The sequence below is a fragment of the Danio rerio genome, chromosome 16 (genome assembly GCF_049306965.1).
Source record: "Danio rerio strain Tuebingen ecotype United States chromosome 16, GRCz12tu, whole genome shotgun sequence".
NCBI classification, from domain to species: Eukaryota; Metazoa; Chordata; class Actinopteri; order Cypriniformes; family Danionidae; genus Danio; species Danio rerio.
The window spans coordinates 9,849,152-10,137,509 of NC_133191.1; the positions used below are offsets into that span (position 1 = coordinate 9,849,152).

At 37.1% G+C, this 288,358-nt stretch overlaps 8 protein-coding genes and 18 non-coding genes across 68 annotated transcripts in view; 24 read left to right on the forward strand and 2 right to left on the reverse strand.

Annotated features, from left to right (window-relative positions):
- Positions 1 to 23,201: 23,201 nt before the first annotated feature.
- On the forward strand, positions 23,202 to 53,975 carry LOC101884995 (uncharacterized). Of its 23 annotated transcripts, XM_073925853.1 has the most exons (13): positions 23,202 to 23,530; positions 24,636 to 25,151; positions 25,450 to 25,602; positions 26,107 to 26,742; positions 28,940 to 29,034; positions 29,161 to 29,211; positions 30,325 to 30,388; positions 30,514 to 30,880; positions 30,997 to 31,128; positions 31,247 to 31,369; positions 33,755 to 33,842; positions 34,063 to 34,188; positions 34,324 to 34,702. In XM_073925853.1, exons 1-7 carry the CDS (start codon positions 23,314 to 23,316, stop codon positions 30,334 to 30,336), a joined length of 1,680 nt encoding a protein of 559 aa, XP_073781954.1. In that variant the 5' UTR covers positions 23,202 to 23,313; the 3' UTR covers positions 30,337 to 30,388; positions 30,514 to 30,880; positions 30,997 to 31,128; positions 31,247 to 31,369; positions 33,755 to 33,842; positions 34,063 to 34,188; positions 34,324 to 34,702. The 23 variants fall into 23 exon arrangements, with proteins under 23 accessions (XP_073781954.1, XP_073781953.1, XP_073781938.1 ...); XM_073925852.1 differs by having other exon boundaries at positions 33,755 to 34,188; XM_073925837.1 differs by lacking the exon at positions 30,325 to 30,388.
- Positions 53,976 to 68,524: 14,549 nt separating this feature from the next.
- ca14 (carbonic anhydrase XIV) lies at positions 68,525 to 86,595 on the forward strand. 2 transcript variants are annotated; one of them, NM_001328144.1, is made up of 12 exons: positions 68,525 to 68,744; positions 68,967 to 68,987; positions 73,515 to 73,694; positions 73,929 to 74,074; positions 76,466 to 76,561; positions 76,684 to 76,750; positions 76,862 to 77,019; positions 80,073 to 80,199; positions 80,969 to 80,992; positions 81,159 to 81,243; positions 81,543 to 81,596; positions 86,450 to 86,595. In NM_001328144.1, the coding sequence occupies exons 1-12, from the start codon at positions 68,678 to 68,680 to the stop codon at positions 86,544 to 86,546; spliced, it is 1,122 nt and encodes a 373-aa protein (NP_001315073.1). In that variant the 5' UTR covers positions 68,525 to 68,677; the 3' UTR covers positions 86,547 to 86,595. The 2 variants fall into 2 exon arrangements, 1 of the variants encoding a protein (NP_001315073.1); NR_137291.1 differs by lacking the exon at positions 80,073 to 80,199.
- Positions 86,596 to 93,382: 6,787 nt separating this feature from the next.
- trnaw-cca (transfer RNA tryptophan (anticodon CCA)) lies at positions 93,383 to 93,454 on the forward strand. Its single transcript has one exon. It is a non-coding gene; the product is annotated as a tRNA-Trp (tRNA).
- Positions 93,455 to 94,260: 806 nt separating this feature from the next.
- On the forward strand, positions 94,261 to 94,332 carry trnaw-cca (transfer RNA tryptophan (anticodon CCA)). Its single transcript has one exon. It is a non-coding gene; the product is annotated as a tRNA-Trp (tRNA).
- A 2,435-nt stretch (positions 94,333 to 96,767) lies between these two features.
- trnaw-cca (transfer RNA tryptophan (anticodon CCA)) lies at positions 96,768 to 96,839 on the forward strand. Its single transcript has one exon. It is a non-coding gene; the product is annotated as a tRNA-Trp (tRNA).
- Positions 96,840 to 97,190: 351 nt separating this feature from the next.
- Positions 97,191 to 97,262, forward strand: trnaw-cca (transfer RNA tryptophan (anticodon CCA)). The gene has a single exon. It is a non-coding gene; the product is annotated as a tRNA-Trp (tRNA).
- Positions 97,263 to 99,697: 2,435 nt separating this feature from the next.
- On the forward strand, positions 99,698 to 99,769 carry trnaw-cca (transfer RNA tryptophan (anticodon CCA)). Its single transcript has one exon. It is a non-coding gene; the product is annotated as a tRNA-Trp (tRNA).
- A 359-nt stretch (positions 99,770 to 100,128) lies between these two features.
- On the forward strand, positions 100,129 to 100,200 carry trnaw-cca (transfer RNA tryptophan (anticodon CCA)). Its single transcript has one exon. It is a non-coding gene; the product is annotated as a tRNA-Trp (tRNA).
- A 2,467-nt stretch (positions 100,201 to 102,667) lies between these two features.
- On the forward strand, positions 102,668 to 102,739 carry trnaw-cca (transfer RNA tryptophan (anticodon CCA)). Its single transcript has one exon. It is a non-coding gene; the product is annotated as a tRNA-Trp (tRNA).
- Positions 102,740 to 103,098: 359 nt separating this feature from the next.
- Positions 103,099 to 103,170, forward strand: trnaw-cca (transfer RNA tryptophan (anticodon CCA)). The gene has a single exon. It is a non-coding gene; the product is annotated as a tRNA-Trp (tRNA).
- Positions 103,171 to 105,637: 2,467 nt separating this feature from the next.
- On the forward strand, positions 105,638 to 105,709 carry trnaw-cca (transfer RNA tryptophan (anticodon CCA)). Its single transcript has one exon. It is a non-coding gene; the product is annotated as a tRNA-Trp (tRNA).
- A 359-nt stretch (positions 105,710 to 106,068) lies between these two features.
- On the forward strand, positions 106,069 to 106,140 carry trnaw-cca (transfer RNA tryptophan (anticodon CCA)). Its single transcript has one exon. It is a non-coding gene; the product is annotated as a tRNA-Trp (tRNA).
- Positions 106,141 to 108,607: 2,467 nt separating this feature from the next.
- On the forward strand, positions 108,608 to 108,679 carry trnaw-cca (transfer RNA tryptophan (anticodon CCA)). The gene has a single exon. It is a non-coding gene; the product is annotated as a tRNA-Trp (tRNA).
- A 359-nt stretch (positions 108,680 to 109,038) lies between these two features.
- On the forward strand, positions 109,039 to 109,110 carry trnaw-cca (transfer RNA tryptophan (anticodon CCA)). The gene has a single exon. It is a non-coding gene; the product is annotated as a tRNA-Trp (tRNA).
- Positions 109,111 to 111,825: 2,715 nt separating this feature from the next.
- trnaw-cca (transfer RNA tryptophan (anticodon CCA)) lies at positions 111,826 to 111,897 on the forward strand. The gene has a single exon. It is a non-coding gene; the product is annotated as a tRNA-Trp (tRNA).
- A 359-nt stretch (positions 111,898 to 112,256) lies between these two features.
- Positions 112,257 to 112,328, forward strand: trnaw-cca (transfer RNA tryptophan (anticodon CCA)). The gene has a single exon. It is a non-coding gene; the product is annotated as a tRNA-Trp (tRNA).
- A 1,096-nt stretch (positions 112,329 to 113,424) lies between these two features.
- Positions 113,425 to 113,496, forward strand: trnaw-cca (transfer RNA tryptophan (anticodon CCA)). The gene has a single exon. It is a non-coding gene; the product is annotated as a tRNA-Trp (tRNA).
- Positions 113,497 to 113,855: 359 nt separating this feature from the next.
- On the forward strand, positions 113,856 to 113,927 carry trnaw-cca (transfer RNA tryptophan (anticodon CCA)). Its single transcript has one exon. It is a non-coding gene; the product is annotated as a tRNA-Trp (tRNA).
- Positions 113,928 to 116,640: 2,713 nt separating this feature from the next.
- trnaw-cca (transfer RNA tryptophan (anticodon CCA)) lies at positions 116,641 to 116,712 on the forward strand. The gene has a single exon. It is a non-coding gene; the product is annotated as a tRNA-Trp (tRNA).
- Positions 116,713 to 117,071: 359 nt separating this feature from the next.
- On the forward strand, positions 117,072 to 117,143 carry trnaw-cca (transfer RNA tryptophan (anticodon CCA)). Its single transcript has one exon. It is a non-coding gene; the product is annotated as a tRNA-Trp (tRNA).
- An 8,058-nt stretch (positions 117,144 to 125,201) lies between these two features.
- On the forward strand, positions 125,202 to 148,202 carry taf2 (TAF2 RNA polymerase II, TATA box binding protein (TBP)-associated factor). Of its 4 annotated transcripts, none has more exon segments than NM_001003835.2 (27): positions 125,202 to 125,389; positions 125,470 to 125,546; positions 125,678 to 125,732; positions 126,336 to 126,496; positions 128,540 to 128,658; positions 129,228 to 129,369; positions 129,661 to 129,892; positions 131,955 to 132,139; positions 132,235 to 132,348; positions 133,133 to 133,232; positions 134,824 to 134,909; positions 135,008 to 135,143; positions 135,374 to 135,528; positions 136,443 to 136,557; positions 136,658 to 136,767; positions 136,890 to 136,955; positions 137,390 to 137,642; positions 139,170 to 139,310; positions 140,883 to 140,993; positions 141,107 to 141,300; positions 142,376 to 142,515; positions 143,575 to 143,644; positions 144,240 to 144,349; positions 145,628 to 145,836; positions 146,345 to 146,503; positions 147,091 to 147,181; positions 147,311 to 148,202. In NM_001003835.2, coding segments are annotated over 26 exon segments (3,576 nt in total). In that variant the 5' UTR covers positions 125,202 to 125,389; positions 125,470 to 125,496; the 3' UTR covers positions 147,583 to 148,202.
- Positions 148,203 to 148,272: 70 nt separating this feature from the next.
- Positions 148,273 to 205,758, forward strand: enpp2 (ectonucleotide pyrophosphatase/phosphodiesterase 2). Of its 14 annotated transcripts, none has more exons than XM_073924490.1 (25): positions 148,273 to 148,443; positions 151,247 to 151,349; positions 154,528 to 154,683; positions 157,518 to 157,643; positions 158,092 to 158,152; positions 158,499 to 158,596; positions 161,491 to 161,570; positions 161,718 to 161,837; positions 164,912 to 164,967; positions 169,196 to 169,261; positions 170,355 to 170,427; positions 170,664 to 170,772; positions 170,852 to 170,977; positions 182,025 to 182,056; positions 183,221 to 183,348; positions 187,194 to 187,278; positions 187,416 to 187,503; positions 188,466 to 188,647; positions 191,045 to 191,090; positions 194,212 to 194,351; positions 194,579 to 194,714; positions 198,041 to 198,118; positions 200,619 to 200,751; positions 200,986 to 201,139; positions 204,916 to 205,758. In XM_073924490.1, exons 3-25 carry the CDS (start codon positions 154,644 to 154,646, stop codon positions 205,084 to 205,086), a joined length of 2,328 nt encoding a protein of 775 aa, XP_073780591.1. In that variant the 5' UTR covers positions 148,273 to 148,443; positions 151,247 to 151,349; positions 154,528 to 154,643; the 3' UTR covers positions 205,087 to 205,758.
- Positions 205,759 to 215,416: 9,658 nt separating this feature from the next.
- Positions 215,417 to 219,290, reverse strand: mal2 (mal, T cell differentiation protein 2). The gene is given in 4 exon segments (NM_001135977.2): positions 215,417 to 215,908; positions 216,473 to 216,646; positions 218,644 to 218,814; positions 219,127 to 219,290. Coding segments are annotated over 4 exon segments (531 nt in total). The 5' UTR covers positions 219,241 to 219,290; the 3' UTR covers positions 215,417 to 215,836.
- Positions 219,291 to 223,814: 4,524 nt separating this feature from the next.
- colec10 (collectin sub-family member 10 (C-type lectin)) lies at positions 223,815 to 239,974 on the reverse strand. Its single transcript, NM_001289988.1, is given in 6 exon segments — positions 223,815 to 224,709; positions 226,326 to 226,421; positions 226,554 to 226,607; positions 233,932 to 234,003; positions 234,850 to 234,921; positions 239,791 to 239,974. Coding segments are annotated over 6 exon segments (816 nt in total). The 5' UTR covers positions 239,906 to 239,974; the 3' UTR covers positions 223,815 to 224,302.
- A 10,069-nt stretch (positions 239,975 to 250,043) lies between these two features.
- Positions 250,044 to 261,402, forward strand: ecm1b (extracellular matrix protein 1b). 2 transcript variants are annotated; one of them, XM_002664805.8, is made up of 11 exons: positions 250,044 to 250,191; positions 250,478 to 250,525; positions 251,429 to 251,470; positions 251,673 to 251,729; positions 252,032 to 252,097; positions 252,243 to 252,511; positions 254,145 to 254,353; positions 257,944 to 258,202; positions 259,554 to 259,771; positions 260,371 to 260,458; positions 260,611 to 261,402. In XM_002664805.8, exons 1-11 carry the CDS (start codon positions 250,122 to 250,124, stop codon positions 260,782 to 260,784), a joined length of 1,500 nt encoding a protein of 499 aa, XP_002664851.3. In that variant the 5' UTR covers positions 250,044 to 250,121; the 3' UTR covers positions 260,785 to 261,402. The 2 variants fall into 2 exon arrangements, with proteins under 2 accessions (XP_002664851.3, XP_005173557.3); XM_005173500.6 differs by having other exon boundaries at positions 251,435 to 251,470.
- A 754-nt stretch (positions 261,403 to 262,156) lies between these two features.
- pip5k1ab (phosphatidylinositol-4-phosphate 5-kinase, type I, alpha, b) overlaps positions 262,157 to 288,358 on the forward strand; it is a 36,509-nt gene continuing 10,307 nt past the window's right edge. Inside the window, exons 1-14 of one of the 3 annotated variants that reach the window (XM_068213949.2) lie at positions 262,157 to 262,216; positions 266,585 to 266,609; positions 268,031 to 268,072; positions 276,082 to 276,116; positions 277,459 to 277,539; positions 280,031 to 280,161; positions 281,009 to 281,126; positions 283,171 to 283,323; positions 283,500 to 283,799; positions 285,733 to 285,956; positions 286,153 to 286,236; positions 286,313 to 286,361; positions 286,448 to 286,529; positions 288,249 to 288,358. The exon at positions 288,249 to 288,358 is cut by the window's right edge and continues 52 nt beyond it. In XM_068213949.2, coding sequence (XP_068070050.2) covers positions 266,603 to 266,609; positions 268,031 to 268,072; positions 276,082 to 276,116; positions 277,459 to 277,539; positions 280,031 to 280,161; positions 281,009 to 281,126; positions 283,171 to 283,323; positions 283,500 to 283,799; positions 285,733 to 285,956; positions 286,153 to 286,236; positions 286,313 to 286,361; positions 286,448 to 286,529; positions 288,249 to 288,358 — 1,416 coding nt within the window. In that variant the 5' untranslated portion in view covers positions 262,157 to 262,216; positions 266,585 to 266,602. 3 annotated transcript variants of the gene reach the window in all.

Sequence of the window (288,358 nt, forward strand, 5' to 3'; positions counted from 1 at the left end):
TTTCAAAAGCCGGAATTGGGGAAATGGTTGCTTGCAGGTGGCCCAAAGAAGAAAAATTAACCTCTGACTTTAGACACTGTATACAATGTCAAGGTCTGTACAACAGAGGACCTTATGGAGACACATATGCCCCCAGAACCCCACAAAAGAGGGTTGTGTCACTCATCAGCTTGAGCCTTCCTCCACCAGTGGATCTAAGGAATTGTGTAAGGAAAGTGTATTTGCTTTGACATAACTATGTTAAACAAAAAAATCAGAGAAGTAGCAAGATTTCTCATCACTTCCAGATCATTGACGGCCATTTATAATATAGAGGATCCAACCTTGCAACTTTTCTCACGTTATAAATGCAGTAAGAGCAGTGGTTGGATTCAATGAGAAGACAAACACCTACAAGATTCCATCACTAGCACTAAAGCTTGGACATTGCTTGGTGAAGATTGCCAACTCCGTGGAATGTATTGCACTCATGTCAGGACGTGAAGTCATTGCAGAATGTGCACAAAATTTTAGACATTTGTATGAAAGCAAGTGGAATGATGTAGTGTCTGCAGCTGCACTGACTACTCTGGGTGAAGCTAAATGGAATAAGCCACAAGTCCTGCCATTTACATAGGATGTCAGAACATGCACACATTTCTGTGCTCAAAAGGGCAAGAGTTTGTGGACGCCCTACAAGAAAAACCTACTAGCAAAAACATTGTCAATCTTTGCAAAGTAATGCTGACACATTCTTACACATCCAGAGACCAAACACCAATGCACAAAAGTTATTGCAGCTGGGCTTGGCGACTTTAAGAAAACGGTTTGTGGTTATTTTCAAAGAGTGGAAATATGTGGGCAGAAAAGTACCAGTGTTGCTGACCTCTGATATGGTTGTGGCTGTGGACTTTATTGTAAGAACTTTCTTATTAAATCAGCTGCACAAAGGGATTGGTATGCTGAAAATTCTATAAAATTAATAGATATATTTTATGTTTATCATGATAAATATCAATATCGACCGATATGAAAAAAGATTATTGTGATAATTTTTTTTGCCATATCGCCCAGATCTGTGTACAAGATAGAGATGGTATAAAAAGTTAATTGTTTGTTTTGATAATTGTGGGACAGAATTTGACAAATAATAAACCCGAAACACACAAGGTTGTTGTCATATGGTGAACTTGGTCAATTGTGTAATATCAGCTTCGTCATTGCAGCTCCTGCAGTCGCTCTTCAGACTCTGCACCGGCTGAATCAGTCACAGAGCACTGTTGCGATACTTTGCTGCCACATGTGACAGTCATGTGGCATTTGCGCAGGTTCAATCCGGACAGAATTTCTAACCGGCATGCACCGCTTTAAGACAATTTTTTGATCCGTCGGCGCAGCGCTGCATGAAGTTGAACCCATCTAATGAGCTTGTTGAAAGACAAAAGCCAATCATATGCATTTAGAGCCGGAAAAAGATATTATCCGTTCATTTCTCGAGTTTCAGTTTTGTCATCTCTTTACATGCTGTCACGTGATGAACGAGCTACTCAAAAACTAGGGATGGGCGATACCATTTTTTTCCCCTATGCAATACCAAATGTTTTAAGACAATTATCATTGATTTCGATACCCAACCTGAAATTAAATATTTTATAGTGATTTTTTTTATGTTTCACCTTTAATATTATTATTATTAAATAAAAGACAAGACACATTATTCCTTTTTGCATTTATTAAAATTACAGAACTATATAATTGGCTAAATAGCACCATAAATATATAATACACTGAGCAAACCTTGTTTAATTAAAAAATAATCTTCTCATTAATGTTTTATTTAATGAAAAATGATTGATGACACTCTCCTTTTGAGCCTGTTTTTTTTTTTACTGATCAAAGTCTTTTGTTTTTGAAAAGTAAAATTTAATAAACAAATAGTTGCCTTACAACAACAACAAAAAGTTCTTGACAACAGTCAATAGATTGCCAATGTGGAGAACGGTTTTGTCACAACCATCACACAAAGCCTATTTACTGGAGTAAAATACACTCTGCAGGTGAACTAATTTATGCATTTATCTACAAATCATTTTGTTTGTGTTTGTGCATAGATTGCAAAGGTAGCAGATATTGGGGGTTCTTCACTGGATGATACTACCAGGAGGATGATGAGATTCCTAATTCAAATGAATTGGTGATCCAGTACAACCTCTTTGACCATCATGGCAAGAAAAGGTTTCGAGATCTGCGCCTTTTTGATGCCATATGTGGTAAATTACGGTGTCTGGGAAGTGCAAAACACCATTACAAAGTGTGTAACAATTTTACAAAGCTCAAGACAAATTTACACGTTTGAAAAACGATTTTAACATAGACGAAACTAATTTACATTTAAGAAAAAAAAATGTACAGGACGCAGAACACTTTTACCAGTCCCGAAACAAATTCACAATTACAGATTCCTTACAGAAAAGGGAATGTGCCACACACTGAAAGTGACGAGTGAAAGGTTTTGTTGTCGTTGGTGGTGTGTGCGATAAATTCGTGTTGTGGAGTAAATGACGTTTATGGTGATCGAACATAAACTGCAGTCGAGGGATATTTAGCCTGTTTTGTGGCAAACACGTGAGCAGCTTAACGCGGTTTTGCTTTAAGTGCGGTCTGTGTTCAGAGTTTCTAAAAGAAGCGGACCAGACAAAAACATGGGACGACTCGACTGCCGGACAGTGCTAAGCAAGGTAAGTTATTATTTTTTTTTTAGTGTAGCAAAGCGCTATCCATGTGACTAAAAATCAGTAATGCTAATAAAGATTTTTTGACCGGCTTATATCTTTCTGCTTTGAAATGGAACATTGTCCATTTAAGCAGAACAAACATGTCCATCGTACAAACAGTTTATGGAGTACAGAAACTCGAAGTCAAAAGAACGGCAATCTTAACTGTGGGCCAAAAGGAAGATTTAAGCCTAAATAAAGAAAACACATCCAGGTAAATTGTACTGACCGTCTTCTACAATTTTGCAATGCTTTTTATATGTGTATTTGTGTGTATATTTATTTTACCTATGTATAATGTTACATGATTAAATATCTGTTATTTTACTAGATAAATCTAAGAGTGATGGTGCCACAGGAAACTGATGGAACTAATTTAAAAACCTCCTAATGGGGATAACATTCCCGTTATTTACAGACCCGGATGTAGCAGAACCTGATCTACCAAAACAAGCTCTACATAAAATGATAAAATTTTACAAGGCCATGCCTGAAGGACCTTACGTCCTTTTGTATTAATGACTGCTCAGAGGTGGGCTATGTGCCTGGGTCAGAAAGGCCATTCTAATCAGAAGAATGTAAAAAGCAAATAGTCAAGGCAGATTCCAGGATCACTGTTATATTTGGCTGGAAAATAACTAATAACTAATAACTTTAATTTTGATAATTATTTTACAATTCAATTTAGACAAAGTTCTTAATCTAGAGAGCAATTGTACATCAGACAAACATCTAACTGTGGATTCAATTAAACTATTTGAAATTTTTTTTTTTTTACTCAGGTATAAATGTCTGGATTTCAAAAATGACTTGATTAATTTTGTTTGGTAGTAATTGAGTTTTGCATGGACAATTAAAATTCATTTTTTTACAGATGGCAACAGGCTTTGTAACACTGTACAACATTGGAATAGAAGTGGTGTGATTTAATCAATCAGCACGAACAACCAGTGGAATGTTAAGATGTATGAGCTACTGAATGGGAAGAGTGGGATAAAGTGAGACACTTTTTATATTTGCTCCCCTTCAAGCGAGCTAAAATTATTTATCAGAAAAATTTACACATTTCTCATTAATTCAGAATGTTTTCTAGCAATGAGATCAGACTGTATGTAGGATAAAGGAAAGTGAAGATAAATAAAAAAAATTAAAAAAAAATTTATATTGGTTTAAAAGAAAAAAGTTGTTTTGTTTCTTACTTTACCCCAGCTTCGGGGTAAACTGAGACAGACTGAAAAAATGGGGGTACAGTGAACCAGCCAGGGGTAAACTGATCCACTTACTTTTTCTACTTTAAAATTACCATATAGCAACACATATTGTAATAGTCTGAATCCTGACAGCTAGCTTGACAACCACACATTTCAGAATTAATCTCGGACTAGTCAATTATGGATTGGAGATTAGTCAGTTAAGCACATTTGTTTTTCTAAACTTGAAAATACTCTGAACAAAATCAAACACAACAATCTAATTCAAACTATTTAAATTTACATTCTAATGACAGACAGAACCAGTTAGATATAACACAATTCAAGGGTTAGAACACAGGACCCTTAGAGCCAACTATAGAGTCTGAGGTTCAGAAAAAGGACAGTCAGAATCAGATAAAGCAGCTTGGGACTCAGAACACAGGACCAGACCCACCTGGATTAGAACATCAGCCTACTGTCATACTCTACAACTCCTACTCTTTTGTGTTTCCCTGGATTCTTCTTAGAAATTGTGCACGTACATCGTCGCCAACCTAATTTCACCCACATGTACCTGGATTAACATCTATATATTAACACCAGTACACAGTACCTAATCTCCGAATCTAACCCTCCAGGTCTCCCGGGTTTTCAGGGACAAATGTTGGCAGGTTTGTGTGTGTGAGCCTAATGCAGGAGTGTATTAAAGCAATGCAGTTTTACACCAGCATATAGCTCTATTTGTAAACATAAGTAAAAACAGTGACACACATTCAGAATTAATCCACACAGCAGTACTGATGGGAAGCTCGGATCATTTTATTGACTCTGACCTGTGAATCTCGTTCATCAAATTTAAATAATCGTTTTTTTGAATCATTTGGTTTAATTTGCCAAAATATTATTAAAATGTTACAAGTTGCTTCCAAACACATCTACATCTAGATCAAAGGTTGATCACACTACAAACAAGTCATAAATAGAACGCTATTAGGAGAAAATAATAATACAATGTTTATCTGGTCTTTTGTCTATGAAGGTATATTTGTCTCTGCTCAGCATGTAAAGAGAGATAACTCTAACCTAAGGATTCGAGAAATAAATGGATCAAATCTTTTTCCGGCTCTAAATGCATATGATTGGGTTTAGTCTTTCAAGCGATGAACGAACGGCCTAAACCCGATAGAGGACCTGAAAATTGAACTAATCTTCTCCCGCACTACATAATGTCCACATGCACGAATGAATGAATCACTTCATTCAAGTCATTCGTTCTTTTAACACATAACATGAAAGAAAGCATAAGTGATGAGTTATTTAATAAATCAAAATTGTCTTTGTGAACCGTTTTGTAACTGCAGGCATTAGTAGCGAAATGTGCGGATAAATCGCGCGTAAATAGTCATGCGAACATTATGAGTTTACTTGCTTAATTTTTGCGTCAAAATTCACTTCATTCGCACGTCAAATTCACTTCACAACAGAAGCAGATTCGCGTGATGGGCAGGGCTTCTGTCTGCCCGGAGACTGTAGCTCAGTTTCAAAAGTTAAACCAGCTTTTCCACAACTAGTATGAAGTATACATTTTTAACAACCGGCTTAATTGTAAATGTGAATTATGAAAACCAGGCTGAGTAAACCTTGGCTATCAAGAGCTAGTCAATTTTCAGACTCAACATGACTGACCAAATGTAATTAGGGGCCAGGGACAGTTTGGGAAAAGAGTAGGGCAGTAGCTCTTAAGGGCCAGAATTGTTCTATTGAAATTATTGAAATAACGGCTGAATATGTAGACGGGGACTATACCTGTACGTTCACACCGAGAGCTGCGAGAGCGTTAAAGCTCGCTCTGGCTGCCCTGGCGACAACGCTGTCTGCCTTGGCGGCGAGAGCATCAAAATTCACTACATTGAATATGAAAAACATCTTGTATTTAAAGGGGCCGTTGGTGCATATCAGCAAATCACTTGCATTCCTGCAAATAAACATGCTTTCTAGTGAGAAAATGTTGCATATAAATAATATCGTGCACATTTTTATCAAGTACATTTCACTACGGAAGATTAAGTTGTTGCATGTTGTGTGGCTTTGCTCTACATGCGGAGGAGAAGACGCTGAAGATTGGTGTTGGTGCATTAAGTGAAGATTCACAAACTAATTTTGACAGCTGATCCTCATTGCTAATCATTAGCTAGCCTATCAGATCATACTAAAACTACTATAAATATCCTGCCTAAACTTCATTCCTTATCTTCATTTTCGGAAAACCAGCAGATAGCTACAACCTCGCTACTCCACCAAACATGGACAAGCAATTGACCACCAGCAACAACCTCAACAACAGCTGCACAACATCATTAAAGCTAATGAGAGGGCCACTCTCCCAGCAACTCAAGCCACGGACCAACGCCAACTCATCAGCCAATGCACCAGCACGAGCCTGGCAATTGCTGTCAAGTGCTTTCAGTCTCAAAGTGGAATCAGTGTCCTTACTTGGGGGCTCTGGACACTGATCTGCACAACAGAGTCCTCTAAGGTTGTCGTAATCTTTCCTGAGTGGTCTGCTGTTCTAGTCTCCACACTGCCACTTCCTGCCCCTTAGTATTCCCTTCCCCCGATATTTAGGGAGCTCCTCTCCCTAAATCCACTAGTTACGTTCCCCGCTCATCTATCCCAGAAATCCCCTCGTCTTCCTAGTCAATCCTCATCTTCTCAAAACTATCCTACCACTCATCCCTGCTTTAACTTCAACATATGTAGATGCTTAAGACAATCATGCAAATTCCTCCAAACATACAATAATGTTGGTGGCGCGCATGCCCGCGCCGTCTGTCAAATAGCAAAAGCTAATAAAAAATTAAAGCATTACCTGTCGACTCCTGTTAACATTTCTCAACTTGCATCTGAATTCAGTTTGCACCCTGATTCTAACTTTTCTGAATTTCTCATTACAGGTCTAAACAACCGACGAATACGCATTAAACTATAACGACATAGACCAAGCTATTTCCCTAATTAAACTAGTCGGCAAAAATGCTTGGCTACCCAAAGTGGACATTTCCTCCGCTTTCAAAGTCATGCCATTACACCCTGATTTCTGGCACCTCTTCGGCATTAAATAGAGATGCAAATTTTACTTCGCAGTGCATCTAACTTTTGGATGCAGAAGTAGTACAAAAATATTCTATATGCTTTGAGAAGCTATCTGTTGGATCCTGTCCAATAATTACGGCATTCCGTATCTAGTACACCTTCTCGATGATTTTTCTAATCATATCTCCCCCAAATTATCCTCCAGCTAAACGTCTAGCAGAAGAGAAAACCGCCGGCCCTAGCACGTCTCTAAAATTTTGAGGCATAAATCTAGATTCGAAAAGATTCCAAGCATCCTTACCCAAGAAGAAAATTAATCGCATCATCTCACTATCTTTCATATTTCTGGAAAAAAAGCATTGCTTAAAGCGAGAATTGCTGTCCATTTTAGGACACCTTAATTTCGCCATGCGCATCATTTCACAAGGACGCCCCTTTGTTACTCACCTGCTCTAACTTGCGCCATCGGTTCATAGATTGGAAGATAACATCTCTATCCGATCCATGCTGTAATGAACTAAGCCTCTAGATTTACTTCCTGAAGTGCTGGAGAGGCTGCTTTTTTTTCTATAGTGATCTAATAGAATTACTGGTCGACATTAATTTATACATAGACACCGCCCCCTTTGTAGGTTTCGGGGCTATTACCAGGGCCGCTGGTTTGCATCTTCCTGGCCCCCCCAAATGCTCAAAATTCCCCCACCTTACCTGTCGTCAGCACTATGCGAATTATATCCTCAAGAGCTTCTCTATTGTGAGGAGATGAATGGTCAGCCTCCTGTATTTTAGTTCATTGCGACAACGAGGCTGTAGTCCAATGCATTAACAAAGGGCGCTCTCACTTACCCACTCTAATGCCGCTTCTCCGCCATCTCATATGGACCTCCTCCAAAAAAAACAATTCATAACAGCTAAACAAACACCAGGTTTTCATAACCAAATTGCTGACTCTCTTTCTCATTTTCTGTTTCAGGGATTCTAGCTGCTTGCCCCGGAAGCAGAACCACATCCGACTCCAGTACCTCCTTATTCAGAGATGATATTGCCATAAATCCCCCCATGCAACATCTATCTCTCTCATCCTACACGCAGTGGTCCCCAGAACATTACAATCCTATTTTACAGGCTGGAATTCATTCAAACATTTCCATTCTCTTAACAACACCACATTTACCAGTTTTTCATTACTCATTAATTACCTCGTTTATCACATACCTCCATACTGCCAAAAACATTCAAGCTAGCGTTTAAGGTTTTTCACCAGAATCTTACTCCAGCCACTCATTTAGAATTAAAGCCGCCACCACAGCAGCACATACAAACACTAGGAAGGTGGTTTTCTGTCGCTTTCAAATCATACATCAGCCTCAACCAAAGTCGCTTCTTACTTATCGCCGCCGGCTCCCATTAAAAATTAATGACTTCCGGGTACTTTGACGTCCTCGCCGCTTTCAGTGTGAACATACAGTAAGAAGTCTATATATCATTTGCTACATCCATAAAGTAGTTAAAATAACTTGTGATTATTCTCTGTTTCTTGTTTTTGCTATATAATTTGGTCTACAGGCAAACTCTTTTTAATACTGATTTAATGCCCATTGTACACAATGGTCCTGAAACAACTAAATCACAACATTTTTTATTGTTGTCTTACCTTTTGACAGCTGCATCCAGGAGAGAGCACACAAATGTGGCTTATTATATGTTATTTAATAGTGTTAGAGCAATGCAGTTGTTATCCAAAATTTAATTTACAATGTTATTAAAAGAGCACCTAGTTTACTCCTTTTTTAAGATTTAATTTTAATATTGTGGTTCTTCTAAGTGTGCCTGTTTAGGTTCCGTTCAAAACACAAGTCAGATTTTTTTATTTTAATGTTAAAAAGTGTCATTTTTGGGGCGAGTACACAGGTCGTTGTTTTAGGGGTGTGCTGGTTCAAATGAAAATGAGTTTCGACTTCCAGCCCAACTTAACAAGGGGGTGGAGCCAAGAGCTCCCCCACTTTATGTATGGCAACAGACAGGCAGACAGAGAGAAGCAACATGAGTGAGAGGACCAGCATTCAGCTGTACATGTAATTGGGACACAGAGCAAGCAGAGACTACTGTGGAGGAATCAATATTCCAAATGTGCCAAAATTTGTCAGAAAAATAATAATTTGTGTCTTTGTATAGTTTTACAGCCGCTATACAACAATGCATGGATCCGTCATGCGTCATTCATTAAGGGTGAAAACCCTAAAAAAAATTATTCTAAAAAAAAGGTTCCGAGCTTGTACACCGAGACTAATAACCACGCACACTGGATTAACTTTGATCTTGGATTTCATTTAAACTCGCTCAGTGCAGTTGCATACATATATCACCATGCTCTTTGTACTCTTATAACCTTACCATGCTGGCACCGTGAACAGTGTTTTTTTTTCATGTTCTCTGAATGCCCCGATTCGAGTATGTTGTTTTTCAAATAGTTGACAGCAGAAGCAAAAGGCTGCATATTTTTTTTACTGAGTACTCAAGCCAGACAAAACTGTCATACCATTTTGAATTAAATGCTCTCATTTGAAACCTCAAGTAGGACATTGAATATTGGGCAAGTTTCACTTGTTTAGGACCTGTTTCAAGGTCACCTAGATCCTCCTTGTCTTTTCTTACTCTCCCTACGTCATCTTCTGTTCTTTCTACAGTCTCATTCTCTTCCCTTAACCTCACAATTTGATCTATAATGTACAAATTTGAGATGCTCAGCATGTCACATGACTAGCCTTTTTAACATTAGACATATCATTTTCTTAGTGTTCACTTTTTTCTTGAATCCACACCAGTAAATATTTAATGAGGGTTTGGTAATTTATTATTTGTCATCAATACACATAAATATGAAAATTTCAACTGTAAGTTAAACACTTGGGTGTAAGCTTTAGGCTAATTGACAATACTTAGCATTGATTTATCATTGGATTGTGAGCATGGAGTACCTTCTTGATTCTGACCCTCACTGACCGCATCTTTGATTCTTGATCTTATAGAATTTAAAAATGGATGATGAGAGAAATTACAGATAATTTGGTTACATTACATAATGGTAAATTACCAACTAGAGCATAATTCTGGATAAATTGTGAACCCATTTATTTAACAATTTATTTTTCAGTGGTCGTTTTTAATAGTAGCATTCCAGTCACGTTTAGAGGATCACTTTTAAAAGGTACTCTAATCCCAATAATAGGATTAAAAACAATTTAATAATAAATAAAGGGTTTTTTGAGTTGACAATCTTTTAACAATTAATTGTTAAGCTCTGTGACTTGTAACAAAAAAAAATCATTGATAAATTAACCCATTTCTCATTTACCAGTCTGTCATGACTCATGTCATACCTCTTGAGCCTCCTATCTTCTCCTGATTTGCAGTGTCTGTTGAAAAATGTTGTTATTTTCGTTTTGTCCTCAAATCTGAAAATAAGATTTTTTTTTTTTTGTTAAGTGAGTTGTTATCCAATGTTATACAAAGCTACAAACATGTTCATTTGGACAGAATGATTAACTAAATTGTAGTGTTGTCAGGATACTGGAATTTCTAAATGTAATACTTTGCAAAATATGGATATTCAATAGCAATTTTGATATAATAAAAATTGCATAAAAAATAGTAAAAATAAAATAAAAATAAAGATCCACATGCTAGAAATATGGTTACTTCAATTTTCTTTGGAAAGAGTTTTTTTCCAGTCTTTCTCAAAATAACGTGATGTGGGCATTGTGGCACTTTAAATGCATGTATTGTCTGTTTTTCATTCATACTTGAGAGGAAATTCCATATATGCTTCACAAAAGTAGTAGGAAATCCCTGATATAGATGAAGGCATCCAACTTTTGCTGTAGTTGAATGCATGAAAATGAGATCTGAATAAACGTTAAAAGATTTTAACTAATTATTTACACGACTGCGGCAATAAGTGCTTTATATGTGTTCTTTCAGACATCTTAAGCATTTTCATAAGAATAAAGTCGATTTATAATTTAATGCTAACTGACATAGCATGTTACAGTAGCTATAAAATAATAAGCTAGATGCATGAACTCCCTGCGATTTAACTACAGAATGTGAGATGTGACTGGCAATATTATCTAGATAAAGATGTCTAGATATCTATATCATATCTAGAAAGCTAGTACAATTTACGTTTTTCTAAATAACTTGCATGTATATACATTTCTATGATGCACATTTTATTGATTTAGTTATTTTCTTTCACCAAAACTACACATTTTATACTGCAAAAATGAATATTAAGCTTCATCAATAGTTAAAACTTTTCAGTTTCTCTTAACAGTTGTTATTACCTCATCAGCTTCAGCTCCTCATAATAATGAATGAATGATAACTGAATGAATGGATGGTGCAGTGGCGGCATTTTTTGAACACTTACCGTTTGACAACAGTGCCACTTCCACCTGCCGGTAGACACCGGCAATGCTGAACAGCTGACTAATTAATTACCCGACACAAACGCTGCATTAAGTGGAATGCACATGATGTATGTGTTTATTTTAGGTACTTAGATAACAAAATAAATGTTATATACAACATATTTTTTTTAAGTGGAAGATATTCCAAAAGATCAGGGGCTTTTGACAATACATCATAGGCTAAAACCCCCCCTTGCAACGGCACTTATATAGACTCCACTTCAGGGCGTAGGCGCGCCTCGTCGAGGGGGCTCTAGCCTGAGTGATGGTTTTAACCACCGCTGTTGGGAGATTACCTCAGTCTTTCTCCAGTCTAAGGACCACAGTGGAGGTTCCAAAGATCTGGGCGAGGGTGCCAGATGGTGCCCTGTCCCTGAGAGAGTAGGTCCTCTCTCAAAGGGACCTTCCAGGGGAGGGCCGTTGCGAGGAGGGAGAGTTCTGATATCCAAGTCCGGATGGGCCAGAGAGGTGCAACTAGCAAGACCTGCTCCTTGTCCTCCCTGACCTTGCACGGTAATTGCACGAGCAGGCTCACTAGGGGAAACGCATATTTGCACATGCCCAAAGGCCAGCTGTGGGCCAGTGCTTCTTTGCAGAGATAGCCTTCGGTCACGTGTTATCGCTCCAGCACCGGTAAAAAATGGCGTAGAGCGAGGAACACTGCCAACAGCTCTAGGCAATTTATATGCCAATGCAACTGGGTAATCCGAGTGGCGTGACAGCGGCTGCAGATACCATGTGCCCCAGAAGCCTCTGAAAAGATTTCGTGGGACCACTATTTTGCTGTCAAACTCTCAAACATTTCAGCATTAGCTGAGCACGCTCTTCAGAGAGGTGCGCTGTCATTGTGACCGAGTCCAGCTTCAACCCGAGAAAAGAGATCCTCTGCACGAGGGCGAGTTTGCTCTTTTTTCGGTTTACCTGAAACCCCAATAGGTGGAGGTGCAGGAGCATCTTGTCCCTGTGCATAATCAATTGCTCCCGCGAGTGAGCTAAAACAGCCAGTCGCGAGATAATTGAGTAAGCGGATGCCCGCGAGCCGACTGTCAGAAACTGAAAGTGGCGTGACAGAATGGAGGTACGATAACTACAGGCTGTAAAACCTGCTCTCCATCTCTGCTGGAGGGATCGGTTAGATTGCATCCTACGCCAGAGCGTGCTGAAATCTGGTACAGCCATATGTATCAGTAAGACCTCTCTTGATTCCATCACCAGATGATAGATGTTGTCGAAAGCAGGTGGTTCGGATCAGATTTTCAATTCAGTTTTTAATTTGAATTAACAGTGATGTATAACCATTTCCTAGTACCTGACCATTGTCACAGAGATCAGCAAAACTTTGAGGATGCTAGCGGATAATGTTTCAGCCGATTGTGACCCATTGTCCACGTGTTGGGTTTAGATCATATTTATTCATCTCATCTGCCAAAACTCTGACCATTTGTCGTCTTGCTGCTGGAGAAGGTCTCTTGCCATCAGCCGCTGCTGAACGAATGTCCATAGGCATTGCAATCCAAGGAATCTAAAATGTCTCTGGCCATGTTTTTTTTATTTGGGAGGATGGATCGCAGTCTTTAGAGCTGCTAGATTCTGGATTTAAAAGTCTACTTGATGCACTGGAGCATGGAAGAACTGAAGGTGAGCTAACATCTGATGTACAGGAATGAATACTTTGTAGGTCCAAAGTAACCATTTCTGTCACTAAAATAGGAAAAGCAAAGGCAACTAACATTTAAGATTTACAAAGCTACAAATTATAATAATAAAAATAAAAGTATTAGTCACTGCTAAAACCTGTGCATTATTTGAGATGAACCATATGAGATTAACCAAGTTTTAAATTGTAATAAAATAAAACATTAGTTATCTCAAAGGCTTGTAAATCAAAACATAAGTAAATATCTGTAACAGGTCGTTTGCTAAAGTGAGCCAAATGTACATTTACAACTATCATTATTCATTAGTACAAAAGACAATTTGAAAAAAATGCAGGATGTCATGGAAATTATCAAATGCACATGTAACAAGTTACAAATAAGTCAAATAAGTTTTCTGTATTTATAAGAAGCTTTAAAGAAGTTTACTTCTTCAACTAAAAATTGCAGACTATGTACTCAACCTATTGTCATCCAAGATGTCAATGACTTTCTTTCTACAGTCATAAAAAAGTGTATTTTTGTCAAAATATTTCAGGAACTATCGGGGAAGCCCAGCTGATCCTCTCCAGCAGACTTAAACCTACAGACGATAAGGATTAGGAATCTGATGGTTCCTAAGCCACTATAAATACCCTAAGTTGGAGATACAACAGCAGATTGATATGTAGATTGATTCAAGCTGCTGGACTTGATCAAATTGACAGACATTATTTGTGCTTTACAGGTATGGCTGGTATAATGATGTTCATGAAATCGATAACCGATTTCGTTTAACTCTTTCCCTGCAATTAACGAGAGAAAACCAAAATGCTTACCTGCAAGGAGGTTTATGGCAATTTGTGTTTTAGGTGTTTTATGATAGGGGAAGCCCTAACACATTTTATTTATTTTTTATTTATTGTAACACCAGCAACTTATGGCTATTTCGGGGCAAAATGGATATACATAAAAATATTACATGATAAAACAAATTTATAATACAATAAAAAAAGTTACTTAGTCAAATATATAAAATGTAAATAGATAAAATTCACACAAAAGATATTCAAAGGTAAATATGATTTTTCAGTTAATTTTTTGATAAATAATTAAAAATTCTTCCTGGTGGTACCTTTTTAAAATGTAAATCAAAATACTTTCCTTAAAATGTTTTGTCAAATGGTATTAAAACTTCCTCATTCCAACAAAATATGTTTTATGGTAAGAGCAGCCTGGCAGTAATTACATTTAGGTGGTGCTTCGTTATTCAGTAAATATAAATGTGTCAGCCTAGAATGTCCAATTCGACATTTAGTTTAGACAGTCTGACCATGCCTGGTCTCAAAATTATAATTTGCTAAATGTCTTTCATTTATTTCATGTAATTTATTATTTAAACAGTTGTCCAATTCTCTTTGCCACGTTTCGTTAATATACAAATTGATCGTGGGTTTCAAGTCCCCATGAGGAATGAAACATTCTGTCACTTTCAAGGAGCCTGTTTTGCTGCTTCATCTGCCTGTTCATTTCCATGTAAGTTTTTTAAGTTTAACAACTTTATTAATCCCACCAGGGGCAACTGGATTAGGGTAGTAGCATTTCATGATACAACAAACACATAAAGTGTTCAGTTATCTAAGAACATACATTCTCTGACGCACTTTCTCAGCAACAGCTTCCGAGTTCTGCTGAAACTTTAGTGTGGTATCAAATATTGTACCAAGATACTTATATTCTTGTACCCTTTCAACTTGTTTTCCATTACAATACAATGGTTTCACATCTAAGGCATTTTTTTCTAAAAATCAATTACCATCTCTTTTGTTTTTGTGATATTCAGTTGTAGTTCAGCTTCTTTGCACCACTTAAACTCATTATGATTATGGCTGTCATTACAATCTGTATTTGAAATCATTGAAGGAATTAGATTTTTCTGTCTTTGGAATAGATATTATGTTAGATGTTTTCCATAAGTGAGGAACCACTGCTTGATTCAGGGAAGCCTGAAACAATGAATGAAACACTACACTGAGTTGCTCTGCACAGTGTTTAAGTGTTCTTCCGCAAATGCCATCTGGACCAGGTGCTTTATTAACAGGTGTAGCTTTCAACTGCTTAATTACATTAAGAAGCTGTAAATTCAAAGGAGTAGAGGGACTCAGTTTTTGTTTGAATTCGTTAAGATCATGGCTTGTACTGTGTTTTTCAAAACGTGTAAAAAAGAGATTAAGATCATTGGCCAATACATAGTCACCTTGGTTCTTTGTTGTCATTTGCTTTGGCTTATTTATATCTGCCATGCTCTTAATTCCATGCCAGACAGCCCTTATATCACCTTGAACAAATTTATCTTCTATTTTATTTTTGTAATTTAGCTTAGCCAGTCTGATTGTCCTTTTACCCTCCTTATTGATTGTTCTTTTCTCCTCTATGGTACCTGATAAAAATATTCTTTTCTTCATATTAAAAATATTTTTTAAGTACTTTGGTTAGCCATGGCTTGTTATTAGGGAACATGGTCAATGTTTTTTTTTTTTAGCTATAATAGTCGCAACACAGAAATTAAAGAGCCCATATTATGGGTTTTTGAAAATGCCCCTCCAAGTAGTGTGTAACACAGCTCTAAGTGAAGTGAAACATTCAGCTAAGGCTTAAATCTGTAAGTGTACAGTGTTAAAAACTGTTGATTCATTTATAAAAGAGTCGACTCATAGTGCTTCAAACGAGTCGCCTTGATAACGAGTTAGGGGTGGGCGATATGTAAAAAATATCATATCCCGATTTTTTCTGGGGAAATCACGATTCACGATTTTTATCCCGATTTTTTTTTAAAGTTGTTTTTTTAAGAATATTTTGCAAATTACAAAGGTACAATACAACCAAACTAATGTCCCCACATAAAAAAATATACTCTTAGCATGTATGTATAAGAATATTTTAATCAAGTGAAGATTTAATGCAAGTGCTATTCTGCAAAGAAAGAACATTCTATATTTTTATTATTTATATTTTTGTGTTAATGTAATAATGTGATTTTAACTAGCAATTAATTACTTCAGTAATTCAGCAAGTATATGTGCAAACCTAATAAAAATTTATATTTAGTTTTAAAACACTATTCAGGCCAATTATTTTTCACATACTTTTTATTGTAAAGCAGTATATGCCATGTCTAAAATGAAGATTAATGAATTAAGTCATTTTGGTGGCTGCATTTTATTGATTTATTTATATATTGTAATACTGTGAATTTACATAACTAAATTTAAATTAATAATATCAAAAGCAAAATCATATTGGGGTGACCAGAGTTTACACACAGCAACCCCTGGCCACCGCTTGGGGGCGGCCCTGACCAGTGCAATAACAGCAAACTAATCTCATGATTTTTCTATGTTCAAAGTTCCTAATTTAACTTGCAATGATTTATTATAATAGCTGAATATAATCACTTGAATATCAGAGACCATTATTATTTTTAGTTGCACTTACCGATGGCTAGGTGGAGTCTGGGCCCAAAACACTGCAGACGAGTCCAGCTGTTGAGCTCCAATACCTTCACCATGTTGGCCCCACTATCTGTCGTCATACAGGTCATGTTTGCTTCTTTCAGTCCCCAACATTTAAGCGCGTCCCTAAGACCTTGCGCTATGACCTCGCCTGTGTGGTCTTGTGGAAAATATGTTGTTTCTAGACACGCACTGCACAACTTCCACTCATGAATAAAGTGAATCGTCAGACTTAAATACGGCTCTGACGTACGGCTAGACCATAAATCAGCCGTTGTAGCAAAAAACTTTACGTTTTGAATTTTATTTTGAATCTTGCTGCGGCACTCTGAATAAAGCTGTGGAATGGCAGTGGAGGAAAAATATTTGCGGCTGGGTACTTCGTAACGTGGATCTACGACTTTGAACAATCTTTTAAAGCCCTCATTTTCCACAGTCTTTATTGGAATCATGTCTTTGGTCAGGTAAAATGTCACGGCATCAGTTACGTCTTTCCAGCGCTTGCTCGTTCTCTCATACGGAGTTCCTTTGTGATATGTTTCTTTCGTTAGAGTTGTTTGTTTAAGCCTTGTCGTTTCTGGCTGCTTGGTTGTACCTGGTGATGTACTCGCGTGGGGTCCTTTTAAAATTTGACTCTCTGCATATTCTTTCGGGTGCTTTCTCTTGAGGTGGTTAAAAAGGTTCGTTGTGTTGCTATCCGTCGTGCGAATCTTATCATTGCAACATTTGCAAATAACTGCTGTTTGCGCTGTGTCTGTTAGCAAAAATCCGAACCATTTCCATATTACAGAAGTTGAATTTTTTTTAGGAACCAACTCCTCCGTGTTTCCCTCCATTGTCACCGACTCTGTCAATCGAACTATTATTATTATTATTATATGACGTGTTGTGCACTTTATATGGCGATACAACGATTCTTCTGAAAAACTGGATCGTGCAGTAATTTTGATCGTCCATGATCAAATATTGTGTTATCGCACAGCCCTATAACGAGTCATTAGGTGTTTCACCATGACGAACTAACGAAACCAAGTTATTCATGCGCACGCGCAAACCCGGGAGATTTGAAACCTGCAGCCCCGCCCTCTGACACAGAAACCCACACACACACACACAAACATGCCGGTCGATTGAAGTCACACTGCAGATGGATATTATTGAGTCTCTACCCAAAGATGAAACCTCAGCAAAAGCCCAGCTTTAAGCAGTTGGAAACTACATGCTAATAAGAATACTTTGTTTATTAAAGGAAGGATCAGTAAAGACTGGACATGTCAGGATGGGTTTCTTCCTCCATTTCTCAAGTGTAAGTACGTGCGATTAAATTTGTTGCCTCGTTTACTCTAGCTTGCAAATGCATTTAGTTGTGATTTGTTACTTGTAACCGCTTGTACTGTTTCAGGTTAACTCGCTATATTCTCATATCGCGTGCAAAGCCACGTTAAAAACGCGACGCGTGCTGCTTTGTTTACGTTCCTGTGGAGAAGTGTAATGTGTGTGTGTGTGTGCGCGTTGTCGTCCGGAGGTGGGTTATGTGTGTGTGTGTGTGTGTGTGTGCACGATGTCGTCTGGAAGAGGGTTATGTCTGTGTGTGTGTGTGTGTGTGTGTGTGGACGTGTGCGCCAGGACGAGGGCAATATGTGTGTGTGTGTGTGTGTCTGTGAAAAGAGCAGAATGTGACAAGCTAGGAGATCTCCTCGCCAGTTCTTGGGAGTTTTTGCTCAATAAAATAGTTAGTCCTCTGCATTTTCAAGTCCATCGTCTGTATTTACATTCATCCACTGGCAGCTAAACTCCACGCCTTACACTATCGAGCGTGTATACACTCAGACTACTTCTATTTTGTTGATTAGCTGCTGGCTATACACTCTGGCTGTTTCTCAATATGCGTTCTTCAGTGTTCTCGTGCAACGTCATCATCAGCTGCCTAAGTCAAGACCGCAAGTACGGAGGACGCGTGAAACTTCCCGGATGTGATCTTGATATCGAGGACGCACTGATGTAGACTTGAGCACCAAATACTCCACCTCCGTGCTGCGTTCCTGTAGCTTCCTTACCTCTATCAAACCCTAGAGGTCCAGAATATCCACTGAGCCTTAAGCAGTCATCTGCAACTGAGTCGTCCAGCCAGGTTTCTGTTAACACCAACAAGTGTGCGTTTCTCTACTCATGTTAGAAGGCCACATTCCCTTGCAACTCGTCCATCTTATGTCAAAGTGAGCACACGTTGGACGGTATAATATTGGGCAGCGGGGAATGTCTGTGATACGCTTTCAACCTGCGCTTGACACCTCCACGCTTACCTCTTCTCCTACTTGCATGAATTCTCCTTGCCAATGGCTGAATTCCACAATTATTCCATAGACTATCAGAAGTGTTCCACCTTAATTCCACAGGAATGCCGCACATTATATGTGTGAAACCAGAAGCTGAGCAAAGGCTCAGAAAAAATTCATATGAGAGCATTGCGTTGTTGATTTGTCCCAAAAGAAAAAAAGCAAGGCTCCAGTCAGAAGAGCAGACAGCTGATATGAAAGTCGCCGTGAACTTGACATCTTCGCACAATCACACTAAATAAACCATCATGAATTGAAAAATGAAGCATGCTGAGTTTAAAAATAAAAACACATAACTAAAAAAACTAATAAAAGACGAATCATGAAACGCACAGACCCAACCGGCAGCCGCATAAACAGCGCCGGAAGTGTGTAGTCCTATATTGCCAAGAATCCAACAGAAGATAATGTTGAACTTCTTATTTTCTAATGTTGTCATTTTCTTTACAATGAAAATTATGGGGTGATCACTCTTAGAAGCTTCAACTGCTTGAAGACAGGATTTGGAATCTGTGCAGATTAAAAAGTTACAGTACTGTGTTCTTTCCATTTGTTCTAAAGCCATATTTATTGCATAAGCTTCTGCTTTGTAAATTAAACTTTCTCTGTGCATTTAACTCTTTGAATTTCTCTTTCTTTTGTCCATACAGAGCACTCTTTTGAAGAAGATGGATGGTCTGCTTTACAGTTGCTGCATTTTGCTGTTTTATTACAACTTGGTCCATGTCCTTCTTCTCCACAGTTGGTACATAATGGTTTATTTTTACATCCTGCAGAACCATGTCCGAATTTTTGACAGTTGAAACATCTTAATGGATTTGGGGAAAATGTGTTAACTGGTACACTCTGATATCCTAAGTGGATCTTTTCTGGTGGATGTGGTTTATTGAAAGTCATGATGTAGGTTCTAGTTTGATAATCTGCTCTTCTCTCCTGATTGTAATTTACATTGATTACACCCTGTTGCATTAATTCCATTTGGATCTCTGCCTCGTACATGTCTTGCAGCTCTCTCGTACGTATTACACCTTTACTACTGTTAAGAGAGGGATGATAGAAAGTCTTCATAGGTACATTAGCCAGCATATTTGCATGTATAAAGTTTTCTGCCTGCATTTTTTTAACATTCAACTAGTATTTGTCCAGATTGGAGTTTTTTCACATCTTTAACTGTTCCTGCAATTCCAGCAATACCTTTTTGAATAGCAAAATGTGATAGCTTTCTCAGCAGTATTTCTGTTTGGGTTAATTACGAATTAATTATGAATATTTGCCATATATCGTCTTTTTGAGGACTCATATAGCCATTCTCTGAGTCTTCATTTGGTTTAAGTCTTTTGGGGTTTTTAGAGTTTGCTATATTTGTATAGAATTTGTTTCATTACTCCTGCTCCTCACCCACCTCGGAGCCCAACAAGAGGATGCATAGAGCTGTGGATGTCCTCCAGTTATGCATCAAGGATACAATGGTAATATGCTCGAGTAAGAACCCATTCCTCGAATGACCCTTCAACCATTGTCTTACAAAGAAAGTCTTGACCAGCTGATTAATTGGATTGAGCCCATCCAACCAGGGGCGTAAATCTGATTTAACAGTAGGGGGGGGGGGGGGGGGGGGAATAACTATAAAATTTCTTTCAAGCATTTTTGTGAAGGGGACACAAATTATACAGCCGAATTGTACCATTAAAGATATGTCCACACAGTTAAAATGGTTTCATCATTATTATTATTATAGCACGGAGACTACGTCATTATGATTTTTTAAAAAGTTTTTCTCAGGTTCAATGACAAAGCAAATTTTTTTTTCAAAACTATTTATTGCATTGTTGGTTGTGTTGTTTACAGTCAACTGACTGACTCCTGAAGCAGAATAAATGCAGAAAGACATTTTCCATACTCATAATAACTAACTTAAAAAACGTCAAAATGACAGATCATGTTGTAAATCAGTGAGCCTGTGAAATCTGGCCACAACTCCAAAAACATTTAAAAAATTGTTCACCCTAAAAGAGTTTTCATTATCCCTTCAATATAGCACAACACCCTTACCTGTAACTGTACATCTGACTCACCCTGCCCTGCCTGTTCCTCAATCATTACATTCTCCTTTGCCTGTGATTGATATTGTGACATTAGTATTTTCAAAAGCACTCATTCTGAAAGCCAAATTGCTTAATGTGTGAAGTTTTTGTACTTGGCGTTTAGCTGCACTGAAAAATTATCCTATGTCTATTTTTTCTGTCATTTTATCCAATACATGACACTGCCAGGCACGTTTATTTATACTGTTGCACATTTTATACAGAATGGCAATTCAAAGTGTTTTACATAAAGAATGCAAAACTATCATAAAAATAATCACAACAATAAAAACAAAGAATTAAAAAAGGTTAACATTTTAATTTCAAATTAATTGAGTCACTTAAAACAGAATAGAAACGGATTATAAAAAAAATAGTGGGGTTAGTGTGCTCAGTGTAGCACAGTGCTCATTTAGCAAATACACAACTAAATATTATGCTAACTGTGGTCGTTAATGTTAAGTTAACATTATGCCAAGTCTTTAAAAACATCAAAATTTATTTTTATGATTTGTGTACTTGTTGTCATTGTGTCAGATTGCAATATGGTAAATAAGATTACACACATTAGCCTTAATAGAAATAAATAGCGTTAAGCTGGAGTTGTTAATTGCAGAAAATTGTGTTTATTTTATTAATAAATGTAAAGATTTATTACACTGTAAAAAATAAATTCGTAAAATTTATGGTAAAAAACCGGCAGCTGTGGTTGCCAGTACTTTACCGTTAAAAACACGGTACAAACCGTAAAAGTAATTTTTTAATTTTTACGGGACATTACTGTATTTTATTAATTTATAGAAGTAATATGTCTGTATTTTGAATTATCAGCATCTAAACATCTTTTGTTACAGTTAGTCACGTTAGCACACCCACATGCAGGTGGTGATGAGGAAGTTACATAATGAGCCAATGCTCATCACAAATCAACTTTTCCCACAAGCAAAAAAGAATGTCAGCATGTAGAATGTGCTCAGTGTCATTCACACAGCTAATAAACACCAGTATGGTAACACACATAAAATTAAAGTCATGAAATAAACATTGTTTATCAACATTAGATGTAACATAAATCTCTAATGTACATAACTGATGGGGAAACAACTAAAAAGAACAATATTAATGTCAACATAATGTATAAAAAGTATAAAAGTATTTAAAAAAGTATAAAAAGTGTTGTGTTATGCAGGGAATTCTGGGAAAGTCAATTTCTGGTTATTCGCCGTATATATTAAGGAAACATACCGTTAACCAGGTTACGGATTTTTACTGTAGCATTTTTACAGTTTTTTACCGTTGAAATCACGGCCATTTTTTACAGTGTACCACAAAAATGACCCGATATGAGTAAAAAAAAAGAATTTCAGACAGTATTGCATCATAAATGTTCTTTGTTTTTATGAAAACACCCAGGTTGGCACGAAGACAGTATGATGCAAAACTTTAATTTCAAATGTGATTTCATCTGTATGATTTCAAACACACAAACGTCACATCCTTATAATCAAAGAATAAAATAAACTAGTTACAAGAGATCAAAATGGACAGGTGTACCTAATAAAGTGGCCGGTGATGGTAAATAGATTTTTTTTAACTTTAGTACAAAGTAGACAACTTTAATAAATGCCTTTGACATGGTTAAAAATGAAAAAAAAAGTGTTTTAATATCAATTTAAACATTTATTTTCGCCTAAAGAAAATACATTGAATCAAATATAAAATATTGTTTTTATAGATGATTTATTAATTGATTTATTTTGGTTGACTTAAAAATAAAATCCCAGTAAAGTTGTACTTTGGACAGAATTATTAAAAATACATATAATGCTAGAAAAGGTAAGCAAACAAGCGCTGAGGTAAAATCTGAATGCTTAAAACACAATCTTTAAAATATGAGTTTTATTAAAAATGTTGCAATTATATGACAGAGGTTTGAATAGGGGAATACCTCTGGTTTACAAGCCCTTTTCATATGGTTAATATTGTTTTCCTGTGAACTGATCCGCTCTGAAAACATTTAATGGGACGCTGAAATAAACAGTGATCAGATATTTACAGCACAGCCCCGCCCACATTCGATTGGCTGTCACGTCATAGAATAGAATGTGTTCGCGCGCACAGCTCAGTTCAGTGAAGATCCAAGCAGTAGCGAAGAAAATCACTTGAGCAGCGACTAGAAATTTATCTGGACGTACAGTCGACAACTATACACATAGTTTGAGAGCAGATAGTGTGTATGTTTGATAAAGGTGGTTTCAAAGCACCTTTATATATTACAAATAACAGCATGTGTAAACGCTTTTCGTCACAAACCAGCAGCCCGATGTCCGCAGAAGCTCAGCCGAGGGTGAGTGACTCTGCACGGGCAGCTGCAGGAAAGACCACCCGCTCAACAGGAGCATCAGAACTGGAGGCTTCTCCTACAGCAGCAGCTATGGAGAACAGCCCAACTGGTAAATAGACAGAGTCAATTGAGATATGAGAGACACAAAACCATCTATCAGATTAATGTTAGCTGTTCTGTTTCTTAGAGATGGAGTTTGTAGCTACTGATTGGCTAAATGTTTAACTGTTTATTTAGTTTTCATTACATCATATAAAAGTTGTAACTATCATAATGGCCGTGTTACAACAAAGCTCCTCCTGAAAAAGTTTATTCTGTTATTGCCATGTTATTAGTTTATAATTATTAGTTGAAACACAAACATGTATATGTACAAATTATATAATGATATTTTATGTATTAGAAAATAATGTTAATATATAGTTTTAATTGTTTATATACAATATATATACAGCACTAATGAGAGAGTACCTGTAATTTCTCTATACTTTTTAGTAACTATAAGAAAAATATTAAATAGCTCTGTTATGACTGTGTGAATATTTCAAGAGAGTTTAATGTATTTAAAGGCACACTGATTTGTGCAATTTGAATTTTATATTTAATGATTAATTCTATCTAATTGAACAATGTAGACTCTGCAGTGTTATTTTAATTTAATTATTAAATGTTTGTCCCTAAATACTGCTTGACTACCCAGAAAACCAAAAAGTATGGTTTATTGCTCTTTAATAAACACTCTTGTCATTTATTATACTTTCTGCACAATTCCCTCCCCAACAAAATCATCCCGAATCAATCTTAATGAATCAATTCTTTCTAAATAGAGCTATTCAAGACATATGGTAAAATTGTATTCATATCGCAAATATATTGCAGAAAAAGTGCAATGTCAGATTTTTCCAATATCCTGCAGCCCTATAGACCATTTCAACATGGGGATTTCATTGGCCCATAAACATTTCCTTCTTGTTGTCAAACTATTTCATAACTATAAAAAGAGGTAATTCAATCATACCTCAACATTAAAAGAGCTCTCATAACATTATTTATCAATATGTGGACCTTTTTGGAGTCTCGGAAGCTTTGGAAATGAAAAAAGTAAAACAGGAACTACGTTAGGACCATTGTTAATGTTTACGTTCCTCAAAATGGTTTATATGCTTATTTAATATTTTTATTTTTTTATTTTCTTTGCTTCTTCTTTTTTGTAGATAAACAAGCAAAAAGGTGGAAGAAAGGGATCCGTGCATTCTTTCGGCGAATAGGGAAGGGGCTCAAGCGTTGCACCCTCTGTTGGCCTGGAGAGAACATGTTGATCCCATTTCCATGCAGCGATCCCAATGAACCCCAGCCAGAATTATCTGGCCTCCAATGGGCATTATCAATCGATCCGTGCCCATCAGGTATTGAGCTGCCAATTAGTGCCAATCTGGATGATCCTGAGCCACCTTCTATATTAGGTCCATCAACAGTTGAGTTGACATCTGACAGTGATCTGGAGCCATCACTTGTTCCAAGTCTACTCGAGATCGATTTAGAGGACCAAGATCTATGCAGTCTGTTATCCGAGTTAACACCGATGCCAGAACTAGATTGTCTTACATGGGTAAAACCTGTGTCAAGTCTGTCTAGTTTCAAGCTGACACCTGATTCTGAGATCCCATCTATCTCGGCTCCATCTGAGGTCACATCCGTATCAGGTCCATCTGGCTGTGGGCCAAATAATGGTAAATTTTATTTATTTATTTATTTTATACTGTCAGTATACAGGTGAGTACAGGTTTCACTGCTTTTACAAAATATCTTTTGTGTTCATCAGGAGAAAGAAAATCAAACTTGGAACAAGTAAAGAGTGTGAAAATGATGACAAACTTTTCTTTATTTGGATGAACTTTCTCTTTAATGATGGATCTTGCATTAGTTAGACAACTTTACCAGCTTTACATTCCTTCTTCATGATATCTGTTCTCTGTATTTGATCTATGATTTATGTTTTTCTTTCTTTCGAAACGCAAACAAAAATAGAGACGGGAAAGTCCATCTGTGCATTCTTCAACCGGACATGGAAGTCTTTTAAGGATCGTGTCCTCCTCTGGCGACGGGGCAATAAAGTGGGCCGAGATCCAGTTGGCGTCCCAGTGTCTCCACAGAATTTGGAAGATCTCCTGCCAGCTGTCGGTGAGTCTACTGTCAATATTATTATGTACTGTCTAGTTGTATTACTTGACTTTTCCCCTAATCTGCTGTTTTATATCTGACTAGTCTGTATTATTAATGTTCTTCATATTGGAATTAATTTCCTGTGTTTAGTTTTATTAGTATTACTACGTTTCATTAATGTAATATATAAATATAAATAGTGATAAGTTGAATGAAGGGGTCTATAGCAAATAATGTCAAGGTCACAAAAAAAGAAGAAAAGGAACATTCATGTGTGAATTATTTTTTGATTTGCCTTTTATTCTACTCAAACGTGGCATAAATTGTTTTCAAATTCAGAGCTAAAGCATTATTTCAAACAGATTTGGATATTAAGTAATAAATGAATATTACGGAGACAGTTAAACTTCAGTGTATATTCCTGGCAGTTGTTTCACCTTTATGTATTTACTCAGTGTTTAGGTTTCTTTATTATGTCTAGTCTCAGTATATTCTAGTGCTAATTTCAATTTGTTTTGACAGAAACACAAAGAAAAAGGAGGAAGAAAAAGAAGGAAGATCTCCGTCCACATTTAAGTGGAAACTTTTGGGCATTAACTGAACCAGCTCCATCTGGTTTTGAGGTGACACTTAAACCTTATCCAGCCAGCCCTGAGCCAAAAACAGACCCATGTCCAGCCAGCCCTGAGCCAAAGACAGACCCATGTCCAGCCAGCCCTGAGCCAAAGACAGACCCATGTCCAGCCAGCCCTGAGCCAAAGACAGACCCATGTCCAGCCAGCCCTGAGCCAAAGACAGACCCATGTCCAGCCAGCCCTGAGCCAAAGACAGACTCATGTCCAGCCAGCCCTGAGCCAAAGACAGACCCATGTCCAGCCAGCCCTGAGCCAAAGACAGACCCATGTCCAGCCAGCCCTGAGCCAAAGACAGACCCATGTTCAGCCAGCCCTGAGCCCGTGGTCTACCAGGATCCAGTTGATATTTGTGCTGATTCATTCAGTTCACCTCCAGATCCATGCCCATCCGATTTTGTTTTGGAGGAGGTATCTGAATTAGGATCATCCAGTCACGAAATAAAGTCTGATCTGGAGCCATCATCTGCGTCGGGTCCATCCAGTAAGCTGACGCCTGGTCCAATTTATTCTTGGCCGGGTAAAGGTGAGTGATTTCTAATTATTGGTCTACGTTGACAACTTCCAGTATAGTAGGGCTGTGCAAAATGATGATGGTATCGATATATAATTATAAATATGGTGTCACAAAATACCTTGTTTAAAACTTTTTTCATAATTTAGTGCACTCCAACACGAGGATGCAGACAGAAGCATAAAATCTTGAATGTACAATGTTTGCATTTTGCTTTTTATTCAGCGATATTTAAAAGAAAACTATGTAATATACCTGTAATCATTAGTTTTTTGAAAATGGTTGTATGATTTATAAACATTTATTTAATATTTCTATTTTTTTAATCGAACATTTGCTCAAAATAAAGATCGAAATAAAGTGAAAAATATAATCACATATGAATTAGAAATTTCTGAGTATATATCTTAAAGAGCCCATATTATACATGAAATAAGGTCATATCTTGGTTGTAAGGGTCTCCAACAACAGTCTAATATGCATGCAAGGTCAAAAAACACTTTCATGGTCTTATAATCTGCATTTATTTTTATCTAATTATCCCAGCGACTCCTGTATGAATCGTCCAGTGATTCATTTGTTCCCAAACCCCTCCTTAGCGCGGAGCTAATCTGCGCTGATTGGGCCGATGACAGTCTGTCGCGATTGGTCGACTGCCTTCAGTCAGAGAGGGAAATGGCCAATAGCTAATCAGCAATTTAAAAAGTAATCACAGTTCATACACGCTCGATAGTGTAGGCGTGAATTTTAGCTGCCACACTATGGCGAGTGGATAGTGCCACGGATAACCGAACGAAGGAGACAGTCGTGTACTCGCCATACCACACACACACAAAAACACACACACACCTCCGGATGACAACGCTCCCGCTTCCGCCCGCACCCGCCAGGTTTTAGCCTGAGAACCCGCTCCGTTTTCTGCCCGCCGCGCCCGGTCCCGCTAGAGCGGAGAACACAACCAAATATCACCCAGTATACAGTCCAGACAGCCAAGCTGTCTGTTTAAAAACAGCACAAAGTACACAAAGCTCGTTCGTTCGTTCGTTCGCTCTCTCTCTCGCTCTCTCTCTCTCTCTCTCTCTCTCCCCGCGCCAGATTTCTGCGGCGCGGGAATACATTTCCGAATAAATCGCGGGAGCAGAACTCTAGCACGGAGCTCCATAAACAAACAGCACGCGTCGCGTTTTTAACGTGACTTTGCACGCGATAAGATAATATATCCAGTTAACCTGATACAGTACACGCGGTTACAAGTAACAAATCACAACTAAATACATTTGCAAGCTAGAGTAAACGAGGCAACAACTTTAACCGCATGTACTTACACTTGAGAAATGTAGGAAGAAACTAATCCTGACGTCCATCAGTTACTCTTTACTGATCCTTCCTTTAACAAACTCAGATGAAGTATTCTTTGTAGCATGTAGCTTCCAGAAGTTTCCAACTGCTTGGTTATAATGCTGATGTTTCATCTTTGGGTAGAGACTCAATATATCCATCTGCAGTGTGACTTCAATCGACCGGCATGTTTGTGTGCGTGTGTTTGTGGGTGTGCGTGTTTTTGTGGGTGTGTGTGTGTGTGTGTGTCTGGGTTACTGCGTCAGAGGGCGGGGCCTCAGGTTTGAAATCTCCCGGGTTTGCGCGTGCACGTGAAAAACTTTGTTTCGTTCGTACGTCATGGCGAAACACCTAATGAGTCGGTATCAAGGCGACTCGTTTGAAGCACTATGATTCGACTCTTTTATAGATGAATCAACCGTTTTAAACACTGTATTCTTACAGATTTAAGCCTTAGCTGGATACTTCACTTCACTTAGAGCTGTGTTACACACTACATGGAGGGGAATTTTCAAAAACCCATAATATGGGCTCTTTAAATTGTACAAAATAAATAGTGCTTTCCATGTGGACGATATATATAAACAATATATATAAACTATTAATTTGTTGAATTTCTAGAAAAGGTAATATATCGTGATATTTATCATTATCAGGATATGAGGTGACTTATATTGTGAAATTAGATCTCCTAGCCCTACAGTAGTTTCTTTACGTAACATTTCTTAAATGACATAATTGATATTTATGCTTCTTGTTTAATTCCTTGTTCAGTTTTCAACATGATGTACATTATCCTGCCTCCCTGGTATCACTTCTCAAGATTATCATTGAAAGTACCAATTAATGTTTTTTTTTATTGTTTCATCAGGATCATTTTACTCCTTTTATGATGTGGGAAAGATTCTGGGAAGTGGAGCCTATGGCACTGTGAAGTTGGCGACACGCAGATTTGATGGCCAGAAGGTAAACTATCCTTACTTCCATTTGTTTCTCTTAGTTTTTTTTCTAGTCTTTTCATCTGTTCTTTTTGTGTGAAATGTAACATAAATAATTGCAGAACCACTTTTAAAACTGTTTTTCTCCCTGCAGGTTGCTGTCAAATTTCTTAAAAAGAACACATGGGACAAGTTTATCTATGTGGTGAGTTGACAAGACTTCTCTCAATACAGGCATTTGCATTTGTGACCCTGGACCACAAGACCAGTCATAAGTGTCCATTTTTTAAAATTGGCATTTATACCTGATCTTAAAAACTGCATTAATACACTTACCATTGATGTATGGTTTGTTAGAATAGAGCAATATTTGGCAGAGATACAACTGTTTGAAAATCTGGAATCTGAGGTTTAAAAAAAAAAAAATCACAATACTGAGAAAAATGCCTTTAAATGGTGTCCAAATTAAGATCTTATCAAAGGATATTACTAATCAGAAATTAGATTTTGATATATTTACAGTAGAAAGTTCACAAAATGTCTTAGGAAATAACATATATTATAATATTAGATTTTTGACATAAAAGAAATCAATAATTTTGACCTTATTCTTTATTTACTAGCGGGCGCAGACTTTAAATTCTTTTTGGCTCCATTCTCATTCACATTGTTCAGATGTTAAATGCAGCGCGTTGATGTTGCAAACTATTTTCTGCTTACATTCTTCAACCTTTTATGCATAGTCAAGAACACACTTGTTTGTAGAGCCCTGTCCTCGCCTCATTGCACTGGCTACCTATAAAATACAGAATTGATTTTAAAATTCTTCTTTTTACTTATAAAGCTTTGCACAATTCTGCCCCGGCCTATGTCAGTGAGCTTATTAGGCCATATACAGCTTGTAGACCGTTAAGATCCCATGACCAGTTTCTTTTGTCTGTCCCTCGGTCTCGCTGCAAATCAAAAGGTGATCAAGCGTTCTGTGTTGCGGCCCCAAGGCTCTGGAACAGTCTCCCTCTGAACATCAGAATTTCTCCTTCATTAGATGCTCTTAAATCTAACTTAAAGACTTACTTTTACTCTCTTGCCTTTGAGTGACGCATCCATGTTATTTTTAATTATTTGTATTGTAGTATTACTTTTAAACATATTTCTTAGTATTTTTAATACCATTTCTTTGTTTGTCTAGTTTATTTTATTGTAAAGCACTTTGGATCAACTACGGTTGTGTAAAATTTTGCTCTATAAATAAAGTTTGCCTTGTCTTGCCTTGCCAAGTAGTTTGACTGTTTATCATTCCTGGTCATTTCTCTCATAGGCAACCGTTTAGGAAGCTCTAAAACAATGGCAAAAGCAAACACACTTCCGAATTGCAGAAAAAGGTCAATATCTGTGCAACATAAGACTGTTTTTTTTTTTTTGCTCCAGGGTCATATTTAAAGCACATGAAACGAAACATTGAAAATGAAACGTCAAAGCTAACCTTTTATCAAATGACATTTTCCAGCCTGGATGTGCCAAACCTTTGGTTGCGGAAGTGGCATTAAATCTGCTGCTCCGCAAATCCCAAAGCCCCCACATCGTACAAATGATCGATTGGTTTGAGGAGCCAGAGAAGTACATCCTCATTATGGAATATCCAGATCCATGTGAGACCTTGGAAACGTTCATCAGTGGCAAAGGAGGATCACTAGGAGAAACTGTGGCTCGTGGCTTATTTCGCCAAGTGGTGCTCGCAGCCAAACACTGCGCTGACCAGGGCATCTTCCACAAAGACATCAAATCAGACAACATCCTGATCAACACGGACACGCTGCAGCTCAAATTGATTGACTTTGGCTGTAGTGAGCTTATTATGAACCCTACCTCTATAAGTGAGTTGAATGTGTCTATTATGCATTATAAAATGTCATAGTTGGGGTTGGATTGGTCCCCAACAGTGGGCTGATATGCATGCAAGCTTAAAAACACTGTCTTGCTTTAATTTCAGATCATGAATGGGCCATGAAAGAAGCCATTTGCAGCTTGCGAAATCTGCTTATAGAAATGGTGAGCGGAGGCCAGCATTTTATGTAATTTCTGACCAGAAAAGATGATCAGTTGATTCCAGGATATTCCAAAGGTGAGACAACAGCACACAATGACAATAACACCAGTAAACACACGCATAACAGCTCTTGTGACAACATGTATAGGTTATAAAGATCCTAATCGACTTTTCTTTTTGAAATCTTTCACAGAGTTTCAAGATCTGATAACTCAGTGCCATAAAAAAGATGACGGCGGGAGAGCAACATTAGAGCAGATCTTGCAGCACGAATGGCTTCAGCAAGTCTGAAGGAATGAAGACACCCAAGGTGCAGGTAGGGGAACAGTTCCACATTTTGGATTCATTTTCTAAGAAGTTCCTGGATGACTTAGAGAAGGAAATGAAGGCAGTCTAGAGACATAGTAGAGCAGAATATGAGAATGCATCTCTTTTTGGGATACATCAGCCTGATTCATGGGGTATCTGAAGGATCTCATTTCAAAATGCAAACCCTGTAGATACAGCTGAATTTGGAGCAACTTGACAGAAAATTCCTAAAGGCTGATTTATACTTGTTAGTTCGCTTCAGTATGCTCGGCGAATAAGACGTCATAGTGGTATTTGCGGAGGTTCGCTTTGGGTGCACGCGACTTGCTTTCGGCTGGTGGAGTGCATAACATTTTTTTAAACCCGAGTGAACAGTTTGCGTAGTGCTGCATTTCATTTGAGTTGAATCTGAATCACTTTGAAGAGATTTTGTTAAGCCTGTACAGACATCTGTATGACCCCTCCATGCGTGTTTATAGGGTTAACCAGATGGCCAATAATTCTTGGCTAGAAATTACAAGTGTTTGTAAAATAGTTTAGGAAAACTTGAGGGATAAGTTTGTTAAAGCCAAAAAAGCAAGGACCCAGGTGCTTAGGTGCTGTACATTTAGGGTGCTTTGACACTTTGTTCAATTGCCTGGACCGTACCCACATTCGAATGTCTCCCTTTGCCACCTTCTTGGTTGGTTTGTGTTCACACCATCTTTTTTCCTTTTGAAACCCGGTATGCTTATCAAGCTGCTGTTGTGTGTACGGCTGTTGCTAGGTGATGGCCATGAAAGCAAAGCGCCAAAAGGGAAAGTCGTACACGCATGGCGGTGATAATACATGTACACGCATGGGGTTAATATTTTAATACACTTTAATAGGTAGAACTGTTCGAGATATGAACAAAGCCAAGTGATGCATCAAAGTTGGATTTACAAAAATCTTAAATGGTTATAAAAGGCCTTATAATCAATAAAAGAATTAATAAAAATAATTAATAAAAAAAATCTTGAATGGTAGTAATGATATGATGTCAATTTGCATATTTCTGATGTTATCACGTTTTACCGTTTCTATTTGTTTAACAGCCTGTGATTAATAAAAGGGGTATTTATATTTGCACTGCGCTTTATAAATGCATGTCAATTTAACAAAAACATTGCTGTTTGAATACAGGATATCAGTTTAGATGTGTAGTGAATTTGCAGTAATCTCAGATCTAATAAACTGCGTTCTGAAACTGTCACTGAAGTATCTGTGATTGTGATCAAGAAAAAAAAACAAACAGTCAAATTGAATTGTTAAAAAAAAAAGGAAAAGCTGATCGGTTTGACTGTAAAATGGAAATACCTCACACTCCCGGTGCTAAATAATTTGTCGTCGGTACGCAGAGGAGTGATCTGCTGTCAGGCTGCAGGTGGGAGAAACGAGGACTGGGCCACCTGTCAGTGCTCTGAGGATGGGGAGGGGGTGACAGCATCACCAGCAGCTCGTAGAAGAGTAGGGACGGTACAGGATGGGCACATGAGAGTCTATAAAAATCTCCAGTAACACACAAAAAAGACTCTGGATTTGTCACTAGTGGCTTTTTTTAAAATTTGTCGCTAAGGTGGACTGAACAGTCGCTAAATATAGCGACAAAGTCGCTAAGTTGGCAATACTGGTTTCTCCGAATGATTTTACAGTAGGTTTCATTTAACCACCCCCTGTTGTTTTAAAAAAAGTATCTCAATGGCGAAGGGTCAAGTATAAAAGTCTTGTCCGTTTTGCGACATGCGAGCGCACTCAGTGTAGGTTCACGACGGGGCGCCAGGCGAAAGTATAAATCAGCCTTAAGAAACATTAAAAAAAGTTTTTTTAGGACACGACTGGCCACCAGACCTACAATAGATCAAGTAATAAGAGTGGAGACTTTCAATTTATTTTCATTTAATTTTAATCTACTCACCAAGTACTATTATGGAGCAGTATTTCTCAACCCCAGTCCTCGCAAACCCCTGCCCCGCTTATTGCTAGAATGGGTAAAGCTGCTGCTGGAAGTTACCCAGAATTATTCATATTACTTATTAAATTACACATTCATTGTATTGTATTAACATCCACCCCCACCCCAACCCTAAACACAATCCTCACTGTAATGTAAAAACTGTAACTATACAGAGTTATTCAGAATATTTTTTAAATTACTTATTAAATTGTATTTTATTAACGTCAACCCCTACCCTAAACCTAACCCTCACTGCAATGTAAAAATATTCATTATTGTTATGCATTGTCTCAAAAAAGATGCTGTATTGCTATGTCCGCAGCTGTATCCCTTCTAGATTTTACCCCCCACCCCATGCTGCACATTTTATATGTTTCTCTTTTCACACCATGATTTATATATGTTTGATTTAAATAGCCTTTTAGTGCGTGATATGTGAATGTAAACGTCGCGTCACACCACATCTGTGACAATATGACATTCTGACATTTCAACTTCGAGATGGGTAAGTGAAACTTCATTTACTACATTTATTTTTGTTGATAATAGCTGAATTTTGTAAGTTACTCAATGAAAAGAAACTTTGCTATGTCGAAGGAGTAGTTCATCCAAAAATGATTTACTCATCTCAAATGGTTCCAAACCTGTAAATATTGGTTTCTTTCTTGTGTCGAACGCTGATGAAGGTATTCTGAAGACATGTGAAAACCTGCTGACTTTCATAGTAGGAGAAACAAATACTGTGAAAGTTACATGGCTACAGGTTTCCAGCTTTGATCAAAAAATGTTTGTGTTTACGGACGAAAAAAAGGCAAAGAGGTTAAGAACAAGTGGAGGTATCTCAGTGGAGGGTAAGTGGAACCATCACTTAAAGTATGCTATTGTGTTATTTATTTATTCATTTGTTGTGTTATTTATTCATTCATTTTTTGTGTTCTTTATTCATTTATTTATTGTGTTATTTATTCATTTATTTATTTATTCAGAACAATCGCCTTCCACTATCATATGACGGAGAACAGAGTGTCTAAAGCCATCAAGCACACATTTCCTGCAGTCTAGGAGTGTATCTAGTCCATATTGGAGAGTATGGACAGTCAAGTGATGGGGTCTTTGCTGGCTCACCCATAGCACAGGCATCGGATGCAAAAAAGTTGGAGGTTCCAGATGATCAGCAGATACAGTTTTAGGAGCAGAGCATCTGGGGAACGCAGCTCATGCGGCTTTACCCTGGTCGGGATCGGGTCAACACAACCATGCAGCAAGTGTGGTGGAAAATAGCCTTGGCTGTTTATCATCTCACTGGAGGATCCTGCAGATTAGGATCAACATACATTGTGACTAAATAAAGATTTTTTTTATGTACAGTTTGAAGTCATAATTATTATTCTTTCAGTAAAATTTTGAAGGGAGTTCACTGGTAAAATGTATGCCAGAGTACTCTCCGATTCATTTCGCATTACATATAAGCCGAACGAGAGTGAGTGACTAATCGCATGATTGCTACAAGTTAACTTGGGATTAGTCACAATTTCAATGATTCATCTGATCTCAGTGTACCTTGGCTTAATATAGTGTTGCATTTTGAAACTGCAAACAACAAGATCAGATATTGAAATCAATGCAAGCTATTAAAAGCTGAAACATATTCTAGTGTTTTATATAGATGCACTAAAATGAAAATTCTTGAGGTGCTTCATTATAATCTCATCACAGGCTCATCCTGAAAACAGAGCCTTATATAAGTTTCTAAAGATCACGATTTATGTAGCCAGAGCTATGTATGGCTGCATTTCGTCTTTAAAACGAATGCTACTGCAACCCCACCGGTCCTACGCCACCCAACCCGCTCCGAGCTGGTATTGATCCAGCGACCTTCCGCATGGGAGTCGGGTGCTCTACCAAGGAGGCTAAAGACCATGGCCTCTAGTGTTTGTCGCTAGAGCACCTTTAGAGGTCAGAGGAGTGAGGTTTACCTGCACAGCACTCACTAGCTGGCCTCCGTTACACTACGGGGCGGTATGATGCCGTTCCTTTTCTCGCTTACCCATTGACCAATTACCTGCCTATGGACGGCTTTTCCGCTGCTACTAGTTTGTCCAGTAGCTCGACACATACGTCGGCGGACTCGAGATGCAGAGTGGAGTTGACCACAATGATGAGGTTCGGTGAAGAACGCTTCCAGAAAAGAGATGAAACAAAAACATAAGCCAACAAATAAAATAAACAAGTAAATAACAGGGTGAGAATGTGGTAAAATCTGAAAACGTGGTAAAAATCAGGCGAAGGCTTTTCTTTTTCTGGATTGCTTTTCAAAACACAGGTTTGGTTTAGGGAAGTGGGTAGGCAGGTCAATCGATGCTTTTGAAAACACTATTAGTTGGGTTTAGGGAAGGAGGAGGGTGAGGGGATTGGTCGACGGTGTCGTCGAGCAGGCACGAATGGCACTTGCAAGAGAAATTTGAGATCTGTAAAAGTATATACAGCAACCTCTGGTGGACTCGCCAAAACAAAAACAGCAAAAAAACGTAGCTTTTAAGAGTGGTAAGTGGGAATGTGGTGCTTTATCCAGGATGATGCTGATTGGGAAATGGTGATCAGGTGTGTATGAACTCACAACTGATGATTGATAGATGCTGTTTAAAATATGTAAATTACTTTGGTCATTCTTGTGGCTATTAAGCTAAATAAAGTAAACTTGTAACTAAAAAAGCGGGACTTGATGCAACAAAGAAAAACAGAAGCTATCAATATAACTGCTATGCAAATTATTACTTCAGCAATTGAAATGTTTTTTGGTTTGTTTGTTTTTAATACACACACATACATAATGGTCGGTGTTGTGTCATAGCTATATGAACCATGTTATGTGGGGGAAGACTTTCCCCCTTAGTCACCAGCTTTTTTAGGGGGTTTACACTTCTTCTCAAGTGCTAAGCTGACCAATGGGAAAGCTAACTCCTCTGAGGCACACCCTATAGTCCACTGTTGAGAAGCTTGGTGATTTGCATATGCATTCTGGGTAAATGTTTTTGCAGAAATGTTTAAAGTTTCTTAAAATGATAATATGTTGCATATGTATTAATAAAAATTTATTAATTGTTCTGCACATCTCATTAGCTTCCAGGGACATCAAACATGAACTATCTAGTCTTGTTCATCTGTGGTAGTGTTAAAACATTGATTGCAGGATGATTGAAACCATAATATTAATACATGAGCAAGAGACTTGTTGCAAAGCACCTGATGTCACACAAACAGAGAATAAAGGTTTACGTTAAAAGCACAAGTCTAAAGCAAGTTGCACAGGAGCTTAACCAAGTCTGTGCATGCAGGCTTTCCTTTCCTGTCGAAGATACCTTTGGGGTCAGATTACACATTTACCATCAAGTATTTTTTAGGTAAGAGAGTTTGATGTTGTATTATTAAAAATAATCAAAAATAATTATGTGTCTGATCGGCCACATTCGTTATATACATTTATTTAACTAAATATTAATATTTTGCCATCCTTCACAAATGCTCATAGAAACCTTTGAAATAGAAATTAAGATTTTACTTTTATAATTTCTCTTTATTTTTGTCCATCTATTTAAAGTCTATATAAACAAATAATGAGAAAAAAAGAAAAGAAAATGCTGGCAAAAAGGTACATAAAAATATTAGTTTTCTAAATAGACAATTAAATTTAATCTTAAATTAATTTGAATTTTCATTTACATAAACACAAATAAACACACACAGGGCGAATGAAAAATGTTAACCTCACTGATTTATCATTAATTATACATATACTATTGTAATTTGTTTCATACAGTTTAATTCTGTATTGCTTTATACACACACACACACACATATATATATATATATATATATATATATATATATATATATATATATATATATATATATATATATATATAATATACTTTATATATATATAATTTAACACAATGTATATGATCAAAAAAACTCAAGCACGCCTATATGTGCATGTACTGGCACCATTTTCCATTTCCTGGTTGTTTTTACTTTGCCATTCTTTTACTTTTACCTTTCTTCAAGCAACTTAGTAAAGCTCTGAGGTTTTTCTTGACAGATTCTTGCTCCTGGAGGACAAGGCCATCTTACTTTGGTAAACAGGATTTCAGGGTTGCACAAAAATATATATATATATGATGCATCATGCAGTCATGTGCTGTTCAGGTAAATGCAGGTGATAACTGATTCAAAACCTTATGTCTGCTTCTCCATGCATGGTACATGACTATCAAAAACATCAGTGGAGAGACCTTTCTGAGTGCTGATTTCAATTTTCATTGGATATCGTGTTAAAGCACATTCAAATGCAGAGTTCTCTTTCAGGTCAGGAACTTCTAATTTGTGTCTAGAAGAGACACAATTGGAGTATGCTAGAAGACGAATCACTCAATGAGTAAAAAAAAAAAACCCCAACCCAGTTTTCCAGTCTATCCAGAAGTATGCTGTGATCGATAGTGTCATTTGCAGCACTGAGATCGAGCAATACCAGCACTGTTACTTTACCTGAATCTGTAATTAGGTGTTTATTATTGATTATCTTTATAAGGGCGCTCTCTGTACTGTGATGTGGTTTGAAACCAGACTGAAAATTGTCTGAACAACCCTTGAAATTTAAGAACTTGAAAACAACTTTTTTAATGATTTTGCCAATAAAAGGGAGATTTGAGATTGGCCTGTTATTGCTCATTAGGGTGTTATCCAGGTTGCTCTTTTTCAAGAGGGGTTTAACAACGGCAGTTTTAAGTGAGTTTGGAAAAATCCCTGAGAGAAGTGAAGCATTTACAACTTTTAGAAGATCCGTTTCTAAAAAGTCAAACACCATTTTGAACAATGGTGTTGGGAGTGTGTCAAGACTGCAGGTTGATGTTTTCATAATTTGCACGATCTCTTCTAAGATTAATTTCATTAATTGCCATGAAATCAAACAAAATGTCTGATTTCTTAAGTTGTGGTTGAGCCTGTCTGACATCGACACAACTTGGCTGATTGGATAACCTTGATTGCCTTTCTGATATTATTGATCTTATCCGTAAAGAAATGAGCGGACTCATTACATTTGCTTTCAAAGAGTAGCTCACTGGGAATCCTACTGGGGGAGTTTATGAGTCTGTCTATCATTGCAAAGACAGTACGAGCAATATTTACGTTGCTGTTTATAAGACTTTAAAAGAAAGTCTAACTAGCAGTGTTTAGTTCTATATTAAAAGCATGAAGACTGCCTTTATAGATATTAAATGAACTACTAGTTTCGTCTTCCTCCACACATGCTCAGGTTCTCTGCACTGTCTTTTCATCATTTGAACTGCTGTTGATTTTCTCCAAGGTGCTTTCTGTCTGCCAGTCATGACTTTATCAGGAGCAATGTCATTTATGACATTAAAACTTTAGAGTTAAACAAATAAAGGAGAGATTAAACAGAGTCTGCAGATATGCTTGGTGCTAGTTATATGGCCTTCATAAACTTCTCACTAGTATCTCTTTCTGATAGAGACAGATTTGTCTTCAATGGCTGCAGTAATCAATATATCAAAGAAAATACAGAAATGATCAAATGCAACATCCTTACAAAGAGTCGATAAAATGTGTAAAATCTTAGTTGTAAGTAGATTTTTTTCTTTTGTTATTGATTCAGGAGGGCAAACTTGCAAATAACACCGTTTATCTCCGGTTTACCTCCGAAAGCAGCACCTCTAATTCACACTTTGTTCGAAGTTTCTCTTTTTACTTGCTTTTGCCATTACTTTTTCGTTGGGTTTCTGCCAAAGTAGAGTCAGTAGCATATTCATACGGAAGAGGAGACAGGGAGAGGTTTTGCGCTCGTGTGCTCAGTTTCACGTTCATTCGGGTGTAGAAAGAGAATATGCGTAGGATTCAGCAAACGCAGTGTTTCATACATCTGAATTTTTTACTGCGTACGCACATTTACAGGTTTGTGCGTACACAATGTTATAGTATGATTTCAATACAAGTCGTGAAATCACAAGTGTGAATGTGTATCACTGGCATTTTTAGCAAACCACAGTGAAGGGATACAGTTCAGAATGACTGAACTTGATCAGGTTTTAGAAGAAGGTGATGCTTTAAATTTATCCACTAAAATGCAGCTTATTGCTAAAAGAAAATTTCACCATGGCAATCTAACTATGGAGGAAGTACCACTGAGAGTTTCAACATTCAACCAGGCATACCATGTGCGAAAGTCTGAGGTAATGGTGGGATAGCTCAGAGCCAGAGGGATGCATGACACAGAAGAGTGGTGTATACCACTGGCTGAAAGATTGCAGTGTCTCACAGCGGATGTTAGTCACTGACTTCTCATAGTCTCTCCAGAAACAATTGATGTGTTCAAAGACACATCTGGAATATATGGATTCTTTGATCCACACTCAAGAGCTGTTGAAGGCGATCGCGATTTTGAACCAGGCGATCTGGTTGTGGAACAGCTGTCATGTTAAATTTGAAAGTAAGATGATTGACAGTGTTCTTAAGGTCTTTTAGAATCATAAAGCTGATGACAACTATGAAGTTATGCCCATATTGCTGAAATGGAGCAACATTCTAAAAGTCTGCCTTTATCTCGTGAACCAATTTTAAATGAGATTTCTACTCTGCCTGAACAAGGAACTAAAGAAATTCTTGCTGCTACCAGTACCAAACAGCAGAACTGGATTGGGAAAACAAGCAAGGACAGAAAACGAAGAGCCATTCGTTGAAAAGTTGAAACTTCAAAACTGGCTAAAAAATCTAAGGACAGAAGTAATTTCTATGCCATCAGAAAGCTCAAGAAAAAGGGTCTATGAAAGAAATAGGTATCTAACCTCTTTGCAATTTTAGGCCAAGAAAAAAAGAGGCATTTAAAGAAAAGTATCATTAAGGTTCTTGCTTCAGGGAAAAAATGAAGGGGTATATAAGAAGAAAATATAGAACAGTTTCAGATCTTCAGGTAAGTACAGAAAAGATAGTTTCTTTCAGGAGAAAAAAAAGACAACATGGTTAGGAGGTACAGTTCTGATACTATCTTTCAGGCGAAAATGAGAGCATACATGCTCAGGTACAGCTCTTGATAGTCTCTTCCAAAAGTAAATGATGGCATATATGGTTATGAGGTACAGGACTGATACGGTGTTCCAGAAACAAACAAAGGACTACATGATGTGAAGATAAGCAAATGATTCCAAGTTCAGAGCACTCCAATGTACCCTCCGCAAGAACCAGAAGCTTGCTACTGATACTACATCACGTATTCTTCATCAGTTGCTATGTGCACTGAGGATTGAGGAAATACAAGATATACATCCACTCCAGCCTGGAAACAGCCCAGTCTTTGGCAAGCAAAATGATGGAAAGTGCAATCCAAGCATTCCGGTGTAAGATCCCGTAAGGTTCTACATATGTCTTCAGAGTTTGTCACAGAGTCCTCTTTCGGGACCAGGTCGAGGCCTGTGATCAATCGAACTATGAAAAAGATGTTAAACTTTTATCATTTTGCTTGACAAGGAAGTATGTTCATACTTGCGACTGCCTGTTCTGATGATTGTACTGTTTCTGAAGAGAGAAGATGGGAATGAATCTGCCAAACTTGTGACAGCCATCTGAAAAGAGGACACATGCCCTTAATTGCAGCTGCGAACAAGCTTATACAGCCACTTATCCCTACAGAATTGGCTGCGTTGAATGTACTGTAACTTAAGCTTATCGGCAAAATTTTGCCTTTTGCAAAAATAGTTGCTCTACCCAAAAGACAACAGAGAGCAGTTCATGGTACTGTTGTGTGTGTGCCTTCGGAGGTGGAGAACACTGTCAACTCTCTGCCAAGACCAAAAAGCTAGTCCCAGCTCCTACAGGTCAAGCTGAAGAGACATGTCAGGAAGCCTGTTTTTTAAATCCCAAAACTGGACGCCATGGCATTTCCTGTCCAGTTCCCCACGGGAGAAAACACAATCGACGAGGGAAGACAGACGGCGGTTTCTCCAAGCATGTACTTTAATGCAAGGTTGTTTTGTGTTGATGCTCGATTTGCAAGGGATCAAAGCTACTTTTTATTTGCACAATTTGTGACAGAAATTCAACTGGCAAAAAACAGCATGTCCATTCAGCATCGAAAAGGTAAACCTGTTACCAGAGATGGCTGAAGAATCTCCAATAGGATGCTTCAGGATTGCAATGAGGTTGAGAGACTTGTTAAGAGGCTCTCCAGCCTATTGGGAGAAGACGTTGTGAGATCTCCAGGCCATGATTCGACAGCTGGGGACACCTACTCTTTTTTGTACGTTCAGCGCAGAGTAAATGCAATGACCTGAGATTGTGACAGTAATCAAAGCTCAACAAGGCGAAGAGATTGAGTTTTCACAGCTTGACTGGGCGACAAAAAGCCAAATGCTTCAAAGTAATCTTGTCACTGTCATGTGCATGTTTAAGAAGTGTGTAGATGCGTTAATAGTTGGTCTGTTTTTATCACCTGCACAACCCATTGGTGAAGTGGAAATTTCTTTTATAGAGTTAAGTTTTAGGTGAGAGGAAGCCCACATATTCATCTGCTTGCTTGGATAAAGGATGCCCCAGATCCAGAGAAGGATAATGATAAGACAATATGTGACTTCATCAACTGTTACGTATCGTGCAAGCTTCCAGATCCCAACGTTGATCCTGAGCTTCATAAGATTGTGACAGAGGTAAAGCTTTATAACAAGCCACTCGAAGTCATGCAAAAAAGGCAAGGTTGTGTGTAGATTTGGATTTCTAAAACTACCGATTCCTAAGACCATGATCACTCATCCATTGTCAGCGCGCCCTGATGAGGGGGGTAATGAACCTGCTGACCCAGCAGCAAGGCGAGATGCGACTAAAAAAGCAATAAACGAAACCAAAGCCTTTGTGGGGTTTGCTGAATGATCCTAAATCATCCTTCGACAATTTATCAGCTCTTCTGACTAAGTGTAGTTTGTCCATGGACGATTGCCTGAACTACGCTGAAGGTCTCACTACTGGCAGTGCAGTTCTTTTGAAGTGCGATCCAAATGAGACTTGGGTGAATGGCTACAATCCTGAATTGCTCAGGGCATTGAATGCGAACATAATTACTACCTACATCCTTGATGCTTACAGCTGCAGCATTAATATGCTATCCTACGTTCCAAAGCCAGAGCATGAAAGTGGCTTTCTTAAAAAAAAAGGTCCAGAGTATTTGTGAAGCCAACGTTAATGAAGAGGATGTAATGAAGCACATAATGCAAGCCTATGCATGACTAAGTGTTCATGAAGTATCTTGTTTGTTTCGAAGGATGATGATGCCCTCAAGATGAGTTTGCCCATTAGTGTGTTGTTGAACAAAAATCTGGAATTGGAGGACGTCTGGATGTCAGGTTTAATAGTTAAATACAGAGCAATACCTCTAACTAGGGATGCACCGATATGGATTTTTTGGCCGATACCGATAATTCTTCAGACTTAAGGGCCAATAGCCGATATGTAAAGGCCGATAATTACAAATATTTCAAAATGTTATATTTATATACAGCAAACTTCATAAAATATTGAACTGTTCTTATGAACTGAATAGTTTATACTCAAAGCAAAAAAGCTATAATTTCAAAATTGCAAGGTGATTATATAGACTTATATTCATGATTTCACAAATCAGCATGCAAAAAAATTTATATTTCATTTTTTCATAGCAAATTAACATGCAACTCACAGTTGTTATTAGGTTAAATAACAAAATGGGATTTAATCAACAAGCAAGTTAAATATAGATGATAAATAGATGAAAATTAAAGAGCTAAGGACTGAAACCAGCTTAAATGTTCTTGAATATAACGTGTTACAGTGATGTACACATGTACAAATATGTCCAAAAAAGCCTTTTTTAGAGGTGTTTTGACAGTTCAGAGCCACCGTACAAGTGAAAAGCTAGATACAGAATGTATTATTTTAAAAAATGTGACATAAATTCATCCTATTTAGCGTTTTAGATTCTTTTGAACACGTAGTGTAGTGCTTGTCAATCAGACAATGCTTCTGTGTTCGTTCTTGCTGTCAATCGCGGAGAAAATGATCGATGAAAAGTTTATGATAAACCGCTGCGAGGGCGCCGATTAGCCCTCGGAGTCAGATTTTGACACAAACCTGAGCTTTGAGCTCAGATAACTTTGACAAACACAGAGCAGAATATAAAGACAGAATGTGTGGCGAGTTGAGAACCTGTATGCTGGATTCAGTGACCGGTGCACCAAGGCTCTCCCCTGTTGATCTGTGAAGGCTCAAGACTGTTAGATGTTTGTGCGTGCGCGGTGACAGCTCTCACACGCGCTCGTTACAATCAATATGAATATTCCGATCAAACTGAATACAGTCTTACATCAACAACACATGGCAAGCAACACGTTGATAAAAACAAATAATCATATTAGATTACAAAAATCCCGACAAGTTTTTGTTTAGCCGGTGTGCAGGGTCTGCAGTTTGGTGTGTGTGTGTGTGAAGCGAAGAGGGAGAGACAGAAAAGAGGAGCGGTTTTTTCGTGTTTTCAGTGATGTTCCCTCTTTGGTGATTGGGCCAAGTTACATGTGTCCTCGTTCATTTACCAGCTGCAACTAAAAGAGAAGGGAGAACCCCGAAACTAATATTATTGGGCCCTGAATTACTAAAAGAATCTCCCCTGCTATCTCTAACACAACAAAGAGACAGAGCAGAAAAGGTTTACTAATGTAATATTTTTTCCTGAGGCGATTTGAAGCAAAATACACAATGGCACCCTATCAAACATATGTACAATGATGAGGGACATGGTTACTTACTGAGTTATTAACGCACAGCAATACCACATGAAGAAAGGACGGACTTTGAAGGAATAAATCCATTATAGTGCAAGTCTTAACATGTTCCTCCCACGTGTGCGCGGCAGGCAGGTCTGTACCCTTATGCAATTAATTGACTTAAAGATATCGGCCTAATTTAGACATCGGATCGATAACGACAATCTTAAATATAGCATTTATCGGCCGATATGGCCGCCGATATATTGTGCATACCTAACGTTGGAGTTTGAAAAAATGTGTCTTGCAAACTTTGCATCGCATTACCGTATTGTATATGGTTGGCAAATTAAAAGGAAAAATGTTCACCAACTGCTTCACGATATGGGATTTATACAGAAGAGGACTGTTGGTAAGCCTGCGGTTATCAGTTATTCCGAGGAAAAGCAACCGAGAAAATTTTACGGAAGAATGGTGAAACTTTACGTTCCCCATCGCCACAATAAAGAGCTGAAACCAGAGGATTTTCTGACATATCAGCTATTTTATAAAAGCGCATTTGTGGAGCTTCCAGGACATACTGGTCTCCAGTTCCCTGTCTGCGGCATATAAAAGGCATACCAGCAGAATTATGAAAAGCACTGCAAAGCCATAGATGCTTCAGCAGGAAGGACCATCTAAGAGTGCTTGGACAGCTTTTGCACCAGAAGTTGAAGTGGATTGCCTGGAATGCATTGCTGAGCAAGAAGACATCGGTCCAGAGGAAGACAACAAACAGGATAAGGTCCCTGAATTCCTGGGAAAACAGGATGAGGCACCACACGAGCATCGAGTTTGTTGGGAATTTTTTTAGGAGTTTAAACGAGACACAGGCAGCCATATTTTACACTAGCGGGGGTGGTGTCAGAACCGCATGTAGTGACTGAATCCGGAACAGTTTTTTTTTTTTTTTTTACCTCTGTGGTGGTGCTGGATGTGGAAAGTCGCACGTAATCAAGTGCGTATACACTGAAGCAACAAAGCTTCTGCGACAACTTCCTCAGCTCCAGGGGGATGGGGATCTCTCTATTCCTACAGTGCTTTTCAGTGCATTCACTGGAACAGCAGCATTTAACATTTCTGGAAAAACTCTGCATTCTATTCTACAGCTGCCAAGAAACCTGAAGCCACCCTATCAAGGGCTTGGGACTCTCATGATGATGTACGAGCAGGATCACAACACGTGGAAATCCTGAAAATCCGGAACTCTATAATTTCAAAGGATTGTTTGCATACATCAACTGGAGGTTTCAACAGATCAGAGGCAGCAAGAAACCATTTAGGGGCATTTCTGTCATCGTGGTGGGGGACTTTAATCAATTACTGCCCCCGAGAAAAGCCAAGCCACTCTGCGTTTACGAAGAGGATGTGCTGGACTTTTGGAAGGACCACTTCCATATCGAAACCCTTATGGAGATCATGCGGCAGAACGAGGACCTCGCATTTGCCCAGCTTTTACACCAACTGAGAGTGAAACGAAAGTCTGATGCTCTTAAAGAAGATAGGTCTTTGTTTTTGCAGGCTGTAAAGAATCCCCAAGATGCATTGCACATATTTGCAACCAACAAAGTCCAGAGTTACAATGGTGAGACGGTAAATGCTCATCATAACCATTTATGCTAAAGATTACCGGAAAGACCCAAGAACAGGAGGGGTGAAAAGGTAGACTAAACCTGTGATGGGTAAAAAAGACGACCTGCTTTACACCATACAAGTTGCAGTGGGAGTCTGCATCATGGTGATCAGGAATCTGGATGTCGAAGATGGACTCGTCAATGGATGCTTTGGAAACAGTGTGACTAAAAGATGAGACTGAATTGCATTTGTGCATATGCTTGGAATTCAACCCGACAATCCAAATGCTAGGCAGAAATACAGACGACTGGTGAAGAGAACACTTTACTCTATATCGAAAGATCAGAGGAAATTCTAAAGATAGGAGCAGTCCACGGACAATTTCCAATCAAGTTGGCCTATGCATGCACAGCTCACAAAGTTCAAGGCATGACCATGCAATCGGCTGTAGTGTCACTAAAGAAAATTTGAGCCAGGAATGGCCTACGTTGCCCTTAGCCGAACAACCTCACTTGGTGGGTTGTACATCAGGGACTATGACGAAAAGAAGATCTATGCTGATCTGGACATCACAACCTCGTTGGAGAGGATGAAAATGGCAATGCTGGAAGGCATCATGCCACTTTTTGATAGGAAGAAAACCAACACCAGTCTGCTAGAAAAGCTTATCGTTGTGCATCGTAACACAGAGGAACTCCCATCACATATAGAGAACATCAAACACCATCATGAGCTGCTTCTATGTGATATGTTTTGTGTTACGGAAAAATACCTCTCCGGATCATGTATCTCATCAGATGTCTAGTTAGAAGGCTTTAAGATTTTTGCAAGAAATAGACACGTCTTACTCATTCCTTCCAGAAATGGCAAAGAAGGATTGTGGTGGGGTTGCAATTTATTGCAAAGAAGACATTCAGGTGGAACCTCTACAGTTTATACACAACCTTACCGACCTGGAGTTTGTCGTCATCAAAGTTGATGCACTAGTGACTACAACGATTGCTGCAGTGGAAAGGCCACCAGACTATAGTCTGGAAATTTTTTTGCCAAACCTTAGGGGCCTACTTCATTATTTGGAAATGATATAGGAAAATCCCATAATTGTCTGAGGAGACTTCAACAAAGACCATCTATCATCTGGAAGAAAGGCCATTCTACAGTTGTTCCAATCCCTAGGATACCAACAGCACATCAACATGGCAACCACAGAGAAATGAACAATGTTAGATAATGTGCGATTCTCATCCAGACTTGTGTATGCAGTCAGGTGTTTTACACACCTACTATAGCTATTACAATCTGGTGTATTGTGTTTTGCGTAAATCAGTTCTTTGTGGTACACTAGTTGTTGGTTGGCATTGTTATGTTGGTTAGCATTATTATGGGTACACCGAGCATGCATTAATGTTGCCTGTGGGAAGTCGGTATGTCATACATAAGCAGAGAAAGAAGACATGAAGATGTGGGATAAATGTGTGTGTACGGTCGCGTGAAGTCGGTGTGCCATACAGAACTGGGAGACAGAAGACATAGATATGCGGTTTAAACAGCATTCTGTCTTCTACCTAATGATTTGTGTGTACGGTCGTGTAAAGTTGATGTGTCGTACAGAATCAGGGGCACTGAGCATGCTAGTGGGGCTCGGCAGCCTTTAGGAGCATATGTAGCCTTAGCCTGAGGTGGTTGTTGTGTGAAATGGTATTGAGCTTTAATTATGCCGGTAGGGCTTATGCCAACTGATTCATAGAAGAGAGTACAGTAGGGTCAGCAGCATTAAGGGACATCAGGAGGACTTTGTGGCATTTTCAAAGTGTACACAGGGCAGTGACAGCAGCAACAGTTGGTGAGTAATACACGAACATGATGACATTAAGTATAGTGTGTATATTTGTGAATATACATTTAATTTTATCTAACTTCATTTTAATATAATGTTCTGACTAATTACAATTCTAAAACAATTGAGTTGTGATGTTGCAAAAGATTACAAAAAGATTTCAAATATTGTTTAAGCTTTCTCAAAAAGAAAATAAAAAAACACATATTTCCACAAATTAAGCTGCATAAACTAAGCAGCATTATTAAGGAGGTTGTTCACCTAAATATTTTTATTGTCATTTACTGATCTACTAGTTTCAAATGTGTGAGTTGCTTGATTTTTGAACTCAAAATACTTGTAAAAAGTAAAAAAAAATTTAATAAAAAAAATTCTTGAAAGTTATTAACTGTTTTTTGCATCCAATATGAATTTTAATAGCTGTTTAAACTGGTGTTTGTGTTTGTAGTGTTCTTATTATTGATTCATTAATCTCATGGTTATATGAGAAGACCAGGGGCCTCATGTACGAAGACTTGTGTTGAAATCATACTGAAACATTGCAAACACACAAAGCTGTAAATGTGTGTACGCAGTAAAAAATTCAGATGTATGAATCTGAACGTACGCCGAATCCCACGCATATTCTCTTTGTACATCCAAATGAACGTGAAATTGAGCGCAACATGCACGAGCGCAAAACCCCTCCCTGCCTACTCCCCAGTATGAATATGCTAATGACTCTACTTTGGCAAAACTCAATGAAAAAGCAAGCAAAATGAGAAACTTTGAAAAGAATGTGAATTGGAGGTGCTGCTTTTGGAGGTAAACCAGAGAAAAATGCTTTGTCCTCCGGAATAACAAAAAATAAATAAAAAAATAGAGTGGGAGAGTTTAGCTGATGCGGTTAACACAGTTGGGTCTGAACATCGCACTGAGTGGGTTACAAAAGAAATAATATAAGGTGTAAAATTTTATAAAGTCTTTAGCAGTGTGAGTGGTGTAGCTCGTAAAACGCATGGCAACATGTTTTGACACGTTCGAGCATGAACTCGGTTCGAATCCAGCATCTGATGAACTTCTTTTTTTCCCCCCGCTACATATCAGATTTTGCCTATACTCTTCATCGTGAGGAAGACAAGTAGGAATCATTAATAAGTCTGTGCATCATATTTTATTTGCACATTTATTGAATGGAAATGTTTCTGATTCACGTATACAAATACATCTTCAAATGGTGCCTTTATAACAATGTGCAGTAGATCGCTCCGATTACATTGGGAAAAACGGAGACCGCTGCAGATTGCGCTTTAATGTTTGGCTGGTCAACTGCATGGTACGGTAAACTTATATACCTGCTATACATGTGGATGAACCCGTCTCATACAGCTGCCATTGCACGGCTCAGACACTTAGTAGAGTGCAATTTAACACAACTGCCTCTAGGATAATAGAAATAAAACAGACGCAAACAAGAAATGTGCGCGCGCCAGGCATGCAGTTGAGCGATTCTGAGCATGTAACCTGGCGTACACAAAGTTTTTGTGCGTACGCAGCGTTGATACATGAGGCCCCAGGTGTATGGCATTGCACACCACGCCACGGCATTGCAGAATGACCAGAGGAAGAACATCTCTAATACAGAGGTATATTTTATTAGTGCTTCAAGGAAAGCATAATCCACATGTCTTAATTCGATTTCTCTTTAGTTAGATGATGACCTTAATCTGATTAAATTAATAAATCTCTTAATCAGAGTAGTGTCTTAATCACATTAAAATCGAATTACTGGTGCCCACGAAACGTATCAAGGCTGGCCAGGACCAGCACTGAAACATACCTTACCTTTTTTTTTTTTTTTTCAACAGGGAGCTAGCTAGCTTATTCACTATAATTTCATAAAAACAAATTCAGTATTTCACAAGTCTATTCTAGAACAAGTGGAATTTTTTCTGTTTCCCAAAACATGTATTATACAATTGATAATACTAAAAAATATAAAACTATTTGAATCTGTCTCCTTTCTATTTATTGCCCACTTGTTATGAGTAAAATAAATGTAGTTTTTTTGTAAGTTGTTGTTTTAATCTAATGTTAACTTTAAAATGTAAAACTAATGTTTTTTATGCTGGGCATCTGTGTTTCTGGTTTAGAAATATTTGGCGATGGCATCTAATGCATATTAACCTAAGGCAAAAGTATGAACATGTTAAAAAATCTTTTCAAGTCTATAACCAGTTTACCACTATCGTGTCGAACGGTGTTTGCTTAACTGTTCCATTCCGTGCTGATCCGGACCAGTCAGCATGCAAATGGTTTCATTTTCCAATGTGCTGCTGACATAACAAACTCTGCTTATAACACAAATTACTAAGTTGTTCCCTTGGTAACCTGAGTGTAAATATAGACGTGGTGACATCATATACAGGCATACTCTATCAGTTCAGTTCACTGGTTCTACAGTTCAGTAACAGGGTCACATGGAAACATCTGTAACCATGCCTGAGTGTTCGGCATAATAGTGGAAAAGCAAATAATGGTAAATTGCAATTTTTGATCCAAGAGTTATATAAACACTATTGTTACTAAGAGTATTTATTCTGTCTGAAACTACAATGTATATCAATGTAATTAGGTTATTTATTTAAAAATTTTAATTTTAGATACAAAAAAAACTTGTTTCCCTTTTCCTTCCAGTGTACTGCTCTAAATTTAACTATCCTTTAAACTTACAGTAAACTGCAAATATAAAACAGAACCGTTTACATTTTTTAAGTTTTATTGAAAACTGACATTATTCTTATTCTTTTTCAGTCAACAGGATCCATCGTGTTTGTAATCGGTGACGGCTTCGTTCGCCGTGGGGAACAGCGGGCAAGGCAGATTGTCGGGACCAACCTTGGTCTTGACGCCTATATCAGGTGGTTAGGCTGTGAAGGCTTGGTCTGAAGAAACTTTGTCTCTTCCTTTCTTCGCTGTCTTGGAGGAAGAGCTGTGCCAGATGTCCTTGGTAGAATCAAGAGTTATATACTTGCCGCAGTGATCAAGCAGGCTTGCAAGATCTCCATAGGCAGTTCCCTCAGATGAAGATTATCTTCTCTGAAATCACCCAGCAATGCCTTTGGAGGTCTGCTGATAATCTGAAGAAGGTTGACAGGGCATGGCGCTTTGTCAACCGTATGATGGCTACTTTTATGGTGTCAGTTTGTGGTGCCATTGTCCATCTCCTGGAGATAAAACATAAAGGTCCTGGCCATTTTTTACGTGATGGAGTTTATTTGACCCTTTTGGGCAATGACATATTTTTAAACAACCTTGCCCAATGTCTGAAAGATCAAATCCAGTAGGGTGATGCTGGATCTGGAGTTTCCACCTAATTTTGGGATGAAAAATGGTCAGGATGTTTTTGTTTTTTTGATATGTGATGAACAATTTGTTTGTTTTGTTGTTTGTTTGCTGATTTTCTGAATGTTTCTAATATTTTTGCGGCAGATGGACGCAAGTCACTTTCTGCATGTCCAAAACTAAAAGATTCAGTAAAAGCAAATCGACCGGGATGTGCGGAAGTCCTTCCATTTTATCGCTGTGCTTTCTTGACTGTCACCTAGCAACAGCCAAATAATGGAAGTGAACCGCCAACTGTACAACAAACTATCGTTTTCATAACTTTCATTCGTGTGCATCACATCGTACCTTGGTGGCAAGCGGGATTGAGCCAGGGCAAACACAGTGATAATGTCTGCTTGTCTCCTCCGAAAACAGCTTCTGCAGACACTAAGTGATGTTCTGAATGTTTATAATATTTTTGCAGCAGGTGGACACAATTCGCTTTCTGTATGTCCAAAACCAAAAGCTTCAGTAAAAGCAGAATGACCGCAATGCGTGGACGTCTTTCCATTTCAACGCTTTGCTCTCGTGACCGTCACCTAGCAACAGCCATAAACAAAACAGAAGCTCGATGACGCAAGCGTACCGGGGCTCAGAAGTAAAAGAGTGTGAACACAAACCAACCCAAAGATGGCAAGGGGGGACAATCAAACTAAGGTCCAAGCAATTTAACGAAGTTTAAAAAGCACCCTTAATCTCATATTAAAGCAATTCATTCATTCATTTTCTTGTCGGCTTAGTCCCTTTATTAATCCGGCATCATCACAGCGGAATGAATCGCCAACTTATCCAGCAAGTTTTAAACATTCACACTACGGACAATTTAGCCTACCTAATTCACCTGTACCACATATCTTTGGACTGTGGGGTAAACCGGAGCACTCGGAGGAAACCCACGCAAGAACATGCAAACTCCACACAGAAACGCCAACTGAGCCAAGGCTTGAACCAGCAACCTTGCTGTGCGGAGACAGCACTACCTACTGCACCACTGCATCGCCATATAAAAGCAATGTTATTGTAAAAAAAATTACAATTAAACCATATTAACAAAAATAAAAATAACTGTAAGCTAAGGAAAGCAGGTGAAAAACATACAGTGAGTCATAATGAAACTATGATCACGTACACTCGGTTAATGTTAGGCCTGTTAATGATGTGTTCAAAGAATAATTAAAACGAAACAAGTGACAGCTGCTACTTTCAAAAGGATATTTTTTTTTATCTTGAGCTCTCAAAAGCAGCAGTGTAAATGTCAAGCACTGATTTCCACTGTTATTATTATCAGTAGTAATGAGTAATTTAGAGCAATGAGTAATTAGTAGTAATGCTACAAAAAATACAGTGTCCAAAAATATATATACAAAAATACAAGGTATTAAACCAACAAATCATATATAAAGATGAATATATACACAACACAAAAACAAAATCAAAGAAAAAAAAAAAGTCAAACAAACACTGTATTACTAGTATCCAATTATTCAGAAAAATTGCTCACAGCTCTGCCACAGCATGCTCGCTTGTCTGGTAAACTGACCTCAAGCTTCTTCAATTTAATGGCGGTTGACAAACAACAAAATGGTGTATTTCCACCATCAACTGGTACGGAGTGTGGATCATTAAGATTTAACCCTTACCCACCGCTTTCTTTTATTAAATCCTCTCCCATAAATGAAAATTTTTTTAAATATTGCAATAAAAAGGTAAAACATTTATTTCCTGGGTTATTTTGTAGGATGTCATTAAATTTGAATCGAACTTTTATCTCTTAAACTCTTACTAAATTCTCTCCTTTTATCTTCATACCTCATGCAGTGTAAAATAACATGTTAAACTGTCTCTTCTTGTCCACAAAAAGCACATTGTCCTGTACCATGTTTACCCATTTAAAAAAGTGTACTATTTAATTTTGTGTCCAAATCTCATCCTAGATATTATCTCCTCTCTCCTGATTTTTTTCCTACACTTCTCATTTCTCCTACTTTCTTTTGAATTTTGTATGCCTTTTTTTTCATTATCCCATTGTCATTGCCACCTTTCCTTCAATCTTCTCTTAATAATACTCTTGATTTCACTTTTACATATATTTACATTTAGACTGATGTCATTATTTTTCACAGCTTGTTTTGCTTCCTTATCTGCAATTTCATTTCCTTGAACACCAATATGCGCAGGTACCCATAAAAAATATTACTGTTATACCCATTATTTGAATTCTATACAAGGTTTGCATTATTTCTAATAAAATGTCTGGTCTACTTTTTGAATACTATATTGTAAACTTGCCAGTGAAGAACTCGAGTCTGAACAGATAACTGATTTCAAGGGTCTTATCTCCACTACCCATGGTATTGCAAATAAATGTGCAATCATTTCTCCTCTAAATACCAAGACTTCATCACTAATCCTTTTCCCTACCGATATTTGAAATTCAGGAACTGTAAAGTAATTCATCAATATATTTTTGTACAAAAACAAATTACATTCCTCATCTTTTTCTCTCTTTTCTAATGGTGTAAAATCTACTGATGCGTCAGGTAGTGACTATGGTTTCTGACCTCGAGCTGGAGTCTGGTGTCCCTCTTTATACGCCAGACTCCGCCCATTGATTGGCGCAAGCCATTCTCTAATAAGTATATAAAATATACTTTCAAACTCGCCTTAAATGGCAACGCTTTACACATTAAATGTTCACGTCTGCTAAACAGACACATAATACATAAAACATTAAACACATACATACAACCATTAACACATCTTTTCTGTAAAACAGGACAAACACCAACGCTGGTTATACCCACAGACAACACTTGGTACAGTCGGACGTTCCATCACTTTGCTCGGCTTGGCCGCTCTCGCGCTGAAGTCCAACCCCCCTAAACAAACAAATAGACAAACAAACAAGACACGAAGACAGTGGGGGACTGTAGGGGGAGAAATTAAACTGTGGAAGGATGACGGTATGCCAATGATATGGTGCGTGCACTCATCAATATCACCGCTGACGGAGGAAGGAAAGAAGGTAAGTGGTGTGTGTGTGTGTGTGTGTGTGTACCGGTGCGACGTCATAGACGTAGGAGAGAGTCTCATTTCTTCACAGTTGTTCAGTCAGAAATTAAGATTCAAGCATTGACTGGTTGCTTTACTGAAAAGATGCTCTGGCTGTTTCCTAAGCAGTTGCTCATGTAAACTTTGCTTATAGAAAGATGGATAAGAATAGACAGATAACACATGACAGAGAAAGATAAAAAAATAATAAATGGTGGTTACATATGTACAGTTGAAGTCTTGTCTGTGCCTTGATGACAGTACATATTATTTTTCAAGATACTAGTATTCAGCTTAAAGTGCAAATTAAAGACTTAGGTTATTTTGTTAACTATGCAAATTATGTTATTTAGGCAAGTAATTGGATAACTGGTTTGTTTTGTAGCCAGTAGAAAAAAATATATAATTATTTCTTGAGGGGGCTAATATTATTGATATTAAAATTGTTTAAAAACATTAAAAAACTGCTTTTATTGCATGCAACTAAACTAAAAGAAATACAACTTTCATCAGAAGATAAAATGTTATAGGAAATACTGTGAAAATATCCTTTGTCTGGTCAGCTTTACTTAAAATATTTGAAAGAAATAAGAAAAAAAAAATCACACAAAGGGTAATAATTTTGACTTCAACTGTATATTACAAAAATCACACAGATGTGTATTAAGTGTGTGTTTTTAGTTTAGATGTGTACGATTGGTCTATGTAAACTGCATAACTTTTTTTTTTTTTTTTACAGTTGAAACCAATAAGGATGACCTCAACAGGAGAGAGCCTCCAGGTCCCAGTACTAGATGCAGTTAAAGGCACTTGTGCGATTATTTTCAATTATCAAGTAGTAGAGCTGTGCAATTAATAAAATTTAGATTTAGACCTTCAAAGATTATAAAAAAGTTTTGAGATAAAACAATTTTCAAATCCTGCCTCTTTTCCAGCAGTCTGTATTTGTTCCTCTTTAAAGCTGATTTTACCGATTGATTGAAACTGAGCTTTGCATATTAACAAATGTGTATTTATCTATCTTTTCATCCATCCATCATCTGTCTGTCTCTCTCTCTCTGTCAATCACAATGAGTACAGTAGCAAATATACCCCTTAATAGGGTATATGCTGAGCTAGTGTTGTTCCCATACTGATAAACTTCCGGTGACCTGTTATTGTGAGTTTTTTTTTTCCATTTTATACGTTTCTTTTTACATCATCGATGTTGTAATGTCTTTAAAATACATTTAATTAAACAGACTTTGGCATGCATTTAGCCATTTACTCGCATGCGCCCGTCAGAATCGGCAGGCTAGCACAAAAGCTCCATTGAATATACTGGGGCTCAAATAAATGCTCATATTATAAAGATATGATGGGGGAAATGTAATTTAATGCAGTGCTTCTTGTACAGTCTGAGACCCACTTTATATCGCATATCACTCAGCTAGTGGAGATCGCTGATTTTTAAAGAAAACAGACCCTAAACAAGCTGATTTTGCGCTGACATACAGTTCACCGGAAGCATTTATCCTAGGTTACTGGCAAATTAATAGTCCTATTAGCATGCTTCAGCTTAACCATACTTACACCAACAAATTCATCTTTTGCAGAACTATTCATTATAAAAGTATCAAGCTTGACTTTGTCTATAAACTGTTATGTAGGACATTACTTTCAATTAGTTTGTGTATAAATCATTAAAAATAGCACTTTTAGTAATGTTAACTTATCTGATTTATTTCCTCATTTATCCTCATGAATCTTCTGTCTTTTCTTGTTAAGGTCTTTGAACAAAAGTTCGTGAAGGAAGTACTTGAGGTCATTGGGGTGTCCAAAGAATGAGATAGCTTGTTCCTTCCTACTGAAGGCTTTAAAGAGTACATGCTTTGCAAGGACATCAGCAATTACAATTAACAGAAAATGTTAGGGTGGTGTAAGGTTAGGGTGATTTTTTTTTCTTTACATTTGTTTTCAATATTTGATTAGTTAACTTTTATATTTTAAATTTAAAAAGTTTTAAAAAGAATAAAGGAAACAATGAAAACTTACATTTTTCGTTTTTTCTTTTTTGTTCATGAAAAAACTATACATTTAAAATTATTAGAAATACATATGTTTTTTATTTTTAAAAAAATATGTAATATTTATTTTTTGTCTCAAAAAAACAAAACTGCAATGAATTTAAGCAGAAAAACTTTTTTAAGTTAAAGCAGTATTATGCTTTTTTTGTCTTTTGCATCAGCATTTTATACTTGCCTGTGTTTTCTCGGTCCGTGTACGTTGCATTCAGTCGATTTTTGATCTTAAACGAAATTTTAAAAAACGAGGAAACGGCCGTTTTTAAATTTTTCATTTGCCCACAAAGAAATTAAACAACTGATTTTAGCTCGATTTTTGGTTTAGGATAGGAAAACGGATAAATGACTTTAAATTTCATTATCCACATGTAGGCGGTTCTGAAACGCCCATTTCCTCTGATTGGTACATCAAATCTGAGCTCCTGACGTCGCCCTCAAAATAATAGTCCTCGTCCTTAGCGGATCAGCACCCAGACATTTAAATATTATTATTTGATTATACATATGCATATTAGCAGTGTTATTAGACATTTATGATTACAATTTATCATTACTATTATAGTTCGCCGCCAAATTTGCTGCTTTGCACCTGATGCTCAGCAAAAGATTTGCGAGCAACACTTGGTTTGCACGATTGTTTCCAAGCTAGGCCTATATAATAGTAATAATAATAATTATTATTATAGTGTTTTTTTAATGTTTAGTTTTTATTTTTATAGTTGTTAGCAGGGCCAGAATAAGAGTTCATTGGAACACACACACACATTTTCTCTCACGCAACAAGCCTTCCTTTCGAGACTTTTGCTGGATTAATGTCGAGAACGCAGTAAAATATCTGTAAATAACCAGTTTTCCGTATTATGCGATTCATGTTTTTATTTTTTTATTATTTATGTATTTATTTATATTATGCTACAAAAACTTTGTAATAAACTGTCAGTGCATTTTCTGCTATTTTACAGATTCATTTATCTATAGCCTATATTATTTCTTAAACATTATATTATTTCAAAAGTCCACAGAGCAGAGATTAAGATCCCATAATGCAATCCACAACCATAAATAAACGGCAAACACATACGGAAACTGTTTACAGATATTTTTAAGGTGTAGCCTTGCCAGGAGGTTATGAGTGTGCAATACACAGGCTTGGCCCTATAGTCTGTGTTACATGACCTTTTATATAAATAAAATCTATTTAGTTCAGTTCAGCTGGACATCTTACTACAGCTAGGCGCCGCACTTCTCTTCAGCAGCAGCTGCTGGTGTGACGAGAATGATGCAAGTGTCGGATCCAACAGACATAGAGAACGATGATCTTTAATTTTTCCGTTTAAAATAACTGTTTAATATACATAATACACTAAATTTACGTATCATTTGAACCACATACTAGAACATAGGCCTATGCATGATACATTTATTGCGTATGCATAAATGATATAAAAACAGAAATTAGCAGAATAATTATTTAACAAATCCGAGCTCCTGACATCTCCCTCAAAATAATAGTCCTGTAGTCCTCTGCGGATCAGCACCCAGGCATTTAATTATTATATTTGATTTTATATATATATATATATATATATATATATATATATATATATATATATATATATATATATATTAGACATTTATCATTACAATTTATCATTAAAAAAGTTATAGTTCGCAGCCATATTTGCTGCTATGCACCTGATGCTGAGCAAGATTTCCGAGCAGCACCTGGTTTTCACGATAGATTCACGATTGTGATCTGCACTGAGGAAAAGGCAGATGGTCCAGACATAATTCGTAAAATAATGACTTTAAAATGTAAATGTTTGTAATACAGAAATTACAGTGAGCATAGGCCTATAATTAAATTCTTATTAGCGAAACAATTCATCCAGAGCACTGTATAGCAGACCGGCACGAACAAAAATATACACTTCATATAGGCTTTTTTTGTTGGAAAGATGATTTTTTTATTTTGAACGAATTTCGTTTGGTATAATTTTTTATAATTAAGTTATCTTCATTTTAATGTATTTTTTTGTTGGCCAGTTAACTACAAAACAACAATATTTGAGGTCCGCTATATAGGCCTGGGTTCAGTGCCAAAACACAAAATGTTTTGTTAAATAAAATAATAATATAAATAAAATTTAAGTGAAATATTCAGTTTCAGAGTAGCCTATATTAAACTGTATTGGCTATTAATGTCAAAATCATCCATTGCGGCTGTCAGTTTTGATTTAATTCCGTGATTTAGCTGAGCCAGGACAGCATTTCCATAACCAATGACTGATCCTATCACCTGATCCACCCAATTAAATAAAAATGTAGACTTTAGCACTTAAAAAATACTCCCATATAGGCTATGTGACTCTTGCGAATTCACTGAGTAAACTGCTGAGCTCTACAGTAAATATATATATATATATATATATATATATATATATATATATATGAATTTATTGTTTTGAAAAAGATTTCTTTGTTATTGAAAAAAGCCAGAGAGAATAGTATAAAATTAATTTTGACATTCAGTGTTTGGAAATCAGCCATATGGCAAAGTGAAATATTTCATTAATGTTCGGCTGAATTTAAGCTTTCGTCCTTACAACATGTACGCATATCCATCCATCTCTCTCTAGGCTATATATATATATATATATATATATATATATATATATATATATATATATATATATATATATATATATATATATATATACGCACACACACATATAAAGAGAGAGTTGGCCCCCCAGCCACCAAACCAGATCACTAGTATCCTGAAGCTGCTGCCCAGCTGTTTCCAAGGTGATGAGGAGGAGATGGAGAGGATGCGGGAGGATCTCCTGGAGGAGGTCCAGAGAGACTATGAATTCAGTCTCCACAAGAGCATCGTCGATAATATTCTGCTAGATCCAGCTGAGCGAGAGCGTCTCTCCATCTCTGCTGTTCCCCACCAGTTCCCATCCCGTGTGATTCGTACACCGGTTCCCTGGTCAGAAAGCTACCAGGAGGCTCACAGCTGGCAGACCGAGAACCTCTCAACTGTCAACCCTATGCTTCTCCACTTAGAGGACCTCTGGATGAGCAGCTTCTCGTCTCTGCGGTTTGTGAATTCGGACAGTTTGCTCTCTGCTGATCTTCCACTCCTGCCAGGAAAGTTTGAGGACACACTCGCCCATGGTGAAATGGAACTGCATTTCTACTGTCCATCTTGTACAGAGTATATTGGAGAAACTTGTGAGGGTGTGTGTAGGAATACCAACTGCAAATTCAAGTATAATTTGACCACTTGCAAGAAAAATAGAAACTTCTTTCTTTTTTTTATGGAAATCAAATGCGGCAAACAATCTGCTTGTTAAGTGTGACGTCAAGAAAAGTGGCTTCCAGGTCCAAGCGCTCTAGTCAACTGTAAGGGGAGACTCATATAATGATAATTATAAATGTTTACAAAATTATTTAATACTTAGATTTTTGTGTACACTATGACTTTTATATAAAATTAACTTTAATGTGTGATATGAAATAAAAGTGATCATAAACAAATAATTTCTCTACTCAAATGAGTGGCGGCTTGGACCCAGAAACAGAATTGCATACGTCACCAACACGTCATCACTTATCAAGCAGATCCTCAAAAACAGCATAAGTGAGTCAGATCTAACTCTTCTTTAGAACTATGATAGTGTTCCAGTTTTTGAGTCATCAGGGTATTCTATCTGGCCTTTACAATGTGTTGTACTGCCATCTGTAATTAGAAAAAAAATTATTGCATAGCATTATGGTTTGGACGGTCATCATAAATTATGACTACAATGTTCACTCCTGTCACTGAGGAAGCTAAGATGTTTTACACACAGGGCTTTATCTTGCAAAATCCAATCACAAATACACAAGCTACCTCCTGAACATTTTTACTTACCAGTGCTTATGATGCAGCGGCACGGCACAGGCTGAAAAATTCCATTCAGTTTAATGGGAAATTTGGCTGTGATTGGTTCCTCCATCCTGGCGAAATGGTTGAGAAAGGAGCTGGGATGGTTTGTGTATATCCATTCAGTATCCCTGAGCCAAGGACACAAGGCAAGTGGGAGGTTGATGCTATTGCTGCAAATAGTACTCCTGTAAATGGTGTCCTTGAGCTTTGTCAGCTTTCGTTCTTGCCATAGTTCACATAGCAGTGTTTCCTCTAGGATTTTTTTCCAGCTGTGGCGGCATGCCTTTTTTTTTTTTTTTTTTTTTTTACACAGATCTACCAACTACCTGTGGCGTTATTTCAAATGGCAAATGTGAGCGCAGTATTAGAAGTTGAGATCGCATTAATGTAATAGCCTACAGCATGCGGATCTCTTTGCTGGCGCGCCGATTTCCTCTGCTCGTGCACAAAACTTCTTGCACGCCCCTCAAATATAAGGCGCTTCAAGAGCGCGCAGATCTTCTTGTGCGTTCTCAAATAAACGCTGCTGAAGTGTGATTTATTGCATTTATGTAGCGAGTATGTCTTATTTATTAGATTTGCTAGGAATATTTATGAATGTCTCCAATACCTACAGAGCGGTATTAATGCATCCTGAAGTAAAGTGAAAGGGCTATACGTCGTGTTTGCTGTCCTCACATCACACACCAGTCTGTCAGCCAGTCAGTCAGTCAGTACATCACCTTGAAGGTTTAAACAAATGACGCACAGCACTATTACGGTAACAGAAAAGTTTGCGCTGTTATAATTCACTTTCACCTTATAGGTTTTGGTGCGATTATTACCCGCTATTAAAAAATAGAATGTTTTGAATGAGAAGCTATAATGTAGCCGTGGCGGGATGAATTTTGTCGTGGCATCTGGCACTTTCAGTGGGTATGTTTACATGGACACCAATACTCTGATTTTAATATGATTAAGACAATACTCTGATCAAGAGTCCACGTAAACAGTGATTTTTTTGATTATCTTAATGCACCACAGACACAAACTCCAGAGGAAACATTTATAGGTTCGTGACGCAATGACATTGATGGATCTATGTGCTATAACATGTAACTGGGAATCATAAATGTAACATTCAAAAAGCAACTCATGTAAACAACTGAATCATATTACTGTCTTATTCAGATTAAAACAAATCGTTAGATCACTGATGTCCATGTTAAAGTAGTCACAAGCCCCAAAATCAGATAAAAAGGTGTTCACTAATTTTGATTACAGCATTTCCACAGGTTAGTAGTAAGCTAATGTAATGTTAATAGCATAATGCAATTTAGAAATATATTAATGCAGTTCATATATATAAAATATGAATTGATGGTTACTTTAAATTAATATAAACATATATTTACATTGTTCAATTATAATGATTAAAATATATATTTTTTGACGAATAATATTGTGGCTAAAAATGATCGGTTCATGGACCATTTTGGCACAGGTACCGTTCTACAATAATCGATTTAGCTCCAGTATCGAAATAACTCTGAACAATACCCAACCCTATTCTGTGAGGTAAACTTAAAACTCTCTATAATATAACTGAGATGTGCGCATAAGTTTTTATGGTTTTATGTCAAGAGGGTGACTGCATAAGTAAGGTAAACTGCACACACTTGATGATGTAATGCGTGGACGAGTCTCACAGCACAAGGCATACCTAAACTTTTAAATGTCCAAGCTTAATTAGTCATCAGTAAGGTCTATCGATTAAGGGGTTATTGACAATCGATCATCAAGTAACCATTAGCATCCCTAAATAAAATAGCCTTTACTTTAAAGAATATTTCACCCTAAATTCACTACACTCACCATTAAAAGGTTAGTTCATCCAAAACTGAACCTTCTGTGATTATTAACCCACCTTGTACTTGTTCCAAACCAGTTTTATTTATTAATTTATTTTTTATATAACTTGTAGGTAATGTTTTTGGTTGTTGAAAACTTAAACAGTAAATGCTGAATTAAGATTGTTCTTTTGTTTATTATTTAAATTGTCAGACAGCTAAAACATTTCGCAAAATTTGTTAATTCAGCTGTACAAAGCAATTGGATGCTATAGTCCAATAAAAGTGATAGATATAAATATAGTGATAGATATATATATTTTTTTGCTATATAGCCCAATAAAAGCAATAAAGCAATAAAATACCTCCTCTGTAACATCGTAACATTTCAGCACTCTAAATAGGCCTAGGTACATACACTTAGCCTTTAAATTGGCCAACACACCAATGAAAAGAAGTCTTTCTTAACAAAATGATGATGGGTATTTGGCAATGACGAAATTAAGATAAAGGCTCCGAAGGATTTGTTTCGCCACTTCTCTTCAAAATCTGGCCAAAGGCGACCATGAAGCTCAATAATAAAATAATAGCCTAATCCAATATTAGCCTGTTTACTCTGTCTACATTATGATTTTATGGTTTAATCCATATTTATTTAAAATTTTAAAATTCTTTACGCACCAAGATTAGGCTATGTGTTTTTGTAGAGGAACATTATTGAATCAACTGGCTTTAGCGCAGTCCTGCGCTAAGGATGGTGCGTCCAGCAGCACCAAACACCCTTTTACTACTGCTGCTACAGTCCGAGATTCAGAGTTCTGATCTGGCTAATTTTGCAAGTTTTTGGTAGGATTGTTTGTTCATCTTCTACCAGCCAGGAACATCCATTTCATTTTCCATGACAGCAGTTTCAATGTAGCGAGTGACCTCGCCTTTGTATGAGCGACCGCCGAAATACCTTGGAGGCAAGAATGACTGTTCCTTCTGAACTGGTGACTTGCTTGCCCGAAGTCGAAATTCACTCTTTTTGACTGGTCATTTGTTTTTTCATTTCATTTGTTTCACCTTTGCAGGGATGGATTTTAATGTTGTAACAAACAATTGGATTACTTTCTCGCGCTAATCGAAATGCATCACATGACTGTTCATTTACCTACTGCGCAAGCCAAGCCCGGTCCGACCCCATCTAAAATTATAGAAAACAAACCCGAACCTGTCGGGTCCCGTTGGGTTCGGGCAAAGATCTTTAGCTCTAATCACTGGGAAACATCCGTACACACTCATTCACACACAGACACTACAGACAATTTAACTTACTGTTGGAAAATAGGAATCATTTTTTTATTATTATTTTTGTCTCTTTTTCTTTTAATCAAACAATTATTTGTATTGGTCATGTTAGGGTCATATATTAACTGAACTTCTACGGTTGTGTGTGAGTGCTGTGCATACTAATTAGCATTTTTGCAGAAGAAAATAGATGTGGGTCCAAAATTAAATTCAGCTCTGCAGAAACTTCCTGTCTGAAGAGAGGTGTTAAAATTGAACACAGAAAGTTGTATGCGTTTTTGTTGTGCAGAGAATTCGTAGAAAAAGAGGAAGTATGTCGAAAGTGCGGCCAATGGAGGACTGAACAATGAACTGAACTGACGTTACACCAAAACTCCACCTGTTAAGATCAGTTGTGTATATATGCTGGAGTCAGGAAATGTATGCTAGTTGCGAACCTCCTGAATGTAATTCCTGTATTGCATTGGGGTAAAGTAACCCAGAGCTCTGTCATCGAATTATTCATTTGTATCTAATAAATTACTAATATTTTTGGCATTGAAGATACCTACCCTGTACTTTCATTTTTTCTAGATAGCGGCAAGCTTCGGCATCAAGGAAGCTGGCAGAAGTCAAAAAGCTCCGTCTTCTGGAAATCCAGAAGTACAATGGTCTTGTACACACCTTGAACATTGATTGTGGTGGAGCACTCTCTTACTGGAGAGTGCACTGTGTCTCAAATGTGGCCATGGGAGATTTATCGCATTGCTATGTCAGTTTTCAGATGTTTCAAAAGAATTTATTTACAATTCTGCTTAACATGAACGTAACAGTAATGTTTTTAGTTTATGGACATATTTTCATATATTAGTTAGATTTTACTTAAGGATGTGTTTGTAAAGACAAAACAAGGCAATGCTATTCTGCAATGTTTTCTCATGTGTACATATATGTGTTGTTGGTTCTTAGTAAACATTTCAGTGAAGAAGAAACTGCATGACCAAGTGATGCTGACAATGCGGCTGCAGGAGGAATAGGGCATTTTAGTTTTGGAGATGGCACAGCACTGTGCATGGTTGCAGAGCCTGTTAGTTTTTCTCAGGAGCAAAATGACTGAGGAGGGTAGGTTTAATAAAAAAAAAACTGCCCAATAAAATGCAATTTATCCTGCCATGTAGATTTGAATGAGTCAAATTCCTTTACTCAACAACTTTTTTGGCCTCTTGAAGAAGTCGTTTATGTTGCACCCCTGGAAAAGGGGAATTTAATGAATAATCATCAGACACGATGTCGAGCTGCTGTTTGCGTTGAGTTGTATTAATGTTGTCACACAGTGCAGTTTTTCTTTGAGAATACGTAATTGACAAAAACATAAACAAATAAACACATTAATACATCAAATTACATCAATATATTTTGAACCCAGTGCTATAAATAGTACTTTTTCCTTTAAAGTAACACAAAGTAAATTATGTGTCCATTCAGAACTATAATCAATCATTTCCTTGTGAAAATTCAAACAATAGCCCCTTTCACACATACAGACCTTATTTTCCGGAAAGCTTGTATGTGTGAACAGGTCCTTTTTGAAAATACAGGTAAATTCGTTCTGGCTATTTTCCGGAAAGAGAAGTTGTAACATTACCGGCAATTTGCCGGAATGCTGCGCTGTGTGAATGCAGAAGGAAGATTACCGTAATAAGCGCGTGCACGTCTAGAACGTGCTGACGTGAGACGTCTGCTTTAGCCAATCACAACAGTCAGACGCATTTACGTCCGCGCGGTTTGTGAGAATAAAAGCCTTTGAATATTTTTCCAGACACATTTAGCTGCTAGAAGTTAGTCAGATCACATTTATATGTTCTTCTTTATGCCAACTGTGCAAATAATCATCGATGACATGCTTATGATAAGCCGTTGTTTGTTTACCTTCAAGCTTTGTGAGTGCCTTTGAAACAGCCTGTGAGCACCTGCACACGCACATATTATGAACATCTCGACATGAGAAAGTGATCCTGCGAAAGTTGTTCACAATATTGATCATCCACAGAGTTTGTAATTTAGTCAAATGTTTACAAATACAAGCGCAGCCGTTTAAAGCTCATTTGTGGTGAATGATGTCAGAATTTACCGGTATTTTGGAATGGATGTGTGAATGCTCTTTTCCGGAAAATTTCCGTAACGTCCTCGCCTGTGTGAACAGCGCTTTTTTGAATATACCGGTAAAGTCGTTCCGGAAATTTTCCAGATATTTACCGGTATCACTGTGTGAAAGGGGTTAAAGACCATCAACAGTAACTGTTTTTCACATTTATGAACAAAAGTGTCACTGATCATTTTCCATCATTTTAATCATAACATCTTTCATACAACACCCTCTTTCAAATTACATTGACATTGAAAGTGTGTTTACTTTAACTTTAAACACCGATAATCAACACATCACTGTGGTTAGCATGTATTGCGGTTAGCATCGGTAATGATATTATCTCTGCTTTAACCTTTCACCCATATTCACAAAACAACACGATCACATAATAATCCCTTTACCTCATTTATAGATATATTTAATATATTTCTGTGTATTTCATACCTGGAAAAAGGGAATTTATTTAATAATCATCATCAGACACAATCTCGTGCTGCTGTTCGCGTTGAGTTGTATTAACGTTGTCACACAGTGCTGTTAAACAACGCCTACTATGTGCAGCTCTATGATTCTATGATCTTGATTTCCCCCTAGCGGACTTTCCATGGATTACGTTTGTTATTTTCTCAGGCAGTTATTCAATGGGGTAAATGCCGAAGCATGCTAATAGGACTTTTAATTTGCCATTAACCTGGGTTAAGCGCTTCTGGCGAATTGAATGCCAATGCAAAATCCGGTGCGTTTAATGTCTGTTTTCTTTAAAAATCAGCGATCTCCACTAGCTGAGTGATATCCGATTTAAAGTGGGTCTCAAATTGTACAAGAAGCACTGCATTAAATTACATTTTCCCCCGCCATGTCTTTATTATATGAGCATTTATTTTACCCCACTATATTCAATGGAGCTTCTGCGTTAGCCTGCCGATTCTGACGGGCGCATGCGAGTAAACGTCTTTTTGTCTCGTTTTACGCTTGAGCAACTAAATAAATGCTAAAGTTTATTTAACTGAATGTATTTTAATGACATTATAACATCGATGCTGTAAAATAAACCGTATAAAAAGAGAAAAAGTTCACAATAACAGGTCACCGGAAGTGTATTAGCATGGGAACAGCACTAGCTCGGCATATACCCTATCGTATCGATTTTAACTCTTCTTTTTATTTACTTTTTAAATGAATCTAATTTATTTTATAGTATATTTTAATGATCATATTGATCTATAAAGCACTACACTTTTATAAGCCAATTTATTTTATTTTCACTGTCATATATCTTACTTTCAGTGGGAAATGAGGGACTTAGCTGTGTTTTAAGAAAAAGACTGTCAGAGGTCACAGAAAAAATGCAAGTTGTTCTCCAACAGTACTAGACTGCTTTAGGCCCAGAGGCCAAAAGATGAAAGAGGCCTCAGTAGTCCAGACACCAGGGAGGATGAGGAAGAAAACACTTAGGTAATTCACTTCACAATTCACATTATATATATATATATATATATATATATATATATATATATATATATATATATATATATATATATATATATATAGATAGTCAGCTTGTCAGAGTCATACACTGTAAGATGGTCAAAGTTTGGTAAGTAGAAAAGCAAAGATCAAAATTTATGTATTTGTGTCTGTATGGCATAAGATTTAAAAATGTCATTACCCATGGGCTGCTTATGGAGTACATGTGTTTCAAAGCTGGATAAACTTAATGTTAAATAAATGTTATTTATGTTATTATATAAAGAGAATATTCAATAGTCAATTTGTAATATTTATTAGCTACATAGATGGAATACCCATATTAATTTTTAAACATGAATTTTCATATTTTATTTAGTGCTTTGTACAGTTTGTTTATTTGAAAACAGCTGAGCTTCAACGTTTATCCTCTTGCCTTTTTGTTTTTCTGTATTTCCCCAGATGGATGCTACACAACGTCTTATTAATCAGTAATTTTTTATTCACCCACACAACACTCGCGCAAACATACAAAATAAAATTCTCAAACATATTTACAGTTAGTTGTGTATATACATATATGCAAGTGATTTTGTGTGTGTATATGCATGAATTATCAGTGTAAAAGGAAGTTATTTCAATGTAAAAGTCCTTTGAGCATAAATGAACAATATCATTATTTGTCATGAATCAGGTTATTTCAAAGCTTAGGAAACAGAAGTAATGCAATTAATAGAGGAATTAAATCTGTTGAATAATTAAAATAGATTATGCTAATTCTAAAAAATTCTAAAGATAATGCTTAGAAATACTCCAGCAAAATTAAAGGTTTATTATGCAATTAAAATTATTAGAAAGCTATGGGTTTAATAAATATAAGGTTGCATAAGTAATTATTTAGAATAAAATATGTTTGTTTAATATTAGTTTTTTATGTTTGTCTTATTATTGGTGTCACTGTTCATCATGGGTTACGATTCACACGTATGTCCAGTAGGGAGCAGAAATGCACTTAAGTGGGTTTTCCTGTTATCAATAAACAGGCTAATGCACCAAAACGCTGGACTCTTTTTTGTATATGCTGAATAATTAACAAACAAAATGATTCCAAAATCTTGCAATTATGACATCCACATCGTAAATACATATAAAAATATATATATAATTGTGTAATGGTGTGTTTGCATGCAGCAAGTTTATATGTATGTGCATGTGTTAATGTGGGTGTTTATGCGAGGATCGAGTTTATATGTATGCACACGTGTATGTGGGTGTAGCACATGTCAAGTATATATGTATATAAGCAAGTTTCATGTTGTTTTGAACATCCAATAGAACAGTTGTATATGCAAGCAATTTATAGGTGTATGTGCATGCGTTTTATGTATGTGTTGATAAGCGAAGTTTAAATCCTACACGACACCTCATATCCGCTACATAAAACATATGCTAGTGTAGTTGACGGTTCATTTTGCTGTAGTGACCAGTGATAAATCAGGGACTAAGCCAAAGGAAAATGAACGAATAAATGAAGCTAATTATCTAATTAATTATGCTCTCACTTAAAGTTCTTTGGAGTTTTTTGGTTGTCTGGCAACTCGCCTTCGTAGGTGTTTATTTCTTAGTCAAGAATCTTGTTTAACTCATCCTCTGCTTTTTGGTCCATTATTTCATCCTGACACCATGACCCAAAGTGTTCTTAATTCGGCTGTGCAGTTGGCTCAGTATTACTACTTTTGAGTCTCTCTCTCTCTGTCTCTCTCTCTCCCCCACCTCCCCCTATTTATCACCAAAGTACCCCTGCAGCCAGGCTTTCCTTGCAACTTTTCAGTGACCAGCAGCAAATGATTATTTCCATTCAATTGTCCTTTAATCCTTACTAGTGTGTCTAAATTTTATATTAATTCTAAATTTATATTAATTGTGTGAGTGTAAGTTGCGCGTTGGGAGAATAGTGAAATCATGGATCATATCTGGACAACCTTGGCTTTTTCTTTTGTTTTGAAGTGTGTGGAGTGCTCAGGAAGTGGTAAGATTTATTTGTTTCATTAATCCAGTAGCCTGAAAAATCGCCTTTATGGTTACCATTACAACTAAACACAGATGAATTTAGCAACATTTAATAAACAAGAATTAAACTGTTCTGGTGTTACCAGTTGTCCATGTATGCTGTTGATGTTTATTTATTTATTTATTCATTTGAGAAATCAGGCTTAATGAATATTTTATTCCCTGTTTCCTTTTTTCATAGCAACAAAATGGACATATACAGGTAATACAGTTCTTTATTTCTTCTTTTTAAGTTTTCCAAGATTTTGTGACTTTTCTATTCTACTTGCATTGCATTCCCTTGTGATTAGGTTTACATTTCTCATTCATAAGCCAATTTCATTTTAGAAGAAACAGAAAACAAACAATAAATAAGAAAATAAATAATAAAATTTCCTGATAAAAGTAAATAAGCACAGGTGAGTACGTGATGTAAGGCATATCATTTATGATTACAAACATTCAGCTTTTTATTTACTGCTATACTTACTGCTATACAATAAATTATTATTTTACATATTTTTGAGGAGAGAAACAATGTTTTACTTAAATGGAAAAAGAAGCAGATACATGTCTTCATTCTAAAATGTTTATGTTCTTTGGAAAATATCTTTTTCTGTATTATTTATAGTCTATTATTTATTATTAAACACTCGTTAAATATGAAATAATCTAATCAAACAAATATTTGGGGCATCATGCAAGAGGTCAGATGGAGAATGTGTGGTACAGTGTTGTCAAAGAGATCACCTTGGTAACCACAGAGACAGAGAGTTTAGCAGGGGTTTGAGGGAATAATCTTCTTTGTGAACAAGATCTGAGTGCGCCTCTAATGACTATGTGGGTCAGACCTGACTTGGCACCAAGCAGAAACAAACTCACTGAAAATCAAAATAGAATTTTTTATTAGATTTGTCTTTAAAAACGTTTTTTTTTTACTGCCCTGTCTTTGTATTTATAATCATGCAGACTGACAATGAACATGTGTGTATGTAGTCTTTGTTTTGAAACCATGTGCCTCCTCATTATTTTGCATGACTTAACACTTAGCTAATACTTCACAATAGCCACGTTTCACTGCCTGGACAAAAAAAAAGCATGCTTGCGTTTTCACTGTCACTTCCAGGGCTTTATTGGAAGAGCCATCAGGCAGGGGCTTTGGGCCACCATATTATCTTATAACTTGTGAGTTCCTCTTGAGTCAAATGATGATCTGCAACGTTGCTCGTTTTACACATTAACGTTAACTCATAAAAGCCTCAATACCAGTGAAAATCTCAATTAATCAGGGATTGTTATATTATGATAACTAACAACAAATCTATATTAATTGATACTTATGATATAGTTATGATTACAAGTGTATTAATAAATACACATCATGCTTCTGAAAATAATGAGGACCATTTGGAATTTTGGAATTATTTGGAAACAAATAATTTATCACTGTAATAATACATTAAAATACATAAAATATTAATATTTAGTATTTATCTGGTTGAACTTTTCATTTGCTTCTGCTTTATATCTTTGTTGATACTATATTTCTGCATCCATGTAAGATGTACTCTGGCTTACTCATATAATCCTTATAATGCAGGTATTTTTCCGTCTCTTTGTTGCTTTGGCTGATAAGATAACAGTATAATAAGAGATCACTCAAACATCCATAGATTGCACAATTTGTTTTGGAAGATTTATACAATTACACATTCTTTTTTTGTGAGATATACATTATAATTTAAACAATTCTTCAAAATATGTTATATTTTGGACAAAAAAAAAGTGATCCTGTAATCTCAAGAGAAAGCAGGAAAACAGCTAAGTTCATTTCCTCTTCTTGTGTGGAATATTGGTGAAAAATTACTTCTTAAAATGCCTATATAATGCTCCTTCGTGGTTATTTTTTAGGCTATGATTTTGCAATTATGAAATAATATTTCCAGACTCAAAAACAACAAACAAAAATCGCTCAGGGGGTTACTCAAATAATTGGTCAGTGCTCTTTGGGTAGGGGATTCATCAAAACAACAACAGAAATCAGTCCAAGGCACTCAAAAAAAATTAGAAAATTTAAAAAGCCTTTATTCACATGGCTAAGTCTTAAAAAACCTATGCATTTTGGCAGGAAACTGCCTTCATCTGGGTAACAGCGGTCAGGTGCGTCGAGAGTCTCTTTTGAGTACTACATGACTCAGCTAATCATCTCATCAACAATACTCAAATAATTTAACAAATAAGGTCAACTATTATCATTAATTCGGCATAGATAGAACACAGATACACAGACATACACTTCCATATATGAAAAAAAAAAAAAATATATATATATATATATAGCTAATAAACAAGTATGTACCGATAGATATGCTTAGACATGGCATATACATATATACACCCATACGAACACATGCATGTGCACATACATATGTATAAACATGTACACATAAGAATATATATATATATATATATACAAACACATACATATTTAACGATATATTATAATCTGTAAAGCATCTGTAGAGTAACTGTTTGATTAACAAAAAAAGAAGAAAAGTGTAATTCGCCATTAAAACCTGAAAATCTGGTTGCTTTTAATGTATCGATACAAAAAGTCTCTCTGTTTTAACCTTTTATTCCTGTCTTCTCCTCTTGTAGAATTAAAAACATGTTCGATACCAACTATTTTTAATGAACTGTGATTGCCGTGACCTTGATTTTTATAATGTAGGGCCATAGGATATTGTGGATTACAGGATTACAGTTCATCTCTGTTGCTATATTTTGCTTTATTATAAGATTTATGGATTACTCTGTTTTATAGCCACGTTGTTTAAATCTGTGAATCAAATCTTTCATTTATTTTCTTATCGGCTTAGTCCTTTTATTAATCCGGGGTCGCCACTGCGGAATGAACTGCCAACTTATACAGCACGTTTTTACGCAGCGCATGCCCTTCCAGCCGCAACCCATCTCTGGGAAACATCCACACACACTCATACACTATGGACAATTCAGCTTACCCAATTCACCTGTACCACATGTCTTTGGACTGTGGGGGAAACCGGAGCACCCGGAGGAAACCCACGTGAACGCAGGGAGAACATGCAAACTCCACAAAAAAAAAACACCAACTGACCCAGCCAAGGCTTAAACCAGAGACCCAGGGGTCTTCTTGCTGTGAGGCGGCAGCACTACCTACTGCGCCTCTGTGTCACCATATAAATCATTTTATAATTATATAATCTTTCAAGAACAACATGCACATAAACGCACATTATTCCTGAAAAACTACTTATATTCCCCTGCAAATAAACCTATGCAGGTTCTTAATGGGGCCCACTTAGGGCTGACATCAGGGCTCCACTGAGCCGCAAGTGCAGGGCCATTGAGAGTTGGCTCTCTGGCAAAACGTTAGCATATTAGTGCTAGCCTTACATGTCAGCAATCACGCAGTCCCAGGAAGTCCTCACTTGACCTATACAGTGATTCAATTTTGAAGTTTCAACCTTTTGATTGTTAATTCAATATTAATGTTATTTTAAGTTTTGCTATATGGGTCTCTGCCTCAGAAGGAGGTAACAACGTTTAAAATACAATTCTAGCTGTGTGAAAGTGTTAAAGGAATGACAGAAAAATAACTGTAGTAGGAAAGGTGTATTTATAGACAACATAATAAAACAAGAAACCCATACTCTAAAACAGAGGTTCTCAAAGTGGGGGTCGGGACCCCCCGAGGGGTCGCGGGACAATGAAGGGGGGTCGCCTGGTGATTTTCAAAAATCAATTAATTTTTATTAAACCTTAAGACTTACTGTATTTTATCAATAACCTACTGATGAGAAAAAATAGTCGTTTATAGTTACTATAAACTATATAGTTACTATAGTAGTTTATAGTTACTAGTTCTATTGGATTGTGACTTCTCGGGTAATTACATTATACTAAAGACACAGCAATACTGTCAGATGCAGCAGATTTTGTAACACCAGGTTAATTTTTCTAGCCCATTTACAGCACTGACATACATAAAAAAAACAAAGAATAGACTTGGGTCTATTGGTGTGTGTGCGTCATTGCATACAAGCTTTCTGTATTTATAACCACCACCTCAGAGAATATTGGGGGTCACGAGTCACTGGCATTCTCATTTTGGGGGTTGCGGGCTGAAAAGTTTGGGAACCCCTGCTCTAAAACAGTCCAACAATCAAGGTGTGCTGTAAAAGACCTAACATTATAGTCCACTAGTGTATACAATCCATTACAGTGATAATAAAACAGCTTCCAAGATATTGTGGAAGTACAGACAATGGAAACTCCATTATCCAGAGAAGTTGGGCAGCTGTCAGTAGATCTCTTTGTGTTGGCCACGCTGTATATAGTTTCTTGTTTTCAGTTAGATTACTAGTCTTCCTCTACACCGCTTTTAAATGTATACACACACTAAATTGTTAAGAGGAATAAGTTCAATATCACATGGTAAAATATGTCTTGAATGGGACAATGTCACACATATAGTGTCTTTCATTTATACAAATCAGAGGAGGAACTATTTCAAATCTTTAAACTTTAAAAAGGGCCTGCCCATCCAGGGCCTAGTGAGGTCTCCTGAGGGCAAGATGAGGACTGCCATTCGGGTACAGAGTTATTGGGCCAATTTTAAATTTAGAATTTTTTTTTAAAATGTACAAATTTTTATTGACCAACTTCCACCGCAACATTCACCTCACTGTAACACCTTTTGTGTTAGGTGCTGTGGGACAACCAGAATGGATTGAGTTCTTTCCTGAATGTGGTGGTTTCAATCAGTCACCTGTAAATGTGGACACATCACAAACACTACATGACCCAACACTAATTCCTGTGCAGCCCATGGGATACAACCAGCCTGGGAGAAGACCATTCATCCTCTCTAATAATGGCCACACGGGTAAATTAGTTCAAAGTTTATAGAGACTTGTAGTATTCCTGAATAATTAAAATTATTATGTGCCCTTTAAACCAGGGTGGTTTACCATGCTTGGTGGGTAATTTTATAATTTTTAATATTATTTTATCAATATCATTTATGTATTAAATTCACATGACTCTAAAATACTGAAAAAGTGAAATACACAACCCTCCTTACCCTTTATTTGTCCCTTCTGTTTTATTTCTTACACAGTGCAGATGACATTGCCCCACTGGATGGGTGTAGGGGGGTTGCCATCACATTATAGTGCTGTGCAGCTGCACCTGCACTGGGGTAATGGAGTGGGCATAGCAACAGGAAGCGAACACACTATTAATGGACAGAGCACTTCAGCAGAGGTTTGTAAATCTAATAAGCAGATATCACTATAATTAAGCATTACTTGGGTCAGAAATATATAATAGACTCAAATTTGTTGAGCATTGGGGGCTACTACTGTTATCATTTTAAAAAACAAAAATGTGTATTCAAAGTGTTTTCACTGTCATCAGAAAAAGTGTTTCTGTTCCTTCCTTGGGGAACGAGGGTTACTTTAGTAACTGTTGCGTTCCCCATCGGGGAGGGGAACTTCAATGCCATGTGGAAAACTTTCACTATGGGAAAAGAACCACAACGATTGAAACTTGGTTATGCCAAGCTCTAACCTGAGAGGTTTCACTGGTTCAGATATATATTGTGGGGAGTCTAAAAATATACCTAGTTAATTCTAGTAATGTTTTTTAAAATGACTAAACATTGGGAAAGCGTGCAGTCCAGATATTGAGGAGGCTGCGGAGACCATCTGCTGCCCAAATGGGGACACCTGGGGGCAAGAAAGCATATGGTCTAGCCCTGAAAGAGGAAATACTCATTTGAGAAGTCGGTTAGTGGGGAGGGAAGACACGAGCCCGCCTAAGAAGTGGGGACTACATCATGGCTGAGTGAGCATATGAGCCAGTGGGGATCGCTCATAGCAGGCACCTATAGGGCTGGGTATCGAGTTTGATACTTTTTAAGCACCGACCGAATCGTCTTGATACTATCGAGTATCGAAAAAATAATTTTTGTTCGGTACCAAATTTCGATACCCAAGGGTATAATCTTGTCAACGTCTGTGAGAAAACCTGCGGCATCCTTAACATGCTCAGATCAAATGCTGGTGACTGGCTGCAGCGAGGCTATCTTAAAAATCAATAGTTTACGACGGTTACGCCCACTCGCTCAGAGCTTGTCAAATGTGAGGCTGTAATGCGCGTACACTGCACTTTAAAGCATTTTTGCATTGTTTGACTGCAAGAAGATCACGTCGGCGCAGTCATCATACCAACGTGCCAACCACAAGCGTCGTCCTCCGTGACTAATGAGGATAACTGCGTGATAGCTGGGACTCCGAAAGGTAAACAAACATAAGCGCAAGCTGCAATTATGGCCCTTTCCCACCTCCTCTGCCTCAAAATCATTTTAAAGTTAGGCGAGCTTCGTGTTGTAACTTTTGCTTTTTGTCATTATTAAAACACGCACTGCAGGCTACACACACCAGTGCGCACACATCTTTAACTACACACACACACACATCAGGGCCATACCATTACATAAACTGCGTGGGGGTAAATCAGGACTGAACCATTCACTGCTTATACTTCACTTCGCATATTACGCAGTGGCTAGTGTGGCACAAATGACAAAATTCGCAGATCAGATCCGCCACTTTTGACGCTCATAAACAGTCATAAAGTCCTCGGGCTGCAAGAATTAGGAAAATTAGGTTTGCTGAAGGTGTGCAGCTGTGGGGCAGTAAGGGGTTTGCGTCTTTAATAAACTATGACAGTTTGCGTTCACTAAACAGTAAGAATGATTAATAAATCCATAAGAAACAGACCCTTAAAAGTCACGTCTCGCTTTCAGTTTCGGGGATAGGCGCGTTTTGCACTCACACACAAGTGTACCGCGCTAAAGCCCATGTAAAGCACTCTGGCACACTGTTAGTGTGAGTACGCCCTAAAAGAACATGTAAAAATTGTAAAGAATGTAAAAGCCGCGATGCAGGGGACAACTGGGGCGGGTCACTCGTTTGCAAGAGCGAGCCAAGATCTTAACTACGCAACAGACATACCATCACATTGATGGCATGCACTGTCCGCAAGCACCGCATAAACAGATTGGACCCCCAGACATGCAACACAGTGCTCGTACCCATCATCAAGGACAGGGAACCACCGCATCCAGAAACGCACGTTCGAAACGACATCTTGAAAATGACGCTTTGCACGACCGTGTTGCTCTTTTAGGAAACTTGCAACAATACAAACCACTCTGGATGACTGGACCCAAAGAACGTCAGGCAAGGAAGAAACCCAGTTCAACTGTCTCACCGCGTATCGCACACTCTGGACCGGGAGAAGCAGGCTGCTTTCTCGTTCTCTCTCTCTGTTGATCACAGTCGGAGAAACCCTCATAAGACTCTTTTAGAAGCTTTGTGAAAGGCTCTGAAAGCAGCCTGATGTGCAACCAGATGTGCACGCTGATGCTGTCAACTCATTGGCCCGTTTTATAACTTTTTCAGATGATTGGATTCTAATAAAATCCCCATAGTGGAAGTTTTCCACATAGCATTGAATTTTTCCTCCTGATGGGGAACTTTCGTTGCATGACAACTTTAGAAAACAAGATGTCTATTGCATGATATGCAGCATGCAGAACTGCCTAATTATGTTATACCCTAATCACACACACCCTCTCTTTTCTGTCAGCTTCATATTGTCCATTACAATACAGAGGTTTATGCAAATCTGTCAGAAGCTATGATGCAGAAGAATGGCCTGGCTGTGTTAGGGATCCTAATTGAGGTGAGTGTACCTTTTCTCTAACTATATTAAGATTCAAAATGTGTTGACATACAGTATGTGTGTGTGTTATCAATTAACATTACAACTGTATCTGCATCTCATTCTGTTGTTTATTTTGTCAGACAGGTGAAGAGGTTAATCAGGCATATGGAAGTATTTTTAACTATCTGGGACGCATCAGATATGCAGGCACGTCTTTTTGTATGTCTTCGTGTGATTTATTGTGCCTCAGGTTTTTGTTTAAAAAAATATAAGACACTTTTGCAACTTTTGATAGCCTACTTGTCTAACTTGTTACAGGACAGAAGGTGGCTATCCCATCATTTGATTTACAGTCTCTGTTACCTGAAAATCTCAGCCAATATTTTCGCTACAATGGCTCACTCACCACCCCACCCTGCCACGAGAGTGTCCTCTGGACCATCTTCAATGAAAGGGTTAAAATCTCTCACTCGCAGGTACAGAAATCCATGTGTTATCTTTAATACTTAAAGGTGCAATAGGGGATTGTCTTCAGATCTTTTGTTGTGCTGGTTGAAAGTTTCTTCGCATTGCAATAGTAATCATTATTGCAAATGATCTAAATGCATATGTATTAGGGGTGTCACGATTCCGATTTTAAATCGAAATCGATCTAAATTTATGCTCGATTTCGATTATCGAATCAAAAAATAGAATCGTCGATGCTGCCACGCCCCCATGTCACGTCAGCTTGGCTTGCCAAGCGGGGAAAAAAACAGGCTTGTTGAAGTGCTTGTTAAACTGCAGAAGCAGGAGACCCGTCGACAGAACTTAAACCCTCTCCTCTTTCAATGAAGTCGCCGGTGTGTAAGCATTTTGGATTTCCAGTGAGCTATGTTGACAACGTTCGTGTTGTCGACAAAAAAAAACACCTCCGCCCGCCCCCGTTGCAAATCCGCTCGCAAAAAGTACACACTAAGGCCATGTTTACACTGTCTTTGTTTTTAAATGGCATTTTAGAACAACAACGATTTGACATCCACAGTGGCGTGTAGCATTTCTAAACAGCTCTCCTTCCTCTACCTCTGAAAATGAACATCACGTGACTACACAGACACAGACGCACACACAGCCATGCGCTCGAGACAGCAGGTCCAGGCAGTCAGAGGACTGCTTCAATCTTTCACTCACTTGTACTTAGTCATTTTAGCAAACACCTCAGATACTGTTGGCTGGTTCCTGTTGGTTGTGCGCCTTTTTTACCGACACCATTATAACGACACAGATCACTGCCTATTCACGAGTCCCGCAGAAAAAGTGATTGACAGGTGGTAATTATGTGTGTAACTTACCTTTATTCATTTACTGTATGATTTGTTTATGGGTAAAACAAAGACCATGCAGTTCAGGTAGTTTAAACGGTAGGCTACAAATAATTCATTCGTCATTAATTAATTAATTATTCATAATCAAAAATCGAATCGAATCGTGCCTTTAGAATCGAAAATGTAATCGAATCGAGGATTTGAAGGATCATGACACCCTTAATATGTATTTTACCTCCTGGGTAAGGCATAGGACTAAAAAATGTTTGGCCAATTAAACACTTTAGGCTGATCATTACGTAAGGTAGCCCAAACTGTCATTTAACGAATGTAATTTTGTATATCTGCGCAGCCCGTTCACACATATAGATGCTTAATTTGGGCATTCACATGAAGGGTGGTGACCTGCTGCTGCTAACAGAAAAAGTGACAATGGCAGAGCTTCTTTCAATAACGCTTTTGCATGCTGTTTTGTATGCTTTGTTCTGACAGGTATGCATGTTTTAAAACTTGTAAATTATAATTTAATCAAAATATAGTCAGTTAAATATACCTAAGCATTTATCTAGTTGGTCAAGCATAAAACTAGGGATGCACGATATATCGGCGGCCATATCGTTATCGGCTGATAAATTACATAATTGTACAGAACTGCCTGCCTTGCGTATGTGTGGGTGGAACTTGTTCAGACTTGTCCAGTGCACTATAATGGTACTCTTCTAACATTATTTATTCCTTCAAAGTCCGTCCTTTCTTCATGTGGTATTGCTTTGCGTTAATAACTCAGTAAGTAACCATATTCCTTATCATTGTAGATATGTTTAAATGTGTGCCATTGTTTATTTTGCTTTAAATCGCCCCAGGAAAAAAATATCACATGTGCAAACATAACAGCAGCGATGCACATGTGCTTAACAACTTGTTGGGTTGTTTGTAATCTAATATGATTATTTGTTATTGTCAACACGTTGCTTGCCATGTGTTGTTAATGTAAGATTGTATTCAGTTTGATCAGAATATTCATATTGATTACATTAAAAAAATCTAAAACGCCATTTTCTAAAGTAATACAATCTGTATCCAGCTGTTCGCTTGTATGGTGGCTCTGAACTGTCAAAACACCTCTAAAAAAAGGCTTTTTCGGACATTATATATTTTTACATATGTACATTACTGTAATACATTTTATTCAAGAACATTTCAGCTGGTTTCAGTCCTTAGCTCTTTCATTTTCATTTTATTTAAAAATATATTTAACTTCCTTGTTGATTAAATCCCATTTTGTTATTTAACCTATTATTTTTGTGCAACAGTCAAGTTGCATGTTAATTTACTATGAAGAAAAGGAAATAATTTATTTTTTGCTTGCTGATTTATGTAAAACCGTGAATATAGGTCTATATAATCACTTTGCAATTTTGAACCTATAGCTTTTTTGCTTTGAGTATAGACTATTCAGTTCATAAGAGCAGTTCAATCTCAAAATGTAACATTCTGAAATATTTATAATTATCGGCTCTATATATCGGCTATCGGCCTCTAAGTCTGAAGAGTTATCGGTTATCGATATCAGCCAAAAAAATTATATCTGTGCATCCCTACATAAAACAATATGAACACTCTTTAAACACAATCGCTGTGAGTAGCAGCGATGCCGGTCATGTCTTGATAACTTAAGTGTAAAGTAAAAAGCAATACGGATGACAGAATATTTCTGTTTTTAGCAGTCCTTTTTTCCTTTTACTCCTCTACTACATTGTGCTGACAACAACTATGGGAACACTGCACAAAGTGCTTGTCTGCGTAGATGTCAGCAGACAAAACCAAACGTTCACCATGGAAATCTTTGCATGCATGAAATACTGCACATTAGGACATGTATGTTTGGCTTGGTATACAACTGAAACGTGCTAGATATAATACAGTTTTCAAAAAGTTTGGAATTGCAGTATTTAATATAAAGTACTAGTAAGTCTTCTCTTTGGTGAATGATGTGATATAGTGTTAAAATGTGGTCATCTATTTGTCGTGTGTGCATTCACAACTTCAGGCAGGGAGGGACATGTGTTCTCAATGATAGTATACCCAATAAGCTTTTTCACAATTCACCTACTGCACCTTTAAATGGGGAACTTCTGAAATCTCAAAAACTTCTTTTCAAACAGTTTAACAGTTAAATAACAAAAATAACATATTTCAAATTTCTTCTCTTGTTCTTATATTAGTTGTTAAAATTAGAGACAGTATTGTATTCCAGTAAGGCAGAAGAGGAAGAACCCACCATTCTCCAGGATAACTACCGTGCCACACAACCACTTAACCACAGAACTGTCCTGTCCTCTTTCATTCCTGGTAGGAAAGAGAGGGAAATAATGAAAAAGGGAGGGGAAGAGAGAATATGGTTGTGGGTGAGGGTTTATGTAACCGTACAGTTTGTTTACATGTTGGGAGAGCAGTATGAAACAGATGTAATAGCACTTGAGGAAGGAATTTAGGACTGTTTCGAATGTTTCTAGCATAAAAATAAATGTGTCAGATACTCAATGATTTTTCTTCTAAGGACTTGAAAGCACATATGTAAAGGGTTATATAATCACAACTGTGTAATCATTTGCTGACTCCTTTGCTAAAACCAGTAACACTTTATTTTGTCAATGGTATTTTTAAATAATAGAATTCTTAAAAAGTAAACAGAAACTAAAACTGCAACAGCCAAATTTCAGTTCATCCTTTTTATCCATGGAAATGTGTTACAAATTACTTAATCCAGCATATATATATATATATATATATATATATATATATATATATAATTTATATATACATACAGGTATAAGAGAATTTATGATAAAATATCTTCCAGTTTACATTTGTCATATGGATTGCTTCTGATATATTTTGTTATAAAGTATATCTACATACTGATTCTTGAAAAAAAAAAACTGTATTCCCAAAAAATATATAATATATGGTGTTGAAATAACATAAGGATTAGCAAATGATGTCATAATTTTTGGTTGAACTTTTTTTTATCATTGAAGTGGTATGAATCAACAAAATAATTAACATTTTCTTGTACTGCCTATAACTTCTTTTTTTCTCACACTGTTCCCTTTTCCAGTCTCAGTTCAAATCTATACTGCTGGTGAGAAACACTTAATACTAATTAGTATATTAGTAATTTGAATGTGTAAACATTCAATATTTGAAAATAGTTTTTCTTTATGTCTTTAGTCGGCTCTATATCTTTATGCTATATTTATGCTCATATTATTGCATCTTTTTATTACAACATCTTGTCTCTGTCTCAGGTGAAATTGCAGCAATTGTGATTGGATCTCTGTTTGGATGTATTGGTTTGGCTGTTATTATCTGGTTCATTGTAAAAACTATTCGGTAAGACTTTTTTAAATATTCTGTACAATTGTTTATTTGTGTGTTTTTTAGAGATTAATGCTATTTAAAGATAATACGATCACCTGCCACCACCCTCCTGTTTTATTATTTCATGGGAAACTCCTGTAATTTTTTGTATTTATAATTTGTGTTTTCAGTGCAGAATATTTATTTAAAAAAAACATCTGATTCAAAAATGTATTTAGACTAGTTTGTCTTGTGTTTCTGTTTTCGTCTTTAACATACCTTTTCTTTTGCCTGTGATTTCTTTTGTTTGTTTTATCTCTCATCATGGCAAGCTTAACATCCAGTTGGGATGTCCTGCAAAGTATCCAACCTGCTCCTCAGCCCAGGTCAGTCCTTGAACATTCAAAGCCATAAGTCTTGAGTATGGCTATATGAGACTAGATGCATATAAATTAATATTAATGTGAAGACCATGGCTTATAAGTATCGTCTATAAACAGCATATTGAAATTAGACTAACACTTAAACATGAATACAAAAATCTCACCACACAAACAGCTTTTAATTCATTTATTTTATTAATGAACATGTAGGTGGTGTATTCATTTAACAAGTCAGCTTGTATGGTTATGCGGTAAATGCCCAGTCTAAAACACTCATATACTGTGTCAATTTGGTTTATTTAATTCAATTATACTACATGTCTTTGGGCTATGGAAGGAAACCAGAGTACATTTACATTTAGTCATTTAGCAGATGCTTTTATCCAAAGCGACTTACAAATGAGGACAAGGAAAACCCACGCGACCATGGGGAGAACATGTAAATTTCACACAGAAATGCCAACTAGACCAGCCTGGACTCGAACAAGTGAGGTTCTTGCTTTGAGGCAACTGTGTTAGAAGAAAGAGAGGCTCCTGCAGGAGCAAAGTTGAAAACAGGTGCCAAGTGTAAGTGGCTCAAGCGAGAGTGGTCACTTCTGCTAGAGTGGTGCAATGATAGGCAGTATTGAAAGGCAATGTGCACTCCTGCGAAAGTGTTTAACTGCTGCGGCAAGGCAGGAGAGTGTATGTAATGTAATGTAAATTTATATAGCGCATTTATCGTGTATGGGGAATTGTCCTTTCACACCAACACCAGTGTGCAGGATGCACTTGGATGATGCGACTGCAGCCACAGGACACAGCTATCGGTGGAGTCGAGCGATGGTGATAGAGACAGGGATGATTGGGAGGCCATGATGGTTAATGGCTCAAGAGAGAACTTGGACAAGTCACCGGGGTTACACCGCTACTCTTCTTGAGAAGTGCTATGGGATTTTTAATGACCACAGAGAGTCAGGACCTCGGTTTTGCCCACTGACAGTATTGTGTTCTCTTCACTCTTACTGGGGCATTAGGACTCACACAGACAACAGGTTGAGCACCCTCTGCTGGCCTTACTAACATCACTTCGAACAACAACCTTGTTGGGGAATGTAGCTCAGTGCCTACTCACACTATGCTATCCGAACCGTGCCCAGGCCCGTTTCCCGGATCATTTGAGAAGTGTGAGTGTGCTGAATTGGGCTCAGGCATGGTTCACTTGGCCGGCTCTGGCTCAACGATATAACTAAAGAAATGTCCAATGTGCTGAGCGAGATCGCTTCTGACCAGCGCATCATCGATGACATAAGCGTGCCCAGGCTCGAATGTAATGTGAGTGCGGGCCGTTGGGGGAGACGGGGGGGTAGGGGGTGGACAAGCGTGCTTTGGCTCGTTTCAAGGCAACTGTACATAGTGTGGGTACGCCCTTAGTGCGAGCCGTTTCTGCTGGTTTCAGAGGTTTCTGTTGATAGTGGAGTAGAAAGTGGGTGTGGTAATAGTGGAGTACAGATTGAGGATGTTGGATTATTGAGATGGCATGGAGCATTAGTGTTGGAGGGGGGGGCTGTGGGCTAAGGGTAGAGGAGAGCTGACAGTGTATTTCCACTGGATATTCTACAGGAAAGACAGCAATTTCAAATAAATCATTTGGACCTTGGATTTAATAGTTGTACTTAACAGAACTGAAAGTTGTAAAATAAGCTTAGGGATAAGCCAAGGTCTTGAAGGGAATTTTATAATAATAACGAGTGGTAGAAAGTCAGGCAACAACCAATTGCTGTGACCATGGCTGTATGCTCAGTTAGTGATTTTCCGCCAATTTTAAAAGTTCCGGTGGTGGTTAATTTGACCATTACCAATTTCAGAAGTCCTTATTATGTCATCATTTAAGTAATAGGCGTGAAACCAGATGAAAAGCTAGTGCTGTCTGGAAAGTAGAATATAATGTGAGAATTCTTGCCCATGCTCATGTATTGTATACTTACCAAGTATTCAGACTAATCGGAGCGATTTGTAATGAAGGACAGTTCACTGGATCCATATTAAACAGCAATGACACTATGGTAAAGTGTTGTCTTCTTTTATTTCCCTATCGGGCAGGTGTCATAAGCACATGCCACGCAGTAAAATCCTCAGAGTAAAATGTACTCAGTTCAGAGAATATTTGGTCCCTCTCTAAATTGAGCAAAATGTACTCAGCAGCAGAGTTCAAGTTAATGAGACAATGAAGGGGATTAATTAAGTGATGGTTGAGCACTGCTGATGAACACCTGGTGTTAATTTGACATAGTGTATTTAATTTGACCAAAATGTAAACAATTAATTTTAAATTACAGAAACTAATTATATATTATGTGTAACATTTTGGAAGTAATTCAATTGTAAGTAAATAGCACGATTACTAGACACTACAGGTTTGCCTTGGCACGACTTCTCAGTCTTTGCTACAATACAAAGGCAGAGGACTGTAACTTCAAAATAGGGGTCAAAGGTCAAAGTCTCAAGACAGTGGCTGTTTCTCAATTCCAAGAACGCAGAGAACGGACTTGTGTTCTTGTGGAGACCGGTCTTGCCAGGTGTCCTCAGAAGAACGAATTTAGGAGACCGCGAGGGCAGAGAACATGTCCTTTGAGAATTGAGATGCTGCGTTACAGATGCTAAACATTACAGACTTCATACAACGATTTATTGTTTTCCCCGTTTTCAAAACATATACTTTGCATAAAAACATTAAAAATCTATGTCGCACAATATAAATAAAACAGATTTTAATACGAATTCAGCAAACAAACACCCTTAATGTGTTTATTCCTTTATTAAGATGTCCATGGTAATGTTTACTTTCACCGTTTCATTTAGGGAAACTCCTGAGGTAATTAAGTGATATCTCTGAACATTAATAATAAATCTAAATAAAATGCAGCTCTTCCCACCTCCAGTCGCAATGACTTCTGGGGCTTCCAGAGCGAGTTCGTTGCTCAAGTCTATATCGTTGCGTCCTCGATATCAAAAATAACATCCGGGAAGTTTCACGCGTTCTCCGTACTTGCGGTCTTGAGTATTGGAACTGAACTTAGTAAGCTGATGATGACGTTGCACGAGAACACGAGAACGCAAGACCGCTGAAGAACGCATATTGAGATACAGCCACAGCTTTACCACCACCAAACTGGCAGTTTTAGTTAATACGTGGATAACTTATTTTTTACTTTTGTTGCATATTTTTCTTTTTAAATTTTTTATTTGACACATTATTCATTTTAAAAAGATTTTAGAAAGGTAAAGAGTTCCATGGAAATTTTTATTTAAATTGCAAATGTGCCTTAATAGGAGAAGTGACTAGTCTAAGGGGAAAAGAGAATGCAAAAGGATGTTCAAGAGTATGCCAGTCTAAACAAGTTTAGGAACCGCTGATGTACAGTCTAGGTCATACGCATGATATCGAAAATGAACTCAAAATTAATGCAACATTAGTGTAACGTTACAATACAGAGACAAAAATAGTGTAATAGTGTAAACAATTACTTACAAATTACAGAAACTAATTATATATTATGTGTTACATTTTTGAAGTAATTCAATTGTAAGTAAATATCATGATTACCAGACACTACAGGTTTGCCTTGGCACGACTTCTCAGTTTTTGCATACAATACAAAGGCAGAGGACTTTAACTTCAAAATAGGGGTCAAAGGTCAAGTTTGAGCACAAGATTATTTTTATGTAGATAAATGTCATTACTCATTCATTCATTCATTCATCATTTTCTTTATGGCGTGTTTTATGCAGGGGATGCCCCTCCAGCTGTAACCCATCACTGCGAAACACCCATACACTCTCGTTCACACACATACACTACAGCCAATTAAGTTTTCCCAATTCACCTATAGTGCACCCCACGCAGAGAACATGCAAACTTCACACAGAAATGACCCAGCCGAGGCTCGAACCAGCAACCTTCTTGCTGTGAAGCAACATCGCTACCCACTGTGTCACCAAATGTCATTACTAAAACATGTAATTGCCAATTTTCCAATGTCCTATCTATAACTAATTTGTCTGGGCAACAACAAAAAAATCTTTGAAGTCATTGTTCTTATATCAACCCTTTAGCGAGTTAAGGTCTTTTGCCTTTGTATGGCAGCACACCTCTCTAGGAGACCCGAATCCCTACTTCTCTTTTCCGCTCTAAAAAATTGCCTTTTTGAATTAATATGGCAGTGAACTTAAATGATAAAAAAAATGTAACAAATCTTTATTTGCGCCTGAACTACTAAACCAAATTTAAAACAATTTTACTAATGGTTTTGCTTTACTTGCACACTAGTTTGATCATAAATTACTACCATTATTACTATATTCTATAAATATTATTATAACTATATGCGTACATGTTATGCTGACAATCAAAAACAAAATTACTTGATATCACAGGCGATTGTCTTCTGACGGAATGCACCTTAAAAGAGATGAATGACACCCATAGACTTTAAGAAGCATTTGGCTCTTTAGGATCTATATAATTTGTAAAGACTTGCAGGTTAAGAAAACAGCATGGTAAGAAGTTGCCGTGGGCATTGGTGCAGATGAACAGTAAAAATAAAAGAATTTATGTATACATAGATAAATATGTAACTAGATAGAATACACAGAGATAGATTAATCTGTGCAACAGTTGCCAATCCCCTGCACGATGCAAAAGCAGCCATTGTGAAAGGCAAATGCCTGCGCACTACTTCTACTCTCCATACACACTGCGCATACATGTAAAACAGGCATAATGTGTTAGCTATATCTCTGTTAATTAGGCATTTTGAAGGCAATTCCTTGATATTACTGGCAATAATGTTTTTTCTTTTTTGGATTTTTCCCAGAATGCAAGATGCAAACGAACACAAACAGGACACGGACTTAAAGATGACCTCTAATCAAGAAAAAACAAAGGACACTGAACATCAGCCTGAAACTTGATTTTAAACCTGTGTATATCTTGACGTTTTGGTAAACTGTTGGTTATCAATCGTGGTCCTGAGGACTCATTTGTACTGTCATTTTGTACATTTGTACCTGAGCACATTTATATTTTATTTCTGTAGTACTTTTACAATGTGTCAAAGCATATTTTCTAATGGTGGAACAATACAGACTTATGATGGTTCGGTTTTGATTTCGCCGTGGTTCTGTACATGATAAGTTCAAAAAAAAAAACAGGATGCTGTCAACAAAAAGAAAAAAAAATACAAGCAAAATACAATACTAAATGTATACAATATAGCAAAGATACTACTAAAATAAACTGCTTTCAGGTTTCTGAGGTATTTAACTAGTTTCCAGTTAAATAAAATGCATAATAATCAAATTTAACACTGCATACTATAAATAATCTTCACTGTAAAATTTTAATAAATGTTAACACTGTTGAGCTATAAATTTATTAATATTAAAAACACAGATAGCAATATTTAAGACTATCCACAGATGCAGCACAATTAGGATTTTACAGACAACACAATTTCCTGAATGTTTACTTTCTGTGGCATAACCAAATGAATACTCTCAAATTAAGATAAGTTGCTTACTGTTGGGAAACACTTGCTCAGATGACGACTGCAGACTCAGGTAAGAAAATCAGAGGTAGGCTGCAAAAAAATGTAGGTGCACTCTAATTTTGTATATGAGTAGAGTCCAGGTTTACCCAGACTCAGGTCTATGAGGACCATCGATTACACTTACATTATTCACAGTAGACAGCATAAATTAAAACTGTTACACCTGTGGTCAAGACAGTGAAAGTATGGCCTATGGCAACTACAGGACTTCTTCACAAAATGGGAGGTATTCAGAGGACAGGGTATATTAACATGGATGTTTCTAAATGAATGTAGCATTTTGGCTATGGATTGCATAAACGCATAAAAATGCATAAAGTCACAACCTGGAAGAAAAAGTGTTTCGAGTCTTGGATGATGTTATGTATTAATACATATTATGTAACAAAATAAATATTATTATTGAATGTTAATGTGATATTTGACCCCATTACTGAGTACCTGGATGGGCAGGACATATAAAAAAAGCATTGCATCCAGCATGTGTGTGTTGTCGCAACGAGTGTGCACATGAAAAAGGCAGTTGTTATTTTAGCTGACTAATGTTCTTTTATTCTTTTTGAGTTAACCAGTTAAATTAATGAAGCTTCTGTTCCATAAAACATTTGGGTAACTAGTCTCAAATAGTCTTTTTGCCAAAAGATACCAGAACTTTACTTAAAACACAGACTTGCCACAGTGTTCTTATTTGGGAAGTTGGTCATTCTATTATTTTGGCAAACAGAACATGTTAAGTTGCTTTTTTGGGAAGCTGACAAATTACAGTTTCAAATTACAATTAAACATTGATGGTCTTGCAATTTTTAAAAGTTCAGGTATATAACTCTAACCAATTTTAGGAATGGTCCAGGGTTACAGCTTAAAACCTGTGCTCACTGCTCTTTTCTGTGGAAACTGAAAGCCTCAGTCACTGTCAGAATATCTAAAGGATCTGATTTGTGAGTTAAAAAGCCTTTATTATGGGGTTTTTGAGAATGACCTTCCAGGTAGTGTGTAACAAAGCTCTAAGTGAAGTGAATTATCCAGCTAAGGCTTAAATCTGAAAGTGGACAGTGTTTAAAACTATTAATTCATTTATAAAAGAGTTGACTCAGTACTTCAAATGCATCATCTTGATAACGAGTCTGTAGCCGTTTCGGCATGATGAGGATTCAAAACTTAAGCCCCTCCCAGTTTACTGTAGCAAACGGCCATCACGCAGCCCTCAACCCAAAAGTGAAAAATAAAGTGACCGGTTCGCGGTTGAAAGTGAAGAACGGGAGGGAGGGGGTGGGTGTTGTGGATGAAAGTGAGGACCGGGGGATTTGCAGACGCCGCCCTTACTATTCTATGGACGTGCAGGCCCTGATAACACTGGTGAGAACCGGGTACCGTGTACTTGTTTTTGAATGTTTCTGTTAGTTCTGTTCTGTTCTGTTAATAGCTTTTAAAGTGCACTTGTCTGTATCTATTATTGATCAAGTGATAGAGGTTGATATGACATTTAGAATGTAAGCAGAACTAAATAATAGTTTTAGAACAAATAATAATTTGATTAATCTAGTTACAGTATATGTCGAAGGACAGTGAATTTAAGCTAATTATTAAAATCAGACAAGCCATTCTCGTACGTGACTTTGTTCTTTGTGTGACTGAAATGTAGGTATTAACTGTTTCTATCTAAAATGATTAATTACATTTATGTGCAAAACTGGAATAATGCATCAAAGATGTGCAAATAGACCAGTGTTTCCATCCAACAAATCAAGGAGAACAAAATCGTCACTTGCTGATTAACTCGTACCAAATATCAATAGTAAAAACAATTTACTGCGGATGAACGTGACACTCTGGTGGTAATTAGGCTGGCTTGAGAAACAAGCCAGACTACTGAAATCCTTTCTAAACTTATTATTATTATATATATATATATATTTTTTTTTTTATTCTTCTGAGACTAAATTTGCAAGACTATCTCCTACTAGACCTTTCAAGCTATGACCACCAAACTCGCACCAGACCTCCAAACTATTCTGACTCGTGTTGCTATATCTTTTCCGACTGATCCGACTTTCGGTTTTCCGAAAAACGTCCCGGGACCGCCGGAAAAATCCCATAGACTTAACATTGGACCAAACTTTGTGACCTCATAACTCTGCGTCAGACTGTCACACAAACTTCTAACTGGGCTCATTTTACTCAGACTTCCTAACTGCCAATAACTGATGAGCTTTTAACTTTCTGGCCACGCCCTAGCAACCACTTTTGGACCCTAGAAACTGTCCCATAGACTTCTATTCAAAAGACTCTCATTGATTTAACATGGGATCAAACTTTGTGAGCTCATAACTCAGCATCAGACTGTCCACCAGACTAATGGCTGAGCTCATTTAACTCAGACTACCAAACTACCAATAACTGATGAGCTTTTAACTTTCTAGCCACACCCTAACTACCAGATACTGTACCCTAGCAACAACTGGCCTATAGACTTCCATTGCAAAAGACTGTCATTGACTTAACATTAGATCTAACTTTGTGACCTCAAAACTATCTATCTATCCTTTTCAAACTGCTATCTATCTATCTATCTATCTATCTATCTATCTATCTATCTATCTATCTATCTATCAACTGCTTTAATCTATCTATCTATCTATCTATCCATCTATCTATCTATCTATAAACTGATTTTATCTATCTATCTATCTATCTATCTATCTATCAACTGATTTTATCTATCTATCTATCTATCTATCTATCTATCTATCTATCTATCTATCTATCTATCTATCTACTGTTTTAATCTATCTATCTATCTATCTATCTATCTATCTATCTATCTATAAACTGCTTTAATCTATCTGTCTATCTATCTATCTATCTATCTATCTATCTATCTATCTATCTATCTATAAACTGATTTTATCTATCTATCTATCTATAAACTGATTTTATCTATCTATCTATCTATCTATCTATCTATCTATCTATCTACTGTTTTAATCTATCTATCTATCTATCTATCTATCTATAAACTGCTTTAATCTATCTGTCTATCTATCTATCTATCTATCTATCTATCTATCTATCTATAAACTGATTTTATCTATCTATCTATCTATAAACTGATTTTATCTATCTATCTATCTATCTATCTATCTATCTATCTATCTATCTATCTATCTATCTATCTACTGTTTTAATCTATCTATCTATCTATCTATCTATCTATCTATAAACTGATTTTATCTATCTATCTATCTATAAACTGATTTTATCTATCTATCTATCTATCTATCTATCTACTGTTTTAATCTATCTATCTATCTATCTATCTATAAACTGCTTTAATCTATCTATCTATCTATCTATCTATCTATCTATAAACTGCTTTAATCTATCTATCTATCTATCTATCTATCTATCTATCTATCTATCTATCTATCTATCTATAAACTGCTTTAATCTATCTATCTATCTATCCATCTATCTATAAACTGCTTTAATCTATCTATCTATCTATCTATCTATCTATCTATCTATCTATCTATAAACTGCTTTAATCTATCTATCCATCCATCCATCCATCCATCCATCTATCTATATATCAACTGTTTTTATCTATCTATCTATCTATCTATCAACTGTTTTTATCTATCTATCTATCTATAAACTGCTTTAATCTATCTATCTATCTATCTATCTATCTATATCTATAAACTGATTTTATCTATCTATCCATCCATCCATCCATCTATAAACTGCTTAAATCTATCTATCTATCTATCTATAAACTGCTTTAATCTATCTATCAACTGTTTTAATCTATCTATCTATCTATCTATAAACTGCATCTATCTATCATCTATCTATCATCTATCTTCAAACTATTTTAATCTATCATGCTAGTAACATGCTAATTCATGCTAGAATCATGCTAGTAACATGCTAATTCATGCTAGAATCATGCTAGTAACATGCTAAGTCATGCTAGAATCAAGCTAATTCATGCTAATAACACGGTAATTCATGCTAGAATCATGCTAATAACTTGCTAATTCATGCTAGAATCATGCTAATTTATGCTAGATTTGTGCTAGTAGCATGCTAATCCATGCTAGAATCATGCTAATCCATGCTAAAATCATGCTAATTCATGCTAGTAACATGCTAATTCATGCTGGAATCATGCTAATAACATGCCATTTCATGCTAGAATCATGCTAATTCATGCTAGAATCATGGTAGTAACATGCTAATTCATGCTAGAATCATGCCAATTCATGCTAGAATTATGCTGGTAACATGCTAATTCATGCTAGAATCATGCTAATAGCATGCTAAGTCTTGCTAGAATCATGCTAACAACATGCTAATTCATGCTAGAATCATGCTAATAACATGCTAATTCATGCTAGAATCATGCTAATTCATGCTAGAATCATGCTAGTAACATGCTAATTCATGTTAGAATCATGCTAGTAACATGCTAATTCATGCAAGAACCATGCTAGTAGCATGCTAATCCATGCTAGAATTATGCAAAATCATGTTAGAATCATGCTAGTAACATGCTAATTCATGCTAGAATCATGCTAGTAGCATGCTAATCCATGCTAGAATCATGCTAATACAATGTTAAGTTATGCTAGAATCATGCTAACAACATGCCAATTCATGCTAGAATCATGCTAGTAACATGCTAATGCATCCAAGAATCATGCTAATAACATGCTAATTCATGCTAGAATCATGCTAATTCATGCTAGAATCATGCTAATAACATGCTAATACATGCTAAAATCATGCTAGTAACATGCTAATTCATGCTAGAATCAAGCTACCAACATGCTAATTCATGCTAGAATCATGCTAAACTTTAAACTACGTTAAACTTAAAACTGCTTTAAAACTTTAAGCTACTTTAAACTGCTTTAAAACTTTAAACTACTTTAAACTGCTTTAAAACGTTAAACTACTTTAAACTTAAAACTGCTTTAAAACTTTAAGCTACTTTTAACTTAAAATTGCTTTAAAACTTAAAAATTAAAGCTTTCTCAAGCCAGCCTAAAGTTTGTCTCGACGAACTTTAATAATCTAGTTAATAATATACATTAATACTGAAAAGGTTCAGACGTTTTAAAATGACCAAAACAACATTTCTTATGTTCTGCTGTGTGCTCAGCCTGCTGGTTTGTCACACATTTTTATCACTATCTCTTATAACAAACCTTTTTTAATGCACATACTGGAATTTGTTCAGTAGAAGTGTTTCCATCGCAGTTTATGCACATCTTACCTTATCAAATATTAACTTTATCCTATTTAGTTATGCATGTTTTTTTTTTTTTCAAAAGTTATTTGCATCATGACATTTCCATCAATCGTTTTTAAGTGCATATCCAAAATGAGAATTAAATAGGTGGGTGGAAACGTAAGGCTAAGGCCAGAAATGCTGCTTTGTTTTGAAAAAGGGGAGGAGACAGACAGAATCTGTGAGTTTAGAAAATAAAACCTGCTCCTGACCAGGTTAATTTCTCAGGGTAAGTTACCACGGTATCTAATTATGAATATGAAATGGCAACTTTATCAGTTAGGCAAAGTTGTGGTCACATCAGTCCAACCTTTAACAAAATGCTGTCACAAAAAAGAAGTAACTTTTTATGTTGTTTGAAGTCAAACTGACCACACTGAAAAAGAATAAGAAAGGTGGGGGGAAAAAATTAAGATTAATTTAAGCTTGGCTTTATGTATAAAGTAATGGAAGGCAAAGTTTACGAGTGGTCAGTTTTGGCCACTGCTAAGACAAGTTTATGCTCAAGGCGCAACGGTAGCGCGTTTGACTCCAGATCAGAAGGTTACGTGTTCAAGTCATCTAGGACAACATCTAGTAGTGCTTACATCTAGGAGTGCTTACGTTCAGCAACATCTAAGTCAGATTCCAAGCCTTGTGCTTACTTTATGCTTGTGTCTGATTTGCCGATGAGGACAGTGGACAGGACCTCATGGGACACAAAAGTAGCGTGTCTGACTCCACATCTGAACGTTGCGTGTTTACGTCACCCCAGGGTCACAAGGATTGACTTTAGCAATTGTTTGCAAAGTTGTGGGAGGCACCTTGTAGCTGTGCTCACATCCAGACACTTTTAGGTCAAATTCCACGCCTTGAGCTCAGTTTATGCTCATCTTTTGCTTGTCGACAGATGCAGCAGGCAGGGACCTGTGGCGCAACGGTAGCGCGTCTGACTCCAGATCAGAAGGTTGCGTGTTCAAATCACGTCAGGTTCAAAGCTGTAAGGCTTGGCTTTCTTTAAGGTAGTGGAAGGCACCTTTTAGGAGTGCTTGAATAGGGCACCTCTTAAGAGTGCGTACATTGAGTTAATTCAAATTACTAGCCTTGAGCTCAGGTCATACTCGTGCACAGCTTGGTTTTAAAGACTTTGGATAAGACCCTGAGCCGCAGAGGTAGTCTGTCTGACTCTAGATCAGAAGCGTGTGCGTTTTGATCATGACGGGGCGTTAGGCTTAGCATTTTATTTTAAGTAGAGTAAGAAACCTTCCAGGAGTGCCTACATTCAGCCACTTTTAAGTCAAATTCCCAGCCCTGTGCCCACCACTTGCTTGAGCCTGGCTTGTCGATGAGGACTGTGGACAGGACCTTGTGGGACAAAAATGTGGTGCGTCTGACTCCAGGTAGCAAATTGCAAGCCTTGACCCAGAGTGTATAAGTGTGTATATCTATAGAATAAATTGAGTGTGCAAATATATGGAGGATATCATGTGTGTATTTGTATAGATATGTCATGTGTTTGTATATGTATCGATTGTATCATGTGTTTGTATATAGATGGAATGTATCATGTGTGTATATGTATTGTGTGTGTTTCTGTAGGGTGTTATATCTTTTGACTCCACATCTGAACGTTGCGTGTTTACGTCACCCCAGGGTCACAAGGATTGACTTTAGCAATTGTTTGCAAAGTTGTGGGAGGCACCTTGTAGCTGTGCTCACATCCAGACACTTTTAGGTCAAATTCCACGCCTTGAGCTCAGTTTATGCTTGTGTCTTGCTTGTCGACAGCTGCAGCAGGCAGGGATCTGTGGCGCAACGGTAGCGCGTCTGACTCCAGATCAGAAGGTTGCGTGTTCAAATCACGTCAGGTTCAAAGCTGTAAGGCTTGACTTTCTTTAAGGTAGTGGAAGGCACCTTTTAGGAGTGCTTGAATAGGGCACCTCTTAAGAGTGCGTACATTGAGCCATTTCAAATTACTAGCCTTGAGCTCAGGTCATACTCGTGCACAGCTTGGTTTTAAAGACTTTGGATAAGACCCTGAGCCGCAGAGGTAGTCTGTCTGACTCTAGATCAGAAGCGTGTGCGTTTTGATCATGACGGGGCGTTAGGCTTAGCATTTTATTTTAAGTAGAGTAAGAAACCTTCCAGGAGTGCCTACATTCAGCCACTTTTAAGTCAAATTCCCAGCCCTGTGCCCACCACTTGCTTGAGCCTGGCTTGTCGATGAGGACTGTGGACAGGACCTTGTGGGACAAAAATGTGGTGCGTCTGACTCCAGGTAGCAAATTGCAAGCCTTGACCCAGAGTGTATAAGTGTGTATATCTATAGAATAAATTGAGTGTGCAAATATATGGAGGATATCATGTGTGTATTTGTATAGATATGTCATGTGTTTGTATATGTATCGATTGTATCATGTGTTTGTATATAGATGGAATGTATCATGTGTGTATATGTATTGTGTGTGTTTCTGTAGGGTGTTATATCTTTTGACTCCACATCTGAACGTTGCGTGTTTACGTCACCCCAGGGTCACAAGGATTGACTTTAGCAATTGTTTGCAAAGTTGTGGGAGGCACCTTGTAGCTGTGCTCACATCCAGACACTTTTAGGTCAAATTCCAAGCCTTGACCCAGAGTGTATAGGTGTGTAAATCTATGGAATAAATTGAGTGTGCATATGTATGGAGGATATCATGTGTGTATTTGTATAGATATGTCATGTGTTTGTATATGTATCGATTGTATCATGTGTTTGTATATAGATGGAATGTATCATGTGTGTATGTGTATTGTGTGTGTTTCTGTATGGTGTTATATCTGTTTGTTGTAAGGGTTCCTCAGTGGATCAGTGGTTAATCACTCACCTTTCACCCCGGAGACCCGGGTTCTATCCCAGAGTGTATCAAGTGTGTATATGTATATAGAATGTATTGTTTATGTATAGATAGGTCATGTGTTTATACATGTATGGAATGTATCGTGTGTTTGTATGGAATGGATCATGTTTGTATATGTATAGAATTCTTCGTGTGTGTATATGTATCATGTATCTATTTGTATAGAATGTTTCATGTGTGTACTTGTATATAGAATGGATCATTTGTGTAGAATGTTTCATGTGTGTACTTGTATAAAATGCATCATGTTTGTGTAGAATGTTTTATGTGTGTACTTGTATAGAATGTATCATAAGTAGTATGTGTGGTTCAAAGCTGTAAGGCTTGACTTTCTTTAAGGTAGTGGAAGGCACCTTTTAGGAGTGCTTGAATAGGGCACCTCTTAAGAGTGCGTACATTGAGCCAATTCAAATTACTAGTCTTGAGCTCAGGTCATCCTCGTGCACAGCTTGGTTTTAAAGACTTTGGAATGGACCCTGAGCCGCAGAGGTAGTCTGTCTGACTCTAGATCAGAAGCGTGTGCGTTTAAATCATGACGGGGCGTTAGGCTTAGCATTTTATTTTAAGTAGAGTAAGAAACCTTCCAGGAGTGCCTACATTCAGCCACTTTTAAGTCAAATTCCAAGCCCTGTGCCCACCACTTGCTTGAGCCTGGCTTGTCGATGAGGACTGTGGACAGGAGCTTGTGGGACAAAAATGTGGTGCGTCTGACTCCAGGTCTGAAGATCGCATGCACAAGTCACGTGGAGGTCACGTTGATTGAGTTTAGCGATCGTTTGTAAAGTTGAGGAAGCCACCTTTTAGGCGTGCTGCAATTAGCTACTTTCAAGTAGAACTCCTAGCCTTGAACTCAGATCATGCTCAAGCCAAGCCAGGCTGTGGAGCACTTTGGAAAGCATGTTTCAGCGCAAAGACAGTGCCTCTAAGTCCAGATCAGAGGCTTGCCAATTCAAATTGCCTTGCGGACACAAGCATTGAGCTAACCAATTGTTTGTAAACATGTGCAAGGCACATCTTGGAGTGCTTGCTTTCAGCCAATTTTAAGTCAAATTCCCAGCCCTGTGCTTACCATACGCTCGAGTCTTGCTTGTCGATGGGGAGGGTGGACAGGAGCTCGTGGGACAAAACAATTAGCGCGTCTGTCTCCAGATCCGAAGGTCGCACGTTCAAATCAGGTGCCAAAGGTTGAGTTTAGCAGTGGTTTGTAAAAACGTGGAAGGTACCTTCCAGGTGTGCTTCAATTCAGCCACCTTCAAGTCAAACTGCAAGCCTTGAGTTCCGTTTATGCTTGTGTCTAGCTTGCCGTTGAGGACTGTGATAAGGAGCTTATGGTGCAGCGGTAGTCGATTTCCCAGCTTTGTGCTCAGTTTATGCTTGTGTCTGGCTTATCGAAGACTCGTCCCCACAGGACCTCGTGGCGCAACGGTAGCGCGTCTGACTCCAGATCAGAAGGTTGCGTGTTCAAATCACGTCGGGGTCACAGGTGTTAAGCTTGGCTTTATGCGTAAAGTAGTGGAAGGCAACATCTAGGAGTGCTTACGTTCAGCAACATCTAAGTCAGATTCCAAACCTTGTGCTTACTTTATGCTTGTGTCTGATGAGGACAGTGGACAGGACCTCATGGGACACAAAAGTAACGTGTCTGACTCCACATCTGAACGTTGCGTGTTTACGTCACCCCAGGGTCACAAGGATTGACTTTAGCAATTGTTTGCAAAGTTGTGGGAGGCACCTTGTAGCTGTGCTCACATCCAGACACTTTTAGGTCAAATTCCACGCCTTGAGCTCAGTTTATGCTTGTGTTTTGCTTGTCGACAGATGCAGCAGGCAGGGACCTGTGGCGCAACGGTAGCGCGTCTGACTCCAGATCAGAAGGTTGCGTGTTCAAATCACGTCAGGTTCAAAGCTGTAAGGCTTGACTTTCTTTAAGGTAGTGGAAGGCACCTTTTAGGAGTGCTTGAATAGGGCACCTCTTAAGAGTGCGTACATTGAGCCATTTCAAATTACTAGCCTTGAGCTCAGGTCATACTCGTGCACAGCTTGGTTTTAAAGACTTTGGATAAGACCCTGAGCCGCAGAGGTAGTCTGTCTGACTCTAGATCAGAAGCGTGTGCGTTTTGATCATGACGGGGCGTTAGGCTTAGCATTTTATTTTAAGTAGAGTAAGAAACCTTCCAGGAGTGCCTACATTCAGCCACTTTTAAGTCAAATTCCCAGCCCTGTGCCCACCACTTGCTTGAGCCTGGCTTGTCGATGAGGACTGTGGACAGGACCTTGTGGGACAAAAATGTGGTGCGTCTGACTCCAGGTAGCAAATTGCAAGCCTTGACCCAGAGTGTATAAGTGTGTATATCTATAGAATAAATTGAGTGTGCAAATATATGGAGGATATCATGTGTGTATTTGTATAGATATGTCATGTGTTTGTATATGTATCGATTGTATCATGTGTTTGTATATAGATGGAATGTATCATGTGTGTATATGTATTGTGTGTGTTTCTGTAGGGTGTTATATCTTTTGACTCCACATCTGAACGTTGCGTGTTTACGTCACCCCAGGGTCACAAGGATTGACTTTAGCAATTGTTTGCAAAGTTGTGGGAGGCACCTTGTAGCTGTGCTCACATCCAGACACTTTTAGGTCAAATTCCAAGCCTTGACCCAGAGTGTATAGGTGTGTATATCTATGGAATAAATTGAGTGTGCATATGTATGGAGGATATCATGTGTGTATTTGTATAGATATGTCATGTGTTTGTATATGTATCGATTGTATCATGTGTTTGTATATAGATGGAATGTATCATGTGTGTATGTGTATTGTGTGTGTTTCTGTATGGTGTTATATCTGTTTGTTGTAAGGGTTCCTCAGTGGATCAGTGGTTAATCACTCACCTTTCACCCCGGAGACCCGGGTTCTATCCCAGAGTGTATCAAGTGTGTATATGTATATAGAATGTATTGTGTATGTATAGATAGGTCATGTGTTTATACATGTATGGAATGTATCGTGTGTTTGTATGGAATGGATCATGTTTGTATATGTATAGAATTCTTCGTGTGTGTATATGTATCATGTATCTATTTGTATAGAATGTTTCATGTGTGTACTTGTATATAGAATGGATCATTTGTGTAGAATGTTTCATGTGTGTACTTGTATAAAATGCATCATGTTTGTGTAGAATGTTTTATGTGTGTACTTGTATAGAATGTATCATAAGTAGTATGTGTGGTTCAAAGCTGTAAGGCTTGACTTTCTTTAAGGTAGTGGAAGGCACCTTTTAGGAGTGCTTGAATAGGGCACCTCTTAAGAGTGCGTACATTGAGCCAATTCAAATTACTAGTCTTGAGCTCAGGTCATCCTCGTGCACAGCTTGGTTTTAAAGACTTTGGAATGGACCCTGAGCCGCAGAGGTAGTCTGTCTGACTCTAGATCAGAAGCGTGTGCGTTTAAATCATGATGGGGCGTTAGGCTTAGCATTTTATTTTAAGTAGAGTAAGAAACCTTCCAGGAGTGCCTACATTCAGCCACTTTTAAGTCAAATTCCAAGCCCTGTGCCCACCACTTGCTTGAGCCTGGCTTGTCGATGAGGACTGTGGACAGGAGCTTGTGGGACAAAAATGTGGTGCGTCTGACTCCAGGTCTGAAGATCGCATGCACAAGTCACGTGGAGGTCACGTTGATTGAGTTTAGCGATCGTTTGTAAAGTTGAGGAAGCCACCTTTTAGGCGTGCTGCAATTAGCTACTTTCAAGTAGAACTCCTAGCCTTGAACTCAGATCATGCTCAAGCCAAGCCAGGCTGTGGAGCACTTTGGAAAGCATGTTTCAGCGCAAAGACAGTGCCTCTAAGTCCAGATCAGAGGCTTGCCAATTCAAATTGCCTTGCGGACACAAGCATTGAGCTAACCAATTGTTTGTAAACATGTGCAAGGCACATCTTGGAGTGCTTGCTTTCAGCCATTTTTAAGTCAAATTCCCAGCCCTGTGCTTACCATACGCTCGAGTCTTGCTTGTCGATGTGGAGGGTGGACAGGAGCTCGTGGGACAAAACAATTAGCGCGTCTGACTCCAGATCCGAAGGTCGCACGTTCAAATCAGGTGCCAAAGGTTGAGTTTAGCAGCGGTTTGTAAAAACGTGGAAGGTACCTTTCAGGTGTGCTTCAATTCAGCCACCTTCAAGTCAAACTGCAAGCCTTGAGTTCCGTTTATGCTTGTGTCTAGCTTGCCATTGAGGACTGTGATAAGGAGCTTATGGTGCAGCGGTAGTCGATTTCCCAGCTTTGTGCTCAGTTTATGCTTGTGTCTGGCTTATCGAAGACTCGTCCCCACAGGACCTCGTGGCGCAACGGTAGCGCGTCTGACTCCAGATCAGAAGGTTGCGTGTTCAAATCACGTCGGGGTCACAGGTGTTAAGCTTGGCTTTATGCGTAAAGAAGTGGAAGGCAACATCTAGGAGTGCTTACGTTCAGCAACATCTAAGTCAGATTCCAAACCTTGTGCTTACTTTATGCTTGTGTCTGATTTGCCGATGAGGACAGTGGACAGGACCTCATGGGACACAAAAGTAACGTGTCTGACTCCACATCTGAACGTTGCGTGTTTACGTCACCCCAGGGTCACAAGGATTGACTTTAGCAATTGTTTGCAAAGTTGTGGGAGGCACCTTGTAGCTGTGCTCACATCCAGACACTTTAAGGTCAGATTCCACGCCTTGAGCTCAGTTTATGCTCGTGTCTTGCTTGTCGACAGCTGCAGCGGGCAGGGACCTGTGGCGCAACGGTAGCGCGTCTGACTCCAGATCAGAAGGTTGCATGTTCAAATCAAGTCAGGTTCAAAGCTTTAAGGCTTGACTTTCTTTAAGGTAGTGGAAGGCACCTTTTAGGAGTGCTTGAATAGGGCACCTCTTAAGAGTGCGTACATTAAGCCAACTCAAATTACTAGCCTTGAGCTCAGGTCATACTCGTGCACAGCTTGGTTTTAAAGACTTTGGATAAGACCCTGAGCCGCAGAGGTAGGCTGTCTGACTCTAGATCAGAAGCGTGTGCGTTTTGATCATGACGGGGCGTTAGGCTTAGCATTTTATTTTAAGTAGAGTAAGAAACCTTCCAGGAGTGCCTACATTCAGCCACTTTTAAGTCAAATTCCCAGCCCTGTGCCCACCACTTGCTTGAGCCTGGCTTGTCGATGAGGACTGTGGACAGGACCTTGTGGGACAAAAATGTGGTGCGTCTGACTCCAGGTAGCAAATTGCAAGCCTTGACCCAGAGTGTATAAGTGTGTATATCTATAGAATAAATTGAGTGTGCAAATATATGGAGGATATCATGTGTGTATTTGTATAGATATGTCATGTGTTTGTATATGTATCGATTGTATCATGTGTTTGTATATAGATGGAATGTATCATGTGTGTATATGTATTGTGTGTGTTTCTGTATGGTGTTATATCTTTTGACTCCACATCTGAACGTTGCGTGTTTACGTCACCCCAGGGTCACAAGGATTGACTTTAGCAATTGTTTGCAAAGTTGTGGGAGGCACCTTTTAGCTGTGCTCACATTCAGACACTTTTAGGTCAAATTCCAAGCCTTGACCCAGAGTGTATAAGTGTGTATATCTATGGAATAAATTGAGTGTGCATATGTATGGAGGATATCATGTGTGTATTTGTATAGATATGTCATGTGTTTGTATATGTATCGATTGTATCATGTGTTTGTATATAGATGGAATGTATCATGTGTGTATATGTATTGTGTGTGTTTCTGTATGGTGCTATATCTTTTTGTTGTAAGGGTTCCTCAGTGGATCAGTGGTTAATCACTCACCTTTCACCCCGGAGACCTGGGTTCTATCCCAGAGTGTATCAAGTGTGTATATGTATATAGAATGGATTGTGTATGTATAGATAGGTCATGTGTTTATACATGTATGGAATGTATCGTGTGTTTGTATGGAATGGATCATGTTTGTATATGTATAGAATTCTTTGTGTGTGTATATGTATCATGTATCCATTTGTATAGAATGTTTCATGTGTGTACTTGTGTAGAATGTTTCATGTGTGTACTTGTATAAAATGCATCATGTTTGTATAGAATGTTTCTAGTGTGTACTTGTATAAAATGCATCATGTCTGTGTTTGTGTAGAATGTTTCATGTGTGTACTTGTATAGAATTTATCATAAGTAGTATGTGTGGTTCAAAGCTGTAAGGCTTGACTTTCTTTAAGGTAGTGGAAGGCACCTTTTAGGAGTGCTTGAATAGGGCACCTCTTAAGAGTGCGTACATTGAGCCAATTCAAATTACTAGTCTTGAGCTCAGGTCATCCTCGTGCACAGCTTGGTTTTAAAGACTTTGGAATGGACCCTGAGCCGCAGAGGTAGTCTGTCTGACTCTAGATCAGAAGCGTGTGCGTTTAAATCATGACGGGGCGTTAGGCTTAGCATTTTATTTTAAGTAGAGTAAGAAACCTTCCAGGAGTGCCTACATTCAGCCACTTTTAAGTCAAATTCCAAGCCCTGTGCCCACCACTTGCTTGAGCCTGGCTTGTCGATGAGGACTGTGGACAGGAGCTTGTGGGACAAAAATGTGGTGCGTCTGACTCCAGGTCTGAAGATCGCATGCACAAGTCACGTGGAGGTCACGTTGATTGAGTTTAGCGATCGTTTGTAAAGTTGAGGAAGCCACCTTTTAGGCGTGCTGCAATTAGCTACTTTCAAGTAGAACTCCTAGCCTTGAACTCAGATCATGCTCAAGCCAAGCCAGGCTGTGGAGCACTTTGGAAAGCATGTTTCAGCGCAAAGACAGTGCCTCTAAGTCCAGATCAGAGGCTTGCCAATTCAAATTGCCTTGCGGACACAAGCATTGAGCTAACCAATTGTTTGTAAACATGTGCAAGGCACATCTTGGAGTGCTTGCTTTCAGCCATTTTTAAGTCAAATTCCCAGCCCTGTGCTTACCATACGCTCGAGTCTTGCTTGTCGATGGGGAGGGTGGACAGGAGCTCGTGGGACAAAACAATTAGCGCGTCTGACTCCAGATCCGAAGGTCGCACGTTCAAATCAGGTGCCAAAGGTTGAGTTTAGCAGCGGTTTGTAAAAACGTGGAAGGTACCTTTCAGGTGTGCTTCAATTCAGCCACCTTCAAGTCAAACTGCAAGCCTTGAGTTCCGTTTATGCTTGTGTCTAGCTTGCCATTGAGGACTGTGATAAGGAGCTTATGGTGCAGCGGTAGTCGATTTCCCAGCTTTGTGCTCAGTTTATGCTTGTGTCTGGCTTATCGAAGACTCGTCCCCACAGGACCTCGTGGCGCAACGGTAGTGCGTCTGACTCCAGATCAGAAGGTTGCGTGTTCAAATCACGTCGGGGTCACAGGTGTTAAGCTTGGCTTTATGCGTAAAGAAGTGGAAGGCAACATCTAGGAGTGCTTACGTTCAGCAACATCTAAGTCAGATTCCAAACCTTGTGCTTACTTTATGCTTGTGTCTGATTTGCCGATGAGGACAGTGGACAGGACCTCATGGGACACAAAAGTAACGTGTCTGACTCCACATCTGAACGTTGCGTGTTTACGTCACCCCAGGGTCACAAGGATTGACTTTAGCAATTGTTTGCAAAGTTGTGGGAGGCACCTTGTAGCTGTGCTCACATCCAGACACTTTAAGGTCAGATTCCACGCCTTGAGCTCAGTTTATGCTCGTGTCTTGCTTGTCGACAGCTGCAGCGGGCAGGGACCTGTGGCGCAACGGTAGCGCGTCTGACTCCAGATCAGAAGGTTGCGTGTTCAAATCAAGTCAGGTTCAAAGCTTTAAGGCTTGACTTTCTTTAAGGTAGTGGAAGGCACCTTTTAGGAGTGCTTGAATAGGGCACCTCTTAAGAGTGCGTACATTAAGCCAACTCAAATTACTAGCCTTGAGCTCAGGTCATACTCGTGCACAGCTTGGTTTTAAAGACTTTGGATAAGACCCTGAGCCGCAGAGGTAGGCTGTCTGACTCTAGATCAGAAGCGTGTGCGTTTTGATCATGACGGGGCGTTAGGCTTAGCATTTTATTTTAAGTAGAGTAAGAAACCTTCCAGGAGTGCCTACATTCAGCCACTTTTAAGTCAAATTCCCAGCCCTGTGCCCACCACTTGCTTGAGCCTGGCTTGTCGATGAGGACTGTGGACAGGACCTTGTGAGACAAAAATGTGGTGCGTCTGACTCCAGGTAGCAAATTGCAAGCCTTGACCCAGAGTGTATAAGTGTGTATATCTATAGAATAAATTGAGTGTGCAAATATATGGAGGATATCATGTGTGTATTTGTATAGATATGTCATGTGTTTGTATATGTATCGATTGTATCATGTGTTTGTATATAGATGGAATGTATCATGTGTGTATATGTATTGTGTGTGTTTCTGTATGGTGTTATATCTTTTGACTCCACATCTGAACGTTGCGTGTTTACGTCACCCCAGGGTCACAAGGATTGACTTTAGCAATTGTTTGCAAAGTTGTGGGAGGCACCTTTTAGCTGTGCTCACATTCAGACACTTTTAGGTCAAATTCCAAGCCTTGACCCAGAGTGTATAAGTGTGTATATCTATGGAATAAATTGAGTGTGCATATGTATGGAGGATATCATGTGTGTATTTGTATAGATATGTCATGTGTTTGTATATGTATCGATTGTATCATGTGTTTGTATATAGATGGAATGTATCATGTGTGTATATGTATTGTGTGTGTTTCTGTATGGTGCTATATCTTTTTGTTGTAAGGGTTCCTCAGTGGATCAGTGGTTAATCACTCACCTTTCACCCCGGAGACCTGGGTTCTATCCCAGAGTGTATCAAGTGTGTATATGTATATAGAATGGATTGTGTATGTATAGATAGGTCATGTGTTTATACATGTATGGAATGTATCGTGTGTTTGTATGGAATGGATCATGTTTGTATATGTATAGAATTCTTTGTGTGTGTATATGTATCATGTATCCATTTGTATAGAATGTTTCATGTGTGTACTTGTGTAGAATGTTTCATGTGTGTACTTGTATAAAATGCATCATGTTTGTATAGAATGTTTCTAGTGTGTACTTGTATAAAATGCATCATGTCTGTGTTTGTGTAGAATGTTTCATGTGTGTACTTGTATAGAATTTATCATAAGTAGTATGTGTGGTTCAAAGCTGTAAGACTTGACTTTCTTTAAGGTAGTGGAAGGCACCTTTTAGGAGTGCTTGAATAGGGCACCTCTTAAGAGTGCGTACATTGAGCCAATTCAAATTACTAGTCTTGAGCTCAGGTCATCCTCGTGCACAGCTTGGTTTTAAAGACTTTGGAATGGACCCTGAGCCGCAGAGGTAGTCTGTCTGACTCTAGATCAGAAGCGTGTGCGTTTAAATCATGATGGGGCGTTAGGCTTAGCATTTTATTTTAAGTAGAGTAAGAAACCTTATAGGAGTGCCTACATTCAGCCACTTTTAAGTCAAATTCCAAGCCCTGTGCCCACCACTTGCTTGAGCCTGGCTTGTCGATGAGGACTGTGGACAGGACCTTGTGGGACAAAAATGTGGTGCGTCTGACTCCAGGTCTGAAGATCGCATGCACAAGTCACGTGGAGGTCACGTTGATTGAGTATAGCAATCGTTTGTAAAGTTGAGGAAGCCACCTTTTAGGCGTGCTGCAATTAGCTACTTTCAAGTAGAACTCCTAGCCTTGAACTCAGATCATGCTCAAGCCAAGCCAGGCTGTGGAGCACTTTGGAAAGCATGTTTCAGCGCAAAGACAGTGCCTCTAAGTCCAGATCAGAGGCTTACCAATTCAAATTGCCTTGCGGACACAAGCATTGAGCTAACCAATTGTTTGTAAACATGTGCAAGGCACATCTTGGAGTGCTTGCTTTCAGCCATTTTTAAGTCAAATTCCCAGCCCTGTGCTTACCATACGCTCGAGTCTTGCTTGTCGATGGGGAGGGTGGACAGGAGCTCGTGGGACAAAACAATTAGCGCGTCTGACTCCAGATCCGAAGGTCGCACGTTCAAATCAGGTGCCAAAGGTTGAGTTTAGCAGCGGTTTGTAAAAACGTGGAAGGTACCTTTCAGGTGTGCTTCAATTCAGCCACCTTCAAGTCAAACTGCAAGCCTTGAGTTCCGTTTATGCTTGTGTCTAGCTTGCCGTTGAGGACTGTGATAAGGAGCTTATGGTGCAGCGGTAGTCGATTTCCCAGCTTTGTGCTCAGTTTATGCTTGTGTCTGGCTTATCGAAGACTCGTCCCCACAGGACCTCGTGGCGCAACGGTAGCGCGTCTGACTCCAGATCAGAAGGTTGCGTGTTCAAATCACGTCGGGGTCACAGGTGTTAAGCTTGGCTTTATGCGTAAAGAAGTGGAAGGCAACATCTAGGAGTGCTTACGTTCAGCAACATCTAAGTCAGATTCCAAACCTTGTGCTTACTTTACGCTTGTGTCTGATTTGCCGATGAGGACAGTGGACAGGACCTCATGGGACACAAAAGTAACGTGTCTGACTCCACATCTGAACGTTGCGTGTTTACGTCACCCCAGGGTCACAAGGATTGACTTTAGCAATTGTTTGCAAAGTTGTGGGAGGCACCTTGTAGCTGTGCTCACATCCAGACACTTTAAGGTCAGATTCCACGCCTTGAGCTCAGTTTATGCTCGTGTCTTGCTTGTCGACAGCTGCAGCGGGCAGGGACCTGTGGCGCAACGGTAGCGCGTCTGACTCCAGATCAGAAGGTTGCGTGTTCAAATCACGTCAGGTTCAAAGCTTTAAGGCTTGACTTTCTTTAAGGTAGTGGAAGGCACCTTTTAGGAGTGCTTGAATAGGGCACCTCTTAAGAGTGCGTACATTAAGCCAACTCAAATTACTAGCCTTGAGCTCAGGTCATACTCGTGCACAGCTTGGTTTTAAAGACTTTGGATAAGACCCTGAGCCGCAGAGGTAGGCTGTCTGACTCTAGATCAGAAGCGTGTGCGTTTTGATCATGACGGGGCGTTAGGCTTAGCATTTTATTTTAAGTAGAGTAAGAAACCTTCCAGGAGTGCCTACATTCAGCCACTTTTAAGTCAAATTCCCAGCCCTGTGCCCACCACTTGCTTGAGCCTGGCTTGTCGATGAGGACTGTGGACAGGACCTTGTGGGACAAAAATGTGGTGCGTCTGACTCCAGGTAGCAAATTGCAAGCCTTGACCCAGAGTGTATAAGTGTGTATATCTATAGAATAAATTGAGTGTGCAAATATATGGAGGATATCATGTGTGTATTTGTATAGATATGTCATGTGTTTGTATATGTATCGATTGTATCATGTGTTTGTATATAGATGGAATGTATCATGTGTGTATATGTATTGTGTGTGTTTCTGTATGGTGTTATATCTTTTGACTCCACATCTGAACGTTGCGTGTTTACGTCACCCCAGGGTCACAAGGATTGACTTTAGCAATTGTTTGCAAAGTTGTGGGAGGCACCTTTTAGCTGTGCTCACATTCAGACACTTTTAGGTCAAATTCCAAGCCTTGACCCAGAGTGTATAAGTGTGTATATCTATGGAATAAATTGAGTGTGCATATGTATGGAGGATATCATGTGTGTATTTGTATAGATATGTCATGTGTTTGTATATGTATCGATTGTATCATGTGTTTGTATATAGATGGAATGTATCATGTGTGTATATGTATTGTGTGTGTTTCTGTATGGTGCTATATCTTTTTGTTGTAAGGGTTCCTCAGTGGATCAGTGGTTAATCACTCACCTTTCACCCCGGAGACCTGGGTTCTATCCCAGAGTGTATCAAGTGTGTATATGTATATAGAATGGATTGTGTATGTATAGATAGGTCATGTGTTTATACATGTATGGAATGTATCGTGTGTTTGTATGGAATGGATCATGTTTGTATATGTATAGAATTCTTTGTGTGTGTATATGTATCATGTATCCATTTGTATAGAATGTTTCATGTGTGTACTTGTGTAGAATGTTTCATGTGTGTACTTGTATAAAATGCATCATGTTTGTATAGAATGTTTCTAGTGTGTACTTGTATAAAATGCATCATGTCTGTGTTTGTGTAGAATGTTTCATGTGTGTACTTGTATAGAATTTATCATAAGTAGTATGTGTGGTTCAAAGCTGTAAGGCTTGACTTTCTTTAAGGTAGTGGAAGGCACCTTTTAGGAGTGCTTGAATAGGGCACCTCTTAAGAGTGCGTACATTGAGCCAATTCAAATTACTAGTCTTGAGCTCAGGTCATCCTCGTGCACAGCTTGGTTTTAAAGACTTTGGAATGGACCCTGAGCCGCAGAGGTAGTCTGTCTGACTCTAGATCAGAAGCGTGTGCGTTTAAATCATGATGGGGCGTTAGGCTTAGCATTTTATTTTAAGTAGAGTAAGAAACCTTATAGGAGTGCCTACATTCAGCCACTTTTAAGTCAAATTCCAAGCCCTGTGCCCACCACTTGCTTGAGCCTGGCTTGTCGATGAGGACTGTGGACAGGACCTTGTGGGACAAAAATGTGGTGCGTCTGACTCCAGGTCTGAAGATCGCATGCACAAGTCACGTGGAGGTCACGTTGATTGAGTATAGCAATCGTTTGTAAAGTTGAGGAAGCCACCTTTTAGGCGTGCTGCAATTAGCTACTTTCAAGTAGAACTCCTAGCCTTGAACTCAGATCATGCTCAAGCCAAGCCAGGCTGTGGAGCACTTTGGAAAGCATGTTTCAGCGCAAAGACAGTGCCTCTAAGTCCAGATCAGAGGCTTGCCAATTCAAATTGCCTTGCGGACACAAGCATTGAGCTAACCAATTGTTTGTAAACATGTGCAAGGCACATCTTGGAGTGCTTGCTTTCAGCCATTTTTAAGTCAAATTCCCAGCCCTGTGCTTACCATACGCTCGAGTCTTGCTTGTCGATGGGGAGGGTGGACAGGAGCTCGTGGGACAAAACAATTAGCGCGTCTGACTCCAGATCCGAAGGTCGCACGTTCAAATCAGGTGCCAAAGGTTGAGTTTAGCAGCGGTTTGTAAAAACGTGGAAGGTACCTTTCAGGTGTGCTTCAATTCAGCCACCTTCAAGTCAAACTGCAAGCCTTGAGTTCCGTTTATGCTTGTGTCTAGCTTGCCGTTGAGGACTGTGATAAGGAGCTTATGGTGCAGCGGTAGTCGATTTCCCAGCTTTGTGCTCAGTTTATGCTTGTGTCTGGCTTATCGAAGACTCGTCCCCACAGGACCTCGTGGCGCAACGGTAGCGCGTCTGACTCCAGATCAGAAGGTTGCGTGTTCAAATCACGTCGGGGTCACAGGTGTTAAGCTTGGCTTTATGCGTAAAGAAGTGGAAGGCAACATCTAGGAGTGCTTACGTTCAGCAACATCTAAGTCAGATTCCAAACCTTGTGCTTACTTTACGCTTGTGTCTGATTTGCCGATGAGGACAGTGGACAGGACCTCATGGGACACAAAAGTAACGTGTCTGACTCCACATCTGAACGTTGCGTGTTTACGTCACCCCAGGGTCACAAGGATTGACTTTAGCAATTGTTTGCAAAGTTGTGGGAGGCACCTTGTAGCTGTGCTCACATCCAGACACTTTTAGGTCAAATTCCACGCCTTGAGCTCAGTTTATGCTCATCTTTTGCTTGTCGACAGATGCAGCAGGCAGGGACCTGTGGCGCAACGGTAGCGCGTCTGACTCCAGATCAGAAGGTTGCGTGTTCAAATCACGTCAGGTTCAAAGCTGTAAGGCTTGACTTTCTTTAAGGTAGTGGAAGGCACCTTTTAGGAGTGCTTGAATAGGGCACCTCTTAAGAGTGCGTACATTGAGTTAATTCAAATTACTAGCCTTGAGCTCAGGTCATACTCGTGCACAGCTTGGTTTTAAAGACTTTGGATAAGACCCTGAGCCGCAGAGGTAGTCTGTCTGACTCTAGATCAGAAGCGTGTGCGTTTTGATCATGACGGGGCGTTAGGCTTAGCATTTTATTTTAAGTAGAGTAAGAAACCTTCCAGGAGTGCCTACATTCAGCCACTTTTAAGTCAAATTCCCAGCCCTGTGCCCACCACTTGCTTGAGCCTGGCTTGTCGATGAGGACTGTGGACAGGACCTTGTGGGACAAAAATGTGGTGCGTCTGACTCCAGGTAGCAAATTGCAAGCCTTGACCCAGAGTGTATAAGTGTGTATATCTATAGAATAAATTGAGTGTGCAAATATATGGAGGATATCATGTGTGTATTTGTATAGATATGTCATGTGTTTGTATATGTATCGATTGTATCATGTGTTTGTATATAGATGGAATGTATCATGTGTGTATATGTATTGTGTGTGTTTCTGTAGGGTGTTATATCTTTTGACTCCACATCTGAACGTTGCGTGTTTACGTCACCCCAGGGTCACAAGGATTGACTTTAGCAATTGTTTGCAAAGTTGTGGGAGGCACCTTTTAGCTGTGCTTACATTCAGACACTTTTAGGTCAAATTGCAAGCCTTGACCCAGAGTGTATAAGTGTGTATATCTGTGGAATAAATTGAGTGTGCATATGTATGGAGGATATCATGTGTGTATTTGTATAGATATGTCATGTGTTTGTATATGTATCGATTGTATCATGTGTTTGTATATAGATGGAATGTATCATGTGTGTATATGTATTGTGTGTGTTTCTGTAGGGTGTTATATCTTTTGACTCCACATCTGAACGTTGCGTGTTTACGTCACCCCAGGGTCACAAGGATTGACTTTAGCAATTGTTTGCAAAGTTGTGGGAGGCACCTTTTAGCTGTGCTTACATTCAGACACTTTTAGGTCAAATTGCAAGCCTTGACCCAGAGTGTATAAGTGTGTATATCTGTGGAATAAATTGAGTGTGCATATGTATGGAGGATATCATGTGTGTATTTGTATAGATATGTCATGTGTTTGTATATGTATCGATTGTATCATGTGTTTGTATATAGATGGAATGTATCATGTGTGTATGTGTATTGTGTGTGTTTCTGTATGGTGTTATATCTGTTTGTTGTAAGGGTTCCTCAGTGGATCAGTGGTTAATCACTCACCTTTCACCCCGGAGACCCGGGTTCTATCCCAGAGTGTATCAAGTGTGTATATGTATATAGAATGTATTGTGTATGTATAGATAGGTCATGTGTTTATACATGTATGGAATGTATCGTGTGTTTGTATGGAATGGATCATGTTTGTATATGTATAGAATTCTTCGTGTGTGTATATGTATCTATTTGTATAGAATGTTTCTTGTGTGTGTACTTGTATAGAATGGATCATTTGTGTAGAATGTTTCATGTGTGTACTTGTATAGAATGTATCATAAGTAGTATGTGTGGTTCAAAGCTGTAAGGCTTGACTTTCTTTAAGGTAGTGGAAGGCACCTTTTAGGAGTGCTTAAATAGGGCACCTCTTAAGAGTGCGTACATTGAGCCAATTCAAATTACTAGTCTTGAGCTCAGGTCATCCTCGTGCACAGCTTGGTTTTAAAGACTTTGGAATGGACCCTGAGCCGCAGAGGTAGGCTGTCTGACTCTAGATCAGAAGCGTGTGCGTTTTGATCATGACGGTGCGTTAGGCTTAGCATTTTATTTTAAATAGAGTAAGAAACCTTCCAGGAGTGCCTACATTCAGCCACTTTTAAGTCAAATTCCCAGCCCTGTGCCCACCACTTGCTTGAGCCTGGCTTGTCGATGAGGACTGTGGACAGGACCTTGTGGGACAAAAATGTGGTGCGTCTGACTCCAGGTCTGAAGATCGCATGCACAAGTCACGTGGAGGTCACGTTGATTGAGTTTAGCAATCGTTTGTAAAGTTGAGGAAGCCACCTTTTAGGCGTGCTGCAATTAGCTACTTTCAAGTAGAACTCCTAGCCTTGAACTCAGATCATGCTCAAGCCAAGCCAGGCTGTGGAGCACTTTGGAAAGCATGTTTCAGCGCAAAGACAGTGCCTCTAAGTCCAGATCAGAGGCTTGCCAATTCAAATTGCCTTGCGGACACAAGCATTGAGCTAACCAATTGTTTGTAAACATGTGCAAGGCAAATCTTGGAGTGCTTGCTTTCAGCCATTTTTAAGTCAAATTCCCAGCCCTGTGCTTACCATACGCTCGAGTCTTGCTTGTCGATGGGGAGGGTGGACAGGAGCTCGTGGGACAAAACAATTAGCACGTCTGTCTCCAGATCCGAAGGTCGCACGTTCAAATCAGGTGCCAAAGGTTGAGTTTAGCAGTGGTTTGTAAAAACGTGGAAGGTACCTTCCAGGTGTGCTTCAATTCAGCCACCTTCAAGTCAAACTGCAAGCCTTGAGTTCCGTTTATGCTTGTGTCTAGCTTGCCGTTGAGGACTGTGATAAGGAGCTTATGGTGCAGCGGTAGTCGATTTCCCAGCTTTGTGCTCAGTTTATGCTTGTGTCTGGCTTATCGAAGACTCGTCCCCACAGGACCTCGTGGCGCAACGGTAGCGCGTCTGACTCCAGATCAGAAGGTTGCGTGTTCAAATCACGTCGGGGTCACAGGTGTTAAGCTTGGCTTTATGCGTAAAGAAGTGGAAGGCAACATCTAGGAGTGCTTACGTTCAGCAACATCTAAGTCAGATTCCAAACCTTGTGCTTACTTTACGCTTGTGTCTGATTTGCCGATGAGGACAGTGGACAGGACCTCATGGGACACAAAAGTAACGTGTCTGACTCCACATCTGAACGTTGCGTGTTTACGTCACCCCAGGGTCACAAGGATTGACTTTAGCAATTGTTTGCAAAGTTGTGGGAGGCACCTTGTAGCTGTGCTCACATCCAGACACTTTTAGGTCAAATTCCACGCCTTGAGCTCAGTTTATGCTCATCTTTTGCTTGTCGACAGATGCAGCAGGCAGGGACCTGTGGCGCAACGGTAGCGCGTCTGACTCCAGATCAGAAGGTTGCGTGTTCAAATCACGTCAGGTTCAAAGCTGTAAGGCTTGACTTTCTTTAAGGTAGTGGAAGGCACCTTTTAGGAGTGCTTGAATAGGGCACCTCTTAAGAGTGCGTACATTGAGTTAATTCAAATTACTAGCCTTGAGCTCAGGTCATACTCGTGCACAGCTTGGTTTTAAAGACTTTGGATAAGACCCTGAGCCGCAGAGGTAGTCTGTCTGACTCTAGATCAGAAGCGTGTGCGTTTTGATCATGACGGGGCGTTAGGCTTAGCATTTTATTTTAAGTAGAGTAAGAAACCTTCCAGGAGTGCCTACATTCAGCCACTTTTAAGTCAAATTCCAAGCCCTGTGCCCACCACTTGCTTGAGCCTGGCTTGTCGATGAGGACTGTGGACAGGACCTTGTGGGACAAAAATGTGGTGCGTCTGACTCCAGGTCTGAAGATCGCATGCACAAGTCACGTGGAGGTCACGTTGATTGAGTATAGCAATCGTTTGTAAAGTTGAGGAAGCCACCTTTTAGGCGTGCTGCAATTAGCTACTTTCAAGTAGAACTCCTAGCCTTGAACTCAGATCATGCTCAAGCCAAGCCAGGCTGTGGAGCACTTTGGAAAGCATGTTTCAGCGCAAAGACAGTGCCTCTAAGTCCAGATCAGAGGCTTGCCAATTCAAATTGCCTTGCGGACACAAGCATTGAGCTAACCAATTGTTTGTAAACATGTGCAAGGCACATCTTGGAGTGCTTGCTTTCAGCCATTTTTAAGTCAAATTCCCAGCCCTGTGCTTACCATACGCTCGAGTCTTGCTTGTCGATGGGGAGGGTGGACAGGAGCTCGTGGGACAAAACAATTAGCGCGTCTGACTCCAGATCCGAAGGTCGCACGTTCAAATCAGGTGCCAAAGGTTGAGTTTAGCAGCGGTTTGTAAAAACGTGGAAGGTACCTTTCAGGTGTGCTTCAATTCAGCCACCTTCAAGTCAAACTGCAAGCCTTGAGTTCCGTTTATGCTTGTGTCTAGCTTGCCGTTGAGGACTGTGATAAGGAGCTTATGGTGCAGCGGTAGTCGATTTCCCAGCTTTGTGCTCAGTTTATGCTTGTGTCTGGCTTATCGAAGACTCGTCCCCACAGGACCTCGTGGCGCAACGGTAGCGCGTCTGACTCCAGATCAGAAGGTTGCGTGTTCAAATCACGTCGGGGTCACAGGTGTTAAGCTTGGCTTTATGCGTAAAGAAGTGGAAGGCAACATCTAGGAGTGCTTACGTTCAGCAACATCTAAGTCAGATTCCAAACCTTGTGCTTACTTTACGCTTGTGTCTGATTTGCCGATGAGGACAGTGGACAGGACCTCATGGGACACAAAAGTAACGTGTCTGACTCCACATCTGAACGTTGCGTGTTTACGTCACCCCAGGGTCACAAGGATTGACTTTAGCAATTGTTTGCAAAGTTGTGGGAGGCACCTTGTAGCTGTGCTCACATCCAGACACTTTTAGGTCAAATTCCACGCCTTGAGCTCAGTTTATGCTCATCTTTTGCTTGTCGACAGATGCAGCAGGCAGGGACCTGTGGCGCAACGGTAGCGCGTCTGACTCCAGATCAGAAGGTTGCGTGTTCAAATCACGTCAGGTTCAAAGCTGTAAGGCTTGACTTTCTTTAAGGTAGTGGAAGGCACCTTTTAGGAGTGCTTGAATAGGGCACCTCTTAAGAGTGCGTACATTGAGTTAATTCAAATTACTAGCCTTGAGCTCAGGTCATACTCGTGCACAGCTTGGTTTTAAAGACTTTGGATAAGACCCTGAGCCGCAGAGGTAGTCTGTCTGACTCTAGATCAGAAGCGTGTGCGTTTTGATCATGACGGGGCGTTAGGCTTAGCATTTTATTTTAAGTAGAGTAAGAAACCTTCCAGGAGTGCCTACATTCAGCCACTTTTAAGTCAAATTCCCAGCCCTGTGCCCACCACTTGCTTGAGCCTGGCTTGTCGATGAGGACTGTGGACAGGACCTTGTGGGACAAAAATGTGGTGCGTCTGACTCCAGGTAGCAAATTGCAAGCCTTGACCCAGAGTGTATAAGTGTGTATATCTATAGAATAAATTGAGTGTGCAAATATATGGAGGATATCATGTGTGTATTTGTATAGATATGTCATGTGTTTGTATATGTATCGATTGTATCATGTGTTTGTATATAGATGGAATGTATCATGTGTGTATATGTATTGTGTGTGTTTCTGTAGGGTGTTATATCTTTTGACTCCACATCTGAACGTTGCGTGTTTACGTCACCCCAGGGTCACAAGGATTGACTTTAGCAATTGTTTGCAAAGTTGTGGGAGGCACCTTTTAGCTGTGCTTACATTCAGACACTTTTAGGTCAAATTGCAAGCCTTGACCCAGAGTGTATAAGTGTGTATATCTGTGGAATAAATTGAGTGTGCATATGTATGGAGGATATCATGTGTGTATTTGTATAGATATGTCATGTGTTTGTATATGTATCGATTGTATCATGTGTTTGTATATAGATGGAATGTATCATGTGTGTATATGTATTGTGTGTGTTTCTGTAGGGTGTTATATCTTTTGACTCCACATCTGAACGTTGCGTGTTTACGTCACCCCAGGGTCACAAGGATTGACTTTAGCAATTGTTTGCAAAGTTGTGGGAGGCACCTTTTAGCTGTGCTTACATTCAGACACTTTTAGGTCAAATTGCAAGCCTTGACCCAGAGTGTATAAGTGTGTATATCTGTGGAATAAATTGAGTGTGCATATGTATGGAGGATATCATGTGTGTATTTGTATAGATATGTCATGTGTTTGTATATGTATCGATTGTATCATGTGTTTGTATATAGATGGAATGTATCATGTGTGTATGTGTATTGTGTGTGTTTCTGTATGGTGTTATATCTGTTTGTTGTAAGGGTTCCTCAGTGGATCAGTGGTTAATCACTCACCTTTCACCCCGGAGACCCGGGTTCTATCCCAGAGTGTATCAAGTGTGTATATGTATATAGAATGTATTGTGTATGTATAGATAGGTCATGTGTTTATACATGTATGGAATGTATCGTGTGTTTGTATGGAATGGATCATGTTTGTATATGTATAGAATTCTTCGTGTGTGTATATGTATCTATTTGTATAGAATGTTTCTTGTGTGTACTTGTATAGAATGGATCATTTGTGTAGAATGTTTCATGTGTGTACTTGTATAGAATGTATCATAAGTAGTATGTGTGGTTCAAAGCTGTAAGGCTTGACTTTCTTTAAGGTAGTGGAAGGCACCTTTTAGGAGTGCTTAAATAGGGCACCTCTTAAGAGTGCGTACATTGAGCCAATTCAAATTACTAGTCTTGAGCTCAGGTCATCCTCGTGCACAGCTTGGTTTTAAAGACTTTGGAATGGACCCTGAGCCGCAGAGGTAGGCTGTCTGACTCTAGATCAGAAGCGTGTGCGTTTTGATCATGACGGTGCGTTAGGCTTAGCATTTTATTTTAAATAGAGTAAGAAACCTTCCAGGAGTGCCTACATTCAGCCACTTTTAAGTCAAATTCCCAGCCCTGTGCCCACCACTTGCTTGAGCCTGGCTTGTCGATGAGGACTGTGGACAGGACCTTGTGGGACAAAAATGTGGTGCGTCTGACTCCAGGTCTGAAGATCGCATGCACAAGTCACGTGGAGGTCACGTTGATTGAGTTTAGCAATCGTTTGTAAAGTTGAGGAAGCCACCTTTTAGGCGTGCTGCAATTAGCTACTTTCAAGTAGAACTCCTAGCCTTGAACTCAGATCATGCTCAAGCCAAGCCAGGCTGTGGAGCACTTTGGAAAGCATGTTTCAGCGCAAAGACAGTGCCTCTAAGTCCAGATCAGAGGCTTGCCAATTCAAATTGCCTTGCGGACACAAGCATTGAGCTAACCAATTGTTTGTAAACATGTGCAAGGCAAATCTTGGAGTGCTTGCTTTCAGCCATTTTTAAGTCAAATTCCCAGCCCTGTGCTTACCATACGCTCGAGTCTTGCTTGTCGATGGGGAGGGTGGACAGGAGCTCGTGGGACAAAACAATTAGCACGTCTGTCTCCAGATCCGAAGGTCGCACGTTCAAATCAGGTGCCAAAGGTTGAGTTTAGCAGTGGTTTGTAAAAACGTGGAAGGTACCTTCCAGGTGTGCTTCAATTCAGCCACCTTCAAGTCAAACTGCAAGCCTTGAGTTCCGTTTATGCTTGTGTCTAGCTTGCCGTTGAGGACTGTGATAAGGAGCTTATGGTGCAGCCGTAGTCGATTTCCCAGCTTTGTGCTCAGTTTATGCTTGTGTCTGGCTTATCGATGACCTGTCCCCACAGGACCTCGTGGCGCAACGGTAGCGCGTCTGACTCCAGATCAGAAGGTTGTGTGTTCAAATCACGTCGGGGTCACAGGTGTTAAGTTTGGCTTTATGCGTAAAGTAGTGTAAGGCAACATCTAGGAGTGCTTACGTTCAGCAACATCTAAGTCAGATTCCAAACCTTGTGCTTACTTTATGCTTGTGTCTGATTTGCCGATGAGGACAGTGGACAGGACCTCATGGGACACAAAAGTAACGTGTCTGACTCCACATCTGAACGTTGCGTGTTTACGTCACCCCAGGGTCACAAGGATTGACTTTAGCAATTGTTTGCAAAGTTGTGGGAGGCACCTTGTAGCTGTGCTCACATCCAGACACTTTTAGGTCAAATTCCACGCCTTGAGCTCAGTTTATGCTCGTGTCTTGCTTGTCGACAGCTGCAGCAGGCAGGGACCTGTGGCGCAACGGTAGCGCGTCTGACTCCAGATCAGAAGGTTGCGTGTTCAAATCACGTCAGGTTCAAAGCTGTAAGGCTTGGCTTTCTTTAAGGTAGTGGAAGGCACCTTTTAGGAGTGCTTGAATAGGGCACCTCTTAAGAGTGCGTACATTGAGCCAATTCAAATTACTAGCCTTGAGCTCAGGTCATACTCGTGCACAGCTTGGTTTTAAAGACTTTGGATAAGACCCTGAGCCGCAGAGGTAGTCTGTCTCACTCTAGATCAGAAGCGTGTGCGTTTTGATCATGACGGGGCGTTAGGCTTAGCATTTTATTTTAAGTAGAGTAAGAAACCTTCCAGCAGTGCCTACATTCAGCCACTTTTAAGTCAAATTCCCAGCCCTGTGCCCACCACTGGCTTGAGCCTGGCTTGTCGATGAGGACTGTGGACAGGACCTTGTGAGACAAAAATGTGGTGCGTCTGACTCCAGGTAGCAAATTGCAAGCCTTGACCCAGAGTGTATAAGTGTGTATATCTATAGAATAAATTGAGTGTGCAAATATATGGAGGATATCATGTGTGTATTTGTATAGATATGTCATGTGTTTGTATATGTATCGATTGTATCATGTGTTTGTATATAGATGGAATGTATCATGTGTGTATATGTATTGTGTGTGTTTCTGTATGGTGTTATATCTTTTGACTCCACATCTGAACGTTGCGTGTTTACGTCACCCCAGGGTCACAAGGATTGACTTTAGCAATTGTTTGCAAAGTTGTGGGAGGCACCTTTTAGCTGTGCTCACATTCAGACACTTTTAGATCAAATTCCAAGCCTTGACCCAGAGTGTATAAGTGTGTATATCTATGGAATAAATTGAGTGTGCATATGTATGGAGGATATCATGTGTGTATTTGTATAGATATGTCATGTGTTTGTATATGTATCGATTGTATCATGTGTTTGTATATAGATGGAATGTATCATGTGTGTATATGTATTGTGTGTGTTTCTGTATGGTGTTATATCTTTTTGTTGTAAGGGTTCCTCAGTGGATCAGTGGTTAATCACTCACCTTTCACCCAGGAGACCCGGGTTCCATCCCAGAGTGTATCAAGTGTGTATATGTATATAGAATGTATTGTGTCTGTATAGATAGGTCATGTGTTTATACATGTATGGAATGTATTGTGTGTTTGTATGGAATGGATCATGTTTGTATATGTATAGAATTCTTTGCGTGTGTGTATCATGTATCTATTTGTATAGAATGTTTCATGTGTGTACTTGTATAGAATGGATCATTTGTGTAGAATGTTTCATGTGTGTACTTGTATAAAATGCATCATGTCTGTGTTTGTGTAGAATGTTTCATGTGTGTACTTGTATAGAATGTATCATAAGTAGTATGTGTGGTTCAAAGCTGTAAGGCTTGACTATCTTTAAGGTAGTGGAAGGCACCTTTTAGGAGTGCTTGAATAGGGCACCTCTTAAGAGTGCGTACATTGAGCCAATTCAAATTACTAGTCTTGAGCTCAGGTCATCCTCGTGCACAGCTTGGTTTTAAAGATTTTGGAATGGACCCTGAGCCGCAGAGGTAGTCTGTCTGAATCTAGATCAGAAGCGTGTGCGTTTAAATCATGACGGGGTGTTAGGCTTAGCATTTTATTTTAAGTAGAGTAAGAAACCTTCCAGGAGTGCCTACATTCAGCCACTTTTAAGTCAAATTCCAAGCCCTGTGCCCACCACTTGCTTGAGCCTGGCTTGTCGATGAGGACTGTGGACAGGACCTTGTGGGACAAAAATGTGGTGCGTCTGACTCCAGGTCTGAAGATCGCATGCACAAGTCACGTGGAGGTCACGTTGATTGAGTTTAGCAATCGTTTGTAAAGTTGAGGAAGCCACCTTTTAGGCGTGCTGCAATTAGCTACTTTCAAGTAGAACTCCTAGCCTTGAACTCAGATCATGCTCAAGCCAAGCCAGGCTGTGGAGCACTTTGGAAAGCATGTTTCAGCGCAAAGACTGTGTGTCGTGGGGTCCATTCTTCTCATGTGGATTACTCAGTTTGCTGGATTTGGTTTTTGATGATTTGACATGATTCATGATTGTTTCGGTCTTCAAAACTGATCCTAGAAGTGTTGTTATAGCAACAGTTCTGGTAGATCAACCCTGGTCTGGAGCAGGCTTATTTCATATAAACAGAATTAGATCAGGTCAGTTCTAGCAAAGCTAATACTGAAAGTATGTGCCAAATGCTGATATTTTTTACAGTAGTAGTAATACACACCTGGGAAAATAGTAAATATTATTAACTATATATATATATATATATATATATATATATATATATATATATATATATATATATATGTGTGTGTGTGTGTGTGTGTGTGTGTGTGTGTGTGTGTGTGTGTGTGTGTGTGTGTAAAAATATATATATTATTAAAACTTATGCAATCTGCACCCCCGGAATTAAAGTACAAAGACTGAAACTTTTTAGATCGCTTTAGTATAAATTGTGCCAAATTGTGTATGATAATAGCCATGAACAATATGTGACTTTTTTAAAAGCAATTATACATTTATAAAGTCATAAAGATGTTTTGACAGTTAATATGACAGTGATTTGATACTTTAAAAAAGTTGCAGACGCCTTTACCAATATTAAAATGCTTTTGTAAACATCCATTTATTCTTTACACCAATTAAAAAAACGGCTACTATAATACTACTATGGCTACTATAATAAGGAAAATCTGCTCTAACTGTAAAATTAAATAGGTTGCTCATGACACATGAAAGGGTAAAGCATGCAGCCCACAACAAGGTGTAAAGTTATTGCGTATCATATTTAACAAACCATTTACTGTGAATTTTATGTAATTTAGCTCACATGGATAATTGAATATTAATCAGATAATGTCATTACGCTGCTGTGCCGTCACGTCAGCCAATCGTTGCATTGCTGATCATTATTTCGTGAGTTGATAGATCTGTTCTTCACAACACACGCAGTGATCTCAGATCAGTTTATCCAGACATTTTAATCTGATTCACGAACTTGTTTGAAGAACCAAATTAGCCAGAGATCAAGATTATATATCAAGATTAACAGATTCAGGATGTGCCAAATCATCTTAGATCATTTAAGCGAGGTACGAAGAACTGACCTCTGGCTCATGACACAGAAGACAACACACAACAGATAATTCTATAAAACAATTTCTAAAAAATCTATAGAATTTAATTCTAATTAAATTAATATATTCATGCAAAAGATTTCCTAAATGATATTAGCTTATTACATTTAGAATTTATTTATTTATTCAGAATAGAATAATTATTGGACAATAATAATACTTTTATTTTTACTAAATATTTTATAAAAGTTTGTATTAAAAGAATATAGAATTTTTTTAGATTTATAAATAAATAGGGGGCTTGGTGGGGGCGTGGCTTGTGGGCATATGGGCGGGGCATACATTCTCACTCCAAGCTAAAGTCAAAAGTTGGCAGCCGTATAAAGTTAAAAAATCCTTAAAACTCCTTAAAGCAAGCAAATATATTTACATGTTTACATGTTTAAGTTAAGCCTGGTTTATACTTCTGCGTCAAGTGACCGGCGTAACCCACGCGCATGCAACACGTGTCGCTGTGCATTTAAGGCTGATTTATACTTATGTGTCAAACGCACTCGTATGCTATGGCGCTGACGCATAGCCCTTCGCCGTGGCCGTCGGTGTCGCTGACGTGCACCTCTCAAAAAATGTGACTACACATCGCAACGTCGCGTAGCACAAGCTCTGTGATTGGTCGGTTTGGTAGCGCTGACGAGTTTGGGCGGGACCGAGAGCCGCGCGAATGGTGCGAGCCTGATGGAGCAATTGTTTCCAAGTTTGGAGTCCTGCGAAGGAGCTCCGGATGGATAGTTTTGTTTTGTGTTTACCTCATAGTTAAAGTTGTGGCACGTCCGCTGGTTCCTGCCTCAAAATGAGCGAGTTTGAGCCACTTGTACATCCAAGAAGTGTTCAGGAAAAGCAAAACAGCAGCGAAGAAACTCGACACAGAGGAACATTTACACCTCACTGCCCACTAGCGTTTCGGGAGTGTTAATGCAGACCAACAGAGACAGCGCGCAGAAGTATAAATGCACAGCCACGCGCGTTGCATGCGCCGTGGGTCACACCGGTCACTTGACGCAGAAGTATAAACCAGTATAAACACACACACACACACACACACACACACTATAAACAATTTTGTTTACTCAATCTTTGGACTGTGGATAAAAAAAGGAGAACTCAGAGAAAACCCACAGGAAAAAGCAGCTTAGTACTGCAGTTAAATACAAAGGTGACCTCCTGTGCATGCTAGCCTTTCTGGAGACGTATAACATTAACAAGGTTTCACTGTTGGGCACAACACATACTGTACAGCTTTACTTGTTACAGTTGTCAGATTCCTACTGTTTAAATCACACCTATGCACACGTTAAGTTACATGAACAATCAGGGTATCTTCTGTCCATTTCATATCCGTTTTCAAACTAAAAAAAGGAAAACTAAGAAAACGACCGTTTTTCTATTTTTTTATTTGCTCACGAAAATACAGGATTTTTCTTTATTTTTTTATTTAGGGTAGGAAAACAAATAAAAAACTTTAACATTCAATATTGAAAATGTACACATGTAGGCGGTGCTAAAAAGCCAATTTTCTTCTGATTGGTCAACCAAATCTGAGCTTCTGCGTATCAGCACCCAGGCATTTAATTATTATCATTTATTTATATATATATATATATATATATATATATATATATATATATATATATATATATATATATATATAAACAAAGTTTACATATTCTATCATTTGATCAGTTAGCAGGCTTATATAAATTGTGTCTTTGACATACGTGCTGTATAGCTCGTAGCTTTTTGATTTAGTAGCTAATTCAAATGAATTCGTACAATCTAATTTGTACAATTTAGTACGATTTTCTCATCACTCAATGACGGTTGGAGTTAGGGGTGGGGTTGGGTGCCACGCCACCTTTTTAAAATCGTACATTTTCGTACCACTGAACTCGTACGAATTCATACGAATTAGCCACTAATCTGACCAAACGTAAAATACTTACGTTTTCTTGTGAGATCAGATAACAGACTGCGGTCACGCTGTCTGTGTTTCAAATGATAAATTATAAATAATGGAACGGTAATATAATGAAAAGTGAGCACAGTGGTACATCAGGACATGTAAAACAAGAATCTGGTGAGGTTGGCAGAAAACTATTTTATTTAATTTTTTTATGACTTTTCAAAATATGGTTGTATAAGAAGGCAGTATGTTGCTTGATTTAGTATGTTATTATTTTGTGATTTCAGTAAGCAAAATAAACATTTTTACAATAATTAATTATTATTATTATTATTTTAATTAATTTAGCAACATTCCACATGAAAAAAGGGAAAATATTTACAGAAAAACATAAATATATCAATAATACAGTCATAATTAAAGAGTAAACATTGAAATAGTAGGTTGTGAATATATAAACGAATTTGGATAGTTATGACAGCCAAGTAATGATTTTTAATTTCTATTAATTTTATTTTAAACTAAAACACAATTAAAGAAATAATAACAAAGAAATAATAACGTAGCCCACATGGCCATTTTCTTAGCTTTTTTTTTTGTTTTTGAAAACGGATATAAAATGGATGGAAGATACCCTGATTATGTACTTTGTAATATTTAATTTTCAATATTGAAATCAGACATAAAGAAACTTTGAATTATAAGTAAGAATATTTAAATTAAATAAAAAGCTATAGACTATTACCCTTGCTCTGAAGCATATGTTTATGCCAATTTACACGAAGGATGAGATTCTCGGACTGATTTAATGGTTATTGTTGGATCTTTGAAAAATTAACATTCGATTTAAACTTAAACTCTCCTCCTTTTCTTACCAGAATCTGAAACCATAATATTCATTTCCTGCTATTAAATGGGTTTGTGCTAATGTTAGCAGTTTCCTCATTGTTGTTAAAAATGTGACTAATATCTGTGCAATAGCCTAGCGGTTAGTGTCGACATATGGTGCAGAAGCATGTCAGGGTGTCCTGTGTTTGAATCTTGGCCATTTGCCTGCCCCCCCCTCTTTCTCTAACTTTGCTTTCTGTCCAAATACTGTCCTGTCTAACAAAGGCAAAAAGGCCAAAAATAAATCTTAAAAAAAAAAACCATGTGACTAAAAGATCAATGGTCTGGCAATAATGCATAGCGTGTTGTCTGTTGGATGCTCTGTGTCCACACCCTGAGATAAGTCTGCAGATGCATTTATGCAGTAATTTACTATTGTACTCTTCTGCATTTTCATAATTTGTTTATGGCGAAGCAGTGGCGCAATAGGTAGTGCTGTCACCTCCCAGCAAGAAGGTCGCTGGGTTGCTTCAAACCTTGGCTCAGTTGGTGTTTCTTTGTGGAGTTTGCATGTTCTCCCTGTGTTTGTGTGGGTTTCCTCCAGGTGCTCTGGTTTCCCCCCACAGTCCAAAGACATGCAGTACAGTTGAATTGGGTAGACTAAATTGTTTGTATGAATGAGTGTTTGGATGTTTCCCAGAGATGAGTTGCGGCTGGAAGGGCATCCTCTGCATAAAAACGTGCTGGATAAGTTGGTGGTTCATTCTGCTGTAGTGACCCCGAATCAATAAAGGGACTAAGCTGACAAGAAAATGAATGAATAATTTGTTTAGGCTAATGTAGCTGCAAATAGATTATATTTATTTAATTATTTAGAACAATTAAATTACATTAAATTGTGATTGAAAAAATAAACCTGGTTGGATAGCAAGTTCTAAGTTCTTTAACAAATGACATCTGATCGAACCACCGAAAAAGATTTTCTATTCTCAGCACAGTGGCGCAGTGGGTTGCACAATCGCCTTACAGCAAAAAGGGCCAGTTGGCATTTCTGCGTGGAGTTTGCATGTTCTCCCCGTGTTCTGTGGGTTTCCTGCAGGTGCTCCGGTTTCCCTCCACAAGTCCAAAGACATGTGGTATAGGTAAATTGGGTTAGCTAAATTGTCTGTATCCGCTTGTTACGTTATGACGTGTTTGTGACGTATGTAATACTGTTTCCGGGTCCAAGCCACCATTCATTTGAGTGGAGAAATCATTCGTTTATGATCACGTTTTATTCATATCACACATTAAAGTTAATTTTAAACAAAGTCATAGTGTACACAACAATCTCTGGACTTGCTGCATAACAAATACCAACATTTGAACAATTTATAAAACAATAAATCACTTTCTGGCCATTGGATATTAGGCATGGACATATATATTGCGATCTTGACTATTAAATCGCTTTGTAAACGCTTATAATAACCGTTTCATTCAGTTGAATAGAGCGCTTGGACCCGGAAGCTGCTCCGCGTGACGTCACACTTAACAAGCGGGTAGTGTATAAGTGTGTATGGGTGTTTCCCAGAGATGGGTTGCAGCTGGAAAGGCACTCTGTGTAAAACATATGCTGGATAAGTCGGTGGTTCATTCCGCTGTGGCACCCCCAGATTAATAAAGCGACTAAGCTGAAAAAAGAAAATAAATGAATATTCTCAAGTCACTACTTAAATGTCTCTAGTCTCTTTCCTTTATTTCAGGCGTTATTTATTTGTATGCCTCAATCTAAAAAAGAAAAATAGTTCTATTATAATTTTATAGACACATGCAACTGTGCAAATTTTCCTGCGCTGGCATGTCTGTAATAAATTATCACCATTAAGTATCAAGTGGTGCTCGCTGCAGAGCCATTTGAGGAGAGCTGAGCTCCAGCGAGGGGGAGCTTAAGCTTGAGCTCCACCTTTTTTGCACTTCTTCTACGAGTGATGTCACTGGGGGTAGGGTTAGGGGTGGGGTTGGTGTACGCATTAAAACATACAGGAGGAGGAGCGACAGCTCATGCTCCCCCTCGCTGGAGCTCAGCTCTCATCAAATGGCTCTGCAGCGAGCACCACTTGCTGCAGCGAGCACCTTAAGTCTAGTATGGGTAACTGCATCGTAGATTCAGATCCGTACTCCATTCCAGTCGGTGGCGGTAATGCACCAGTAAGTAAGGTTGGTAAGAAGAAAAGAAGAAGAACAACAACATCCAGGCAGGAACTCGGCGCGGGAGGGCAGAGCAAAGCAACAACATGGCTAAAGATTTGGGGCGAGAATTGTTTTGTTGGTAATTTCATAATAGAAAAAACTGAAGAGTGTCGGTACATGTTATAACAACAATTAAACAAATAAGGACATGACGAAATGGACTTAAGGTATTTTTGAGCCAGAAGGAAATTGTTTTTAGTTTTTTTTAAAACATATTCAACCAAAACACTGGTTATGTTTTTCCCAGGGTTTAAGTGAATAAACCGAAGAAAGAATGAACCGCAAGAAAGACAAGGGCTTTGAGAGCCCACGACCATATAAACTATAAGTATCAAATACGTTTTGTCTCTCACTGAATTGACTAACGTAACGTTTACGTTAATCACAGTTGTGTTTACATTGCACATGAGAATTAATTCTGATGATCGCTATTTACTCTTTGTTTATCTCTATACGACCCATCAGGTTGTCTGCATCAACAATGTAAATTTTCAGAGGAAGTCTGTCATTGTGAGTATGCAATTTCCATTTCTTCGTGAACGTTATGTGAATGAAGCAGAAAATATTAAGGGACTTTGTATGCAGTCTATTTAAAATTTAAACAGCGAGGCATGATGTATGTGGAAAATTTGCAATACGTCTTAACAGCATTTTTATTGAGAACAGATTTAAATTGACGTTCATGGTTTCATGATCCAGTAATCACATGCATTTATAGCCATTAATTAAGCTGATTTTCTATAGTTGTAAAATGTCAGATCGTAATGTTATGCTGTCTTGCTATAGAGGTAAAGTTGGTTTTATATTCGCACATTCGTTCATTTAGTAGTCCCTATCGATCGGAATTAGCCTGCAAGTATGACTTCTAAACAACATTAATACTATCTAATTGATTGTGAACAATGTTGTACTTTGATAACCATTTGCTGCTAATATGATTTCCCTATTTAGAATTTGCAAAGAATACTTTTCTGAAGTTATTTTGTTTAGGAGAATGTCTGAATATCCGAATATAAAACCAACTTTACCTCTATTGTCTTGTTATGGCACTGATATATGTTCTAGAATTTTTTGAAAGCTCATGGTTTTATATCTGCCTGTCTATTTGAATAGGGTTATGTGGAGCTGACCATCTTTCCAACAGTGGTGAACCTGAACCGCATTAAACTGAACAGCAAGCAATGCCGAATCTACAGGGTCAGAGTGAATGATCTTGAAGCTCCATTCATTTACAATGACCCAACACTGGAGGTCTGCCATCATGAGTCTAAGCAGTAAGTTCAGCTCATCTCTTTATTTACTTCATTGGCTCCACATAAAAAAAAACAAGCAACCACCACCACAACAAAAACATTTAGATTCACATTTTATATAGTTGATACTGGTGTAGTTCTACAGATGGTGGCAACAACACCTGATTTTGATGGTTTTGATGCTGTAAGAATTTTGTCGTTAATAAATGCACATTTGACAGTAGGTTGAGTTTTGAGTAGTAGGAGTGCGAGTTTGGATTGAGGTACTTCATTAAGAAAAGTATTGCCATCTGTAAAAGTTGCAACATCGAGACTTAAGTCTTCACATTTCATTTTATATTTGTTGCTTAGCAAGCTGGACACCTCCAAATGGCATTAAAAGTGTCACGTGCTGTATTTATACGGTATAATTCACTGCAAAATGTCATTTCGATCTTAATGTAATGATGTATTCGTGACCACGAAATTGCACTTGAGCTGATGCGCTTTTTTGTTTACTACCGAGTGGATGCATGCTTGCCTGCCAATGAGGTCTACTTTAGTGAACAACAGGTAATAAATTTGAAAATTATGTTCAGATTTTTGCACAGAGCGATCATTTAGGAACCGCGGGGAGTATAATTTGCATGTATTTTTTTTTAAGCGACGGCAGCCATGAGTGGCGCTAGGCAGTGAAAGTAAAACCAAACCACTAATATCATTTAAATAATCATACCACATTTAAAACTATGATTACGGCAAGCATTTGATATGTTTTTTTCCAAGTCCACGATTCAAAGTCTTTACAAAATAGTAGAACTACACATAGGCCTAATGTTATTAGTGTTGTTTTACCTTATGTTTGAAAAATAATAATAATATCCTACTCGTATATAACCTTTATTTTACATCTACAGAATTGTGACTTTGATTTTAGGTAAAAAAATATTGTATGTATATATATATATATATATATATATATATATATATATATATATATATATATATATATATATATAATATCGCTGCACAATTAATCATAAAAAGATCGCAATCTCGATTCGTCCCCCTAGACGATCTTAGTCCAGCATTTCTACGATTCCGTCAATTATTTTTTCATACATATTAGGCTATGTTCTGTGCTTTACTTTTGTGTGAACTTTGTAAATAAATATTTAAATTGACATATTTTGTGAGTATAGTAAAGGTCAGTTAAACAAAAACAACGGAAACCTCTTGAATATGTCACGTGTTCTAATCATTTTTGCCACAACTGTATATTTCTGTCAGATTTTATTGTTACTTAAAAATGGTTCTTTTATTAACTTTTTATTAAATATGTTTTATTAATATGTTATTGACAAATTCCTTGGTTATTTAATACACAAATAAATAATTATTACTAAGCATTTTCTATTTTAGTCCAAGTGCATCCAGATGTTTCAGTCCAAAGTTTGAATTTTGTTGCATTCCTAGTTAATACACTACCTGTTGGCCGATACAGCAAAGCTGTTTATGTGCAGCAAGCATTTTTGTCGGTAGAGCTGTAGGAGAAATGAAGAGTGACGGACTTTGTCTTTTATCAGTTGAGTTCATTCCCTTTTAGACACATCATCTATGTTCACCTATGTTTTAAATCCTCCAGTTCACCGGCAAGGCTAATGGGTGGAATAGATAGGGCAGGATACCTGCTGCACTGCTATCCACTGTGTCTGCAATCAGAAGACCTCCTCATTTATAGTGTTTATATAAACATGTTTATAATCATATAAATTGTGGTTATGTGTATAAGAAATTATGAATTACAAATGTTGCAGGGAAGTAAATTATGGTTTATTTATTTGCATTTTAACTTTGTAAACTATAAAATGCATCTCCTCGTGGTTTGTGTCTCATTTTGTGACACAACCGTTGTTTGCTCCCCTCTTTTTTTTTTTTTTTTTAATTCTGAGGTAGACTTGAACCGAAAAAGGGGGTTTTATGGCATATTGAGTCAGTGCATCACTTATGAATATCTCTTACTATTTAGCTTGTCATTGGTAATAATGTTTGTGTATGTTTAAGCTATTACTTTGTCATTAACAGGAGGAACCTGAACTATTTCTCAAGTGCTTACACGGCAGCAGTTAGCGCTGTGGATCCAGATGCTGGGAATGGGGAGCTTTCTATTAAAGTTCCTTCTGAGCTCTGGAAGCAGGGGGATGGTGAGTAGATAAAGCAGCATATGCAAAATGCAATTTACTACAGGTTCTGAAAAAGTGTTAATTACTTCTGTTTATTGAAACATTTTTAAATTTCAAAATCGTTTGTTTGCTGAACAAAGGATTTGATGATAAATATAAATAGTTTTAAGTTACTTGTAGGGGTGGACAGAATGGGCAAACATTATATCACAATATATTTCTCAATCTGGGTCTATAAAATGTAATTCTGATATCAATATAATTTAAGGAATCCAAAAAACTGCCAAGAACGGCCATTATGAATATCTGTACAAATCTGAAGTCTGGAAAATTAATTTGCTAAGTCTGTGAAACCTCCTGCTGTATAATTTTTACAACTATATAATACTTTGGAAATAAAACTGTTCGAATACATACATTTTCAACTTTTGATTTTAATTAGCCTTCATACAAACAAGAAGGTGAAATAAACATGAGCCATCAAATATATAAAAATTTCAGATCTCATTAATATGATGAATAGATAGGAACATGACATGGCATGATCGTTTCAATAAGAATAATCCGCTTGACCTGGTTTTTGTCTTCAGAGATGAAAGTTATGAAGGTGTACATTGAATTCTCATTGGACCAGCCGAAAGGAGGCTTGCATTTTGTAGTACCTGATGTGGAAGGAAACATGGCAGAAAGAGCAGCCCATGTCTTCTCCTTCGGCAACCAAAACTCCTCGCGGTAAGCTGCAGACGTTCTAATTCTTGAAATTGAAGATAATTTGGATAATGGTTAAAGATTTAGTTTGTTGCCACAGAGATGACCAAATTATGTTAATTCAGGAAATTGCTTAGATTACAGTCCTGTTTTAGCAAAACTGTGCTTTTGAATTGGGTTTAAGGTTAAATGTCTTTAGTTATAAATCTGTAAGAGAAATTTGGAAAATGTAAATGTCATTGGTGAAACAAGTGTTCCTCTGTATGCAAATAATAATATTTCTGCTTATTTAATTTTTCCAATTTTCTCTACTAGTTTCTGGTTTCCATGTGTGGATTCATACTCTGAGCTGTGTACGTGGAAGCTGGAATTTACAGTGGATGCTTCCATGGTGGCAGTCTCATGTGGGGATTTAGTCGAGACTGTTTACACCCATGACATGCGCAAGAAAACATATCACTACATGCTGCCAATTCCCACTGCGGCCCCTAACATCTCAATGGCTGTAGGACCCTTTGAGATTCTTGTGGACCCCTACATGCATGAGGTTTGTGAAGAAATCAAAATTTTTTTTGTTTTCAAAAAAAAAAAAAACGCGCGCATTGACCAGAGAAGAAGGTGGGCCCTAAAGTTTTGGCAATTTGATTTGTTAGATTTAAAAAGGATCTTAGAATGTTCTGGTCAAAAGGCCTCTAAAATAAATGCAAAGTTTCAAAAGTGGTCGAATGGAATTTACAAGCTATTTTGTAAGTCAAAGGTGGTATCCCAATAAATCCTAAATTTTTTGCATTAACACCTTTTTATTCTAATATTCTTTTCGATTGTCATGTTTAGTATTCTAACTATACACAAGTCAGACATTAGATTTAGTACAACATCCAGAATTCCTAAATTGAGAGAGTTAAATAAATAAGGCTTATACAGTGCATCCAGAAAGTGTTCATAGTGCTTCACTTTTTCCATTTTTTTTTTGTTACAGCCTTGTTTCAAAAAGCATTTAATTCATTTTTTTCTCAAAATTCTACATACAATACCCCATAATGATAATGTGAAAAAATATATTTTTTTAAATTGTTGAAAATTTATAAAAAAATAAAAAAACTGAAAAATCACATGTACATCAGTATTCACAGCCTTTGCCATGAAGCTCTAAATTGAGCTTAGGTACATTCTGTTTCCACTGATCATTCTTGAGATGTTTCAGCAGCTTATTTGGAGTTCACCTGTGGTAAATTCCGTTAATTGGACATGATTTGAAAAGGCATACAAGACAGGATTGTCTCGAGGTACAAGATTGAGGAAGGTTACAGACAACTTTCTGCTGCTCTAAATGTTTCAGTGAGCACAGTGGCCTTCATCATTCATAAGTGTAAGATGTTTGGAACCATCAGGGCTCTTCCTAGAGCTGGCCGGCCATCTAAGCTGAGTGATCGGGGGAGGGCCTTAGTCAGGGAGGTGATCAATTACTCTATGGTCACTCTGTCTGAGCTCCAGCGTTTTTCTGTGGAGAACCTTACAGAAGGACAACCATCTGTGCAGCAATTCACCAATCAGACCTGTATGGTAGAGTGGCCAGACGAAAGCCACTCCCTGTCTGGAATTTGCCGAAAGGCATATGAAGAACTCTGACCATAAGAAACAAAACTCTCTGGTTTGATGAGACTAAAATTTACTCTTTGAAGTGAATGCCAGGCATTATGTTTGGAGAAAACCAGGCACCGCTCTTCACCAGGCTAATACATCCCCTACAGTGAAGCATTCTGGTGGCAGTATCATGTTGTAGGAATGTTTTTTAGCAGCAGGAACTGGAAGGATAGAGGAAAAGATATATGCAGCAATGTACAGAGACATCCTGAATGAAAACCTGCTTCAGAGTGCTCTTGACATCAGACTGGGGCGACGGTTCATCTTCCAGCAGGACAATGACCCAAAGCACACTGCCATAATATGGAGTGGCTTCACAACAACTCTGTGAATGTCCTTGAGTGGCCCAGTCAGAGCCCAGACCAAATTCCTATTGAACATCTCTGGAGAAATCTGAAAATGGCTGTACACCGTCGCTTCCCATCCAACCTGATAGAGCCTTAGAGATACTGCAAAGAGGAATGGGCAAAAATTCCCAAAAACAGATGTGCCAAGCTTGTGGCATCATATTCAAGAAGTCTTGAGGTTGTAAATGCTGCCAGAGGTGCATCAACAAAGTATTGAGCAAAGGCTGTGAATACTTATGTACATTTTACAAATTACATAAGTATTTGTATACATAAGCATTTGTAATAAATTTACAACAATTTAAAAAAAAGTTCACATTGTCATTATGGGCTATTGTGTGTAGAATTTTGAGGACATAAATTAATTTAATCCAATTTAGAATAAGGCTGTAACATAACAAAAAAATGGAAAAAGTGAAGTGCTATACATACTTTCCGGATGCACTGTATTATTTGTGATTGTGTGTTTTTAGAATACATGATTTTTAGAATCTTGACAGTTTTTCATGTCATGTTTTAATTAATTAACTTTATGTATTTGTTGTTTTCCATAGTTATGGATTTTATTGTTTACTTTTTAGTAAATTGCTATAAATCAGATGTGTTTTGTCTTCTCAGGTGACTCATTTTTGCCTGCCTCAGCTTCTGCCCCTTCTGAAGCACACCATGTCCTACCTGCATGAGATTTTTGAGTTCTATGAGGAGATCCTCACCTGCCGCTATCCTTATTCTTGCTTTAAGACAGTCTTTGTGGATGAGGCTTATGTGCAGGTCTCATCATATGCATCAATGAGTATCTTCAGGTATGCGTTTAATTACATTATATACTTCTATATTTTTGTGACTTTTATTTTCAGCATCAGGTTGATGCACTGTTTGATGTGTTTGTTCTTCGCAGTACCAACTTGCTGCACAGTGGTTTGATCATAGATCAGACTCCTATGACCAGGAGCTTTCTGGCTCAAGCCCTGGCCCAGCAGTTTTTTGGCTGCTTCATCTCTAGGATGTCCTGGTAAGCATGTAGAAATAACGGAGCCAAGTAGTTTGATGTTTATTGCCAGCCACAAAACTGCATGTTTATAGCAGTTTCGTTATTATGAACCTATGCTCACAATGAATGTATGTTAATGAATGTACATTAGTGCTAGACGACATAGTACTGGACGATGTGACCAAAATGTATATCATGATATATTTCTTAATTTAGGTAGATACAACATAATTTACATATCGATTTGGTTTTTTTAAAAAAAGCCTTAGAAAAACTTTCAAGAACAAGGAAGAAAGGTGAAACAAACAAAAGCCATCACATAAGCATAAAACTGTCAGACCAAATTCATATTTTTAACATTAACTATTCACTATATAATTATTCATATGTACTGAAATGTAAAAAAACAAAAAACAGACTGCTTCAGCCAGGATAAACAATTAAGCAAAACTAGAAATAGACATGCTTAAGGAATAGTAAGCAATAGCATGCCACATGCTGTATGACTTGTCTTTTGAAACGGCTGTTGTTGGGGATGGTGCTGATGTCTCAGTTTTGTTTAAATTTTATTGTGCTTCATCCTCTTACTCAAAAGTCTAACTGATGTTATAAGTGGTTAGAAAATACAGACTTCGGTTCTAATTGTCACAAAAATTTGACATGGCTTTCAAACACGTCAATATGCTTTCAGAAATATAATGAACTGCTGATGAGCGTTGCATTTCTGTGATGTATGTCACTTGCTTTTATTCTGAAGATGTAACCTGAACATTTAATGGTGTATATATTGTATTTTGTTTTGCAGGGCTGATGAATGGGTTTTGAAAGGAATTTCAGGATATATTTATGGCCTCTATCTGAAGAAGACCTTTGGAGTCAATGAGTATCGTCACTGGATTAAGGAGGTATAGATTCATGTGGTCAGATGGATATGTTTAAATTCCCACATTTTTTAAATGCTTCACACAAAAATTAAAATCACATACCCATTACTTTCCTTTATGTGGTTTAAAATTTTTATGTAATTCTTTCTTCTGTTGAACTCAAAAGAAGATGTTTTCAAGAATGCTAGTTGCTGGGACCCATCGAATTCCATAGTATGAAAAATTACAGTGGAAGTTGACGGGTCCCAGGAACCAGCAATTTACAATAGATCTTATTTTGTGTCCAACAGAAGAAACAAAGTCAGATTTTGAATAGGTGAGGGGTGAGTAAACTACTCTTTAAACTGTAGGGCTGTGCCAGTAAACATACCAATATGCTGGTACAGTTCTCAGGTGTAGCCTGATTTCTCTTTCGAGGCAAATTTGATGCCTAGAAGATAGCACCTTAATTTGGGCAGAGCCCAAATGTATGGGCTCATGTGCACATTATTCAGCACAAAGTTTCTAAATTGTTTGGCCATTTATTCTTAAGTGTATGTATATTAGTGATGCACTGACCATGATTATCTATTGCTGAGTTAGATTTTTTTACTAGCAAATATTGCAATATGACACCGATTTCTGAAAAAAGGTAAATGTTATTTTATTACTAAAAAACAGAAATAATGTCAGATTTTTTACTTGCTGTCACAGGCATTATGAACATTTATTTTAATTAGGAATCTTTACAGATGTGATACTACATCTGTGTGGATTTCTATAAGGTATACAGTGGTCACCATTTGAAGTAGATCATCACATTTTTCAAAGTTCTCCTAAAACTATTGAACGACTCCAATTCTTGTCCAATGCCAATTTTAAATTTTATCTTTTTGAATGTCGTCAACTGTATATTATAATTTAGCATAACTCGCTTGCTGCCATATTCACTTAGTTAACAACAGGATTAGGTTTTGTGACTTAAATTGTAATGCTTTCCACAAGATTTAGGAATCTAGCGGTGCACTTGGGATGTCATGACGTTGGATGAGAAGGCCTGGCTTGCTGTCAACATTTTGATTTATCCCAAATGTGTTCTGTTGGGTTGAGGCCTGATGTGCAGTCATGTTGAAAGTGGAAAAGATTATACCTCACATGTTCCCACAATTTTGGTAACATACAATTTGTCCAAAATTTTTTGGTATGCTGTAGGAAATTCTTGTCACTAGATCGAAGGGGCCAAGCTCAACCCTTGAAAAACAACCCCACAACATAATCTTCTCTCTTCCAAACTTTAGCTTGGTACAGTGCAGTCAGGCGAGTGTTGTTCTCCTTGCAACTTGGCAAACACCAAGGCTCATTCATCAGATTGCCAGACAGAGAAGTGTGATTTTCAGTTGAACTTCCAGCTGCTCTGAAGACCACATGAAGTTTGGAGATCTAAAACTATTGATTCTGCAGAAAGTTGGCATGACCAAGTTGCTGTTGTTTTGAATTGCTTTCCTTTTTCTATAATACCACTAACAGTTGCGTATGAAATTAGTAGTAGTGGGTAAATTTCATGATTGCCTTTGTTGCACAGATGGCAACCTGTAGAGTTTATTGCTTTTTTATAAACTTTTCTAATCTACAGGAACTGGACAAGATTGTGGAGTATGAGCTAAAAATTGGCGGAGTCCTGCTACATCCCACCTTCTCTGGAGGGAAAGAAAAAGACAAGTATAACCTTAGCCTCAGTTTTTCTAAAATATTTTTCAAACATGCTCATTTAAATTTATGAAAAAGCTCTTCCATATGATGTCTTGTTTTCCTTTCAGTCCAACACCCCACCTGCATTTTTCCATCAAACACCCACACACACTGTCCTGGGAATATTACAAGATGTTCCAATGCAAGGCCCACTTGGTCATGAGGCTCATCGAAAACAGAATTAGCATGGAGTTCATGTTGCAGGTATAGTAACATGGAAGTTGTATAATTCATTGAGAGATGTATTTTTCATTATACTGCTCATTATACATTTAGTGGCTTATCTTATCAATTCCTCTCAATTCACCTTTTAGACAAACCCCACACAATAGTTTGCAACAATTTTTCTATATAGTTTTTTGGTTGTTATTGTGGCTATTCATATTCTGATAAGATACTGTAATTACAGTCTGAACATTCAAATTTCCTATCAGGTGTTCAACAAGCTCTTGAGTCTGGCCAGCACTGCCTCATCCCAGAAGTATCAGTCTCACATGTGGAGCCAGATGCTGGTGTCCACATCTGGATTCCTCAAATCCATTTCCAATGTATCAGGGAAAGACATAGGACCACTCATCAAGCAGTGGGTGTATCCTTCAAATGCATACGCCTCTATGTGGAGTGAAGTTGGAGTTCTTGAATTATTTTATAGCACTTAAGAATACTTAATTCTGGTTGGTGATGCATTCTGTCATCATATATTGATTTCCCTTAATTAATTGTGAATAATGAACATATTAGATCAGTGGTTCTCAAACTTTTATCATCAAGTACCACCTCAGAAAAAAATTGTCTCTTCAAGTACCACCAAAATGAGCAATATTGAAATACAGTAGTGTAGTAGACCCAGTTAAGCAGCTAAAACTCTGCACAGTTAAAAAATGTGGCAGATTACCTCAGAAATATAGGCTATTTGTCATATATGGCATATTATATACATAATTTTTGATAAATTTTGAAATGTGTGTAGCATGTACATGACATATTTCATTTCTCCGTGTACCACTAGAAGGAAGCCTGCGTACCACTAGTGGTACACGTACCACAGTTTGAGAACCACTGTATTAGATAATGAATAATGACACCAACATTTTTATTTCTGTTAAAGGTGCATAGCCATGTAATGACTGGAATGATGTGCAATTAGCAGCAACTGCTGGGACTTAGGGGGCTTGCTTATGAAGTTTATAACTAATAAACTATAGAACCTAGGACTGGGTGAAATATTATGTTTTAACTATATTTTTATTTCTTTTTTCAAAACAATGCAATATTAACCAACACCAATAAAATGTATATAGTTTGCCTTGTAGTGGTGCTTTGCAGAATGATAGTGCATAAGGTGTATTCCCACCAATGACCTTATTGTGATAAACTTCATTAATTCATTTTCCTTTGGCATAGTCCCTTATTTATCAGGGCTCACCACAGTGGAATGAACTTCCTGTAATAAGCTTATTGTAGTTAACCAATATATTGTTACCTTTGACTCATCAGCCTCAGAGACCAGAGTGGAGTGGTCAAATTTTTTGGAAGTTTTGCTTTTAACAGGAAAAGAAATGTTTTGGAACTAGAGATTCGCCAGGACTACACATCATCAGGCACACAGAAATATGTGGTAAATGCATACAGAGGAAAAATAAATGGCTTTATGTAAGTAATGAAGACACTACAATGGTCTTTTGTGGTCCAACATCGTTTTGTCCATGTTTTTTTAGGGCCCTATAAAAGTGACAGTACAGGAATTGGATGGGTCATTTAACCACACTTTGCAGATTGAGGAGAACAGTCTCAAACATGACATTCCCTGCCACTCCAAAAGCAGAAGGTGGTGATTTGTATATAGAATAAATGTAATGAAAAAAAATCTAATTCAATTGCATTTAGTTTTTCCATACAGCACTTACCAATATAGAAATTATTATAACTTGTTTTGATTGCTTTTGGCAGGAACAAGAAAAAGAAAATCCCTTTGATGAATGGAGAAGAAGTTGATATGGACTTGTCAGCCATGGAGTAAGCCTTATGCTCTTTTAGCACATAGCTCAGTTTATAGCTTCATTACATCAATGATCTTTTAAGGTGTCATGAACTGCATTTTAAAATGTATAATATGCTCTGAGGTCCACTTTATTTATTTGTATTTTTATTTTTTTTTATCCGATCAGGAATTTCACAATTTTCTCTCATTTTTTTGGCACAATTCTTTCAAGACAGAATTAAATTCCAACTGCTGTGATTAAGCACAATAAGAGTAGTAATAGTAAAAAAACGTTAACTGAATGTATGAAACATTTTTAATGGACAAGTAGCTAGTGACATGATAAAACAACAACATGAGGGTGTGTATTTAGTGACAGAATTTAAATTGGTGGTTGAACTCTTTCATTTCATTATCATATCTGCAAAAAATAAAAATAATAATGAACTTTTCTGTTGTGACGTCACAGTGCTGACTCTCCTCTGCTGTGGATCCGAATTGATCCAGACATGTCAATCCTGCGGAAGGTGGAGTTTGAACAGGCTGATTTCATGTGGCAGTACCAGCTGCGCTACGAGAGGGATGTAGTGGCCCAGGAGGAGGCAATATTGGCTCTAGAAAAATTTCCCACACCACCATCACGACGTGCTCTTACAGATATCTTAGAACAAGACCAGTGCTTCTATAAAGTCCGCATGCATGCCTGCTTCTGTCTGGCTAAGGTAAAATGACATTCTTTTTGTAGAAAGTAAATAAGATGCAATTTAGCAATGTAACACACACTACTTTTGCAAAGTTAAGGTCAGCTATTAATTAATTGATTTAAGAATTTATTTATTTTTTAATGAATGACTTAAGCATTTAGATTTAGCAAGGATACATTAAATTGACCAAAAACTTTAAATACAGTTTAATTTTATTCAATAATTCAAAAAATGCTTACATTTTAAATATAACAAATTAAGCAGCACAGCCATTTTAGGTGTAAAATTATGCCATGGTTCTGTAACAAGTTTGGCAAAGTATATTACAATGATTTCTCTGCCGACACTGAAATCTTGTAATTGGCAAGTAATGGCTGAATGACAATGCAGGTTTGCTGATGTTAATATACTGCATTTTATAACATACTAAAATGAAAACGTTATTTCAATTTTGTTTCAGATAACGCCAAAAAGATTTTTGACTGCACTGCTTTTCTGTTGAAAAGAGAAAATAATGAGTCTGATGACTTTAAGGCTTTCATTAAACCACAGTTAGTGAAAGAGTTATAGATAAATAAGCCTACACTTAAACCAAATGCATTATCATTAGTGTTTCTGTCTAAATTCTTTTGGATGTGTTGTGAAATTCATATTGAGGAACCACAGGAATTAAGCATGCTAGTTCTTGTCAGTCACTAATGGGAAAGAGTTCAGGCTTATTCACGTAGAGACCTGGCAGTTGGTCAGTTACACTGCAGTCAGTAAGGCAGAGACCACGCTGCCTGATTTTCATAACCTGTCAGCTAGTAAAATTCAGGGCTAAAATTATGCACAAGTGTACGATTTTCTCCATTTATGACAGTTGTTGACAAGTAAGATGGGTGTTGACAAGCATTATTACGCTTATTGTCTATCATTTCTTTTTTCAGCTTTTTCTCAACGTGGATTTCAATCAATATACAGAAGTATTTTGTCGTTGGGCTAAAAAAAAAACAATGGTATTGAAGACAACCATCCCTAAAAGCAAGCTGCACAATATGGCATTGTATCAGTATTTTATATATTATATATATATATATATATAAATATAAATATATATATATATATATATATATATATATATATATATATATATATATATATATATATATATATATATATTTATATATATATATATATATATATATATATATATATATATATATATATATATATATATATATATATAGTTGTGTTGAAAGCAGCAGGCTATTCCTGTGGCTCACAGAGTGCACATTAATTTAACATTACAAACAAAGCCTAAAATGGTAATAAATGTGGATTTTTTTAAATATCTTAAATCCTTCATTGTTTTTCTATTGCATATTTTAGTACGAGACATCTTTAATGATTAAGCCATGTGAGTTTTCTTCCCTGGGTTTAGTTTATTTTTCTTATAGCACAATATTGATTATTCATTGGTCAATTGAATTAGCTGTTGACATTGCATACTGTTTGAAATTATAGTACTTAGGTTTAAAATGCAACTATGTTTTACACTGTTAGATTGCAAATTCCATGGTAAGCACCTGGACTGGCCCCCCAGCCATGAAGTCTCTTTTCACACGCATGTTCTGCTGCAAAAGCTGCCCAAACATCGTCAAGACCAACAACTTCATCAGTTTTCAGAGCTACTTCCTGCAAAAGGTAACACCTGATTCCAAATGGACAATATGGAATTAAAAAAATAATAATTATTAATCATTCCTAATGTCTCTCAATATAGGTATATATTAGTTGACTACGAGTTCACTTGTGTTGCCAAATTTTAATTACTATTTTGAAGTATATGGTAATGCCTACTAAGCCAGTGAAAACAATAAGCACATTACTAAAAGAGCAGTTTGTGTAGTTAAAAAAGATGGATATGATGAGCCTACTTTTTTACTTTAAAGTTTAATGATTTTGTAGTGATTTTGTAGTATTTAAGATACTTTTTAAAATTGTGCACAGAAGTCTATTTATAGGTATGGGATCAATCAGGACATTTTTGTTTCATTATGGTGAACTTTAGGGATGGGTAGTATAACCAAAATTCTGTCATGGTATGAGTAATTGTAAAGATATCTCTATCTATCTATCTATCTATCTATCTATCTATCTATCTATCTATCTATCTATCTATCTATCTATCTATCCATCTATCCATCTATCCATCTATCCATCTATCTATCTATCTATCTATCTATCTATCTATCCATCTATCTATCCATCTATCCATCTATCCATGTATCCATCCATCCATCCATCCTTCCATCCATCCATCCATCCATCCATCGTGTATATATATATATATATATATATATATATATATATATATATATATATATATATATATATATATATATTTATTTTTTTTCTGTTATAAAAATATTTTCTTTTCAAAAATGTGTTTTTGAGAAGTGTTAATTACATTGAGGTTTTTATTACTCATACATGTTAGCTATTCCTCGTACGTGTTAACTCACAATAAATTAAAGTGAGGTTTGTGTTTTTTTTTAAAGGATACCGTCTCTGCATCTATCTTATTTTGTTTCTCATATACGTTTCTCGTATACTGCAGTTACAGCTAGTGTCAGCGCTGGTTTAACCATGATTGTATGATTTAGTAGTGACAGCACTGGCATTGCTGCAGAGTCAGATATCAAGTACCTGCAATAACCGCACAGCACAGACAGACTTTTCACTTTTATCAGCATAATAAGATTGTGCTTTCATAGCTATCTTTCATGCAGAATGGACATCCTTGAAAGGAAAATTCACCCAAAACTGTAATTTGTTGTTATTATTTACTTCTTTTTTTCTGTTGTAAACAGAATAATATATTTTGAAAAATCTGTTCAAAATATAATCTTTAAAAATGAAAACCCATAAAGCAATGGTACTGCTTGGAAGTATTAATAGTGTATATAGAGTACAATTCCATTTTTTTGGTGAACTAACACTTTAATGCTGCCTCTGCATACAAAAACTGACTTAAAATGCGAGCAATGATTGTATAAAAAAGGATTTATGGTAAAATAAATACATACATAATTGAATACAGTGTTGAAAACAATATAGATTAATTGAAATGAAAGGTAAATCCATGCAATTGACACCTTTATACCTTAAAAGGGGGAGACATTAAATGTGTGGATCAATTATAAGGAAACCAATGTGTTTACAGTGACTAATTTTTTTAGGTGACACTCAAGCAGACTCAATATTTTTTTATAGACTATACCTGTGGCCATGGCTCAGCTCAGAGATGTTCAGAATCTTTGTCCCAGGGAGGTCCTGAGCTTTATACTGGACCTCATTAAATACAACGACAACCGGAAAAACAAGGCAAGTGATCAAATGTTAACATTTTGGTGAATGGTAAAGCATGTGGTTTTTCTGTATGTTGCTGACTTTTTCTAACCTCCAATAAATGTTGATTGTGTAATTTCCCAACACAGTTTTCTGACAATTACTACCGGGCTGAACTGATCGATGCCCTGACAAATTCACTGACTCCTGCTATCAGCATTAATAATGAGGTACGCACAGTGGACAGCTTGAATGCAGATGTTCGTCTGATCTTGGAGGAAATCACACGCTTTCTCAACATGGAAAAACTTCTGCCAAGCTATCGTAACACCATAACTGTCAGGTGTGTTTTCCTTCACATGCATGTGTTTTGTAGAAATTAATTCTAGGTTAATTTCCAAACCTATAAACGTACCATTTTCTCAAGCAATGCTTAGTAGATATTGGTGACTGTGGGTTAAACAGTGTGAGGGCCTTTTTAATGCCCAATAACTAATTCATTAGTAAATACATTTGTGATGAGGGAAAATAAAGAAATGAATAATTGCATAAATATTACATAACTAAATATTTTAAAGCACCTTATATCTCTAAAAAATTTACATCCAAGTAGACCATTGTTGGTGAATTGAGTTTTTCATTAATTCATTTTCTTTTCGGCTTAGTCTCTTTTTTAATCAGGTGTCGCCACAGTGGAATAAACCCCCAACTTATTCAGCATATGTTTTATGCAGTGGATGCCCTTCTGGCTGCAACCCATCACAGGGAAACACCCTTACACTCTCATTCACACACATACACTACGGACACTTAAGTTTACTTATTTCACCTATAGCGCATGTCTTTGGACTTGGGGGGGCACCCGGAGGAAACCAACGCGAACACGGGGAGAACATGCAAACTCCACACAGAAATGCCAACTGAAACAGCCGAGGTTCGAACTACCGACCTTCTTGCTGTAAGGCAACAGCGCTATCCACTGTGCCGCCATTTTCCTTCATTTAAAGTTCAATTAAAACGATATTTAATTAAAACAATATTTAAAGAAGATATTTCAATTAAGGAAGACATTTACTTTTTACTTTTATTTACTATTTTAGGGTCAGAAAAGTTGACCTATTCATCCCTTTACCAAGTTTATGACTGTTACAGCAACAAAAACAAAACTAAAATAGATTGTCTACACTATTTCTAAATTGCTAAATTAATTTAAGTGATCTGAAGTGGCAACCTGTGTTGATCAAATTGTTTTAAATAAATGTTGTGCATTGCATTTTAGATTATCTTATTACTGTAGGAATTTGATGTGTTCCATTTCTGATTCGATTATAATAACACTGGATGACAATGCTACAATATACGTTTGCCCTTTGCAGTGAACCCACCCCTAACATTGTTTTCTCAATTTTGTATCATAGTTGCTTGCGAGCCATTCGGATGCTACAGAAGAATGGACACATCCCCAGTGACCCCACCCTTTTTAAGTCCTACGCTGAGTATGGCCACTTTGTGGATGTGAGGATTGCCGCGCTGGAGGCTGTAATAGATTATACCAGAGGTACATGCTAATTTATACAAAACCACACAATCTCTAGTTGCTAGTTAGAAAAGTAGGACCAAATTTGGTCTAAATTTATAACTTTTTATCATAATGATAAATTATCCCCAAAGAAAATTAAGTTTTTTTTTTTTTGTGAAATCTGAAAGGCATCAAGTAGCTTTTGAAATAAAAAAATTGACAGAAATTGTTGCACATATTTAGACTACAATTGTGCAATTCCAAATAGGGCTGCACAATAAAAAAATGAAATCACAATTAATCAAAAGGCTGCGATTGTCATGCACTTGTCATTGGCAGCACGGTTCTGTGATCAGTAGTAAATCTTTTCCAAAGGCCAGAGAGTGCAGAAACTCCAAACAGCCATGAAGTAAAATGGCCAGGAAATTCTTTAGCGGTTGCTTAATAAATGCAAGATTTAACTGCTTTTATTGATTAAGTGTGACTTATCATCACATAAATACGGAATAATTTCATAGAACAACTTATTTAACATCTGACCGAAGTGAGTTTAGAGTAAAAACATATTAAATGTGGTATTTTCACACGCTTTCAGATAAAATGGCTACAAAGTAAATTTACTGAGAAACTGTCGTAGTTGCAGAACAGTTATCTTTGATTTTATGATCTCCTTATTAAATCATCTGCAGTTATAAACATGATTGTCAGTGAACTTCAGCTCTGTATTAAATGCTGCACCATCTGAAAGCGTGTGCTGGATTTACTACTGATTACAGAACAGGCTTTACTGATGAAATGCACACATACTTGCACATTTGATTCATCAAATTAAACATTTGATTAATTGTGCAGCGGTAGTTCAAAAACAGTTTGATTACCTGCATTATTATTGTTTATTTTTATTTTCCTGTTTTATTAAATAAATAATTGTATAAATAAGAAGCTAACATAGATAGTGGTAAACATATTGAACCATGTTGAAATTGAAATGATCATTTCACCAGCTCAAAGGAGTAAAATAAAAAATTTTTGCGAAGTGATTCACACAATTTTGTTTTTTATTATATTATAAAAGTTTTATATTCTGTGTATTGACAGTTGATAGGAGTTCGAGTGAACTGCAGTGGCTTCTGGATTTGGTACAGAATGACCCAGTCCATTACGTAAGGTGTGTAAAAACATCAAACACTTTTTCACTTTGTGCGATTTTTTTTTTTTTTTTTTTTTTTCTTCTCCCCCCTAATTTACAATTTCATGGCTCTCCTCTTCCATATCCTCCTCAGTATCAACTGTTGCTGTCATGCTCTTTCTTTTTAAGTAACAACTTATTGGCTTTATAAATAATGTATGTAAACCTCATAATTGCTGTGTTTACCTCATGGCTCTTTACATATTTTTTATGTGGTGCCTAGACGCACTTTGTGTGCATCAGATGAGTTTTAATTTGGCACTTAGATGCATTTTCCGTGGATCACATGAGATTTTTTTTTAATATTTGCACACTTGCAACTAAATAGATTTTACAGTTTGCACTTATCTATTTTTAGTTATGAAATGTTGCACTGTTGAGCCCTCCTTAACACAAATGCTTTATAGCATGCACTTATTACAGTCTGTTACTAACATTTTATTGTCATGTGAATTCATAAAAAAAAAACTGTAGGATGTGTTGAGTATATATATCAGTGATTCTCAATGTTTAACTGCTGTATGTTTTTATTTATTTAAATTTTAGACTTCAGTTATTTTCTGCCCTATTTTAGGCATGAGATTCTCAGCATGCTTGCCAAGAATCCACCGTTTACAAAAGCAGCAGATTCATCATTGTGTAACGAGGCTTTAGTAGACCAACTGTGGAAGCTGATGAACTCGGGTAAAACACATTATTATTATTATGCAATCTCTCAATTTGGTTTTTTTTAAGACCCTCCGGAATTATTACATGTGTTCTTCCTCAAAACACTGTTATGTGCCCTATGATTCATTTTAATTCTGTTTTCATGACCAGTTGGGGACTATTGACCTGAAACGGATGACATTGTGAAAGTAACCGTTCAATTGCTGTTTAACTCCCTATGCCTTCAAATCTGCTTTTGATTATTGGATGCCTCTTTGAATTTGGCATAATTTTTTTAAGAAGCATTGTCTGTTTTGGGAAAATGTATTGTATTGAAACCCAATTATTGTAATTGGAGGTTTGCAAAAACTATTGGCAGTACAGCTGCAACACATTGTTGCTCCAACCCTAACCCTGATTCATCTAATCAATGTCTTTAAGATTATAAGAAACTTACAAGTAGGTGTAATGTAGTGCTAAACTGTACAAAGAAGTGAGTTTGATATCACTGTTGTAGACTAAATTCATAAGAGTTATTCCCCAAAATCCTTAAGCATTTACATACCCTGTGATTTCTCTACTGCCTTTAAGTGTGTTTCACAATCTACACATGTAATGTACACAACAGATGTATTTTTCCTTCATGGCATTCTTCATTTACTTCTTTAAGATCCTTACAATTCAATATATTCACACAAAAACTTTTAACAGATTAAAACATCAAAGATGTCATGACATAACTGCAAATATTTGACTAGGATTATTCGGACTATGTGCCATATACCAAAGTAAAGCTGAGATTCCCCCATTTTCTGTGATCTATGACACATTCATGATCAGATTATTCAACTTTTAACAGGTCTAATTGTTATGATGTGGTCCTAAAATCATAAAAAACTATGAAACTTTTCGATGTGGTACAGCAGTTTTATTTGTAAAAGTAGAAAGTGTTAATAAATATATAATATATAAAATAATATTCATAAAAATTTAAAATCCCGACCTTTCTGGGTTATGAGTTATAGTTCTTTCTGAGGTTAATTTCAGTATTAATCATGTTATAAGTGAAGTGCTGTATCTTAAAACCATGATATTTAATGTATGATTTACCGCAATATATAAAAAAATAGATATTTATGTAATGTTTATGCTGTTTGGCACTTTTTTTATTAGAAATACATTATTCCACTTTAGTCTGGGTTTAACAGAGGGGGAAATGTATACAGATGGATTTTTGACCACTGATTGATTGAAAAGTCTGACAATATTTGCATTACAAATCTGGTTATTTTGCAACCTCTGTATGTCTCTCAGGTACCTGCCATGACTGGCGTTTGCGATGTGATGCCGTGAATCTGTACTACACTTTATTTGGGCTTACTCGACCCTCCTGTCTGCCGCTGCCAGAGTTAGGTCTCGTACTGAACCTGAAGGAGAAAAAAGCTGTTCTCAACCCCACCATCAAATCTGAGCAGATCCCTGGACTCCCCGAAATGACCCCTAGCATGACCTTCATCAGCACTGTAATTCTAATACTTTTGTTACCACTGATCTATCCCCCCAGTAATACCAATACAGCACTTTAATGGTTAAATTGTCATTCACATGTGTAAAAATGGTATGGAAATACTTACATTTTTATCTTATGATGCTATTTCTCAACTAGTTTAAGCAAACATATTTTGCATGGTTTTCTAATTAAGTAAACATTTAAAAGAAAGAAAAATGTTTACATTACATACAACATAATCACCTAATCATCACATGATATTTAGATCATTTTATTTATTTTTAATTAAATCACTGTGTGAAAGGGGCTATTGGCTCTATAATGACTTTTATTAAAAAAAAAAATTCTACAGACTAACTGCAAGATTACTGGTATTAGTTTTGAGTACAGCTGTAGCACTGTTCTACATAAAGGTAGAACCATATGAACCTTTAAAAAATAGGAGTTTTTACGTATAATTTTTTAGTTCATAATTTTATTTTAATTTTATTATTATTATTATTATTATGAATCCTTTTCAGCTGAAGGAAGAGCATGTTGTCATGGATCCAGCATTGAGTGGTGTAGCCATGGCCCCACTGAGTTTAAAGAGGAAGGCAGAGACTCCAGTAGGTTCAGCCCCTGAGCCTGGACAAGTTTTACAAGAGGAGCCCAGTGCTAAAATCACTCTGAAGAGCAGAGTGAGTACCCAGCTCTGAATATGATTGTTAGAGGGTGTTACTACTTAGATCATTTGTTTTAAAAATAACATCTTGACTATTTCAATTGTAAGTATTTAGAGCCAGATATTCTGAGGACAAATACTCGTACCGTTACTTTATCTGTTAAATTCCTGGTGTCTAAATATCTGGTGCCTGTTACAGAATTTGAATAGAATAAGACGGATTACACAAAATGCATGTTTTAAGAAAAAAAAAAAAAAAAAAATATATATATATATATATATATATATATATATATATATATATATATATTATTACTGTCCTGCGTAAGATATTTTACATTAAATATGTTTACATGTAGTTCACAAAAACAAAATGTCATGCAGATTCATTTTTCTAGCGGTACACACACACACACACACACACACACACACACACACACACACACACACACACACACACACACACACACTTTCAAGCAGAACTATATCTTTTAATATGAAGAAAAAATCTTCACAGTCAGTCTTTTGAACATTTAGTAAATTTAGCAGTGTAATTTTGTAGTGTACTGTAATATTTTTAACTTGTGTTAGTTTCCCACACAGGAAGAGGAAGACATTGATATGGACACAGTTCATGACAGCCAGGCATTCATTTACCACCACCTGAACATGTTGGAGAGACCTTCAACCCCAGGCATGTTAGAAATACACACAAACTTTACAAAACACATTTTCAGAAAAAGTAGGTTAAATAAGTCTGATCCTTCAGTCTATCATTGGGACTTTTCCCATTTAATGTTAATTTTCTCTCACCTTTTCTTAGGAAAAGAACCATCTTCAGTAGAGCAAGCAATATTGTCCATGCCTGGAACACCCATGCCCACGCTGAGCAAAGAGAGCACATCCTCCAAACACGGAGAACACCACCACCACCACCATCATCATCATGAGCACAAGAAGAAGAAGAAGAAGCATAAGCACAAGCATAAACACAAACACAAGCATGAAAGTAAAGATAAAGACAGAGACTCTCACGCATTTGTTAATAGCCCTGCCAGTGGTCTTTCCATTCGCTCTCCATCTCTGTCTGACTAAAAGCATTTTAAGCCTTTCTATTATTTTTCAGAATTTGTGTTTGTTTTACACATTATTTTCAGTCCTTTGATGGCTGGATACTCTTTACACCCAATATGCACTAGGCCAGTGCTTCAAAAAGAAGTTCAATTAAAATTTTGTATTGTTTAAAATGAGTGTCAACATCCTTTAAAACTGTCCTTCTAGAGCTTGTTTTTAACCATCTTTTTACCGTTTGTGTAAATCTGATGTGTACTGCAAGGAAAATGTATTCTACTTGTTTGAGGCCTCTTAACAGCACATGCATTTACACATACGCCAGTCGCCTCCTATGATCAATGAGGTTAACTACCTATCCTGTCATCTGTTGGTACTTTTCATCTTTATCTCACTTTTACTGTATGAGGGAACATTTTACTTAAATCTTTACTGTTTCTTTGAAATTTTAACTTAAATCACTTTTACCCGCTTAGTCTTTTTTAGTTTAGCCTCAGTTTAGATTTTTATTTTATTGTTGTAAAATTACACTATTGCAATTTTATCATTCAGTAATGCAATTGATATGTGTTGTTTTTTTTCTCAGCGATGTTTTGTTTGCTCTACATTTGTAAAAAAAATCATAAAGAAATTTGGAGTAGTAAGCTGTGTATTTTGTGTTGTTGTCACTATAATCTCATCTCCTTTTTGTTCGCTTTTCTCTGGCCGGGTCGCGGGGGCAGCAGTCTTTAAGAGAGAACTTTAGATATCCCTCTCCCCAGACACTTCCTCCAGGGGGATCCAGAAGGCATTCTCAGGCCAGCCAAGAGATATAGTGCCTCTAACGTGTACTGGGTCTTCCTCGAGGCCTACTCCTGTTGGGACATGGCAGGAACACCTACCTAGGTAGGAGTCCAGGAGGCCTGAGCCACCTCAGCTGACTTTTCTCGTTGTGGAGGAGCAGCGGCTCTACTCCGAGCTCCTCCCAGGTGACGGAGCTCATCACCCTATCTATTATACTGTGTTTACACCGTGATGTAACGCATGGATAAATCGCGATGTTCGCGCGTAAACGTTTGAGTTTACTTGCTTTATTCGCGCGTCAAATTTACTTCAGAACAGACGCTGACTCGCGTGATGGGCAGGGCTTCTGTCTGCCCGGTGACTCTAGCTTCATAGCTAAATGTCTAACATGGATTTTATTGAGGTAGGCCTATGTATTGAACTGTGACTTCGGTGTACTGTTTAAAATGTTTTTATCATATACGTATTTTCTATGTAAACTCTATAAATGTTATGGCAATACATTTCTAGCATTTGTCATATCAATAAAGCAATTGCATTGAATTGAGAGACAGAGAGAGAGATTTTCTTTAATACAATGCAGCTTAATAAACTATGAGGTGCCATGTAGGATTTAAATCAAACTTTGCTTATCAACACATACACAAAACATGTGTATATACACCTATACTACTGGATGTTCAAAACAACATAGATGAAACTTGTGTATATACATATAAACTTGACGCATGACTACACCCACATACACACGCGCATACATATAAACTTTATCCTCGCATAAACACTCACATTAACACACGCACATACATATAAACTTGCTGCATGCAAACACACCTATACGCACTTGCATATACATATATACTTGCTGCATGCAAACACACCTATACACACTTGCATATACATATGATCTCGGTTCTCGCATAAATACCTGCATTTACACGCACATACAAATAAACTCACAGCATGCAAACACACCTAGTATACACACTTGCATATACATATAAACTCGGTTCTCGCATAAATACCTACATTTACACGCACATACATATAAACTCACAGCATGCAAACACACCTATACACACTTGCATATACATATAAACTCGATCTATGCATATACACCCACAACAACACGCGCTCATACACAAACTCACTGCATGCAAACACACCTATACTGGCATATAGCCCCAATGCCTAAACTTGATGTGTGCATAAACACCCAAATGACACTTGTGCAAACATGCAAAATAAAATTCACAAACATATATACAGTTAGTTGTGTATATACATATATGCAAGTCATTTCATATGTGTGTATGCATGAATTTTCACAGTAAAAGGAGGTTATTTCACTTTAAAAGGAAATAGTTTAATTTCAACGTAAAAGTCCTTTGAGCGCGTGTTGCAGCAAGTTTATGTTTATGTTCAGTTATATCAGTTTTAAGGCAAAAAATAGGTCCCTTTCCTGGTCTTCAAAATAAAATATCTCGACATACAGTTAAAGTCAGAATTATTAGCCCCCTAAATTATTAGACTGCTTGTTTATTTTTTCCCCAATTTCTGTTTAACAGAGAGAAGATTTTTTAACACATATTTAAACATAAAAGTTTCAATAACTCCTTTATTATAATGTATTTATTTAATCTTTGCCATGATGACAGTAAATAATATTTTACTAGATATTTTTCAAGACACTTCTATACAGCTTAAAGTGACATTTAAAGGCTTAACTAGATCAATTAGGTTAACTAGGCAGGTTAGGGTAATAAGGCAAGTTACTGTATAATGATGGTTTGTTCTGTGGATTATCGAGACAAAATATAGTTTAAAGGGGCTAATAAAACGTTTTCCAGAAGAAAAAAAATATTATCAGACATAATGTGAAAATTCCCTTGCTCTGTTAAGCATCATTTGGAAAATATTTAAAAAAGAAGAAAAAAAATGAAGGGGGCTAATAATTCTGACTTCAACTATATATATATATATATATATATATATATATAACGTCATATATATATATATATATATATATATATATATATATATATATATATATACATGACGTCAAAAACGTCATTAATTTGAGAAGAGTATCTGCAGATTGAGTGCACATGCAGTCTCAGGAATACACATAACCTGTCACTTGCATGAGTCTGAATGCATGTTTGAGCGTGCATGTGCACATATAAGCAACAAAAGAAAATAGTTTTCACTATTCCATTATACGAATCTATATTTCGGGGGCCACGCAGGGGGAGGGTTCAAGCTTGTTGACACAGGAACAAGCGGCCTTAAATCGCCGCTGCACATAGCCCAATTATTGTAATTATTAAAAAAATCCGTCCAGCCTACAAAAAAAATACAACACATCAACCCTGACAAATTAAGTAGTAAGTGTTGCTCAATATGACAGACATGTTTTTAAATATCTGTATTTTTTCGGGTGGTGGGAAAAGAAATGGAAGGCAGATGTGCCAGATGTGAGTTAATGCTTCCGCGTGTGAACGAGCACTTCATTGGCTGAGGGGAAAGTAAACGTTACAGTGCCGAGGTTTGAGTAGTCGTTCAGTGTGGAAGAGAGCCACCAGACGCACGTCAACAATGCTGCAACTTAAATGGGTACGATATGATGAACTTATTATTGCTTAGAACGATAGGATTAACTTAGTATTGCTTTCTTTCTTAAGACTCGTATACTTTCAGCAAACTTTTAATGTTGCTTTATTTAACAAAAATGCTACATTCTTTTCTGTCGCGTATATTTATATTACGTTATATGATACTCTTCAGCAATTGCTTACTGTAAACGAGATCTTAAATTGTTGAAACCATATGCGATTGCCTTATTGCAGTATCTGTACCAATGTATTCTCCTTCATGTGTCTTCTCTCGCGGTGTCTCGACCCAGGTATTCTCCGTTTTGTGGCTTTTCTCACGGTTAACAGTGTGTAAGACTTATGTGGTCAGACGGTCCGGAAAGGCTGCATCACCAGACGAATCGCTCTCAAAAAGTAGGATGTTTCTTTCTTTCTTTCTTTCTTTCTTTCTTTCTTTCTTTCTTTCTTTCTTTCTTTCTTTCTTTCTTTCTTTCTTTCCGTTTCAAGTTTACATTAATTACAAATGTAAGCATGATTACACGATTAGTGGTAGAGGGGCATCATTTTCTTAGCGATGGTTTGATAATGTTGAATATTTACAGGAAAGCTCAATAGGTTTTAGTATACCTTTATAGTAGCCTACCCCTTGCAAGTTTGTGAACAACTTGCAGTATCTGGGAAAATGTGAATAATTGTGACGAATTAAGTGATCATACAATTGCATGTTATGTTTAGCCTAAGATATTTTGCATAAAATGTTTATATAGTTCACAAGACAAACATATAGCTGAAATTATTAAAATAACTCCCAGCCAAGGTTTTCAAACCCTTGTTTTTTTATGCTGTGTGTGGTTGTATGATTTATGACATTTCTTTTATTTGTGATGGTTCTTCTTGAGTCCCTTTTTTGTTTGAAAAGCTGCTGTTTCTTCAGAAAAATATCCTTCAGTTTCTTCAGTGGTCGTCAAGCATTTGTTTTTTTCATTTTTGTAAACCTTTTCAGCAGTCACTATGTAATTTTGAAATCTTTTCACAATGAGGAAAATTGAGACCCGAACACAAATATTAAAAAAAGTTTAAATGCTCACTAATCTTCATCCATTTTAACCTCCTGGCTCTTTATTGTCCTCAATTGACCTCAGTGTTGTGGTTTCTCTTGCAGTTAACTGTACAAACGCTGTAAGGCTTATGCTGTCAGACAGTCCGGCTTCATCACTAGATGAATCGCTCTTTAGAAGTAGAATTTTTAACTCTTTCTTAAATTGTGCATTTTATTTCATTTTTAAAAAGTATCAAATTTTCTATTACAAGTTTACATTATGTAACTACAAATTTCGGCATCATTACAGTGGTTGCAGCAGTGTGTGTGTAAATAATTTTAGCAAAACAAGAGGGATCATACAAAATGCATGTTTTTTTTATTTAGCATTAAACATATTTTACATAAAAGGTGTAAAAATTTGTTTAAAATATGTTTACATAAAGTTCATAAGAAAAAAAACTGATGTTACCTTATGATCTACAGGTATGGGTGTTTTTCTGATTTGTGGCGGTTGTTCTTCAATGAACCTAAACGAGCACATGTCACTCCGCTGCTACTCCGTTTGCACTGGCTGCCAGTTGCTGCTCGCATCAAATTCAAAGCTCTGATGTTTGCCTACAAAGTGACTTCTCGCCTTGCTCCTTCTTATCTGCTCTCGCTTCTGCAGATCTATGTGCCCTCCAGAAACTTGCGTTCTGTGAATGAACGTCGCCTCGTGGTTCCATCCCAAAGGGGGAAGAAATCACTTTCGCGAACGCTCACGCTCAATCTGCCCAGTTGGTGGAATGAACTCTCTAACTGCATCAGAACAGCAGAGTCACTCGCTACTTTCAAGAAACGACTAAAAACTCAACTATTTAGTCTCCACTACACTTCCTAATCTGTAATTGCCTCTCTGAATATCACACTAACTGTACAAAAAAAAAATATATATATATACTAATACTACTAATACTTTCCTTCTTAGACTTTACAGACCTGAAACTTGCTTATAGCACTTATTCATTGTTGCTCTTGGTTGTGTAAATTGCTTCCTTGTCCTCATTTGTAAGTCGCTTTGGATAAAAGCATCTGCTAAATGACTAAATGTAAATGTAAATGTTGTTCATGAGTCTCTTGTTTTTTCTGAACAGTTAAACTGCTGCTGTTCTTCAGAAAAAAAAAAATCTGTCCTGCAGTTTCTATAGTTTTTACCCCTGCCTCTTAATTGCTTGTGTTTTTTTCTGGACCATCAGTAAGCACTTAAAACTTTCAAAAATAGTATTTGAGTTCCTCAGTTGTCCTCTGTATGATTGTGAGTTCCATTATTTCGACACTGTCAATGCTGGAAAGAGTTCAGATGTGCAGAAGTGATGTTTTGTAAACAAATTTTGGGAGGAGCATGCGCAGACGTTTCAGTATCGAATACGTCATTGACAATCAACCCATTATCAAATCAGTGCTTGAACAAACCACTATATATACCAAAGCTGTCTTACCTGCAGCATCTCACGACTTTAGCATCCCTCCACCACCCCGTCACCTCACCTCTTGCATTGAATTTCTGGGGGGAGCGTTCTGGGGCTGGGCTAGACACTTCGCTCGAATACCAATTCCTCTTTGTTTCCTGATAAGGGGAGTAACTCGAGTTGGGGTGTCTCCTCGAGCTCAGAGCCCTCCCCTTGGACAGCACGCCAAATATGCTTTATACTTAAACGAATGCAAGTGTGAACTCGTGAAGATGCTTTAAAACTGAAGAATCTGCAGGATATTGAGGATTTTCTGAAGAGCAGCAGCAGTTTACCTGTTCAGAGGAAACTAGATGGTAGTGAACAACCATCACAAAAGGGAAAAACACTTATAGATCTTCATGGAAACAATTACAGTATTAAAACCCAAGGGTATGTAACTTTTGCAGGGGCCAATATTAATAAGTTCAGACATGTTTTTGTCTTTTGAATTCTGAACTGCAAATAAACATGTAAAATAACTTTCTTAGTACAGTACAAATAACATTTATACTATAATTGTGACAAACGTTGAAGCACAACAGTAGTTAAGTAATAATGTATTTTGTCTGTGTGAAAGTACATGTGTCATTCTAGTTTCATTCAAGCTCAATGTCAGGGAAATAAAAGGAAATAACTTAGTCTTGTTGATCCAGCTTTCTGATCTATTCTTTATTCATATATAGTTAAATTTTCATAGCAATATATTTTTTTCTGAAATGTTCCAGTTGAAATGCACTATTTTTTTTTATCTAACATTCATGTTGGTCAGTTCATGTAGGCTAGTAGTGGTAATAAGCCAGGAACATTTAATGAAACAACCACTTTCTGTTGCTCTCTCAGCTGGTGATTGAAAATTAGGGAAATATTTGCTTTGCTTTACCCAAAGTCAATATTGAGACGTGCAGAGAACTTTTCAGCTCCTTGACCCATATTAGAGTTTTTCAAGAAGGGAATGATTTTTTTTTCCTGATATACATGTCTTCATGTTTTTACATCTAAAATACCTCTTTAAGACTAATGTTCTACATGTGTTTTTGTCTTTTCTTCATGTTCATTCAAGGTTTCTCTGACCACCCATTTACCAGCCTGGCAGGTTCTTGCAAAAAACGGTGTTTTGAGCTAGTGGAAGCTGATCCACCAAATTGTCGCTGTGACAACCTGTGTAAAACATACAATATGTGTTGCTCAGACTTTGATGACCACTGTCTAAAAACTGGTAAACCTCTTTATTTGTTTACATTTTCATTTAGGGTATACACAGCAGAGTCTATTCACCTTATTTATAACCGACGAGCGGGCGCAGCCATTTGAATCTTTTTGGCTCCAGACTTCCAGTCTCATTCACTTCCATTCATTTTTAGACATTAAAAACTCCTCGCTGTTTGATGGTGCAAACTGAAATTTTCTTAATATAATATTCTACTTGGTCTGTATAGTCATGCAAACATTTGTTTGTAGAGCAAGTAGTTTGACCGTTTTCTCCTGTTTATTATTCCTAGTTATAGGCGACTGAATCAGAACTTCTAAAACAATTGCTAAAAAGGCGCACTCCTGCATTTTAGAATAAGGTTAATATGGCCCTTATGGTGTATAGTTAATTTTAAAACAAATAGATAGTAATGGTTAACTGCATTTAATGTAGCACTCAGTGTAGCTGAGATCATCAGGTTTTGCACAAATGTGGTACATACCAAAGAAGTTATATATTATATACATAATTTATACAATTTGATGCAGCATTTCTACTTTTTTTTGGTAGCTCTTTAATTAAAGCGGGTGTTCATAAGATTGTCATGAATATGAATGAAATTGTATGATTATGACAGTTGTCATTAAGTGTCATTAGCTCAGTTATGTCATTTAAAATGCGAAGGTGACATTTTTTAAATGTCTTTGTTATGTTGTTGATATAAACAATTACCTACAGTATATCATATCCTGTCTTTGTCATGGCAACTTGACATTGTCAGGACAACAAAACTTGCCATAATATATGTACATCTGTACATCTGTCATAAACACGATTGTCATGATATTCTTTTATAGCAGCATCCTTAACAGTGTTCTTGACTTTACCTGCAGTGGTACAAATTGCACCTCAAACAATTGCTAGGTTTCCATCCACCTATTGTATTGCACATTTTGGACATGCAAAAAAATATGGTTCATGGAAACATCAAGATGCACATACATTTTAAAAATTTGCATAAAAACTTAAATTGCGCATAAAGCAGTTTTACCTAACAAATTCCAGTATGCGCATTAAAAAAACATGGGATTTTGTTATGAGATCATGGACAAATGCACATTGTAAAACATCTCAAATGTTGTTTTACTCATTCCTTTACTCATGCCTTAACCATTTCAGTAGGAGTGTTATTATATTATTAATTACCTCCAGAATTGTCAAGAGCGTCTGTGCTCCGTATCTCATGCCTTCACACACTACCGGGCGTTCATTGCATGTCAGCATCATCTTCTGTAGTGCAGGATTAATGCAGTTTCTCTTACGGCAAATTCCATTTTTATTTTTGTTAATTGGCACCAGTTAATTAGGAAGTGACAGGTTTGTTCTCTTGGACTCATTGGATGGAAATGTTGCTTTATTTACAAATCTTTTATGCAATACTCCAGTTTTGCACATACATTTAATTTGCATCTTTGTATGGAAGCATTGCTGATGTCATCTTTGCATTTAAAAGTACATAACTAAGCAAATGACACTTAGAGCCCTATCATACACCCGGCGCAGTGTGGCGCAAGCCGCGGTGCAATAGTCTTTTGGTAGTTTCAGCTTGGCGCAAGAGTCGTTTTGAGGCGTTGCGCTACGCTGTTTAAATAGCAAATGCATTAGCGCTCATTTGTGCGCCCATAGGCGTTCTGATCTAAAAAGGAAGGCGTTCTGAGGCGCACTGCTGGCGCGTTGCTATTTTGAGAAACTATAATAGATTTTTCATTAGACCAAAACTAACCCGGTCTAAACTCCGGCGCAGAGTTGTGCCTCGCTTACACACTGCTTAATACGCACAAGAGTACAATAGGCAAATATCTTTGCATATAAAAAATTTTAAATATTAAGGATATATATAGGATATAATAAGAATAGATATAGGATATAAATATAAAGGATTAAAATATTACAAAACATATTATTTTCTAGCCTACATAAATATGAAAAATCACTGCTTTTATGCCTTCTTCATCTCGGGAGGCTTTTTCAGTTCATTCATAACAATTTGCTTTTGTATAATGTTATTATTATTAGCAGTATTATTTATTATATCCATATTTATATTTGTTTTATTAAAAACAAGCTTAGATTTGCCCACCTGTCAGGTTTTAGACCATATGGGGCATGGCAGGTGTATTTGGAAATAACTCAGTATTTTGACCACACTTCGTTATTATTGTTCATTTATTCGTTTGCTGGAAATTTGAACTGAATTTAGAAATACTTTTGAAACAAATCTTTGCACTTAACAAATCCAAGAGCGAATGTGAAAGTAGATCGATTATCTCTCATTCTTACGCAGTAGATGCTCTGTTTAACAGTTTTCTGTTAAAAAACTGTTAACTGTTTGCTTGTGAAATGCTCAGTTTTTCCACTTAGACTTACTTTACGTCCTGTAAATAGCGAATGCGCTCTTGGCGCGACGCAGCTGGGTATTTAAGGGAATGGGAGATGAGACTCTAATTGGTTTATTCTCAAAACACACCTATAACTCATTAAGAAAAAAAAACTCAACCCTTTTAACCCATGCGCCATTTTCCTGTTCGTAAATTAGCAAAAATGCGTTCTGACACGCTCTGAAAGGGTTCGCGCCCTGCGTTTTGCGCTCTGCGCATGGACCATCAAAATAAAGCCCTAAATGACAGTTGTCAAAAAGCATGCATAACATTTCAATTACATTAATAACTTATTATATTAATATGTCATGTCATGATTTTAAAAGGTGTCATGACATCCTCATGAACACCCCTTTAAGGAAAGTGTTACCCTCTTTTTCAAAACATGTTCTTTAATTGTTATTTTTGTTGTTGTTCCCCCAGCAGGGGGTTTTGAGTGTAGTAAAGAGCGTTGTGGTGAAAATCGTAATGAGCAGCATGCCTGCCACTGCTCAGAGGACTGCATGGCCAAAGGAGACTGCTGCACCAACTACAGGTCTCTTTGCAAAGGTAGGGACTTTGAAAGAAATTTCACACAAACAAAGAGAAAACATGCAAACATCCACACAGAAATGCCACAGGACTCAAACCAGGGACCTTCTTGTTTTTGTGTGCCGCCATGTCAACCTTTAATTAAAGGTTTTTAATTGAAAATGTCTGGAACCAAGCAGTTTTGTCATAATCACTAAAGAAATACTAAAATATATGTGTGCACAGTGCATATTTTTTGTTAAATGTAGTGTACTTGCATATTTAGAGAGCAGTTGCCTGCAATGTTATCAGGATAATTCTTAATCAAGACCTTTGGAATTTGCCAAACCAGCTATTTTTAATGGTGGGAATGATTGTCTTTTAAGTGTAACTGTAATACAAGAGAACTGTATTGCTTGGATATAAAATGTATGCATATGCATGAATACCATGTGGTCTGTTATTTATTGACTTGTTTCTCTGTTAGGCGATGTTCCTTGGTTGCAAGAAGAGTGTGAAGAGATTAAGAACCACGAGTGTCCTGCTGGGTAAGAAAACACAGTTTTCATTTCAGTGACAAACATCACACTGTGCTCTTCACCTTTCATTTTCTAAACAAAACAAAGTTAATTATTTTTAAGGTCTCAGCTGTTCTTTACCTTTAAGCAGAAAAGACATTTGAAAAAAAACGTTGCTGAGAAGTGCTGAGTTAAAAATATGGATTGTGTGGCTGTGAAGGCCTGCTAAGTTATTTGCATGACAATTAATGTTAATGCATGCATATAAGTAGTTCCTAAGATAAAAAAGGCTACGATAAAAACAAAATGATCTCCAATTGAGGACAAATTTGAGCTGTTTTGTTAATTAATATGCTAATGTTTTTTGCATATCTAGGTTTGTTCGACCTCCTGTCATCATGTTGTCTGTTGATGGCTTTCGTGCATCTTACATGAAAAGAGGAGGCACGGTGATCCCCAACATCGAGAAACTCCGTAAGAATTTTCTTTTAAATCATAAAACTATTATAAAAAAATTTACAAAGCTATAAGTAAGTTACAAAATATTATGCTATGGAACAATGTGATTGCCAATAGTATATTAATTCAGTCTTTCTAAATTCTGTTAAGTCAAACCTATTTGTATAGGTCTTTTCATATGAAACATTAATTAAAGCAGCTTTACTTAAAATCTTGTTTACATAAATATCATCAAAACCTTCAGAACTGCCTTAATCCTTCGTGGCATAGATTCAACAAAGTACTGGAAATATTCCTCAGAGATTTTGGTCCATATTGACATGATAGCATCACGCAGTTGCTGCAGATTTGTCGGCTGAACATCCATGATGCAAATCTCCCGTTCCACCACATTCCAAAGATGCTTCATGTGATTGAGATCTGGTGACTGTGGAGGACTTTTGATTACATCGTCATGTTCAAGAAACCAGTCTGAGGTGATTCACGCTTTATGACATGGTGCTTTATCCTGCTGGAAGTAGCCATTAGAAGATGGGTACACTGTGGTCATAAAGGGATGGACATGGTCAGCAACAATACTCAGGCAAACTGTGGTACCAAATGGGCCCAAAGTGTGCTGAGAAAATATCCCCCACATCATTACGCCCCATTCACACGGGGCTTCAGCGTCAACGCTTGACTGAAGGCGTGTCTGAAGTTGGGGCTAAAGCGATCGTCATAGAAGCTTCCGCCAATGAAATTCTGTCAGCAGTAGGCCACTGTCTGAGCTGGTGTATTTGCATACAGCGATCTGATTGGCTGACGCTTCCGTCCTCGCTTGAAAAGTTGAGCTAGTCCTAACTTCTGCAGCGAGCAACGCCTCTGAAGTGGCGCTGACGGATCCACAATGCAGTTTGGCAACGCCTGAGGACACCCATTAAAAGTGAATGGGAAGCGTTGATGCTGAAGCCACGTGTGAATGGGGCGTTACACCACCATCATCAGCCTGAATCGTTGATACAAGGCAGTATGGATCCATGCTTTCATGTTGTTAATGCTAAATTTTGACTGTACTATAAAAATGTCACAGCAGAGGCATTTCCAGTCTTCTCTTGTCCAACTTTGGTGAGCCTGTACAAATTGTAGTCTCAGTTTCCCGTTCTTAGCTAAGAGGAGTGGCACCCGGTGTGGTCTTCTGCTGCTGGAGTCCATCTGCCTCAAGGTTCGACATGTTGTGCATTCAGAGATTATCTTCTGCAAATCTCAGTTTTAACGAGTGGTTATTAGAGTTACTGTTGCCTTTCTATCAGCTCAAACCAGTCTGGCCATTCTCCTCTGACCTTTGGCATCAACAAGGCATTTGTGCCCACAGAACTGCCATTCTTTTTTAGACCATTCTCTGTAAACCATAGAGATGGTTGTGCTTGAAAATCCCAGTAGATCAGCAGTTTTTGAAATACATAGGCCAGCCTGTCTGGCACCAACAACCATGCCACGTTCAAAGTCACTTAAATCAGCTTTCTTTCCTTTTGTGATGCGGTTTGAACTGCAGCAGATCATCTTGACATGCCTAAATGCATTAAGTTGCTGCTGATTGGTTGATTTGAAATGTGAAATTTGCGTTGAGCAGTTGGGAAGGTGTGCCTAATAAAGTTGCTGCCATGTGATTGGTTGATTTGAAATGTGAAATTTGTATTGAGCAGTTGGACAGGTGTACATAATTTAGTTGCTGCCATGTGATTGGTTGATTTAAAATTTGAAATTTGCGTTGAGCAGTTGGACAGGTGTACCTAATTAAGTTGCTGCCATGTGATTGGTTGATTTGAAATTTGAAATTTGCGTTGAGCAGTTAGACAGGTGTACCTAATAAAGTGACCAATGCATATATTAGCATATATATATAAATATATATATATATATATATATATATATGGTCACAATGAACAGATTAGAGTTGAGTACATTTTGAAGCAGTGGAAGAAATTAAGTAGTTGAGATTAGCTATAAAGGATATGTTTCACTTTAAGGGAGTATACTGCTTGTATGTAGGTAATGTGTTATACTTAAACTGGTGGCCAAAGTTATACTTCTAAATGGTAATCTTTTTACCTCAAAAACATAATTTAATTTCTTAATGTTCATGAAACATGTAGATACTTACTCTGAGCACTACAAATATCATGTTATAAGTGAGTCAAATAGTTTTTATCCACATTTATACAACTTTAATATTTGGTACTTTAATAATTTGACTAATAAATTGCACTACTTATGTTACAGATATCAAAAGACATTGTTCAGATGTTGAATTTCAAGACATTTGTCAGCTTTTTGTCCTCAAACCACTTTGATGTTTCTTACAGTACCTCATCAAAAGCCATCGCTTGCTTTTAATTTTCATCTGTTGTAGGCTGTGTAATTTGAAATAAATAATTTAGCATAGTCATACAGAATTTTAATGTGGTTAAGAAATGCATAGAACTATTTCAGCTGTGTGCTTAATAACTGCACACTTATTTATTAATTCAATTGGACACAATATTCATCATCCAATTAGAATTGAGCATTAAACAGCCCCATCATGAACTGATAAGAACAATGACAGGAACACTTGAACTGGCTTCCATAGAGACCAAAGATGATTATTTCTAGTATTGCAGGATTGCCCGATAATAAAAAGATGATAAAAGATGAACTCATGGAAGTGCTGAAAGAAACCAAGTATACTTTAGAATAGTTTTTTTAAAAGTGTTTAGGTGTGTGCTTAGTGCTAATGAAGGTCATACTGATGAAGAAGCTGTTTTATTTGGAAAACAATTTAGTTTGTATCTACATATACTCAATACATTTTGTTTATATGTTATATATTGTGTTGTATTAACAGCAGGTTCACTAGTAAATTAATGACTAAATATTACTTCATTTTGTAGGATCCTGTGGAACACATGCACCATACATGAGGCCTATGTACCCTACAAAAACCTACCCAAATTTGTATACAATTACAACGGTATGTATTAATTGCAGATTTTCAGAATCTGCAAGATTACATTTAGATTTTACAATTGGAATATAAATTTACAATGATCAACTTTTTATTATGATGGTATTTCTTTTCAATTGATTTACTTTTTCTTTTGTTTTTTCTTTGCTTTAGGGGCTTTATCCTGAATCGCATGGGATTGTGGGTAACTCCATTCATGATCCAAGCTTTGATGCCAACTTTAACTTCCGTGGGAAAGAGAAGCTTAATCATCGATGGTGGGGAGGCCAGCCTGTAAGTTGCCCTATAATTTTCATTAAAGGTGCCATAGAGTGCACTGATACAGTATGTTAAATTGTTCTCTGATATCTACATAAAAGGTATGTGGTATAGGTATGTGCAACATTTCTCCAGAAAAATTTTACAAGCCATTTACAAACTAAGGATTTGTCCCTAGACTAAAAGGGTCTTTTTGCCTTGTTTGGAAAGGTTGTGAATATAAATGATGAGCTCTGCTTTGAGTGTGTGGGACACAACAAACATATATTTACAACGAAAGAGCTATGATGTACTCTAAAATACACATTCATACTTAAGTTGTCAAAAACTATTTTAACTATTGAGTAAATGCCTTGTAAAATAACAATCATCTCAACCTAAGTGGAGAAGGTCATGTTAGCAAGAAGTCGTGATTGGGCTTTCTGTAAGCATCAAGGTTAACCTTGTTTATGTTTATGACAACATTTAAAGTCAAGAGCTGGCCCTCAAGAGGGCCCAGTGCCCAGACAATGCCAAACTGCAATCCTGAGAGTGGAATGGACCATTGTCTAACAGACAGTTAGACTCCCGTGAGGATACCAGACCTAAATAAATGAACAAATACTGAGATGGACCACCTGGATGACAATGCTCACATGAACATCCCTGGTAGAGATTATGGAACATGTCCCCACCTCATTTGGAAATAAAAAAGGGAAAACCTTGTGAGAATTGTGGAATGACCAGGCCAAGTGGTCCCACTTTATATTGTGGCCTTAACTAATATGTACTTACATGGGAATTAATAGTTTGTTACAATGTACTTATTGTGTAAATATTAACTACGTACTTATATATGCTTGATTAAATACATGTATGTAATTACATCTGTAATTAACTTTTGTAATTACATTTGTAAATACACTGTTGACCATCCCTTACACCTTAACCCACCCTTAAACCTACCCATACCACCAAACCTGTCCATAACCCAACCTCTATCCCAACTCAAGAGCACCACAAGTGTTCTCAAATACATTATAAAACATAGTAAGTACATTGTATTTATTTTTTTGATGTAAGTACATAGTAGTTAAGGACACTTAATATAAAGTGGGACCAAAAATTCTACACTGACCGAGCCCAAACTGAATCCCAGCAAGAAGACATCATCATGTTTTAATCCTCAAGAAATTATGAAGTTATACTGAAAGAGTTCCTTCAATGAAATGAGGAGGATCTGAAGTGGGAAAAGAAAGAGAAACTTGACTCCACTTTACAAGTAGCCTGCAAGAAAAGCAGCGACCAGCTGAACCAACCAAACCTAGAAAACAGCACTTCTTCACCTCAACCACAGAGAACTGTAACCACCATAACTTCAAATATACAAGAGATTTTACCTGAACACCAGAGTTGGACAATTGACACAAAACCTGATACTTTAGGTCACTACAGTTAGTGTAACAGACTGAAGAAAGAAAGGCTGGGAGCCCAGCCAAAACCAGCTATGTCCAGCTTAAACCAGGTTGGTCAAGCTGGTTTAAGCTGGATTTAGCTGGTCATTTTCCAGCCTGACCAGCTAAGACCAGGCTGGAAATGGCTGGAAACCAGTCTGGAAGTGTCCAAAACCCTCTAAAACCAGCCTGGTCGACCAGCTAAAACCAGCCAACCAGCCTAGGCTGGTTTAAGCTGGATTTTTCAGCAGGGAATCTTTACAATCTTAGGGTGCTTTTACACCTACACTTTTGTTTCGTAACGTATCTCGTTTGCCCAGTTAGCGCGGTTCGTTTGGCATATGTGAACAGGGCAATCGCTCTCTGTTCCGCGCCAAAGTAATTGCTCCGAGATTGCTTGAATGAGGTGGTCTCGGCTCGATTAAAACGAACCCTGGAGCGTTTCGATTGCAGTGAGAAAGCGATCCGATCCGAGCGCGGTTATATCACAGTGTTTTATAGATATGTAATAGGCATACGGCTATATGAAGAGAGAATTATGAGTAGGGCGGGTTTAAAGTTTCGCGAGTCTCCGGATGCCCGCAAACGAGTGATGATCTCCCGGCAATCTCGCGTCTCCCTCCCGGTCCTCAAATAGGCATCGTCGCGCACCCTTCTCACCCCTCCCCACCGCATCTCTCCTCAGACACGTCGCGCGCACGCACCCTGTCAATCACCACCAAACCACCACCTCTCCTGACAGCTGAGCGGGACGCTGCAAAATAAACCCTGACACTCTGACCAATGTGAGGAGAGTTTACTCGCATGTGACTTGTTTTAGCTCTTTTGGTCCGATTAGAAACTTTGCAGTGTGAAAGCGAACCGCTCCAAGAGCAAAGAGCAACAATGTAACAATTGTAATCTCTGTTTCGGAACAACTGAATCAATTCACAGGTGTGAAAGCACCCTTAGATTTATCAGTAACATGGTTGGAGTGAAACTAGTCAAAAATAAGAAATAAAATGAATACTTACTAATACATGGGAATCAATCTACACTTGACTAAAAGAAAAAAACAACATAATTCTAAACCATCAAATTTTCTAAACCATCAAACTCTGTGACATGCTCATTGATCTTACTGTAGTTTTGGGGTTAAAAAAGTAAAGATTTGTTTTGTGTGCATGGTAATATATTCCAATGATTATTTCAACTACTTTAACATTTTTCTGAAAGTGTATATAGTGGGATTCTTTGCATGTCAGTTAGCTTTTAGATCAGTCATGTGCAAACTATGTACATGAAAACCAAGGACACATCTCTTACACATCTGTTAGCTATTACCTCAACGGCTGGAGCGAAATTTCAGTTTTCACTGAACTTTATTTTTCCTGGCTGATTCTAGACCCCACTGACTGAGCTTTGATGGTAAATATGGCCATCGCAGATGGAGCTTACACAGACTGGCTACTGCAGTTTGAAGAGTTCAGTGTTAACTAACAAACAGACAGACAGATGTCTTTTTTACAAATTGTAAAATCCCTAAACAGTTGTTTTTCAGGTCTGTCGAGTTGCCTGCATGTATGGCATTAGAAACATAGTTTTTTTAAAGTACACTATTTTTCCATAGAACACACAGTAGTACAAAACATGTTTTCTCTCTTTTTCCATTTCTAGATCTGGATTACTGCAATGAAACAGGGAGTAAAGGCTGGTTCATTTTTCTGGCCAGTGTAAGTCAACATGATCCAGACCCAATTGCAAACAATTTTTCTTGTTGTCACGTGTAGTTTTATTCTGCAATATGGTTAATTAAAATATTTTTCTGTTCTTTTTATGCCATGTTGTAAGTCAAATCTTAAAATATTGAGGTGAGGTGTGTGTTCTAACACAGGGGTTTTCAAACTGTGGGTCGCGACCCACTAGTGGGTCGCACATTGAACAAAGGTGGGTGCGCAACGTCACATAGCTGCAGCTATATTTACATTGAGGTGAATCAAAACCAGTACGATTGGCTTCAATAACTCAAAAACCTCTTACCCTAAAAATATCTAAAGTGTGTTTCCTACAAAAAGACAAAGCTGGTTATGTTTCACAGCTGTCTTTTTCTTTTTTTTTTTGCTCGACATTACGAGCACTGCTCCGTTTGAGCGGTGCTTTCAGTAAGGGACCGTCATAAAAGTGCTTCTTTTTTTTTTTTTCTCCGTCCTTTTTTTTTTTTAAACACTACTAATTTTCTCTTAAATGACCACAAACAGTTACTAAAGTAGTCGAATGCTTTCATTAACTAAATAACTATAGTAACTTTAATCAATATGCAAATACAATCAAAAGTAAAATAGATATTATAGCTTTTATTTCTGTATATTTCTGTATATTGATTTTAATAGGCTAAACCTTTTATTTTATTGTCAATATTTTCTAATGTTTGTCTATGTATTCCATCATTTGAAGCTATTTGTTGTCCAATATTTTTTTACATCCCAACATTGACAGTAGGCTAATCAATAAATAGCTATAGTGCTATCTGTTAGTTTTAACGTCACCTAATGTTAAGGAAGGGCATAGATGTTATGGAAAATAGTAACAGTAATGTAACTACCCCCATCATTCCTTCCTCAAGCAAATGTGTAAATATTAGATCTATTCAGCAATAATGTTAATTGCATTGGCATATTTATCTGACCTTTTCCCAGCTTGTAGTAGTCGATCAAAAAGCTATTTAGTTTCTTATGACTACACCAGCAGTGGAATTTACTGCGATGTGACGGGGCTTGATCATAATCAAGGGGCTTGATCAAAGGTTGATCATATTCTCTTCTAAAAAAAGAAGAGTATCTTTTTCAACAACAACAAAAAATAATATCACAATTACAGCCAGCATCCCACAAAAAGCACTTCATGCCTAATTTTGTGCATTTCAAATCGCAAAATCCACAAAGCCACACACCATTGACTGCTTTGAATGGATACTTTTTTTTTTTACCTATTTTTCCATATTAAAATATTATGGTGGGTCTTGAGATTGAATTACTTGCCTAGGTGGGTCCCAGAATATAAAAGTTTGGCAATCCATGTACTAACAAATTGCAAAAAACAATCCATACAGTTGAGTAAAGATCTTATTTTGGGACCATAATAAGTGGCACTATGATGATATCTTAAAAATGTTCCTCTTAATATACTTTATAGGTCTGGAGGTTTCTTGATTACTTGTATAAAGAGTGACACAGATTAAACTTTTCCTGGCCTCAGCTTTAACTAGTATTTAAATGCAGTTCAAATTAGACATTGGGGCTCATTCATGAAACAAGAGCAGAGTGAATTGGTGTAAATTGTTCATAAAACTGTTCTGACCTAAACTTTCAGGTTCATGAAAGTTGTTAGATTTACTATTATTTATTTAATTATTATTATTATTATTTTTTTATTTATTTACAAATGTTAATATAAAATGTACACCTGCACAGTACCCGTTGTAACTGTATAAAAACATCTGTGTTCCATTTGGAAAACTGATTGATTACAATTAATTTTGATGCACTGCCATACTAAAATTTTAATAGTAATTTTTTTCTAGCTGACAGTTGTATGACATAATGTTAAATGTAAAACATTGTCATTGTCAAAATCACACAGACTAACTGTCCTTTTGTACAATGAATCAATAACAAAGGAGAGGTTAAAATGATATTCAATAATACTCTTGGGAATGATATACTAATATGGTGTTACTGTTGTAAATACAAAATTATTCATAAGAACCAAAGCATTTCAGCTGAAAAAAATGCTGCTCCACAAAAGTGTCCTGAAGTACCACCAGCTAGATATTTTTAGAAAAGAGTCTGGCATTTTAAAACAGTGTAAAATGCGTTTGGTGGACACGTTAATATAATATTAATTGTTAGGCATTTGGCCTATTGGTCTTATTTGCAATTATGAAATATACTGGAGTCAAACTTTTAAAGGCGGTTCAGAATATTTTACTACATTCCCGGACATATAATTTATGTCATTTTAATTTATAAGCAGGGATTATACTAATTGTGAATGAGAATGGCCATTTACAAATGATTGTAATTCAATAACATGTACCCTGGCTTTAACTATTAAATCTGATGTTTATGAAGCGTTTTGTAAAACCAGAGGAGAGTATTGAGGTAGGTCTGTTATATGCACATTTATGAATGTTATGAATGTTGTAAATTTGAGCAGCCAGTGAAGACCATGAGCTAAATTAGTTTGAAATGGTTCTACAGAAATTAAGAGAGCTGGGTTATTTATTTTTTTCCTTTTTTTTTTTTTTGGTTAAGTTAAATTTGTATTTTAAGGTAAATTTATGTTGTTCCTCAATCAAGGAATTAAAAAATAGATGCATTGTCATTGCGCTAATGGCAGAATAAATAAGAAGCTATTGTCCAAGCACATGATGGTACGTGTGAGATGTGTGTGAGTGAAAGAACCTAACAGGTATAGAAACAGCACCTTACATCAGGGCCATAGCCAGGGGGTTTGAATGGTTCAGAAGACCTTTGTCTTATTTTGACTGTTATGCCATCATAAATAGTAGAAAAATTACCCATCAAAAAAGCTTTTAGAGCATTCGGTGTGACTATCAGTTTTGGCCAATAATAACTTATATTTTGATGAGTCCAACATCCAGCTGTGCAAGAAAACATACAATCTGACATAAGTGACGTCACATTGTGCTACTTTGTTGTTTTTCGAATAGAGAAAACATTTTACAAGTAACTTTTATTTTAAATCATGAACCTTATTCTTCTAACAATAAGTGACCAATAAACAGGCATGAAGCATCAAAAGTGGCACCTATTAATATCGATTTGAATACTTTTTACTAAACACTATTTTGTCTATTGTTGTTATCCATAAATTTTCAAATGCCCTTTTTTCATAGGACAAGAAAATTGTGAAGCTCTACATTGTAATTATCTTTTAATATATATATTTTTATGAATTGGCCAAATTGTGGCTGAGGAAAGTTGAATGTGCTGGCCAGTTAGTTATTTGCCATATACATGACAATAGGCTCCAGTTTTTAATTTAAAACTTCAACAGATTCCTTTTTTTCCCAATGACATATGCCTTTACAATTTTTGTATTTTATTAAATTTTTTCACATTTCTTTATTCTAAATTATTGGGAAATATTTTGGTACATCAAAAAGTGTGGTTAAAATGTCACTAAAATGCAGTATTTAAATCTCATAATTAAATAGAAAATGAGGCTTATAACTGCAAAATGGTCCACTTTTGGAGAAAAAAACACCCTTTCACCAGGCTGACTACAGGCCTCAGACTACAGTGCCTCAGACAAATGACCCTTCACATCAGGATGGCCTTGTGCCAAAGAAAGGCAGTAACTTTAATTTATGCTGTGCAACCTGTTTTTATTTTTTTTTAAATCATTGAGCACACGACCAAACTGCCCTGCCTTACAGATTTTTGATCCATATATATAGTCCATATTATTTGTTTATCACTCAGACAATGCTTTCCATTGTCAGATGGCTGGGCGCTAACTACTGTGGGAAATGCAAAGGGCTGTAGAAGAAGGAATAAAAACAACACAAGATTTTATGGTGCCAAAGATAGCGATCATTTGGTGAATGTTGATCTGCCAGCCAAAGAACATTTTTATTTACATTTTTTGTTTGTGCTTGTAATTTTTTGAAGGTGGGAACACTAGTGTTAATTTTGCACTTAATTTTGAGCTCTGTTTGGCATACCCACTAAGAATACAACATGAGAACACTTGCTGCTCAGACCTCTAGTTGGCATTTCACATACAAAGATTTTCTAAATTAACTGTCTGTTTCTGAAAATTTGAATAATCTGAAATTCGTTGGAACTTGAATATGGTGACTTGACAATTTTTGTGCGTTTTCCATCCATATGACATATGTTTTAATACTAATTGTGGTGTTTGGTATATTAACAGTGCCATTCCAATGGAAAGAAGAGTTCTGACCATGTTGCAATGGCTTCATCTCCCTGATGCAGAGAGGTTTGTATGTATATATTGTAAACACTTCCTAAATACATTATCAACATTTATTATTATTATCATTATTATTATTATTATTATTATCGAGTTATATTATTTATTTTGTTTTAAGGGCACCTATTATGTCCATTTTCACAAAATGTAGTAAAATTCTTGGTTGTCCTCAGAATGTTTCTGCGAATTTCAGCTCAATATATCCTACAGACCATTTATTAATCTCTTATTTTATTAATTTATTATTTTAATTTATTAATATGCCATTTCTTTTTCAAAATAGAGGGGTGTTAGAATAGCTCTGGTTTTGATACCATTAAGGCCTGTGCACACTAAGATGTTTTTTGCTCGAGTTTTCCGTTGACGTTTAACGCCTCTTGACTAAATAAAGGGCGTCAATGTGATTGTGCACACCAACGCGCAAAACGGCAAGTGCAAAAGCGTCATTTAAAAAAAAAATAACTCATGCTTCTTCACTAATCAGATTGGCACTTTTGTTCACGTGCACGGTACTGCTGAAGTTACAGTAAACAGCACTTGGAGGCGCTCAAGCGCATAACTGTCAATGCGAGTGCACACTGAAGAAGATGCCCAGAGGCGATATGAACGTGGACCTGCTTATTGTTCTGTGAACAATAATCATTTCTTCATTGCTAGAGCTGGAGCTGCTACTTGAACTATCTATATGCTTGTTCGAGTCACCAGTAACTTTAACAACAAGCCTCATGCTATCAGAAGTTACAATGACCTTTGTCAAATACAAAACAGCTGGAAAAGATGAGTAGCAAAAAATGTCAGTGAATTCTTAGAAAATCATTCCAGTTTTGGAAATGGTTTGATTCTTACTGCGTCTTATTTTAAATTCTTAATTTTTTTGATCAAATGTAAATAAAAACAAGATTTTTTTTTTCACACTGATGCCTCTTTTGCATTGTCTTATCTTGGGAGAAACCTGTGTCATTTCCAGTAAAAAACAAAAAAGCGTGCTGGTTGAATAAAAGTAACGTTAGAATTTGGCAAGAGGTGTGAATCACTTATGGATAATATACATCTGATTAAATATATGATAAAAAGTTGACAGATATATGTGGTTTTGCAGGCCATATCTTTATGCAATGCATTCTGAACAGCTGGATTCATATGGCCACAAACTAGGACCCCACAGCACAGAGGTAAGCAGATTCCAGTCAAGCCTAGTCTCCATCTCTCATACAGTCCACTCACATAGACATAGATTGTCATGCTGGAAATGTAGAAGTTATGCAAACAAACTCTCAACCAAAAGTCTCACAGCAAAGACTTTTGCTTAATCTCAAATCAAACTTGCCTTGAGTAAATTTGAACATTATTGATGTTGTTTGTATATCTTTCACTTTTAGTATTATATACATGTTTCTTTGCTGTACAGCTTAACAGTGCACTAAGGGATGTTGATAAGGTGATTGGACAGCTGATGAATGGCCTGAAACAGATGAAACTACACCGTTGTATCAATATCATTTTGGTTGGAGACCATGGTATTACATTCCTGGTTTGGGGCTTTAGGGGTGGCACCGTTCTGTTTAGCAGATCGTTAAAATGTCTTTTCTTCTTCAGGTATGGAGGAAGCTCATTGTGACAAAACAGAGTTCCTAAGTTCTTATATGTCCAACACTGAGGACCTCATCCTAATTCCTGGCTCTCTGGGAAGAATCCGAGCCCGAAATCCCAACAACTCTAAATGTTAGTAACTAAAGAAACAAAAAGAAATCACAGCTTTTTAAAAGACAGGGCATATTAAGTAGTGTTACTTTTAATTCCGTCTTTCACTTTTCTGTGTGAAACACTGGTGGCTGTCAGTATGCCTCTTCTCACAATTAATGTCAGTTAATATAATTAATAGGAAATATTATTTAAAAATATAAATAACTATAATCAGATATTTACTACTGATTCCCTACACTAGGGGTGTTTAAACTCGGTCCTGGAGGGTCGGTGTCCTGCATAGTTTAGCTCCAACTTCCTTCAACACACCTCACTGGAAGTTTGTAGTATGCCTAGAATACGCTTGATTAGCTGGTTCAGGTGTGTTTAATTGGGGTTGGAACAAAAATATGCAGGACACCGGCCCTCCAGGACCGAGTTTAGACACCCCTGCCCTACACCAAAAGGTAGCAATAACTGTGTGCTATTGTGAATGCAGGAGGAATTTTGCAATGTTTATACTGCTTGTTATAGGCCACATCAGTTATCTAGCCAGTGTGTTATGCAGCATTATTTTAGTCGCCAATTAACTTTACAGAGGTGACAGAGAAGTCATTATAGACTTGTCAGCCAAGAGACTGGGCACACAAGTTACAGGCACATTGGATTATTATTTTTTATGTTTTTTTGGCACCAAGAGTGGGTTCTCTACATTAGGGACTTCCATTCTGTGCTAAGCTACATAAACATGTCACAAAAACATGTAATAAACTGTACTTCTCCTATGTTTACAACCCCATAACTTTTTACACTACTTATTTTATAACTTTTTCATGCATACAATCACACCGGAGTGATCAGCCCAGGGGGTGATCGGGAGTATTTAAAACTTACATGTGAAAGGGTTTAGGAAGTATAGTTATGTGTCAAGGATGGAGCAGTGGCACAGTAGTCGGCACTGTCGGCTCACTGCAAGAAGGTTGCTTGTTTAAGGTCTAGCTGGGCTAGGAGTGGTAGATTTGGGCAACATTGGCATAGCAGTGGCAAAACCCATGTTTCAGAATGACACAGATAGGGATGTCATGTAGATGAAGAAGAGAGTAAGATGGTGTATCTCAGATACTTCACTTCAAGACACTCTGAATGCCTGGGAGTAAGGAGCCGCAGACTAAACTGTAAAGGCAGAGTTGGTTTATCTCTGTATGCAGAGTTATTTCATTTTACTTCGTTATAAACAACAGACATGTGCAGAAGGGGGGTTTGGGAGCACCTGCCCTTTTTTCTCTTTGAAAGAAAGTTCCCCCTCCTTAATTTGCACACTAGTCCCCTATTCACAACTTCCACGATGCTCTTCGGCTTCGCGATCAACCCGTGCCTCAATCATTAACCAGATTAGTTAACAAGCACCAGGTTTGCCTGTAAAATTTTTTTCAACATGGAGGTGTTGGTGGTCCACGACAGGTCCTTTGAGATGTGAGTCCCCAGGAACTTGAAGGATGAAACAGGCTCAACGGCCCTCCCATTGATGTGAATGGGATCATGAAGTCCCTTCCTGAAGTCCACAATGAGCTCCTTGGTCGCGATGTGTATGCAGCTCCATCTTGTCCTTAGTATTGAAGACAAATTTAGATCAGTAACTAAAAGTGAAGGTACACACAAAATAAATTCCAACTGGTTAACCAAATCAGGCAATTGAATACAAAAAAGGCTTCCAGGTAAACACAATTCCTGAATTTTGACAAGTACCTGCCATGCAGATTGGAAAATGATTCTTGAACCCTCCCTCTGGTGATCCATCCAGCAGTACACAGTTTGTTTCCCTTCCTACAGTCCTGCCTTTCTTTTGTTCCTACTTCACTTTATATATATTCCCTTATTACACTCTCATTTCTATTTGATGGCCATCATGAATACAGTTTGTATTTACTTTCCCCTACTTTACATTACCATCCGGGTGCCCTCTACTCCAGGGGTGTCAAACTCAGTTCCTGCAGGGATGCAACCATGCATAGTACCATAACCATGCAACCCTGCTGCAACACACTTACCTTTAGGTTTCAAACAAGCCTGAAAGACTCAATCAGTTTGATTTAAGTGAAGTTTATTCATAAACTAATTTCGAGAGGATCACGTGCTTATGATTTATCACGGCCGGTCTCGCATTTGCTAATCACTATCTTCCAATCATATGAGCCCTAAGTTACTATAAATAGCCACAGTTTTCAGTTCACTTTATCTTCGTTTGGAAGAAACCCCCCTCCTCCCCTATTCTCCTCCTTTACCTCTGATTGGGCGGCACGGCGGCCCAGTGGTTAGCACTGTGAGCCCCACAGCAAGAATACTGCCAGCCCTGGTTCCACAGGACCGGTGGGTGTTTCTGTGAGGAGTTTGTATGTTCTCGCCATGTCCGCGTGGGTTTTCCCCGGGTTCTCCGGTTTCCTCCCACCATCCAAAGACATTCAACATACATAACAATCAAGCTTTTGTCTAACCCCTTGTGTTCCCTTAGCTACCGCAGCAGGGGAGTTCTGAGATTCATCAAGCTAAGGCTCCCCTCTCGCTCTGCCAACGGGAGGAAGCCCCCGGGCTCGAGGAGCCCTTGAGCTCGGGGCTCTCTTCCGGGACAGCATGCCAAACAAGCTTTTATAAATCATCTGCTAAGTGTGAACTCTTGAATTAAGGTTGGAACTAAACTGTGCAGAGCTGCTGAGTTTAACACCCCTGCCCTTTAACCTTGGCCCCCAGGAGAAACAAACCTAGGTGTGTTAAGAGTAAATATGGATTTAAGAAACTCCAAGTGTTAAATTTCTATAAATTTCTGTTTGTTTGTTTTGGGATTAGTGGCCACCAATGCTGCCCCTCAATTCAGCAACACCAGCTTCATGATCACACTGTGAATTATAATTTTTTTTTTTTTTTCAGTTTTTGGGTTAAATTGATTGGAGAAAATTTCTTACACATGGTCTTGATTTAGATTAAATGTTTTTAGATATTCCTAAAACCCATTGCCATGATTTACTACGTTTAACTATATTTCAAGAGTTCACACTTAGCTCATGATTTATACATAGCTTGTTTGGCATGCTGTCCCGGGAGAGAGCCCTGAGCTCAAGGGATCCTCGAGCCCAGGGCTCCCCCCCCTTTTGCAGGGCGAGTGGAGATGGAGCTCAGGTCTATCTCAAACTCCCCCGCTGCTGAGGCCAAGGCGAACTTCCTGAGAGTAAGACATTATAAAAAAGGTTTAGGCTTGTTTTATCTATAATATAGAGCACATTTGGATGGTGGGAGGAAACCGGGGAACCCGGGGGAAACCCACGCGGACACGGGGAGAACATGCAAACTCCACACAGAAATACCAGATGGCTCAGCGAGGACCCAACACCATTGGTATTCTTGCTGTGAGGCAACAGTGCTAGTCACTGGGCCACCGTGCCGCCCATTCTGGATAAAGGAGGAAGAAGGGGAGGAGGGGGGTTTCTTCCAAACGAAGATAGTTGTAGAAAGGAAATGAGGATATATATAGTGATTTGGGATCCTTCGATTGGAGGATCATAATTAGTTAATGTGGACCAGCTGGGTAAATCATGAGCACATGCTCCTCTCGAAATTAGTTTAAAACTAAACTTCACTTCAAGAGTTCACACTTAGCTCATGATTTATACATAGCTTGTTTGGCATGCTGTCCCGGGAGAGAGCCCTGAGCTCAAGGGATCCTCGAGCCCAGGGCTCCCCCCCCTTTTGCAGGGCGAGTGGAGATTGAGCTCAGGTCTATCTCAAACTCCCCAAAAAGCCAATGATAAGCGCTCGGGACAGCAGCCGCGTGTTTACACAGGAACTCCCCAAAGTGCAAAGAAAAAGTGCTATATCCGGCTGCTGGATATATATGTGAAGAACTGATAAAAGTGGGGTGAAGCTTTCTAGGGAGTGTGTGAAGGGCAGGGTGGGTTTGGTGGCTAAGAAATAAAGTTAGGAAGTCTAAGGGAGTCTGAGTGGCTTCGAGGGTGGGTGGAGACTTGTGTGTAAATTGGGGCTTAAATGGGCCCTCTACGGGAGTCGGTGCTTAAGAGAAGGTTTGTGAGGAGATGTAATAAAGAAGGGTGTGGAGCTGGCTGTTTAAGAGGAGGGAAGAGATTTGGTAGCGGAAGCATAAAAAGCTGTTGGGGGTAAACAAAGGAGAGAAGCTGGAGGAAACAATGCTATATAAATTACTGTATGGAATATACAACTGCTATGCAGCAGAAGCACTCAATGCTGGCATGTTGCTAGAAACTGGCAGGGAGAAAGAGAGGGGAAGGAAGCTGGTATTAACACAGATTTAATATATTAACATGAAACATTAGGGAAATACTATGCATAATAAAATGCAGTAAGCAGCAGAAGCACTTAGCGCTGGCAGAAGAAAAGAGCTGTAATTAACAAAAATATGCTATACAATTACTATGCATAATGTGCAAAATAATCAATAAGAAAGATACTAATGCAGCGGGAGCCCACAACGCTGGTAAGGGGAGAGAAAAAGGGGGGTGCTGTTGAAGTAACAAGGTTACTATGCAAAATACAGAACATGAAATGCTAATGAACTACTATGCAGAATAAACATGTTAATGCCGATACTGGTGAATAACTATAAAGAATAAATAAACTGATGCAGCGGAAGCACTCGACACTGGCAGGGGAAACTGGAAGGTGAAGGCGATAGGTGAGGCTCTTGCGAGAGCCAAAACTCCTATTGACTCCGGCGGGAGTCAGAGCTTGGGGTGATGTTAATGTGGAGGAAGGAGGTTGGATGAGAGTCAAACACAATGAGTAAAGGGCTGGTAGAAAACAGTAAGGCACTCAATTCTGGCAAGTGGAAAGGGGAGAGCTGCTGGGAGTAACGGGATTATTATCCAGAAATACACAATAAAATACATGAAATACAAATGGACTACTATGCAGAATGAACACAATGTAGACATTTTATCAATAACTATATGGAAAACAAATAAACTGGTGCAGCGGAAGCACTCCACACTGGAATGGGAAAAGAAATGGGCAAGGTGGCTGAAGTAACAGATATACTATACAATTTTTATGCAAATGATACAATACAAGATATAACAGTAAACCATTATGCAGAATAATTAATTGGAGCTGCAAAGTTGCTTGATGCTGCAGGGCAGGAAAAAGGGGGGAGAGCAGCTGTAAGAAACACAAATATCCAACAATTATTATACAGAATATACAAATTATGCAATAAGATACTAAAGCAGAGGGAGCATACAACGCTGACAGGGGGGAAAGAAAAAGGGGAGAGCTGTCGGAGGTAACGAGATTACTATGCAAAATACAGAATATAATAGCATGTAATGCTAATGAACTACTATACAGATTAAACAAAATGTAGATACTGATGAATGACAATACAGAATAAATAAAATGATGCAGCATAAACACTCATTTCTGGCAGTGGAAACAGGAAGGTGAGGGTGATAGGGGGGGGGCTCTTGCGAGAGCCGAAGCTCGTGTTGACCCCTGTGGGGGTCTGAGCTTAGGGTGATGCTAAGATGGAGCAAAGAGGTTAGTTGAGAGTCAAGGCAAGGAGTTAAGAGCTAAGAGTTAAGAGGAAACAGCAGAAGCGCTTATCGCTGGCAGGGGATACAGAAAGGAGAGGTTGATAGGTGAGGTTCTTACGAGAGCCACAGCTTGCGTTGACCCCTGCAGGAGTCTGAGCTTAGGGTGATGCAGATAGAGCAAGGAGGTTATGGGAGGGCCAAAGGCAAGGAGTGAAGAGCTAGGAGGAGACAGCGGAAGTACTCAACGCTGGTAGGGATAACAGAAAAGAGAGGGTGAAAGGGGAGGCTCTTGGGAGAGCCGAAACTTGTGTTGACCCCTACAGGAGTCTGAGCTTGAAGCAGATTGAGCAAGGTGGTAACAAGAGAGCCAAAGGCGAGGGGTAAAGAGCTAGGAGGGAACAGTGGAAGCATTCAACACTGGCAGGAGGAACAGAAAGGAGAGGGTGAAAGGTGAGGCTCTTGCGAGAGCCGAAACTCGTGTTGACCCTTGCGAGAGTCTGAGCTTGGGTGATGCAGATGGAGCAAGGAGGTTACTAGAGAGCCAAAGGCAAGGGGTAAAGAGCTAGGAGGGAACAGCGGAATTACTCAACACTGGCAGGGGGAACAGAACGGAGAGGGTAATAGGGTAGGCTCTTGTCAGAGCCAAAGCTCATGTTGACCCCTGCGAAATCTGAGCTTAGGGTGATGCTGATGTAGCAAGGAGATTACATGAGTCAAAGGCAGGGAGTAAAGAACTAGAAGGAAACAGCAGAGGAACTCAATGCTGGCAGGGGGCACAGAAAGGAGAGGGTGATAGGGTAGGCTCTTGTCAGAGCCAAAGCTCATGTTGTCCCCTGCGAAATTTGGGCTTAGGGTAATGCTGATGTAGCAAGGAGATTACATGAGAGTCAAAGGCAGGGAGTAAAGAACTAGGAGGAAACAGCAGAGAAACTCAATGCTGGCAGGGGGAACAGAAAGAGGGTCATGTTAAGCTCTGCGAGAGCTGAGGCTCAATTTTACTCCAGCGGGAGTCTGAGCCGTGAGGGGGTTTGCTAGGGATGGACAGATAGATGGCTTTGGCTTGAGAATAAAGGGGTGGCAAAGATTGGGCTGAGAGGTTTGAAAGAAACAACTTGGGTTCTTTGAGATGAAAAGACTGAGGCGAATGTAGGATTTGAAAGGCTTCAGAGAACCAATGACCGAGGGTCTGGATCTGGTGCTGGGAAAGCCTTTTAATAATGCCAATTCTGAATGAATGGCTGGAGATTGGTTCGGGAGGAAATCCTGAGAGGTGGACAACTTTGAGGTGTTTCTGGAACCAGAGATGTGATACTGGACGATTAGCGTCATCAGTAAAAAGGGGGGCTAGGGGGTTTGTTTCTTAATCCTCGAGTGTAGGTATACTAGAGAGTTTGGACTGGGTGGGTGAGGGCAGGAATGTTGAAGATGTAATTGAAATGTTCTTGTCAATAGATTTATCTTACTTTGCAGGACGAGGAAACCCTTTCTTTCCTCATCCCACAAATTTAGATCTGCTATGGTGGGTTGGAGTGAGGGTTGAGTTTGAATGTTTCATGCTGTGATGTGTGACTGAAGGGTCTGAAGGCTACTACTTTAATGGTAAGTGATATGGAGTTTGGTGGAGGTTATAATGGGGGTGGCTTAAGGTAACGTCATTTGTGGAAAGGGATGGACAGGCGTTGAGTTAGGTCCACTTCTGTAGCCAGTGACCAAAGTTTCTGGAAAGAAAATGAGAGAGAGTCAGTGATTTGGTTTAGCAACCTGGCACATATTATGCAGACATGATAAATTGACTAATGTCAAATAAGACATCTTAAAAGTAGCATTAAAGCTTAGAGAGTAGGAACGCCTTTGTCTATGCATTATATTGTTTCTTCCTCAACACAATGAATGAGAATCCTAGAGGTGGACCATTCGTCTCCCCATAGTATGGCGGCAGCGACTATTGAGTACAGTTTGAAGAAAGCTGATGAACAATGGTTTCTAGAGTGGAAATAGATTGAGGGGGCCATGTGGTGGCAACCAGTGGCCTCTGAGTACCCTTGGAACACAACTGATGGGGTAGCACCAGTAAATAGACAAATATCTAATGGGGGTGCGAACAATCTCTGCAGAAGGAACAGCCGTTCCATAGCTTAAGGAAGCGATCCATAAGCGGAGTTCATTGTGGGTGGGTTTTGAGAGAGAAATTGTTCCTTTTAAATCGTGATTTGTGGTAGGGAGCTGGAGTAGGTAAGTTTGAGGTAAATTTGCATTGTTAATTTTAGGTGGCCGAGGATAGATAACAGTATGTGTTTAACTCAAGTCTCTTTCTTATAATACAAGAGAAAGAGAAATTATTCAGGCAGTTTTCTCTTTAGGAAGAGAAGCTCGGAATTTGAGCAAATCGAAGTTGATGCCTAGAAATTCGATAAATGTATTGGGTCCAGCCTTCTGCGAGCAGAATACCTAGATTGGCGAAAACCTTTTGGTGATCTCTAGGTGTTTGGCTGGAGGCAATGTGGGGGGGTGATTAGAATATCATCTAAAGTTGGATAAGGTGGGGGATTCTGCGATTGTTAGAAAGAAGCCAGTGATGGAGAATTTGCGAGTTGCACTGCTTATGGGACAAATGCGTGAAACCTTGAGTGGTGGGGCAGAGAATGGTCAAACATAAAGTGGTTGTCGATCTCTTTTTAAATAAGATGATCCACAATTTCTGGTTCAATCAGCAAAAGCTGACTGAATATTAGGATAGGAAGGGAGAGCTGAGGTGCCCGGGTGGAATCCATAGGTTAGACCTGAAATGAGAAATTCAGAAAAAATTAGTGGAGAGAACGCAGTTCTCTAGCGAGGTGAGGAATCGACAGACAGATAGTGTTTTAAATGTTTTGGTAGACGTTCATTCCCCCCAGGATAGTGGAGGGCCAAGGATATTGAGCATGGCTTGGCTGGTGACCTTAAAAATACCTCTTTAAAGGAGTAGGTGGAGTGATCAGTTTAAATTCCTGTGACATATAACGATCGGACTTCTATGATCGATGTGATGCTTATTGTCATTAGGTGGGTAATTTCATTTTAGAAGTTAAATAGCTATTGGAAGTGGCAGGGTTTGTTTATTTATATGCATGTTTATTTATTTATGTTAGTTATTTGTTTAATTTATTTATTTATTTAACTTCTAAAATGATGTTGTCATTTAATTGCACTTGAACAATACTTATTAAACTGTGTCAATTAAATGTTTACTATGGGCTTTACTTTAATCTGATTGATTAAATAACATTACATTTGGAATCTTAACATGAATGAAATCAGAAGCATAATTGGCCCAATTCATTCACAAAGTCTTTGCAACCAAGTCTGTTCATAACTATCGTAAGAGAGGGCGGGACCATCTCATGTTCTGACAGCTTGGATGGTGACACTTCTCTTTTCAGCTATTGGCTCAATGAAGTGTCAATCAAAAGGTCGGCAGCCATTTTGTTAGACCACAATACAAGTGTTTTTTTTTTTCTTTTTTTTTTTTTTCTGAAAGATACTACTTTACTGAAAGCACTCCAGCAACAAGTTTGGATGATAGCAGTGTATCCATGTATGTTTATAAACATGTTGTGGACTAAAGTTTTATGGATTGGATTGCTTTGATCCTTGCAGTCAAATCAGCCAGGCTGTTAAAATGTTATGGACATATGAACAGACAGCAAGCTTGAAAGGTGGGTTTATTTGGTTTGTTATAATCTCTGCTTGTTTACAGATTATAGGAGGACGTTAAGTCCACAGTGTTTGTGTCTTTAAAATGGTTTAAATTATTTTAGTAATAAGAGTTTTGCTTTTTTAAAGACATAAGAAATGTTTAGTCTTGTTGGAGAGTAGTTTCTCCTTAAAGAGAGAAGTTTCCCCTTAAAGCATACTACGTTACCACAGGTGGACCGCGAAGAGCGGTGAGAGTTTGGCTTCATTGCAGTGGCTGAAGTCTCAGGGAGAGCAGGGCTCTGGTTGCAGTTGTAGATATTGTTGGTTATTTCCATATTGATGGGCTAAAAAGTGCAATGCTGTAAAAGCTTTTAGAGCTAAAGCTTTTTAGAAGCAGGAAGCTTTCTTCCAAACGAAGATAGTTGTAGAAAGGAAATGAGGATATATATAGTGATTTGGGATCCTTCGATTGGAGGATCATAATTAGTTAATGTGGACCAGCTGGGTAAATCATGAGCACATGCTCCTCTCGAAATTAGTTTAAAACTAAACTTCACTTAATACAGAGACATGCATTGCACTCAGTGGGAGATTATAAAAAAACTGAACTGCTCCTGCCATCTTGCTGTTCATATATCCTGAATCCTTATAGGTAATAGGTGCTTACAACAACAAAACTATTTAACAGCATGGCAAATTTATGGTGATTTGGATTAGGACTGATATGTCTGCAGTCATGTTCTCTTTGCAGAATGGCACAACAAATACTTTAGTCTGCTCTTTTTTCCTTTTTCCACCTGCAGTAACCAAGGTATAGATTCTGAGCTAGTGCTATTGGTGGTTTCAAGTTGGATTAACTGATGAATCTTCTAAAGGCTTTTGGTTTTCCAATGCCTAGAAAGCAACTACAGAGCCATATCTGATGGCACTGAATGATATTACACTTATATTACAGACGTGGCAGACACAAACACACCATCAACAATGGTGGACATTAAATTGCTAATGGTCATGGATTTGAGAACCTACATCAACATTAAACACAGTAAATCCAACTTGGTCTTGCATTTTGCCATAATTTGTATAGATGGATATTAAAAACATTTTAACATTTTTAGCTGTTATTTAAAAAATGGTGGTCACATGCTTTTGTTTGCTTTGTTGGTCATGGTAACCCTGCCCTCTGTACTAGACCAGCAATGTTTTAGTTCTACTTTTGAACAAGATTTTTTTTATTATTCTGAGCTGGTGCTTTGGGTGTCAAAAGACAAAAAACATATATAAAACTACTTGTTTATCCTCAAACTGCTTTGGTGAAAAAAGGGTAAGTGTAAGGACAACTTGCTCCCCTGGGTGCTTACATGATGTAGCAGATATCCAGATATCACAGCAGGAACAGGTGTGGTCAAGTCACCTTTTAACTGTTTGTGCTATGTTCTTAAGAGTTAAGAGAATGTACATTACTTTCCTTCATCTCTAGTTGTGAGGGTCAATGGTATGGTGGCATTATTAACTTTACTTTCAAGTGTTTCTCAAAAATGATATGGTGGGCTGTGCTTTTTCACACATTAATAGCACACAATAAACACATTTTATACCAGGTTTTCAGAGCATATAGTATAAGCTGTACTTAACTTATTCCTTACATATTCTTTACTTGGTCTTTAAAATTTAATTCTTACATTTCCCTTATAAGCTGGCAAAATCTCACTGCAGAACGTATTATTATTTCGTACCTCTTCATGTTTGTATTGTTTTAATTCAAAGTGTAATTTTAAATGAAAATCTGAAATCAGAAATTAGTTCTCTCTTAACTCTCTCTCTTTGTTTCTCTCTCTTCCCCTCTCTCATTTTAGTTGATGCAAAAGCAGTTGTGGCAAACCTAACAGTGAGTAACATTCTCTAAAATTTTTAAAGTATCATTTGTAAACTAATTGCGCTTTCAAAAAACATTACAGTGGGCCCCAAATGTAACTTGCTTGTGAGTCTGAGGTCAACTAATTTATTTCATCTTTTAAATATAAATATATATATATATATATATATATATATATATATATATATATATATATATATATATATATATATATATATATATATATATATATATATATATATATATATATAAAGTTGAAGTCAGAATTATTAACCCCCTTTTCTTTTTAAAATATTTCCCAAATGATGTTTAACAGAGCAAGGAAATTTTCACCGTCTGATAATGTTTTTTCTTCTGGAGAAAGTTTTATTTGTTTTATTTTGGCTAGAATAAAAGCAGTTTTTAATTTTTTTTAACAAACCATTGTTATACACTAACTTACCTAATTCCCCTAACCTGCCTAGTTTACCTTATTGACCTAGTTAAGCATTTAAATGTCACTTTAAGCTGTATAGTATATATATATATATATATATATATATATATATATATATATATATATATATATATATATATATATATATATAATTTTTTTATATTCAAAACACAATATATTAAATATGTAGCATGATGGCTCAGTAGTTAGCACTGTTGTATTACAAGTCAGTGATCACTAGTTTGAGCCTCGGCTGGGCCACATGGTATTTTTTTTGTAGACTTTGCATGACCTCCCCGTGTTCGTGTCCTTCAGCACTCTGAATTCACGATTTAGTGCACTCTCAATGTTGGGTTATGGTTGGAAGGGCATCTACCTCATAAAACATATTCCATATTAATTGGTGATTATTTCGCTGTGGACTAAATATAAAGATATTACCAAAGACATTATTTTTCTGCCAAAATTTCCTCAAAAGGTTTGCATTTGCAAAAAAGTGGTTGTCAAGCAAAACAAACCGGTCATGGGTGTACATACTATATGAAGAATAGTTTGCAACAGCTTTGAACACGGCTCGAACAAATATAATCAAAGACTGGAGCTATACTTAAAAAAATACCTTTGGGACCACTGTATATTGAGTGTTTAAATGGTTTAAACTAAAATTAATTACGGATATCAGTACACATTTATAGAATGCACCTTAACTTCTCTGAAAATATCATTTGGTTTTCCTACAGTGTAAAAAGCCAGACCAGCACTTTAAGCCATACTTAAAGCAGCATCTTCCCAAACGTTTGCACTATGCCAATAACGACAGAATTGAGGAGATTCATTTAATGGTTGAAAGGAAATGGCACATTGCACGGTAAGTAACACGTGTTTTTTTTTTCCTGTCAATACAACATCTGTAACCTCTTAAACTGCTGTTATATAATAGTGATATTTGTGGACTGCAAATTATTTACTTAATGTAGTAGTGTAATTGAAAAACAACAGACCCAACTTTTGTGTAGTGTGCTGTCAGTTCTGAGTAATTAGCTAATTTACGGGCGTCTAAACCCAGTCCTGGGTGGCCGGTGTCCTGCAGAGTTTAGCTATCTTTAGACAAACCTGGACCAGTTAATCAAGGTCTTACTAGGCATACTAAGAACCAATGTTTGGGATAATGCATTTAATGTATTGTGAGTTGCGTAATAATAATACTTTTCTAACGAGTAAAGTAACGCATAGGGCTCTATTTAAAAAATCTAGGCAGAAAGCGCACAATCAACTTGTTCTGTGCTGGACTTTAGACCTGCTTTCAGCTGGTCGATTGCGCAGTCTATTTTAATTCCTTAAAATATCAATGCGCCAACAATGTGCCTTTTTTCTAGACTGAAACACCCATGAGTCTACAAAGTGGTGCAAATGGATTTGCTATTTAAACAGGGTGGCGGAAAACTGGAAAATTAATGTTGCATTGGTCTGAAAATAGCAAAACGTTGGGAAACATGTCTTGCACCTTGTTGCGATGGGTGTATGATAGAGCCCTTAGTTTTTAAAATTAAGTAATAATATTTAAGTCACTTTTTTAAAATGTAATGTGAGCTACTTTTTAGTTTAGTTAATTCGCTTTGAAAAAATAAATTGCTGAATTAAAATGGTTGTTGTCACGTTGATTCCCGCACACAATGAGAGAATGCATGAACAGACAGAAAGAAAGATGCCAGAGCCTTACTTTTCTGCAAAAAAAATGTATCTTTATTTTAAACACATTGAAGAAAAAGAAAAGAAGATTATCTAAATGCATAATAAAGACAAAAAGTACAGAAGTAGCAAACATTATTTAAACTTTAATTAATCTGTACATACGGCATGCATAGCTCTTGGGTCAAGAAGTTCTCCAAAGATAACATTATCCTACATTACATTTTTTATGTGTTTTTTTTTAAAGGCAAAAGGAGGTTATACAGTGTGTTGTTATTGGCAGAGCTCCTCTGCAAATTCTGAAAGAGTTTGAAATTAGTTCCTTTTTTGGGGAGTAACTCGTTATAGTAATTCATTACTTTCTAAAGTAACTTTTCCCAACACAGCTAAAGACTCATTTTCAGGTGTTATGGTAGAAGTGTTATGGTGTGCAGGGCACTGGCTGCTTGGGCACCCATGAGCTAATCCTTTGAAAGGTGTGTTTTAGTGATGGCAATTTCAGATCTTTTTTCGCAAACCAGATATTTTGGACAGTTTGGTTCAATGAACACCAGATCACTGGTTCTTGAATTCTACAATGTAATGACGTCATTTGTGATGATGTAATGACAATCCTCCCATGTTAGAATGACCTCATATACCGCAGGGACTAACTCATACTTTTGCAAAATGGCATTCCTCATTGCATTGTAACACAAGCTCTGTTGAAGGTTCATAAAGGTTCAGCATAGTCTTTGGGCTCTATTTTGACAGCCCATGCGCAGAGCGCAAAACGCAGGGCGCAAACGCTTTCAGGGCGTGTCAGGAGGCGTTTTTGCTAATTTAAGGACGGGAAATCTGCCTTGCGCCGTGGCGCATAGTCTAAAAGGGTTGAGTTAATTTTCTTAATGAGTTATAGGTGTGATTTGAGAATAAACCAATTAGAGTCTCATCTCCCATCCCCTTTAAGAGTCAGCTGTGTCGCGCCAAGAGCGCATTCGCTATTTACAGGACGCAAAGTAAGTCTAAGTGGAAAAAATTAGCATTTCACTAGCAAACAGTTAACAGTTTTTTAACAGAAAACTGTTAAACAGAGCATCTACTGCGTAAGAATGAGAGATAATGGATCTACTTTCACATTCGATCTTGGATTTGTTAAGCACAAATATTCGTTTCATAACTATTTCTAAATTTAGTTCAAATTTCCAGCAAACGAATAAATGAACAATAATAACAGTGTGCTCAAAAACCTGAGTTATATCCTAATACACATGCTGTGCCCCATATGGTCTAAAACCTGGCAGGTGGGCAAATCTAAGCTTGTTTTTAATAAAACAAATATAAATATGGATATATTAAATAATACTGCTAATAATAATGACATTATACAAAAGAAAATTGTTATGAATGAACTGAAAAGGCCTCCCGAGATGAAGAAGACATAAAAGCAGTGATTTTTCATATTTATGTAGGCTAGAAAATAATGTTTTGTAATATTTTAATCCTTTATATTTATATCCTATATCTATTCTTATTATATCCTATATATATATCCTTAATATTTAAATTTTTTCATATGTAAAGATATTTGCCTATTGCTCTCTTGTGCTTATTAAGCAGTGCGTAAGCGAGAAGCAACTCTGCGCCGGAGTTTAGACCGGGTTAGTTTTGGTCTAATGAAAAATCTATTATAGTTTCTCAAAATAGCGACGCACCAGCGGTCCGCCTCAGAACGCCTTCCTTTTTAGACCAGAACGCCTATGGGCGCACAAATGAGCGCTAATGCATTTGCTATTTAAACAGCGTAGCGCAACGCCTCAAAACGACTCTTGCGCCAAGCTGAAACTACCAAAAGACTATTGCGCCGCACCTTGCGCCCCACTGCGCCGGGTGAAAGATAGGGCCCTTGGTCTTTATCAACAAGTATACAGTGCAGTAACAGTGGCCAAACATTATAAGTAATTTGGTAAAGCAGTGAAATAAGTGTCAACCTCACTCTAGCAATATTGGTACCGAGCAAATTTGACAAGTAATATCAAAATCAGGTTTACTTTTCGATTGCGTCGAGATGCAGGAGTGAGCCGTTGACTTCTTGTTTTGTTGGGACAATCCCAAATTTTTGTTACGAATGCTAACATCCTGAATAAAAATCTGCTGAATGAGAATGAACTGCTAATCTGCAGTTAAAGTCTAAAGATTAAAAATGAAACACCCGAAATTGCATAAAACTCTGAAAGAAACGCAGAATAGCCTGGTGATGTGACATTAATTGTTTTATACTGAAACTGTCCTTCTAAAAGCGCGTCCTTGGTCTTATCTAAATTTCTTTGCATGTTCAACACACGCAGGGCCAGAGCAAGCTGAAATGGCGCTCTAGGCAAACGGCAATCACGCCACCCTTAACCTGAAAGTGACCGGTTTGCGGATGAAAGTTAGGACCGTGAGGGAGGGGGTGGGTGTAGCGGATGAAAGTAAAGACCGGTGGGTTTGCTCACTATTCTGCTGCCCAAGGTGGCCACCTAGGTCCCCTCTATGCATGCGCCGTCCCTGAAATAGTTTCGTATATCCCTGTGTACACACTTCACCCGAACCATTGGGCTCTTATCCAATGTCTTGTTTTGCATCAGGCTTTTGTGGATGGACGTTTGGTTATACCCTGAATCCACCAATGCTGGATAAATACTACCCCTGATACTTACAGGTATCTGGTATGTGCGATTGCAACTTTTACGGCCGCTGGCGCGTTGGGCTCGCGGATAACACCCTAATCTCTATTACTGGAAAGTTCTCCTGTATGTGACTTCCTGCAGCACCAGCAGAGCGGCCCAGACCTCTCTGCCGCACCCCCGGGGCAAGCTAGATCACATGATTGTGCAGGAGAGAGAGACAAGCCGCTGGACCATGGCTTGCATGAGGTTGTCATAGACCAGGAGGTTCTGCACTAGGAGCTGCTGTGCTCTAATTAATTAATTGGCGGTTCATTCCACCATGTCTTTTTTAATGGGATTTCACAACCATAACTTTCTGCTGATGTGTTTTATACAGGAAAATCATGAAAACAAAAAGGAATCATGAGAAATGTGGGTTTGCTGGTGATCACGGATATGACAATAAGATCAACAGCATGCAGGTTTGTTGTTTGCTTTGTTCATTCAAGCTACAGCTTAAATTTGCAGCAATTTTAGTTTTTTGTCTATTTTAGTTTTTCTAATCTTGCTGTTTTTGTCATTTTTTTTTGTATTTTAGTCATTTACTGTTTTTTTTCAGACAATTTTCCTTGGATATGGACCAGCTTTCAAATTCAAAACCAAAATTCCACCATTCGAGAATATTGAGCTTTATAATATCATGTGTGGTGAGAAAAGTTTGGTTAAATAATAAACACCTCTAGCACCATGTTATTACCTGTGATGATCTTATTTCTGCTTGCACAGTTTTTTTAAATAATATATTTGGGGTATAATATGTAAAGTGTCTGTATGTCTCAATAATCAGATGTCCCTGCTAAAAAATCCAGCTTAAACCAGCCTAGGCTGGTTGGCTGGTTTTAGCTGGTCAACCAGGCTGGTTTTAGAGGGGTTTTGGCCACTTCCAGGCTGGTTTCCAGCCATTTCCAGCCCGGTTATAGCTATTCAGGCTGGAAAATGACCAGCTAAAACCAGCTTGACCAGCCTGGTTTAAGCTGGACATAGCTGGTTTTGGCTGGACTCCCAGCCTGCTTGGCTGGGCAAGCTGGTTTTAGCTGGTCATCTCCCAGCCTAACCATCTAAGACCAGGCTGGAAATGGCTGGAAACCAGCCTGGAAGTGGCCAAAACCCCTCTAAAACCAACCTGGTTGACCAGCTAAAACCAGCCAACCAGCCTAGGCTGGTTTAAGCTGGATTTTTCAGCAGGGGTGTAGCAATTAACAGTAAATGATTAACAGTAAATGACTATGTAAATGTAACTAAAATCGTTCCTTTAAAAATGTATTATTCCAGGGGTGGCCAACCCTGTTCCTTATCAAACACACCTGCCTGTAATTATCACATGGTGTTCAGTTCCTAATTAATTGGTTCAGGTGTGTTTGATATGGGTAGCAACTGAAATCTGCAGGAAGGTGGCTCTCGAGGAACAGGGTTGGCCACCCCTGTATTATTCAATTAAATTAATTCCTACTTAGAGCATAATTAAAAAATCATAATAGTAAGTTACCCAAATAAAGCATGCTCTCTATTGCATGTTTGATTAATAATGGAAGATGCATATTTGACAACTGTAATATGATTGTTTTATGCTTTACAATATGTGTTAGCACTAATAACCGATGCTTTTCAGATCTCCTTGGCTTGAAGCCAGCCCCTAACAATGGTACACATGGTAGTCTTAACCAGCTCCTGAGGACCCCTGTATACATACCCAACATGCCTGAAGAAGTGACCAAGCCAAACCCTGCAGGACCAGTCATAGCTATTAATGATGACCTGGGCTGCACTTGTGAAGACAAGGTCAGCAATAAAGTGAGAGAATAATCAGTGTTCTTACTGTTTTCTTTAAAAAGTTTATTTTTTTTACATTTTAAAACAAATTATTATTGTATCATCATAGTTATATTATCACAGTTTATTTATAATTGTTGAAATCCTCAAAAAATATGGCTAAAAAGTTAAGACTTCTGAAATTATTCATGAAGGTCTTTGTTTAAATGATTAATAGTGTCAAACAAAACATCAAATTGGATCAAATTTACATAATGTGGTTCTCCTTATAATATCTGCTTGTTATCTCGCTATTTTCATTCTCTTCACTATGGAAATGCCCCAGACATGACCAATTGTGGAAATACTAATGAAAGCCTGTCTGCCAATTGAGACAGATTAATCTATGTAGTAGTTACCTCCCTCTATATAAACCATACCTGCAGTAAGCTACCTTTTCTGCTTAGAACATTCAGAAGCTCCTCAGCAGACTTAGACCTAGGTACTCTGGTTTCCCCCCCCAGTCTAAAAACATGTGGTATAGGTGCAAGCATGTGCACAGGTAGGGTTCAACCTGTGCAGAGCACATGCCCTTTTTTTCTTATTTAAAAGATGCCCCTCAAAAATGAATAAAAGTGCCCCCCGCTCTTCAGTACTCATTCAACAATCATCCTACTTCCCGACCCCCAAGACCTCAGGGTTTTTTACTTTGTAATTTAGAAATAAAAATTAGTTAATAGTCAAACTTCTAGGTCAAAACTATTTTCCAGAAACTTGACTTATTCTCTACAAAGCCTATGTTATTCAGTGGGCATCACTTAGAGGTCCAGCTATTGATTGATAACAGTTTACAATAAATCTTGGGGACCAGAGCATGATACATTGTGTTTGCAAGACCACACTCTTTAATGCTGTTTTTTGTGATCTCTGACTGATGTAGTTAGACATCATTAGTGCTGAAGTAGATAGTGATTTTACTAAACATAATGATTCAGCCAGCGCTTTTAAAGTTTGCTTGATGTCATTCACTCTGGCACCTAGATGACATTGGACTAAACCCATGCAAATGCCACACAGAAAGGAAATATTTGGGTTACTAAAAAGGAAACTTGAATTTTTAAGCTACCAAATCATATATTGTTATTGCTTTATTTTTAGACTACAATAATATGGTTCAATATATGTAAGTGCTAATGGTCCCATAGGTCAGGGGTTCCCAAACTTTTCAGCCCGCGACCCCCAAAATGACAATGCCAGTGACTCGTGACCCCCAATATTCTCTGAGGTGGTGGTTATTAATACAGAAAGCTTGTATGCAGTGACGTGCACAAACACACCAGTAGACCCAAGTCTATTCTTTGTTTTTTTTTTATGTATGTCAGTGCTGTAAATGGGCTAGAAAGTTTAACCTGGTGTTACAAAATCTACTGCATCTGACAGTATTGCTGTATCTTTAGTATAATGTAATTACCCGAGAAGTCGCAATCCAATAGAACTAGTAACAATAAGCTACTATAGTAATTATATAGTTTATAGTAACTATAAACGACTATTTTTTTTCTCTTCAGTAGGTTATTGATAAAATACAGTAAGTCTTAAGGTTTAATAAAAATTTATTGATTTTTGAAAATCACCAGGCGACCCCCCTTCATTGTCCCGCGACCCCTTGGGGGGTCCCGACCCCCACTTTAAGAACCTCTGCCATAGGTCATTGATAGTAAAGAGAGTTTATTCAGTTACTCCTCCAACATAACAAAAAACAGTGGTAAAATATGTATTTAGAAGTCTTCGACCTGTCAAATGGTATATTGTCTGTCATGAATGGATTAGAATTTTGTTGTAATACAGTGAAGTAAATTTAGCTGTACTACTCATTAGTGTCCCAGCATTCTGTCCACAGTACACTCAGCCATTAGTTACATGAATCCGGGAACACTATGGAGTTAAAGCAGCAAGTGTACAGACACTGTCAAGCAAAAGTTCTTAATACCAGATGTAAACAGGGCCATGTGCTCTGTGCTTTTGTGTTTTGTTATGTATGTGCATTAAACTAACCTTTCAATCTGAATTTTCCAACAAAAGAGGATATGCAAGCAACAAATGTTTGGCAAGATTTAATGTGTTGCCTCCTGATTTACTAGTTTTGTGTCAGTCTGTGGAACCCAAATGCTGATTGATCCTGTCCAGTTTTATCCCTGGATAAATCCCAAATCAGTTTGAAATCCCTAGCCTGCATTTCTTGACATTTTCAATTCAGCTGGATTAAAATAATTTTTCCATTTGACTTTGAAACTGCTTTCTTTAGATACCGATCTCTTGCTGGAGGTTTTCACCTTTAATCTTTTGCAGTTGCGTTCAAAAAGTAGGGGGAAGAGGGCATTGAAAGTGACCCTTGTAAGAGGCTATAACGTGGAGTCACTGTGGCTCTGTCTGTTACAGAACAAAGTGGACGAGCTCAATCAACGACTGAGACAAGTTATTGATGGTAACTCTTTTCTTCTTCTTTTTGGTGTAGTTTAGTAATGCTTTTTTTTCAGTTTTTTTTTCTGCCATAGTACACACAGAACAACACTTCATAATGACCACAGCTGTTGAAAAAGTCTGAAAATGTTTTGCTACTTAGGAAACAGTACACTTAAATACAAGATATTTGAAAATGTAACATGACTTAACTATAAGTGTTTCATTTAAAAACTACTCTACAAAGAACTTTGGTACTTAATGGGATTTTAAACCATTCAAGTGCTTGAAGACCTGAAAGTAACCTAATTTCTGCAATTTGTACTTAATTTGTAATGAGTACGTTTACATGGACACCAATAATGCTATTTTTACACGATTAAGACAATACCGTACTCTGATTAAGACAACCCAAGCTCATTCTGAAAACGTAGTCCCGCGGACATTTCTGGAGACAGCGGAATACGTCCCGGGGGGTACGTACGGCCGCGTTTATTTTTTTCAAGCGAACGCTGCGGGGCGGTGTGACGCTGTTCCCTTTCGCGCTTGCCTTACCTCCTTGTGGAGGGCTTCCCCGCTGCAACCCGTTTGTCCACTCAGCTCAGCGCGTACGTCGGCAGGCTCGAGATGCGGAGAGGGGTTGACCACGGCGACCGGTTTCGAGTCCGGGAGAGAGCAGCTCCAGCAATCAGGTAAGACAAAAACAGAATCCCAAAAATTAAGTGAACGAGTTTCGTGACAGGGTGAGAACGCAGCGAAATCCGAAAACACGGTGGAATAATAAAAATCAGGGCTTTTATTTTTTTGGACGGCTTTTGTGAACTGTTGCTCGGGTTTAGGGAAGCGAGCGGGCGGGCGGGTCGATCGGTAAAATCGGTTGGGTTCAGGGAAGGAGGAGGGCGAGTCGGCCGATTGGCCGGGACGTATTCCGCGGTCTCCAGAAACGTTCGCGGGACTACGTTTCCACAATGAGCCTGGGTTGGATTAAGAGTCTACCAACTAAACAGTGATTTTTAATTATATTAATCCAATTAATGTCATTATCGAACTAAACAGAAATAGAATTCAGACATCTGGATTATGCTGATTTTAGTCGCATTATTGAAGTGCCGAAACATGTAAACACCTTAATCAAACTTTTACAGTTGTGTAGGCTTTTCGCTGCATTTTGCAACAGGATAGTCTATACAAACATGGCTGTTTGACACTTTTTTCTGCACCTATCGTGTCAGTGGAGGACCATAGACACGTGCATCATGAAATGTAGACATTTTATCCAATACTGCGTGCCGTATCAATTTCCATTAAAGCAACCAGCATTTTATACTCGCCTCAATATCTCATTTGTCACGGGGCCATGCATGAAATGTTCCTGAATGAAAGTGAAAGTGCCAAACTGCAGTTAAAGTCGACAAGTTAAAAACGAAACACCAGAGGCAATGTGGATAGCGTGGTGACACAATGACGTTAATCGAATTATGCATTATAACATGTAAAACGGGATCATGAAAGGAACATACAGAAAGCAACTCATGTAAACACCTTAATCATATTATTATCTTATTGAGATTAAAGCAAATAATTCAATTACTGATGTCCATGTAAACCTAGTCATTGTCATAGAGAGCTACCTCTCTTATAGTGCACAAATGCTTTATTGATTTGTATGCCTTAAGGCCCGTATACACCAGGACAGTTTTCCCTTGTACTTCACTCAGCTCTACTTGTAGATATCAATTATTTTCTTTCTCAATTGTTTTTGAATGTCTTTGGATGTTGGCATGATGTATAGCTTTTGAGAATCTTTTGGTCTACACTTTGTCAGGCAGGTTTTATTCAAGTGATATCTTGATTGCAAACCGGTGTGCAATCTGAGTGTGGCTAACGAAATTAAATAAACCTGAATTAAGTTATTTTTCATTAGGGGGCAAATATGTTTTTCATTCAGGGCTATGTAGTTTCAGATTTTCTTTTCCCATAACGATAAAAGCTTAATTTATGAACTGCATGTGTTTACTTGCTTTATCTTTAAGTAATATTTAAATGTGTGAAAAGCATGCATAAATAAATAAATAAATAAATAAATAAATAAATAAATAAATAAATAAATAAATAAATAAATAAATAAATCAGTAAGGGGTCACTTTTTCAAACCACTCTATATTGCCAGCTCAATAGATAAGCGGATGAGTTAAATGTAAAGAAAAATAAAATCATTCTGCTATAATGAATGTTAAAGCTAATAAGACTATCCATAATTAAATAATAAGTATTATTAATTATGAATATTAATCTCAATTTAGCTAATTTAATTCACTATCCATCTTTATTCAAAGATGCATAATGCACTTGTCAAGCCTCTTGCTTGATTCCTTAAAACCAATTTAGGTGTTATTATTATTATTATTATTATTATTAAAATAATATTTAAATTGATTGGTCTTGTCCATTCATTAAAAAATATGAAACCAAACTTACACTATACAGTCAACAAAGCAGAATAAAAGTCTTGAAACTTCACAGAAAAAAGCTGAAACCACATGGGGACCTATTTTAAGACTCTTGGGAATCTAGCATTTTACCTTTGGAAATTTTCATCTCTAACTCATATATTCATGACACTGACTTTGTAGAAATGTGAATACTGTCATCTTTTTTTTAATTTGTTTATGCTACATATGTCATGTGTATATTTATGTATATTTGATAACTGAGACAATTCCTCCCTTTGTTTTTTTTTTTTTTTTTTTGAGGGGGTGGGATTGGGCTAATGTCAATTATTTTGTATTGCATTTATTATTATTTTTTATTATTATTGGTATTGTACTGTGTTTGTTAAAAATCTTATAAAAATGGTAAATAAAACAAAATATTACAACAAAGCAGAATAAAATAGTTGTTTTTATAAAACTGCGTATTGCTGAATTGAACTTTTCAAAATTGATGGTTTTCGATTATTATTTTCCTTTTGTTCTCTATGAAAGTCTTATTTTACAAAGCATTAAATTAAAAAATAAATAAATCAAGAAATAGAAATCAAAGTTACATTATTTATGTACATAATTCATCATAAAAGCTATACATATGAATCAACAAATAATCCAAGTCTTTTATTAATTGATAATAGCTTTTTTCTTTTTTTTTAGACAACAAGAACCTTCCATATGGGCGTCCAGCTGTTATGTTTCGCACCAAATACTGCATTCTTCATCATACTGACTACATTAGTGGATACAGTGAAGCTTTACATATGCCTCTTTGGACATCTTATACCGTTTCCAAGCAGGTACAGTTCACAAAATAGTAACATTTTAGTTTACTAATTCCCACTATGAACTACTTGCTTACTACCTGCTTATTATTTAATTATTGGCTGCCTGTAAGTTTTTATAAAGTATGCAATTCTATGGTCATAATCCTACCTAACTAGCTTTACTAAATATTAGCTCTGTTAACATGCTAAATGTTGTATTGAGTGTAAACTTTGATTTGAAACTGTGATTTCTGTTGCAGGTAGACTTTACCCCTCTGACTGATGCTCTGAGCAACTGCATTCGACCTGATAGTAGAGTTCCTACCGCTTACAGCCAGTCCTGCTCAAACTACCGCACAGAAAAACAGATCTCCTACAGTTTCCTCTATCCACCTCGTGAGGCTCCCTTATTTCTTTGTGTTCTACAGGCTAACCTCAGTTGTTTCATGAAATGAAGTTACTGTAGGGAAGCAAAATTAGACTGAAGCCTAGTTACTGCGGTAACCATTGTTCCATGAATGGTGGAACATCGCCAGCAATGGTCACTACATTGGTGGAAGGAGTCACGTCTTGCTTACTACATCAAGAAGTTCTTATTAATTTAGTCACATGTGACCATGGCAATGGCCTATCAGAAGCTGTACCAGCTCCTGACCGTCATGGTCGGTCTCTGAGTCATCCTTATTCTGAGGACCAAAAACTCTGGCTGCCTTTCACCAGCCACAGAACCATGATTACCTCAATAACCCGTGTTCTATTTCACTGTTCCAGACCACCAGAGATGTTCATTATATGGTGAAAGAGGAATACAGCCAGGTCAGTAGTAATAGGCTTAAACATACTCTGTATGTATAGAAGATCCAATCAAAGAAGAGGTCACATTAAGACGACGAATCTTGTGAATGTACAGGATGATGCACATGTAGCTTCCATGCAGATATCTGACAGAGCCGTCCCATTTGAAATGTTTAATGTATACTACTGGATAGAGGTATGAGAAGACTTTATACAATTATTTTACAAATAAAAACCAGTATCACATCTTCTTTCAGTTAGAATAGAACTCTTGCACAGAATATAAGAGAATCAAATGTATTAACTCCGATGCTCTGATTTGCTGAGTGCACAATAATCCAATATACAAACACACACGTAATGAATTACAGACATTTGGTAAAGCATTAGGTTCAGCCAATATGGACCACAGCAACTGGAACACCACTTGTAAAGACTCTGAATAACTAGTGAGTCCAATATACAAAAACATTCAATAATGAATCCAATAATTCTACTACACGGCTGTATCGGGGAGTGCATGCAACCCAAATGCTTTGCAAACTCAATCCGATTTTTCTATGAGAATGACAAAGACAGAGAATGACCGATTTAACTTCCAACAGGTCATCGGACAAGTGACTGAATTAATATGAGATTCTTAATGTAGTGTGCTCCTTCCACCATGGGAAGACCATTTCTGGACAGTGATATAGATATAGATCCAATAAAGTGGACTGATTCTGTCTTGATAAGGTTTTTATGACATAAGGTTTTATGAAATTAAACTGTATCAAAGAAAAAGTATATAAACCTCAATGGTGTATATGCACACACTTTTTATAATCTGTAAGCCAGTTCAAGTGCCTACACTGAACTGTCATGCTATTACAAAGTGCAGTGTTTAAGGTCTAGTTTCTTTAAAAGCACTGAATTAAATTTCATTGTTCCACCCAATGGGCTCTATTTTGACGGTCCATGCGCAGAGCGTAAAACGCAGGGCGCAAACGCTTTCAGAGCGTGTCAGATTGCATTTTTGCTAATTTACGGACGGGAAAATGCGCTTTACGCCAAGGCGCATGGGCTAAAAGGGTTGAGTTTATTTTCTTAATGAGTTATAGGTGTGTTTTGAGAATAAACCAATTAGAGTCTCATCTCCCATTCCCTTTAAGACCCAGCTGCGTCGCGCCAAGAGCGCATTCGCTATTTACAGGACGCAAAGTAAGTCTAGGTGGAAAAACTGAGCATTTCACAAGCAAACAGTTAAACAGAGCATCTACTGCGTGAGAATGAGAGATAATGGATCTACTTTCACATTCGCTCTTGGATAGGGAAACCTTTACGCACAGACATCAATTAGTCTATAAATAAGTAACTTCGTTTGTTAAGCGCAAAGATTTGTTTCAAAAGTATTTCTAAATTCAGTTCTAATTTCTAGCAAACGAATAAATGAACAACAATGACCAAGTGTGGTCAAAATACTGAGTTATTTCCAAATCCACCTGCCATGCCCCATATGGTCTAAAACCTAACAGGTGGGCAAATCTAAGCTTGTTTTTAATAAAACAAATATAAATATGGATATAATAAAATGTAATACTGCTAATAATAATAACATTATACAAAAGCAAATTGTTATGAATGAACTGAAAAAGCCCCCCGAGATGAAGAAGACATAAAAGCAGTGATTTTTCATATTTATGTAGGCTAGAAAATAATGTTTTGTAATATTTTAATCCTTTATATTTATATCCTATATATCCTTATTATATCCTATATATATCCTTAATATTTAAATTTTTTTATATGTAAAGATATTTGCCTATTGCTCTCTTGTGCGTATTAAGCAGTGCGTAAGCGAGGCGCAACTCTGCGCCGGAGTTTAGACCGGGTTAGTTTTGGTCTAATGAAAAATCTATTATAGTTTCTTAAAAAAGCAACACGCCAGCAGTGCACCTCAGAACGCCTTCCTTTTTAGACCAGAACGCCTATGGGCGCACAAATGAGCGCTAATGCATTTGCTATTTAAACAGCATAGCGCAACGCCTCAAAACAACTCTTGCGCCAAGCTGAAACTACCAAAAGACTATTGCGCCGCGTCTTGCGCCACACTGCGTCGGGTGTATGATAGGGCCCAAAGTGTTTAAAATACTGAAATCTATTTTACCACAGTATTTTCAAAGGAGTTTCTGCATTCACCTGCTGCTCCTGTTTTATCTCGTTTTATGCTTGAACAACTAAGTGTATGCTTAGTCTATTTAACTGATTATATTTTAATTACATTACAACATTAATGACAATTGAAAATCATGCCATAAACCTTTCACCAGAAGTTTATTGGTGTCTGAAAAAGACTTGATGTGCATAAAGCCCAAGGGTGCCTAAACTCAGTCCTGGAGGACCAGTGTCCTGCAAAGTTTAGTTCCAACCCCATTTAGACACACGTGGACCAGATAATCAAGTTTTTTCTAGGTATACTTGAAACTTCCAGGCTAATGTGTATTAAGGAAATTTGGAGCTAAACTATGTAGGACACCCACCCTACAGGACTAAGTTTGGGCACCCCTGATGTAGCCCGTTAAAGCAAAAACTAAACTACTAAACTAAAAAAAATATATTAGTTCTTTTAGAAATACATGTTATACATAAGTTAACATAAAGCTTATATTATCCTCGTGTTTTTCTTTAAGGGCAATGCTATTTTATTGATTTTAAACAAACATGAAATGTGTGTTTTTTTTGCATTCACAGCATGTTTTTTCTTCATATTCCAAAGCCACAGATTTCATCCTTGTTCCATGTGTTTGACTTGTGATATTAATGTATAATTGGAATTGAATCTCATGTGTTTTGTTCTTTAAGGATGTACAGATGAATTTGGAATTTGACTTTAGTGCTTAAGAATTGAATGCATCTATTTTTCAGCATTTTTTATGTCTAATTTATAGAGTTGTCCTCCACTCAGGAAGCGAGATATGATGCTGTTCTCATTACCAACACTGTACCAATGTATACAGCATTCAAACGTAAGTGTTTTCTTAAATGTCTTATCTGATTTCTCATTATGTAAACCAAGAATATAACTGCATTTGCACCTTTCATTAGTAAATGTCCAGTTTTTGAATTTATTTTATTTAAAAAAAAATTTTGGACATCGTACTGTTTATTCATCCTTGATTAAAAATGTCTTCATATAATGATTCATTTTCAAAGACCAATGGGGTGTGTGATTTCTTTCTCTGTTCTTTGCGATCACTTTTTTTTGACTGCTGACTCACCAATATTCCAATGTAGCACACTTGTAATCTTCAATGATAACAGAAAGCTCTTCATCTAGAATTATTTGTTACTGCTCATAAAAAAACTTGTTGCATACTTCCAGTCCTATGGTTCAAAATTGATTTGCGATATATATATATATATATATATATATATATATATATATATATATATATATATATATATATATATATATATATATATATATATATATATATATATATATATATATATATATATAAAGTATGTTCTAATCCCATATTTCCTTAATGTTTTTCTGGACTGGTTTGTACTGTATGCTTTAGGTAGACATCAGGGGTGATTAGTCATATTGGCCTTCAAAAACCCCTACAAAAAAGCTGAAATGAAATTGAAGTGTGTATGTGTTTTCATATATGCTCACACTTATAGCTGTTTTTTTTTTTGTACATGTCTGTAAACTAGAAGCAGTATGTGTGTGTGTGTGTGCATGTGTGTGTGTGTGTGTGTGTGTGTGGCCTTTGCCTTTGAGAGCCACCTCTGTTTCAGAAGATGGAACTGTACACATGCTGTCTCACCTCATACGAAATGAGCTCTCTCAGAAACCCTCAAACAAACATATTCACAGAAAACATCATTCATATGCAAATAAAAATTTCTTTTATTCTTATTTGGCTTTTCAAATGGACTCTACATGGAATATGCCTCTCTGGTATCTGTAAATGTGTATTTAGAGGGGTTGGCAGCAGAGGTGAAATGAGAGCGCAGCAATGAATTCTATGTCTGGTTTAGATTAGTTGTGCTGAGCTCAAGTCGACTGAAATCCCACCCACAGAGGAACAGACATTATTCTCTAGCGTATATGCAAAAGTTGAATATGCTTGCTCTCTCTCTTTTTATTTATTGTCTAAAAATAAATAAAGCTTCAGAGCTTCCAAAAGAAATCCCAACAAAAGTCATATTGTTTCAAGTTCCAAAACCAAAATTGGTAAAACATTGCAATGAGTTTCCATTACTTAATGTTAGTTCATGCATGCATAGCTAGTGTTTTTAAAAGGCAACCATTTATTGTTAAGTGTTAGCTCAGATCTATTAAATGGTTTTAACAGATACAGCTTAATTTTAATAATGTTTTAGTAAATGTTTCATAATTAATATTAACTAAGATTGATAAATGCTTTAGATCTTTTTTACATTTGAGTTCATCTTGACTAACCTCATTTTCCTTTTCTCTTTCCCTGGTCAGTTGTTAAATGTTTGAAGTTGGCCGTTTATGAGTAGAAAAATGAAAACTGAACATAACTAATAACAGAATGGTACAGGCAAGGATCTTACTGATGTTCATATTTATAAGCACATGGAGGATCTTGACACCTCTGAAACATTTGGTTAACAGTACTTTGTGTTGTGTGTCAGAAGCTGATGTGGATTTACTTTCAAATGACTTGCACTTTCCAGTACAACCCAGGCTCATACTGACGTACCTCTATATACATTTCTGGAGACTGCGAAATACGTATATTTTTTGCAGTTTTTGTTTTTGCGAAATACGCTGTGTATGCTTTTTGAGATCTCAAATTTCTTTCGTGAGTGGCATTCGCGCCTACAGTTTCTCGCATAAACCCACCAGAGGCCGCTGTTGACTGGTTGATTGACTGACCAACCAATGGACTGACCTACCCTTTGCCTTCCCTTCACCCAACCAATTTTATCGATTGACACACCCACCCACTTCTCTAAATCCAACCAACGATTTTCAAAAGCAATCCAGAAAAAGAAAAGCCCTCATCTGATATTTACCACATTTTTAGATTTTACTACATTCTCACCCTGTTATTTACTTGTTTGTTTTATTTTTTGGATTTTTTTTAAATTCACTTTCTGAAACCGTTTTTCACCGGACTCTATCACCATCGTCATGGTCAACTTCTCTCTGCGTCTTAAGTCCGCCAACATACAGGCTGAGCTAACAGGACAAACTAGTCACAGTGGGAAAGCTGTTCATACGGAGGGAAGCGCTCAGCTGATAAGCCCAAAAAGGTTATGGCGTAGCGTTCCTTTAAAAGATTTAATGCAGCCATACTTCCCTTTTGAATTTGCAATCTCCAGAAAAGTGTATAGGACTACTTTTTCAGAATGAGCCAACATTCTGAAATTCTGAACATTCTGAATTCTGATTCTATTTTTGGTTTTATTACGATTGCTTACATGCATTAAAGTCTTGTTAACATTCAGACCTCTCTCTGTTTCTCTATACCCTTGTTTCAGGAGTGTGGAGTTATTTTCAGAAATCACTTGTGAAACGTTACGCTAGTGAGAAAAATGGTGTGAATGTGGTCACCGGGCCCATTTTCGACTATGACTACAATGGTCTTAGAGATTCTGCAGAGACAATAAAACAGTGAGTTGTTTTTGAAGTCTTTTAAAGTACATGAAATTGCACATTATATGCATACATTGTTATTGTACGTATCAAAAAAAGTATTGTCTTCATTGTATTGTACCACATTCTCCCTGCAACTGAAATGATCTGATGATCTATAATAAGCAGAAAGATCTACAGCAGGTCAAGCCCAAATATTTACACTGATTTATGTAATCTTTCATTCTGACTTTGTAACTTTTTTGTTTATAGGTTTGTCAGTGGCTCCGTACAAATCCCAACTCATTACTTTGTTGTGGTTACAAGCTGCCTCGATTACACACAGACCGTTGACTCCTGTGTTGGTCCTCTCAGTGTGTTCTCCTTCATCCTTCCACACCGATCAGATAATGAAGAGACCTGCAATGTAAGTTCATTTTGTTTTCTGTTCTGTTCTCCTTTTGCCGTGTATTATCACATTAAAGTAAATACATTTGTTAAAGTAAGCTTAGTGGGCTGTTTAACAGCAACAGTTACTATGCCATGCAATGAAGTTGTTATTAGTTCATTATTAAGTTATTGTCATAACTGTAATTTTGCACATATGAAATAAATATAAGCTAGTGGAAATACTTACCAAACCTACCTGTCACTAGTTACTGTACATCCATGCCAATATCTAGCTAAATGAAAAGACTTTTAATTTACTTTGTCAATCTGGGACACAAAATGGGGTATACACACCCCTCATCATGGACATAGTTGTGCACATGATATTGTTAGTGCATCATAAAGGCCTATTGCATGAAGCCAGTTTAAACTGCTACAATAAATTCCAAAATTTTAGTATAAAATAAAATTCCACAATCCAATACTTATAAAATTATAAAAAAGATACCTTCTTCAGTTTGATAACAGTGATATTTTATAGCATGGTGCTGAGACCTGTTTTAGAGGCAAGTGCTGACACTACAAAAGGGCCACGCAGAACAAGAATTTAAACAGGGCTGTACTTAAAATATCTTGTATTAATATATTATATTAATATCCATCTCCTGAAATCTCTTACACTTATATCTTGTTCAATTTGCATTTCGGTACCATCTGTGGTATTTTATTCATTTGGGTTTATTTATTTTTTTAACACTGATGTTGCTTTAGTAGGTATTTTTCATCTTTTAAATATAAATATATGGTGTTCTCATCCATCAATGATAATGGTAAATACACAGCATTCTTAAGAATAATTCTGAGGATACGAAAATCTGAACAAGCCTGTTTTACCAGTGTTTAATGCTTATATCTTACTATGGCTACTTTTGAAGCATTGAAGCTATATATATATATATATCAGTTAGTACTTATTGCCCTGATACATGATATAAGAATGCATATTATGCAGACAGTTAAAATGTCTAAATACTGGATATTTATGTTATTGCATTTTATAGCAGTTCATCCTGAGTTTTTGTTGCAATTACAAGATTTTGACCAGCAGGTGTCCCTAGCATGTGGCATTTAACTACAACAACTGGTGCAGAATACTAAATAGGCACTAAGACTTGTCGCCACCTGGCGGTTTTATTTCATATTTATGGAATCTTATCACTGGTACACAGCAATAATAGCAGTAAATAAAAAGTTATATAAATAACCTTTGCCTGCCTCTTTGTGAATATTCAGTAGAATATAGTGTCTAATAAGTTTGAATTTAGTGTAAAACATTAAAACAGGCTAATGTTGTATTTCATTTTTAATCTTTGTCGTTATAGTTTGAGAATGCATCCTTTTTTCTGTGAAATTATATACACATATATACACACACACACACACCGGATACTTTATTAGACCCCCTTTTACCTTCTGAACTGCCTTAATCCTTCGTGGCATAGATTTATCAAGGTACTGGAATAATTCCTCAGGGATTTTGGTCCATATTGACATGATAGCATCATGCAGTTGTGGCAGATTTGTCAGCTGCACATCCATGATGCGAATCTCCCGTTCCACCACATCGGTGCTCTATTGGATTGAGGCTGGTGACTGTGGAAGCCATTTGAGTACAGTGAACTCATTGTCATGTTCAGCAAATCAGTCTGAGATCATCCGCGCTTTATGACATGGTGCGTTATCCTGCTGGAAGTATCTGTGTTTATATACACTGTAAAAAATGTAGGGTTCCGCACAATACAATTTTGTTATCTCAACAAAAAAAATATTAACTTAACTGAACACTTTTAACAAATTTATGTGGATTGAACATAAAAAATTAAGTTATCCCAATGAAATCACAAGAATTGTGTTGTTTCAGCTTATTTTAAATAAGTAGTTTAAACAAGCAAGTGTATATAATGATTTTTGTGTCATCTACATGTGAAGTCTAAACAGTGATGGCCCACTTGCTGCAATAGCATGTGTCGTGCACTTCTAGTGTTTCTTGTTGTCTTGCTTGCCTGTTAGATTATGAATAAGGGTGTGGCAGAGAGGTGAAGTTCCAAATCCACCCGTTTTGTTTACATAAGTTATGGTCATGCGGGCAAGCGACAACAGGCAAGAAAACAAGAAACACTAATATGGGACAGAAATACAACACCCAACAATTAAGGTGTGTGAGTGTTGGGTTTCTATAGTGTGCATGTAATCGGTGTCAATAATCTGCAGCTGTGTGTGTGTCAGTGTCCATATTGGTAAACTGTCTCAGCTAATTTATTTGTCAGGCAACTTTCCATTTCACATAATTAAACAAAATAAGCCAATTCAGATTGTGCAACATCAATTATACATTTAAGAGTTAGAGATTAATACCTGACTGTGTAGAAGTACGTTGCAGCATATAAGCCTTGATGAAGAGCTCAGAGTCTCAATACTGCAACTGGGTATCCTGGCTACTGGATCCCACAGACACTTCTGCACCCTTTGCCTAAAAACTCAAATGACCATCAATTCAAGACAATAAAAGCTTCACCAAAACTCTTGCCTGGTTATAGTTTCATGTGAAGACCATATTCCCTGGAGTGGAACATCTGGCAAAGATGTTGTCAAAGTCAAAACCCAAATTAACTGATACAGTGAACCCCTTTACCAATTACACAGAGACATTTAAAAAGACACCAAACATGAATATAGAGCCACAAGATACATCATATTAAAACTTCTTTATGGAACCGCTCTGGTGGAGAAGGTAAAGTCCAGGGCATAGAGGGGGGCTCAGGATGTATGATCAAGACAACCTGAACAACTGGTTTCCTAGCTTATCTTCTTCTCAGATTTGAAAGTTTATTGTTTTAGTGCCTGGCCATTCTGGTGGTCTTGTCTCATGTGGAGTTCCATTACAGTTCTCATGGTTTATTATTATGGAGAGACTTAGGGTGCTTTCACACCTAGACTTTTGTTTGCCCAGTTAGCGCGGTTCGATTGGCATATGTGAATCCAGCAATCGCGCTCAGATCTGCGCCAAAACAATCGGTCTGAGATCCCCTGAATGAGGTGGTCTCGGCTCAATTAAAACGAACTCTGGAGCGGATTGATTGTAGTGAGAAAGCGATACGATCCGAGAAAGGCTATATCATAGTGTATTATGGATATGTAATAGGCATTCGGCTATATGAAGAGAGAATTATGAGTAGGGCAGGAGGTCATTCCAGACATCCCAAGTCTCCCGGAAGTTACCAGGAGATTATCACTCGTTTGCGGCCATCCGGGAGTTTCTGTGCATTTGCAGGAGACTTCTGGATGCCCGCAAACAAGTGATAATCTCCTGGTAATCGCACGTCTCCCTCCTGGTCTTCAAATATGTCGCGCACCCTTCTCACACCTCCCCACCGCATCCCTCCTCGCTCTTCAGACACGCACCCGCGCGCACCCTGTCAAACCACCACCCCCCCTGACAGCTGAGCGGGACTCTGCAAAACAAACCCTAAAACTCTGAACAATATGAGGAGTTTACTCACACGTGACTTGTTTTAGAGATGTTGGTCCGTTTAGAAATTTTTCCTTGTGAAAGCGAACCGCACCAAGAACAAAGAGCAACAATGAAACAATTTTAATCCCTGTTTCAGAACAAATTAATCGATTCACAGGTGTGAAAGCACCCTTAGCATCCTTACACTACTATAAATTTAATGTACAGCATTTGTACATAGAAAATTAAATGGCTGAAATTGTGAATACTTAAATGCATTTGACATGCTTCTCCTCACCCAGAGTTCAGAAGATGAGTCAAAGTGGGTGGAGGAACTGATGAAGACTCATACAGCCCGCCTGCGGGATGTGGAGTTACTCACAGGACTGGACTTTTATCGCCGTACCAGCAGGACCTATGAGGAGATTCTCGCTCTGAAAACGTACTTGCACACATACGAAAGTGAGATCTGAAATACTCCCTGCATTAGCATGTCCAAGGTACCTGCAGCCTTCAGTTCCAGACAGACACACCTGTCTGTAATTAGCAAATGTTCTTGAATGTCTTTAGTAGCTAGCTGAGCTGTTTTATTGGGATTGGAGATGAACTTGAGATGAACCTTGAAAATAGGAAAATAATTGGACACCAAATTAAAACTGTGGGATGTGGCGGCGTTTTATGGAAAATATAATATTTATTGTTCTTTCTTAGTTAATCGTTAAGTGTAATATTTTGTCTGTCCTAATGCATTATTCTCCTTTTATATTTGAACTGTACGCATGACCTGACATGTAATAATCACAATATTTAAATGTATTAACCTGTTTGATGCGCTGGAGTCAGATGCCTAAATAAAGTAGACAAGTCTTGTTTTTATATTAAATTTAAGCTATTTGACCAAACAGGTAAAGGATAATATCTGTAATCTGCAGTTAAACCTCTTCTGTAGTTTCCTGAATAATGTTCAGTTTTTTATGCAATTAATCATTAAAGTCAAAGTCATCTGCACATTTTAAAGAGAATAGCAAATTCTGGTTGTTTTCTGAATGGCTATGATCCTACAACTGCTTTTGCTATAACTGTTATTGTTCACAATGTTTTATTTTATTGATTTACAATTAACATAAAATAATTTTTGTTTCTTACTATTTGTAGTTCATTATATTCAGCAGACAGCAGTATTTTAGTATATATTTACAATAAGAAAAACTAGAGAAGTTAAACAAAAATTTGTTATTTTATAATAACTACACTCTAAAAATCATCTATTATGCATTAGCAAATAGTGAATTTGGTATTTGTTAAGCATCAACTCTACATTAGATGTAAGTAAGCAGTTTATACCTGCAGATACAAATGCTCTTATGTTTTGGTACAAAAGCCGCATCCAAGAAAGGTCTTTTTGGAGTAAAGATGGACTGAGGGCCACCAATTTACTTACAAATATGTGAGAAAATTATTGAAATGTTTAAAAACAATGTTGCTCAAAGTAAGCATGAACGACATTTAGATATTTCATCTTTAGCAGTGCATAGCATCATTAAATGATTAAATGAGTCTGGAGAAATTTCAGTGCATGAAGGACAAGGGCGCAAGCCTAAGCTGAACTACTGTGATCTTCGATCACTCAGGCGGCACTGCATCAAGAATTTTCATTCATCTATAAGCGATATCATTACACGGGCTCAGGACTACTTTTTCAAACCTTTGTCAAGTACCACAATACATAGTTACATACACAACTGCCTGTAAAAAACTGCACTGAACCAAAAGGAAGCCCTATAATAACAGTGTCTTGAAGTGCCTTTAACTTCTCTGGGCTCGGAGAGATTTGGGATGGGCCATCACACAATGAAAAGTGTACTGTGGTCAGATGAATCAGTATTACAGATATTTATTGGGAGAAATGGACACCGTGTGCTCCAGACCAAAGAAGAAAAGGATCATCCGGACTATTACCAGCCACAAGTCCAAAAGCCAGGGTTTGTCATGGTATGGGGTCGTGTCAGTGCCCTTGGCAAAGGAATTTTGCACTTATATTCACCATTAATACTGAAAAGTATTTCGATTTTGGAGCACAATATGCTGCCCTCAAGAAAACATTTTTTTCCATGGATATTTCAACGAGACCACATGCAAAACCACCGCCTGCACACATATACAAAGTCCTGGCTGTGGAGGAAGAGGATACAGGTACTTGACTGGCCTGCCTGCAGTCCCGACCTGTCTCCAATAGATAATGTGTGGCACATTTTGAAGCGCAAAATTTGACAACATAGCCCCCTTTTACTGTTGCTCACCTTAAGACTTGTTTACAGGAAGAATTTAATAAAATTCCACCTGAAACACTTTATTACTTCATCTCTTCAGTCACTAAACCCCTTAGTGTTGTGATAGAGAATGACAACATTACAAAGTGGTAAATGCTTTACTGTTCCAACTTTTTTGAAATGTGTTAGAAGAACCAAAATTGTAATGTGTTTATTTAAAAAAAAAAAAAAAGAATCATGAGAAACACATTAAATAATATTTATTGTATTTTACAGTGTATTTTCTTTTATTATTTACGTTTTTCATGTGTCCTCGGGGAGCCATTCTTTTTCCTATTCACACACTATGACCTAATTAATCTATCCAATTCACTTAGGGTGTACTCACACTAGGCACAGTTGCCGTGCTCTGGCACGAACCCCCAATTCCTTCCTGTGACTTTTATGTTCTACGTAACTTAACTAAAAAGAAAGTTTTAATATTATTATGGACTCAGCCCATCATATCCGACTGCACCGCCATGAATTCCTGGGTGAATTCACCGATGGTGTCGCTGAACAGGCCAGCCTGGGATATGGGGAGTTAAGAAAACAAACTTTGTCGACTCCTGGCATATCTACTGCCAGGTTTAGCCCGAGGTGGCGCTCTTGGACCACGATGTGAATGCAGAAAAACCGACATGCCTTGGACGGGAGACAAGGCTGACTCCAGCAGAAAGAGGCACCACGTGGGCCCGCAATGACACTCTCAATCTAGGAAATCGACCAGTACTCCCTGGCTGCTCTACCATCAAGGGTGGTGAGGGCAGAGACGCACGCAGATCGGGCAGAGAAAGGTGCCCTCCAAGACTGCGTGAGCCCACTGTGCACTTCTGGAGAGAAAGGGATGGGAGGCTAGAAGGTCTTGCCTTTTTAGTCCTCCACATACACCCATCTAGTCAGTCCGGCTGCGGGGCTGGGGGATAAACCAACTCCAGGCTCGCAGCCGAAGCAGCCCGGGAAAGCACGGTTATTCGCCGCCTAGCTCGCTCCCGAAGGGAGGGAATCCTTCATCAGACCTTGACAACCTTTCCTCCGATGCAGCGGTGGACATCTGAGCCTCTGTGTCATGAAGTGAAAGGGTGGCCATCCAAGGATGGAGCGCTTCTCTCACTCGAAGTTTGGATAGAGTGTGTGGGGGAGCGAGAGGTCTGAGAGTGTGTGGGGGAGCGAGAGGCAAGCCTGAGAGCGGCAGATTTACTCCCATTGTAACCCTCAGACCTGCCTGAGTGCCCACCACGGAGCGGGGGACAATTGGGGTGGGTGGCCCCTTTGGAAGAGCGAGCCGTGATCTTAACTGTGCAACATACATGCCAACGCAGTGATAGCATGCACTGCCCGCGAGAATCGCATTAACATGCTGGACCCCCAGACATGAAACGCAGGGCTCGTGCCCATCATCCGGAGACAGGAATCCACCGCATTCAGAAACGCAGAGTTGAAGCGAGGTCTTGAAAAAGACGCGATACACGACCACGTTGACCCAAAGAACGCCAGGCAAGGAAGAAACCCAGCTTGACCGTCTGCAGCTGCGTGTCACATACTCTGGATCAGGAGACCGCTCTCTGTAGTACAGCTGAAGGAACCCTCATTGACTCTCTTCGAAGCTTCGTGAAAGAATCTGAAGTGAAAAAGGATGCTCAGCTTTGCATACGCTGTGCTAATACTGCCAAATTGATTGCAACGAGCATCAGCTGCGCAGGCTGAAGCTGCCAACTCAATAGCATTTCATTGGCCCGTTTACATACTCTTTCAGATTATTGGCTTTCTGAACGAAATCCCCATAGTGGAAGTTTTTCCACATAGCATTGAAGTTACCCTCCCGAAGGGGAACATGTGTTAGTTGTTTGAATCATTATTTGATGTTAAAACATGTTTGCAGTGTTTTGTTAGACATGGTGTATTGTGTTAATTACTGTATTTTGAAAAGTAGTTTGGAGGTTTAGTTTACAATGTGTGATTTTGAGCATGAAATTAACCGTTTTATCATTTGTGTGTTTTAGGTGTGTTGGTGCGTTAAGAGTTTAGAAAACTTGTTAAATGTATTGAAAAAAAACTGTCATGGCGATTGTAGAAAATTGTGTTATAATATTTTTTAAATGAAATTAAGGTTAAATTAAAGCTTGAGGTAGTTGCTTGCTAGTTAAAATCAAACAGCATAAAGTTGTTGAAGCAGTATGAGTTCACAAAAACCATGCAGTGACACTTTGTTGCCACCCCACCCATAAATAATTTACCAAAAGCACTCCTTGATATGTCATAAAAACAAGCTGTTATCACCTGGGTGATGTTGACTAAAGGAGAACAAATTGTATTTACAATGGCTTGGTGGTGTGGTGGCCAAGATGGTCAGGCAAGAAAGAGAACAACAACTGATTATCAAATCAATCTCAATATTTATTGCATACAAATACTGGTGAGAAATGTTAAATAGATTTTTATAGTGAAAAAAATATTTAAAGTATATCAAAATGAATGTCAGTTAATCAGGAGGAGAGGAAGTAGCAAAAATCAAACAGGTAAATATAACAAACCAAATATCTGTTGGCACTAAACCAAATATCAAAAGAAAGTAATGGAAATAAACATCTTTGAAGCACAAGACAACCAAATTGCTAAACTAAAACAAAATACACTTTTCTGAGCCTAGTTGCTTTAATACAGTGATTATCCTGGGTGATGTAATTTTGTCGCACCACCATATGCTTACCCAAAACATTTCCAGCAAGTTCACTCAAGTATATCAAGGCACGACGGTTAAAGAGCCCCTATTATGGGTTTTTGAAAATTGCCTCCCATGCAGTGTGTAACACAGCTCTAAGTGAATGAAAACATCCAGCTGAGTTTTAAATCTGAAAGTGCACCCTGTGTAAAGATATTGTCTCCTAAAATCAAGAGTCAACTCAGAGTCATTTAAATGAATCACACATCATTTGAATCTTTAGCTGTTTCTTTGTGACATAACAAAACAAAACCTGGGAAAACTTGAACACCCCTTCCTCAAACACTGTATTCGATTGTGAGGGATCAGATTCAGTTATGACCTAAAGAATCTCAAAAACAAGCTTGTGCACATGCCACTGTATTTTTTTTTTCAAACTTTTGCCACTTTTTCGATTAATACTGAATATATGTTGTTGTTATTACTTGATGTTGTGATGAAGAAAAGAGCAATATGCTGGTGTACAGAGTGGAGTGCTTTATCAATACATTCCTGCATTGGGCTCACACATACTGTATATTCTGTACCAAGGCTCCTTGTTGCTCTAACACTGTCTTGATAAGGCGTTTTAAACAAGTGCTGCGTGTAGTAGGCTAATCACAACAGACTTGGTCATTGGACCAATCACCAGCAGATTAGTGACATGCAAATCAAAGGTCAGGAAAAATCACATTGGAGTCATTGGAATAATAAGGTTATAATTATAAGACAATAGCCCCTTTCACACATACTGACCTTTTCATAAAATTGCTGGTGATTTTCCGGAAAGGTCTGTATGTGTGAACAGGCTCTTTTTGAAAATACCGGTAAATTCGTTCCAGCTATTTTCTGGAAAGAGAAGTTGTAACATTATCGGTAATTTGCCAGAATGCTGCGCTGTGTGAACGCAGAAGGAAGATTGCCAGAAAGAGCGCGCCGACGTGAGCGGTCTACTAATCAGAACATTCAGCATTCACATCCTCTTTGTTTATCAAAGTAAAAGTTTTTGATTATTTTTCCAGACACGTTTAGCTGCTAGATGTTAGTCAGATCACATTTCTAAGCTCCTTCTTAATGCCAACTGTGTAAATAATTATCGATAAGATGGTTATGATAAACCGCTGTTTGTTTACCTTCAAGCTCTGCTTCCTTCAGTTGCTTGACGTCTGTGTGCATGTGAAGCAGCCAGTGAGTGCCAGCACACACACATATTATGTACATCTCAACATGTGAAAGTGTTCCTCTAAATGTTTTCATCGAAGTTGTTCACAATACTGATCCATCCACAGAGTTTGTAATGTAGTCAAATGTTTACAAATACAAGCGCAGCCGTTTAGAGCTCATTTCTGATTAATGATATCATAATTTATCGGTATTTTGGAATGAATGTGTGAACGTTTTTTTCCGGAAAAATTAGATAACATCCGTGCCTGTGTAAACATCGCTTTTTTGAATTTACCGGTAAAGGCATTCCGGAATTTTCTGGTTTCACTGTGTGAAAGAGGCTAATGAAAGTGTTTTTTGCCCTTGTATGCACATCAGTGCATGTAAGTCTCCCATTCATAATAGGAGGCACTTTAACTGAGTGATTTGATAAGCAACTCTAGCACACACCTTAAACAAGATAAACATTAGACAATTCTATCACAAGTTAGGGCATTAAATCAAAACCATTCTCTCAGACTAACGTCTCTCAAAAGAGAACTTCTGTCCTCACAGAAGTGTGTGCTCTCCCAACCCAAAGACATGCCATGGGGGAACATTTTAATCTCCGTGCTGACAGTTGAGTGGTTGTGCATCCCCAAACATCAGCTTCTAATGTCATCAGGGTGACAGTTACATTTTGAACCTGAAATAGGTATAGACCAGGGAAGGGCAACTGTGGTCTTAAAAAGTTCCAAAGACCTGAAATGGTACTTTGCAATAAGTATTTTTAATAATTTGCCATGCAAATGTTCTGTGTGCCATTTTGCAGGTAAGAGCAAAAAAGGACTAAATATTGTAGAGGAAAAAATGATGGGGATATACAGGGAATAAGGATTGTGTGTTCTGCAAAGAGTTGGAGGTCAATAAATAATTATGCAATTTCCTGCTGCAGCTGGTCAAGCAAATGTGTCTTGTTTGTTTCTGTTAAATGTTATGGTTAAGCTTAATTATTCTGAGATTGTGATTTGCAACTTCTCTCAGAACTCCCCACTGCCTTGTCTCTTGCTCTCTCATTGGTTGTAGGTCATCGCCCGATGTGTTTTTCAGTCAGTACTCATTTCACAGAAGCATGGTTTTGAATCGCCAACAGGTCCAGATATTTAGCCTGACAAATATTCACGGACATCAACAACACATGTGCAATTCTCTCAGACCACATCTTTGATAATTTAAACTGGGCTTCTGATTTTGGGCATTTGTCTGCGAGTTAACAAAACCTGTCTGTGAGTGAAAATCTGGGGTAAAATTGTGGAGCGTGAACACGGCATCAAGCAGTGCCTGAGCCAGTCACCCTTCAGGGGTCTGAACGAGACTTGATGACATCTGCCGAAAGAGGATGTTTAAAAAAATGTTGCTACCAATTAAGGAAGCTACAGATATAAACAGTATAAAGCTATTAAGATTCCTCATGGTCAAAGCAGTGTTCACAACGGCAACTAACACAATGCCAACTAACTTTAGAGTCAGTGAGTAAGTATGCCACTAGAATCAAAAGTCAAACAACCCACTCAGAACACACGAAAAAGTCAAATCACATAGGTAAAGCTCACCATCTCATTATAAAACAATCAAGATGAAGACAACTGAAGAGAATAAATTACTTTACTGTAGTGTTAAATGATATATCTATATATACCTTACACACACATATATTTTATTCGCTTCAGTTGTCTTCATCTTGATTGTTTTATGATGAGATGGTGTGCTTTATCTACTGTATGTGATTCTAATTAGACTTTTTTTCTTGTGATCTGAGTGGGTTGTTTGTTTTTTGATTCTGGTGGCATACTTAGGGTGGGGTTGTCATGCTGTATTGTGAGCTATTGGCCCTACAATTGAAACATGGCATGGTTTTGGCCTCATTGCTTGTGGCCTCGCTGACAGTGTAACTGGCTATTGATTAGCTTGTTCAAGTGTTTGATTAGTCTCTGTAAGATCTCTGTAGGACAAGAAACCATTTCACAAGATGGTTATGGCTTATTTAAAGGCGTACTCACACTATGCTATCCGAACCATGCCCATTTTCCAGATCGTTTGAAAAGTGTGAGTGCTTTGAATCGGGCTCAGGCACTGTTTAGTTGGCTGGCCCTGGCCTGGTTGGAAGAGGTATGCCAGAGTGTGGTTCACTGAAGACGAGATGTGACTTTTGAGGGCCTGTTTGATATGGATTTATTAATCATTCTTACTGTTCGATGAACGCAAACTGCCGTAGATTATTAAAGACGCAAACCCCTCACTGCACCACAGCTGCAGCTTTAGCAAACCTCATAATTCTTGCAGCAAGAGGACTTTATGGCCCTGTTTACACTGCCAGGTCTTCATGCCCAATTCCAATTTGTTGCCCATATCTGATTTGTTTGCATGTCTGGTTACACGTTGTTTTAATTGTGACCCATATCCAATTCATGCGTTTACACTTGCCATACAATTCATGTCGCGCATGCATAAAGGCAGTTTCTAGCATCTGTGCCACACTAGCCACGATGGAAGAAATTGTCTTGTATTTAGCTGTGCGAAATATGCGAAGTGTAGTATAAGCAGTGAATGGTTTGGTCCAGATTTACCCCCATGCAGGTTATGTAGTGGTATAGCCCTGAGCTGTGTGTGTAGTTCAAGATGTAGCTTTTGCCTGTGTGTGCACTGATGTTGGAGATAATAAAGTTGTTCTATGTGTAGCCCGCAGTGCGTGTATTAATAGCGACAAAAAGCAAAAGTTACAACACGAAGTTCGCCCAACTTTAAAATGATTTTGAGGCGGAGGAGCTGGGAAATGGCCGTCACCGCAGCTTGAGCTTTAAGAGTTCACACTTAGCTGATGATTAATTATAAAAGCTTGTTTGGCATGCTGTCCCGGGAGAGAGCCCTGAGCTCATGAGATCCTCGAGCCCAGGGCTCCTTCCCGTTGCAAGGCGGGAGGGGAGTTTGAGCTCAGGTAGATCTCGAGAACTCCCCTGCTGTAGTAACCGATGAACAGTAAGTGATTGCTCTTGAAGATAACTACGTACTAGAAGCATATCTATGGTGCCAATTTAGATTATTCAATTCACTTAATTGCATGTTTTTAGGCGGTGGGAGGAAACCGGGGAACCCGGGGGAAACCCACGTGAGCACGGGGAGAAGTGCAAACTCCACACAGAAATGTCTGCTGGTTTGGTAAAGCCTGGAACCAGAGACATTCTTGCTGTGAGGCAACAGTGCTACGCACTGGGCCACCGTGTCACCCATCTAAGAAGGAGGAGTAGGGGTGGAAGGGGGGACTCTTCAAAACGAAGATAGCAATGGAATAAAACCCAGGGAATTTATAGTAGTTTAGGAGTCATCTGATTGGAGCGTAGTGAAATGGATAATGCGGATCCAGCCGCTAGCAATCATAAGCACTTGATCCTCTCGAAATTTGTTTATACATAAACTTCACTTATGGTTTATATGCCTTAATGATGTCCTCCACCATTCTGAGGGATTTGTGGGTACGAGAGAGATCTCAGATCTGGTGGGAGCAAATTGTGGCGACTGACCACTTTCCTCCTCTGCGTTTCCTCTGATGTTGTTTACCGCGTCGGCATCTCCACATACGCTCTTCTTTCTGTCATTAAACCGCGGAGAAGCATCACATTGTCACAAGTTTAATGATGTACAAAACGCAGTGCCTCAATAAATCCGATCTGCCTGTTTAATGTCAGTCGCATTGTCACATATCCAATCTATATCTGATTTATTTCCACATATGAAGGAGGCCTGAAACCGATCTCTGAATATCCGAATGCATGGGCTTTTTTCGTGTTTACACAGTCATAGAACAGATCTGATCTGTGTCACATATGAGCAAAAAATCGAAACTGGGTCACATTTAACTGGCAGTGTAAACGGGGCCTAAGATTGTTTATGAGCGTCAAAAGTGGCGGATCTGTTCGGCGAAATATTTGACTGCGTGTCACTGCATCCCAAATGACTAAAATGAAAAAGAAATCTCCACTGTGCTGAGCGAGAGCACGTCTTAAACTGAATAGCGCATCATTGATGACGTAAGTGCTCAGGCGTGAATGTAATGTGAGTGCTGGACGTCGGAGGAGATGGGAGGGTGGACAAGCTTGCTTTGGCCGGTTCAAGGCAACTGTACTGAGACACTGCTCACTGCAGAGCCACTTGCACTCCAATGAGGCGGGCGCTTGAGCTCTAACTCCTCCTCCTTAATGCTGTTTTAATGCTAACACCCACCCCTAACCCCAGTGACATCACTTGTAGAAGAAGTGCAAGGAAGGAGGAGCTGGAGTTCAAGCTTCCCCTTACTGGAGCTCAGCTCTGCCCAAGTTGCTCTGCAGTGAGTACCACTTGACTGTACTTAGTGTGAGTACACCCTAACAGTCAACAGCATCTTAAATCATTAAAAGTTTAAAAAACTCAACTACATACTTTGCATTATATCAACTTTGGCTCAATTTACAAAAAAACTAATCGCTTTTACTAGGTGCCTTTAATGCAGCGCCTTTGGGCAATAGAGTACATTTGAAATTGTTCTCTCTTCTGGTTGCCATTATCAGTCTCACACAACATGTTTTCCTTTTTCTAAAAGCCTTGATAACACTATTGTTGAGTTTTTACTTTTATTATTTGAACAAATAGGAATGCAAAACATGTATCTGTTGTACTCTCCAATTCACTGAGTTTTAACTATGTTGACTTCCACTGCTAAGAAACCCAGATAAGTAAAAAGGGTCAATGGCCCTCAAGGACCAAAGTTGCCCATCCCCCACACAGACACATATATCCAGCACATATCACCTGACATTTGTTCAGTGGCGATTTTAGGAATATAAACAATATAATTAAAATTAATGTAAAGTTATATTAATATAAATATTCATAATAATAAATACAGAACATATTCACAATAAAAATAAATCTAAACACCAACTCAATAACTGCTGGAAAATAAAGGTCCTCTCTGACCACCAGCTGACGTTTGAAGACATTAGTCTCATGAATTGATCATGTATGCTCCATTGTGGACTATTTTCTCCATCTCCTGAAGCCCATGATCATGCTACAGGCGTAACATGCAGTCACTATGAATGCAAATATCTGTGAAGAAAGGAATAAGCACGTTATATACATCCTGTAAGATACACAGACACACACATTTAAACATGACTTTGATTGCACATCTTTGACTAACACAACAACAGCCACTCAACTGACACTCAGCACTGGCTTCTTTCTGCTCATAAAGGCATTACTGTGGTTCAGCACTTCTGCTTGACAACTAACAATGTATAATTTGACTGAACTAGGAGTCTCAGTGTTTACACATGACATTAAATCAAACAAACGGCATCAAAATTGAGCACCATAAAAGCTTTATAAAACGTCTGCTCACTAATAATCTGAGGCCAGTGTTGTTTAAGACTCATATATCGAAGTTTTAGTCATAAGTTTCTTGTCTTATTAAAACACCATTGATTCTCCTGTTGTAACCACAATAAATTGGTAGTGAGTGAGTGTTTGGTGTGCAATTTAAACATTTATCTGAAACCATTACCTAACTAAAACTTGAAAAACAGTTATAGAATGTGCAAAACAAAAACGTCTTTTTCTGAACATTACAATAAAAAGCAGAAAGGAATAAGAAATGTACCATTAACTCACCGTAGCTGCAACATTAATGTTGTGTTCTCGATGATCCATAAATGTTATTATATTGCCACGGGGTTTCTGTATACATGTGGTGTTTCCATATACACCCGCAGAAGAAGAAACTGTAGCTTCCAGTAAAAATGCACCAAAATAAAACAGCAAAGCGATGAAATGGTAGAACATGTCCTGTACACAATGGAATGACAATTTGAGTTTATCATTAAACAGATCAAAAAAAAATTTTATTTGCATTTACTGTAAGATGATATTAGAAAAATATATCAAATTTAACAATGATACATGAAAAATAATCATCAAAATTTCATTTGTGAGCAAAGGAAAAGCAATAAAAAAGATTCACGTAACAAGGGTAAATGTTTTTGAGTTTTAAATTTGAACACCTATTAAAAAGAGCAATACAGTTGTTTAAATAACTGAACTATGATTAACTTTTAATTAAATACTGACAAATATTTTACTTAGACCATGACTTGGTAAACCATGAAAATGAATGATGGTGTAGAGACGGTACTCGTGCATGGCAAACTGCTTATTGACTCCAAAATCTTGCTAAGGCCAAGGACCTAATTTTTGGCATACAAAACTGTTAAAAATAAATGTTCCCTATTCCAACAGGGCCTAAGAAACAACAAGAAGGACTTAATGCTAAATATAACACTACAAGATGTATTAAATATAATATTTGAATATCTCCCACTGACTTTAAACTCATTTTTATGTGAATATTAAACTTATTGCACTATTATTGTCAGCTTAGGCTGTCACTAGAATAATATAATTTATTAAAATTATTTATAATGATACATTTTATAAACAATAAAAGTTTTTTCCCTTTATTTTTATACCAAGTACAGAAGTCATTGTATATACAAAGATATATATATATATATAGTGGTATATATATAACCACTTCATCAAACCCTAGATACACAACCTAGTATATTGACAGTAATGCAAAAAAAATAGTAAAATTATCGAGAAAAAAACTGCAAAATGTTATAAAATAAGATAGTAAAAATAAATAAATAAATAAATAGACAACTTTAATAGGTGATATAATCAGGGATAGTGCTGTGCAATTTTAAAATGGTAGGCTAGCATAGACTTAGCATGAGGATCTGTACAGAGAGAGAATATTTGTACATTTTTAACATGGGGCTAATTTGTTGGCTGTAGTGAATTCGCACCACATATAAGACGAAAAATCACTATTTTTATGTGCTATTAAAGCTACATACTAACAAATGAAGGTGGGGGGGGGGGGGGTCAACAGAACATACAGTTTGAAGGAATTCAATATTCAATTCAATTAATTATTTTTCAAACATTTGCCAAGTGATTTTTAACAGCAAGAATATTTTCACAGAATTTTACGGTAATATTTGTTTTTTTGGGGGGAAAGTCTTTTTTATTTTAGAATAAAAGCTGTTTTTATATTTTAGCTAAATATAATATAATAATAGTGTCTTGCCGGTGTGCTTATGCCAAGATCAGGCTGTGTTTTTCCTCCCTGTTCTCACTTTGCCCTAATCAAGAGCAAGCTGAGAGGGTGTTTTTTTGGCCTAACTGTCCAGATGTATCTTACTTCCCCTTCTAAATGCTAGCTCCTGTGACCTGTCTTTCCCTGAAAATTGTGATGTTTGTGCATGGTCGGGGGGGGGTTCAATTTCACTATACGAAAGTGTTTGAGACAAATAAAGGCCTGATTTGATTTGATAATAATATATATCAAATATATAAATGAAACAAATAATTTATTAGATATTAGTTATTAAAATTATTATGAAAAAAAACTTTGTTAAACAAATATTTCTTTAAATAATTACAATTTCTGAGTACACAGATAAACTTGCTTTACCTTTAAATGCAATTTTACAAAAATAAAGTCAAAATAAAAGGCATAGTTTCCAACAAGGTTTTAAAGTGACAAACATATTACAAAAATAATGAACATTTTGATTTAACATCAAATCCTGTCTTATAAAGTGACCTGTAAAAAATGACCTTAAGCAAATCTTCCAAGTACTGCTATTTCCGGTTCTAGCAAGTCTGTCACCTTGAGACCTGTGCTAACCCACACTGTACTTTTGGAACTTTCCTAATAATTAATGTCTAGCAATCTACACTGTGATCTGCAGAGCTGTAAAGTAATACAAACTCACTATGAAATTCCAGTCGGTGTTAATCTTGTCAGCCAACCCCAGCAGAAACAAGACAAGGTATGCAGATGAACAAATGAACATGGTCACTGACACGAACATCACCCATCCCTGCAACAGTGGCACAGACACGTTTGTCGATGCTACTAAAATCCACACCAGTGCTCCAAACACCTATTGATTGGGAAAAAAGAGAAGGGAAATAAGCAATAATGTTCCATCATGTACATTTACTATTAAACCACAGTTAACTAACAGGTAATCTCATTTCAAAGATTTAAAATACTAGAATTGGTGTGTACATACATAATAAATCTAGTAATCTGTAATCTTAGAGTAGTAAAATACTCAATAAACTGCTTTTTACTTTGAATTCCAAATATAAAAGTGTGTGTTGTATTAATCAAATCAAAATTAATCATTAATTATGAATGATACAGTTTTAACCCAGTGAGTTCTGAAATCAATATAAACAGCAACACTTACAACTTCCAAACAAATAAGGGCTCCAGAATACGTTCTCAATATTTCCACACCAAGAGGCAAAGAAATAGTCGGTGCTGGAAACGAAGTAGCGGCTGGGTTCGTTGTTTCTGCCATTCCTGATCAAGCTGGACAGTCCCAGGTTGAACAAAGGACTAACACATACTGTAAGAGAATCATGTTGGAGTCGTGCCCATCAGGAACAGGTTTGACAGGTCAGTGTGGCCGCTCCCATTCTGTTCTGTCCACAGTTCAGCCAAACCCCTGTTATTGAGGGCATGCAGTTTGATTTCATGTGGCTGACTTTTTCAAATTTAAATGAGATTCCCAGATTTGCTAATTTTTTTTTTGGCATTTTTTATTATGATCAATATTACTACTATTATTGCTATTACTCTTTAGTCTTTTGTCATGTCGCCATTTCACCAATTCGGTTAATAATTAATGAATATGCTTAAGTTAAACATACCAAAGAAACAGCTCAGATACTGTGTATTTCTTTGAACGGTTGAAGTCATAAAATATGTGTATGGTCTCTGAAAGAACTCTTTGTTTAATAAATCCCATGTTTGTAATTAAATCAATACACCACAAACTACTAAACCATGATAAATGGTTTAAGTGGATTGCTGAAAAGCTGAAACAAATTATATAGAGGTGAAATTTATTTGAGCTACCGATATGTTTAGATTGACATGTGAGACTTATTATTAATGTTAGCATAGACGCATACAGTTCTGTCTGCTGAGAATAGCATCGCCATCTGTAGAGATAATTAGATATAATAAATAAAATAATAATTTATTGATTCAAATTATTTAATGATTAAGCAAGGGCATTACTGAAAGTACAGAACCTTAATAATTATAAAAATGGGTTGATGGGTTAATACAACATGTTCAATTATTCTCTGATGTCTAAAAAGTAGGTATGTGGCTTAAAGGTGCTGTAGGTGATCTTCCACAATGCTAACAGCTTAGCATAAATCTCTGAATCACAGTTCCTCCCCTGCCGTCTAGAGCCACGCCTCCTTAAATACGAGCACTGCAAAAGAACCCCTCATGTGTTAAAAGCGACTAGTGCTTTGTCCGGCGGCGAACAAGCCAAACTGACATGCTATTTCAGAGTGAGTATTTAGAGTTGCATGGTAAACAATATAGGGAGAGACAAGGCAGAATAGCGGTATTTACTTGCGTTTTGGTGTTAAACTAAATCAAATCTACATTATCGATGCTGTAAAAGGTCTTATCAATCTTTCATCGGAAGATTTTAGTGGCTGAACAACACTTTTGTGAAGATAAAACCCATTTGTAACAACAACATCTAACGTTACATCAGCTTTGCGTGAAGCTAAAACAGTTTTAAACAGAACATTACCTGTCTGAGAGAAATCCTAAAGTCATGGTGTCATCCTCTCTCCAGCGTGCAAAGGTAACTCCAATATTGATTCAGGTTTTTCAAAAGTTTTGATTCAGCAGGTTTTTACCGATCGCACACATGCTCTCTCTCCCTCTCCTGAATGCGCGGTGGTCGGCAGAGATGCGTACAAACGGCTGCGCAGTTGTTCAAATCTGCATTTGCTGACAGACAGATTCAGCTACTTATCAGAATTATGAGACATGTCGGTTTGACTCTATATAATTGGTTGAACAATTTTTAGTTTTATGCCTTACCCAAAATATAAAAATACATATAAATACATTTAGATCATTTACTTTAATCATTACTATTAGACTGTGAAGAGACTTTCAACCAGCACAACAAAAAATGTTTTTGAAGACAATCACCAACTGCACCTTTCAGTAAGTGCAAATACTCTCCAGTAATGGTTTTACAGGTCTATTTCCAACCCTAATGCGTAGAGTGTGTGAGCAAAGCAGATTGTCAATAGAATGGGGTGGTGTAATTTTGGCAGGACTGAGGACGGATTTTTGAAAGTCAGAGCATCATGGTTTTCTCTCACTCCAAGCACACTCCAGCACCACTCCATAATAAACACAACAGATAAAGATATATTCTCAAATGTACAGAATCGAATCTGTATTCAAATCAGATTGGTGAAAAATAGGCTTAGTTGTGTTTATAGCGTGGAAAACAATGCGTGCTCATGCCTAATTTGAAAAAAAAAAGCGTTATTCTTTTACATATCTTAACTTCAATTTATTCTTCTACTCAGCTAACATAAAACTGACTATCATATTTCCTGGTTCCTCAAAATGCCTGCCCTCAATGGCCTTTAATTGTTCACCACTAAATGTCTGGCCTCTTACTAGTATGCTTTGTTTTATAAATAATGACACAGAAAATTAAGAAGACATAGCTCAACTCATGCACTCACAACTTAGCTCAAGTTCATTATTTCAAATGCAGAACGCATAGAAAGCAGAGGCTTAGAGAGATGGCAGCATTATGGTGTTGCCAGCGGGGCTTACTGTTTACTCAAAAATCTGAGTAAATAGTGATGACGGGGACTGCACAGTGACGCAGTGGGTAGCACGATCGTCTCTCAGCAAGAAGGTCGCTGGTTCGAGCCTTGGCTGGGTCAGCTGGCATGTCTGTGTGGAGTTTGCATGTTCTCCCCGTGTTCTGTGGGTTTCCTCCAGGTGCTCTGGTTTCCCCCACAAGTCCAAAAACATATAGTAGGTGAATTGGGTAGGCTAAATTGTCTGTAGTGTGTGTGTGAATGAGTGTGTATGGCTGTTTCCCAGTTATTGGTTGCAGCTGGAAGAGCATCCGCTGTGTAAAACATATGCTGAATAAGTTGGCAGTTCATTTTGCTGTGGCAACCCAGATTAAAAAATGGACAAAGCCGAAAAGAAAATGAATGAATGTGTTGAAAACATGGTTGACAATTTTTGACAACTATTCAAATTTATTGACAAGTAATTGAATGATAAAAGCCAGGGCCACACTAGACTTTGAGAATGCAACATTTGTTCTAACGGTGCTACGAAAAAGGGGCAGGATGAAACAACACTGCTAAAATAAACAGTTCTTCAGTGTTTTAAATTTTTGTACAAAGGGATCATGTTTTTTTTTTTCATTGGTCTCATGAATTTACGTCTGATGCATTTTCACACATATAAATGTAAGTCAATAGAATGAGAAGTCTAATGTGACTGTGGCTTTATAACAATCTATGTTATATCATTGCGATTGGATATGCTTTTTATACCGTTTCTGTTCGGAATTGCAGGTTACGTGCAATTAAAGAATAAACTAAAATGTAAAGTCAAAGTATAAAATAGCAGAAGTGAATGACTAGATTTGGTAACACTTTATTTTGATGGTCCAGTTGAGTATTAGTAGACTGTCTGCTAAATATATATGATGATACTGCTCCTTCAACAGACATTACTGACTATAAGAAACTTCGCAAGTACATGCACTTACACTCAGTCTACTGACAACAGTCAACTGATCTAATGAGAATTAGTTGGTAAGTAGATGCAATGTCACTTATATTCAACAAATGCAGCTATAACGCAGTCAATAATAACTAAATTTCTGAGGACTATCCAAAAGGTAAATAAAAAAATAACCGAATTGGAGCTCTGACCAGTACATGTTTGTTTAAAACAACTGTTTTAAGCAACATGGATTGCAAGTAGCCACAATATACAGTTTATGATCATCTCTGTTTTGTTTTGTTGATAGGTGATCCTGATATTTATAGCTTGGAATCCTCATTCATACACTAGAATCTCTGTAGAAATGCAGGACAAACTAGTCATATTTACGACCGGATTGTGCTGCATTTCTATGGAGATCCCAGTGTTGCTGCCTGTCACAGTCCCCAGCGATCTAGCCAATGCAATCTCATGGCAATTTGAAACTTTTTGATTTAGTGGCTAATTCGTATGAATTCGTATGATCTAATTTGTACAATTTAGTACGATTTGCTCATCACCCAATGACGGTTGGGGTTAGGAGTGGTGTTGGGTACCACGTCTCCTTTTTAAAATCATACATTTTCGTATGACTGAACTTGTACGAATTTGTACGAAATAGCCACTAAACTGACAAAAAGTAAAATACTTACATTTCCTCGTGAGATCAGGCTGATCTAGCCTATGCAGATTGCTGGAGAACTACAAATCTGCTGGTATATGGACTACAAGATCGAGTCATGCAACATTCACACACCTGCTCCAAGTCTCCATTGATTACACTCCCACAGCTGATGCTGCTCAAGGACTGATTACAACAAACATATTTATGGCTCACTTTGTGAATCTCATGGCTTCAGTCTTGTTATACGTTATTGTGAACATTACGTTGCATTTGCCTTGCCTAGTCTTACTGTGTACTGATCTTTGCTTTGTTTTGTTTGTTTATTCATGTCTGCTGTCTGACTTTGATCATCTGCCTGCATATTGACTATGATTCTGGATTGTCAGTATACATCTGTTTACTCCTGTGTTAACTGTTGCTTGCCTCACCATTCTCTGCATAATGAAACTTGTGTTAGGATCATCAGTTCCTTGTCCGCGTCCCATTTCACATTACACCGCCATTATGGCCCGTTGTTTTTTTTTTTTTGCCCACCAGCCTTTGCACAGATCACATGACTGAAAACTATTAGTTGGATGAATATACCAATGCATTCACACATTAGTCAAAAGAATAAGAAAGTGCTTTTTTGATGTGCACAGTGACTAAATGATGTGAAAGTTGAACAAGTAGTTTTAAGAATTTTATTTAGGATCTGACACTTACAAAAACTGTAAAATCTACAATAATTTCAGTCTAATCAGTAGTGTATAATAATAATACTGTACACAATAATATATCAATAAAAACAACAAAAAGTAAAACACTAATCGTGTATACAGCTTAACATAAAAAATGTACAATTTCTGTGTAATGAAAATACAGTTGTTTACTGTTAGTTCTTGTTTTAAGGACTTTAGTCATTGTTTTAAGTACATTAGCTTACATTAACAGGCACACATTTGGATTTTAATAAAACATTTAATATGGTTGAAAATAACATTAAATATGCTTCATTTCTGTACAAGTATTATTCATTCTTACTTCATGCTAGTAAATACATAACTAACATTAGCTAATCAAACCTTATTGTAAAGTGTCACCTTATTAATGTTTTTATTTTTATTATTATTATTGTAAACAACAATAATAATAATTAAGGGTTTTCACTATGACCTATGAATCATCACACGATTGAATTTTTTGTAGTGTCATTGTTTTTTACAAACTCACATATATAGTACTGTGTGGCTCCACAGTCTACCTGGCTCAAGGCTCCTGTTCTACCAAGCTGCACACAGTCACCTTTACCACTGTCTGCCCCCTGAATTGCCCAAGCTGTGGTATTTAAGAGAGGGTTACCATTCAAGTACATGTACCCCACCTCTGTTACCCCTGCCTGTAATCTTATAAACACGTGATTAAGATCAGCCTCTCTGATAAAGTTGGCCAACAAGTTGTTTTTCTCTTCGGTCCTGGACATAGCAAGAGTCCCACCACGCAACTTGCAGTTCAAAAGTGACTGTTGATACGTCCGCGCTTCCGTAACAAGCAGGTAAAACATGTTCTCAGTCTCCCTGATACCTAGAACCACTTTAAAAGTAATTGACAAAACATAACAGTAGTTAGTGTCTTGTAAACATTTGTGTGTGTTTTCAGTGAAAACAATTGTGACATGCAATAAGGAGTGGAGATGTTGGTAAGCTCATCTACGGTTATTAATACTGTTAATTTGTCCACCTGAGCCAAAAATAGCCTTTTCATATTGTATAAACACATTAAATACTTTGATAGTAGTAACTTATCAGGTATTGCAAAGATAGACGATAGATAGATAGATAGACAGACAGACAGACAGACAGACAGACAGACAGACAGATAGATAGACTGCAAAATCCAACAGTCAACTTTATCAAATAAAATGAGTGTAGTTAACTCAAAATTTACTGAATGTTAATTCTACTCATTTGAAAAGAGTTTTGCACTCAGTGTTGAAGGTAATGAGTCAATTAAATACTTCATTACTTAAATTGAATAGGTTCACAGTACCCATATAGATTACTTTTTTTTTTTTAACTCTGTTAAAAAAGCAATCTGTTTTCACAAATGGTTTGAGTTGCCTTGACTTATTGGTTTGGGCTCTCTTCATTTATCAGGTTTTACTGTGCTTAAATTGTTTCGTTTACTCAAATGGAGTGAGTTCACAGTACTCATAAGAATAATTTTTTTTAACTTAAATGGTTTGTTGCAATCAGTTTCCTCGAACGGTTTGGGTTACCTTAACTTTTTGGGTTTTACAGTGTAGATAGATAGAGTTCAAATGCAAAAACCTTTAAATGCCATCTGAAATGTTCTTCTAAAATGAGAATTTTTATCAGGCTCCTATGTGTAGGTTCAGTAATTTTAATTTTATGGCAAAAAAGTAAGTTATTTCATGGTCTTTAAAGTAAATTAAATCAACATATACAAAGAAGGCTGAGAAAAATGTTCATTTTCAACAGAAGTTTCAGCCGGCACTTAAAGGTTTTTGCATCTGAACTCTTCATACATTAGATAGATAGATAGATAGATAGATAGATAGATAGATAGATAGATAGATAGATAGATAGATAGATAGATAGATAGATAGATGGATGGATGGATGGATGGATGGATGGATGGATGGATGGATGGATGGATGGATGGATGGATGGATGGATGGATGGATGGATAGACGGACGGGCGGGCGGGCGGACAGACAGACGGGTGGATGGATGGATGGATGGATGGATGGATATATAGATAGATAGATAGACAGACAGACAGACAGACAGACAGACAGACAGACAGACGGGTGGATGGATGGATGGATAGATAGATAGATAGATAGATAGATAGATAGATAGATAGATAGATAGATAGATAGATAGATAGATAGATAGATAGATAGATAGATAGATAGATAGATAGATAGATAGATGGATGGATGGATAGACAGACAGACAGACAGACAGGTGGATGGATGGATGGATGGATGGATGGATGGATGGATGGATGGATGGATGGGCGGGGTGGCGGATGGACGGACGGACGGACAGACGGACGGGTGGATGGATGGATGGATGGATAGATAGATAGATAGATAGATAGATAGTATGTTTGAACATTTATATAATGTCCACCACATTACACCACACGCAAATCTGATTAATTCAACACACAAGTCTCACCTTTCTTTATAAACTTGATGGCGTTTTTCACTTTGCTTATACTGGCGTCCATCTGTCCAATCACTTTTCTGTACTTCCCACAATCACAAACTGAACCTGTCACACAAATTGTACAGTCTTTAGGCAGTGTTAGATCATCTGTAATAATAATTATGAAAATGTTTGTTCACTGATGTTTATGTACTGTAGATAGATGTGTTACAAAATCAGAAAACAGGTGACATTTACCAGGTTTTCCTTTTAACCCTTGGATTCCATCAGTTCCTTGTTGTCCCTTGTCACCTGTTCATTTAATTAAAACACACAGTCAGCCACAAGTTATTGAAGTTTTCAACAAGTGCTAAGACTCCATTCTACATTTACATTTAGTCATTTAGCAGACGCTTTTGACTAATGACTCCATTCTCTCAACCTAATTTTCAATGGACTCTACCCATATTTATAACACCACATACTTCCAGCATAACTATAAACAAGAAATATGCACAGGTGCACAGAAGTCTGATACAAACAAGGTAGAATAGAGGAAGTGTCGTCGAGGTCAGATCTGTCAAACCAGAGAGGTTTTTTTTCCATTGCCTTTGATGAAGATAAAGGCTAAGCTCAGCATAATGACAAATTAAAGGTCATTAAACGTTATTTCTCAAACTGTGTAATTCAGATAAAACAAATGTGCACACAAAAATGTGTATATACCAATCTTCCTGATTCAGTCGCAAATGATTTTGATTTTACTGAGGCATTCCGCTTGTCAAAATATAATACTTGTATAGTTCCAGTTATAGCAATCGGTTATACCAGTAATCTAATAAAAAAGTGTACAAGGTATACAGTAAATATGCTTAACAAATGTTATTTTGTAAAATATTATATGTTTAATATTAAAAACTCAGTGCAAGGGGTTGTAAATTGTATTTAAAACATGATTGGAGTTTGTTATTATCAGTTTGTTATTATATTTCTCTATTCTGCCCTAGAATAAACTAAACAAAATAATTCTGAGCCAGAAATAGAAAATATTCAGACTAGGTAAAAAGGCAATACAATGAGACAGAGGGAGGAGACAGAGGCAGATATGGAAGATATGGAGAGTGAGGAATCCGCAGCCACAAGGGAGAAAGAGACAAGAGACTTTAAGTTTTTGCTTTAAGATTCTTTAAGATTCAGCACATGTAAAGGAATACAATATTATGTACAATGGGGTTTTCAGGGTTAAATTAATTTTCAGAAGGACACCGTTCTCCAATATTAGCATTCCCAAAAGATGAACACGAAAGTTCTTTTAGAGACCGTGGTATAAAAAACACCTGGTTGGAGAATTCTCTTGAGAGTGTATCGTTTCTGCTGGAGGCATTTCAGGAATGATAAAAAGTATAAGAGCAGGACAGGCTGGAACTTAGTAGGGGAAAGTCTGTGGAAGCAGGCTAAAGGGAAAATGAAAGATTACACCAGGACAGTCACACAGGCTAAGCATGATTTGGTTGTCCATAAACAAAAGGTATTGGATAGAACTTTGGAAAAGGCTACATTTGAAATGCAAGCAGCCAAAGACAGAGAAAGGCAGAGAGAAACAAATATTTTCATTCAAAATGATTATTCGATTGCAATTTTGTATCAGAACAAAGTATATATGTTCATGTTTGTCTGTCTTTCCTTATCCCAAGATTCAGATAATCTTGGATCTGACCCTTATCCAGAGCAGATGGTTGTCGTGGTCATTGATAAGCTCAAGTCTGATTTCTGCAAAGACCCCAGCAACAGACAACCTGCATTCATCCTGTTGGCTAGATCGCTTGGTGACGTAATTGGACCTGCACCACCCTCACAATGGATGCTCATCATTCTAAAGCACGCTGAAGACTTAAGGCTGAATTACACTTCTGTGTTGAGTGATTTCCGTAACCCACGGTGCATGACTTGGAGCTGTGCATTTATTGTTACTCCCCTCGAGATGAAACAAAGGCTCAAGTCGTTCTTGATTTTAACTGACATTTATTCGGACACGAGCCTGTAGTATGTCTTGTACATTCTAGCCTTGCACTCCTTTATGTCCCAATATTGCCGTCAGAACTATGAAAAGAATTACATAAACTTCAATTAACCCCTTAAAGGTGATGTTGCACGTAATGAACAACATACATACAACCAAAAGATAAAGTGCACATTCAACATGTAAAGAAATACACTTAATTGGCTAATTATACATTAACATACGGACACATATTCATACATGTTCACATATGTTAACACCATACGACACATACCTCATTGGCCTCTCTAACTCAAGAGGAATAAACTTGAAGGGTTGCAGTTTCTCTTAAACAAACTTCTTTGCACTTCTTAATCCTTAAAAACGTGTTTTAGCACAGCACCTTGTGGCTGTACCACTTGTAGTGCAACGGAAGAATATCTTGATTGAACAATGAAATAATTCCCAAGCTAAACATAACAAGAAAAGGTTCCCCCCTCCCCTTATAGTTTTAGTTAAATAACTTTAAATGAATTCACATGCATTAATAACAAATATACATTACTTATTTATTCTAATGATTAATTTGAACATTTTAACTATTTATTGACTTTTTTAATGTAAAGTTTATGTTTATAGAGTGTAATATATAAGAATTGCTTCTGACGGCAGCTACATTTATACTTCTGCAATTTGTTTGTGTTGCTCTTATACTTTCGAAACTCTAGTTGGCAGTAAGGCTTCTAGGTTTCTTTGTGGGTGTTTTGTTTATACTAGAAATACCTGTAATGTAACTTACTGTACAATTAGCTGTACAATTACTTAATTAATTCAGAGGCGGGAACTGTCGGATGTGCAACAACTTTATTCAAAAAGCAAACAAAAGTATCCATCTGAAGCTCTTCTACGGACTGGACACTTGTTAAAGACTCTTGCCAACAGGCTCGCTCCTGTCCCGTGGCTCTCTGCTCCACCCACACTTTTCAATGCTACCAAGCCTGCATTATGCATGGCCGCAATGAATAGTTACATTTTTTGAGAGGTGTGCGTCAAGGTCGGTGTCAAGCACAGCGAAAGTTATGCAACCCACGCTAGACCATCTGCAGGCAATTGACGCTGAAGTATAAATCAGACTTGGAGCTCTATGCACAAGCGAAACACAGAAACAAAGCGATATGCGGCCAATCGTTTTTAAGGAGAGCTGGTGACTTCTTGTGACATCTGGCTATGAGTATAGGTAAAGATCTTTTAGCTCCTACACCAATTGGTTAAATCTCCGGGCTGTAAACCTACAAAGATTGGCATTTACAGCAAATTAATAGCCACATTGACAGAGAAAACTTTTGTTTACTTTTTCATCTCTCTAATTAAGAATTTTATGTATGAAATCCATACATATTAATCTTTTAGCTCCACAATGTTTAATATCAGAAGCAAGAATGCACATTCGCTTTTAGTGAATATCATGATAAACATTACCTAAGCACCATCAATCTGGGAATGCTCATTAGCAACTTCAGTCACCACCAAGCGCGACAGGCAGCTACAACATCTCTGCTAGTGTGAATGAAGCATTAGACTGCCGCTCTGCTCCTTTATGAATGGCCAGAGAACAACCTGTTGTCCCAGAGGAGCCTGGTTTCTCCTGAGGTTTGTTCTCCACTTCCTTTGATTGGGGGAGTGTTATTTCCTTGCCACTGTCCCCTCTGGCTTGCTGTGGCTGATGTAGCTGCTTTTCAGTGGATTTGTCCTTTGGTACTGTCTTTTGTATTACTGTTAACTGTTAATTAACAATTCAATTGAACTGAATTAAAATGAACCAAACTCATTTTAAATTGAAATATACAAGCATTCTACTGGTATAATTCAATTGCAACAACTGTTCTGCATTATTATTTAGCTTTTTACTTAATAGATAAGAGCACTGATGTATCACACATTAACCAGCTGTGCTTTGTGGTGTGTTACAGTATGTGCATAGCATGACCATAAAGAAACAGTTCATTCAGCTCTGCAAAATTCAGTCAAGAGCAGAAGAAAAGCTTGAAACCCTGGTAACTAACTTGCTGAAAGAGAGCTGAATGTCGAGGACATCCATGGCCAGGGTTATTGTGCAGTCAGCATGGCCTCACAAAGGTCTACAGTCCAGAATACAAAAGCAAAATGAAGCCAATATATGTTCACTGATATCCTCATTTCTTGAATCTTGTATTAATGAAGAGTGCAAAGTTTTTACATACACTTTATCAGTTTTTATTTGACCATAGCTGATAAACTTTACACCTTTATTGCCAGCACAACAAAAAGGCATGTCCAGGGATGGATTCTCTTGAGCTACAGAAACTCTCAGACAACTGATAGAGCTGCAGAGAAACTGCCACCCTGACCAATTCCTGAAAGATCTGTCAAAGTCTGAGCAACTTGCTTTGGCTTCCGGGAAAACAAACATGCTATTGGACTGCATAAACTTTGATTTTTTTATTTGCTTTGAGATAACTCCATTATCGGTAGAAACAGCCATTTTAAATGCTCTTCAGTGGTAATTAACACAATCGGAGCTGAAGAGCAATTTAAAGAGATTTACTGAATGCTACCATTCAAGCAGAGACAATAATAATAATAATAATAATTCCTTACATTTATATAGCGCTTTTCTGGGCACTCAAAATGCTTTACACATAGGGGGGAATCTCATCCACCACTAGTTTGCAGCATCCAACTGGATGACGCGACGGCAGCCATTTTGTGCCAGACCGCACACCACACACCAGCTGATTGGTGGAGAGGAGACAGAGTGATGCAGCCAATTACGATATGGGGAGGGTTAGGAGGCCATGATGGACAGAGGCCAGTGGGCAGATTTGGCCAGGATGCCAGGGTTAAACCCCTATTCTTTTTCGAAGGACTTTTTAATGACCACAGAGAGTCAGGACCTCGGTTTTACGTCTCATCCGAAAGATGGCAGTATAGAGTCCCCGTCACTATACTGGGCCATTAGGGCCCACACAGAACGCAGGTTGGGCGCCACCTGTTGGCGTCAGTAACACCACTTCCAGCAGCAACTTAGCTTTCCCATGTGGTTTCCCATCCAGGTCCTGAACGGGCACAGCCCTGCTTAGATTCAGTGGGCGACCATGTGAGAGTTGCAGAGAGCTAGCTGCCGGCAATTGGGATCATATTGCCTGAAGAAACTTCAAGGCAAGCAAGACGACAAAAAGTGCTAAAAAGTTTAACTACTATTCCACATCAGCAACAGAAAACCACCAGCCACAGACTTTAGAGGAATGAATACGAGGAATTATGCATATAACTTTTTTTGGATTACCAGATTCAAGAACTCCAAAGGAAATTTTCAGGTGAAGAGAACGCTGCCAACATTTTGGTTCCACTCCATCACCTGATTGACCCATTAAAAAGAAACTGCAAATTCTCTCTGTGAATTATATGGATAAGCGAGCCTAGATTTCCACAGATTCATACTCACAAAAAATGCACATGCAATGTTGGAAACGTTCAAGGAATTTGAGGCTCCTGTCGATTCCAACACATTTTATGCTGCTTAAGCTCTTTCCAACCCTATTGCCACTGTTCAATACTCAATGTTGAAGCTGGTCAAAACTAAGCTTTGCAGTGTATTCAAAGTAGTCCTTATTCTCTGTTTCTGGCCATCACCGTATAAAAAATAAGCTTATCACAATCTTTCAAGACATGAACAGGTATATTCATTCATTTATTTTCTTGTCAGCTTAGTCCCTTTATTAATGCGGGGTCACCACAGCAGAATGAACCGCCAACTTATCCAGCAAGTTTTTACGCAGCGGATGCCCTTCCAGCCGCAACCCATCTCTGGGAAACATCCACACACACATACACTAAGGACAATTTACCCTACCCAATTCACCTGTACCGCATGTATTTGGATTGTGGGGGAAACCAGAGCACCCGGAGGAAACCCACACAAAGGCAGGGAGAACATGCAAACTCCACACAGAAACGCCAACTGAGCCGAGGTTCGAACCAGCGACCTTCTTGCTGTGAGGCGGCAGCACTACCTACTGCGCCACTGCCTCGCCTGAACAGGTATATTTCAAAACATAAAACAGTACATGGTTTCATTACAGTTTTTCCCAAAATGCTTAGACAATAAAAGTAAAATTTGATACTCCTTTAGTGAAAGCATTCACTCATCAAACTTATCTAAAGAACAAGTCTGCAACACTACAAGCACATAACCCACTATCTGGTTAAATGGTTCCCGACACAGTATCACTTAATCATACATGATTTCAAATTTGGAGGACCATTTCATAATTCACTTTATGAAAGGATGGAAAATATATTATTTACTTAAAAGATCTTCAACTGCACTGCATCTTTCACTTTCAAGGCGGAGTAACTTTTGAACCAGTCTTTCTATAATTACGTGTTTGGATAGAGAATGTTTTCCTAATGATTTCTGTTCACTAACTCGTGTTTTCACTTCATCACAATAATGGATCATTGTCCACAGTTTCCACTATTTGTCCCTGGTGCCACCGATTTCTCAGAGAAAGATCTTCCTTTATCATGACTACATCATTTGCCCTAAAATTGCACCATACCACACGCCACTTTTGCTGCATTGATTTATTAAATTGCCATGTCTACATTACATTATCATGTCTACATCACAACAGGCTGATATGCAAGCTTGCTTTTTTCTGTTTCTTAGGAAGAAGAAATTGTTTGCCACAGACATCCTCTACTGGAAGCTTTGGTAGTCATCCGCAAATAGATAGGGGCTCCCTGATGCCCTCAAATTAGATATAATCCTTTCTGATCCCAGAAATCATGGAGTCTTTGGTCAATGCTTCAATACATAACATATTTGTGCATACCCACGGTTCATACCAACAGTTACCAACATACCAACAGTTACATGCTTTTCATTTAAACATTTATTTGATCGTTTGGACATCAGAAGTTGGGCTGTTGTCTTGTTACAGAATGCAAGACAATTCAGCACAATACTATACTTAAAATGTACAGGACACTAAACTGTATCTATCATTAGAAAACACTGTTTGATTTTAAATAATGTAATTCTGAAGTTATTTTGAAGCTGTTGTTTGATTTTGTCAGAAGAGTGGGGGGTTCTTTTTTTTAAGGTTTTGAGAAAATGAGGGGTAGTTTCAAGACATGTGTTTCATCAATTCAGAAAAACTGTGATATTACAAGAAATGGATGCTATTACAAGCATCCTTTAAACCTGTAATAACTGAGAATGACCAGTAGATGGAAGCAATGCACACTTTTTGTTAGGAATTCCACAGTTATACAAACTCATTTTGGATGGCCAGACAGACGCCACATGAACTCACTACCAAAAAAATTATAACAATAATAATAATAATAATAATAATAAGAAGAAGAAGAAGAAGAAGAAGAAGGAGACGGAGAAGAAGAAGAATCTATTAACTGGTATTTAAATACTTTTCTAAACAAAGACAAGTAAACTGTGAAAGGCATAGACACTATGGAGTTAAATATACTGTGCTGTAAAAGTAAGTGATATACAATACCAGAAATTTTAGTGTTAATGGTGAGAAAATGTGAACACAACATACATAAACAAACAATTCCCAGTCAGAGTCTAACCTCTCATTCCTCTAGGTCCTCTCTTTCCTATTTGGCCAAGCAGTCCTTTGTCTCCATATTCACCAGGGAGGCCTAAAGAAGAAGAAATGCTCACAATGCTTTAACCAAAGAAATCATGCAGATTATTAAAACACTTAATCTTGATGTGTGCGGTTTTGATTAACCGTGGTCACACTTTTTGGGGTTTTTGCCAGTCATACCCAGTGATTCTCTGAAGACTGTCCTGTATGTAATATATTTTAAATGTTACTTGTGGACACACTACTGAAAAAGTTGGCAATAAAGTAACATTCTAAAACCTAATGGTGCTGATGTAAAGTGAAAGAGCAGGCTTCCAGCCTTTCAGGCATCTCTGCTTTTCTTGTCATTCCATTTCCCCTCCCCAACATTCCCTTGGTATTTGTGGCTATGAAAAGTAAGCATGCATGCTTTAAGCAACTTCCCTGTAATGCTGAGGTCAGACTAGAGTTTGAGCATGCGAAATTCTGTCATACAGCTTTGCGAAAAGGGCTGGATTAAACAATATGATTAGATGTTAAAAAAACAAAGCAATTGCTCCATATTTAACATGTACTGAGAGGTCATGTTTGGATCTTCTATTGGTCCCACACAATAATGTTATCAATTTTGCAGGTCAGAGTTCACCAAGCTTGAACTTTCAAATGCAGCAACCCATAAGTCTCAAACTTAGTTCCTGGAGGACCACAGCTCTGAATAGTTCTGCTCCAACCCTAATCAAACACATCGCTGATCCAACTAATCGAGGTGTTCAAGACTATTAGAGACTTTTAGGGTGTGAGTTGGAGGTGGCTGGACGAAAACTCTGTAGAGCTGTGGTCCTCCCGGAATTGAGTTTGGTACCATTTCTTTAATCCATCAATGATTCAGCAATTAACAAACCACCAACATCTCAGAGACCTTGCTTGCCAGATGGGCCGGATTTCCCCATTATTCCCTCTTCACCTTCTGCTCCCTCCTTACCTGGATCACCTGCCAGATGAATAGGCATAATTAGAGACCCTTTAGCAGTAAATTTGCAGACAGAACTATTTAGGATGTATGTATGTATGCATTGTGAATGAAGATCGAGTTGTCAGGGGTATTCATTTAGATTTGTATATTTATCTTTGCTACATGAAGTTAACAAATTGACTTGTATTTACACGTGAGCAATTTCACACATGTAGGACTGTGATATGGCTGCATCCTAGGACTGCTGTAAATAAAGCAGTGCTGACAACCATATGGGGTATATGCCGAAGCATGCTAATAGGACTTTTAATTTGCCAGTAACCTGGATTAAGCGCTTCCGGCGAATTAAATGCCAATGCAAAATCCGGTGCGTTCTCCACTAGCTGAGTGATATCCGATTTAAAGTGAGTCTCAGATTGTACAAGAAGCACTGCATTAAATTACATTTCCCCCGCCATATCTTTATAATATGAGCATTTATTTTACCCCAGTATATTTAATGGAGCTTCTGTGTTAGCCTGCCGATTCTGACGGGCGCGTGCGAGTAAACGGCTTTTTGTCTCGTTTTACGCTTGAGCAACTAAATAAATGCTAAAGTTTATTTAACTGAATGTATTTTAATGACATTACAACATCGATGCTGTATAAGGAACCGTATAAAATGTTCACAATAACAGGTCAACGGAAGTGTATCAGCATGGGAACAACACTAGCTCGGCATATACCCTATTGCAGTGCTCTGAGTGTGATATTGGGTTCATACAACAGTTTGACAGCATAACAAAACAACCTTTAAATCTATAAGATTCAGCAAGAAGCAATTTCTTGTCAATCAGACATGACACGACACAAATATTTAAATACCACAGACATTTAGAAGCACAGAATAGTGCACCACGCTCATTGAAATGGTAAGATTTACAATCTAATTAACGAGCTTATATTAAAACTCTTTAACGTAAATTAAAGTTTACGCTGAGTGGCTGACATTTATTGGTTTGTCGAGCACAGTTCCAACTATCATTTTGCAATTTTACATTTGCTAGTTTCTTCATTTTCAAGATCTGAGGTAAAGAATCTGCTGCTGCTTTCTGTTTGGCAATAAATGTCACATAGAACGGTATTCAAATTAGTAACATTTAACACTGAATAAAGCACATAATCAGCCCCTGAGGTGACCATTTTAATATAGTAGCTTATGCCGCAGTTGCAGCTTCGACATCGCAGAAATAAAAACTCTTCTAAAATAGAAACTTGTGACAGATTGTAAGGACAAAAACTCCTTTGAACATTCATTCATTCATTTTCTTATCGGCTTAGTCCCTTTATTAATCTATGGTTGCCACAGCGGAATGAACCGCCAACTTATCCAGCACGTATTTATGCAGCGCATGCCCTTCCAGCCGCAACACATCCTTGGGAAACATCCACACACACACAGACACTCATACACTACGGGCAATTTAGCCTACCCAATTCACCTGTACCGCATGTCTTTGGACTGTGGGGGAAACCAGAGCACCTGGAGGAAACCCACGCGAGCACAGGGAGAACATGCAAACTCCACACAGAAACACCAACTGAACCAGCTACCTTCTTGCTGTGAGGTGACAGCACTACCTACTGCACCATGGCGTCGCCTCTTTTTAACATGAAAAAGATTTTAAAATAAGGGAGCGGTGTCATGCCCTGTGTAGTTTGGACACGATGTAAATATGGAAATGAAAAATAAAATAAAAAAGTACTTTCTTCCACAACCGATTCACATTTAAAGTCAACCGCGTTTATTGCTTGCCAAACATGTAGAGTTTAAAAGCGTTTCTTTAGTATTTGAATTAATTATTTATCAGAAGTGTAACGTAATTGTATTTGTTTACTGTATTATGTATTATTTTTGTAGTTTTATTTTTGAGTACAAGTAAAAATGAATACTTTAAAATATTACATTTTTAAAGAAAAAAAATACCACTTTATTTACTGTCTAAACATACTCATTTTTGGAGATCTCTTCATTGTATTTTCCTTGGCTATGAACAAACAAAGTTACCTGCACTGATGCCCAGTTTAATTTAGACATTATCGATTCAGCAAATGAGATTTGTTTTAACATTCCATAAAATTGGCCAGCTCAAGGAATCGATGTGATGTTGCACTGCACATTGACATTATGTTCAAAACAATTAAAGTTATCTTAATTTGTGTTGGAACAACATGAAGGAATTGTGTAGAACCCAGCATTTTATAGTGTAGTAGTTTGCTTGTAGTAAACACTTATTTACAAAGGAAGAAACATTGAGACAGGACGAGCCAGAGTCAGAATTTTGGCTCTGCATTTAACCTATTCAAATGTACACTCTGCAGTGAACACACACATACACACCAACTATCCATGGCAGTACTGGAACTCAAACCAGCAACTTTTAGATCATACGTTTAATTCTTCTATGACATATGCGTATACTTTCACTAAACCAGCAGTTTTATACTGCAATCATTATTAGTATACAGTTATTTGAATGATAGTTTTCTAGAAGTCCAAGTCACAAGAAAACGTATAAGTATTTTAGGTTTTGCCAGTTTTGTGGCTAATTCGTACGAATTCGTTTGAGTTCAGTCGTACGAAATTGTACGACTTTAAAAAGGAGGCGTGGCACCTAACCCCACCCCTAAACCCAATCGTCATTGGGGGATGAGCAAATCGTACTAAATGGTACGAATTAGATCGTACGAATTCATACGAATTAGCCACTAAATCAAAAAGTTACGAATTGCCGTGAGATTGTGTTGGATTAGTATGTCATTAAAGACAAAATGTGTAATTTGTAGTAACAAAATTATACTCAGAAATGAATCAGAAACAGTATAGTTATGGTATATATATACACTCATAATTTATTTGTAATGCACTTAAACAAATAAAGTATACTTTGATAGGATTAATCAATCATGTAATGAACTTTCACAGTCATATACTTACACTGTGCTAAGTGTACCTTTTAAATCTCAGGTGTCAAACTCAATTCCCGAAGGGCTGCACAGTGTAGTTCCAACCAACGACTGTAAAAAATATGAATGATGCGTCAGCACCTGGCTCCAACCCTGATTAAACACACCCGATCAAACTAATTGAGTGATGTAGGCTTGATTGATACCTACAGATAGGTGTGATGAAGAACAGCTGGAACAAAACTCTGCAGGGCTGCAGCTCTCTGGGAATTGAGTTTGAAACCCCAGCGTTGTTCCAATTTAGTACATAAAAGTAAACTAAATACCACAAGTTCATTTGAAATATAACTTGAACAAATTAGTTTATCCAAAATAAGAGTAGTTAGCAAAGTTAACTAATTCTTAACACAGTTGAAGTAAAAAAAGAAATTATATATATATATATATATATATATATATATATATATATATATATATATATATATATATATATATATATATATATATATATATATATATATATATATATATATATATATATATATTTTCTTTCTTTTTTACTACACTGGGCCTTGCTAAATTAGAATATTTTAGCAGCTTTTTAAAATAAGAGAAACACATTACTGGTGCAACTAAATTGTACTGCTGTATTTTAAGTTACTGTACGTCACTGCAAGCTATTTTCAATTAACAAAGGTTCAAGACGCATTTAAGTCAATGACTAGCCTTGAGCAAAAGAAGTATAGCAGCACATTTAAGTTTTTATATATAAATCTGTGTATGAAACTTTGCTGTTAAACAACATTTCTTCTTCAGCCATATAGTACAAACAATTAAAAATAATAATAAAAAAAACACACATAATGTTTTGTATCAAGTTTTAAACAAAATATTAGCTCTCCTCTGAGATTGTTTTTATTTTTAGAATATCTTCCAAGTGATGTTTAACAGAGAAAGGATATGATATAATATTAGTATTTCATATAATATATTTTTCTTCTTGAGAAAATTGGCTTTAATAAAAATGATTTTTTTCTATTTTAATTTTTTCAATATTATTAGCCATTTAAGAATTGTTTTATTATAAACTACAGGAAAAAACATTGGTCTAATGACTTGCCTAATTAATAGTTAATTATAGTTCAGTCTTTTGATTACAAATGTCTTAGTTTCTTGCATCATGACACAGAAAAAAGCTGCACTACATTATAAGTTATCTGCAATGTAAAAGATTATTTGTCCAAGTTATAGTAGAATAAGTTATTTGTAGAAATAAGTACAATTAGGGTGTATTCTTGTGCATAGCCATGTTAATCTATTTGCAATATAATCAGCATAAAAATAAATGTATTTCTAATGTTTAAATTTTACTGTGTGCACACGCATGTGTGCGCTGCAAAAAATGCTTTTCTTCTTTATATTTTTTGTCATGTTTTTATTTGTCTTGTTTGATATTTTTGTCAATATCTTTTGCTTGTCTAGAACATGCCTTTTGATTTAAGAATTTCTAGATAGACTAGAAATAAGAAAAAAAAACTCAAAAGAAAGGCATTTTTTGCAGTGTTTGTTTATGTATTAATGTACATTACTATACTGTTATTGTTTATAGCGACAGGGTATAGACTAACATTTTACATTACATTTGTATTTTTACATTTTTGTATGTTAAATAAAAGAACATTTTAAAAATGCTACATTTGGGTTTACCAGCAGGGATTCCTGTGATACAAATTAAATGAAGGATTTCATCATTAACATCTGTGAGAATAACCAACATGCAAGAATTAATAGAGATCATTTAATCACACTAATATTTAGTCATAGTGTAACCATAGCAAATAATAATACTAGTACACTCATACAATATATGATAACACTGCAGTGGTAAAAATGTGGAAAGATGTTGGAAAACAAACAAGCAAGCAAGCAAACCATAATTACCTTTTGTTCCAGGATGTATATTGTTTGAGCAGACTTCGTTTGTTGAACAATGAGGGTAGACATAACAAAGAAATAAGCATAGAAACAGTCTCCTGCTGAAGATATGTCCATCCATGACTTACATTAGAAACTTTGAAACTTGTTCTCAAGAGGAGAGTGAGAAGGGAGTTTACCACATGTTTACCAGACCTTATCATATCTGAGTTTTAGCTTTCAAACAACACTGTCCAGAATGCAGACTATCTCCATGCAGCTCAAGTGAGGAATTTTGTTGTGTGCACAAGTCCTGAAGATAATGTCTGACAGAAATGTTGCAAATCCACATACATAACATATAAAAGATGAAATATAATAATACAATTTGTGTTGAAACTATGAACTGACAGTCAGTATGGAATGTATTGTTCTTGCAATGTGTACAGGCTGTGAATAGCAGAGCATTTATTGCTTACAATTATGTTTTAAGTAAAAGAAAGATGGCTAAAGCAGGCTAATTTAGTGGGATGCTATCAATGATAGGCAAAAAAAATTTGTTTGCAATACATTTTAATCAAGTCCAATTAGCAACCGATGCAATTTACACTCAGTGTTGACATATGGTGGATGCTATTAATACGTTAATGTAAGATAAGTCGTATTTAAACTCAGTGTTACTGGATATTATTTACACTAAATGGGCCTCATTCATCAACCATTCATACAAACAAATCAGTTCTTAAGGCCAGAACACCAAGCCGACAAGCCTGGAAATAGTGAAATTGCTTCTAAAACCAAACTGGTCGACCAGCTAAAACCAGCCAACCAGCTTAGGTTGTTTCAAGTTGTTTTTTCAGCAGGGAGTAATGCATTAGGGGATGTAAAAGGGCAAGTGTAAATGCCCTCTAATACATTCATGGCTGATATAAATGCGATTACTCAGACCACTTCAGGAGGTGGTCTGGGATCCACTCCAGACAAAACTGGACAGAGATAAATGCATTTAGTTGTTGAGACCACATATGTACATTTTTCTCCTCCCAAAATGTAAAAAATAAACTTGTGAAAGCATTTTGAAGGCTATATGACAAAGTCAGATATAACAGCACGAATGCAACATGGAATAAAACACCTCAGATGACACTGTGGAATGTTTATTTTCTTTTATTCATCTATTCATTAATAAACCTATGTTTAGTTAACATCAAATGGCAGCATTGATGAAAGACATGCATAATTGTTATGAAGTTGCATGGTAATGGAAGTTCCAAGTGAAGCTTTAATTAATAGAGAGGATTCACGGCATATGTCAGCAGGCAGGGGTCAAACAGGGTCAAAGGAGTATCATAAAAAATAAATCCACTAGAGTAATTCAATAATTAGTAGAGATGGCTGACACAAAACTGACGTTTCGACATGGTGTTGAGATCCCGAAAGGCAGACGTTTCAAAACATTTCTCTGAAGTGTTTCGAAATACCCAGGCCATGTGACTGATATTTCAGTGAATCAGGGCATTTCACAAGCATTTTGACATTGTGAATATGTGCTTGATTGACAGCATCGGAAACAAAAACATACTCTCATATAACCTCGTGGATAATGTGCTGATATATAGTGCAACTGTGCTGCATGTGTTCCTAGTTGGAATCTTGGCTTGTACAAAAACTTTTTATTTTATTAATGTTCATTTTTTACACATTTATTTACAAAGAGTTTATTCAGATGTCAGACCGATTTTACAAAAAAAAACACATTACAAGAAGAGAACAGTAAAATCTACATTTTAGATGACGGTAGTTGCTTCATCCTGGATTCAAACCCAACATGCCTTCATGCCAGTAGGGAGCACTTATAAAGGGTTTTAATTATTCAATTCGCTTAACAATTTCTTTTACTTTCTTTTATTTTCAGAGCAATATTTGAAAATGACCACTAGGCATCACTGTTGAAATAGGTTTAGAAACATTTCAGCACCTCGACACATCAGCTTCGACTGTTTCAGTGTTTCACGAAGGCTTGCTCTGCCCACCACTATTAATCTGACAGCAAACAATCATACGTGTGTATTAATTTACGAAATTAACAGACTGTAAAGCTGATATTAAAAATTGAATGACTAATAACTTCTTATTATTAAATTCAGATAAAAGTGATAAAACTTGCTTATACATTTACATTTACATTTAGTCATTTAGCAGACGCTTTTATCCAAAGCGACTTACAAATGAGGACAAGGAAGCAATTTACCCAACTATAAGAGCAACAATGAATAAGTGCTGTAGGCAAGTTTCAGGTCTGTAAAGTCAAAGAAGGAAAACATAAGTAATTTTTTATTTTTTTATTTTTTTTGACTACAGTTAGTGGTATATTCAGAGAGGCAATTGCAGATTAGGAAGTGAAGTGGAGACTAAATAGTTGAGTTTTTAGTCGTTTCTTGAAAACAGCGAGTGACTCTGCCGTTCTGATGCAGTTAGGAAATTCATTCCACCAACTGGGCAGATTGAACGCGAGAGTTCGGGAAAGTGATTTCTTCCCTCTTTGGGATGGAACCATGAGGCGACGTTCATTCACTGAACGCAAGTTTCTGGAGGGCACATAAATCTGCAGAAGTGAGAGCAGATAAGAAGGAGCAAAGCCAGAAGTCGCTTTGTAAGCAAACATCACAGCTTTGAATTTGATGCGAGCAGCAACTGGCAGCCAGTGCAAACAGATGAGCAGGAGAGTGACATGTGCTCTTTTAGGTTCATTAAAGACCACTCGTGCTGCTGCGTTCTGAAGCAGCTGAAGAGGCTTGATAGAGTTACCCAAAAACCTCACATGCAAAAACCTAGAACACTGTCTGACCCTTGATGGATACTTAGTTCAGTCCTCATCTTCAGTGAAACATTTGGGGGTGATTTTTGATAGCCACCTGTCATTTAAATGCCAGATTTCAAGCATCTGTTAAACTGCATTTTTTTTTATCTTAAAATGTTGCCAATTTTCTACATATGCTATCATGTCTAATGCAGAAAAACTTATTCACGCTCTCATGAATTTGGTTAGACTATTGTAATGCGTCACTAGGTGGTTGCCCTGTTGGCCAAATTAACAAGCTTCAGCTGGTTCAAAATGCAGCTGCTAGACTGCTTTCTAGAACAAAAAATTATTATATGAATAATATAACATTTCTTATTATAAAATTCACAATTCTTTTTCTTCCGTTCTCCTAACCCCCCTCCCCACCACCACTCAGCTTCCCTCTGCCCGCTCCCCTTTCCCTTTCTTTTATAAAATCCTGCATTTCAGCAAATAAATACTTTTAAGATACTGTGCAGGTACTGTAATGAAAGTATATGTTGTTTATATAGTGTATGTAATCAGTGTCAATGATCAGCAGTTGTCTACGTGTCAGAGTCCATATTAGAAAACTGTTTCAGCTGTGAGGCGCAAAATATGATGGGAGGTGTAGTCTGGGTAAACGGCTGATGGAGCGTTCATATAGCTGGAGTACCCTCTGGTGATTGACTGTAACAATAATGCACTCCTGTTATCTCTGTAAATAAAGAGGAAAAGTAATAGTAAAAAAACTGTTTCTTTCGTTTACACTTTAAAAAATGGCTGTGATTTCAACGGTAAAACAATTTTAAAAATGCTACAGTAAAAATCCGTAATTTGATTAACAGTATGCTTCCTTAATATATACATTGAATAACTGTAGATTGACTTTCCTAGAATTCCCTGCATGGTACATCACTTTTTATGCCTTTTGTTAACATTACAATGGATCTTTTTTGTTGTTTCGCCATTAGTTAAATAGTTGAATTAGAGATTTATTTTACATATAATGTTGATAAACAATGTTAATTTCATGACTTTTATTTTCTGCGTGTTACCATACTGGTGTTTAGTAGCTGTGTGAATGACACTAAGCACCTTCTGTACACTGATACACTTTTCTGCTTGTGGGAAAAGTTGTTTGTGATAAGCATTGGCATATGGCTGTGATAACGTGTCTATCTGTGTACCCAATGTGATGAGTAAATTCTGGTAATTCAAAATACAGACAAATTACCTCTATATTAATGAAATACAGTAGTTTAAGGTAAAAATAATAATTACTTTGAACTGTATTTTTTTGGTAAAATACTGCCAACCACAGCTGCAGTTTTTTTTTTTTTTTTTTTTTTTTGCGGTAAATTTTATTTACGATATATTTTTTACAATGTACAAAGGCACACAAGTGAAGCACAATGTGTCCTGTACCCTAAATGGTCCGTTTGTGATACATTTGATACTATTACTTTTACTTTTTTCAAATTAAAAAGTGAAGTCATGGGTATCTTTTATGAGTGAAAATTTATTTAGGTGATCTGAAAAACAAAAAGGTGGAAAATAAAGAAACACATAAAGGACTTTTTCAGCAAAAAAAAAAAAAAAAGGCTTCTCTAGGATTCGGTTCTAATTAGAACAATTACTATGAACAAAGAAATGTTAAATAACCATCTTTTTTTAGAGTGCAGGGAACAAAGTGAGAATGCTGAAAAGGCATCTATAGTTACATAAAGGACGTGCTTCCATTGTTTCCAACAGAGGCAAGTTAAATCAATGAATCAGCAACAGTACTACACTTTAGATGCTGTGGAGAGTCTCAGGTAGTGGGCATTGCCATTTTTATTGTTATTAAATAACTAAAGAACAAACAAGTAAATAAAATTCCTCATGTCAGAAGGTCAAGATGTTTCTTGCTAAAGATTTGCATGTCTGTTTTGAAATAAAGATGTGATAAAGCATCAATTGACACAGTTAAATTTGATTAAGGGTTGTGCAGTCTAAACCTGACAAAAGTCTAGTTGTCAATTCCAGTTGTAAGAGCAACAAATAATAACTTCTAGTTGATCATTTGAAAAAGTGGCAGAAGGTAGATTTTTCCGATGAATCATTTGTATAACTGAATCCCAATCATCACAAATACTGCAGAAGACCTGTTGGAACCCCCATGGACCCTATTTTTCATAGAAATCAGTCAAGTTTGATAAAGGAAAATCGTGGTTTGGGGTTACATTCCATATGGGGACATGCAAGAGATCTGTAGAGGTCCTTCTCATACTTCAGCCTCATACCTAAGCTCATGGGAGTCATACACAAAATTAATCCGTTGTCCACTGCACGATGACTTTATATTCTATACTGGACATTATTGCTGTTAAGTGATAGGACTTTTGTCTCAACTAAGTCAGACCTTACTGTCCCAATTAAAAAATTAAAAATCAAGGCATGATCATATTTTATTTTGGAAAATAAGCGTAATCTAGAGGCCTTTGCCTTTCACATAAGCACATCTGATACCAAACGATCAACTAGAAGTCAAGTTATTATTTGTTGTTTCTAAAACTTAGATAGGCATCAAGACTTTTGTCAGGTAGTGTTAATGTACTACTAGTTACTTACAAAATAATAAGAGAGAATAATAAGAGATACTTACATAACTAAAGTAGGAATACAAAACTAGTTTATAAATCTACTTAGAGTTCTTTTCTTTACTTGTATTAAGGCGAAGCTCTCTACATGTTAGAACGAGGTGGAAATCTTGAGTGAACAATGACTCAGTCGTGCTATTCTGGGATGAAGTATATTTAGTTAATTGCCTATAGGCCAATAAGTAACAAGCATTTTATACTTTATTTCTCCCACGAGTCTGTGTTGTCATAGGCACATAAAGTCCTCCTGAGCTATAAAACACACCAGGATTTGATTAGGACCTGTTGCTCTGTGACTGAGTAATCATCACTATTTCATGGAGACAGATCAAGGTCAGAAAAATTTATGAATTTATATAATCATACACACAGTCTTGAGTCACAGGTGAATTGCACTGGGAATTTATTTTTACTTTGTTTGCAAATCTATTATTCATTTTTTTATGATTTGTTCAGTAATAAATGTACTTTAACTACAATAAATGTTAACGACACATTTCCCTTAGAAAAATCATTCGCTTCTATGTTTTTAGTGACTCAACTTGACACACCTCTCCAATAAATGGTGTTCTATGAACTGCATGTAAAATGTCAAGTGTATAACAGTCCAAAACAGTAGATTTAGCTCACAATTTCTCAGACATGGCTTTGTTTATATTGATACTGTGTCCAAGGGAAACAAGGCAGTGTCTGACTCACAGCAAGACACAACAAACTGAAAAAAACAGAAGCACTTTTTGGCAGTCACTTCTGTAACAACGTTGTTACTATCAGCAATGCTGTGTTAGTTGTGTTAACATGACTAAAATGTTAAGATGTCTGGCCCAGTTTTATCATTTCTAAGAATTTGGTGCTGCACACATTTCCACATCTGAGACACCCTTGCACCAATCCAACTTAGCCAGCCCAGAGAGCCACCATGTTAACAGTAAAGCTGGTAATAATAACATTAAAATAATCTTATTTTTTATTTACTTGTCTTTTTTTTCATTTATTTGTGAGTTTGCATGTTCTCCCTGTAATCCAGTTTCCCCCATAGTCCAAAGACATTGAGTATACATGATCTGGGTAAACAAAATTGGCCCTTACTGTATGAGTATGTGTGTGAATGCAAGAGTGTATGGGTGTTTCCCATTACCTGGTTATGGCTGAGAGGGCATCCGCTGCGTAAAATCATATGCCGAAATACTTAGGGACTCATTCTGCTATGACAACCCCTGATAAATAAGGGACTAAGCCGAAGGAAATTGAATGAATGAATACTTATTTAGATGTGTTTATTGTTCGACAGCCTTAACACATAATTACTTGAGAATAACAATAAAGAAATTATTTATTTAAGATAATAGAAAATAGGCACGCTTTAGCTCTCACAAATTTTATATTGTAACAACTTTTCAACCGATATCGACATGACCTGTTTGTGAGAGCTAAAGTGGGAGTGTGGCGATTTTCTTTTGACCTTTTCCACTGTGTTTGTTTCTGATCGAGCACCTGCCTTAGAGAACCCCAAATGTGCGCACATTTTTGTTTTTTATTTAAAATAATACTCAAAAGCTGTTGAAAGGCGAGGCAGTGGCGCAGTAGGTAGTGTTGTTGCTTCACAGCAAGAAGGTTGCGTTTCTGTGTGGAGTTTGCATGTTCTCCCTGCCTTCGTGTGGGTTTTCTCTGGGTGCTCCGGTTTCCCCCACAGTCCAAAGACATGTGGTACAGGTGAATTGGGTAGGCTAAATTGTCCGTAGTTTATGAGTGTATGTGGATGTTTCCCAGAGATGGGTTGCGGCTGGACGGGCATCCGCTGCGTAAAAAAACTTGCTGGATAAGTTGGCGGTTCACTCTGCTGTGGAGGCCCTGGATTAATAAAGGAACTAAGCCGACAAGAAAATGAATGAATGAAGAATGAAGGTGTTGAAATACAGGATGGATAAAATACTAACAATTTAAAGGACATTTCTAAAATAAAAAGAATATAGATAAAACTTTAGTAGTAAACTAATAATCCAGACAGTGAGTAATAAAAATTGTTACATATATGCCATACAAAAATCAGATTTCACAAGAAACACTCACACAGACACAGACACACACAGACACACACACACACACACACACACACACACACACACACACACACACACACACTGAAAGGGAGGAGGGGCGGGATTATGGAAACTTTCCATAGACTTCAGTTGTTTTTCCTATAGCTTCTTTCTATAGTTCCTATAGTCTAAAAAGACTTAAAATAATGAAGTATTCTTATTGAGCGTTCAGTTAAAGTACAGTTGATGATTTTAGAATTGTGCTAAAAGATTTTTAAAATTACACAAAAAGGACTTTTACTTGCAAAGAAGAATAAACTATTAAGTGCACTCTTGAAATGTTGTCATCAGACATTAATTTAGCTCCTGGAATTATGTTTTGGTGAAAAAATAGCATTGCTGCTTACTTGTAATAAGGAAGTTCCCTTAGAACGCTAGAGGAAAAAAATACTGAAAAAAAAACAGCTGGGTAATACATAGAAAACAGTGCAAACAACATTTTGCCATGCATATCCTTCTGCCACCCTGGAATAGCATCTGAGATCTTAACTGCAAAGTTTTCAGTCTGGATGTCATGTAGAGAGCACATTAAGAAGTTCTTATTTGGTGATAAAAAATGAGAAAGTGATAAAAAAAATCTTTTTTTTCCCCCCGTTCATGTCTATATTCATATTTTTTTCTTACACTCTTAAAATCAGTGTGTGCACAATGTTTAGAGGTGCAGTTAAAACTATGGTATTACATAAATATGACACTGAAAGCATCACAGTGTCATAATTTTGGAATGCTTGTCTAACATGATTGTTTGATTTATTTTGACTGCATCTCTAAACATTGTGTAAGCATTGCTTTAAACTGCACCACCCAGAATCCATTCAAGATCAACCCAACCCTAAACATGAATAGGATTGCCTCTAAACTGGTAGCCAGTGTTTGAGTTTTTCCCTGACTGTCGCTGATACAATAGCTAGAGGGGGATGAGTGATGACCAATATTCTCAGTAATATTATTGAATGATGTGCTTGAATAATATGTTTATACAATTTTTGTAAAATAACAGTTCTGTCTGGTTCTCAAATCTGATTGGCTGATAGTCATGTGATGTTCTGCAAATTAGAACTCGTACAGCCTCCTCACCCTTCTGTATTACTCCAGATCAATAAACTCAATACAGTTTGGCAAATATTGCAGCTGTTGGACAACATAATGTACTTTTGAGGCTTTTTAGGCATGAATGTAGTTGTTTAGATTGCATCTATGCGGTTTATTTATAAGAATAGTGTCTATTTTTTATATTTAGAATTTCCGAGATAAAGTGCGTCAGCATCCATCAGCCTGTCATTGACGATAGGAAAAATGGTTGATGTTATCCATCCACAAGATGGCGACAGAGACCGCATAATAAACTCTGTGGAGAAAAAAGCAACAAGAATGCAAAAGAAAAAGTACAGTTGATCAAAACATAAAATTGGTGAGTGTCATTCTTTTTTATGGTGCAGTGCTGTATTTATACCATAGTAATGGTACATTGAGTGTAAGATCATATCATTATAATCTTGAAATGTGAGCAAAATAACCTGTTTTGTTATCACTTTAGACATTACGCTAGAAAATCATTCAAATACTAGCTGTAAAGTGACATTTGGTGAATTAGCAATGGCTTCTACTGTTCTGATGTCAGCTGCAGATGTGAAGGAATGATGGAAAAACGAAGTTTCTCATACAAAAGGATTTTTAGACTCTCTGCGTTTGATTTTCTTTTTTGATTATGCCATCGAACTGTTGTATAAACACAATATCACACATAGCAGTGTGATATGGCTGTACATTATCACTGGTGGGACACTAAGCCACTCGGCCTTCGCATGCCTCCCACAAGTGCCAAAGAATTGATTCTAATGGGATTTGCATAGTAAAAACAAATACATTTTTTTACATTTATTTTTTATTTGATGTGTTAATTTTAAATCTATAGATTTTTTAAATAAAATGTACAAAATAAAAACATATTTTCAAATGATATACTTTATATTTCAAAATTCAACAAAAAACTGGCAAAAATATAACTAAATAATAAATATTATATTTACAGAATAATATTCTGAAGATTGGCCCTTTTTCTATAGATTTCTGGAAAAATATATATTATAATATGTAATATATTTAAAAGCATTTAAAATTAATTTGACTAATTATTTTTTAAGAAATACATTAGCATGTGAAGGGAAATGTCTTCTTGACTCCCATTGTGATGGATGCAATTATAGATGCACATAATACATATTCCTGTTAGGCTACCCTGAATGAAATTCTACTGAATAAAAGCTTAAATAATCGTAATATTTTAATAATCGTAAAATATTACGATTGAAATTAAATATATTTTCAGTTTCAAAACTGTATTAAAGCTCACATAACAAAATACAGGCTATACGGTGGTGCTTTTTTATTCTTTGTGTCGTTCCCTATTTACTGAACAGAAACAAAAACGCATTGTTAGATTTTGGGAAATGAAATGACATAGAAATGAGTGTTTATGACGGTAAACACCTCCCTTCCGTTCTCACACATCTGACTTTAGGCTGGTATCGGACGGGACACGTACCCACTAGGATTAGTGGATTTCTGTGAAGGCAGCAAGAGCAAAGAGTGTCAGCAGGTCTACGAAAGCAGAAGATGGTCCTCCTCCCTCCTGCCCGGCTATGATCTCCTCCTGAACTTGACGCGTTTTGGTTGGGAGGGTTTTGCATTTAAAAGCGCAAGAGCGGAACGGGCAGCACACGGTCGGTCAGCGGGCTCAGAGTTTGACAACTGTTAGCTTTAACTGAAAAGGGTTTTTACAGAAGACACAACACCATGAGCTCTCCACGCGGCGTGGGACTTTATTTAACGCTTTTATTCGCTCTTCTGTGCGATGCATCGGAAGGTAAATAGTTTAGTCCTGCGTCACGCTATGTTTTCATGTCGTTTGCAGATAGCATTATCTAAGAAAAATGTGGTCACTCTTATGTAAGTTTGATTGGGGGGGGGGGGGGGGGGGGGTACACTAAATGTTTGGGGTGTTCACGATATAGAACTGCTTTTGTAATGTTTACAGGCTAGTGGTTGTGGTTATAACATTGAGCGTTATATAAAACGTGTGCAGATGTTTGATCTTGCGCAATGTTTTGTTTGTTTGTTTGCTTTAATTCCGCTGTGTCCTACTTTCCCAGACTCTTCACTTCTCCAAAGGGACATTACTGATATGCTGGTTGATGAAGGTCTGTTTGAATACTGTAAACACTCTTTGTAATTGTCATTTACTGTAATGGTAGTGGATATCAAGTAATTTGCCATTCAGACAAATATATGACAATGGCTTTGTATTAAAATAAGCTAAAACATCAAACTTTGCATGTCAGTAATGCACGAAATGAAGCTAGGCCAATTTGTGCATTGTCAGTTTATAGAAAACTATGTCATAAAGAAATCCTCCTAACAGTAAAGATTTCCTCCTCAGCTACTGTTTGCAGTGAGTGGTCTCATGGAGTCAGCTTGCTCTTATAATCACTGCATTAGCTGTACTTTATACATTTAGATAGTGAATTCAATTGTCATAAGAGAATATTGAAATTAGTCTTATATGACTGGATCGTTATCATGCTGATTAGGGCGACAGAGATTTTGCCTCTCAAAACAGAAACCTTTTTTAATTGATTTAAACAAAGGAATGCAGAGTTCTAGCAATATACAAGGGAATTATTCATTCATTCATTCATTGTTTTTTAGGCTTAGTCCTTTTATTAATTTGGGGTCGCCACAGTGGAATGAACCCTGCATATGTTTCATGCAGCTGATGCCCTTCCAACTAATCACTGGGAAATACCCACACACTACAAAAGAATTAACAAGTACAATTAAATACATTTGACTCAAGCATGTTAATCATGTACATTGAGTATTTTAATAACTTTCAGGTTTTTCTGCATTGAAATCATGAAATCATAAAATATCTTTGGATCACTGAAAAGGAGTTTACAAGTTTGGTGTAGTCTCAAAATAAAGCCCTTGTGACAAAGTGCTGCTTGGTTTTGATGTCTGTTTTATGAACACAGTGGTTGATTTTAAATAAAAATTTGTCTTGTTGAAACAAGAGCCTGAATTTATTTTAAAATTTCTCTCAGTTGCAGATGGCCACCAGAAAGAGTCACCACTTAGCCCTGAGGGTAAGGCTATAGTCAGTCATTAGCCTGTTGATTGAATATTTGGCTGTTTTTTTTTAATGGATGCACGTTTTTATTGAATTAAAAGCTTGTGTTGTTGTATAAAAATGTAAACATTTTATTTACATGTGTGGCTTTTATGTGTTTAAGTGCCAAAATTATATCAAATTAACAGATGAAAATGATTTTTTGCTTCTGATTTCAGAGATAGAATTTCTGATGATGCAGAGACCAGTCCTTCCTGACTTTTCCAAAGTGATGGGTAAGTGCTTGCATGATGCTCCGAAAATTGTCAATGGAAAGTCCATTAATTTGTTTTGTGTGTGTGTGTGTATGTGTAATTGATTGATAATTAAATGCTCTCAGTATTGCAACTCCGGCTACTAACTAGTCTTTCTTCCAATCCTAATTATCAACACTGGTTACATCCCGTTATAAACTGTTTTAAAACATGATTTAAAAGTCTGGTTAAAAATTCACAATAAATCCTAACACTGAGAATAAACGTGCACAACATCTTTGTGTTTTTTACATTCTGTTGTATGTATTTTCTGTGTATTTTAGTTGCAGGCTCTTCAGACATGACCCAGAGAGAAGTTACAAACTTTCACCCTGAGAATGTCCCAATAGGTACTGTTGCTTTCAAAGATATAATGTCTTTCTGTTTAGGAGCTGAGATTCGGTTTTCCAGTGTGTCTCGATATCTGAGGAAGAAATTAAAGAGGTGTTCATTTTAGCTTTTATTACAACAATTCTTCTTTATTTGCCTATTCAGGTCCCCCAGTGTTTGGCCCTCGCTCTGCTGGCCCCAGGACAGGACCAGAGGTTGATTTTCCACCAGCCTTTCCGAATACTGGCAATCTGCAAGATATCTGTAGGTTTAGTAAAGCTCCAGTCCGGTACCCTAAGGACATGTTTCCTTCGAGTGGCTTTGGTAATGTGGCTCGACAGGGTGAGGCTGTCAATCAACTCCAGTCCTGGTACGGTGTCTGCTGTGGCATTAATGGGACACAGGAAGAACAAATCTGTTGTGCTGAACAAGCGGTGAGATTTATACCTTCTAATTATTAGTGAGATAGATCATCATAAGTCTTCCCTAAATAGAGTGTGAAGTCTCTTTAACATTTATTTTAAAGTGGGATTCACCCCAAATATATGAAGTGGATCATCGCATTTCATCAGATTTGTCCTAAACTATTGAACAACACTCATTCTTGTCCTAGGACAATTTTGGAAAAAATTTTTTGATTCACTTAGAACAGGGGTGTCCAAACGGTGTCCTGCAGATTTTAGCTCCTGCCTGCCTCAACGGACCTGCAGGGATGTCTCTAGAGAGCCTAGTAAGAGCTTGATTAGCTACCCCAGGTGTGTCTGATTGGGGTTGGAACTAAACTTTGCAGGACACCGGCCCTCCAGGACCGAGCTTGGACATGCCTGACTTAGAATGTTGACAACTGTATATATATTTTGTGCATATGCTCATACATGGGTTTTGTCTCTCCAATAAAAGTCAAACAATATTGGTTAATGAATTCTATGTCATGAATGTCAAAAAATTAGGCTAAAAATGAACTGCCATGTGAATGAACAGTTGCATGACTTCAGTTTTTCCACTATTAAGCTTCTCACAACAGCTTTAGCCTTTATTTACAATAAAAAAGTATATTGTGCACTGATAGGGATAGAGTCATTTTCAAGAGTGAAATTACCTGTATCACTCCTACTTGGATGTGATTTACGCTAGTGCATTTTCATTTGAAAATGCAAAAGTTTTGGTACGATTATGCATGGTCCACGCTACATTGGCATCTAAAAAGACAAAAGGTAGAGTGTTATAAGAAACACTTTAAAAAAGATGGACTGAAACACAAACGTTTGAAAACAGAGGTGTGGCTTCTGGACTGTTGTGTATTGTTCCCTAATTTATCAAGCTTCACACATGTTACCATTACTGATATAACTACTGATTCCAGCAAGGTATACAAATGCTCACTGAGCCTGAGTTTAGTTTGTAAAGTGTGGACCAAAATACTTGAAGTCAAGACCACGGAAAGTGTGAAACTGCTAATTAGTTTTTGGGTTTTGACATACAAAAAGTACATCCAATGAGCAAAAATATGCTTAATGTTTGGGACCATTGCTATCCGGCTCTTTACAGACACAGTAATGCTTTAGCAACACAAAATGTGACTGTGTTTGTTTGCATCTGGTTTAAATTGTGTTTTTTTTTTTTTCTTAAATTATGTTTGCAGATTCCTCACATTGCTAAAGGAAAAACTGCAGATGTTTTAGGTTTCTTACAGAATTGTATTGCAAAGACATTTACACCTTTTCTTTTACTTTGTAATTTACTTCATCTACATTGATGTTGCTATATTTTGTTGTATACTAAAACAATATTTATGGGCATAGGAAAAGTCTGTCATGTCATGTTAGGCTATCTATAAATGAGATCTTTGTTTCCTTTGCACAGTTTAGTCTTTGGTGAGGTAGTATCCAAAGCATTGATATACTCAAATGGACCAAGGTCAAAGTAAACGGCCTTGAATGCCGCATGAAAGATTGTCTTGTGACTGCTGTTTTTTTTTGTCTTTCATTTTCATTGAAATATTTAACACTGATATATATATAAATATTACATTGATGTATATATAACTCTGTGTTTTCTAACATTTAGTGGAAGAAGAGCCTGTCTGCCTACTGTTCTCAGGAATTCACCATAAAGACCAGCCACTTCTTTTGCTGCAAGAAAAATGGGAGGGCACGATGGAGCTGTTTTGATAAGGAGGCTTCAGATTCTTCTTATCAAGTTTCCTCCGAGATTTCAAATGGCAATGCTTCACAGAAGTTTAAAGGCTTCAAATATAACTCCAGTGCTTGCAAAGGGTAGGTTTTTCTGGGAGTATAAACAGTATCTTGGTTTGAGGTGCTCTTTATAATTGTAATGGGCATTACAAATAAATCTTTAGTAATTGTTGAAATCAAATGTATGTATATGACCTAACTGAATCCAGATGAATTAGAGAAGCTGCACAGCTATGATTTTATTTCTATATTTTTTTTATTCTATACCATCTATGGTGTCAGTATTCCGAAAAGATGTTTACACTTTTCTAAACTTTTTTTTTTACTTGTATAAACTTTTAAGACCTATGATCTGACACTTTTGTTTAATAATGGCTGCCTCTTCCTGTAGTTCTAAAGATCATAAAAGAGCCGTAAATCTGAAACTGTTTTAAAAACTAATGTTTTATGCTTTTTTTTAAAGAAAGATTTTTTTATTATGGGATTTATTACAATTTACGAAACCTTGATGTTGATTACACATTTGTTTAATAACAAAGTGGTCAGTACAATATATGGTGTAGCAAAACAGTTTCTCTTTATATTGAATTTTGAAAGTCCATATATGATTTTGTTCAAACACCTACAGTAACATGCAGAATAAGTAGGTGCATGATCTTGATGAAGTTTATAAAATGTTTTTTCTCTTTCTTGTTTTTCTCATCTTTGGTTTTTAAAAGCTTGTGTAATGAAGCTTTTAATAGAGTAAATTTAATTGATTTGTTAGTAAATACTCAATATATTGCAACTCTGGCTCCTGTGTAGTCTTTTATTAAATCTTAATGGACAACACTGATTACTGCACATGATAGACTGTTATTTTTCACTCTCTATAATTAAACAAAGTGTACAGAGGAAAGAAGACAACCTTTAAGGTCCGATAAAATTAAAATATAGGATTCTAGATGTTCATTTCAGTCGGTTAGTTTTCAGTATATCTCTTAGCTAGTGTGTTACAAAATGGTGCCAATTCAAGTTTAGCTCCTTTAAAAACAATATAAACATCAAAATCTTGCAGTTTTGACTTGCACCTAAATTGGTCAACAATTTAATTTGCATTAACATATAGTTCTATCATAGGAACCTATTACATTTTGCAGCTTGTTTTCCCATTGACTGTTAATAGGTAAACAATACTTTTTTATTATTATAACTTATATTATTATTATTATTATTTATAACTTAAAAAAGTCAAGTTGATTTAGTTAAATGTAAATCTGAGAAATATATTTTGAGTTTACACAACAATTTATTGTGAATTTTGACAAATTTTACTGGCAAAGATTTCCAGCGGTTTTAAAAGACAGTGTAAAGGCACAAAATTGGTGACCTAAACGGAACAAACGACTGTTCAAAGTTGACTACATAAGTAGACTAGAATATGCGATGTTGTTTGCAATGTGGTAAAAAAGCCACAAGAAGTTCAGGTTCAACAAAATAAATGTGTTTTTTTCCAAATTCCAGTTATGAGAATTTTATAAACCTTATGTTGCTGTGTGATATTAATTAAAGAGATATTCTGCAGTGATGTCATTATAAAGGTGCAATGATATTATACAGCACATGGAAATAGTCCACAGCTACATTGCATTTTGTGTTACAGCCATAATCCAAAATGTATTAAATTAATTTATTTCCTCAATTCTACACACAATACCCCATAAAGACAATGTGAATAAAGATTTTTGGAACTTGTTGCAAATTTATTAAAGATAACAAAACATGAAAAATCACATGTATGTAAGTATTCACAGCCTTTGCTCAATACTTTGTTGATGCACCTTTGGCAGCAATTACAGCCTCAAGTCTTTTTGAATATGATGCCTCAAGCTTGGCACACCTGTCTTTGGGAATTTTTGTCTTTTTGCAGTACCTCTTAAGATATATTAGGTTAGACTATTTTCAGATCCCTCCAGAGATGTTCAATAGGATTTAGGTTCTGGCTGGGCCACTCAAGGACATTCACCGAGTTGTTGTAAAGCCACTCCATTGATACTTTGGCGGTGTGCTTTGGGTCATTGTCCTGCTGGAAGATGAACCGTCACCCCAGTCTGAGGTCAAGAGCACTCTGAATCAGGTTTTCATTCAGAATGTCTCTGTATATTGCTGCATTCATCTTTCCCTCTATCCTGACTAGTCTTCCAGTTCCTGCTGCTGAAAAACATCCCTACAGCATGATGCTGCCACCACCATGCTTCACTGTAGGGATGGTATTGGAAAAACGTAATGCCTGGAATTTACTCCAAAGAGTTAAATTTTAGTCTCATCAGACCAAAGAATTTTGTTTCTTATAGTCTGAGAGTCCTTCGGATGCTTTTTGGCAAATTCCAGACAAAATAGTCTCTTCTGTCTGGCCACTCTACCATACAGACCTGATTGCTGCACAGATGGTTGTCCTTCTGTAAGATGCTCCTCTCTCCAAAGAAGAATGCAGGAGCTCAGACAGGGTGACCATCGGGTTATTGATCACCTCCCTGACTAAGGCCCTTCTCCCCCGATCACTCAGCTTAAATGTTGGGCCAGCTCTAGGAATCCACCAGAAGGAGTCCTGGTGGTTCCAAGCATCTTCCACTTAAGGATGATGAAGGCCGCTGTGCTCACCTTCCCCAGCCTTGTTCCTCGAGACAGTCCCGTCTCATAGGTCTACAGACAATTCCTTTGTCTTCATGCTTGGTTTTTGCTATTACATACACTGTCAACCCTGAGACCTTAAATAAAAATGTGTATGCCTTTTTAAAATCATGTCCAGTCAACTGAATTTACGTCAGGTGAACTGCAATTAGGCTGCTGAAACATCTCAAGACTGATTAGTGGAAACAGAATGTACCTGAGCTCAGTTTAGAGCTTCACGGCAAAGGCTGTGAATACTTATTTACATGTGATTTTTCAGGTTTTTTATTTTTAATAAATTTGTAACAATTTCAAAAAAACTTTTTTTTCACATTAACAACATAGGGAAATAAATAAATGTAATCCATTTTGGAATAAAGTTGTAACATAAAAAAAATGTGAGGTGCAAAAGTGAGTTGCTATGAATACTTTCCGGATGCACTGTGTGACATCATTGTGCCTGCAGCAGCCACGGTACGGCAACGAAGTTCATTCATATTTATGCCAGAATAAGAATATTGTTCCTAGCCATATGGACCTAGCAACTTCGTTTTTTTTGAGTGAGATGCTAGTTTCACCGAGGTCAATAATTTATGCTAAGCTAAAAGCAATCTCACCAGACCTGGAGATCGGCTGATTGAATTTTAAAATGGTAAAACTAAACTTTTTAACTCTAGAGAGCTTGTAATATTAAAAAAATGAGGTGTTCCTTTTAAGGTCCTATTATATTATTTTAAAAATATATATTTTTTACAAAGGGAAGCAGACAAATTAATTGGGAATTTTTTCAGTGGGATTTATGCTTTATGTTTTAGTCACACAAATAAAGGCAGCTGAACAGAAAAAGCATTTGTCGTCTTCTCAATTATTAAACAGACTAAATTAGTCATTCTCAGGCTCAGCACTGAGGTGTAGGTGGTGATTCAACAAATACTTTATCTCCCACCATGAAAATAAGCACATTTTAAATAATATTTTCACATATGCTCAAAATTATGCTTACACTGTCTTTAATCATTCAGCTCATTGGCTTCTCCAAAAGCCCTAAAGAAGCAGACTGCAGCTCCAGACCTCACTTTCCCACCTGGGCGTCCTGAGTCCTCCAACATTGCGAATATCTGTGCTCATCGCAAGATCCGACCACGATACATCACCAGTTGTCTTCCTCATACTGGCTATGGCTGGCTGGTCCGCCAGTCAAAGACCATCAATGTCCTGGAGAGGGAATATAACCGGTGCTGCAAGGAAAAAAAGGGTGTACAACGCTGTGCTGAACAGAAGGTGAGAATATAATATCAATGACACAACATTTATTCCCATGCAGTGTTGCATACAGTTTTTTGCAACAATCTTGTATTGATGATGTTAGAGAGAGTGCTGCTCAAAGAGTTCTTCAGCATATGCCACAAATTCTCAATTAGGTTAAGGTCTGGACTTTGTGGTGACCAATCCTTTATGCAGCCTAAAACACCTTCACAGTTTGAGCTCAATGAATCCTGGCATTGTTATCTTGGAATATACCTGTACCATCAGGGAAAACAAAATCTATTGATGATGCAACGTGATCAGCTGACCTCAATATTTGGGCACATATCATTGCTTAACCTAGGAGCTGACCAAGGATCCCAATATCATTGCACTGCCTCAAAAGACTTGTACAGTAGGCACTAGGCATGATGGGTGCATCACTTCCTCGCCTCTCTTCTTACCCTGATGCATCAATGTCACTGGAATGGTAAATCCAGACTCATCAGACCACATGACCTTCTTCCATTTCTCCAGAGTCTAATTTTTATGCTCCCTAGTAAACTGAAGTCTTTTTTTTTACAAATTAGCCCCACTGATAAGTGGTTTTCTGAAGCATACACTACTGTTTAGACCAATTACTTGAGTTCCTCTCACATTGTTACAATCTTAATTTCCCTACTAAACGTAGCTGAGTTCTACTGTTTTTTTTTTTTTTTTTGTGATTTGATTTGATTATACCAGACATTTAAGTGATGGCCAATTTCAAACATTCAAGATATTTTTGACCACATTTCTTCCTCAGATCCTATCCCTCCAGTTTTTAATATGCATAAGACAGTTCTTTACATAGTTTTAGTAGTTTCAGAAATCTCCTTAGATGTTTAATTTGCTTAAACCGTGTCAATAAATTGATCCTTGTGAAACAGATTAACATATTTTCCATGACTTTTGGCATGGTGGTTTAAGAAGCGCCTCTCCTCATCAGTTAGGGTTTAATAACTTTTTAAAGCTGAAACAGAATCATCCATGCAGTAATTATTCAACAGGAGGCTCCTACCTCTTACCTGTTTGCTTAATTAAATCCTAGCAGTTACTTTTTTTTTTTTTTTGGATCGGCAGGGTATATAAAGAATGCTTAATGTAATCGGGAATATACTGTATATGCATAATGCTTATGATTATATAGGTTATGAGTTTATGGAAGTAAGCGAGTTTGTGTGATAGAAAATTAACAGGATATACAAATATAGCAAACAAATTAATCTGAATTTTTTATGCAATATCTTATTTGTTTCTGAGTAAAATATAGGTGCCCTGTCAAATGAGTACATTTTCTATTGATTTTTGTTGCTTGTGTATGGTAACTTTTCTCTATGTATTTTAGTGGAAGAAGATGGTTGATAAGTTTTGTAAAGATGAGAAAAAAAGCAAAAGGCAGCAGTTTGAGTGCTGTGAAAAGAAGAAAAGAGAAGAGCAGTACGCCTGTTTCACATCTGCTGCCCCTGATCCAGGATACAGTTCTACTGATGGACAGCTTAGCTCCACTGCTGCTCCTCCAACTCTCCATACTTTCTGTGATGTACATACAGCTATCCAGAGCATGTAAGACTGTCTTTCTCCATATAGATTTCATGTCTGAAAAATAACCTTCTCCAGTTTGTCGTCTGTAATATTGTTTTATTTTTAAAAATTAATCAGCAAGGCTGCTTTTAAGCAAAAATATAGAAAAAATATCCTTCATTGGCTGCATAAACAACATTTTACCTGACCTCTGTAAATCCAATGAGTAAAGTTTCCAAAGGGCGAGCACCATAATATTTGCCCGATAAGGGCGAGAATAATATTTTATGCTTTTTAAGAAACACCTGCACTTGTTTTCTTGAAATTTTCCTTCTGTTTTTGCTATTTTTGTTTGGGTATATCTTTTTTGTATTGAACATCAGTGACCATGAATGGCAGTCAAAACAAGGACAGTTGAAAAATAACTTCCTGCACAGAAAAACATGGGTTCAAGGACAGAAGAAAACACAACTGCAAAGATATGCAACCGAAAGTGTGCATTTAAGAACGTTTTTTAGCTGATTCTAAGCAAGCTCATTTTTGGGGGATTTCCCAACATGTAGAAATTGTGGTTACTTGTAAATAAGATTTACAAAATATTTCAAGATTATGTAACCCAAATGTCATTTATTTACCCACAGGAAGGGTTTTCCTTTTTCTCTGGATAACATGGCTGAACGGTGCTGCCTTCTAGCGGCACAGGAGAGACCTGCATGTATAGAGGCAGAGGTAAGGGCAAACTTTCCATCTGATTTTGTGCCTGCTACATAATAATAATAACTTTGAATGCATTTTATGTGCAAGTGCATGACTAAAATGTTAAGGGCAAAATGCCCTTTTTTGTATCTCTTTATTTTAAAAATGTCTGTAATCTCTTGCAGCTTGGCAGCCACCTGAATGATATGTGTAAAACAAAGGAGCCGGTGAAACATCATTGTTGTGCCTCTGAAATCAAAAACCACGTCAAATGTGCTACAAAGCTGCTCCTGCGCCATATTGGCAAGGCAAACAAGGTCAAAGAAAGCGGCAGAAAGAAATGCCCACTAAACATTTAATTGTACGACTGGGGCAGAGCCTAGATCCCTGCTAATATGAATGTAGGTTCGTTTATGCAGAGAGCATACTTTTCAATTCATTCATTTTCAGCTCAGTTTCTATTTCAGAGGTCTCCACAGCACAATGAACCACCAACAATTCCAGCATATGTTTTACGCAACTGATGCCCTTCTAGCTGCAACCCAGTATTGGGAAACACCCATATCCACAATTACACACACTCATTCACTACAATTTAGTTTATTAAATTAACCTACAGCGCATGTCTGGACTGTGGGGGAAACCGGAGCACCTGGAGGAAACCCATGTGAACACTGAGAGAACATGCACAGTCCACACAGAAATGCCAACTGGCCCAGCCAGTACTCGAACCAGCGACCTTTTTGCTGTGATGTGACAGTGCTAACCACTGAGCCACTGTGCCATCTTCATACATTTCAGTGTACATATAAATCACTTTCCTCTTGTTTTGTTTTTATATGAATACTACACCTATATTTCAGAATGTTTTATTGATTATTGGGAGGTGTTTTTTTAGCATTTATCATAAAAACATCTATGCAGACATATTTTAGGTTGTGTAAATAATATAAAAATAAACTATTTTTAAAATCTTCTATGATTGCATGTTCTCATTTATCATGAAGAACAAATGACTGTATGTGTCGTATTTCATTTCCCTTTTCCCCCTTGAATGATAAGTAAACGCTGAGTCAACTGTCGATTTCATCTGTTGTCAGTTGTCTGTTTATTTTTATTATACTTTACAAAGAAAGACACTTTTAGCCTATCTAACGATTTAGTGCAGATAGAAACCTGTTGTCAATTACAGTCTCTTTAAAAGTGTGCTTTTAGGAAAGTACGTCACAGTTTGTTCTTTTGATTGTATGTGTGTGTGCGCACAATATTTGTTTCATGAAGAGATCAAATGTCATGGTGCCACAGCATTTGCAAATTAATATTTAGCATATTAAGCCCATATCTTTATTTTCTTGACAATGAACAAATTTCAAATTTAAATGTGAATGTACTATTACACAATTAATTAGGTCTTGTATGTCAGTCTAATCAATTAAGATTTTTGAAATTTATTTATTTTTCTGGGTTATTTCAGTAACTAATAGAACATTAACAAGGAAAGACTCACACTATGGGCACAAGTATTTTACACTATAAATTGCAGTTTAAATAAAGCATTTAAAATAATGTACAATAATGCGATTATATCGTAGCATAACAATTTCTGTATAGACAGTTGAAAGTGTTTAATAAAGTAGTCATTATAGTCTCGGTTCAGTCAGTGTGGCAGCTGCCTGGCCGGAACCGGACACTAAACTGCCTGTTAGGTTCCGGTCCGGGATCGGGTCCAGTATAACCGAATCAAAATGGCGTCCGCCTGTCCACCCGACACGGGCTTATCTGCCCCTCCAGGTAAATTAAATTAAATTAAATTAACGTTATTATGTTTTTTTATTGAATCGCTAATATTGAATCGTGGCTGTATTCGTATTGGTCTGTTGCTATGGATCCACTATTTTTTATAAGCACTACATTGACTCAGTGTTTACTTACTGCAGTCATGCCTTTTGTTCAACAGCAACAACATATATTTCTTGAAGTATGGCAGTTATTTCTTAACCAATATATTCGTAACTTATTAGTGTCATGTATTTGCGATTTATTCGATTTATCTGATCTAAAATCCTAAGTTTTTCCTCATAATCCAGATCCGTGATGTAGGTCCGTGGCTAACGTGCTAACGTTACAAGCTAACAAATCTAGTAATAACAAACATGTTGAAGAGGTGATATTAAAATAGACTAAATGATTAAATACAGCTCAGTTAAGATTATATGATCGTACTATTTTTCTTTTGAATTTCGTTGTTTTGTTTTTGTGCTTTCTAATAAATTGAGTTGTTTTGTGGTCATTTAAACGACTTGAACCATTAACTTTAACGTTATTTTCTGTAACGTACATTTATTCGAACACAATACACTAGTTACATTTTTTACGTTGAAAACATCAACACCGAAAGTATACATTGGCTTTAATTAAAAGATGACCAGATGTTTCCTGTTTTCAAATGCTATGGTAACGTTACTTCATTTGGAAACGTTAAATTATTACAGTATAATGAAACATTATGAATTATAGAAGGAACATAGAGGATGCCAGGGGGATAAAACAATAAAGAAAAAAAATACAATAAGTTAAAGTTATATGTAAAGAAATACATATAAAGTAAAGCTTAAAATAAAAACACAATATTAAAAGTAAATCACAATAAAGTACTGGGGCCTGTTTCAGTAAGGAGGTTCAAACAACTCTGAGTTTAAACTTGAACTCTGAGTTGATTTACCGAGAGATTAAAAACTCTTGAGTTTTCGGTTTCAGAATAGCTGATATGAGCTGGGTCAATCAACTTTGAGTAAACCAACTCAGAGTTAAGCGCGCACACCGTGACTATAAAAAGGCATTATCGATAGAGCGCAGATATTATGAGTGACTACGGCAACATCTTTAAAAAAGAGATCGGCTGAACTTGATCTGCTCATGCAAAGTTATAGCAAATATGAGTGTATATATTTAAAAAAAAAAAGCTACCATCAGTGAAACAGAGACAGTTAGCGTGGGAAAACAGCTGCTCAAGTTAATGTGTAATTTTTCATTTTAAGTAGGCTATTTAAACATTTAAGTATAATAAAATAAGTAATGTAATGTGTGACGTTTATAGCCTACTTTTCTTCTAAACTTTTATACACTTTTATCAGTTTTAATAGATTTAACAGTGCACTTGTTGTGTCTGCCTTTTTATTGATCAAGTGATAAAGGTTTATATAACATTAAGAAGGTAAGCAGTAATAAAATAATTTTTAGACAGAATAATAATCCCATTAATCTAGTAACAGTGCATGTCGAAGGTTAAACTAATTATTTATGAAAAAAAGGAGTTTTCCAAAGCCTTCTACGTGACTTTGTTTTGTGTGTGACAAAAATGTAGGCAATAGCTGTGTTTCCATCAAAATATAGGCTATTACATAAATTTGTGCAAAACTGGAATAACACCTAAAAATAAAGCAGCGTTTTTATCCAAAGTGTCGAAGAGAACACAATCGTCACTTCCTGATTAACTTGCGCCAAACTATCAACAGTAAAAACAGAATTTACTGTGGTAGAATAAGCTGCGTCAATGATTTTTTATTTAATTAATGTACTTGCGCCTCAGAAGACAATTGACAAACAATGAACACGTGGGGGCGTTTGAAGCCATGAGACGCGGAGACACGCTCCAGACGCTCGGCGGTAATTAATAATATACACTGATACTGAAACAGTTAAGGCATTTTAGAATGACTAAAAAACATTTAAGATGTTCTACAGTGTGCTCAGTCTGCTGGTTTGTCCATTCACACACATTTAACAAACCTTTTTTTAATGTTCATACTGTAATTTGTTAAGTGCACTTCGTAGTTTATGTGCATCTTATCAAATAAAAGTTTAACCTCAGTTATGCACATGTTTTATTATGCGTATTTTCAAAAGTTATGTGAATCATGACGTTTCCATCAATCGTTTTTATGGGCATCTCCAAAATGAGCTCTAAAATAGGTGTGTGGAAATGTAAGGCTAAGGCGAGAAATACGCTTCATCTTTAAAAAAGGGGAGGAGACTGACAGAAACTCTGAGTTTAGAGAATAAAACCTGCTCCGGACCAGGTTAGGTTCACAGAGTAAGTTTCCACAGTAACTGACTCTGAGTTAAAGTTACCTCTCTTTCAGAAACAGGCTTGACTTACCCTGATTTCTTGAGTTTAACAAACCTGCCATTTTGAAACGGAAAACCCAGAGTTTCTCTCAATTCAGGGTTAAAATACTCTGAGTTTTCACTTAACCTCCTTTCTGAAACAGGCCCCTGGTGTTACAGGGGAATTTCAAATGGGGCATGACAAGATAATCCAAATCCAAATATAGATAAAGTTGGTTTTATATTCACACATTCGTTTGTTTAGAAGTCTCTATATTGTTTACAATGTTACTTTGAATATTCGATCGAAATTAGCATGCAAGTGTGTCTTGAAAACAACATTAACACTGTTTTTTTGACTGTGAACAATGTTGTACCTTGATAGTCACTGGCTGCTAATATGATTTCGCTATTTAGAGTTTGTAAATTATACTTTTATGAAGTTATATTATTAAGGGGAAAGTCTGAATGTGCGAATATAAAACCATCTTTACCTCTGTGTTTCCTAGCCTTAGTGTTTCCTAAACCGGAAAGTGTTTAAAAGTATTGTTTTAATTCTTTTATGAATACCTTAAAAAGTAGTTTAATATTGTAGAATTTGCATTAATGGATGTGATATGTAGCAAGTAAAAGATTTATGAAGTAGAACGCTTTCTCAGTGTTATTGTCTGTATCAATAAAACCAAATAACACACTTTCCCAAAACAAAGAAAAATTGGAATATATAAACTCAATCACAAATTTGCAAAAGTTACTCCAAAATATTTTTGTGCAGGAACGGTACCAAAAGAAATGTACAGTTGTTTCACTTTGTAAATTACAGAAAGCGCACATTGTGTTAATTTCCGATTTAAATCTTTTAAAAATAGCTACTCACTGGGTAGAATCTGTCAATAAATTTAAAGGTAACTTCTCTGACTTTGTTCATAATTAGGTATTTGTGTGGCAAAAGCCAAACTTTTCTCCAGTATAACTTAATGTTCATATGCTAAATACTCTCCGGTTTATGTCACAGGCGCACCCACGCTGATTGTATTAATACAATGTAAAAAATTAAATATCTACTTCAACTCATAATAACAATTTTCTAGAGCAGCATTAGAAAAGGTTCTAAAGCAGGTTTATGAAGCACTGGCCCTATTTTAACAACATTTTGACCTGGAGTTAAAGAGTTTGCTTAATTCTGTGTAAAAATGTTTTATTTGTCTTGCTTTGTTCTTCATGAAAGTGTGCTGAACATTTTGATTGTAGATAGTGCTTTTGTCAACTGTTGCCTATTAAGCAATGGTATGTATTCTCATTTTTTACAACATACACAGTGAACAAGAAAGCTAATATTCCAACTATTACTTGATGCATTCATCAAATTCAAACTTCAGATGGTTTCTGTTTGTGCATCAGCTAATTGGTTATTGAGTGGTAAACGCCATTAACAGTCCTTATCATGTAAAAGCTTAATGTCTTTAACTGTTTGTCTACATTGAGCACAGATTAAAAATAAGGTCCTTTGGGAAATGAAGTGGAGATTGACTCCAAAGGTCTAAAGGTACAGAAGTCAATCGGCTGGTCATTATTTGAGTGTTAACTTAGTATATCATGGGTTTTTGAGTGGGTAACCTACATCAGTTAGCACTCCATTGGAAGTATTTTTAGTTCTGCCAGACACATGCACACAGTCTTGATGATGGCCGAGACTGTTCTTTGTCTAAATATAAATGTGAAAATGGGACAGAAACCAGCTCGCTCACCCAGATTAAATGGGTCGGTCTGCTTATCATCTAACTCTACCATTATCTTATATGTGGCACATCTTGCCTCAATTCATGACTTTATTTTTATGTTTTGTCACCTGTGACTCTTCAGATAGCAAGAGTATCGCTTAAGCTCAGACATAACATTGACTAAAAAGGCTAGATGAGCTTTGTGTTCTCACTTAGTGGTTTTTTGACCTACTTGTGGTTTACAGATGTTGAAAAACTAAACTTGTGGAAACATTTGTGGTGTTTAAATAATACATTACATTCAATTAAATGCCTTTTTTGTTCTTTAAAGGTGTTCCTGTACGGTTTGATGTTTGGTCAGTGTTTTTGATCTTTTTCTTTACAGTAAGACAACCTAATTAACATGATTCAAATTGTGTAAATTGACTTGGTTTTGATTGCTAAACGCATAAATGTTTATATCTAAACAGTACTTTTTTTCTGTGATGATCTGTCTATTTTATGAAGCAAATATTTGTAATTTTAGTTTAAGTAACAATTTACACCAGTTACTAATGAGTTATAACCTGCATATTATTAAGATGTTAAATGTTTATTAGCACATATAAAGTATTTTCCTATCTTGCATCCCAATGCCTAAATCAAACTACTACCTCTCTAATAAGAAGCCTATTAGTTTATTAAGCTAAAGTTGTAGTTAATTGTTTGTTAGACTGAACTGTATATGTAACATAATATTTATTGATTATTCTGTTTAGGCCTACAGGACAACATTTATACAAAATTACAACAACAAAAATGTAAAACCGGTATTTAGAACAAAATGATTTTACGCTAAAGTCTGAAATTAAGTTGTCTGAAATATTGTGCTGTGTAATATCAAGGTTCTTTCAGCTCTTTATCTTTAGATTTAGTCAGTCATATCGTTTTTTTCTGTTCAGGTGATTCCATACCGCCTTTATAATATTTAGGTCTGGACTGTTTAGGGGCCATTTCATTACTCATTGTTTTATTAGCTGTTTTTCTGTTCAGATATTTATTCACTGCATTAGAAGTGTGTTTAGGATGATTATAATGCTAAAAGATAAATAAATTACCAATGTGGTGCTTTCAAGATGGACTTCACAAAATGAATTTAATGATACTATCAGTTCAGATAATACAGCCAACACCACTAGCAGAAATGCAGTTCCAAGCAAGGACAGAGCCTCTATCATATTTCACTGAAGAGTGCAAGCACTCATTCTTCTATCTTTCTCCAACTCTTTCTTTCATGTCTTAAACAAAAGAAAGATAAGAAAAAAAGAGTGATGAGAAATCATGTTACATCATTACACCATCTCTAAAACAAATGTGTTGGTGGCCTAAAACTTTTGTTTAGTTCTGTACATGACAAATGCTCTCACTTACAGCACAAGCATGTATTTTAATGTTCCTCTGTTATCCTATTTGTGAACGCACCAAAGGGTTAAAAGTGTGTTTATTTTTTTACTTTAATTATTCAACGATTCCTCTACATACCACTTGAAGGAAGCCTACGTACCACAGTTTGAGAACCAATGTTCTAAATCAATTATCTTTTATTGATGTAGCTCCACCCAACTTTCACCCAAACAGACAAACAAAGGATGTGACCACATCCGAACAAACAAAAACGCACCAGTCCAAACAAATACTATTCCAGTTTATTAATGACTTGGAGAGATCATTTTAGTACCCACTGCTGGTTTAAGTGCTCGGTTTGGACCCCATTAAAATGACTATTTTGCCTCTACAGATCTGAGGACTCCGTTTTGGAGCCTGTTGTCCTCTGGGAGAGGTACATGCATGGGTCTGTTGTTGTTGTGTGGTTAAAGGCCTCGGTATACTTCAAACAAAGTTCTATTCATTCTTCAGGGCAAAAAAAGGTTCAAAAAGTTGGAGACGTGACTATACGGTTTTCGAACAATTCCAACTAGGCACTGTTAATAGAAAAGAAACTGAAATGGAATTTTATAAACTTTAACTGACGTAATTTCCCCATGCTGGTTATTAATACTGTTATATTTAATTCTGTTAATACTTCCCTTTTAAAAACAGAATGCATTGGAGTTTCCCTGACATTGTGATTAGTGTGCTGTTCATATCTGCGAGAACGCAGGTTTCTCATACATCAGGTAAATTATTCATTTATTAAATTTGCAAATTTTGCAGGTTTTCTTTTTTTTCAAAAACTTGTTTTTTTCCCACAATTACCAATTTCTGCTCTTATTTCAGTTGAAAGTATTATTATATTTATTATTATATTATATTAAATATTATTAATTGAATATCATACAAAATAGAAACATGCTCTTTTATTAGAAAAAAACTTTAATAGTTAAGTATGTTTACAGTATAAATGATGACAACCAATTATGTGAGGGAGTCGAGGTAAAATGTTCAATTTTGATTTTAACTCATATCTCACACCAAAGAAAGACGTTTTTCAGACCATTTTTGACTACATAATTTTTTTGCAAGATTCTTTTTTTTTTTGGAATAAATTTAATTTTATATAATTAGTATCTTAATTTTCATCAGTTTTTTTATCAAGTAAATAATAAGATGGAATAAAAGTGATTGGAATGTTGTGCAAGACACCTTGCTTCTGTGGCCAGATAGTTCAAGAAGCACCACCACATCTTTACTTTGTGTTCTATTTATCACAGTGAATGGCACCGTCAATGTATGTACTCTGATTGAAAAGATATAGCATGACAAGGTGGTCTTTTGTCCACTATGTGACCCCCTTGAATCTTTAAAATCTCTCGGTGAGCACATGTGTGGATACATCTGTACCAGCTCTCTCCAGTGTATTGATATGGCTGGTGTTGTCATTTTCCTGTCTGATCCCTGTGGAGTAAGAAATTTGAGGAAAAGTAATCGCACTGATTACGTAATCATGGACCAATGGCACCTCAAAGGTGTTCAGAAGCCAAAACTAACATCCCCAAAAGTCTGCTTTGGTGAGCTATTTCGAACTTCAAACAAACTCGAAAAGAAATTAGTTTTAGCCAGGGTTTTTGTTCAAAATGATTTCATTTTAGTTTGTTCTTAAATTTGGTTTGAAGTATACCAGGACATTTACACTTTCTGAATGCCACTTAACCGAAGTCTTCTCTCTTGCATGGTCTTGTTTGCTGTGGCGGTTTAAGCTTGATTACTTGGGGACAGATGGACTGTAATGAAAGTGAAAAAAAATAGTATCTGTGAGTCATCTGTTTATGAAATTAAAGCCGACAGGAATAGGCTTTGGTATCGCAGACTGATGATTAAAGCGTCTGCTGGAACATGTAAATATATACCACAGTTCCTGGATATTGTGCCGCTATACATATTGTAGATGTTATTGTTTGGGCATTCATGTGTGCATCATTGTGAGATGTCAGCATAAGCAGTTGAATGCTGCTTTTTCTCAAATTCCATTGTTCAAATTGTTTTCTCATACTGTTTTCCCATTTTGATCGGTTTGGCATTGAAATTTTTATCTGGCCTCACTAACTCCAACTTAAAATAGCTGTTGCTATTGGTTACTACAAGGATTTTCTGCAGTTGTCTGAGAGGTAATCTGAGAATGGATAAATTACCTTCCATCCATTCTTTAGGCATTTACTCATCAGGAAAGCAAATATGCGTTATCAGTGTCAGAGAACTCATGATGTGGTATACACTTTGTACTTACAGCACTTTGTAGTATGTACAAGGGCTGCCGTCATTTGTTCTTGGCTCTAAAATATAGTTTAATTTTTATTTCTTTGCATGTTCAAAAATGTTGCAACCTGTTGATAATGATACAGGTGTAAGGTAATATCCACAAGTGTGCAATATGGAAAAAGCTTAAATTGAGACTTAAAACAGAGCTGAGGTAGTTTAGAATGTCACTATTTATTTAATAAACTGATGTGAGAGAGAATTTTGTGAAATGTTGCATAGAAACTTTTTGTATTCTATTTTATTAACAAATTTCATGTTGCAGGTTGACACATGTAGGTATACTTAGCAGACAATGTAATTAATATTTATAAACCTGACAGATTAGTAGTAATAGTTCTTTTTATTTTTTTAGTGGCCAATAACATGGCTCACTCCCTTTACTTCGGCTTATTCTTTGATTTGTTAGCAGTCCAGCACCACTAAGTAATTAATATAAAAATGGTAATTTTTTAAAATAAAATTAATGTTTTAGTCTAATAATTAATTAGTCAATAAATTAGATGATAGATTAATCCGTATAGGACAATTAAGTAATAGGAAGTCTTACTGAACACAATTGTACTTTTACATGCAAAACATTTGTCTTTTTGATGGTTGGTCTCACACATCCGCCATGTTTGTAGTTTAACACTTTTTGTCCACGTTTGTAGTTCTGATTAAATTGATGTCCAACATGCAATATTAGTGGTTAGAATACAGAAGATTCTATGCTTTGAATTTCAAATGGAAATAGTGGGCCATCTGGTAACCTTTCATGGTTTCCGCTACATTCATTCTTCCATGGCGGGGCGCCACACCAAAATTCATCCCGCCACGGCTACAGTTTCCTATTAATTCAAAACATTCATTCATTGTTGTTGTTGTTTTAATAGCGGGTTATAATCGAACCAAAATGCATTCAAAGGTAAGTGAATTATAACAGCGCAAACTTTTCTGTTACCGTAGTAGGGCTGTGCGCTGTTTGTTTAACCCTTTGTGATGTGCTGAAAGACTGACTGACTTATTGACAGGAGCGCGATGCGTGAGGCCAGCAAACACGACGTAGCTTTCAGTTGAGATGAACACAGTTTCCATAATTGTAAATTATTTATAGATAAAGGTCTGCGATTTTGCATACAAAGACTTTAACGTTATCTTGGTGGAATTTACTGCCTTTTCACTTTACTGCAGGACGCATTAATACCGATCTGTAAGTTGGAGACATTGGAGAGATTCATAAATATTTTTAGCAAATCTAATAAATGTTAAAGACATACTCACTACATAAACGCACTAAATCGCACTTCAGCAGTGTTTATTTGAGAGCGCACAAGAAGATCTGCTCTTGAGCTGCATGTTTGAGGGCGAGCAAGAAGTTTTGTACATAAGCAGAGGAAATCAGCGCGCAAGCAATGATTGGCAATCTCATATTAACGTTATATAAATGTGATCCCGATGTGTAATACTGCGCTCACCACATTTCTCCATTTGTCATTGAAATAATGCCATCGGTATTTGGTAGATTTGTGTAAAAGACCTGCCGCCACAGCTGGAAAAAAATCCTAGAATAAACACTGCCTTTGATGAACTCTTTTTAACACACTATGTTTTGGGACACTAATTCTATTTCAGTATACTATACCGGGCATAGTACATAGGTTTGGATAACAACAGTCTTACTTTTGAAGTTCAACGCAGCACAAGTTGTTTTTAATTGTTTATTTAATATTGAATAGAATGTTCCTGCCATGTTCTTGGTTGCTGACATGGCAATAAATAAAAATACATCACATTCAACGCAGCAGGAAGAATTCTTGGTTGTTGTAGGTTGTGTCAGCAGAAATCATTAAACATGAATTCTGTGCTTGAACAGTCAAACATGAACAAACAATATTTTAATATACAGTAAGACTAAAATATAAACAGAAGCCCTGGAGGTGGTAGAGAGGGGTGACAGTGTGATCATTCTGCATTAGTGCTGTCAAAAATATTAATACAGAAAATTTGAACGATACAATCTTGCTTCTGCTTGGTATCGATACTGGCTTTGGTCTCTCTCACTCTTCTTAACAGCAGGGAGTCGAATAACCATTGGGCTATTTACTTTTAGCCTGTCTTAAATAAAAAACAACACTGTGACGTTGTAAAGTTTTTATTTCATGGCTGGAAAAAAGGTTATATGGTTAATGAATGCAGAAATTAAATGGTAATGTATTATCTATAGCACACTGTAGAAAAAATGTTAATTAACAGTTTCCATATTTTTGATTCACGAGTGTTTTCTGTTTATTTATGGTTGTGGATTGCATTTTGGGACCTTGATCTTTGCTTTGTCGATTTCTTTTGACACTTTAATAGTTTGGAAAAATGTACAAGAAATGATATAGAGAGAAATAAGTCTGTTAGCAGAAACAGAAAATGTGCTTTCATTTCATTACAAGATTCTTTTACCATAAACCTACAACACCGAGCCATGCAATATATATCTTGTTAATAAAAATAATCACAATATTAATTAAAGTCAAACTTCAAGGAAGATGTTTATGCAATTGAAATGCATAAATAAATGGGGAAAAGTTAAAAACATGAATGGAAAACATCTAATTTATGGATATTTTTACAGTGTACTAACAGATGATATGCAATAGATTTGCTAAAGTATTTATCATTTTGTGTTAATATTAGTATAAAAATACAAAAATGTCTTTGTTGGCTCTGGTCTTTTAAGCAATATTAATGTAAATTATATTAAGATGACACTGTTTTTTACAAATAAGTAGTTTAATAGTTTTTACTAATTTATTGACTTTTTGACTTAAGGTTGTGTAAAATAAAATTTTCCTTAAATGCAAAACGTTGTATGGATTGTTTTTTTTCCTTCCTTTGTATATCTTAATGTCTTGGAATTTGTTCCTATATATAGAGTGGAGGAACTATGATGTCACCTTGTAGGCTAATCAGCTGCTAGCATAAAACTGGTTCCCTCAATAAAATCCCTATAGGATTTTCCCATAGGCTTTTCGAAGATTTCAAATAAAAAGCTCCGTGTTCAAACACTGTTCATTACGCTTACATTTTTTGTCCAGCCGGATAATCCTCACACGAAAATACAACTTAGAGCACTTTTGGATCTTAAATGCAAACGCAAGAATTGAAAAGCTAAAGTTAGGCTATAAACAGACTACAGTGCCTTCAGGGCGCTCGCGTGTGACGTCAGCACCACCCTTCCACAGACAACTTTTCTAGCTTATATTTAGAAATATGATCCATGACAGAGTTTTATTCTCTCTGTTTATTCTTATTATATTATAATCCACGCTATATATTATAAACAAATAAATAAGCAAAAACACATAGACCTACGTGGCTTTTGGATCTTTTTACGTGGGAAATACGTCTGTTTTGCTTTACAATTGTTGTAAAAGTTTTAAAACTGTATGCATAAATGTGCCTACATAGTATTATCATAAGACATATTTAAATAAGTGTATCGCTTGCGTGCACACAGCCCGCTTAGGTTAGTAACAGACGACAGAAATGAGGCGTGAGGGACAAGTCTTTTAAATGCCTGCAAATGTCATGATGGATTGAGAACAACATTTAATATTCTTTTTTATGTCACAAAGTAATAGCAGGCCATACAGTCACATATGCTATACATTTTATAGATGGGTGTAAATATTACAGTTATGATGGAGTTAAATGTGTTCAGTGTAAATGTGAACACAACACAATGTGTAAAATCACTTAATCACGTTAAAATTACAGTTAATATGTCTGTATTTTTACACATTTATTCACATATTTGTATTACTGAGAGCAGGAAAGAGATAGGCTGCACTGGTAAGCAGTATCTTCATAATATTGTTTAATTAAAATAAATGATCAAGAAATGAATCTGTCTCGACAGTCTTTACAAGTGAAGGAATTCTACACACAATATGAATTCACAATAAGAAAAATACTACAAACTATAAAATACTATTGATGAAAATACTTAAATAACAAACAAACACAGATGCCCAACACAAGTGAGTTGCACTCCAGACCAGCTCAGCTCAATGATTTATAATCGCATAACCAATTTAAAAAAATAAAGAGTGTGATGTAGCTGATGTGTTTTATGTCGTAGAATAAAACGTGAAAGTATCTTAAGTTTTTTTTTTTTTTTTTTTAGCCATGAAACTTATTTGAGCGATTTAACTGAAATCCCATTGAAAAAACCCACTGACTTTGGGACGAGGGAATCAGAACTGCTAAAATGCTAACTCGCTTCTGGGTTTTTGCATACAAAAATTTACGTCATAGTTCCTCCACTCTATTGAAAGTTGTATTGATGATCGATACATTTTAGGTATCGCATTGAAGTTGGAATTTCCAGTATTGTGACTACATTATTCTCATAATAATGTGCAAAAAACAAAACAAAAAACAAAATCAATGTTTATACCCTACATTGTTACTATAAATACAGACATTTGAAGCTCCTGTTGTTTTAGTTGGTTTTGATCAATGTTGTTTTTTGGGTGAATCATCTACTGGAGTGTTTCTCAACCACGTTCCTGGAGGACTGCCAAGACTACATGTTTTGGATGTCTCTTTTGTCTGTCACACCCTTTACAGGTCTCTCAGTCTCTGCCAAAGAGCTGATGATCTGAATCAGGTGGGTTTGGCTAAGGAGACATGGAAAATGTGCACTTGTGCAGAGCTGGTGATCATTCAGGTACATGGTTGAGAAACACTGATCTACTGTCACAAAATTTTCTGGCATTTTTTGTGATAACTAGATGAGGGATGGTGCATCCAGCCGGTTGTTCTAGCAGAATAAAGCCAGACTGTTGTTTAAAACTGATCAATGGATGCACAGTATCCTGCTTATAACACCACTAATTGCCACAAAACTAAACTGGTAGGCACAAAACATTGAACTTGCTGTAGTAGCATAGTTTACTCGCTTTTTAATTAAACGCGAAGCTTGCGGAACTAAAAAGTTGTCTGCCTGCACCCTACACTACATTATTGTTAATAATATTTTCACTAATGGTTAAGATGATTATCTAGATGAGCCTGTTTTATTTGTTTTACCAGTTTTTCTGGGAATATAATACCTTGCATTGTTGTTATTGTCCAATTAGAATCCAGAATTCCAGAAAGTCATGTAGTAATCATAATATTATAAATAGAGCCAGGTCTGTATATTTATTGGTGAGCATTATCTTTCTTATGTTTTATTTGCTTTGATAAACAAAACTATACATGTATTGTTCCATTCATACTAGAAGCTAGAGGCTACCCTTGCACATACACTGCACACATGCTAAGACATCCAGCTATCAAAGGGGCAAGTGTTTGGAGAAAATTAAGCTTTTCGACATTTTAATCAATTTAATTTATTGCGTCTCAACGTTATTCTGTTTTGAAGCTTTAGCTTTTCTGAAGGTTGAGTGTTTAGTTGTTTTTTTTAGTAATTCCTAATGTGGTGTACTAAAAAACTAAACACTGAATCGAAAGTGCACACAGTGTTGCCAGATGTAGCTGAATGATTCCAGCTCAAAAGTATCCAAAACCCGCCAAAATGCAAAAATACCCACCCACTCTTCTGTATTCACGAAAATCACGTCAGTGACAGATTTTAAGCAGAAAATGACAGATTGTAAGCATATGTATCAAACACAATAATTCAACATTAGAATTATTATCAGCATTGATGACCAGGACAAATCTAAAGTCTGTTCAAGTCCACCGTTCCAAGTCTATACAAAATTTTGCATTTTAACCAACTGTACAGCTACACAAAGCCTATTGCTGTTTTACCATATGTTTGAGAATAACAATAATAAAGACCCCCTCTCGTATTAACCTTTATTTTACATCTACAGAATCGTGAGAAAATCATGATCTTTATTGTAGGCAAAAAAATCGCGATTCTCATTATAGCCAGAATCGTGCAGCTCTAATTGAAACCTTTTGAATAGTAGTTTACAAGTCTACTTATTGGTCTTATAATGATTAGTAAATTAGGATGGTTCTGAGAAAATAGCAAGAAGTGTTATGAAGTTCATTTTCTAACATGTTTTTTTTACATGCTTTTTCTTTCTGCTTCCGTCTTTTAAGGGTCCAGCGGAGTTCGAAAGATGACTATTACAGAGGTAAGACTCAGGGAAATAATTTTTAATTGCTCTGTAAGTTTTAAAGAAGATGACTGGGCAGTTTTATCCTTTTGGCACTTAAATATTGCAAAGGACAAAAGATGTTCCAGTTCAATGAGAATATGCATTCCTTACAGAATTACCAACATTTAAATGAATAGTTCACCACAAAAAATAAAAGTCTGTCATCATTTGCTCAGCCATTCACTTTGAGTTTTATTCTTCCGTTGAAAACAAAAAAGTTATTTTGAATATGGAAACCTGTAAGCATTGAATTCCAATGGTTATTGGTTTCTAACATTATAAATGTCTCATCAAAATATCTTATTTTAAGAGGTATAAAACCTCTTAAGGGGGAGTAAATGTTAATTTTTGGGTGAACTATCCCTTTATATTTGTGTTTGAATGATCTTACTGAGGGAAAACACAATTCATAAACAGTCAGGCATAGGTTCGCAAATGGCACTATCTAACAAGTTTCTCAGTGCATACTTTGGTTATAATTGTTAATCTTTTATCATTATTAAACAGGTAGTTCCATTCCAATGAGCTGACTGAACAGTGTGTTCCAGCTGTTTTTTCTCCTTCCCTTGTTTTTTTTTTTCATTTCAGTTTCTCATTTGTCAGCCCAGTGTGTTTGGTCTTAGAATAGTATCCACATTTTCATCCAAAACTAAGCTACTTTTTTCTTTTCTACTGGACATTTGTAAAGGAATGTGAATGCATTCCTGTAGGCTAAAGTAAGGTTTACTTGCTGTTGGTTTGTGTTGAATAAACAGTCATGTGAGAAAGATCTTGAACAAGTCCAATATTGACAGAGTTATACACACACACACCCACACACACACACACGTACATACATGGCTTACAGGGACACTCCAGAGATGTAATGTGCTTTATACTGTTAAAAACACTTTATATATATATGGTGCTAACCCTAAACTCAACACTCACATTAAACCTGTGGCAAAATTGTAATGTCAAAAGATCTTGTTGAGTACAATTTTTAAGCGTTTTGAATTAATTCACCTTAGAGTACAACTAAGTCATACCCATTATACAATCATTATCAGGTCATTATACAACTTTGTATCCCTGTAAACAACATAACCTGTACACACCCACCCACACAGACAAACACACACACACACACACACACACACCACTCTCGTCATTAATTGAAAGATTCAGTTGTATCAAAGTAATGCGATGATGAACAGGAGTGTTTGTGATTGTGTTTGACTTGAGGAAACACCATGACAAACAGAAGCCTCCTGAATCGTGTCTCTTGACACAAAACCCCTTTTTTCTGTCACATTTTTACATCTGTCACTCTAAATAGGGGCCGGGATCATCTCAAAGTATGAAGAAAACCATCGGTCACAGAGGAGTTGATCCTACTGGAGAAACGACATACAAAAAGGTCAGCCTGCAGTCAAATGTGTCATCTGATAGTAACGCAGGGGCAACAGAGAGAAACTGTGCTAAAAAAGGCAGTTGAATAAAGGTGCTATTACAATTTCCTGGCCAGTGTTTTTTAGTTTCGTTGATCATTGTTTTTAGTTAAATTGTGTAGAAAACTTGGCTTGATTTATTTTGACTTGAAGAACAATGTTATTATTATCATCAGACATCATGTATTCGAATGTGTAAAAATGAGTCAATATAGATCATTAAAAATAAATTTGCACCTTTTTTTTTTGGAATGTAAAAATTATTTTATTAGGTTGTGTGGTTTATGTATAGTCAAGCTTGAAATCATTCATACTCCTGCTAAATTCTGACTTAAAGTTTTTGTTGAAATGTAAGTAAAAGCATATTAAAAAGTTCTGGCGTTGAATGGGATTTCTTGGAAAAACAATTGTTGTATATACATATATATATATATATATATATATATATATATATATATATATATATATATATATATATATATATATATACTGTATAGATAAAGTAAAAAAAAAAAAATATATATATATATATGTATACATATATATATATATATGTATATATATATATATATATGTATACATATATATATATATATATATATATATATATATATATATATATGTATACATATATATATATATATATATATATATATATATATATATATATATATATATATATATATATATATATATATATATATATATATATATATATATATATATATATATATRTGTATGTATGTGTGTGTGTGTGTGTATATCTATCTATCTATCTATCTATCTATCTATCTATCTATCTATCTATCTATCTATCTGTCTGTCTGTCTGTCTGTCTGTCTGTCTGTCTGTCTGTCTGTCTGTCTGTCTGTCTGTCTGTCTGTCTGTCTGTCTGTCTGTCTGTCTATCTATCTATCTATCTAACAATTGTTTTTCCAAGAAATCCCATTCAAAGCCAGAACTTTTTAATATGCTTTTACTTACATTTTAACAAAAACTAAGCATAGCACAACCGTATCAAAACCGTGACCCTAACAATGATACATATATATATATATAGAGAGAGAGAGCGTTTATGTATATACTGTATACATATTAGGGGTGCAATGGTTCAATCTACTCACAGTTCGGTGTGTATCATTGTTAGGGTCACGGTTTTGATACTGTTGTGCTATGCTTAGAAAAAGCCTACAGAACAATTCAAAGAACAATAAACGTATTTATTGGGTAACAAATACCTGACAGTGCAAAAGCTTCACACATATGACTGTAGATTTGCATGTTCTCGCATTAATTAAAGAAAAGTAGGGGATTTTAAAAATGTTATGTTCAAATAAATTGCTTAAGAAAATAAGCTTAAATTTCCCTTTTTCTATTTCACATCTTGACTTTACAGTCTTAACCAATTATGCAGATAATAATTGTCAACGCATCTTAATAATTAATAATCTTAATAATCTTAATAAATAATAATCTTAATAATGAGCACTTTTAAAGTGTTGATTACTTCTGTTTCCTTTGTGCTTGCATTACCAAAGCAACAACGCATTTTTATTTATGATTTCTATATGATTTTATGATTCCAGACAGCTCTGTTTCACGTAGCACCATTGTAGTGAATGAAACTTAAGCTAAGAGCTTAGCTCTTCTCTCTTAATTTAGCGGTAACAGTCAGTCGAGAAGAAAACTGCTCTTAGCAGACGGCGGGTAAACAGAGTGAATGTAGGGGAGTAATTGGGTGCGGAAGTACACCCACAAGGAGCTGGACTGAAACAGACCTGTTGTATGTCCGCGTCCGTATGGGACACTTCTGGGTCTGGACACGGACCTCGATCCTCTTTGATCCGCCAGTGTGACCACTGTTCTAGGCTACCTTTGCAAAAAAAAAAAAAAAACGTTTTTGTGTCTGTCTGAATTTATATTGAGTGTCTGTTGAAACACTGACAGCAATGCACTGTGATTTGGCATCACTTGCACATTTGTGCTTTATTTCCTTCACTTGCCATGCTGAAACACATAAATATTCCACACACGCATCGACACAGATTTACATACTAATAGGTGATTCGACAGGTCTTCTCATGGATGGGAAAGGTAATCGGAAGCGTACAAAAGCAGAAATGCTTTGTTGCAATTGTTTTTTATTAACAAACCAATATTAATATTATATTATAGTATTATATATTTATAATGCATATTCTGAACCGTGGATCACAGGGTGCACTGAACCGTGGGAAAACAACGGGACAATACTTTTTTTTTTTACCAAAAACAACTGCATCTCATAAAACATATATATAATCTCACACTGGTAATAATAGCATTTGTTTTACTGGAAATTATAGTTGTTGTTGTTTTTGTTCCCACTCCACCTACATTACTGTTAATTTAAAGGTTATTTCAAATAATCATTGTGGTGTGCTTGCATTTCTATCTCACGCATTCTTTCTCTGTCTGCAGACGACCTCCTCTGCTCTGAAAGGTGCCATCCAGCTGGGTATCGCACATACAGTGGGCAGCCTCAGTCAAAAAGCAGAGAGAGATGTCCTCATGCAGGACTTCTACGTTGTAGAGAGCATCTTCTTCCCCAGGTATGTGCAGGACAAGAAATGTGTGTTGAACTTCTCTACATTGATAGATTAGATGATCTAAAAAAAAAAAAAAAAAAAAAAAAAAAAAAAAAAAATATATATATATATATATATATATATATATATATATATCCAAATATATCTAAAATATAGATATATTTGTAGCTATTTAAATGAAATAAAATGGTTGTATTGACTTTTAAGGAAAATTTGTCTTTATAAATCAAGTGTGATAGCAACTAATAGTCATTCTGTGTTCACACCTCGTAATAGTGGGCATCTTGTCAGATTTTATATAGTTGATGTCAGAATTATTAGCCCTCCTTTTCCCCAATTTTTGTGTAATTGAGAGACTATTTTTTTCAACACACTTCTAAACAATAGTTTTAATAACTGATTTCTTTTGTCTTTGTCCTGATGACAGTATTTAATATTTTACTAGATGTTTTTCAAGATACTAGTATTCAACTTAAAGTGCAATTTAAAGGCTAAACTAGGTTAATTGGTAAAGTTAGGGTAATTAGGCAAGTCATTTTATAACAGTTATTTGTTCTCTAGACAATCAAAAAGTTTTATTGCTTAAGGGCGCTGATAATAATGACCTTAAAATAGTTTTTAAACTGCTTTTACTCTAGCCATAATAAAACAATAAAATACATTTCCCTCAGAAAACAAACTATTTAGGAAATACTGTGAAAATGTCCTGGCTCTGTTAAACATCATTTTGGCAATATTTGAAAAGGAAATAAAAATTAACATGAGGGCTAATCATTTTGACTTCAACTGTATATAATTTAGAAAGCCATAACTCTGTTTCTGTATTGACCTCCCTGTTTTCGTCCTACAGTGAAGGAAGTAATTTGACTCCAGCACATCACCATGGTGACTTCAGGTTTAAGACCTACGCCCCCATTGCCTTCCGTTACTTCCGAGAACTCTTTGGCATTCGGCCTGACGACTATCTGGTTAGATATAACACGCACACAGATACACAAAAAACACATCTTGAGATTTTTTTAAAAGTTAGTTTATAAAATAAAGGTTTGTGAGTAAACAGAGTAAGAAATTACTATTGACCCGACCCATTTAAATAAGGATTAACATAATAATAAATATTATTTATATTGTATTTATTTTTATATGATGGTATTAATAATATTCATATATAAATGCAGATCTTTGATAATCAATATTACATATCAGGGCTCGAAATTAACTTTTTTACTTGGTAGCACAGGTGCTCCCAACTTCAAAAATTTAGGAGCACCCACCAAAAATGAATGAGCACCGCTGCAAATTGTATTTTAAGGGACTTATTGTATTTTAAAACAACATCAATTAGGACTAACAAAAACCAGAAAGAACTATCTAACTAATGCTGAGATGACATTGATATTTGTGTGCAATAATTCCAAAATGTGTATGTCTAATAATTATAGAATATTAATGATGATGAAAACGACAATAATAGTAACAATGAATTACAATTGTCATCATCATGCTGCCTTGAACGTGCTTGAATGTAAGTTATCTGCTATAAAAAGTCTGTTACTTTATGGAAAATAAAGGTATAGTTTGCATCAAACAAAAATGAAGCATTGCAGTAAGAAATATTTATTTTGTACTGCTAAACAGCATATATATGCATGTCAGTTTAATAAATAATATTTCTGCTACAAAACAAACAAAAGATTATAATAAATAATTAAATTCAAGGCTGAAAGCTGCAAAACAGTCATCAGTAACTAAATAGAAAAATGTATATACACCTCAAGAAAGAATAGACAAAAGAAAGTAAGTAAAGTCTCACTTCTATCACTCTTTAAAAGTTTTGGTTTCAGTTTGTGTCAATTTAAATGTTCAGTCTGAGCTGATTTTCACTTTTCAGTGTTTGTGGAAAAGCAGGCGAGTCAGCCGACCCAATTTATGAGCAGGTTGAGCACCGGCGCAATACCGCTGTTTGTTATGAGCCGCAGTTTCAGTGTAAACTTAGTAAAGACGAGCTTCTTTGGCGATGATATGTACAGTATTAGATTTGACCTTTAGCGGACATTTGCGCTGAACACGCAGTGAATGCAGCGCATCGAGATTCGGGCACCTTCTCCGAAAAGCACGTACTCGATTGATCTCAGCTGGCGGATCAATATTCACCACGTCATGGCCAAAATGGTCGCAATTTCGAGCCTTGCATATTATTAGGTATTTAATAAAACTAGTTATATAGTATTAGTATGTTTTCATAATACTCACTGATGAAGCCATAAAATAATGTTAAATGGATCCTAGATTATATTTTACTACATAGGTGCACTACAATTGTTTTTTTTTGTTTGTTTGTTAAATTAAAACTCATATATTTTTAGAGATCAAATGTGGCAAAAAACAGTTATTGTAAATATAGTAATATTTCACATAAATACTGTTTTAATTAAATATAAAAATATATATATTGTTCCATCTAACAGTCATGCTATACGAGTTCATTGTCTTTAGAGCCTGCAGGCCAAAGTTGGCCCTTTGATTTTTCCCGTCATCCCATCTGAGAAAAGAGGGAGAATGATGGGGAAGGTTTCAAGACTAACTGAAATGTAATGTTTCAATTAAATGGTGTAAATGAATCAGATTTAGTTTAAATGTACATACTGTCACCTGGCAATGCAGAGGGTTTGGTGAGCAAATAAAGGCAAAGGCAGATTCTGCTTGATTAGTGTATTCAGCATTTAACTCCACTGTGTTATACATGTAATTGTTTTTATTACAATAAAAGTTAATACTTCATTAGTAAATACGATTTAAAGTTATGCTTTTCTTTATATTATAATATTGTTATGAAGTAAATTAGGAAATTACCCATGTCAACTTTAATGTAGTTTAGTTTGGTATATTTACCTTTGGCCCACGGCTCTCAATGATATTTTGGTTTTTGGCCCTTAATATGAAAAGGTTTGTGGACGCCTGCTTTAGAGACACTCCTGATGTGTTTGTTTTGTGTCTTCTTTCTTTCTGCAGTACTCGCTGTGTAACGATCCCTTGATCGAACTGTCCAATCCTGGAGCAAGCGGATCCATCTTTTACGTGACCAGCGATGATGAGTTTATTATTAAAACAGTCATGCACAAAGAGGCAGAGTTCCTGCAGAAACTACTGCCTGGGTACTTCATGGTGAGCAATAAGCACTTGTGTATTTTAGAATTTTTGAAAATGTGGACGACAACAAACTCTCCTTTTATAGTTCTGTATGTAAAAAGAACAAAATATTAAGAACAGAACAGTAATGCATGTTTTAATCCAAAATGACAGCTTTTGTTTATGATATTCTTTACTCTTTCCTCTCTTAGAACCTGAATCAGAACAAAAGAACGCTGCTCCCAAAGTTTTATGGCTTGTATTGCGTTCAGGCGGGTGGAAAGAACATCCGTATCGTTGTTATGAATAATCTGTTGCCTCGCAGTGTGCCTATGCACCTCAAATATGACCTGAAGGGCTCAACATACAAGCGGCGTGCCTCTCCTAAAGAGAGAGACAAGAGTGTGCCCACTTACAAAGACTTGGATTTCATTCAGGACATGCCAGAGGGCATCCAGCTGGAGCCAGACAACTACAATGCACTCTGCAAAACTATCCAGCGGGACTGCCTGGTGAGCATGCATGTCTGGGGGTGTGTGATATCGCATGCTAGTTTTAGAATTATAAATATGGTGATGATTTTGATTAGTGCTGTGCACAATATATAGCATTATTCAAACTTTGATGGTTGGTAAGAACTTTTTGTTCATTCTATTCACTAAAGTCTGTATTTAAAACAACAAAACAGTCTTTATTGTCACAGAAATCTTCCCAGAATTATTCTAATGATCTGATTGGTGCTCATGTGATGCATTTTTCAATATTCTTTGATTAATACATCAAAATAATAGCAGTTTTAAAATAATAATAATACAATAGCAGTCTAATATGTCTTTGCAGAATAGAAGTTAAGAATTAAGATTTCATATCTTGTGGGAATTATTATTTATTTTTTTTCTTTACCCTTATGTGAAAACCGTTCCTTTTCATTCATTCATTAATTTTCCTTTAGCTTAGTCCCTTATTTATCAGGGGACGCCACAGTGGAATGAACCACCAACTATTCCAGCATATGTTTTACGCAGCAAATAAAAGACAAATTAAGTCTTTAGGAACAGATTTTTCAAGCCAGGTGGCGCATTAGACTAGGGGCTCATCTCCTTTTTTCAAAATGCATCACAAACTGCTTGAGGAAACTGTTGTATTATGATAATTGGGGATGAAAATAAATTATGTTCACTAAGATGTTCTTGTGTTTACTAACTGTTTATTCAGTTAAACATGAATTTTTCTGTAGGCATATATAAGCTCGAAACAATGAATTTATTTGAATTGTTTTTATTACCTTAATCCGACTAAAGTCATAATTGAACTAAACAGAAATGGAATTAAGACATGTGGAGTATGCATATATTAGTGGCATTATTGAAGTTCCATCATGTAGGACTTTTCACCATATTTTCAGACAAGATCCACACACGCGGCAGTCAGTAAAGGACCTCACACAAACACGCACACACATCGCGAAATGCAGACTTTTTTTGCTTTTCATTTGGCATGCGTTATTGAATTCCTTAACACTCTCACCACTCCTTATTTGTGTCTAATAGCCCAGTTTGTCACGGGTGCATGAATGAAATTTTCATGAGTTAAAGTGAAACTGCCGAACTGCAGTTAAAGTCAGGCATCCTGCTGATTTGATTCAGAAGGGCACTTTTTTTGTCAGACGGCTCTCTGGTCAGGTATACATTCGTGCTAAAATGTTAAGGTGAAAGTTACTATAGCTTGCATAGAATAGACCCAGCTCCCAACGCAACTTTAAAAATAGATTAACGGTGATATTTATTTTTTTATCGCGCAATAAGAGTCTCGCGTTAACGCAGCACGATAACGGCCCACCACTAATCTATATTTATTGTTCATAGATAATATTTTTTTTGTTTTTAACTCTGTTTTCTTTGCCTTTTTATTTTCGTCTGGGCTGGGTGGGTATGGTTATTAATGGAAATCTCAGTTAATAGAATAGTCCGTTGATATCATCTTTTGTGACTATATATGTATGTTTGATTATTTGATAAAAAGATCACAAAAAAAAGAAAATCTTTCAAATAAAACTGTTTACTTAACCTTAAATTTTGAACTGTAGGTTTGCTAATAACATCAATTATAAATTTTCAATTGACCTTTATTTTAGGAATATCTTGCCTTATCGTATATTAATCTTTCATGTATTAAAGTTTTTGTTAATATATAAAAGGTAAAATGTGTTATTATCTATTATATTGATGCATATCAGTGAAAACTGCATTTTATACTGAAATTTATTTCATTAAATATGTTAAATACATTTTTGCACAAGAGTTTGGTTTGAAAGAATACTTATTTTAGTGTCACGATAAATAACACTGTCAGAGCAAATATGTAGGTGTTGATGTTTGTAAAACACAGGATAAGATTTTATTGTTTGCTATATTGTCTTTATTGGTCGATCTCTGTATTTAACAGCTGCTGCAGAGCTTTAAGATTATGGACTACAGTCTATTGGTGGGGGTCCATAATACGGATCTGGCATCTCGAGAGCGAGCAGGGGTGGTGGAGGGTGGTGGATCTGAGGGGACCGTGACACCTGACCACAGGAGACCACAGATTCAAAAAGCACTGTACAGCACCGCTATGGAGTCCATACAGGGAGAGGCCAAAGGGAAAGGAACCCTGGAAACAGAGGACCAGTTAGTCTTCATTTTATTATTCTATTCTTTATAATTATTATTACTCATCATGGTTTCTCTTTTAACAAACTTTCAACTCTTGTATTTCTTCTACCCTTCAATGCCTTGTATAGTTTATTTCTTTTAGTTTGTCTGCAGTATATGGTAGTCATTTTAACAACATTTCAGTTGGTTGAAAACACTGTTTTGTCCACAGATGGGGGGGAATCCCAGCACGCAACAGTAGAGGAGAGAGAATATTGGTTTATATTGGGATCATCGACATATTGCAGTCGTACAGGTGACTTGTCACGACAGTTGTATGTACAGGTTGTTTGTGACCATCGTTTAAATCTCTCCTTCACTTCTTCCTTTAGATTTATCAAAAAACTAGAGCATTCCTGGAAGGCCTTGGTTCATGATGGGGTAGGTCATCAGTTTCTTTACCACCTTTAAAAGCAATTATTGTGTACATTTTTCCTCACCACGCATTATGAACATTGACTTTTTAGGACACAGTCTCCGTACATCGGCCTGGATTCTATGCTGAACGGTTCCAGCGTTTTATGTGCAACACAGTTTTTAAGAAAACACGTAAGTGGATAGAGTTTACTCAAATAAAGAAAATGGCCATGAAAATGTCATCAGTTTCCATACGTTTACACCAAAAGCGGCGAGAGTGTCCAAGGTCGCTCTGGCCGTCCTGGCGACAACGCTGTCTGCCTTCAGCTCTGGCGGCAAGAGCGTCAAAACTTGCTACATTGATCTCGTATTTAAAAGAGCCGTTGCAGCATATCAGTTACATTCCTGCATAAAACATGTTTCTAGCATGAAAATGTTGCGCACTTCCTATCAAATTCATACACTGCAAAAAATGCTTTTCTTACTTAGATTTTTTGTCTTGTTTCTAGTCCAAATATCTAAAATGTCCTAAATTAAGAAGCATTTTCTAGACAAGCAAAACATATTGTCTTGTTTTAAGAAATAATATGCCAAAATGAAGCGAGTTTTTCCTTAAATTAAGCTAAATAATCTGCCAATGTGGTAAGCAAAAGAAATCTTATCACAAATGGAAAAACAAGATTATTTTGCTTACCCCATTGGCAGATTATTTTGCTTGATTTGAGGAAAAACTCGCTTCATTTTGGCATATTATTTCTTAAAACAAGACAATATGTTTTGCTTGTCTAGAAAATGCTTCAGTATTTAAGAATTTGTAGATATTTGGACTAGAAAAAAGACAAAAAATCTAAGTAAGAAAAGTTTTTTTTTGCAGTGTATAACATCAAAAGATCAAGTTGCGTGTGATGTGGCTTTGCTCTATTTATCCAATATGTGTCCATATGTCTGAAATATCCTGAAGCAGCTATGCTGTTATGTACTGTCACGTCGTGTGAGATACCCTTTTTTTTAGGATAAATATATATAACATTAATGCACATCAGTAACTCGCCAGTAACTTATTTAATGCATGTTCATGTCAGAAAACATTGTAAATAATTGGAAATCCGGTGACCACATTCATCAAACCCTTGGGAACAACTGGTCGGAACCAAAGTTCACAGGTCTGTGTTCTCTGAACTCCTATCAAGCGGTGGACGTCTTCATTCTGATTGCTTGTCGCCGAACCACGTCATAGCTCATTACCATAAAGTTGACTTGATTTCAACTCTCCTTGACGCCCACGCCGGCGAAGACGCGCCTCGCTGCTCCTCGCCACTTATCGCCGCCGGCTCTCATTGAACATTAATGACTTCCGGCTACTTTGATGCTCTCGCCGCTTTCGGTGTGAACGTACGGTTACACAATTTTATAACACTTTAAATGAGATTTCTGTCACTCCACCTTTACACAGTTGACAAATTGTAAGGATAATAAAAAATAATCAAGTGATTTGTTCTTTTGAAGAGACATAATTGCATTATTTGACAAGTAGATTAAATTAGGTCTATTGTTCACATACAAACATTGATCACCACGTATTAAAAAATAAATTTAAAGCACCATGAAGCAATAATTTAATAATTATATATACCATATGGCTTCACATTACTTGAATTATATCAGTTACTGGTATTACTTATACAATGCCTTTTGTGAAGCTTGAAAGTTATAGTAAAATGTGCTTTTGGTGAAGGTATGAACATCTTTCATGTGTCACTATGTTGTTTATGTTTTAAAAAAATAAACCAAAGTGTTGTGGATTTTGAGTAAATGACCATTTTCTAACTTCAGAGTTTCTGTGTTTATCTTTGCCATTGAGCTTTTAGTCTATTTCTGATGGCATCATTCAGCTCCTCTTTCTATTCTCAGTAAAATCATCTCCCTCAAAGAAGAGTCGAAGTGGCTGCTCGAGTGTTGTAAGACGCCTTCCGATGGGAAGCACTGCTTCTGCCCCCGGTAGTCAGACACTTGCTGATGCT

Coding starts and splice junctions, on each gene's coding strand:
- ecm1b (XM_002664805.8), top strand. CDS start 250,122: ATGAGCTCTCCACGCGGCGTGGGACTTTATTTAACGCTTTTATTCGCT. Junction 252,512..254,144: donor TCTGTTGTGCTGAACAAGCG/GTGAGATTTATA, acceptor TCTAACATTTAG/TGGAAGAAGAGCCTGTCTGC. Junction 260,459..260,610: donor CTGCATGTATAGAGGCAGAG/GTAAGGGCAAAC, acceptor AATCTCTTGCAG/CTTGGCAGCCACCTGAATGA.
- taf2 (XM_073924627.1), top strand. CDS start 125,497: ATGAACCGCAAGAAAGACAAGGGCTTTGAGAGCCCACGACCATATAAA. Junction 126,497..128,539: donor TGCCATCATGAGTCTAAGCA/GTAAGTTCAGCT, acceptor TGTCATTAACAG/GAGGAACCTGAACTATTTCT. Junction 129,893..131,954: donor TGGACCCCTACATGCATGAG/GTTTGTGAAGAA, acceptor TTGTCTTCTCAG/GTGACTCATTTTTGCCTGCC.
- ca14 (NM_001328144.1), top strand. CDS start 68,678: ATGGATCATATCTGGACAACCTTGGCTTTTTCTTTTGTTTTGAAGTGT. Junction 81,244..81,542: donor TTCATTGTAAAAACTATTCG/GTAAGACTTTTT, acceptor CATCATGGCAAG/CTTAACATCCAGTTGGGATG. Junction 81,597..86,449: donor CAACCTGCTCCTCAGCCCAG/GTCAGTCCTTGA, acceptor GATTTTTCCCAG/AATGCAAGATGCAAACGAAC.
- LOC101884995 (XM_073925850.1), top strand. CDS start 23,314: ATGTTTGATAAAGGTGGTTTCAAAGCACCTTTATATATTACAAATAAC. Junction 26,743..28,939: donor TTATTCTTGGCCGGGTAAAG/GTGAGTGATTTC, acceptor TTGTTTCATCAG/GATCATTTTACTCCTTTTAT. Junction 30,881..30,996: donor TATGAACCCTACCTCTATAA/GTGAGTTGAATG, acceptor CTTTAATTTCAG/ATCATGAATGGGCCATGAAA.
- enpp2 (XM_073924483.1), top strand. CDS start 148,721: ATGTCTAACATGGATTTTATTGAG. Junction 158,597..161,490: donor CCCCAACATCGAGAAACTCC/GTAAGAATTTTC, acceptor TTCATTTTGTAG/GATCCTGTGGAACACATGCA. Junction 182,057..183,220: donor CAGTTGTGGCAAACCTAACA/GTGAGTAACATT, acceptor GTTTTCCTACAG/TGTAAAAAGCCAGACCAGCA.